The 288,358-nt window shown below is 30.5% G+C and overlaps 1 protein-coding gene and 1 non-coding gene across 5 annotated transcripts; both read right to left on the reverse strand.

Annotated features, from left to right (window-relative positions):
• Positions 1-11,361: 11,361 nt before the first annotated feature.
• LOC116774300 (brain tumor protein) lies at positions 11,362-218,286 on the reverse strand. 4 transcript variants are annotated; one of them, XM_061524850.1, is made up of 6 exons: positions 217,989-218,286; positions 161,277-161,302; positions 81,933-82,029; positions 63,494-63,553; positions 55,785-55,849; positions 11,362-23,748 (listed from the first exon to the last, which is right to left on the reverse strand). In XM_061524850.1, the coding sequence occupies exon 6, from the start codon at positions 23,727-23,729 to the stop codon at positions 21,195-21,197; it is 2,535 nt and encodes an 844-aa protein (XP_061380834.1). In that variant the 5' UTR covers positions 23,730-23,748; positions 55,785-55,849; positions 63,494-63,553; positions 81,933-82,029; positions 161,277-161,302; positions 217,989-218,286; the 3' UTR covers positions 11,362-21,194. The 4 variants fall into 4 exon arrangements, with proteins under 4 accessions (XP_061380834.1, XP_032522880.1, XP_032522884.1 ...); XM_032666989.2 differs by lacking the exons at positions 161,277-161,302; positions 217,989-218,286 and adding an exon at positions 82,121-82,329; XM_032666993.2 differs by lacking the exons at positions 63,494-63,553; positions 161,277-161,302; positions 217,989-218,286 and adding an exon at positions 82,121-82,329.
• Positions 218,287-281,176: 62,890 nt separating this feature from the next.
• Positions 281,177-281,248, reverse strand: Trnaq-cug (transfer RNA glutamine (anticodon CUG)). Its single transcript has one exon. It is a non-coding gene; the product is annotated as a tRNA-Gln (tRNA).
• Positions 281,249-288,358: the final 7,110 nt, after the last annotated feature.

Raw genomic sequence — 288,358 nt, forward strand, 5'->3', positions numbered from 1 at the left:
AATGTCGTCAGTGTTTTTCGTTTCAATGTCCCGATGTCAATATTTGTGTTTGTAAATATATAATAATATTGGTACATATTTAATGTTAAAACGTTAAATATCTTTTTTATCTGAATAAATCATAATGTAAATATCATTTAATTGTGCTTAATCTCTCGAGTGCTTTGTTTGTAACGTTAAAAAATATACTGACTTTAACTTGTGTACTAGAACTTGTTTTTGTTCTTCTAATATTTGCATTGTTTAAGGATTAAAGTAAACTGTTTTCTTTATTGTTAAGTTTAAAATATTTCACGTTTTTTAATACTTAAGGTTTATTTTCTTTTGTGTTGTAAAGCAAGGTAAATATATCATACCAAGCGATGTTAAATTCAATAATTGCACTATTAACAGCAAAATTTGGTTAAACCAACTACAAGGGTTCTTTTACAATTAGTTTTGCTTTACAAAAATGATCTTTACTGTGTATATGATAAGAGCTTGTATAGTTGTAGTTTCATATGTAGAGGTGTACATATAACTTTGCAAAGACGTTTGCATCGGATCGTTTGTCAATTGACAACAATAATTCTAAATTGATATATTGAAAGCTATTGGAATATAAACTTTATCTTCAAAGGAATAAAGATTTTATATCAGTCGTCGATATGTAAATAATATATTTGTGTCTGCTATGTGTTACGCGTAGAGCATAGCCGGAGTCCACTCTTCAATCCAATTACACCATCAAGTGGATGAAAATTCATCGGCTGGTGAATGTAAAATCGATTATTAAACGATTTTATTGAATAAAAACATGAATTGATATCGAGTAGCTCTCAACTCTGGTTTAATCTACATGTAAAGGTAGCGATCTTCACTAATGATATTTATTGGCTACTTTAAGTCGAAGGTCAATTAGATAATAATGACCTTTAGAAGTATCCGTACTAATAATGGCTTCCTAGCTTTGAAGTTAAATTGAAATTAATCTTCATAATCGATTTTTTTTTGCTAATAATCGTATACTTGACGTAGTTTGTGTACTTATGATAGATGTTTAAATAGAAGCCAATTTAGTAGAAGTGACATTTAAAATAATAAACTTTGTTATTTTATTTGTTGGTAGTTGATAGGAATCTCGTGTAATTTTGAGAATATTTCCTTTAAATGAAAATATATTTAGAAAAGTAAAGTAAACTAAACTAAAATTAATATTTGTAATTTTATAAAATCAAACGCGTATCCTTCAAAGTTCCGTGATCCATCAAAACATTTAAATATTCTCGTTATTTTAACATAAAATTGCATATTTTTTATACTAATCCCCTGAGGTTGTGACTTGTTCCACAAGTTCTCATTCGCTTGCTTGTTTGTTTATTGAAAAATATTCCATATTTATCTTTAAAATTGTGTTTATACAATGTTAGTATTGCATGGGGAATTCCCGTTTAGGTCGGTCTTTCTAGCAAACATTATCGGAAAGTTATTCCTGTTACGCGTTATATTTGTAAAGTTTTTAACAAACAACAACGAAGCGGTCCTTTGAAATGAAATTGAAATGATATCCGACGTAAAATTAGAGTCCCCGACAGGAATTTGAAAACAAAATGGCGGGGAGTTTTATATTTACTGGCAAGAGTAAATTAGCATACCGATCTCCATCTGTCTAATTGCAACCGCTAATGAATATGTATGAGGAAATTTTACTTTAAAATATTCTTTGCGTGCACGACTGTCACCTACATTGTAAGAGGAGGGTAGTCGTAACTTAGAAAAATAACACTTCTGCATTTAAAAGCGCACGTGAGCGATCCGTCTCTTTCTAACGTTAGACGTAAAAAGAGAGGTTCTATATTCCAAAATTGAATTTTAAATGTTTTTATTAAAAGAACCATTTCTTTCGGTTGTCGATGTTTTTATTAATTCTGAAGTTTCGGGACACGATGGGTGTGTGAAAATATGTATTTGGGTTTTGACTGGGGCGTAAAAAGTTTTAGGTATTTATCAAATAGTAAGTTAACACAACATTACAGATATACGATAATACTATAATATCCACGATTTCCTTTGTTTATTTGCAGTTAACTATAAATGTTTTCGATTTGAAAGATTTACAAGAAAATGATTTCCTACTACAATTCTTTAACTATCAATATAAAATAAAAAAGGTGTATATAATAATGTGTATAATTACAATATAAGTAAAATATTTTGTATGCGAACTAATATGGACTTTTCCGATATACCCAAGGGCATAGTGTTTGAAAGTTATATACTTACGAATATCATTAATTTCTAAAATTCTGAAAGTTTTTCAAACCATATTTATTTTATATGAAGCAGAAATACAAACGAGAAAGTCTGACATTAAATAAATGTTTAAAATATTTATGTATTTATTTTTTAATAAAAAAAAACACAGGGTAATTATTTTCATTTCACGATTATAATGAAGCAAAATAAACGCAAATGTATGGCAGCATTTTTAGGAAAAGCTGACTTTCTTATACTGCTGATCCGATATTAACCAAAGAGTTAAGAAAACCTGCAGGAAAATGGTTTTCAAATGAAAAAAAACAGGATCAAAATCGGTCACCTGTTTGAGACCAAGATGCCACACACACACGTACGTTCCCACACACACACACACACACACACATTTATATATACGTTAAACTGATAACTTTCCAATTTTTTTTGCGAAGGAGTAAGAATATTACAAATAATTCTCTTTAGATCAGTTTGATTATTCTAAGTTCGCACGTCACGCTACGTTACAAAGAGTAAAGAGTTTTTCATTCACAAATCTCCTTATATTAAAGTATTGTCGATGTTATTGAATGGGAAACGGTAAACGCTTCGTACGTAGTTTGAAGATGCATACTTAGAGTAAGTAAGCTGATATCAAAAATAAATAAAAGATAATGAAATAATATTAATGGAAATTTCAAACTTTTCAAAATGAAGCTCCATTCGAGAAATTTTGAACAATTTTTATTTAAATAGATAAGTTTTGTACGTAGAATCGACGGGTAATTTAAATTTTAACCCGAATTCCTTCTTTGTATCAACGAATATTATAATTATTGAAAATAAAGTGTCTTTAAAATATGAAAAATTATTTGAGAGCGTTCTCGTTTTTCATTGAAGTTTTCAAGATATAAATGTTTTATTCCTTTTTTAATATAATATAAAAGAAATTTGCATTCACCTGATAAATATTCAACATAATATATATAACAGGAAACGAAAAAATAATAAATTAATATATTACTTTAAGTTATTTTCTTTTTTGTCTACTTACTTGAGTTGTCTACTTACTTAAGTTATATCTTAACAATTACACCATTGTCACCGAGTCTATCAACAAAGCTTCCACGCAACTAATCTCATAATAAAAAAGTTCTTCTCAAATCTAATCCAATTAGTCGTTACAGTTGACTGAATTTCGTGTTTCAGTAAGCTTCAAGGCGTCCTATAACATTTATAAAGTGACTGTCACATAATATTCTAGTAATCATTCAAATGTATGTCGGTAGGTGATTACACAAAAAGTACGAAACAGATTTAAGGATATTTTCATAGTAGGGATTTAAAATGTATGTATACAATTTAAATATATATTATATAATAATTTTTTTATTTGCAATCGAGAAACGGGTTTGCTATTAAATATATGAGCTTGATACGGATATAATTTTAATTAAAAATATCTTTATTAATATTGCTCTGCTCGAAATAAATTCTTTATAAACTTTTCAATAGAAACCAAAAACAAAATTTTAGGGTTCCTTAGTATTAATGTTTTTTATCTAGAATGTCAATTAAATATCTTCAAATTAATGCAACACATGTGATCACTGTCCTGTAACTACAGGATTTCTCATTTCAAATCGAAATCGTAAACAAAAGTAAGAAAAATTTCATAATACGTTGAAAAAAAAAAGCCCTGAAAATGATGTACAGAACCCTCATTGAAGAAATTCGTTTTAAACTTAATGTTTTTTTTTTTTTACAAACGGCAGAAACATTTTAAGTTTAGTACATTTTAGGCGAGCGTTTCTTGCTGAGTCGGATTTAACGAGTTCAAGCTTAATTTATAGTAATGTAGGAGACTTTTATTAATGGTCTTATGTTCCAAGGAAGACGCCATCCAATACAATCCAATACTAGGACAGTAGAAAGGAGATACAAATGTTATAAAATTAATAAGTAGATAAATTTTTGATTCTAAAGTATTTTTTTTATTATTTCGATTCTGTTTCATAACTGTGTGATCGTTTTAGTTTATTTATTCAGATCCTATATGAATTGTGTTCAAAGACGAATAATATTTTTGAAGTGAAATTAATGTCCCCTTGAGTTTTTTAATTTAATCGCCATTGTTATTATAAATAACGGTTGGATAGCGAAACTAACTGAGGGTCAATTTATAGGGGGAAGGAGCATTAAAAGTATTATTAATATATGTCCTTCATAGTCTCTGTATTTTAATCCTTAGTATGTCTATTCATACTCCCACATACAAACACACACACATAGATATGTATGTACGTATGTTTATTTAATCTCATGCACATATGCATGTATGGCTATTATTTTTATATCCTCTGTCTCAATTAAATGCTCTCGTAATAAAATCTACTAACCATCCCAACAGTCATCTCGTGTCATAGTTCAAGTTTATTATTAGACAAATTCAATTATATGTATGTATAAAAGCTTTTGATTACGTTTAAAAAGTATTTAAAAAAAGCATTAATGTCAGCAGTAGTTTTAGTAGCTTAGAGTTTTTAAGTATGTAGTTCGTTTTCACATTTTATTAGAAATTCTTCAAATAATTGTTAGTATACAACGGCGGATGAGCTAACTTGAAATATTCGCACATGTCCATATTCGTAGCTGGACGTTTATGTAGGGAGGGGTTGCACGATCGATAGTTTTCCCCTGGGGAATGCCGGGAGAATCGATAGCAGCCCTCACAGTCACGTCACTATGTATGATGTCATTCATATTAAAAACATAATGACATTTGGATATAATTATAAAATGTAATTGCCTCAGCAAAAGTAATAATAGCCATGTAATATATATGTAGGTACGTTTGTTACTCATAAACTCGATCAATATAGAACAGAGTTTCGTGAAAGTTTTCGATATTTTAATTTATGTGATGGAATAAGATTTAGAGTTATAGCGGGAAGCATCTCACTTTATTTAACAACCAAATCCGATGAGCTTCTTAATAATTTTATCTTCAGGTTGTTAATAATATAATTCATCATCGTCGCCAGAGTGTTTGCAGACTCGTCGTGGTCATCACGTATCAGTGATCCGTATACATGATGACTCTCATGGGAAGATAGTTGCAGTGGTTTCCCCTTGCCTTCTGAACCAGCACTTTTTTTAAGGCCTATTTTGCAGCCGGTGGTGTTTAGATAGTCTTAGAAAGACCCCAAGGCTTCTGTAGCCTGTTCCAGCCGGTGGTGTCTAAATAGTCTTAGAAAGTACATATGACTCGGAAAAGATCACATTGGTACTTGCCAAGTTTCGAACCCGCGCCCTCACGTATGAGAGGCGGGCCTTTTAACGTCCAGGCCACCACGACTTTTAAGATAACTTGCTAAATAACTTTTAATTAGAATAAAATTACATAAAGAATTTTGGTGAAGTTTAAGAGTAATGTAATTAGACCTCTGATTAAAACATCCTATATACTAATGCGAACGTTCGTGAGCATGCATGCATATTTGTGTATATATGTATGAATGTTTGTTGCTCTTTTATGCAAAAACTATTAAACAAATTCTGATGAAACTATACAGTTATGTAGCTTAGAACTCAGAATAAAATATAGAATATAAATTACCTAATAATTCCTGTCATTATGGCAAGATCAAGCAATAACCGTTATAATGCAAATTAGCCAATTTCTGAAAATCACTGAGACAAAACCGCAGGCAAAAGCTAGTTCATAGCATTAAACCTATACTGACTTTGTGATGGAAACAATTAAAAAAGAGCTCGTATTTTGAAGCTATTAAGACTCGTATTGTAAACACGCCAATATTCTGACACGGCATCACAACATTAGCCAGTGAAAAGTAAAGTAAACAAATCAATTTGAATTTAATATAAAAACAAATAATTTAAACGCTTCTTAGTAGCGACCTCCGAGGACGGCTTCGATAATCTCAATCACTTATCTTAATGTTGCAGGCATCATATTTATTATAACGCTAGTTGTTCTCTTAACAATATTTTTTTCCCCCCAAAATTATGTTTAATTAAAAATTAATTTATTTTCAACATTTATAACCATAAATGAAAAAAATGCTAATGATAATAAGAAACGTGGAATTAAAGGCCCTGGTGAATTTTCAAAAGTCTCATATTACAATGACGTAACATTTAAAAAAAAACAAAGATTTAATAGGCTTTCAATTGTAGATTAAAACTTAGACTAATTTAATAGTTAATATAGCTATGAACTAGTTATTTTTCAGAGTCGTAGATTAAAATTGAGTATTATTCGTAAAGGATTTTATACTATAATGGTAAAATTAGTGATATTGATAAAAAAAATATATTAAACGAATACAATACGAATTGTAAGATCATAGAAATTTTACACGTACCAACCTTATATTATTAATTAACAAAGATAAATAATATTGTATCAATATAAAACTGAATTTTATTATTTTAAGAAATATGTATATGTTCAATGATTTTGATTATAAAGTCGATTAAGGTCCGTATCCTAAGCACAAGTTTGAATCGTCACTCCATACCAAGCGGTTCCCGTTACACAATCGATAACCGACGTCAATATAATATGTGAGATGATATTAATGAAAAACTATGTGTACCATAGATTTCTTGACATACTTTTGGTACGGCAAAAAATATTATAACTATCTTTTAAACTTAATAGGAATATTTATTATGTTCGTTGATTTTTGCAATCAAGTTTTCATCTTAAACATGAGACGTGTTGCTCTATATGTTACGTACACTTCAGTAACAATTATTTTTATATAAAAATCTTTATTTGTCGCATTTATTACCACAAGGTCGCATTGCTAAACTACGTACGGACTGTTTGCCGTTCTTCATACATAAACCTAATTTGATATAATCATGTGCGTTTATGAATGTAAGAAAAAAATTAAATGCTCCGAATGTGTGAAGATGTAAAGCTGTTTTCAAGAGTACAGTTCCATACAGTCTTACAAAACTTTCTTATCCTAAATTAGTAAATTTATCCAGATCTAATAAATATATAGTATAAAAAAATAGCTCTTACACACTATACGTACTTTCATTAATTCAACTAGTTTAAATCTCAATATTTTATGAGAAATGACTGTTTTTTTGTTGTTAGTGGACGTTTTTGTTACTAGACTTATGAGTAGACGCTTAATGTTTCTAACATTAATTTAAATTACATCCGATATATATGTTAAATAAGTATAAATTTACAAAATATAATCAACTGATCGTGTACTTTTAATTTCATTGACTATTCCAAACAACCTCTTTGGTTTGATAACCGAATTAGAGATCCGCCATCTTAGGTGTTCGGCCATGTTAAATCTATGATGACGTCACACACAAGTAAGTGTTGTCGTCCAAACGAAACAAGCGTATAAATGACAGATATCTTGAAGGTATCTTCTTAGAAATTTAGTAGCAAGACTCATTGCGACAAACATAAATTAATTGCAAGTTAAATAAAATATATTAGCATTAGTATTAGCTGTATTATACAATTAAATTTAAATTTAAATATATGCTGATATATCGACCGCACTCAAATAAATATTACTCTGAATGTGTTATAGCGTAAAAAATAATTCATGTTTATTAAATAATGGAATAGAATATATGACTAGTTTTTAGGACTTATCTTAGATGTACTTAAAATGTATTTAATATTGTATTTGAGTAAATCTTTATTTACCCCTACTATGTATTGCATTTCAGCTTTCTCGGAGCACCGAAGTAGTTTTAGATGTTTCCCTAAATATCTATCGTCTCGTTGTGTAAATAGCGAAATGCGATTTCTAGCTTTCAAAAGAATATAGTAAATTTGCTTAAAAGCCGTTTTCACATTAAATGTTAAATTTAATATTTGTAATATGATAAAAAGAAAATACAAATTATGTTCCTATGCCTTATTTGTATTGTATATTACCAGCTTGTGACAACGGCCAGTGTAATAGGTATGTCAGAAATGCACGGCAAGATAAATACTTAACAAAGAGTTATTTTCTCAGTCTCATCATCAGGCTATAGGAGCCCACTGCTGCACAAAGACCTCTACTTACATAGAGAAGGTAAGAGCATGAATCACCACGCTTGCTCAAAGCTGATTGGCGATTTCAACTTACAAGTTGAAATTATAAGTCCAGATTTCCTCACGCTGTTTTCCTTCACCGTCCGTCAGTTGTGTCTAAATACACTTATAAAGTATATATGACTCGGAAAAATCATAAAAATCACATTGGTTCTTGGCTGGTTTCGAACCCGCGCCCTCATGCATGAGAGGCGGGCTAGTCAGTATAAAATTAATTCTACCAAAAAAACATGTTTCTAAAAATGTCATACGGACGTTGTATCACACTAGACTCTCGCCAAATATTCATTTATAATAGCATATATCACTCATTATATATGACGGAAGGTAGACAAATTTCATAATATAAAATGCGGTTGAACTTTCGTAGCTTTTAAAGTAGCTCGGAAGTTTACATCAAACTGTGCTTCGTGAATTTTGAAGACGACCTGGTCTCGTCTGAGGTGTACGCGAGATGCTTTAAATTCCTTATCTTATATACCAGAAGCTGTTTGTTAATTTAAGATAATGTTTTGAACTTGTTCTAAGGAATCATTGAATAAATAAGTTTTAAGACTTCACCTCGAGAAGTTCAAGGTTCGTTCGGTTTAATTTTTGATACAGCCTTTATTAATAATGAAACAGCCCTCCAAAGATTCCTTCTTCGTATCATCTAAGGAACGCAGGAAAAGAATATTTTTTTATATTTAGTTTCTTTATCCTCAGAACCAAATAAATAAAGTGAAATTAATAAACGAACATTCGTTTGGAAATTTTTGTGAAATAAAATAAAATCAGTTTTTTTGAAATGGCAATAAAAAAAATGTCATTGTTTGATGAATTTTTTTTTATTAATATTAAATTTTTTTTTAGATATATTTGTACTTGTTAAATATATTCGATCTAATGAAGAGAGTGTGATGGGATATGAACAAATTTTTAAAAAATATTGTGGCTGTTATAAATGTATATAAATTTAAGAGACTTTGGTCCATTAGCTTGATTTTAGTAATTTATATTCAGCGAGTAAAAATAAAAGAATGAAGTAGAATCAGCTTCTAAGATGACATCTTATACGAATGTAGACAAGCAGTTATAAGTAACAAATCAATACATACAAATACACATCTCACAGATACTCGACAAGAATATAATGTTTTATTTTATTTATTAGTAAATATATGTTTGATATAAAAAAATGATTATAAATTTTGTTCGTCTTCATATTTTTTATGAACCAAAAATTACTATAATTGTATTGACTGTCAAAATGGAAATAAAATTATATATGGATGTGATGTGCTTAGATAAAAGATTACTATTGAACTTATTTGATTTTTTTCCAATATGAGATAATTCAGTCGCTCATGAAGGTGTGTGTACGTGTGTGTGTGCGCGTGTGCGTGTGTGCGTGTGTGTGTGTGTGTGTGTGTTTGTGTGTGTGTGTGTGTGTGTGTGTTAATATTATTAATTAGTGTTAGACTATTCATAAAAAATGTCGCTAAAATGTTTTTACTGTACACGAAACTATTAAACTATAATTACTCATACACTTAATATAAACTTTATCTAACAGAAAATACTCTTCAAAAATATTTTCCAAGTATAATAACTTTTTTTTTTTAACAATTTTTGAATTTACCTGATTCTTAGCAGGCATATAACATACAATATACATATATGAAAATTTATAACTAAATTTTTTAATCTTTCTGTTGTTGTCGTTGATTAGCGGTAGACGATAAACATGAAGGTTGCAAACAGCCCAAACAAGGAAACTGTCATGAAATAAGTACCCATTAACTATGCATCTTAGTCTGAAGTATCCCTTTTTTGTTGTTGATGCTAGCTACTTTTTCATCTACTGTCACGTAACATTATTTTTGAGTCCATTTGAAGCAGGTAGAATATAATAATTTGCTTATCAAAGTTTGCATATTCAATAACCTACGTTAATAATGTAATGTGGGATGGCTTGCGAACGAAATACTGTACGGTAAATTACATTTGTGTCTATTTTCATATAATATCAATCCAGCAGTTCAGTAATAAATAACTTTAGTCATAAAAAACTTGATTATAGATGAAAAACAGTTTGAAAAAATTAAATAATTTGAATTAATTGTTATTTAAAGTATTGCTGATTTAATCTGTTAAATTGATTGTAGTTTAAGATACATTTTGTTACCGTTACGATTTAAATGAGATAAACTTCCAAATTTAAATCTCTGTATCCTGATAGAGTTTAATGATTATATAATTTATTGTGGTGGTAGAGCCTAGCTGTGGTCAAGTTACTGCAGCTCGAACATGGGCTGGCTCGACCGAGGAACTACCACCCTCTCACAGAAGATCGGCCTGAAGTAGTCTTTACTGGCTGCGTTTTGTCCGATGAGTGAGAGAGCCGGTTGCCCTTTCCTTTTTGCCACCTCTTCCTATCCTTTCCTTTTCCCTCTCTTTCCCACCTTTTTATCTCCCTCTTCCCCAATCAAGGGTGCCAACACATTCGCAAAACTATGTTGCGGTTGTTCATGGGCGACGGCACTACCTCCAACAGGAAGGCCGTCTGCTCGTTTACCCCCTTTAGTAGACTTTTAAGTATGTATGTACGTATGTATATAAATATATATAAAACACTATCAACTTAATCAAATGACTTAATATATTGTATATGTGAATTACACATTGGCTTTAACGTCCAACCGAGCTCACATTAGACCACGTATGACGTGTCACATGACGTCACACTCGGTCTCATTACTCATTTAAAAGTATTACCGTTGATATTTAATTGAAAAGTTCAGAAATGTAAGCAATTTTGTAATTATTATAATTTATAATAGATTTTTTAATATTTTATTGGTTTTTTCAATCATATTTATGTTTTTTTGATCTAATTTAACACAAGTGTTAATATTTTTTTGTATACAATTGAAGTGAATGTAACAATAAGAGAAGAATTGTTTAATAATTACACGTTGTATTTAATATATTTATGAAATGGGTTTTATTGTAATGGCATAAAAATAAAACTCACGTTTTCAAACCACTTTATTTATTTCGTGTCCATCATTTTAATACAACATACAAGTAAATTTATCATCAGATATTATTTATCAATTCTTAGATGCTAGCTTAATTATTATCTGAATAACAAATCAGTAGGATGCCGTCCCCAGGGTACGGGACAGACCACGGCATGTCTTACCCACGGGAAACAAAAAGAACAAGCCAGATAATATGGAATGTACGGAACCAGAGCTCGAGAACCAATTATTGTTCACAGACATAATATAATTATGTTGTGATCACTTTATATATGCAATAATTAACGTCTCAAACTCCATGTTATGTTAAAATAACCAATTACGTATTACACGTCTTCCACAGATAAGGTATATTTATAATGATTAAACGTCATAGAATTATAAAAAACACTAAAGCCTGTCTCACACGAACAGTAAACAATTAAATTAGGAAAAAAAAAAAGACAAACTTAAAACTAATTACACTCCAAAGAAATATATAAAATGTAAAAAATAAATTAATGGTCACAATCACGACATAATTCAATCGTTATTATTAACAAAGCTTGTCGTTGTACAAAAGTTTTTAAAGAATTACGTTTTTTATTGTTCTTCAAAACGAGAAAGCTGAGCTCGAAAAGCACTGAAAAAAACATTCAGCCTTTAATACTTTCGTTTCGCATGTGAAAATGAATTGAAAAAAAAAATTAAGACATTTCCTTTGTCGTATTGAAACGTAAACTGTATATACGACATTCCGTCACTAAGTCAATAGTACGAAGCGTTTCGTTAATAATATATTTGAAATGCAATTTGAATGCTTAGAAAATCTATGATAATGTCAAACTTCTTGACTAGAGACAGAAGCGTGAAAGCTTCAAGAAAATAATACATAATAAAATACACAACTAGCGGCAAGTTATACAGATGTTAGGTCACATCATAAAGACAACTCGCCGCTCCCAGCTAAAGCCGTACATCTCTGACTAGCATTAAGTTTAAATAAATAATACATTAGAATTTAACAACACAAACGTCACTAACGTGTGGGTTCGACTCGGTGTGAAGGCGAAAACGGGTGATTCCAGGTTCATAGATACAATCTAAGGTAACATGACACTAAAGAACTATATCCGTCGCCGCGACACGTCTGAAACAACACTCGAACAATTCAAAAACATCAGCGATCAGCCAGCAGACGGACCGCGACGAAGATTTACACACGATCAATTTAAATCCCTACACAGATATAAATATTAAGTATCGATTAGCATTCAAGTTTATGAAAAAATATATTATTGGAAATATTTTTCAACTTCTCTCCTTAATATCAAACCACCAAAGAACAATTTATTAGCATGTGACAACCGATTTTTTTTTTTATTAACTAAGAGTTTACTCCTAACAACACTTTGGCAACAAATAGTATTTTTTCCATCAATTTTAACAGCAACGTCAATGTATCGGGTGTCCCCCGGCTCGCCCCTCGTCGATATATCGTCATACACAGGACAGTAGAGCTTCGACAGAACAGCTCGAATTGACGAAGCGAATTACAAAATACTAAATTTCCTATCGTTTTACATAAATACCCTACCAAATCCCCATCGTCAAGTCGAGCTGGGAAGAAAGACATAAATATAATCAATTAAAACAATGATACGGGATTTTTTTCACTTTTTTTTTTGTTATTTTTCTGTGATCAGTCTTAAAATTGAGTCATACAATCTAAGTAAGAAATGACGAACCCTTAAAATTACCTTAATTCTTTGCTAGGCCAGAACTAACACGGTCATGCGTGAGGTTTCAGTGGTAAACTTTATAAAATGTGTTCAATCTGTAAACATGAAAAAAGATGATTATCGGAGTACTCAAGAGAAGTGACGATATTACATTGGTCTTAATATCTGCATCCGTACTCTTTCGTTAGCTTCCACGTTGTCACAATGTCCTTAAAACTTACAAATAAACTGGGGATAGGAAAGATAACTTTCTAAGGAAAAGGCTTCTCCGCTAGTAAGGCTCTCGGGGAAACTAATTACACCATCCTTAACACATACATTATTGGTTTTAGAGTAGTCAACATTGAATAGTTTTTTTATAATTATCTTAACACTAAAGAGTACAAAAAATAAAGGAAATATTATGAATATATGAAAAACAACAAGTCATCAGTGACATCGCATCTTATAAAGAACAACATTGTTTTTGTTACAGTAACATTAATTGTTTCCACACTTATGAAGTAGAGACGACAAGCAGGTCCATACGACGCGTGCTTCGGGCCGCTTCGGGGTGCTTCGTTGTGCTTCGCAATGTGCCCCTTAGCACTGAAGCATTTCCCGAATCGCCCTTTGCCAATTTTTAATGTTTATCTACAATACAAGATCGTTTCCCTTCGATTATCCTCAATGTATCAAAAATATCTGCTAAAACAGCCCTTTCCCTTAGAGAAAACTCGATAGAGTATATTTTGAACAGTCTCAAAGTAACTAATGTAGGTAACAATTATCAAGTGTTGGGGATATGCATGAATCGAAATATTGAAATCAACGACTAACATTAGTTTAAGACTTAGTTAAAGCGATACCTACACAGAGAACTACTTTAACACCTAATCTATACACGGCCGCTACGAGTACAATATTAGCACTTACATTACAATATTAAATGCTTCATGAACGTGAGACACAGAAAATTAAGTTTTTCTGTACAAAATTTATGTGAGTTTTCATATTCTTTAAAAGGAATAAAAAATCCCTTCAAATATAAGGCCACGGCGCATTATGGTGTTTCAGTAGTACAAATAGTAAAGATTACTGGTTTACATCGAATTGATGTCATTACACTAATTACGGGCCTTATGTACAGTAAAGCTATGTGCTTCATGCTCCTTATGTATTATAGATCGATGTGTACATTAAATGAAAACTCGGTGTTTAGACGAGTGTCGTGTGTCTTAAACTAGAGTTAACACTAGTCGAGAGCTGGGAGATCATAAAACGTATATTCATAAAAAATATCGTGACAGATTGTTCAAAGCTCAAGGTGTCCTTACCGACTACACTAACATAGACAATGCGATATCTAAAAATACACACTACATCGTAATCTAAGTAGGATATACTATAAATTTAGTTTATCATAAGCATTGTGTTTTAATATTCTGGCAGGATGGCATTAATTGTGTAAAATCGATTTGTGTGTGGACAATTAAGCATCGTACAACTAAGTTTAAGTTTAAGTGCATACATATATTATGATACCATTTAGTTATCTAAAAGCGACATCTTTGGCGACTAGCTTCAATGTGAAAGATTCCAAATTCCCTATCGTACCTATATCATTCGATTCGTTGACCCTCCATTATCATTTCCTAACAATCATTCGGACTATTCGTTTAGTTTACCAATGACACCACTATGTGGATGATATGTCAAATACATGGAAACAATTAGCTATTAAAACTTTAATTTTCAACATGTGAAAGTGCCTCTATATCATCAGCAGATCCAACCTAACGTTTCATATTTCACTAACCAATCTCACTTGTCATCAATCCATCAATATATCAATTTTTTTTTTATAATTAGAAACATTACTGTGATATGTCATTTGCTACCAACATCTATGCACAGCTTCATTTGGAATCTTTCCGCGTATAAAAACATTATAGTTAACTAAAATCACACACCTTACAGTTACATAGTAAATTACCTAACACACTTCGACAAATAAATATTGAACGAGATAGTATTTATCGTTCCTTCTCCTTCTGTTGCACACAAAGACCTGTAAGCTCGAAAGAGATCAATAACAAATGAGCAAATCTTATAGAAATATAAACATCGTTATGCCACAGACTGCTATGGAACAAGAAGGAGCGATGACAAATCATACAGATAAGTAATAAATTTATACCTTACATCAATAATTTAGTAGAATATTATATAAAAAACACCTTAAGAAATCCAAATATTCGCTTAAAAAATTACTGGGAAAATAAATACTATTATCTGCAAAACTTCTCAACTAACATAAGCGATAGTAAAATATTTTTATTACTATTATTTTTTTTTACAATAAAATGTATCATAAATTCAAACTTGAATTAATCAAAACATTCAGCGTAATCTTTGAGGATGGATGGTTTGTGCTCATATGTGCTTTGTTCACCTTAACTTACAACAATCACAATGCCGGCAACACGTGAACTATCGGTGCGAGTATCCGAACGGTTGCGGGGAATACCCTCCTTTGTCCCTCCGACCGCTAGACTCCTCCCTCCGACATACACTACGTCCGCTAATACATTTTAATTTTTAAAACTCAATTTCAGTCATTAAATGCAGTAAAATCATCGCAGGCATCACATTTAGGAAAATATCTCAAAAATCAAGTGAAACACCAACGTTCTGTGCATAATTCACTAAATTATATATTAATTAGCGAATCAATGAAATTCAACAATGATACAACACCGCCGCTTTATATAATTTCTTAGAAGCGATGATAGAAAATATTGTAAATTATCGAAATACAATGACCAAAAAAAATAATGATGCAATTCCTGAGCAATAGATCGCGTTACGGTCACAGTACATACAGCGAATATTCCATTACCAAAACTTTTTAAGTCATGTCTATCTCTCGTGCTAAAGGGATTTCGTTATCTCCAGCCGATGGTATCGTCACTGTATGTACCAAACATAGACCTGAGTTGAACGAACTTGAAAGCCACAATATTATTTACAACTCTATAAGACATCAACTCGTTAGGTCCTAAAAAATTCAACGACTCGCTACTAACTTATATAGTGACAGAAATCATCAACCACATATGACAAGCTAACATCGATACATTACATCTACCATCATGAATACATTAACAGGTGAATTATTAACTGTTATGACGTAGTTTTAAAACAATATTTTAAAACTATACCTACCGATATGGTTACTTTAAACCCTTAGACGAAACTTGTCCTTGTGGATGCGTATTTATATCCCTCAGCTTTAACAAATCCAGCCTCTTCCAACCGTTTGCAATCCCCCTTGTAGCAAATCCATTCGAAACAAACTCTTACAACCTACCCTCATTTTAATTTTCATTATAAAAATACACACTTTATCGCGCTAATACGATCCTTCAAACCGTTATTTATCCCATCTTTTCCATCTTGTACACATCCCGGCACGCTTTATACCTAAGTACGACTACTAACGAAGTTAATCTAGATGTATTTACATTTTTACACACTTCCTGAGGATTATGGTTTCATGATATCGCTAAACTAAACAGAACTATGACGGGGCTACGCAAAGGCTTGAAATTTCATCAATGATCAACTGAGAGCACAGGGCCTTCTTAATACTTTATTGGCGTTTTTCCCTGCTTCCTTACATAAAGAGATTCATAATTAGGCCTCCCTTTGATAATGGTAATTTAAGTTAAACCTCAGACAAGGCGGATGCAATCCATATTTATGACGCAGAACTTCAAGAAAAAGTAGCAGAAAGTCGAGAAAGGGGCCGGTGTAAGTACGATGTCGGTGCAATCGCATATTATAGTAAGATTAGTTCAAATATAAGATGACTATCAAAATAAATTAACCGATCCGTGTAGTGAAGTCTTAATTTTATCCTTAAGAAAATTGCTGAGTATAAAATTATAAACAATTTCCGTAAGCCTAACCCGTGCTTACGTCACTAATAGGTGCTAGTAACTAGTATAATGTTCCCTAGAGTAATTGACTTGGAAATAGTGGTTTTTTTGGTTTGCGATTATTTTTAATCTTAAAAGCAGTGCCGCTGTAGGGAATTGAAGAATTGGATCAGTTGATATCTAGTTCGGTTCGTTGGCTACGTTTGTAGAAAAGTAAAGCTTAGTTGGGATATTAAATTTACTTAGTTTAGAATACGAGATCTTAAACACGTAGAGTAAGGTATAGCCTACATTCATAAGAATAGGTAGTTGAAACGTGAAAATTAGAACTACCGCCTAATTCACTGAGACACGATAGTTAACTTTAAAGAGGTATTGAAATTCTATAAATGGAACAATTCTAATGTAATGTGCTGTAAAATACTTAAGGGGCAAAAACAAATGGGGTGTACTTCTACGACGCGTTACGATTAAATCTAAAGCAATACTTACAAATGTCATGTCAACGTTTGTTCCCCAACACCAACTGTTTAAAATGAGCCTTATAAGATGCACACACACACGAATCCAAATTTATATAACACACACACTCTTCTAGGGCCTACCACCAATAGCAAACGTTTGTGCCGACAACCTCAGACAGAAGTTATTAAATGGCCGGGAAATGATTTGGCAGTAAGAAATATATTGAAAAAACAAATAATTTTCAATAAGGCACAGACTGATTGTGACGAATGTGGAATCGATTGATCAGCACAAACGTTATGACTTTCAGTATCAACTAATTTACCAATGGTAAGTAAGTAAGGTAGTCGAAACCGAGACCAAACACTACTCTACTCGGGCAAATAAAAATAAATAAAATAAAACACACAGTAAAACTGCAATGAACTGGTATTATTATAAAAAAAGCAATTATACAACAAAAATAATTCAAAACAAAACGACGTACATTAATTTAAAGAACAAATGTTTATACAAATAATTAAAAAAAATAATAATATAATAATTATAACAACAAACATCGACAAAATATATTTAAAGACAAAACATATTTCAATTTTAATCAGTCCTCAAGCTTTAGAAATGCAATTTTAAGAATGAATTGTTTATTTTTTTAATACAAAAAAAATATATATATCCTTATATTATTATGCAAATAAAAGTTAAGTAATTGTGAATGAAAATTATTTAAAAAAAAAAAAAAATTAAACAGTAACCTAAATTAGCTTCCAAAGTTAATAAAAAAAATCATTACTGTCATAATAAATCATAATAAAAAAATAAATGGAATTATATTGATACAAATGAAATGCGAAAGGAGCAATTGTCATAATTTGCATATCCTTACATAAGATTTCAATACACTACATTAAAGGTACTTAATATAAATATAATAAGATGTATGTTTTTATTGAGAAAGATTTAGATTTAAAGCGTATAAGCCAGATTATTCATTCGTTGAAATCACAACACAAGATCTGTCACTTAACGAATGATTTATTTGAGGGTAGTTATGAAAGCTGCGTTGATTCTGCCACAGCTTCGGATTTAAAGGGCAATGAACCTTAGAATATTCAAAAACAGTACAGCGAACGCGTCGTTGATTAATATAAAGAGGTTCATCAACCGGAAAAATCCTCGGTAAAGTCGATGCGATGGTCAATTACGATATTTGACTTATTTTAATAATTTTATTATCACAATAGATTAAGTGAAATAAAACATAAAATTCAATCTTATGAAAGAAAATAATTTACTAGGAACAGGGCAATCTATACTTAAGAATCATTGGTGGAACATCACTGAATTTTGAACCCTAGACATTGGACGAATTCTACTTCACCTAATCTAATGGTTAACGTTTCTTAATACCTGATCGAAGACACGTCACATGGAAAGCATCCTGAACACGCCGGCGTCGCGAAATGCAACAATTATATAAAAATCATCAAGAATCGACCTTAAACGTTCTACGGTTAGCGCAAGATATTAATAACAAAATAATAATAATAATAATAAAATAAATAAATAAGTGTTGGCATTAATTGTAAACAAAACAACAATAAATTCATAGGTCATACGAATACATGGAATTCATCGAGATAACGGTCTTGCACTAACGCGTAGATACGGTGAAATCATTGAGGAATATCGGTTGGTTTAACTTATTTAATAAAATCAGATGATTATTGTACATATTTACAAAAAAAAAAAACAATACTAAATATCACTTATTAAATCACAACATGGTTGTATGGCACGTGTTCTGCAGGTATTGCATAGGGCGGGTCCAGATGCGACCATAGCTGACGTGGCTTCAATATGTAGATATATATATGATATAAATTATTACATAACACAGGAATATCACCAAAATAATATATCGAACTAAATGAAAAACATATGCAGATCGTTCATTAAGAATCGATCTCCGATATCGGAGCAGCGGGTGTTTCAGATCTCTTCATTGTCATAGATTCAGCGAGAAAAAAAAAATATACTAAAAACAATTATTCACTAAGAGAAATCGAAGCTAATGAAATCAAACTAAAATAATTCAGCTAACACACTCAAACACACGGTAATGTAATAAAAAATAATAATAATAATAATAGCATAATATTACAGAAAAATAAACGTTACACATGCACCGTATAATACTACTGCTACAAAAATAAGTTGTTTCCATATAAAAATATCTTACCAGAATAACAAATTGTATAATTATTTTGTATACCGAGCAAACTATAATACTCCAGTAAGTAGAAAAAAAAAAAACGCAAAATATTAAAAACGCGTGGTGCTTCAACTTCTTAAAATCTCAAAAAATATCAGCAATAAAATTAAAAAAAAAAAAAATGTCTAGCGAGACGACAATTTACTAAGTGCTCTACTAGTTACTACCGTGTCCAATTCCTACAAAAATATTCAAATACCTACTTAAATTTGTATAAAAACGAACAATATTATTATCAACCAAGAGTTACTAAATTGTTAATATTAAAACAACGAAATTGAGGAATTATGGGTCCGTGGGCTCTCAGTGACTAGGCGGTAATGACGTCATCGGTCAAGATTGGGAAACACGTCTTAATAATATCGATTAAGGATAAGAACTACAACCGTCGCTATCTGTTAAGTCTAAAATGCTTTATAATACTCAAGGTTATTACAATAAGTCAAAAGACCGGCGGAAAATAAAAAAAAACATTGAAACTGACTGAGGTCTTTATAAAACATTTTGGAATATTTGCCATTTCGTAATACAGAATGTATTTCTATATATTCACGAGTGAACGGTAGGTTTTTAAGAATGCGTAATTTCCTGAAGGACCTACCGTCGCACGTGCAACACGCGCTGTGAAGAGATCGCCGCAGTCAACTGTGTCATTGATAAAACCCCTAACATCACATTTCCCTAAATTTTGTAACTACGTTATAAGGGGTAGTAACTAAAGATTGTCCATATCAGCTCAATCAATTTAACACTTACCTAATAATAATGTAACAACTTCTTACTTAGTTTCATAATTATGTTTCCATCGACACAGAATAAGTGCTAATTAAAAACAGGAAGTGCCGTTGTGCCGAAGAATATACTTAAACTAACAACAATACCGCTCGATGCTCTCTTATTACAATAAAATCACACGCTTAACGCCTAACAATTTTTAAGTAATAATAGTTAAAATATTGGTCCAACAAATGGGCTAAATAATACAGACGCCCTTAATATTCATCCCTAATTTAACGATGCGGGATATGAAAAAATATTATTCAATAGATCAAAAAATGATAAGGGTCGAGAACCTTTCGTTTTACTGGATCGAACCAACGGAATAATCTCTATTCTTCAAATAGGTACTCATATTATAACAAAGTCAATACTACAACTAATCTCAATACAGTTTCTTTATCGTTAGAAAATGGATCCGATGATCTCATGCCAAAACTTGAGAACTCCCGTATTACAAGGATCACATCGAGACAGCCACAATCATTCGCACTTATAATCCTTCAGTGTACCATTTGTCCTTGATCGTCACTTTCGTTTAAAAAAATTGACACAAATGTCCAAGAACTGTAAACATCCTGTAAACTATTTACATCTCAGTGTGTGGGTTTTTGGCTTAGAGGTCGTCGGTCATTCTTTTCTTCGATTGTCTTGTCTTGAGGCTCACATACCTATAGGCGGAACTTGCACGTAGCGGTAGATGTAAAGCCGGTAATCTTTGCTGGCGAGCACGACTGATCCGTCGTCCATTAAAGCGACGTCGAAGCACTGGGCATGTTTAACTTTGCTTTCTAAGGCGGACACCAGCTGACCATCCTGGGTGAATATCGTCAAATTGAAGTTGTTATGGTTATCAGCAATCAGTATTTCTCCAGACGCGTTGATGCCAACGCCGATAGGGTAATTTGTCACTCCCTCGCCACCGATTTGACGCAGATAAATACCTTCGTAATTAAAGACCTTGACGCAATGCGCGCGGTTGTCACTAATAAATATTTCCTGTTTGTCGTTGACTACAACACCGTTGGGGAATTCTAGATGTTTTGAACAACCAAACTTTTGTAACACGTTGCCAACTTGGTCGAAGATGATGACGCGCATCACTTTGCACTCTACGACAACAATCCTTCCTTTGTTGTCAACTGTTACGCCGCGAGGATGTTGAAGAATATTGGCTCCAAATTTCCTAACGAATTGACCATACTGGTTGTAAATCTGTATTTGGTGTGTTGGTGATCTTTCAGTTACAATTATGTCACCTGAAGTTCTCACTACTGCCACTCTATTTGGATACAGAAGTTGTCCATCACGCTTACCGCATTCACCGAATTGGAATTTAAACCTTCCTTCCTTGTCAAATATTTGAATTCTGTGGTTATTTGTATCAGCAACGATTATGTCGTTTTGAGCGTTAACTGCAACACCACTGGGTTCGGTAAATTGACCCTCCATTACACCAAACTCGCCGAATTTACAGTGATAAATCATTTTTTGTCGTTTAATTTGAGACTTTGGTGGAAAAATGGCAGTGGATATCAACTTATTAGTTAAATCAAGAATAGGGTCATTGTGCGCAGCCGCTGTTAATGAGTAAGGATCAGTAGTGGTTGGAGGAAACAATGTGTCGCAACCGCCGTTAGACCATTTTTCATATGGATTTATTCCGTTCAAATTAATTTCTCCGATGGCAGTAGAGAACGGCCCCAAAGTGTTAGGACTGTTAAATCTTTTTGAAATAATGTTTGAATCAAACGGTGAAGTTGACTGACTTGTCGGTCCGAGTAGTCCGTTGGTGTAAGGGCGATCTAGGACGCCATTTAATCCTGTAGGTAAATGAATTCCTCCATTGAGGCTACCGGAACTTCCATTTACACTGCTGCTGCTTGATGAAGAACCTCCGTTCAACAGGGATCCATTTGTTGGACGCGCGATAGGAGGTTGTTTAGTGGGACCAACATTAGCTTCCGAGCTTGAACGAACGTACCCAAAGGTGTTCCTTACACCGACTTGTATCGCTTGATAATTAGATACAAATTCTAGTTCGCAAGCAGTCTGCACGCTCTGTTCTGGATTAGTGCTCATTAAAGATTGCAATTTAGTATCTAACAGTTTTCTAAACATTAGAATTTCAGCGATGTTTGCACACTTTGTCAATCGCTCCACGAAATCGCAGGTTTGATAAATTTTCTCAACAGTTTCTTGAGCTTTTTGTCCGACAACAGTCAAAGCAATTTGTTTAGTTGAGAAAACACTTTCGAGTTCTTTAAGCAACTCCTGCTTCCGCTCTTCTAGCATAGAGCGATAGAATTGAAACGTGTCATTGATTTCATTTTGAGCTTTGTGATATTGGACTTGTAATTTTCCCGCTGCGTGTTCTACCGTTTTTACAACGTGCCTTATTTCGGTAGCACGAGATTTAGCTTCGTTGACTGCTTGCTGCATAAGTTCTAGCTGTTTAGGTCCAGCGTCTGAGAGATGCTCGCAGTCATGTAAAGTTGCTGGATGTTCGATAATGGTACATTCTTTGCACACTGGCACTGAGCAAGTACGGCAGAAATACTTCAGTATATCATTTTTATGTCTTGGGCAAAAAGCAGTCTTGTCCCCGCTTGGGGTGAGTGAGCCTAGCATGCCTTTGTCGTCTTTCAGGTCTGTGAAGGCAAGAACCCTATGGCCTTCGAAACAATGCATGAATTGGTGTGCCATGACGCAATTAGGACAAAGGAAGTTGGCACAATCTACGCAGCGCGCAACAGCGTCAGATTCTTTTGATTTGCAGCCGGTGCAGCGAGCTGAGGGCGAGGCTGTCTGACGTGCAGTTGGCAAAAGATCAGCGTCCTGCTCGACTGCGGCGGCGATTACAAGGTTCGTTAACAGGCCAGGCACACCCGCTGGTGGCAGCTGGCTGTCTACACGACACGTGACGCAAGTGACTTTCTCGGGATGAGTTTGTTCCCGCTCTAGGCACCCGCGGCAAAAAGTGTGGAAGCAATTGAGTACTTTGGGGTCGACGAATGTCTCTCGGCAGATAGCGCAGGTGGTGTCGAGGCCGTCGAACTCACGAAGATCACATACGGCGGAATCGCTCGCAGGGGGCGAGGATCCGCTCAAAGTCAGGGGCGATAAGGAGCCACGCTCCAAGGAACCTATAGAGTTGGCACCAGGCAGCGACTCAAGGGACGGGGTGCGTGAGGCCATCTTCAGGAAACCAGCATCCCTGAAAATAAAAATAATTGCTTAATATTTAAATTCATCAAAAGTTCACAACCTAAGATTTCATAGGTATGATAAATATAACTTTTTTATAAATATCCTTATCATGCAGAACGTTTTTCAACATCAACGAAACATGGCGCTAATATAAATATATCAGTCTCAAAGATACGACATCATTCTGTTACTCTCGAAACTTATTACATAACATATACTCTAAGGAAATAGGTTATTTTTTAAGATGGATAGTCAAATTCAGCAGCGATAGATTGTGTATATAACGCTGAGATATTTGATCTCACGCCCAAAATCAGTTTAGATGATAAAACAAATCTGATACATAACATTATAAAAAATACTTTGAAAACTATAAGATTGTGTAATAATTTTATTAATCGCCAAACACAAAGCATCCACAGTTCTTATACAGCAATACATCTAACCGAGTTCGTATTTCGTGAGATACACTGTGACGTAACATGTCGGGAGAATCATATTTCTTTCTAAAAGGAAGTCAGTTATATCGAGTAATATTTCCAGTTGGGATTATTCTCGTACATTAGCAGCGATGACTTTTATTTGTTGGAATTCTAGCGACATTATTTTCCATTATGTTATTCTTTATTGTACTCGTATGATTTATATTCATAACTATAAATGATTCAAAATTGCTAAAAATGTATCAAGACTCGGCATGTGTGTTTTGATTTATAAATATATAAAGACTAAGAATGGTTTCATTATATGCATGTAGCTATGCATACGCTTCTGATGCCTTAATATATGTATTGTCAAATCAATGACATAGGTTTCGTTTGGAAGTGATGAAAAATTAATAATAAGGAACGTATACAATTACTGCGATGCCCTCATAAAATCTTTAGCATGCTTGTATTGATTCCAAACTTTAGTTAATTTTTGTTGCCCTTCCTTTTTTATTTCATATACTTTAAGTGTTTATAGATGATCAGTAAGCTTCAAATGAGAACCGATTTTCATAATCCAAAATACAGATAAATTGTGACCACATCAGCCCCATAATTCAATATCAGCGTCGCATAGAGGTAAATCATTTTTGTTGGCGCCCGGTAAGTGATATGACGTAAAATGCATTTCAAGGGATTCACAATGTATGCAGCCGATAAAATGTGTATCATTTTTCACTCTATATCCATCCACTGCTAAATAGATTTTGATAAAATTTAAATTTCACACATAACTTATAACGTACACTCTATTCATACAAGAAATTAAGGCAATGAGAATTTTAAATTTCTGAAGTCAAACCTCTCGTCAAACGATGTCGACGAATTTCGTGCGTCATATAATTAAGGTTACACGGTTAGCGCTATAGCGAACAGCATGTTTGCGTTATTTTATATTTTGCAAAATAAACAGTCTCCTGCAAGGTAACGATCGATATTTCTGTTAAGATGGGTGCGACCCCTAATACCTTATTTTATGGGGTCCGACCCGAGGGTGCGAAATACATTAATAACAGTGAGACTTAGACTGCATGAAATTGTTTAAGTTCAATTCCGAAAAGAAAAACATTTTTATAATTTTGCTAGAGACAATGAAGGTAGTGTGATTTATGTCTAGGAACAAGGAATAATTCGCGGTTCTATAACAGTGACGATGAGATCATTATCTATTTATTTATATTACTATTCCATTCAAACTAAATGATATGTTGGGATGCAATAGAGGGCAGCGTTGCTAGGCAACGGTAGTATAGTGAGGGAGTGACTTAGGGCGAGGGTTGATAATTTTGGATGAAGGGGAACTCGTGAGGTGAATGTTCGATGCGTTTTTATTGAGAACGCCAAAATAAAAGAATCAATAAGCGGAGAATTGGCGTAATGAGGTATTGTTTGCATTCGGCTAGAGTTATTTCATTGTCGAAGACTCAATTAATGCCTGCATTGTATAAAGCTGCCGTGTACCGACTGATGTACATTGTAATTGATGAATAGGTGGAATTCAAATACCTAACAATACATCACTGGAGGCCTATCCGTCTAATTCTGGATGGGTTGCAAGTTTGCCAGCGGAAAGGCAACACGTTAGGGTTGTCGGCTGCTAATAAATTAACAGTCTTTAACAGCAACGCATAGTAGAGTACTTGAATCTAAATATCTAAAAGATTAATTAATATTTTTCCTTTTTTGGTTAAAATCTTTGACTTCAGGAATATCTTGTTCCAATTCGTATCTTGCTCTCATGACGAATTTTTCATACCATATTATCTGTTAGATTCAATTTATAACTTAAAATGGCTCTAAAATTAAAAAAACAATGAAAGAAATAAAAAGGATTTGTCAAAGAAGTTGTTATTAGATAATTATGATATACCAATAATATTATTTGTCCTCGTATATAGTTAAGTGTCAAAATATATAGAAAAATTAGTCACAGACTTTTGTGATGAATCATACTAGTTGAAACCTATAGAAGGATGTCAGTTAAAACATATAAGTAATTATTGTTTTTTAATAACATTAAACTGCTAGCCCTTAAACGTACATGAATTTATGTGATAGACGCAAACTCCGCAATACATTACACCAGTCCCACGTGACGGCTCGATCGGCAGTGCGTCGGTGCATACGAAATGACTGAACACCAATATGGACCTTATACCTTCATTAATTACAATGCAAATCATATGAAACATTATACATATATCACGGTGGACTATGTTGATAGCTGTCCTTGTATATTTGTAGTCGTATTCGATAAGACTGGTGTGAAACAAAGGAATAAAACTTTTTTCACCTAACCGGGCGTATTTATTATAGTTGTGCGTACATAAACACGCACACACAGACAGTATAATAAATTGCATAGACGAAGGTACCCGGCACTGTTAATGGCCATTACAGATACCAGGCCATTATCACCGCAATAGTTATTATCGCTAGAGGCTATCTTCGCGTGAAGTTATTGCATTGATAAAATGTAACCACGGCATTCACCTCGGTCTCATTATTGATTGCTTAGCTCAGGGAATAGCCGAGTTATTCCTTTATAATAAATAAACATGTATTTTTATTGAGTAATACCGAATTGTTAAAGTACAAAAGTAAAACCCTGTTTAAGTTGGAGCTTTGCATCGACTCGTATTTCAGGTACCGGCAATTGTTGGAAATTGTATGGCATTGTTGACGACAAATCTACGGAAAAGGGTACTGCTCACTTTCGTGTAAAGAAACTGGAATCGTTCCGAATTGATTTGATTAAACGACGAATACGGAGTCGGAGATGTTGAATCGAGTTAAGCAAAGCGATTCGAAATTTTCATTTAAGAACAGTTTTAAGTTATTCAAGCCTACATTGATTTTAACCGAGCCTTCACTAAGGCCGGTGAAAACTTTGAAACTTTGTAGGGCAAAGTTTAGCAGCTAATTCCTGGGAGAGCACGAATGAAAACCGACCATACAACCCGTGTCAACATCACAAAGTTGCCAGATTTTCACGTTCCCCACTCCAGGGAAAAGAATGTAAAAGAATTCTCAAGTATTGCCGTGCTTCCAGTATAGTAAGATCTCCGAGGGGCAATAGTTGTTCTGTCGGGACCACATTAATTGCGATCGGACCGGAGCGGATTACGGCAGCCCAAAAGGTTTTCCGAACTATTATAAATCAGAATTGCTGATGAGGGAATCTCAACTCAATATCCACTTGTTACGGTATGAAATCGCTTTTAGCTGAAATTTGACAATTGAAAGCTAGGAATTTCGAGACTAGATATGTGGTCGGAAGACAGGTGTAAGGTGGAGTTGGGAATAATTTCGAGCTATAAATTAATACCTTCGGTGAGTAAATTTATGACGAATATCAATACTAAGTAGCTCCTCAGTATAAATTTAGCGTACACAGCTAATAAGGCGGAAGTGTACAAAGTTTAAATGTCTGTGTGCGGAAACGGAAACCATTGAAGATTAAAAATGACTCACCAGACGTTATATCTGTTCGGCGCGTGAACAACTTAAGCACTACATTTCCTAAGATGTCTGTAACAATTTGAACACACAAAGGAAACGAAGATGATAATAATCCCTTTAAGACGACACAGTTAAACAATTTTGTTTTCAAGTAAATTTATTAAGGAACTATTATGTCAGAGGTTTTGTTTGAGATTGTTTGAGATGGCAATCAAAAAAATTTGTTTGTTGCAATCTAAAATTGAAATTCCCTAAGGCACACGATAATGTTAAAATTCATGAGAATATGTCGCGGACATTGAACATATTTTTCACTGGCAACACGGCGTTTATGACGTCACGTAATACGGTAATGCATATAGCGTGGTTTTGTGAGGCTCAGTGTTATTTTTTTGTCACTCTCACGTAATACTTCTCTTGAATGTGTAATTTTAAGTTTACTTCAATTCAAAACTATGTCATTCCAGCTCTCATCGCTCTCCAATTAGGGATTTGAATAAATTAACATAATTACGTGTACGTGTGATTAAACGATGTTAATATTATAAACCGTAAATATTAAAAGCATGAGCCATTAATATCATATAAAGTAAATAATCCATCAGTTTTATAGTCACATGGTGTACCGCAGTTGATCATTCGCCGCAGATACCTCAACGTATACACAGAATTTTGTATTAAATGAGAACTTTACAAATATTATTCCAGTCACGATATAAATCGGGATTAATTTTTACGACTCCCAAAAATCCCTCATAAAGCTGGCAAATATTCTTTTGACGTTCTAATCTATACTTATAATGAAGTGACGTTTTGTTCGTGAAAAATTAAGCGATTGTGCTCTCGTTTTAATATTAAGACTCTTTTGTTTTATAAATGTGGAATGGACTTGTTGTTTTAGGGGAATATTTTTATGAGAATATTGTTATTTTTACATTATTTTTATGACTCGCTTTGATTTTTTATGTGACGAATTGAAATATAATGATACGGTGTCATTAAAATTTATGTAAATAATACTAAAACGTGAATAAAACTTCATTCCGAAAGTCAAAATTAATTTAAGATTTAAACTTTTGGTGTGTGTATGTGTGGGGGTGGGGGTGGGGGATGATGTGAGTTAAATTATATTCCCTGAGGCTGTATGATATTAAATGAACGTTTTCAGTCTCAAGACGTTAGTCTTATAAATTAAAATAGTATTTAAAAACCTTACGAACTTTCTAACGTTTGAATATTTTTACGTAAACAATTATTAATACCATCAAGAATATTTACACTAATTAGTTACTATTCACTCTGAGAGTTGTAGCGCGAGACGCTATTGAATAAAAAAACTTAAACATCTCCCAAACGCCTCAACATATTCATGCGCAAATAAGACAGAAAGTGCTTTTATAATACCCAAAAACAATGTCAAAATGTAATATATTTTTGTCCTAATAAAAATGTAAAGACGATATGAAGTTGGTCTTCAATATTGTATGTAATGTGAAAGTTGTTCAATAACTGAGATGCAAATCTCGTCCCTTGTAAATAATGTATGAAGGAAAAAATATTAAGAGGACCCGAATCGAGCTTCATGACTGCTGGCTCTGACGGGAGACTTGTAAATTTTACACTTATTAGGATTTATAACGACATAAATTAAATAATAATATAATGAGCAACCATATTATAAAAAAACAATTTATTCGATAGTATAAATATTAAATTTATATAAGGTTTGCAGAATTCAAGCCTCAGTTATAAATTTTTTAAGCAAACATTATGACGAAATTTTTGGTCAAGAAAATATTAAAAACGACTTCGTATAAAATGAGTAAGTTGTTTTCATTTTTAAGATATATTCGAATGGATAAAAAACAAACAAATAGGTTCAAAACGTTAACATGTCGAGAACGTTAAACTACAAAGTACTTCTCCTATTTGAAGTCGGTTAATAAAACTAAAATGTGAGAACATTGAATGTATATGAAGCTACGAAACTGTAGCGCGTAGCGCGTCTACGGTGCTACGAGGTTTATAAATGCAATTCTAACTGAACCTTCTATTTCTAACATTACAACTTACAAGTGAGTTTGACTTCATTTCAACTCATTGAAAAATTCTAAACATTTAATATATTTGGAAATAAGTGCCATTTGTTAGGTAATTCATATTTTTTAACTTCTGAAACATTGTTAAGATACGTTCCTTCAATTATATTTTAAAAAACTAAAGAAATACTTATATTAAAGGATACATTGAAGATAAATAATGAATAACGGACACGAACGGGAATCGAATCAGCAATAAAGTTACTGCTCAGTATACCAGAGGTTGCGGGTTGAAGCGGTACGATTTAAAATTAATATTTATATGTAATAAAATTCTTTAAAAATAATTTAAGACGCCGTTAATTAATTCTTTGAAAACGGCTGATAATGTTGTGTGAATTTCTATAACGACGTAATTTATAGTCATTCAATACAGATACTATGAAATAATATTTTTTTTATATCAAATAACAAATTAAAGGTTTTTTTTTATTTGGCATGTGTAGTTATTGATATTATTTTATATATTATAATTATCTACTTTACATATTTTATATAGAATAAAGATAAATTACAAGACTATATATTTTTTTAAGATTCACGTCTAAAACAAGGTTTTACAACATTTTCAAACAGCCTTCAGAGTTATTAAGGCTGTATACTTTTTGTTTTATATTCAATTCATTTGGAACGACTTTATTTGTCTGTTTGATAGCTATTATACTGTTTCCTTACGTTTTGTTATAAGGCGGAGTACATATTATGTATATATATTTTTATATAATATAAACGTCACGAAACCTTAATCACCGACTCTAGTTAAAGTCTTTGTTGCATTCAGTAGCAGATGTATAAGTGAATGATTTATTTATTATTAATTTCAATGGTTCAATATATAATAATTATATGTCTTATGTCTTAAATGGCACGCCATTATACGTCACATGTATAGCTCATAGAACTTGATTGACAGGCTGATTGGAAGAAGTAATGACTTATGAAAATGTGTAAGAAGTAAGGATTCTTGAAGAGCGAGAGGTGTGTGATAGAAAGAGATAGATAGCCAATATCCGTATCAGCTGTTAGGAAACAGCTGTGAGTTGAACCTTTTTTTTTTTGTATATATTTTTTTAACGAGTGACTAATGTTTTTTATCGATGTCTCGTTGGTTTCTCCCCAAATGTTTCTGTGAAAGTCGTTTTAATTATGTCGTCTGTGAACTTAGTTAATGAATGTAGATTGTATGATTGCATTTATTTTGTCATAAGTTTCAATTGTATTCACTTGGTGTCGTTAAAAAACGTTGTCTATCAGAAACACGGGATTTATATTAATATTTTATGTTTTCATAGGGAATATTTGTTAAGTTTCGTGATAGGAACAACGGGGAATGGAAATTCACGTGTCGGCACGAATTCAGACCGCATAAAAAAAAACACCTGTCAGATTTTTGATACCAAAAATTGGGTTCGGAACTTTAAAAAGGCTTTGTCTCTAAGTTTTTATTTTGTTAATTAAAAATATCAATGGACGTATATATATAATGTAATGTGGCGACATTTTGTCAAGGTTTTTAACTTTGTTAATGTTGCTACTAGTTTTTAAAATTTTATTAGAACTAACACGCGATCATTACTTACACGATAATTTAAAAAATATTTTCTCGTTATTTCATTTAAAATCAAACAATTAAATTAATTAAAACGTAAATCGTATCCAATGAAATAAAGAGGATCCTTGTTGTAAATCAATTTTTATAAAAATTTAAATTCGCTTTCACTGTACAACGTACAAATTGAAAATACTATTCGTTTTGTGTGTAACAACTTCGTTAGTAGCTTTTAAACTCGGTAGGTTTATTAATAACTTTGTTGTACGAATTTGGAGTTTATTACGACTCGGATTGCGTTGAAATTAGCTTGAATAATGAATTGGATGGCACCTATTGTTGGATTCAATTTAAATAAGATGATTTTCATTAAATAAAAAAGCTGTGTCTTACCATAATAATAATATTTTATGATTAAAGTATAACTGAAGTGAATTGTTAATAAAACGGCTGCCAAGCACATATAAGTATAACTAGTTATAAGTAAATTTTAGTTAGGAAGGAAACGGCGATAACGCGTCGCACATATCAATGACGCGAACTGAATCTCGGTAGTCATGAAAATTAACTATTTTAAAAATTAATTAAATATGAAAAGATAGCTAGTGTATGTATTGAGTAAATTCATTATATTTTTTCGTGTAGTGTGTAAATTTATGTTACAAATAACTTTGCGTGTCTCGAACCGCATTGCAGTGCACAGCTCGCTCATTGAACTTTGTTTGTGGTAAATAAGTTTAGTATGATACAAAGGAACGGTTAATACATTAAAATTTAACCATATTTTCTATGATGAGACATTATCTACTAACCGCAGTGTTTAATTTAATAGTCTGAGCTGCTTTGCAGTGCTACAAGTACTTGGTAAGTAAAATTTCTTAGTCTGAAACCGCATTATGATTGATTGCGTTTTATTTTTATCAGGCGTTTATGTATTTTGTTTTAATTTGAATATTTATTATCAACTCATATATATTGTTGTTATTTGGTCATTTAGGTAAAGTTTTGCATGTGGTTGATGTATTTAAGAGATTTGTCAAGTGATATTAGATCTACTCCAGCTAACTTTAGTTCTCTAAGACAAAGCTAGTTTTTTCTATTAAATTTATCGTATTATTTAAGATTATATATACACACAATTATAATTTCTATTGTGAAAATCGTAAAGCTTATATTAATATGACAATTATGCAACAAACTAAATATTTTTTTTTCCAAAATAGTTGATTTCTTTCATATTAAAAATAATCCAATTTGTCAAATCACTCTGACAATCAAAATTTGCATTTGTACCTAACTGTTTATTAACGTAATTTTATGCACCAACAGTTACGATAGTTTATTGACGATTGAAAAATTTAATTATTTGAATAAAAAAAAAATATTCCATTATTTTTTTTTCATACATTTCATAATTAATATTAAAAGGTAATTTTACGAACAGAATCTAATCCCTCAATTTTCAGGTTAAAGCCTGCGCGATTAAAAATATTAAATGCTGATAATATACAAGATGAAGCGAATTAAGACGAACGATTCGGTTTGAATTTTATAAGGTAATATATAAAATATAAAAATCGCCAATCCGTCTTGAGCAAGCGTGGTGATTAATGCTCTAACATTCTCCATGTGAGAAGAGGCCTTTGCTCAGCAGTGGGCTCCGATGAGCTGATGATGATGATGATGATGATAAAAATATTATAATATGTATGGAATACATAATAAAAATTATTAATCTTATTAAAAAGCTGAGAAAACATAAATTAACTTAAATGATATTTCAGATTAATAATAATATGTTTAAAAACAACTGACAATTATTCTGTATACATTTTTCTGTTAATTTAAATACCATAGCAGTTTCATGATACGTTCCGTGTACAATATATGTATACGATATCATATCATATCATGGATGGTGGAATAAGGTATTGATTAGCAGAAAAAAAATGAATTACGTGAACGCTTGAGTGTTTGTTGAATGATAACGGCGAGACCTATTTAGATAAATATTATGCTTTACTAATTTTGTTATATAAAAGCTATATCGCTTATAAGATTTTTTTTGTATATATTACGACTACCTCACATAAAGCCTGGTCTACATTGATAGACTTTTCCGCGGTTGGGACGGATATATACACGTGAATTGTATTATTCGGAATAGAATTAGAGTATTGAGAGAAGGCCAGATCTATCGGAATTCAAAGTTTTAGGGTCCAATAAAACGTTAAGATAAGAAAGGGGATTCATTTGGGTGGTTGTTTGTTGAGAAATACATAAATAAATATATATATACCTATAACTCTATTGTATAAATAAATATATTATGTCAACGTGATTTTAATTAAGTAAAAACAAGAAAAATATTATTAATTGATGATGTCACTGAAAAGTATTGAGATTTTTATCGTATTCTCTATATGACGGTGTGGTGTTGGTAATTTGGTAATTTGGGCACACTGTCCATACATTAAGGTTATCGTCATTATCATTAATGGTGTTTCTAATTAGCCTTCGCTTACTTAAACTATACATTTTTTTTTTCAATACGACGTCATAAATTCCTGTCCGTGCTTTAACGGACTGTATTGCGGATCATAAAAACGAAGCACATTAACTGATTAAATACAAAACAGGGTTGACACTGATATGGTTAATAATTTAGGTATTTATATCAAACCATTGTTAATAAATAAAACGTATACTGCGATAACAGTAACACCGTTTATATGAAAAATTGTAAGCAGTAATAGAAATCAATTCGCAAACAAAAGAAACTGGCCCCCGAAATACAATCAATCATCCGCTTCATCCATCAACATTCAACAAGTAAGAACAAAACTGTTGCCAGCCCTGAGCCTTAAAACACTCGTGTGTATGTGTGTTTATAAAACCCTTGCGTGTGTGCGTCATTTATAAAATAGGTTTTATATTTATTTTACCGAAGATATAATTCCAATGTATCTACAATAGATAATAATTCATATATTTACACTATACCATTCAGCATCATTTCGTAAAATTTAGTAGTTGATTCGATTCAATAAAAACAATGATTTATATGCAGTTGAATCTTAAATCACAATGTATAAATCGATGCATCGGGCATGTGCAACGTTGGCAGATGCGTTGCATTGCAGCTGTCACCCTCGTACGGCACGCTTTCACTGACAACGCTAAACGATTCATACACAAGTAACGTCAATAAAATTTTTATCTGTTGAAAGTTATTTTATAGAAAAAAAAAACAATAACAATTTTATTATGTTCTGTAAATAGTTTATTTACCTAATGTCACAATTATGTATTTCATAATAACTATAAGTGTATATTGTTCTATAACATGGCAACATTTATATTTTAATTCGTATGACTGAAACGACTGAATATTTTGAGTGAACTAATATATAACTTTAGCTATAAATTGTCTCTTTCTCTCTTTATGTAAATCCATTATCCGTCTCACTCCAACTTCGTCCAAACTTATACATCAGGAGTAGGTGAACATAAATTTTATAAATGTTGCCACTTCATCTAGTGTGTACGGAGTTATACAGAAATTAGCTAGAAAGTAACATACTGTGAAATTATGATGTATTATTACAAAGAAAATGGTTTAAATTATTTAAAAAAGGTGCATAAAAAAGGAGCAAATAGAAGCTTAGAAAAATATTATTTTAAATAATAAATATATTGTTTGTTTACGAACTAGTAAAGTTTATTTAAAGTTCAAAAAGATATAGTCACGGACATAAGTTTAATTAAAAGCAAATAAACAAAAATTCGCCAATGAATACTGAAATTTGTTCATTTAATTTTAATCTATGCTCAAACAGAATATCGTTTCGTGTGCTTTATATAAGTGTTTTACTTATTTAATGCTGTCTTCATGATTTCATCAAAATCAAGTAAAATAAACATATTTTTAATCTGATGTATGTATTAATGTATGTGATGTTAGTCACCCTTTGTGTGTTGCGTGAATTAGGGCCCAGTATATAAGGGCGTGTGTCCGCACCCTAACTATCGAATTACGTTCAATATTCGATGGAACCGTCTGTACCGGCCTTATGTGGGCAACAATAATACTGAATTTTAAAACTGTGTCCCTCATAAAAAAAATCTATCATGCAAAAATAAGTATTTCATGAACCCTCTTCGTAATTACAGTTGTTTAATGCAATCCCTATATCAGATACATAAAGTATAATACGAACGAATACAATTATAAAAAAAACGATTCAGTGTTTCGACGAAATCACTTTTTTATATCTATAATAAAATGACTATGAAATGTTTAATATGTACACTTTATTTTCAGCGATATAAACGTTTATTTTTTTTTTTATTAAAATTATCAATCGCACAAATTGCTTTTAACTTATTGTGCCCAGCCAGTATCATGAAGTTTCTTTGCTAATGAATATTACAAACAATATAATACAGTCTTCGCCTGTATTATTTTCACCCTAAAATAATAAACATTAAATGGACAAAAGATTTTTTTTTAGAACGCAGTCTATCAATTAACTTCATTTGGACGGGGACGGTAAATTGTATGAAACAAATTGCGTAATTCGACGTCCGCCATTTTAAATCCGGGGGCTGTCATTTTTGGCGCCTTTTTTTGACGTTTTATTGTCCATCCCATTTGTAATATACGATTTGTCAGATCTCATTACTTCGTGAAACGCTCCGTTTTACGGCTGATGCGATTTATATTTATAAATTATGTAATTTATAAACTGATATGATATATTCAAGTTGATATGTCAATTGACCTTTTCATCTGGTTAAGTAAACCATCGTTTTAACATTGTCACGGTCATCGACAAGAACATTTAAGGGTAACGAGTCGGTAATAATAATAAAAGTAAAACTTTCCGTATTATAATAACAATAGCACCTAAATTCCAGTTTACAGAACAACGAATGAATTACTATTTATTATACCCCTGTAATCTATAGGGTTATTTATCTCTTTCACTCGTACTACACACGCCGATAGTGCGAAAGGGACGATCGACTTATGTACAAAAGGTAAATTGGTTTCGCTGGTCGCCCTTCACAATTGCACCCTGAATTTCTATGACACGTGCCAGACAGAGGGATAAAGCTGCCAACTAAATGGGAATTACGTTGGGGTTTCTGTATCTGTGTGTGTAAGCGTGCGTGTGTGTGTGTGTAAGTAGATTAAAGATATGTTTTAATATGAGGGTAGTAGCGGCTGAGGGAGCGACGTTCGAACACTTTGTACAGATGTGTATTCTTTTGTTGCAATAATAATCGCAAAATGATTTAAGTTTCGTTTCACGCAGATGTTTAAAAAAAAGACAATACATCAAAAAGTTTAACTGCTTTTGCACGCGTTAATTTCTTTGTCGTATGTTTTGAATATTGTAAACTATATAACTGTTTGAGAAGTAAAGAAAGAAGAATATCGGGGAAGGTTCAAATATATACATACTTTATAAAGCGGAAATGTTTTTGTTTGTTTGGTTGAACACACTGATCTTAGGAACTACAGTTTCTATTTGAAAAAGGCTTTCACTGTCACACACAGGCATCTAAAACTGGAAGTGTTTTAGTTGAGTAGGTTTTTTACTATCAGACAAAACAAGAGCGGGACATCAGTCAAAAATGTTCCAAAGATAGTCAAAAATTGTTCCATTTGAGACCTTCTGTTGCGACTTCTAAACAAAGTCGCGGGACATTGTTATAAAGTTAGTGTTAATGTTAAAATAGCAAGTCTGTAATGTTATATCAGTATTAATAAGTAGTTATGATTACTTTCACAATCGAAGGTAAAGCTGTATTGTCAAGAGATCAAACCTAGTCATTTATATAATGATCTATCAAAGATTTGATTAACAATCCATACATAGAATACTGACTTATTATACACCTTGTACATTAAAGATTTTCCAGGTCCTTACTTTGTAGGGATCATGATAATTACTTGAGACGGCCAGCCCTGGATGCAGAGCATTTCATTAAATTAGCATGTTGGTCGTCGTAAACATCGGGTCACGCGCCCAAAGGACTACCAAATCTAGTGAATTCTGTAATCTCATCTTAAATCTCATCAGCCGACATTAGCCTCTATCCCAAAGAGTTAAGACACATTCAGACTTAACACCGAGCGTGCTTTGATTATATAATTTGTACTGAATATGGATTCGGCGACGAGACTTCTCAATTGGAATTTGTATAACAAAATAATACCGGAAATACGTCATCATCGGAATATCAAAGAGATGTCTATTTTAACAGAAAAACTAATATGCAGTATTACAACCAAGGATGAAATGTTACTGTGGCATTTACTTGAATTGAAATAATATCAGATAGTTATGAATCTTAGCGATCGGATAAAACCTCCTTACTCGTAAATAAAGTGCGCCCAGTTGTGAATAGAAAGGATAAAAGATTCAAAGTCGTATTATCACAGAGGACATTAATTTTCTGCCTACTCAAAGTGTAGCGTGTGGTACGAATCATAAAATTTAACGTATCAAAAAAAATCTCATTCAACCGGTCAATATATTTGTAACAGAATATTCAATAATCATAAGCAATTTACTTACGGGTGTATTATACATTAATTCAATATATATAATATTCTCGCTAAATTTTAAAACTTGGACCAAGCTATATCCTTCGTCGCGTCGACGTTAAAGTAAGTAAAGGCTTTCTGCTTAACCTGTCTTTAACATATTGAATATTGGGGACTGTGGAAAAAATAGCTATGTAATTTTATTTGAAACAAGTTTTATGCTATTTTCTTTATATATTTAGATATAACTTTTACCGTTTTATCCATCTTTCATCGCAGCTACTTACCTGGAAAGGAAGAGAATTTTATATAGAAATAATTGTAATGGAGGTACACAGAATACAATTCATCAAATCTATTTTATATTATTAATAAAAGCAAACAATAATTAATCACATAGAAGGCGAATTAATAATAAATAAAATAAATGTTTACGGAATTTCTATTGAATTAGGATTTAGTTTGACGAAATGATACCGTTACTTTTTGACAGCAAAATATTTCAAAACCTTTCCATTTTCAGCGAACTAATTTGTTAAATCTGAGGCTATGATTTAAGGCAAAGCTAATATATAATGATAAATTAAGATTAACGGGGGCGTAAATTGGTTAGATCGAGAAATACTGCATTATTAAAGTTAAAAAACTATCCTCGTGTTGAGTTCGTGGAAATTGGCACTAAATAGTGGCGTATTGCAAGCGTTTGGCAGAGATCCAGAAGCATCCGTCTATATCTTTACACTCTGAAGAAAATGTAAAAAGCCAATAGGCGGAAGGATTGTTATCTCTTACTTTGAGTACTCATTCATTTTGAAAAATATATTTTCGAATATTTTACTGACGTTATCTCTACGTACGTATTTAATATTTAAATCACTCTTATGTGGAATATATGACGGGATATCGAAGTTATCTTGACGAATGGGTGGAAATTTCTAAAAATAATATAGGCTGTATCATTTTCTTTGTACCTTTTCCGTTAAACAACGACAAGATCCAATATTCCCAAAAGAATATAAAGAATTGTTTTCAGGGCTCATGGAACCGGTATTGCGATCTTGCGATTGTTTGCCCATTATCTGGCATTACCATTTTCAGGGATTCGATTATTTACGGCTAGCGCCGGGAATTGAGATATGACTCGGATACTCTCTTATTCAACCCGGATGATTACGAAACCGGCATGAAAGACAATAATACGCATATATAAGTAAACAGCGTAATAGTCAGGTTAGCACAGGAAAGTATCGAAGAACAAAATTGACTGCGGGCGACAGACACAAATAAAATACCACTTGCATTAAGAAACCTCCCGACTAGAAGTTGTAAAACGAAATTCGTCTCTAAGCGTTTCCGTCGTATAGGAAATTCGATCAAAATATATACGAAAGTTCACTGACGAAATGTTATTTCTTTGATGTACTTACTATATTTTATTGAATCTCAACAAGAAATTGAATTGTTCGAACCTTAATAGGAAGATTCGGGAAGCAATGAAAGGTATGGTTCGTCATGAAGGAAGAAGTGAGTGCAATTTGTACTGAAAAGTCGGAGAAGGGTGCGATTCAATTAAAAAGGCGAAGAAAATTGTTGGAGATATAAACGACACCTGTTGCTATGACCCACATAACGGTTACATTAAAATTTCAACTTAATACCCACATTTGCATTGCATGCCACTTTAGCATGTGCAAGATTAAGCTTTTAAGTTTCAGTTTTTGACATAAAAATGTATTAATATTTTGTACTTTATAAAATTATAGCCATTTTTATAATAAGAGGACTAACTGTTCGTTCGCAAAAACAACAGATTGTCTTGCAAATGGACTGTAAAAAAGGAAACGTAATGGCGTTCAGTGCAGTTTTATTGGTTATCGCTCCGGCACACCTGAGTTTCCTCAATTGCGTACGAATGTACCGTAATTTCTTTATAAAAACAGCAGAATATTTGAAGGATTCGTCTTTATTTGAGTTCATTTCGCTTGCTGTCCATGGGGTGGGTATCAGGGTTGGCAAACTACCAGATTGATTGCGAGGCGCGGCCTGTACGTAACTAACTATTTATAGTTCATGTTTACAATGTTTTTGGGTCAGACTGGTTGGTGTTAGGTTTTTTTATGACAGTATGAGTCCTAAGTCGTGTTTCGCATGTTTCGTCCATGTGTTACTTGTGGGATTGAACTGAGTTCTTCGACCTCATTACTTTAATTCCAATCGTAAACAGCACGTGTATGAATTCAGTGTGTTTGTTGTGTAGAATCTTGGTGAGTAAATATGAGCAAACGATTTAAGTCCCCCAGTCCGTTGAACGGTTTAAAAATTTTCTGGCGATTTGTTTGGATATATGATTTTAAATTACATGTACAATATTTTAATGATGGGTGACATAACATTAAGTTAATTCATAATTATTATTATTCATCTCTTATATATAAGGAATAATCTCTCTCTTCCTTATACAGCGTCTACGTTTTTCGTCTGTTTTATAATAAATTTCGGCGGATTCGCTTCAGAACTTCGCTGAAGCTGGAAGCGGAGTTGATTTGGATTTTATTATATTCTCCAAAGTTACTAAGTTGAAGTCACGAAACTGGTAAGTAGAATATATGTATGATAAGATGTTTGAGGCTGAACATATGTATGGAAACTTTCGCAACGTTTCTATTTACGCTTCACACTTTATCATTTTACCATAAAGTTGTGACGAGCACAATTTCTTCTCAGTGAAATAGGAATTTTCATAAAAAAACCTCATAGTTCAATAAGTGTAGTAAGATTTATTGGAACGTGAAACTTGATTTGCAGTGTGAAAGCGTTCTGAATTATTGTAAAGTGCACACAGCTGCAATCAAACGTTCAAAAAGCTCAAATGGTTGAAGTAAATTTTAAATTTATCGATATAAATATTAACGCATTGCGGATAACATTGAAAGAAAGGAAAAATTATATAAGAACATGCACAGTTATAAATTACAATGTAAATATCAATTATCTTATAAAACCGTTAAATATTACATTCACCCTAAAATACAAACACACAACATTACCTCTTCCGTAAAAACCTTCCCTTCGAAACATTCGCCCATTTAACGAGACCCGTGTTTTGGGAACAGAAATAAAAATTTTCTTGCGATTTTAACAAAAAGCAGGGCGGTAGAGCTGTTTGTGAGGTCAAGAGTCGTTGGTGGCAAGCTTCATGAGCATGATTTAAATATTGGCCGCCATTTTATCTTCCATCTGTGACGTTTGAGAGAGCAAGCCCGAATAAGGATTGTCAAAGATAATACTTAATATTAAATATTTTATATATATATATATATATAAAATACAAAAAAAACAATCAAGTAATTTAGAGTAATTTATCCGAAATATGTTCGCATAAAACGGCAAGATGTCATTGATATAATCGTTCGACTATTTACAATTCCCGGGCCGGGAATGTAATATACTTACAAACTTTACCAATTTAGTCACGAGGTATAACAAAAGCAATCAAAGCGAAGACAATTTATTTTTGAAACAAAGTAATAAACATCTCGAGACTTCATAGGAAGCTATTTATTTTGTAACACGCAAGTTTTAAACACACTCACTATAATCGAATCGATTTAAGATCCGACCTTTTTATTAAGTGTCTCAGACGGCGCTAAGAAGTAGGGTAATTTAATTTAAATGATAAAAACATTTCGTGAATGTTGCCAGCCCTATCGAGAGCACCTAATCTTGACTCGACAAGCTCATTTGCGACTTTGTCTCTCTGATTACATCAGCTATCTTAATTTCAACTGTATTTAAGCTTCCAATGGCATCGTTACGTAACTTGGTATTATAATAACTTACGTACATGTGATAACTTTGTCATACAAAATTAATTACTAATCAATCTAACGTTCAAAGCAGAAAAGCGACTCACCGACGCTGTCAAAAGATGGCGTTAGTTGTTACATTATCAACTGAATACAGTAACTATAAATTATATTTATTATAATAAAAATTAAATATGTATTAGGATAAGTATCTTGAGAAGCAAAGTTACATAATCACCGTAACTTTTTGGGATCTTAAAGAAGATATATTCCAAGCGATTTAACTATTGTTATAAAGACGTTGACAGAGATACTTGTAGCCGTTAAACATATAAAGGGGACTTGTCTACGTTCTATTCACCTGACCGTGAGAATAAAAGATATACACTTTCTTCTCACACTATTAATAGTTTGATAGTTTTAAATAGACACCTTTAATAGGGTTGGGAATAGGGCACTGACCTTGGGGAGGGTAAATTTACCGGCTATCAAGAATAACCTTATGCAAGTTCTACGTTCTACACGGATCTTAGTAGTGGTTTCTAAATACTGAAAGTGAGTGTTGCCATGTTTTGAAAAGTATTTTATGTCTTTTTTTAAATAATAGATTAATTTCTATCAGCTATATAAATTTCCATTGTCGTTAAAATTAAATATATTTTTGAAAAAGAATACAACATCAGTCTGACATTGTTTGCTTTCTTGTAGAAAACATTATAAAGAAATTTTTTTATCAATACTTTAATCTAATATAAATATATATATAAGTTTTAGAAATAAGACGATGTAAATTATAAAATTCTAAGAGTCTTAAGACCTCTGGCTATTCAATTAAACTTTTGAAACGCAATCTGAGCTCTCAGTAGTTCCAGCTAAGCCTAATCCTATTGCGAGATTTTAATATCTTTACTAATATTATAAATTTGAAAGACGTTCCGTCTGTATTATTTATTGAAGTAATTGATTGATCCGGAAGTAATATTTATCTAGCTTTGAAAAATGATAGGATACATTAGTGATGATTATCAATTGTAAGGAAATTTTAAATAATGCATTAAAATTATGCAAATTAGTCCTCACTTAGCACTTAACTTGCGATACCGCTTCAAGTATAGCATAAGCCAAGTATTACAGTTTAGTTATATTGGTTACGTAGTTTTTACGTTACCTAATGACTAATGACAATAACAAGTTCACACAAAAGGCTATATTTATATATATCAATATATGTATATTAATAGTAATGTGATCTAAGACTTTCGCGAGTATTATTCATTTAAATGAAACTAATATTTTTCGGATATACTACGCGTGCTTTATTTTTGTAAAAAATTAAGACTAAGACGACATCTCGGCTGCTCGCGATCACGGTTGCTTTAAAGTAACCGTAACGTCGGGAATATGTAATTCTTAAATATTAACTTTAAATGTATCATAGTAATTAATAAATAATATCATGAATTTTTCTGTCCTTCACATATTTATAACAGAGTTCACAGATAATATTCGTTGTAGTATCGTCATAAAACTACGTGACAACGCGACGTTCCCGCGGTTACTCAACTTGCTCTATTTACTCACTCGGTAGCTTTCAATAAGTAAATGCACGTTTTATGATTTTCAAACGTACAAAGGCCCTATTTGGCAAACTTTAATACAAACAAAGTAATTTTTTCTTTACTCTATATATATTGAATACAAATCGTTATTAAACAAGAGTGGCAATTTAATATAAAAGTTGGTCATATTATTCTTATAGCAAAATTAATTTGAGTAATGGCCGACTGTTAGAAGTTTAAATGTCTACAGATTTGACATTTATCTCCTCCTTAAATCTATAAAATTTCACAGTGGAGTCGATGTTCCGTGTGATTTGAGAAAGTAGTAAACATATTGGGGTGTACCCCCGGGTACCTGAATACAGTACAATAGGATAACTGTTGACTCAACCCTTGTACGTCAGGTAGTAAATTCCTGGGATCAACAGAATTGATAAGAAACAATATGAAATTAAATATTTTTCCGTAATTCATTTCTGGCTCGTGAAATAAATGGATATGGTATGTTCAGTATCACCAGCGAGTGGTTATTGGCATTGTAAAATCCGAGATCCTTTCAACCTTCGCAACATCTGTTACAGTAACCGACTTCAATCTGCATACATAAAACCTTTCACCACAAAAATATATCAGAATCACCTTCCGACAGACGTGCTAATACTTTTCATTATAATATTATCACGTATTGTAGAACAAACTGTGCAATGACATGTTGTTTGTACGTAAAAGGAAGCTGACCGCAGTCACTCACAGTCGTACGTCAAATTGAAAGTAACGACCAACTCGGATTTGAATTCCAAATCTCATTTCCAAGATAAGGAAATAGAATAACTTTTAAGTGAGCGGTACACATATATCTATACATGTATATAATAGCACATATACTTTCTCAAGGTTAAATTTTTATTTTATTTAATGGAAGATTATTTGTGATTTAATAATCCGCTATCCGCTACCAGCTTATCGCTCGCTTATGTCGTATAAGCCGACCCTAAATTCAGCGTCTAATAACTATTCTAGCAATCAAGACGGGACTGCATAATGCTCTATTTCATTAAACCAATCGCGAATGTTCCCTTTTCGTCATTCAAATGAAGATTTGTTTTGTTAAATACAGTACATTTGAGACTTCGATTAGATAAGGGTTTATATATATACATATGTATATGTATATATGTATATATATATGTTTAAAAAAAAGTGACATCAACATTTCCATCGATTACAAAACCCAGGAAACACTTCCTAGAATAAAAGAATGTTACTCATTTGATTTGATTCTATGAAATCGGGATACAGTCACGCACGAAATAATATGCAGTGTTCCTCAAAGTTTTCCTCAATACAAGAATATCCTTTTATCCTAAAACAGTCTCCATCATGAGTAATGTTTATGGTGTGTGCTCATATTGCCTGATTTACTGCAATTTATGTACAAAACTTTTTTCACATAATATATAATGCTTTGTGAGAGTGAATATACGTGTGACGCATTATATTATATATGTATATAAATAAATGTATTTATTAGTTATAAGGTTGTACAATAAATTGTTGTTGGTAGCCATTGAAGGAAGTCAATTTATCTGAAAGGTTTCTTTTAAGGTGGAGCATAAAAGATTTTCCTAAGTGAGCAAACTCCCTATTGGATTAGGGAGTACGAGGTACCAGTTACCGAACAAAGCCGAATGATATCTTTATAGTTGGACCAGAATGAGCTTCTATATCCATTATACTACATATAAATATACAGCAATTTTTTTTTAATATTATATATATGCATGGTGTGTAAATATATGATAAGATTAAAAATTATATATTAACTTTATCCTAACAAAGTTTAGAATAAACATAATCGAAAGACAAATGAAGCAGTGTGTTGAATCTAGTATATATAAGACATTTTTTATTCATATGACATCTATATAAAAAATGAACACGAATCGTATATAAATGCTGTGAGCGTACTTAGTCAAGGGCAATAGCGTAAGGTTACTCAACTTGAGGTGAACTTGTAAACTTGTCTAAAATTAGTTTGTCGGGGAAAGAAACCTGTCCACGCGGCCATATAACTACTTTAATGAGGAAAAACATAAAATAATACTAAAAATAATTTATATTAAATGACTAAAATAAAGTTTTAACAAAGATAAAAAACTCACCAAAGTAAACCAAATCCGATCATTAAATTCAGTCTTCAGGTTGCCTTAAATTAACACACAGTATAAAATTAATTTATCGAAACTAATTAGCACGATCGAATATATAAAATAATTTGGACAATGACTAGATCAGGAGCACGAGAGCACGACCGTCCGCGTCGACGGTTGGATCATAACTGGCAGAGGGGGTCAAGTTTTTGGAAGAAAAAAAAAATTACCAGCCAAAGCACCCATACGTTACGACAGAGATGACTACAACAAAAAAGAACCCTAAATATTATCGCACGGATATGTTTCCCAAAATTATTTGATTATTAATTGATATAGATACCAGATTTACGGCGGTGATGTCATATTTTGGATGTTACAAGTAATATAGATTTTTTTTATCATTTTTCGCTACGTTTTCTTGTACTAGTGCTCAAGGCGAGCCGGCTCGTTCGTTGTACCCAAATATAACGACATAAATTCAAATTGTTCACAAATTTATACCATAACGTAATACTTCCACCGGTTTTTAACCAATTTGTGTTTTTCAAACAATTCAATTGTATCACGTGATATTTTTTTCTTACATTCACTAACTTTGTAACACAAAGGTCGTATGTGTCCTCAATGAATGTATAATATTATAGACAATGGCTAGAGTTTTATTGTACATAAAGTTTTATAATATAATAAATTATTTCACAATACGTGTCAGTTAATAATAAAAGTTTGGGAAGCCCAGATCGAATTCAAGTTCTGCAGCTGCCGTTCCCGGCTGTTGCACACATGTGTACACTGTACAATGGTGTTTTGTTTATGTGTGCACGGTGTTTACATTAATGTGTGTGCGTGCGCATGTATGTGTGTGACTGTGTGAGCGTTTCTGTGTGCACGTGTGAGTGTCGTGTATGTGTGCATGTTGTATGTAAGGGTGTTTAATATGTAGGGGTGTAATGATTATTTTTTTTCTTCGTCAAATAGATTGGGTCATTATTATTACCATCTCATCGACATAAAGAGTTTGTTATTTCGAAATATAGATATATTTAAATTAATAAACACACACACACACACACATATATATATGTATGGAAATAATTCATTGTGGATTTATTTCGAATTTGATATATTTATAATCAATAAGCTAGTTGGTGGTAATTTAATGTGCTTTATTCCAAATAATATGTACGATAAACCAACGTACTTTATGTGTTAAAGATATATTTTTTATACAATTTAGTATCAAGTGTTTTGCGGGAGTCCTAAGTACTGTGTTTTATAATAATTCACTAAACATAAATGTTAACATAAAGAAGGAAGTTAAAAGTTTTACAATGATTTATCTAAGAAAACGAATCTAGCGTCCATTTTAGCTCATAAATGTTAGAAGTAAGTAATAATAATGCTATCAATTTGAGATTAAGTATTTATATATATATATATATATATATATATAGTAGTTTTTTATTTGAATTATATTAAGTTCAAACGAGCCAAATTATAAAAAAAAAAATGATAACACGAGCATTTAATTTATCTAAAATATATTTACAACTCGAACGCAATATTATTTTTTGTTATTTATATCAAGTTTCACATTCTGTTATAAAATAAATTAATTCAATTAAAAAAGAATTAATTCCATTAAAAATTTATTTAACTGATTAAATTTAACGCTGTTACAGTGTTAACCCCTACAACTGTCGTACAACGTTGAGGTAGGCCGGACTCGACATATCCATATGCCAATGTAATCTTTATCCCCATACGAATAGGATTCAAAACAGCATCACACGACGACGGTAACAAAACAAAGTATAGGTCAATGTCCAGGTCATTGACCCATCAAGTTTTTTTATCACACGCTCTCGAGATTAACATGAAATATTAACTTTACATTAGAATTAAGACACTAGTTGTATACTTTATATATATCTGTATTGTATTGTATTGAAGTCAGCCAACAACTGGTGACGTCACCAAAGTTCAAAAGTCATTTCCACAATTGTATTATCAGATTCATCTCAATCAATCTCAAAGACAATGACAGATACTCGGACGCGTTAATACGGAATGCATTGCCGAGACATTCGAATGTAGTGTTATTTCCTTTCAGCTTTAAAACTGTATTTCAAGAGATCAACGTTTAAGAAACATTACACGGACGGTGCTTTTTTTGAACCAAAAATACTCAGTGATATCAAAATTGTATATATTAATTATAGGAGCCCACAGCTGAGCAAAGGTCTCTTCTTACATGGAGAAGGTTAGAGCATTAATCACCACGCTTGCTCAAAGCGGATTGGCGATTTCAGACTTATAATTTGAAATTATAAATCCAGGTTTCCTCAAGACGTTTTTTATAGACGTATATATCTTTACATATAGCTTTAATTTATAAATTATAATCTATTGCGCGTAAATCTATGAATGACTTTTAATTACATTACATTTATCACTTAAAATGGATTATAGGAAACTCGTTTATATGTAAAATTTAGTGAAAATATTCAATAATTTTATCCTCTATATAAAAAAGGTTTATTTTTTATGTGATTAATGTCGTATGAACAATTAAATTGTGAAGGAAAATTTCAATTATCGTTAAATTGAAGCAGTTACATTGAATAATGTCAAATACAGAGCGGAGGTCTGAAGACTAGACGCTTGCATGAGACTGACACAGACTAGGACGAGATAATTGCAAATGAATAGACTAAGCTTATAGCACTTTAGTTTTGAAGGAAGTTTCATTTTTCAGTCTTACGTCATACCAGACTGATTATATAAGTTCTCTTCTTATATATCTATATATATATATATATATATATGTACAACTTTTTAATCATAAATGATTTGATTAAAAAAATTGGCATTACATAAAAGGGTTGCGACAATCCTTCCGTTTAGTGTTGTATTTCTCACCACATAGATATCGATATCTGTAAGGTTATACGCTAGCGTCATAAAATATCGATTGCATAAGGATGTGGAGGTTACCTAGGCCTAGATGAGGAAGACCTAGTGGCCTGAAAACATATAATTACAACTTATATACAAATAATATACTTAAATTTCAAATAAACTATTTAACATACAGCATGTTTTTATTCTAGATTAAGTTTTTATTAAGAAATTTTCCCATGTACGAAAACAGGCGATTCTAATTCTGAACCCTTAATACGGTTCTGAAATATAATTGGAACGAAATTTTCCTTAAGTGACTAAATTTCTCGATATGTTTATGTAAGAAATACATTTTTTTTCTATATATGAAATAATTCATTCAAAGGAACTTTGATCAAAGGCATCAAATACAAAATAATTGTGTGTTTACATTTTTATATAGGAAAAAAAAACATACGTTAAAGGAGATGAATTGCACAGAATACTTGACATTCAATTGAACGTGAAATGAGATATAACTCTCATGTGTTTGTTATAGATATTAAAAGTACATAGGTTTATATTCGTAATTAAAATCTAACCATTTAATTCGAAAATAATTATACTTCAAAGAAAATATGAAATCGATCGCCGTATAAATTGATAATGAAACACGAATAAGATTTCTTTTAAACAATTATAAAACGCTTAATTTGGTTTTCAAAACGTTGTTTATAAATAATATCGAACTTATGAATATTATGATTTTATTGATACGTAAATTCACATTCAGAAAATATTTTAATATAAGGTTTTTACATCATATAAGTGTATATATAGCTTGCTATAAATATATCTATTCGTATACTTCAAGCGTGTTTAATATATGAATATGAACGCTACACTAAAATAGGTACAGATAAAACAAAAACAAAGCCAGTACGGTGCAAGGGAAGCGGGAAGTAAACAGGATCGATATGGCGGCAAACACGGCGGTCGCCATGGCAACGGGCGCTGCCCTTGCCATCATGGCTGCCGCCGTTGCAATCTATAGTCTATGAAGCTTTGTAATTAAAAGTTACGTTTAAGAATTCAAGCGGATAGTTCTATGGTGACGTGTTTACTATTCGTTTTAATCTAGATACCCTAACAATAAATAAAAAATCTCATGGTTTTTATTATTACAATATATTCAAACGAAGACTTAAAGGAAATCAAATGTCTTAAATGTGTAATACTCTCGCTTGGATTTCAAGTCAAATAATTAATTTATAACTTAGCAAAAAATAAATATTTTAAACTTATAAAGTTATATCAATTATATTATGCAAAAAGAAGATCGACTGTAATTTTGTTCTTAAAAAAAATTGTAATTATACAGCTTATATTTTAAAAAAGAAAATTATCTTTTTTACAAAAAGTTCCGTCGTAAGTTACCTGGAACAATGATGTGGCCTGATATTACAAAATACTTAAACCATCGGTTAAAACGCTTTGTTGCCATCACAATGGGCTTTTCATGGAAATTCTCGTTAATTTGGACTTTGATTGTATTTAACTCTCTGTTTGATTAATGTGTCTTGGTTAATTGACTTTAGATGTTTATTAACAGATAACTACTTTGTATCTGTGTATCTTCGATACCTATTGTTGATTTTATGTCATTGTTATATATATATATATAAAAGTTGAATGAGATTTTATATTAAGTATTTTTTATCTTCTAAACTTCTTTAATAATATTTCTTTAACAAATCACAAAACATAAAATTAACATTTCAAAATTAAGATTTCCTCAAATCCCGGAATCTCTACGGCGAAAAAAAAAACATACTTGATTGATACGCCAAGGTCTGTCACTTAGCAGATATAAAATGGCGCCGTAATCCGACATTTGTCAAACATCTTGAGATAATTGGATCAAATCTATTACTGGGGGGACTACTAATGGCCTAATATTAAATTTTTGCGCACGCGTGCTTCCTCTAGAATTAAGCGATGTAACAAAGATGGGGCCTTAAATTAAGTCTATAATTTACTGTCGCGTGTAAATTTTTAAAGGAACATTAAAGCTATAAAGAAAATATGTCCTACGAGTGTTGCCTTAATTAAAATATTAATGATATGTCAACATTACATTTATTAAATACACTATACTTCCTACACTCTCATATGAGTTTAATAAGTTAATAAAATTTTATTTATCAGTAATTATTTATAAGTGAATATTAAAAAAATAAAGTCATGAACACAATGTTAATCTAAGTTATGCATAGTGTATATTGCCCTTATATAGTTTGGAGTTAGATGCACTGACGCAGTGGATGCTGTAATGTAATAGAGAGTCCCAAATGTCATTACGCTATCTTCTGATTGAAACGCAGAAGGCTGTTAACAGACGGACGATTAAATTGTCTTAACCTTATTGTTACTTCAAAGTTTAATACATAAAACTTATAGTAATATATAACGTAATTTTTTTTGGCTCTCATTTCCATCACTGTTAGTATAGTTAAGATACTTTTGATAATAAAAACTTGTTACGCCAACTCATAATCCCGTCAGGAGCAATCTAACTGGCAATAAGCGTCACGTTTGCGGGTACCCTTAAATTTAAATTACGTTGAAGTGTCAACAGTACACATCCTTAGGGACTTCAATAAATGTATGACAGAACGACAGAGGAACATTACTTTGACATTATAATAAAGATCATTTAATTAATTAATACATTAAAGTTAGTGATAACCATAAACGAGTTAGCTGATTCTATAGAGTATAGAGTAACAAGTCATGTCTTCACAAGCAAAGACTGTATATTGGGTTAGTGACCTTTGAACGTAACCTTTACCTGGGTTAAAAGAAATAAATATAACTTCATTAAAGAAAATTTTATAAAATTTTTACTGTGATTAAAAATATATATAAAATAATTAGAAAAATCAGAAATATTCGAGAAATAACAGATGAGTTATAACTTTGATATAACAATGAACATTTCACACCCGTTTATAAAGTTCAAATTCGCTGAAATCCGTTCAAATCCACACAAATACGTTTATGTATATTTGGGACTGGGTAATGGAAGGCACCTGTGGCGGACCGTTGAGCGTTTCCCTCGCTTTTTAACGTGAAATGTGACCTCAAAGAACTTAATATAGACAAGTTTATGGGGTTTTGACGTTAAACGTGACACTGAGCTTTTTTTTGTTTCAGATTAATATCTTAGATATAAGTCTTTGAGAAATAGTTATTATATTATATTAGCATATATCATCATCAGCCTATCGGAGCCCACTGCTGAGCAATGACGTCTACTAATATAGAGAAGGTAAGAGCATTAATCACCACGCTTGCTCAAGGCGGATTGGCGATTTCAACTTACAATTTGAAATTATAAGTCCAGATTTCCTCACGATGTTTTCCTTCACCGTCTGTCAGTTGTGTCTAAATACTATTAGAAAGTACATATGACTCGGAAAAATCATAAAAATCACATTGGTTCTTGGCTGGATTCGAACCCGCGCCCTGAAGCATTAGACGCGGGCCTTTAACCTCTAAACCACCACGACTACTACAGAATTTATATATGAACAATATTTAAATCTAGTTTTATTAATGAAAGATCTTTCCGAGTACTAAGCCAGTCGTCGCATATCAAGTTACTGTTATGTTAATATAGTTAAATATTTATTATTAAGACGTGTTAGTTGTACGGTGGATTCATTTGAATTTCACGCTTGGGAAATTTCAAATTTAGCTCTGAATTTCCTGATGACATATTAGCTAACGTCGGATAACGAAGCTCAGTTGGAACGGAACATAGTTATACGTACTGGATTAAAGAAACTTTTGGCATTGCGTTAATTAGTATATAAATAATTCAATTAATTTATATAGTAATCGTATGAGACAAATTTAAAGTAATTAAAAGTAATCCTCAGTAGATAGATAATTAGAATCAGAACTAACTATGTTGTTAATACTATGGAAAAGATCATTGGAACTTTCAATAACTTTCTTCTAGAACAATTTTAATTATGGATAGTGATCTATCGACTTATTAACATTTCACACAATTACATGTGAAGAAACCTCAACGAATTTAAATATATTATTTCTACGTACATTTTCATTTTTTTTTTCGTTTTAATGAATAGAAATACAGACTCATTCATATATATGAATTTTGTATTTAAATTGTATTAAAGACTAGTCTGTTAGTCGGATATTAATTCGGAAGCCATCGTGTTAGTCGTCGTTTCCGAACTCACGGCGCTGTTTGACATCTGTTTTTATTATCTGTGACAAATTTTGGGGGGAAACATTTGAATTTAGGTTTAATCTATTTCCTACCGTAACTGTAAATACATTTATTTTAAGTGTCATTATATTATTAATTTAAAGCAAAAATTTATTTTAAAAATTAATCCTTCTCATCTCTATTAATAACGCTTTAAGGGTTATTATTTAAATTTATATTTGTAAATGACAACGTTGAAAACCTAATAAGAACTAATTTTAAATAATAACATTTTTTATTAAATGAGAGTACATTAATACAGACAAAAAAGAAAGATTGATTGAATATTAATTTTTCCGTATTATCTGTGCTCTGACAAATTCAATAATGGCGGGGGTTCGTTTTACCGAGACAAAGGCCTATCGTTAAGTGCTTCCAAAATGGAACGTGTCATCGGAACTGAGGTATGATGGCGTCTTTTGAGTCGTTTAAATTACTTGTTTATCACTTTTGTTACATTCAATGGAATTCAATTTAAATATTTGAGGTGTTTTTAATGTTGGCAGAATGAATTTTGATCGTTAATTTTTTGTCACAGATAGAAATAAAACTCTTATACTTTTCACGCGTTGATTGTTTTTGGTGAAACAGTGATGAAGTTCCTAAACATTAATTTATTAAATTAAAACACGATACCGTTGTTACACTATCCCTAAAGCATTAATTCTTTACTTTATTTCATGAATACTAACAAAGATTGTATACCTTTTTTATTTACTTCAGAAAAATCAATTTACAAAAATCCTAAATAAAAATCTCTTTTATCAAGCTTGACGAATGACGAGCTAGCGCCTTAATTACGCCGTCGAAAAAATTCTGCTTTAGACATATGATTAATCTAAAACCTGCAAATAAATAATTAACTTGACAAAGTAACAATGAAAAATCGGCGAAGTGAAGCAACGAATATTAAAAATAATATGTAATTTAATTTTACAAAATAAACATTATAGTATATTCGGTTAAAATTAATCTAGTGTTATATTTTATAACTTGTATTACGTGAAACGAAAACGCGTCGTCATTTAAAATAATATGACTCGTTACAAGTTTTTTTTTTAAACTTCCGACCTTATGAAAGCTTATATTATCGTTAAAATGATGTAATTGTTCGGAATATATCTTTGATCTGTCAGCAGTAACACGGTGAACACGGTTGCTGTAAACTAACCGAAACGTCGGGGTTATGTATATATAAAATAATGAAAAGCGCGTCATTACTGAAAAACTTAGTTTTATTTATATCAAGAGTATTTCAAGGTTGTGTGATTTTGATTGCATCAGACAATAATATCGAGCAATCCAATAACGGGTATCGATTATCGTTGGCATTATTGTAAAATTTTATGTAACGGCGGATAAAGTTGGGGGTACGAGGTTAACTGTCTTATATGTTACGTCACGTCATATCCGCTATGATTTGATGCACCTAAATAATAAATAATAAACTCGAAAGTAAACCGTATTGAATATAAAAATACTAACAGCTGTTTTATTAATTTAATTTAACGATTGCTATATAGCATCGAAGAGATGAAAAATAAAATATCTAATGTTAAGCAACGTACGTATGTATATTTTTGTTAATAGATTGTTAACATAACAAAATGAATTCTCAAATATGTTTCCATTTGGAACATTTAATTTATTTAAAACCTATTTCATTAAAACATCACAAGTGCAAAAAACTGAAGTCAACGCTGTTTAAACAGACATATAACACTGCATAACTCCGTAACTTGAAATTTTATTTACATTTAATATGAAATTGAAAATAAAACTATAAAAGTTTTCGTATCGAATGATGTTTACCATTGATAAATTTATTTCGCTCTATTTCTATCTAAAATTTCAATATTACATTCGCCAGAAGATTTTTTTTTCCATAGCGTTTTTTAAGCAGACCAATGTAGCGATAAACACAGACACAATATACAATGTTAGTATTGTTAGTTATTAATTTTGATTAAAGCAAATTTTTCACCCAAAAAAAAAATTCGCATCTGTATCAGTAAAAGTTACTCTAAATGAGAATATAATAGTACGAAGGAACGACGTAAATGAATCAATTTACGAAAAACATTACGTGGAAGCCCGCCCCATCCGAAATATTTTATTCGCATTATTCAAATAGGCAATAATCACACTAATTACATATCAATTAGTGATCAGAATCGCGTCATAAATATAACGGTATAATTAATACGTGATTTAATCGCTGGAGGATCCGTGATTTATGAATGAGATGTCTACGAGTGTCTAACGAGATTACAGCACCGGAGTACCGTGATGTACGACTTGATCAGAAATATCGCGTATGGCTTTGACTTTACACTGGTGTGAACTATTCCTATATATTGTATATAAAATACATAATGAGGAGAAAAAAAAAATGTTTTATTTAATATGGCTTGCGGTGGACGGCCGGAGTTGAGATTGTTATGTAGTAAATTTGTCAATTTTAAACTTATAAGTAAGTAGTCTTTGCGAATCGTCGTGAACTATTCGAAACGTTACTGGTCATATCACATATTATGATTTATACTAATGTTGACAGCCGACTATTCACGAGTTTTGTCTATATTTATATCTCACCTTGACGACAAGCGGAGATAATTTTGGAAACATTTAGATAGTTGATGCGTGTCCAAAAAAATCACATTTACAATAGCGTTATTGATTTGTTTTAAAAAAACAGATTCTATAGGAATTATTTCGCATATTTTTTTGTACACGAAATTAATCATATTATAATAAAAAAAAAATATCCACGGAATGTTTCCATCTAATAAATTAGAAGACCAACAAAAGCTTAGCTAAGTAACCCAGTTAGTCGGGTTATGCAAAGTGAGTCTTAGTTAAATCAGATTAAAGTCTAAACTCGGCTGGATGTGCTCCCCATACATTAATTGTACAATCAAGACCTAAGCAAACATCAGAAGTAGCTTGTTTGAATTATTATTACTACAAATTTACAACAATGAAATGGAAATTTCATGTTCACGCATTCCCTTAATAAAAGCAGATATATATATATACATATATATATATATATATATATATATATATATATATATATAATTAACATTAAATTCAACAAGGCTAATAATTGATAAGTAAAAGTATGTGTTACTTGAATTCGTTTATATTACAATGTATATATGTATAATGTAAAAACGTACGTCTGATATCGTTGTGAGCGATATCTAATTCATGGTTGGCGGCCGCATCCGCTCCGGGCTCGTATCTGAAACAGACAAACATACATGCGTTAGCAATCAAAACTACTTTAAATCGGCTCCCCAACAATATGAAGTTCAAAGAAAATAAACACGAAATATCTCAGGGTTAACGTAATAATATAAAATCAAAGCCAGTACAATTATCGGTTAACATTAGTTACAGCGAAAAAGTCCTTTGTTATGTTTCTTTATATACAAAATTGAAACAGAAATCACCGTAACCCCGTTTATTGAGACGGTTACATAATGGTTAGGTTAGCGTCAGGGTGTTCATTATTTTTGACCTTGGAATATAAAAAACCAGGTGGCAACCAAAACGTGATCACAAAAAGCATACCAAAAAAAAATTATATTTAAATTGTCGTAACGGTCGGAATATTTGTTAAAAAATATTTTTGTATCAAAATTTCAATACATATAAATGTCATATAAAATATGAACATGATGTATATTATATGACGCCAGCAAACATATGTTCTTATCAATACATATATGTATAAAATAGCTCGATGTATTTGAGCTGATGTTTTCTACAAAGCAACAATTAGAAGCCAGCGATACTATAAATAATAGGCGAAAGGAAGGTTAGTACTTAATTCATTACCGCCTACAAGGTTCGTAATTTGCTCTCCGGTTTTGCAATCAATCATATCAGCTATGTTCTGTGCGATTTAGTTACGAAATCACAACCTGCGATTGACTGCAGTTGACTTTAAACACTGGCATGATTATATTGCTTTTAAGTCATTGCATCTTGTACCACGTAAGTCTTCCAGAAATCGAGGTTCTGTATGTACGTAAGTACTAATATTATAAGAGTTATATTCATTTTGAAATCTTTATATTGATGTTGTTAAAGACGAATAATCTCCAAACACGTTCTACTGTGACGTGCATCAGTCCTCAAGTTTATTATTTATGTCTTTATTGAAATTGTTTTCACAAAACACGCGGATGCCTTTTGCGCCTCGTTAATAAAGTAGCTTAATTTTCGTTACTTTTCTATTGGAATTCTCATTAAGAGCCTTCAGCGTGTTTACCCTTCGAGTGCCTGTGTTATGGCATTAAATTTTGAATTTTCCCTGAACCGCTCATTTCGACTTTTGACTCGTGAAGTTTGCATCGGTTTAAAACTTTAATTTTATTTCGAAAATGTAAATTATCTTTCGATGTTTTAGATTATTTCGTCTCCCTTTATTTCTCGAATAAACTGATGATTTCAGATTCCGTGTAATTATTTCGTAAGCAAAGACCGTTGGTCGCTACAGATGTTATACAATGATTCTATTACTAAACCAAGTCATTAAAATTAACAAGCCTGAACCCGTCACCGCGACAACAAACACAGTACATGCAAAATACCCACATCGACCGTTGACGAGGGTTCTATTTGAACACCTGACGATCGAACCTAACAACTTAATTAAGGGAATCCTATTACATCTGCTTTTTCCATGTACTGTTCATATTATTATGTAAAGTCCAGACGTAAGTAATTGCCATCTTATATCTATTGTTTCGAACTGAGTTAGGTAATATGGCCAATCCAAGAACAACTAAACCGCTGTGCGAATAAACACGTAGTTCGCCAACTTTGACTTGTATAACCAAGCTATTATCTTCTGTAGACCTTATTCCGTAACAGTAAAGGCTACAATGCTATAAAAATAAATAGCAACTTGAGTTGAGAGGTAATGAATTGGGAGAACGGAAATTGTTACCGCCTTTAACGTTATGTTCGCCTGGTACTCGCTCTTTTCCCCGTAAAAACCTTTTTTTTATTTCTTTAACAAAGCAAATTTTGTGTGTCTTTTCAATGTTATATCATAAATCATTGCATATAACTCGGCGAATACAAAACGCTTGGTCCGTAATAAAATTATTAAGCTAACTCGGTAAGGTGGAATTATATGAGATCACAGTAAGCGAATTACAGATACTCTTAATTACTTTCGAAATAGGAATGAGTTAATAATTTTCTTATTACTATTTAATTGGGTTTTATAAATTAATCATATTTGTGTGATTACTATAGTGTGAAAAATTGTATTCAAACATTTACAGGTCTTAAAAAAAGAACTGAATCCTAAACTACTGTTTGTTTTAAAACTTATTAACTGACTTTTTGTATATAACTATTTAAATTATATATGAATAACATCTCATAATACATTTTTATATAGAACAAAATATATGTATTAACAAGTTTTAATAAAGCTGTTTATATGGGAAACATCATTTAACAGGTTTTAGTTTGTTTTCATTGTTAAATGAATCGAATTTATGTTTAGGTTTAATGTACATACATTATATAATAATAATTAATTTGTTACATATACGAACATAGAAAACATACGTATTGTCTCATTAAGAGGATGTATCAACTAACAATTTATTTACATTGATATTATCGATACTGTTGAATTTAATGGAACGCTTTGAGGACTTATCGAGGGGTTTGGTTTATAGACACGTCGAATAGAACGTCTTCAAGCAGAACTTCTTTGACGTAATGTTTAATTAAATTGCTAATTAAATTTAATTGATATGTCTTAATGTTTCATAACAGTATTCAATGGAAATTTCGTTCACTATTATTGAATGTTAAGGTAGCAAATGTATGCAAAACCTTTCTTATTATTCGACTTATACGAACTTATCGACGCAAAGAGGATTACTTTCTTTTGATCAAAGCTTACTGCTATTCTATCTCAGGCGTGTCGAGTCTTGTCAATTAATAGAGCTCTTATATAGGGGATGATTATATTAATTTTCGTTAAAACTTCATCAAGCAAACAGAATAATGCAGTCGAAATACCCTGACTAAAAGCCTATTAGGCTAATTGGAAGAGTTACAAAATACTTGCCATTATACTTTACTAAAACGATCCATAATAAAATCTTTCATCACAATCAAAGATCACATTCATCAAAGAATATTGAACTTTGTAACTATAAAGAGAGGGTTCAATTGAGCACATCCTGGATATTCATAGATGGCTGATCACGGGTTCAATGGGAAGTCAACTTGACTGACATTTTGCTTAACAAAACTCTGAACCGAATCACAAAGATCCCGAAAAGTTATAGAGTAAGACATGACAGATACAGAACATAAATTAAATATTATATTTATTTTTATTCAGTCAACCGTATTAATAAGAATGACAGAAAAATATTGGTTAAAAAGAAAAAATTATAAAAAAAAAAATGTGAACAGCTGTTGTAGCTTCTGTGTTTTCCGTAATCTGCTAAGGTCGAAGGAACGATGTAACGGATATTTCGACTAACATTAGATGTAAGATAAGAAATTAATATTTAATAAGCTAATAGAGAAATTACTTATTAATATTTAGTGTTACAAATTGGACGACTTATTGTCTTGAATATTCATGAGTTTGAGGTGTTCCAGGCTTGAAAGTACTTAGAATAGCTTAATGAATCAAAATCACTAGACATTGTAATTATTAATGACGAAATATAAGTTCGATTGTGCATTGAGATAGCATGTGAGAGATTACACGCATGACGTGTCATGCCTCAGCGTGCATGGCCATCTTAATCTAAGTTAAGTCGTGCTAAGCACAAAGATATCGTTCATGCAGAAGCATCATCTTTGTTAATATCATTCCTCGTATCAATGACATATAAATGAATCATTCTGAGAAACACAAAGCGTCACGCTTTAATGTTGTAATTACGACTCCATCCATCTGACTAATAGTTTGCTATGTTTAAAATTTTATGCTTCTTATACTTCATAATCATAAACAAAATTAACATACATTATACCATATAAATATATTTTTTATTCACTATTTTAATAATAATGAACGATTTGTTATACAGACATTCCGCTTTACTAACGTTTTTCACTTGTGTTGTATACAATTATAATGTTTTATTAATCATTTATATAGTAAACAAATGATTTAATAGCATCACATTTTGATGTCCGCTTCATAGAATATGTTGCGACGCGAGTGTGCGGTCACGTAAGCACAACTATACGTAAATATCGCACACGATTGGGAATCCTTGACGTTTCCTAACGTTTCTTAGTCTGTTTATTTTACGTAAAACTTGAAAAGAAGCAACTACCTCCAGTCGCAATTATTCAACCGAAGTAATGAATTTCTGTGTCGTGGGTTCAAACTTCGCTTGCGATATTATCTATCAGTGTAAAAATGAAATAAATTATACCTTAATACAGAATGTTCCATATCGGTCGAGATTTTAAAATACTTGAGGAACTCGGTTTGGTCAATAAAGCAATGTGCAGTTGTTACGTTGGTCTATAGGTTACAAATAAAAAAATATAGTATTTAACGAAGAAACCACTTCTATCTTTACATTTCTATTAATAATAAAAAACGATAAAAATATTAAGCCTCAAAATATAAATCATCGGTAATTAGAAACTGATTTATTGCTTTGATCGATTCATTTTACACGTTTGTCGTGTGGATATGGGGCTATAATTATAATCACATTTTCCTCGACGGCTGTTCTGCTTTAATCACGCGGATATAGGACGTCGAGGAAAAGGCTTGTATACATTTATATAGAAATAGAAAAAAAATAATCCAAATTATCGGCTAGTACAATATCGTTTCTATGAGCCGAGTTTAAAATTTTTGCGAAATGAATTTCCAAGTCCTTAGAATTGAGGTATAACGCATTGAGTCCAGAAAAAGGGGATAAAAAGCCAGGTTTTATGTGAATACCTTCATTAATAATTCATTCGTAATCCCTCAAGTCGGACCTGGAGTATATTTTACGACAGGAACGTCTATTTTATAACTCCACGACTTTTAATGAAATTCGTTCGGCACCTTACGTTATTGCGATCTCTGTAAATTCGGTGATAAAATTTATATATAGTATGTTCGATCGAGGTCTTCTAAAGATCGTTTCAAACGTATATTAATGTAAAAATATGATTAAGGGTAGTTCTAAAAGGAATAAGGAGTAAGACAGTACAAATAATTAAACAAACATAGGACAGAAATAATTAAAGCTAATGGTGATGCTTACTGCTGAAAAAACAGTAGCTAAAGTAATCAATTTAACTTTCATTTCAAATAAAAATCTTAAAATAAATGTTACAAATGAAATTAATATAAATTATAACAATCGGATTAGTTCCTACACAAGAATTTATTAAAGTTACTAAAACATAAAGATGGTGCTTGAGGGAAGACAGACGAGAGAGGAGAGGAGATAAAATGGAGTAACAGAAACAAAAAGGTTCTGTGAATAGACTAAATAAAAATTACTTTAAATAACTTTAATAGTACGTAGCTTCATTTAGTTTTCACGATGCCTTATATGAATGTTGACTATCAGACAGCTGCTGAACTGTCTCTGAGACGGTTGGTGTGTAGTCACAGAGGCGGGATAGTGAGTTTGAAGTATCCATAGTATTTATACCAGGCATTATTGGCAAGGGAAAACAACAGAAAAATATTTTGGTGGACATCCTAAGATATAATCTCCGCTCTGTTAGCGTATTAAGATTATTTATTTTATTTTCTTTAACTTGCCCTGAATCAATTGTGTTACAAATGTCTGAATGAAAATGACTCGGTTTGTATATTAAATACTAATGATAATTTAAGTTCCTTATCAGTGTTATCGTCGATAGCGATAACAATGCTAATATCTACCGCATATAACGAATATTTGAAGTTCAATGACTCTTGATAGATAGACATAGATAGTATTCTTTGGAGCATTTGCTCATTCAGAACCTTATTCGATATCAAGTAGAGAATGCAAGCAGAATTCTATGCAACAATAATACTTTAAAGTTCGAAAATTTATCTAGAGTTAGAACTTAGTCACTGGGATGATTTTTATGACCAAATAGCAATTTTCTTTGAATAATTTATTAACAACAGAAAATGTATTTTTATTAAAATTTATCATTTGCTAGCTAAATAAATATTTTTTTAAATAAGTAACTTAGCTGCTTATAGTTTCATTAATTAAAAGTTAGACGAGAACACTATTTTTGACTTCTATTCTGCAATATTGTTTTACTGACTTCGGAACATCATAAACGATGTATTGGATATTGTAATTACTATCTTTTATATTATATGAGTATAATTAAATTATATAACAATATCTCGCTTCTTGAAACAGAAAAAATGTTTTTTTATAACAAAGTTAAATAGAAAATTTTAATTTTTAATTTTTACCTATAAACTGTAACTTTGTACCTTACTTGTCAGTCAAATATAATTATTAAAAGAAAAGATATTTAAGTATTACTTAATTTTACGACCGATATATAATCTTATCGCTTTATTCATCTCATCATCGTCATCATCATCATCAGCCTATATTGATCCACTGCTGAACATAGGCCTGTTATAACATAACAACATCATAACAACAACAACAACATAACATAACATAATAACATCTGTAATTCATCTCAATAATTAATAATTAATAGATTTCTTTGTCTTTGTACGTTAAAAGGACAGTAAAAATATAATGTGTCGGTTAGAGTTGTACGAGATCCCTAAATCCATAGAGATCTTTAAAGCGAGGGTAAAATAAACAAGATGATATTTTTTTCTCCCATCGAAATTTGACGAAAACCATCTGTTAGGTATAGCCAGAGTAAATATTTAAAATGTCTCCAGTCTTAATTTATTAGTACGGACGGATTATTTGCGCAAAGTTTTCACAGACAAATAGAAATTCTTAATTTATAAATAGATATGAATGATGAAATTATATTAGGTACTCATTATAATGTTAATAAAAAAATATTTTTTCGGAAATCCGTAATAAAGTAGCGACAAACAGTTTTATACATATACGTGCAATACAAATATGATTTATATCTCAGTTAAAGTACAATATTCTTATTTTTTAAAAATGTTTATACAAAAAAATTACGCTTACCATATGTTCGAGTGGTCTCACCGCATACGAGGCGTTAAAAGTTTTGCATCAATAAATCTTAGATTAGAATATGAATTTAGCTTAAGGAATGAGAAACGATAAACGCATCGTATGTAGTGACGATGGAAACTCGTATTAAGCATACATATTTCGCTCTGATAGTTGTATCTTATAACGAAGTGAAAATATCATGACACTCGACCGACTTCCAAAAACGAAGTATAATACCTAATTCAGTTGAACAAGTTTTTAAAACTATAAACAAAACTCCAAACCAACGGAATACAATGTCAAGTAATAACTCGGGACAAAAAATAATAATATATACATTAAATATTTATTTTTGAAACTAAAATAGTATATTTGAGATGAATTTGGGTTCGAATTTACAGAATAAGCCTACGAATTATATATCCAATGGATGTGTTAGATAAACTACAGAAAATAAGTAAAATAAATAAAAAATATGTATGTTACAAGCAAGCACATGTTTTCAGTATGCTTATTCTAAGTTCGCATCGTAACACTACACACGAGAAGTATGCCGTTTCTCATTCAATGACCTCGTTCATACTATTCGAGTAGATAACGAATCAAAATCTATTAACGCTCCGTATATAGTTACGACGCAAACTTAGAATAAGCATAGAAAGATCTTAAAACACAACAGAACAACAAAATTTTAAAAATATTATTATTAACTATGATTAAAATAAAAATTTTACCTCGTCTTAACGCTTATCATAAGCGAGCATCAGTTCACCATACGATCGCGATAAAGATATCTGAAAATAAATAAACTAATATAAACTAAACTCTTATAAAAAACTTCTCTTATTGATATTAATTAATAATATTATAGTGATTGTAACATTCTTCGAGAAAATATTTCCAGTCAAAATAGGTTTTTAGTTAAAGGAGAAGCCGTTTAGCCAACAGCCACCCATCTCAGCTGCCATAAGCCTCACAATGTTGCATTTTCTATACACCTTTGCATTTTATTAACTTACAGAGATTCTGCAAGCTGCTTCACTTTATAAATTGAATAATTTTGGAATGTAATAAAATTTTGTATGGTATATTATAAAGGATTTTGCGTGATATTAAATTTGGTATAAAAATTAATTAGCTTAAAAAAAATTTGTAACGACAACCAAGATCGAGATAGTATTACGATTGCATTCATAGGATTTTAATATCTAAAATCTTGCAGTAGCGGCGTATTTAACGTGACACAATAAAGTGCGTTGTTTAAAACATCGGTTTGGTATGTTATTGGTAGTAAAATAAACATTAAGTTAAAATAGCCAAGTATTAAATACATTAATAGACAAATATACGGCGTTCTCTGGCTCATAGACTTTCAATCACAACCATAGTGATATAAGCAAAGATTTATATAAATAAATATTAAACGTTGAATTAAAAAAAAAGCTGTTTCAAGAATATTAAATAATACATATATTGTTTTTTACGTTCATTTAAATTTAACATTAGTTTATTGATTTTAAAATATCTTTCAATGGTTTAAATTATGATTTTTTTAATGTCCAATGTATGTAAAATTAAAAACCACTATATATATATATATATACATATGTAAATATATAGCATGATCTAGTCATTGGTATTTTCAGGTTCATCTGTTAGACAAAGACCGCAAGCATTGTTATAAAACCTGTTTGGTGAATATTAATGCATTTCTTTATATAATTATTATAAATATGTACATATATAAGAAATAATTTTCTCTTAGTAACAAACAGTAGGGTCATTGTGTTTTAACTTGAACTTAAAGTTAATCAAACCAATTTATGGAATTTTCTGCGATGACAAAAAGAATATTTTTTTATTTCAAACTCATTTGTAAATGTTATCCTATACTAAAACTTTAAGTTCCAGAAAAAATAACAAACCTTTATAATCCACAAGGCGATCAACGATCAAAACATTAACATATTAAAATCCCGTTAAAACTATTTATAACAAACTAAAACACAGCAAAGAGTTCTTTAGTCAGATAAGTCAACGTAGGTCGAACAACTAGAACCGAAGCCGGGATGCCTCCAGGCTTAAAAAAAACAAACAAGTCCATAGCACCTTTGTTGTGGTGGTCAGTGCCTTGCAAAACAAAAATAAGACCAAATAAACGGGACGGAACGCCTCGAAACCTGTTCGACGAGTCCCACACACAATACCATCATCGAATTTAAACCCTATCCATAATACTTAAGGTTATATTTCTCATAACAGAGCTGGTTTCATCCAAGTTCAGACAAAGCTATGATTTAAAGCATTTCGATTTCTTTAGGAATTTCGGATCACATATGACTGTAGACGGTTTTCGAGGAAACTCGGCCTGTTTTTTGCATGTCTGCGTTGTTGAGGCTCAAGGTTACCTTAGTCGTCAAGTTCGTATAATGTCGGCTAGGAAAATTATTTATAACATAATATAGTCATTGCATACAGAATGGAGGGATATTTCTTTGTTATTTTCTCTCACAAGTAATCCGAGGGGATCCTTAAAATTATAGAAGTATATGGCTATCATGAGTAACGGAAAAAATCAGTTTGATTTCTATCTGTAATATCCTTGTTCCTCTTGATTGCAAAAAGCTGGTACCTTAATCATAAAAGACAGATAGCTAGATATAGAAATATACATATAAAAATGAAGTTATCAATGTTTTGGGAATATGCTAGGAAATCTACCAAAAATTGTATCTATGTTATTTCTGGATGAATTTATTTTTAGGGAAACTACACACAAGTAGGAATTTGTTCTTACAAAAAATAATGTTCTGTAAACTTACACGAGAAGATTGAAATAACGCTAGCAATTAACTATTTCAAGTCCTATCCGACTTCAAGGGCCCAGAAGTTCAGTGACCTTTAATCTGTCCTTTCTTCCAACCCTTATCCTATTTCATTTATAATCTTAACCTTGGGATCATTTAATGTAACTTAATATAAGTTACCCTTACCTATCTATCAACTTTTTTATGATCTCCCCATATGAAACGAGGCCCTAACATACATGTATACACTATACACATTGTTGCTATCAATTAATGTAATAAAGTAAAGATAACTTATAAGTTTGTCTGACAATAAAATAACGAAACAATATTAGTTTCCTGAAAATCAATTGAGATATTTCCACCGATACACATATAAACAAAAATGACACTATTATTATTATTATTCGAACATTTAAAGGAAGTCATTTTTTTATTTACCAAAAACACTGAGACTATGAAAACGGAGCCCTCAAAAACGCCAAGCAACAAGTTAACCACGACGATTACAGAAAAACTTCTTGTATTACGAAACTAATGAGACCGGTATTAATTTGAGAGGATTTATATTACGAAGGCTTATAGATAACAGATATGCTGCCCGTCTGTTACTATACAAACAGTATTATTTAGCACGAAACAAGAACTAAAATTCCTAAAGATACCTGTTTTTTTACGCTTTAAAAAACATTATTCTAACATATATTATAGAATGTTTTAGGTATCACGAACACCAAATTTCTCGGGAGCTGGGAGCAATTTCGTGTAATTCGTAGAGATTTACCCTAATTTTAATATATCCTTCTTGGGCTTAATACCCAGGTATTGTATAGGGAGAAATCAATCTTGAACCATCTTAGGTTTTTAAATATCTCAGGATAACTTCTTTCCATGACTCTTTATATATAAATGTTTATTCTTCCACAGCCAAATGGTTTTGCAAGAAAAACAAACATATATATTGTTCGAAACACACAAAGCAGTGGTTACAATCCAGTTGTAAATAAGTCGAATCTAAATATAGCTTGGCTTGCCACCAGAGGGATCCTGATTTAGAAAAAAATTCTATACCACATGGTTGTAACAGCTTCATTGAAAAAACATCAAAGAAAATAATAAAAGTTATAAACACAGTAACCTCAAGACTGATAGATTGAAGAATTATATGTAACTTTAAAGATATATGAGTAAGTATATATATTACTTGAGTTGTAGGCATGTATAAGGTAGAAGTTAGTTTAGGAGGTAAAAACGACTGTTTGTTTTACATGTATAGTGCTAGCTACACATAAGTACGGACAATTTTGTTTTCAGCATCAGAGATTTTGTAGATTAAATTTAAATAATTATTTAAATTATTATTTTTTTTCAATACGTTGAATGAAAAATTCATTGACCCAACTACGATTCAAATCTTCAACTTCCAGTTGCATTACTACTTGAGCTATCGTGTTTTTAGTACCAAATAAAAATATTAGATTAATATCCGAAATAAGTTCAGTTACTTTCGGTATAAATCTAGAATGAGTTTATAGTAAGCGCCAAGTTTACAGAATTTATTAATACATAAATATCGTTTAAGAAAGAAGTTTTAAAGTGAAATGAGCCATAAGCTATAAATAACCAGTCGAGACCAAGGACAGCAAAATAATCAGAAAACATATGGCATGAAAAAGAAATGCGAAGCAACCATGATCATACGACCTGTATAAAAGAACAGTGCTTTATAATTATCAAAGAAACGAGCAACTCCGGCGGTTCAGCTTGAACTGGTGTTATGAACCAGTTTATGAGGTATGTGTGTGGACACGTACAACATATTCAGTGGGGTCTTTGTTCGCTGGTGCTACAGTCACCCCAAGAAAAGGTCCCCTGGTCAGTGACCTTGAACGAGAATAGCTTAGTACCTGCTGTTGACGTCATGGCTTATCAGATATCACATACGAATACTCAATTCATTATTATAATAAGGATGTGAGAAATTGTTTGTTTACAAGTTAAGTACAGACATTTGAAGAAGCTGTATATAATTTTAAGAACAAAAGGTTTTAGAGTCATACCAGTATGAGATTTTTTCCAGGATCTATAGTGTATATATAATTTGTTAGATATAAAAAGGTTTTAACAACTAATGAATATGTTAGTGCATATATAACATTTTGATAGTCCAAGTTGCATAGAATATTGTTAGTGCCTGGATTATCCAATACAGCTTGTAAGCCGCAAGCATTCATCTATGCATATAGCCCAAGAGGCTCCACACTAAATTATATATTGTACTTCGATTCTCGCCTTTTAAAGAAGCTAATAGTTATTTTAAAGAGGCCTTATAACTGCCGTAGAAGCAGAAATTATTGCTGAAGTATCTAAATATCACAGAGTATATCTAAAAAAAAATATTTATATACAAACAATTTCTTAATATGCTTTTTAATTCTTATAGACATGTTGTTTTATAACATAAATAAAAAAGAAAACATACCCTCATTTATTAAGTCGGTTAAAAGCTGAAGGATTTACACATAAAACCCAGATAGTAATGTAGATAATGAACCTTTAAAGAAGATTAATTCCTTTCAATCCTTAATAACTATCGATTAAGACGTTGAGTTTTATAAAAAGAAATAAACACTTCAACCAGGTTGAAGATATAAATTAAGGTGATGGTGTCATTGGGAGATTTATCAAGAAAATGAGGCGGTATTTTTCTTTAAAATCCCTCTAATTCAACAAGGGATCAAAGTGTTTTAAGCAATACTCTATAATTGACGTATCAATTACATTATAATGCTTGATTACAGTCCTAAATTTGAAACTAGAATTAATGTATAATTAAATCGTTAAGCTGTTTTTAAGTAACAGATATCGGGTATGGATTTTATACAGAAATACGGAACCAAAAACCTTTTTTTAACTATGTTACGTTAACGTATTGTTTGAAGTCACTGGGACTGTAGTGAGGAAGGCAATGAATTATCATAAAAATTGCCAAAAGCAGAACAATAAGGCTGATATCCGCACAGAAACAATCTTAGAATACTAATACTTATGTATTAGGAATACTCAACAGGTAAATACGAAATAATATAGCCTTATTTGCATGATGACCGGATGAACAAATGAACGAATAAGGTTATTTAGTATAATGAATTCTGTGAAATGATTTTTCGTGGTTACCGACCGTTGCCCTTCGAATGTTTAACATCGGAACAGTTCAAAACGCCTTTTGTCAATTTGTAACAAAGATCATCGGATGTTCAGACTTCTAAGGCCCTTGACGCGACTGCGTTTTTTTGTGCCATAAAATGCATCCGTATTTTAACTGGGTACATTTTTGGTTATAAATGAGCATTCTAAATTCTAGAACAAATTTCAACCAACTAATACTTGAAGGATTCCTTACTTAGGAATTCGTAATTGTTACTGTATTGTATTCGATTGAATTTACTTCTATACATATCAGTTCATCTCAAAAGCGATCAAAACATGTAAATCTCTATGTCCGTAATCTTGTAAAGTCACCACAGAGCTATTTGTCTTTTTTTTTTGCTGTAAATGACCCGGCACGCCCAGCGACAGCGCCGCCAAATAATAAACAAAGAATGCGTCCGTTTCATTAAAGACCCGGAGGTTCGTACTGTGACAGGTTAAAAAATGTATAAAAAAATATATGAAGCATCATCCGAACGGATCAAATCAACAATGGGTCTAAGAGAGGCTGGACAGGCTTTATTACGACGGAGTAAGGTTCAAACTAATGAACAGTTTCGTGTCCTTGATCGAATTTCAGTCGTATCCCGTAGGTTTAGGGTGGGATTTGGGATGGATACATAGGAATTTAAAATGGCGTCAAAGTAGGGACGAGGGTAAAAAATCATTGTCGGATGCGTGGGCAGCCGCATTCGAAGACCCAAAACACATATTTGATGACGGAAAAATTCTTAGATTTTATTATAACAAAAATTCTATACGATAATTAATTAAGGAATTTAAAGAAAATGCTGTACAAATTAACAGCTAATTTGTTTACGTTGGAATTTAATTCATTGGAAAGACTATTTTCCTTATTATTGTTAGTTCTAACGTTACACGGATTCCTCGAAAATAAACTAAAAATACAATTTTCTTGTGGCTTTTTAATGATAATAATATATATATATTGATTTTTTACTTAAAATTTTAATGTAAAAATATTACGATTGTTAATTTTTAAAACACCTTATATGTACGAGGTAGTTAATATTTACGGGAGTTAGTAATTATGTGAAATTTTGTGAAGATGACTAAACTAACTAGGTACTTTAAGAATTACGACGAAATACAATAAATTTGTATAAAAATTAATAACACTTTGCAATACCATTAAATTTATTTAATAAACATTCGCTTATATCATTTATAATGTATGTAAATGTCATCTGATATTTAATTAAAATAAGATGAAACACGTAATAATGAACGTGTAAACGTAATACGATCTGTTTGAGCGTCTGTCACGTTACTAAGAAATGAAACGGGAACTTGTTTATAATACAATGATGTTATAATTGTATTGTAATTGAAATTGGAGTTTAATATCTGTTCGGATAAAAATAATGAAAAGTTCGAATATTAATCGACGGAAAATTAATTAAATTTACACATAAAGTTATATTATTATTATATAAATCTGTTGTCTTTGGTATGTCATTTTATTATCTAATCGCACCTTAGTATGTTATATACATAACATGTACAGTGGTTTTTAGAAGTATATAAAAAAGGGTTATATGTAAACAGGACTAATATAACATTTCGTCTCAGATCAAAGGACACTTCGCTCGTTGTTAATGACGTAACAAGGCAAGCGAATCCGAATGACGAAGCGAGCTACGTTAATCACATCGCGGAAGGAAACCTTGGCACGATCATAGCAGCTTATATAGAAAATACAACTATTACATACTAATTGATGGCGTTGTGGGTTATGCTTTAAGCGGACGTACCAGCAATACTATGTATACTTGTTATACCATTATTTATTACGTATTTGAAATAAAATAACTATCTATAGAAATAAACTGTAAATGTGCAATATCCGGCATAGCAACCATGTTTGTCTATCGACTAGTTATTGACCTCCAAACACATAAATAATCCGTAATGAATAAAGGTCAAGATATATTGGGTTGCATGATATAGGTCTTTGTTTTTTATTTCACTACCTCATTAAGTTCTATTGGATCTGATATTCGATATTTAAGGTTTGAATCATAGTTCAGACGGAGATGTCCCAGAAGATCATTATTGAATGCTTGTTAATTAAATATTTAAGTATTATTCTGTAACAAACAGACAAATAGGCATTTCAAATTGGCTTCCGTCGGGTAAACTTAAGTTAAACTATTGATTATTCTATCACAAGCCGTGATCTCGTCATGTTCTGTAACAGTGTGTCGTTTTATTAAATGTAGATAACGTATTTTACTACCTGTGGTGTGCCACTGGTTCTCGGAAACGAGGGCTTACTGGCTTAGTGTCGTCTTGTGTGTTTAGGGCCTTATAGTCAAGTGTAATCTCTGCTAGCTGGATAAATCGACTTTTTAGTAAATTAGTCTAAATTATAACTTACATTAAGGCTTTATGAGAGAATGTAATGAAAATTAATCTAATTTTCCTGCTCTAAGCTTTTACTTAAGGTTGTGTAATCAGCGAGATATTCAGAAAAGTTACACGGAGGTGTTGTAGGGATTTTTATTTTTTGGTTATTATAAACATTTATATTTTATAGCATTGTTTGTTGAATTTACTGAGAAAATTTCTTGTGGAGTCTTTACAACAATAAAATGAAAGAAAAAGTTTTCCGTAACTTGTAAGTTCATTGTTTTATATTAAATTTTCCTCGTGATTTTGTAAGCTATTTATCCAAAGATCGGTTTATAAGGGCTGAATTACCTGAGTGTTATATGTGGGTACAAGATGTGTGATTATTAAAATATCGATATGAAGCCATATCAAAGGATTGTAATACAAAGAAAATGTAATATTTGTGTTGTTGATGGCAATCTGAGAGATAATATAATGGCCATGCTATCGAGACGTCTTAAAAACTTTCACGATAAGACATTTATATTTAATGTTTCAGACCCTAATACGATACCAAATATGACATTAAAAATAAATTATTTAAGTATTTATAGTGTGTTATTTATTCGTTTAATAAAATTTTATTTACAAATATTAGCCAACGAAACCGCTAGAATTTAAATAAATAACAATAATTTATCAATTAGCAGAATATTTACAGTTTAAAAGCAGTTTTTAAATATTATTTCTTGTTGCGTATTCGTCTTTGATAACTGATGACGATCTCCTGTGACACATGCTAGATAGCTTCCGATTTTCAACTACCTACTTAAAAATATTCTTTAAGAAAGAATGAAATACGTCTAGCACTGAACTCTGCTTCATTTAGGTCCTTTGTAAAGAAATTTCAACTGTAACGTTTATTATATAAAATTATAAAGAATTCATTTAGATTTTAAAATTATTTTCTTTAATTTTATATTTCATTTTAAAGATTGCGGTACATTAAAATAAAAAAAATGTAACCTCTCGACGTAACATGAATTTCATTAATAATATATCCAATTTATAAGATTCTTGTGTAAGAAAATATAAGTTGTTAAGACATTTTTGTAATACGTCAGCTTTAACAGTGGAAGGGCTTCCGTAACTGCGTAATCATTATTAGAGATATGATTAATTACAGCGCAGACGTTTCCTTTGCGGTGCTAATTGCGAACCCTACGTACAACGACGAATAAAAATATCACAAACGAAAGCTCAGGTGAGGGTGAGTTTGCTCAATGCACAATGCTCAATGCTCAATATCAAAAAGCAACTGATGAGCCAATTTCGTGTTAATTCTGCTGTAATTCAGATTTGATGACTGTGATTCGATCAGTTCACAGATGCATGGATTGATGATCGATAAGTCATCAATAAAGTGTGTTTATCTTATTTGCCTTCAATAGTATTTTAAAGCGGAAATCAAGTTTGCTTTGTCAAACTAAAAGTTTACATAAATGTAGTTTTACGACTTATGCCATATTGTTTTCTTTTTCATTGATGTGGTTTGACCAAAAACGTTACGAGTTATTGAAATCAATTAAAGCTATCAATAACATTGACAGCCTTTAATAGTCTGGAACTTTACTACTGCATATTTTGCATTATTTATAAATTAATCATATTGAAACCTTAATTATGTCTAAATCGATATCACAATTATTGACGAAAAATTTTTTTTTCAAACAGAATACGAAGGTGTCTTGAAAATTGTGTTTCATTAAAGTTAAATTCCCGTGTCTCAAAGCTTTTAGCGATTAATTAATGATGAAAATGCGGTCCTAAGACTCACTACTGGCAGCGGAGGTAGTACGGTTGGGTCTACTTGGGGCGAGTACCCAGAAACTATAGCTATGATTGATGTAATTGACATTTAAGATTTATAATAAAAAATAAATGCGAAATTATCTAAAGAAAACAATAATATGATGAGATTTACTTTATCTTTATATAATATGAAAGTAAGTGATTTTGTGTCACTAGAAATAAAATGATCTAAGTTTCAAATTCATATTGACAGTTTTATTCGCGTCAAAATAATGTAACAGGGAATATCTCAACATTTATAGGAGAGCTAGCTGATAATTTAGTAATTCTGTTTTCACATACTTCCCTAACTGAATTCTAAGACGAGGAAAAGCAAATCAAAGAATATATATATATATATATAAAATAACAAAATAAGCCGTTAAAAGAGCAATGTTTTGACGTTTTAATAGCTGTCATCACAGGAAGGAATATATCACTGATAGCATATCGCGTCATGCACATAATACATACGCATGTTTTAATTTCATATAAATATAATATGATTCTCATGATAAAATACACATAGCAACACATTCAAGTTAGAAACGCAAGCTGTACCGGCGATGGGAAAACAATGGCGACACTTATCGATGCCTTTGACGGATCGGGCCTTAATTTTAACATAACAAAGAACACGCACTATTGTTTGAGCCAGACGTTATTTAAATATTTCGGGACCGAGTTCTTTTTATACATCGACTGCCCTAAGAGACGAAACTAACATCGCTACACGACCAAATTAAAACCTTAAAATACTTAGAGTGATTATACATTTAAAAGCTTTTTTATGACTGAATTATATAATTTGTGTGTTTGAAACAGTTCATAAAACGTGTTGTGTATGAAAGTGATGTGGATTGTAGTAATAACAAATTATAACAAATAACTCGAGCACAGTCGTCGACACCTGCGCGACTACTGTACGACTCAGCCCATTGTTCCGTAATGTTTTGACAAAGTTAGCACATAAATCTTATAAACATACATTTAAGTAAGCCTTTCTATTTGATATTAAATACAAAACTTCATTGATATTCGTGTTGTAATGTAATGTTGTTGAAGAAATGTTGATATAGTAATTAAAATAGAAATATAAGACGAAATATTCATTAAGATGAGCTGGATTTATACCGGCAACCTCAGGGATATTGCATTCATTGTGCCGGAAGATTCAAATCTTGCTGGCTTCAAAGAATTTTTCACTGTATGTTTTATATTTTAGTTTTAATACATTGATATTTTTCCAAAAACTCGCAAACAAGGAAATCGTTCCTCCGTCTTGTTATATAGTCAGTGAGTTCTAACATAAAAAATCGTCGCAGCCATTAAACAATGCCAGCGCTCGGACGGTCAACTTAAATGTCTTGTTAGTTTTTTCTATCATTTAAGACGCCTCGAACTGAACTAACAGTTCCAGTTAACCGAGAGACGTCGCTGTTAATTTGCATTTTAAAAACTCAACATCAATCCATTTCGTTATTCAAAAGACCTACATTTAACCCTCTCGGGCCGCGGGTCTAAAAGAGACGGGTCTAAAGCACCCGACGTCATACACACTCTACATCACGTCTTAGGGCATTGTGATTTAAATCAACCCTTGAATTTAAATTGGTTCAAATTCAAATTCAGTTACGTATGGTAATCCCCGTCAGGTTAATGGGATTTTTGAGACGCGTTCGTTCATGTATAATTTATATTGTGGTCCTTAATAGACAGTTCTTAATACGCACATAGGTGTGATATATTTTGATTTATAACAAGAGGGATATATGTAAAAGTAAAACCTGCGTTTGTGATATATTCGTAAAGGAAATCGCAATAAAACTTGGTTTCCACACAATAACTTTAAACGACTAAAACATAATGTCCGTTTCCGCTAACCGAGGGTTGGGGCCTGTGTTTATATTTTAAACGTCTCTGATCTCGTCACGGAATATTTCGCTCCGGACAATCCAATTTCTGAACGTAAATCGCTTTTATCAAAAAACCGATTTGGTATTTATGTTTTTTTGTTTGTTATAAATCTATTTACACGTAAGTATATTGCTTCCATACCATCAATGAATATATAAGCTACGTAAGATGACATTATCGTTAGATTTCAACGGAACCGTCGATTGTAGTGTTGAAGTATCGTGTGGCCATTGTCAGGACGTTATTTGAGAACAAATATAGAACAATAGCTTATTAGTGTAGGGATAAAGAAAAAAAAACTATGCGGGATCTTCTCCGCTCTATTACAGTGAGTATGCGGGCTACACATACACATATAAATCTCAACTAATGTATAATCAGACATCAAAAGAGTTTGTTTGAAAATTAAGCTTTCCTATACTATAGTTTATGTTAAATTTTCATGAGAACTAAATCAAAAATTTTAATTAACGCTGTTTGAGTTGAAAGTAAAGTATATTTTACGCTGGAGTAAGTTTTTTTTTTTTTGTTTTTTATCGTTCATTAATTAAAATGTCATTATATATTCTATGCCTTTATAATTAGCAAGTTATATGAAAACTTATCAATACACATACACACACATATATATATATATATATTTATATATTGAATAAAATATAATTATAGAAAAAAAATTAAATGTTAAAAGTAAATATGTACATTAAAAATATGGTTTGTTTTTGTGACATTATAACTTAATTATATGAATAGATATTCGATTGATACGAAAATAGTGTAGTTTTAATATGAATTTATATAAGTAATAAAATAGAAACATTATTTCAATTTAAACTAGTTGTTCAGTAAATAAATAATCAGTATTTAGTGAAACACATTGTTTTTAAAGAGTCGTGAATTATCTTTAAGTATCCTTAACGTTTTAAACCAAGATTTTATTATATATAAACATCTGCAAGATAATAAAATTTAATCACGCTTAAAACTTTAAAAGTTCCAACCCATGAGTCCTATGTTAATTTTATCGAACAAAGGAAACAAAGATATTTGTTACAAAAACACTTCGTAATAACTGTTCTTTCAATGACTCATTACGAGAATTACCAGAGTATAATGTATTATACAGAATCGAAACTTACAGACATCTGGAACCTTCTGGAGCACGTTCATCTGAATGACTCAGGTCATCAAAGGGACGCATCCCACAGGTAATAAGAGGAAGACAGGTAACGTGCGACAGAGACGGAGGACAACACCTCTCACACCAACATCCAGAAACCTCAAACATCAACTAAAACGATGCGAGATGATACATTATAACTAATAACGTTTATCAGGAAATAAATTCTATTGTATGGTGATAAGGTGTAAAATGTTATGAATACAAATTATCCGCGTATAATTCACACTGAAAATAAATAGTAAGTTTTCATTTACATAGTACCGAGGTCGTTGAACTCGCAGCGATTTTACGGAAAATTGTGAGTAAATATTATTTACGTATAATGTTTGTCAAGTGATGAGTAAGTTTCGTTCTGGTCACGCCTTGCTTCCCCGTGAATAGAATTGAAGTCGCATTTTAGTTCATCTATGAATGATATATCGAGATGTAGAATTAAATCTTTATACCTTTATATTATTTTCTTAAGTGGAAGACGTATTTATTCATACACATTTTTTTTTAACAGTGATCGATGTAAGTTTCCCAAAATTTTATTAACAAAGCACAAGCCCGCATAACCACAATGCAGTGACGGACCAAAAAAATACATCGTGACAAGCACGTATTTACGTATAGATAATATTACTCACGTTTCTAAGAAGCGCACCGAAGATTATCAAAGAACCATCCGGAGACCGACACCAAAACAAAATATATACGTAAATACCATTTTATATACGCGATAAAACATTGGCATCCTAAATTGAGACATTTTATTATTAGAAATACGATTTTGACAGTCATAAACGAGAGACGATCCGCAGTTATTATAGCGAGTTTACGATTCGAAATATCACAATACCCGCCGGCGGAGATAAAAGTGAATTGTAAAAATGACGACCAAACTAACGTATTATATATTTGGTGATTACGATAGAATATTCTTAGCTTTTAGGTTAATGCAGATTTGGTTTATTGATCCGCGAACCCCATGATTGTAGTTCGCCATATCTGCGGCGTTGGGTAAGCCTCGGTCTTCCGGCAGAATTGGAGCGAATGTCATTGCCATTCTCTTTCACAAGGCCAGAGTCATTCAGGCTGTCACAAAAAGTAATGCAATCGTAATTACGTGTAAATAACCATTGGAATAATTGGATTTATTTCGAAAATTAATATCTAGTAATTTGTTCTGAATATTTTTGACAGCTCTCATTATATGTGAACTGTAAAGAATTGTACTGAATGCGATTGAAAGCGGATTACAAAACTGACTTAAGCGTAAGACAACAGATTAAAAATAAATCATATATGATTTTATTACTATATATAGTAGAAATTTAGTAAAATATTTTTTGGTCTGTGACGTTTTTCCATCTTGACCATGACATTTGTGTCCAATCGGACGGCCTTCGCTGGCGGTCAACAACTCTGCGCGCGAGTTACCTGACGGCTGACGGCATCCGTCCCGCTCGCACCCATCACAACAACAACTCACACGAAAGAAACAAATTCGGGTTATGGTCGAGAAATTATAGACACTCAAACAATAGTCGAACCGCAGGAAGCTATGCTATCTGATTCATTTAAAACAATGCCACAAAAAATATAGTATTGTCCGGAATTATTTCATATTATTACACCAACTAGTTGATACTCACATACTTACGAGCGTTACACAGTGTGCACGCAACATATATTTGGCCTGTTATATTAATTAAACATACAAAACATAGTTTCTTTGAAGTCGGTATATGTGTAACTTAAACAGCCGAAGGTAATTATCATAAATAACAATTGGCAAGTACTGACGTCCTGTTTTTGACTGTTATACGGTTTATAGTTTGAGATTGTTAGAATAACAAAACACAAATCAGATATCCGCGTACGTTTATATGAAGGTGGTGGAAAGGAACGAAATTGTTCAAAGAAACTAGTTGCATAGCAAATACGAAATACGGGCGAGAACGTGTGGAACGTAACGTTATACTATTTATATGCAAACGAAAGTGATTGTCCGTTTGTACGTAAATAATAATATACACGGAATAATCAAGAATTATGTCTTTATAAAGAATATTAGTAATAAACCTTGAATATAATATTCTTGCATATTATTATGAGAAATATCGTAAAAAGTATAGAATTCAGTATGAATTCAATGGGACGTATCAGATATTTGTAGTTCTGGACACCAAGCGTCACATCGATCGCTATTAGTAACAAGGATTGCATTATTAAGGAAGTTTAATCGCCAAGGTTGAGATTGCGAAGGTTCACATAGTTGAGAAATAGTGCTGCGTTCAGCCTACTTAACTGGCATTGCAAAAATATTCATTCGTTATACATCAATATCTCTCGGACAATTCGATTTCAAAAATTATATGAATAATTAATAAAGTGCTCGAAAAAAACGAATAAAAACGGCCTTCTGAACGATTGAGAAACACAAATTAACAGCCAAACTAACGATACACGGTCTATTTTAGACTTTGCATTACAAAATATAAATGCGTATTTTGTACTAAAATTTTAGTATTATTTATATTTTATATAAAATTTTATCATTTCATACGATTCGATGTTTTTAAATCTTATTTAAGCATCACAACTGAAGCGCAGTTTCGTATAACAGAAATAAAACGTTTATATTAAGACATTACCATATAATGTCTTGCCAAAAAAACGTATTGGCAACATTCCTTAGATAAACACTGGCAACAATATAAAAAAGAAAACAAATTTTTGTTTTTCATAACTTGTAACACTATTGTATTATCAAATAAGTATATAAAAATCGCATATAAAAAACCTTGACTTAAATTTTATGCATTACAAAGGACGAGATCACAAATTCTCATTGTTTAAGCGTATTGTAAAAGAAAATAATTATTAACATATTGTAAGGTTACTTGTTGCTTTTTTATTCGATATATATATTTCAAGGCTCGTTTGAATGCTCTGGTAAACCTATAAGCATATATTAATAAATAAATTATTAAACTATACGTATTGGACACTTAAAAGAAGTATCTTGAGTCTACTAACAATACTAGTCTAAATGGTTAGTTCAACTGCAATATTACTTATTAATTATATATATATATATATATATATATATAAATGTATTTCTGTTCTTCAATATATAATAAACGAGACAAAGAATAACAGTTTTATAAAATCCTTAATGGATAAATCAACAGCGAGACAAAGAACGAATGATTCACGCTGAGTCAGTCGAGTAAACGGGTTCAAACGAGGCATAGCCTGAGAACGCTATGGTGTATGAACAAAGAGATAGTTATTATATACAACTACTTTATATATAAAGGAGAAAAAATACATTAAATAATGCGGGTGAAATAGTTAAAGGGTAAACATCCAAGGGAACGTTAATTACTTCCTTATATTTTGAATTGTTCAATATTACGATTAAATTCATATATATATATTTGTTAGAAATAGTATTTTGTATTCATTCATTCTTTAGTTCATTCAGACGACGTTGTCATAATACCGTCATACATTGCATTTATTCAATACAAATGTCTCAATAATTATAAATTAGATGAGTCTCGCCATAACGGCGCCGGTTTGTAAAAACTAAAAATCTTTACGGTCACCCCACTGACTAATTGAATAAGTGCATGTTATACATCGGATGCGGTTTGACCGAAGAATGGGAATGGGAATGGGTAATGGTTAACGAACGTTACACCCATCGTTGGACGAAAATAAATGTACGAACCACCAGCAAAAAGTATACGCTTGTATTTGATATCAAGTCTGTACTCTATTAAATGAATATTAAAAATATGGGTTTTAAACTTATATATATATATATATATATGCTTCGTTTAATGGAGAATAATAACAGAAAAGATTCATACTAAATAAATCATATCATGTGATGTATAGTTAAGGAATAATGTACACGAAACCCAAAGTCGTCGTAAAAGTCGTTTTAAAATGTTTCTTATGAACCCGAGGCAGGTATTAACATATTGGGCAAGGTTAGTAACATCTGGCAAGACGCCGACTCCGGACTCGAATCCGCGTCCCCACCTACGTTCGCTCTGAATTATGACCTAACAATTTAACCTTAGAGCCGTCTTTCCAATGACAGAGGTCATTACGAATATCATGGGAGGTCTTAAAGTACACACTGTCTCATTGAAGAAGCGATAGTTTTCATATTTTAAAATCAACCTAAAGTTAATAAAAACAAAGATTTTTTTAAAGTAATTTTTGTTATCAATAAAACAAAGAAATACTGATAGAATATTTTTAAACTAGTATTTTATAAAAGCCCATTAGAAAGTTCGTTTAAAGTATTTATATATCAAGGGAACATTTTATTTATCATATGGCAACATGTCGGAACAATAAATCGTTTGACTTTGTATGTCGCTTTTACAACACGAGGTCTACATAGATAATGTTACTACTTCCGTTAACGCCATCTTTGTTAAAACCTAATAAAACTTTATAACAACATTAACAGAAAATGTAATACAGCAATCTTACATCGAAGATAGTTCTAAAATTGTTATACTTTCCGTATTTGATCTCACCGACTAAGTAGTCTTTTTTTTAGGGTTGTCAGCTTTATTGGTAGATATTTTTTTAAGATTACAACAAACACGTGTTACTTTTTATATGGTAACACGGAAATGCAATCGGAATGCCATGATGACAAAATATTGTTTTTAATTTAAAAGCAGAACATTTCAACGGCGTGATATTATTTAACACAAAAATTTTGCATACACATCAGAATAACAAATATACGAAATGTATATGTGATTAATATAATTATATTTCATTGTAGACAAAGCTCCAAGCCACATACAATAAAGCATTATAGAAAAGAATGAAAAAAAAAAAACAAATTTTATAATAGCATATAATAGAAGCATAAAAAATTATACAGCTCTGTATTACTCGAGGAATATTTTTATGTTTAATAAATTTTTATATCAGTACGTTTTAAAATCCCAGGCTGTGTTGCCATTACAACGTCCAAAAACTTCTAACGACTCGTTTTGTTATAAAATGTATCGAACTAATTCTCTTGTGTTTGAATAGTTATGTTAGAATTAGCTGTAAGGTTAATATTTTGTAAACATTTAATATTTTAGTGGGTGCTTGTTATTTTAAGCCGACTACAACAATATTTGAGCGACCCTTGTGTAGCTTGAACTGTAAATTTCTTGTTTATAACGACAGAACATAAAAATATAATGCTATATAGATAATAAATATTATTATGTAATATGTATAAGTACGTATAGTTCATTATTATACTAAATTCATAATAAGGTACCCCCAGCTCGTGCTTTCGACACTAGACGGGCCGTGGATAATGTTGTTTGAAAGTAAATTAGCTGCATTACGCAATACAAGAGGCTGTTGTCTAGCGTTTGACATCGCTCGTGTCGGATACTCATAATACGCTCTCATAATAACTAATATAAAAAATATTCGAAGGTAAACGAATAATAATGTTCGTATGAGAGTTACGACTTACAAAGCAACAGGTAGCACGGTTCGAGATCTAACAAATGTCAAACAAAAGGTTAAAAAAAAATTATGTAATCCAGCACACGTTTCTAGATACAAGTTTTGTGATATGCATTTTTTATTTCCTTGCGAGTACCGGCTTACGTAAGGTGTAGGTACAGGTACGGAGATTGTACGAAAAAAATCCTAACCTACCTACTATATCGAGGTCGCTGACCCACAATAGGAAAAAACCGCCATTTATTCATATTGCGGAAATTTAATCTATACAAAATCACTATTAGTCATGCATACGCACACTAAAACAAACCCGAGACGGTTACACGAATTTCAAATACGGTTCAAACTCACCTCGTTTCTCGGCTGTATGCACGTACGTTCACCTTTATAACTAACTAAGCCTTTGTTTCCACAAGTCAACGGCTCCCGATCAAATTGTACAGTTTATCTGAAAATAGAAACGAATTTAATTAATGTAACGTCTTAACACCGAATCGGGGCCCTCGCGATGTAAACACCGGACCACATGGGATACGCACCGTTTATTAAAATACGTTCACAAATAGTTTCAAGTCCACAAACGTTTCGACGCACAGGACGGCCGGTCGTTTCGGTAACTAGTTTATATTCACGACAGCGTCATATAACCGGCAGTCATCCTGCCTCAACGGCGGTCGGCGCGAGACTGACTTAGCGTCGCGACCGGCGAGTGTAGCGCCCTCTCATCCGCGCCCCGGACGACGCGTGGGTGCGTGTCTTATAAATGTAGGGGTGCGCCCTGCCGCCCTGCGCCCCGGCTCCCGACACTGACGGCTGTTTATTTATATTAGGATACAGGGTGAATGTAGTCTATAGTGAGTTTTAGTTGGAAAAATTTAATATAAACCGCGTAAAATATAATGACGCCTCAAGGATGTGTTTGCCGCGTCCGTTTCTTGGCGGCCATGAACCGAGTCACCGCCGGTCATTGCCACGGTCGGTATAAAAATACGTCACAGCATCTGTAACGATTATGCGTATATAATTTTTAATGAAAATATATGACTACGAAATATGATAATTACATGATAAATAAATTGGACGCAAAAATATGTTGGATGTATAGACAAGGTGATAAATTTTTTATCGACATAAAATCATATATTTAAATCTTATTTGGCCGTTCGTTATTAGGTGTGACGTTTCAAAGCGGGCTTGGATTGTCAAATTTAAAGTTCGAATATGAACGTTCAAGATTTTGCTTTGACCAATTTAAGCCGTCGTTTTAAATAGGCAAATATGCTGATTTTAATAAAACATTACATAATAACCATTACAATGTATTTTCATATATAATGAACTATCGACTATGCTTTATTTATATATCTATGAACGGGTTTTTTTCTTAAATATGTCAAATGGCTATTGTCTCAGTAATATAAATCGTTGCCTTAAATATGGCTATAAATAATTAAAGTAATAAAATGAAAATGGCCGTACATAATAAATTATTTGCTCATTGAGTTAAATGTGTTCTTACGTTCGTATTTTACGCAAATCGTTTAAGAATTCGTCAAACTTGAGATTTTCGTGACGTGCTTTGTGTGGAAATAAATAAAGCGGTGAATAGAATCAGCTTATCAGTTATTATGAACGATTTACTTTTAATGTTACACCTTCCAATATATAATACAATTCGTCTTTATTTGGAGCAAATTATATTTTAAGATTTAATTTATATTAATTGTGTTATAGATAATATTATATAAACAACAATATGCACAGAACATGGTTTATGTATATATAATAATAATTTAATAAATAATCGGTAAACCACATAAATAAATGCTCTGTAAAGCATTTTCCGAACTTTATTACCAACGGTAATAAGTTTATAAGATGTGAGCGATAGGAATTTTTCTATCAAAGATTTCGATTTATATAAATTAATATTTTTGAATATTCAATATCATGATCTAAATGAATATTGTCTAGATGGGTCCTCGAGGTAACTTCTTTCGAGTGTATATATGTATTTGTATGCAATAATAAATACATACCTATGACTTAACTTTGAATATGTACTAAGGACTTAAATTTGAATGAATTTGAAGAGATTTTCCTTTTAATATTAGATATTATAAGAAAATGAGATCTAAGATTTTCACGAGTTTTATTCTTTTAAATGAAACTAATATTTTTCGGATATTAACTACGCGTGATTTATTTTTTTTAAAACTACATACTCCCGACGTTTCGGTTACTTTTCAGCAACCGTGATCACGAGATCTCGTGTACGTAGGTTATCCGAAAAATATTAGTTTCATTTATTATAAGAAAAGGCTTGCATTATATAATTATAAAAAACCGGTGTTGAATAGCTTGTTAATAGCTATAAATGCTGTATTCGTATTAAGACTTCGCGGACCAGGTATAGATTCCTGTTAGTATAGTAGCATTTAGAGTTTTGGAGTTATGGACTATAAGAGACTCTCACAATTTTTTTGGATGAACGGTAACGACGGTTTCCATGTAACTTATTGTTATATTTGTCTGTTAAAATAGTATAATAATAGTATAAATGAAAAACAGAAATGGTTTAATTTATGTACAAATATGTTCACGTAAATTTTTAAGTATTTAACCTATTTGATAACAGTTTTTGTTAATATCAAAAATGTTTATTCTTCACATTAATATACTATATCTATATAATATATCATATGTCTCTGATCCCCGCTTTGTTCCTATTAAATAAATTAAATATTTTGTGTTAAATTATAACTGAATTGGTGCAGCGAAAGTTATTGTTAGTAATAGAATTTTTATAAAGTACAACCAAAGGTAAAGCAACGCCAACGGAAGAAGATAAAAATTGTATACAAATATATTTTTTTATGTTGTTTTATTATATAATTTACATATATGTAACACGCGCATTGTTATACGTAAAATAATATATTTCTAACCATCAAGCGTCCTTTTATTTCAACACGAATAATTAAGACATTGTATTTATATGAATGAAACTTCATCAGGGTCAATGAAGTTATAAGGACTTGTTCAGGAACACTCCATCTTAAGACGTTTTACTTATTTAACTTATGAATATCTAAGATTTCAAGAAAACGCTTTTAAAAGTTTGATAAACTCGTCTTAGAGTTAAGAGGATGTTCAGTATTATTTATTTATATCGAAAAACAATAATAATAGAGATAAAACATTGTTTCATACAATCAAGTTGCACGGTTTTCTGGAATGTTAACGACATTGTTTGTTTTGGATGTAAATAGATCCGGTTTGCAGGGGGAAGACTATTTTTAATTCCCAATCACCCCAAATTATTTAAGTTGGCCCAGCGCGTACTTTCACTTCCACAGTTGTATGTGGTGTAATTATGACGCATTTGTTTTACGATTTCTGACTTAAATTAAATATATTATTTAATATTAATATTGGGTTTAACCTCAAGATAAATTCATTCTCATTAAAAGTTCAAATTACATAAGATACATATATATACTAAAACGTTGAATAGTATTGTCTTAGTCATAATGTCTATATATAAAATTACTTAATATTTATCTTTCATCTAACTTGTCTATTTCCTGTATTGTTTTAATGTTATCGTTATATAATTTATATTAAATAAATAGTACACTTGGTACGTCAGTAGCAGATGTATCAACAATATCGGCTGTCTGTCTGCGAACGATTGCCTGTATTCAATATCATCCTCAAAAGAGAAATACACAGTAATTAGCCCCCAAAACTATATATATGCGATTTGGGACTCTAATATCAATTACATAGAGTTTGAATTGGTGGGATTGTATGCAGCTAAGCTTGCACCCTTCCGAATATCCACACCTAAATTGGATGCACTGCTGACTCAGTACCACTATCTATAGACGCTGTTACCTAGCAACGGGGCTGTGATAACAATGGACCGTATTGTAAGGGAATAGAGCTCATATTCACTATTTAATTCTGTTATCCGTATGGAGTCAACTGATTTATTGTCAACTGTAGTTCCTATTTCTCAGTGTTAAGGTTGATTTTCGGTTTTGTGTGTAAGGATTTCGTGTATTGCATTGTTTATTATAGTCCTTATCAGTATAGGAATAAGGTTCAGGTTGAGGGATAGGTATATGGGGGCCAGACGGCTAGACGTCCAGACTAGGGGCGCTGCGGTATTATATATGTATAAACATATATATGTCTGTATGTATGTATGTTCTTGTTTGAAATGGATTTCATGATTGAACGCGTTAACTTTGATGAACAATCTAATGGTGACCATATAACAGATCCCTTGATATTGGTTACTATAAAATATAATTTAAAATTATTTATTAGTATAATAATTAAAATGCTATAAGCTTTGTAGATTTGTTGCACAAATTTTTATGTCATATATATAACCATAGTGAAGTTTTTAAACGATTTGACATCTGTCAGTTTGGCAGTTTTTGTCGAAATGACAAGTTTTGACATTTAAATTAAAGTACATAAATGTAACATTAAATATATATATTTTTTATTATTAATTATCTCATTTCCTAATCTTAAGTGCTATCGTCAGACACTTCTGAGAATTTTATAAAATGGCCAGTTTCTTATGAATTATAATTTGAATATATATATATATACTTGTTTGCTTTATGTAACGTTAGATAAGATTTTTATCGTAAATTACGTTTTATCAACGTTATTGATAGACTTCAAAGGAATTATTCACACACACACATACATAGACACACACCCACGTGTTTGTATATATAATTCACCTATACAAAATAATTGCTTGAAACTAAATAAATATGAAAAGAGGCTGTTTTATTAGTCTCCTTTAATAGTGGCGTTTATTAAATTCAATATATAAAACTCGAATATTATTTACACATACAGCAAATGACGTAAAAATATTATGCTTTTATTATCTGTAAAATAAATACAATTCTGTAGTAAACATTATAAACTATCATATGTTGAACGAGTTGTTGAAAAAAAAAAAAAGCGGTCATCTTTAATAAATACAATACAGAGCGACGTTTCGTTCGCGAGAATCTGCAATATTACATTTCTTATAACAGAAAACCATAAGGTAATAAAATGCAGCAAAAATTTCCGAAAAATACAAAAGAGTTATATGAGAATACTTCCATATTAGATTCCTCGTTTTATATTTATGTAAATTGAAATAGCAATTTAAATTAATATTAATAATGTTTGAGAGATATTACTTAATATTTCCATTCTATCTAAAATTTCATTACAAGTATTCATTGGCATCTTATTAGCAAACAAATATAATGGGAAGTTATTATTTATTTCATGTTTATATCTAGAAACTAATAAGAATTTAATAATGTATTGAATCTAGAAAGAATCTTTGTATCTATAATCTAATTATCTAACGTATCTACATAGTATCAATGCCACCTTTATATATATATATTGTATTGTGGCTATATAACCTTAATAATTGTGGCTATATATATATAAAGGTTATGTAGCCACAATAGTTATTTCGATTTTTGAAAATGACAATCATCTTGAGAGGTGTGTGCGAATAAAAGGCTTTTATCTTAATAGAACACGGTGAATCTACCCTCGTCTTGAGAGGATTTATTTATGGAGGGAACTATCACAAGTTGTGGAATTGTTTTACATAATTTTTGGGATTTTTTTTGGTATTAAGCTTTCACATATTTTATTGTGTGCAATGTCTGTGACACAAGGTAGTTTCGTTAATATAGAGGTCTCGTTATCGTTTTAAAACAAACGAACAAATAATTTTAAGGAAGCTTTTGTATTAATTATTTGATACACACCTAAATTACATATAAATATATTTTATATATAAATAAATCTTTATTTTAATATATATTTTGTAACAAAGTATCCCATCGAAATAATTGATGTTGAACTCAAAGAATGTGGTAACAAATCGTTAAAGATTATGTTAATTTGGTATCCGTAAAGTCATATCAGAACGATCGGAATGTGATGTTCAGTTCTTTTTGTGAGCCTGTACTGACTCACACTTATTAATTTGAAAAAATTCAAGCAATTTTCAACTTTGTTGTTAGTCATTAATTTATCCTGTGACTAATGCAAATAATATGTACGTACTACATAGTTTCTATAGAAATGGTGCCTTAGTTAATTATTTTAAAATGTTCACAGATTTTTTTATATAAGTACCTAAAGCTTTTTTACGTCCATGTCATGGTACGCAGGTTATATTGTTTTAGTAACTAATAATATTTGTGTAACGAGTTCGAGTCTCGGTATGTTATTTTAACTTTTCTATTGAGTCTACTAAGTCTTGTCCAACTAAAAACACCGTGTTTTGGGTGACGTCACAGCGTGTCCCTTACCATTAAATAATTTCAAATTATTGTATCGTATTTATTTCGTTATACAAATGTGTATCGGAGGTAAGAAGGGTTTTATATATTCATTAAAAATGCAGTACTATTTTACTGTAAAACTTTGTAACGATTTTCACCGATCGTCCTAAATAGTTGACTTCATAAAGACAACATTATTGGAACATACAATTTTTTTCACCTTGTTGCTAGCATGGATGTGAATGAGAAGGAAAACAGCTCTCTTACCGACTATTTATTTTAATATCATAATAATTATTACAATGAAGTCTTATTTAGTATTAATTATTACTGCGGATTATCGTCACACTAAATATAGACAGTTAGCAGTATTTCTAAACCTCACGCATAATAGTATGTAGGTAAAGGAATGAAAGATCCGAAACTACTTGTATTCTGTTCAACAAACAAACGCCTGGTAAGGATAGTTGACTGCAAATTATGAACGAACGAATTGATTGATTGATATAATATCGAAACATGTGTATTAACTGCTATTTGTAAGTTAAATAATTTATTAAAAGAACTGCCTCCAAGACTGAGAATTAGTGTCATTTCCAATTGTGTATGTTAGGCTGTTAGAACATTGATATTCCACGAGCTTTATGTAGATTAAATGTGTTACTAAAGTCCGTAATTGCAAATAAAAGGACCTAAATTAGCTTACCATAAGTTTGCGTACACTATATACGGAGCGTAAACAGTTTTACATTCATAAATCTTGAAATATTATAGTTTATTCAATAAAAAACGGGAATCGATTCGTATGTAGTGACATATAAACTTGTGATAAGCAGTGTACACGAATAAAATCACTTTAAGAAATAACTATGAAATAAAAAATATTGCTAAGTGAGACTTTCACAAATACATATTTTAGTATCAAAATCTATATGTATTTAATTTTGCCCTATTATAAATGAGAATATGTATGTATGTTGTTTGTTACGGGCAAACTACTTACCTACCTGTTTTTTATGACACACAGCAAAGTAATGAGATCCAAGACTTTCGCGAGTATTCATTTAAATGAAACTAATATTTTTCGGATTTACTCCTCGTTTTTTATTATTTTAAACTACATTCTCCCGTGCGGGATATTCACGGGCGGACAAGATGAATAAAAAACAAATAAACATAAGTCTTATTCCCAGCAATGTATTGTCAGTTCGTATCTCAGAATATCTACTCATCATCATCATCATCAGCCTATACTGGTCCACTGCTATCTACTAGTAAGCTTAAATTCAATTCAATCAGCTGTTTTGTGTGAACTCACGAGCTGAAAGAAAACATTAGATTTGTTTGTAAAACTTATATTTTTCTATGAAAATTCAATATTTCTTAATCCCTCAAAAGTTACGTGACGTGTTCGTTTAAATATACATATAATAAAACAGTTATATTTATATTCATATAACTCAAACAGCTGTCGATCTCTTTGAACACTTTAACGCCAGTAGGGATGGACGTATGTATTGTGGTTATCGATGAACCTGTATGCACGTCACTTCAATATAATTACTTGTTTGAGATAATAACATTGAAGATGCTGCGCCTTAAATATGAGATAAAACTAAGGTATAACCTCCATCCCTCGCGCAAAGGTCATGAGAAATTTAATTGAGATCGTTATTCGGTTTCCGCGTGGTTGCTTTTAAGCTATAACATTTAACAGAACCTTACTATCATTTTTATTATATCAATAATGAAATATGTGTCAGTCATTTTTGAAATGTTTTAGTTTAATCTATTTATATTTAAATTTGAGAAAATACATGCAACACTAACTTTGTGACACTCTTTAAAGAAAACGAAATAAAATTCTATGTCAAATAAAGTGTTAAAAAGCACCTGGATTTAAAAAGTTTAGTAATTTGCGTGACCTAAAATATTACACTAATAATTAATGGACGTTTAAAACAAAAGTTTAAAGGCAGCATTTAATTTTGGATAAACAATGTCATTTTCGTGACTGCAAATTGTTTAATGGTAATGAATATTCTAGTATTTTGGTTTTATTATTCCGGAGAAATTATCTTTTATAATCTTTCTTTATCTTTTCATCATAAAAATAGATTCAATTATATAATTAATTATTATTTCATAATATATTCTCAAATTTTTACGTAATTAAATTGATTCTGATATAACATAATTTCCAAATGAACAAAAATACAAAATTAACTCAATATATCCAATATCGATGAAAATAGATTTAATGAACATCAATGTTAAAGCTATCTCTCATCTCAATAATGATAACCAATTTCCAGCCGACACTAAATCGATAATCGATTATCGACACACTACATCACTAGAGCTATAACCAGCCGGTTAATGTTTACTAAACAAAGCGGTTATTATCTGTGCCCGCATAAAAATGTAAGTACCAACCGCCATCTTTAAAACAGGATATAGATGGTTGAAGTCCTTAACTGTTTTTTGTTTAAATTTCACGTTTTTATATGTAAAAAATAATGACGATGTTATACTCTTCTTATAATATCTGAACACGAAATCAACGTTTAAGTGATAGTTAAATTAGATTCAAATAGAAAATATATAATACAAAGAAAAATTCATCAGCGCTGGCATCGAACTAGCTACCTTAGAATATTGCATTCCTGTCCCTTTAATAATCAAACTATCGTGACAATAGCTACACGACAATAGTTTCTCTCGTTTCAAACTTTTAGATAGTTTAAAATGTACATCATGAAGAAATACATACCTCCTATATGATTATGATAATAGGAAAATAATCGCGTGCACCATCAAACTTCATAAAAATATTTATTTGTTATATTGAAGGGATGTTAATGGATAATATAAAGTGCATCCTAGTTTCTAGACGGTGGAAATAAAAAGCCAGGGACCTGAACATCATGGGGGTCGACATTAAAATAAAATGATTAATTGCTATCACAAAGGAAGCGTTCGGACGCGTCAACGTTTACATCGGTCTGGTGGCTCGGTCACGTTACAGACGATAATAACACTTGTACCGACAGGGTAGGATATAAAATCGGTTGTAGATCGAATAAAGGATGCTTTCCATCTATATCCAGAGGCCGTAACGCATCGTAAGGCAACTGTTGTTTGAGCTTGAATTAGTTCCAGCCGAATGTAAGGCAGCCATGCATCGAGCGGACGACTGAGACGCTGATGTAGCCGGATGTTGATTTTAAGGCATTAAGGGAGGTTCTATTCGATATAATTTCACTAGCAAAAGATTTAACAATAATAATAAAGGTAATTACAGTGTATTAATAATTGTGACCAAGTTTTTGTTTTTAAAATTATTATCATGGAACAATAAATTACTTTATACATTCTTTTGTAATTCTTTTATAAGATTCAGAATTAATGTATTAAGATAAACAGAAAATACAAATACGTTATATTAGATTCATTACGAGAAATATAACATTTATTCCAAGAAAAATGTTATTAGAAATGTGATAATTGAGACAGATTCTTCATACGTAAGGTTTCATACTGAAAATGCTATGAAACCTTTGTTTAGTAGGAAGAGATCATTTTACCTTTCAGTATTATATCAAAATATGTTGTGCGATAATATAATTTTCGTGATAAATTTTTATTTACACACAGTTTTAAAATCGTCTCGCAATGAACGCTATCATTTGTTATGGAACCCTAATCAATTAAGGAGCTATAATTTATTGAGGTGTCCTTTTCCTGCTAGTGAAATTCTCTCTTTCTCTCTCTGTCCCTATATATATAAACCAGAACATATCTAAATTGTTCAAGAGAAGGGTTCCCTGGTATATGAAGGTGTTCCACCTCGCTGATCCCTGATCGTGGGATCATACAACGTAGCAATTTAAAAGTTAATGATACAACACAAAGCATTCAGTGATGTTTATGGAAAATTACATTTGTTTTGAAATTTTATATCTATTTTAAAATAAAACTATTTATATTCATTTATTTTTTTTAAGGAAGATTTTGGTCTACCGTTGTTATAATTCATGTAATAAATTATTTACAACTTATAATGTTTGTACGTGGTAATTTAAATGTTCTATAAAAGATACATATATAAATGATAAAAAAAATCACTTACTTTCAATTAATATTTTTTTTAAATTTAATACATTGTATGACGAATATTGTTTCTATAATTAAATAAGTAATAATGAAAGTTTATTCACTATCACTTTATTTTCTTCGAGAATTTAAATAAGAGGCTATTATTGTATAAATACTAGAATGCACATAAATACATAATATATCACTACATGCTAAATAAAAAATAATTAACTTTGATCACGCAAATATAAAAGCAGTCGAGTGTCTTATACGAATACATATTTTTTATTATAAAAATATTACTTCAATAATTTACACTAAAACAAACGCCTCATTATAATCTTCTACCTCAACTATCAAAAGCATTACTCTACGAAATAAAATTATAAAAACAGTAATATAAAACAGTTTTGTTATAACGAAACAGTACAAAATATTAGTATTAAGTTCACAAAAACCTCATTATAGTTTGAAGTTGAGATACGAGTTCAAAAAAGCTATACAACCTATTTGCATGAATACCTTTTTTCACACTTTTAAATCCGCGGTTTATTACACCATTCATCCGCACTCTAAATTAAAATATTCTGTGTTGAAATGAATAAAATTTAAATATAATGCTCCGTTGTGTTTTGTAGGTGGTTTGTTTTGAATTCTTTTATCTCCGTTTACATATTTGCATATTATTTTTTTTTATTCTGTGCTATCGGTAAAAAAAAGTATCCTGGCGAGTAATGTCAATATAAAAAAAGTGATCGTTAGATTTTAACATTCAAAATAACAATAGAGATTATTATGATATACTATAATATTTGTGGTTGAAGAAACATAACATCAATTAAACTAAATAAATATAAATAATAATGCAATACAATACAATACAATAATTGAAAAGGAAGCCACAGTGACAGTTGTAAAATGGCAACACTTAAAAACGAAAACGGCATACAACCTGGACAATAGCGCTGGAATGCCTTTGCAACGTTTAAAAGAAAAAGAAAAGCAAGGAAAAGCAATAAATACGGAACAGACCGAAAATACAAAGAAATGTGAGAAAACAAAAACTATAGTTCTTTTTAAATGGTTTTTAATTTGTGCATTTTTTTTTTCAAGAGATGAGTTTAAGTCGCAGCTTTATCTTAAGATTTAATGGTTACTTACTGCTTTGTTTATTATTTTATACATGTTGTTACTATTGTATCACTCTCTGCTATGTAAATTTGTGAATCCACTATGAATATTGCAAACGCAGATGAACAAAATATCAATGTGATATAAATTGTTTTAAGAAAATATGTAGGCAAACGGAGGTGAGTCTTGCAGGAGGTTTTTTAAAGGAAGTTTTTTTTTTTAAAAAAAACGTTCTCTGCCGCATAAGTCTAACCGACCAAAGAGATTGCAAACGATACAAGATATAATCTACGAGAGCAAATGTTCCATAAAAAGTTTTTTTTACAGTCTATACATTACAAAATGGCCAACGTTTAAGATATACAATTTTAATATATTTATGAATTTAATGATTGCGTACACAATTGATCGATATGAACAAAAATAGTATTTTTGAAATAAAAATACGATCATAATGATATTAATGGTTAATTAAATTATTTTTTTATGTGCATTAATGTGTATCGTAGTGAACTGTTTTAAGAGTCGCAGTAAATTACAAAAAAAAAACACAGTACGCTTATTCAAAGATCGCATCATAACACTACTACTACTATTACTACTACTACATATTAATCGTTTTAACATTCAATAACCCAATAATAATGACGTTGCAATCTCAGAACATGCATATATAATTCTGTATCTTGTTCTTGAGCACATAAACTTTAATTAAGATCTTTAGATTTGCTCGAGTTTGAATATACGATAAGTAGTAACAAATAATTTAAAACATTACATAAATAAAAACTTTCTCCTTATCCATTTTATTATATATTAAAAAAATTTGATTTTTTTTACAAAATACTAAATGGATGGAAAATACGAATATAAATATTACACGAGACGGAACTAACATAAGCATACGAAATTTTAAATAACATTAAATATGGAAAAATTCAAAAAGCTATTTAGTTATGGAGTTATGGCTCAGACGGTGTACACGAGTCTCAAAGGAATCATACCTTTAACTAGTCTAGAGTATTTGATGAAACGTCTGCTGCGGAAACAGAAACGTCTCAAACAAGTAAATCTGATTGTACTCTGAGATCCATATCTCTATATAACCAGTACATCAACCCCAATTGCCATTTGTGCAATTTGTAAGCGAGAATATTAATTCCTTATTAAATCTATTGTATTATATGTATATATATTATTTGTATCGTATTCGTAGATAATATTTTATAAATATAAAAATATCAAAAAAATAACTGTGTGAACATTAAAAAACGCTCACCGCGTTATCACCATTAATACGGTCTATTAAAAGGCAATCAGGCGGTAAAAACTGCTGAAACTTTTTGAACTTCAATGGGAAAAGTGACGCCAAAGATCTATAAAAACGAGTAAACCGAGAAAGTTCTCTAAACTCTTATACCTGCAGCTGAAATGGGATAAATGAATTCATGGACCAATCTCCGGTTACGGACCTTACGGTCATACGATAAGCGGTCACCGATTTTATATTGCAACTAAAAAAAATGGACCTTTCAATTAAAACTTAAGCATGAAACAAAATCAAAGTGTTGAATTAAATCGATATTTTATTTGTGAATCATTAATTACCATAGATAAAGGAATATCAAACGCTAAGTAATTGATAAAAAAAATTGCAGGCGTAAGTAATTTGACGCTTTGGTTTCAGACTGAGCATCTATTTGTTGAAATACTTCAGAGGATTTCGTCTAATATTTTTCGTTTAGCTGGAAATGAAGTGACGAGCCGGCTTAATGAGTTCCCGCTAAACGAGGTCGTCTACACCAAATAAATATAAAAACTCGATTTGACAAACGAATTGCTAAAGTAATTGCATTTTAATAGTAATGTTTGTGTATTGAATTACCTAGATATTGTATATATATATAACGTACACATACGTATATATGTAGATAGGAATATGAATTTAAATTGGGCGTATTTTATTTTTCGAAATAATCACATTTAACATTATTCAGCAACACACGAAATACTATTTCCGTCGCCATATTGGATCTGGATAATCTCAGTTAAAATCTGCTGCATTTATTGTAAATTCATGACGTGAAACGTTAAAATATTCTGATACGTTTACCAAGTCTTTTTTAATGCACATCTATTTAATTCACAAATTTTTTTTAAACCAATCTTTTGATAACGAAAATGAAGGTTTGATTTTTTATAGTCCTTTTTTTGGAGTGACTATGATACGGGACATCAAACATGGCATCAAAATTTTATGGCAATAAAATTGATGATAGATATATATAAAATTTTAAAAGAAAATTAAGATAATGAAATGGAATGGAATATGAGGTACAATGGACAATATTCACGTTCTGAGATGTCGAATCAGCGTCTTTGCCTCTGAAGTGCTTAAAGCAATCCAATTTAGTACTACTCCTGGAATACGTTAGCCTGCTGGAGCTGTTTATCGTCTTTGAATTGAGGTTTTACATCAGCATAAATTGTCCACCAGTCACGGAGTCTTAACTTCTAAATGGCTGCACATATTATGATAATCGCACTCGTTACTTTTCACTCGAGGTCCGTGAAAGGAGAATGCTGGAGGAATTATAAGAGAAAAATAATTTAGGTGAATTTAAAGGTTATATGTTCAAAACATTGCAATAAATTGAAATCATCCGTCAGTGATTTTAAAATAATGAAATTCGAAAATATTTTATTTCGGACAATTTCTTTTTCTTACAATTTGCTGGTCAGACATTTTGTTTATTTGGCGAATGGATTTAACTGGAACTTTCATTAGGACGAGCTTTTTTGCAAGAAATATTAATGATGCCTTAAAAAACCGTATATAGTGAGAGTTTATTTTTCATTTCTTCTCTTACAAATAAGTTAAAAATTGTAATTTAAAATAATTTTATATAGAGGTATTATTTAATATAGGTAATTGGATAACATTAGTAAATAGTGCCAGATATAATTTACAAGCTACAAAGAATACATTGTCACGCTATCTTATTAATAAAGTTAAGTAAATGTCTTCGAGTGTTGTGTAAGTTTATTTCTTTCTATTAATTGACCAAGAAATGTTTCCGCTGAGTCAAACTAAAACTACTAATCCCATTACAAACAAACCAACTTACATTCCAAATAACTTGAACAGGATATACATAGTAATAAGTTATGTTACCTTCAATGAAATATTAGGACGGGATACACGCATTGTTGCTATCACTACTGTTAGTATTATAAATGTATAAGATAGAAAAGTATGACTGATATTAATTTTTGCAAATCTATGACCAGTTTTTAACTATTCTTAGAAGTATTTATATATGTACTTGGCCAATAATACATACATATATGGGCCTATCAATATATTATTTTGCCATTACTTATAAGAAACTAATGCGACGTAATGTATAAAGGTAATGTTAATTCTCGTCATTTTTGAGAGTTAGTGAATTATATATATATTTTTTACTTTTTACAATATCCGATACTATTTTTGTTGTTAACCTAATTCCAATATGATAGTACAATTCACTTATACACGAGTCTCTAAACAGGGACACGATAGCTCAGTTGTTACAAAGGCTTGAACATTTTAACCAGAGAATGGCGGGATCAAATTTGGCATGTGAATGTATTTTTCAACTTTTATTCGAATCGCTCTATATTTTCTGAATACTAGTACTACATTGTAAGTAATTGGAATCCGAATGAGATTAAACAAATGTATTTATCAACTTCCCTGTAAATAGACATATTTTTTCTTTACTAAAATTACGATGATAGTAAACTTTATCAGGTAATGTTAAATTCGACATAAACATGCACTTCATCAAAGTTAGAGGCCAAATTGCCGAAATAATTAGTGTTAGCAAAGTATTCCAATTACAAACCGAGATCGAGCCAGTGAACATATTGCTATTTATGAGCCAACTTTAGACAATGTGTGCTTGGCTTAACGCAAAGTAAGAACTATTTATAGAAGTTAAGTAGTTGATAGTTAAAAGGAAATATGGTGGAAGACAACCGGCTTTTATGACTAGATAAGTACACCATGGGAAGAGGACAGTAACAGTTTTATAAACTATAAGCCGTTGGATGAATGGGATTCTGATAATAAAAAAGCGATCTCTAGTGTATTCATATTTATTAGAACTGTGCTTATCGACTCAAGAATGGCATGATGTGTCAGAGCCCCGTCAGGTCTTTTGTTATATGATCACGATTATATTAGCCATTAGATAAATTATATCATATAATATTGAAAGTAAAGAAGAAGAATGAATAAGTCAAGGATGTAAAATAAATTTCTATTAGAAAAAAAAATAAAATTCGCAAAGAAGAAACTATGAATTTTTGTTTGGACAACAAATAACAATTTAAAATACTCAGTACGAATATAAGAAAAATGACAATGCGGAACAAATTGCCGGCAGACAGAAGTATCTGTTACGAAGCCTCCGAAGGAATGCACAACTTATTCTTTGAAATCCCATCCTACATTACCTAATATCGAACTTGGATATATTTATTAAGTCCTCGGAACTACTTTATACATTTTATTCAGTTCTATCGAAGTCGATCCTTGAAGTTCTTACTAACTTTACAATACGTGTTTATACATAATAAGATTTGATCTGATTCAACGGCGTTCCAATATGGACTCTATTTAAACCGAATTGGGTCGATAATGTAAAAGATTGCAGAGACAGTGAAAGTTTATGATGTAATCTATCGGAATGGCTAAGTTCTGGAAGGTTGACCTTTCCTATTTTTTTATTGTACTGGTGGAATTGTGTCCCGAGTATATTTCCTTTAAAGGTCAATAGAATATTGCAAGTGACGTTTATTTGATGATTTTGGTACCAAATTAGTATAAGCAATAACTTTTGATTAAGGAGACACTTCCATAGATGTAGTATTTATATTTTTGAAGCTGGTTTAAGATAGTTGGTGTATTTAAAAATATTAGGAAAATTTAGGCTTTTTTTTATATAATAACGATATTTATGTACCTCTGATATTGACGTCAACTTGAATAACTACATACCTAGTTGTTTTAATAAGTGTATGGGAATTTAAGTTATGTATCTATTCATATAAATAAAATAAGAGTGTCTGTGTGTAATATTGAAATAACCGTTTTTTACTACATGCATATATATACCGTACATACACCAAAATAATACTTTTGACAACTTTTGTCTGTATGTTTGTTCCGGCTAATTATAAATAAAAACAGGCACAATGGAGACAAAATTGACGGAGCCATTAAATAGATTAAAATGTGACATTTATGCTAAACATAAAAAGATATTTTCATTTAATGCTTTTGAGTTGGTAGAGCCTAGCTGTAGTCACGTAACTACTGATCGAACATGGGCTGGCACAACCGGGGAAGTACTACCCTCTCACAGAAGATCTGCGTGAAGTAGCCTTTAATGGCTGAATTTCGTCCGATGAGTGAGAGAGCCGGTTGCTCTTTCCCTATTGCCACTTTTTCTTGTCACTTCCTTTTTCAAACCCCTACCTAAGAAACCAAGGTTGGCAAGGAATCCGCAACATCTCTGTTGCGGATGTCCGTGGGCGACGGTGGCTACTACCCACCAGGTAGACCGTCTGCTCGTGTGCCACCTTTCACATAAAAAACAAATCAAGGGAATGTAAGATAAAACTGATATGTTCCTCTATTGAATTATATATTTACATATGCCCATATATGTATATGCTATATTAACCAGTATGTAAGATAGATTTCATTATTATTTTAAGCGTAGGTTTTACTTCAACTTACCTTTAAATCTGTCTCACAACCAATATAGGCTTAAACTAATTCCAATTCCCTTAATAATTGTTCGTATTTGATTTCCCATTGTATCGATGTATTGAACGGTTTGAGATAAGCTGATTGATGTATCCAAACATAATATTAATTGTATGCATTAATTGTTGTTGAGATTACAACAAGACTTGTCTAGGATGGTCAATTAAGAAGAAACAAAATTTTATAATATTGGTAAGGCTTGAATATGATATTTTACAAAGAATTTTGTTTAATACACATGTATTATTAGTACAACAAGTTATATCAGACGAAGTCAGGGACAAATGCTAGCATAACTCGATTAATAATGCCACATTAAATTAAATAATTTTATAAAGAATGTAATGTTTAAAAACTTACTCCTACATTTCAATGGTTGTATCACGATGTTAGTTTTCCAGGTTTCAAACGTTACGTTGTGTAGAACTACGTAATTACGTAGCCTCCGCCAGCCTTGTAATTAAGTACGCAGATGGTTATATGCTACTGTTTGTTCGGTTTACGCTGTTAATAAAATTACGTATGAGTGTTGTAATATGTAGGATCCAGTGGGAAACATCAAAAAAATTTAAAAGGGAAATTTTTATCAAACAATATAACGTTTTACTGGAAACAGCATCTATATCATGTAATTTAATATTGTATAATAAAGTTACACGCTGTATAGAGGAGACTTGAAGTGTTCCTTATTTGTCTAGCTGCTTTGTCGCCGCAAATACAAAAGCAAATAGAGCCATCGGCGAAACGGTGTTGATTTATTCCTTAAAATCAATCGCTTCATTACTAATATATTATTATTGGACATGTTAATCAAATATCAAATATTAAATATTAATTTCACCGTCTCATTAAAAAAATCCTATTAAGAATATAATCTTTTAAAGAAAAACCATATATCTATATTTCGAATCGACAAAGCCGTGAGCTGAACGTAGTTAACGCCGTATTCATTTTCCTTATACTGTAACATATATAGCGAAAATGTTACAACGAAAATTATTTGTTACCTCACATTTTCTTTTATAAGAAACAAATGGTAAATATCTAATCAACGTATCAAACATAAAATGAAGGGAGAAATGTTACAATAATATTTGTACGGAGGTAAAGATATATGACGCAGTGAATCGGTATGGAAAGTACTGATAGGGAATGTGATTTGTTTTGCTGACTGTACATTCATTTTACTTGTCTGCATAAAATGATATACACTAAGAAGTACTGTGTAACAATATATAATTCAAATAGATATTTTACAAATTATATATAGTATTAAAGTTTTTAATCATAAACCCTGTAAAAATAGCCAAAACCCAGCGGGTATTGGCCGGCTATATCTTAAAGCAGCGAGCTTTATGGCAACGGTAAATCTTCCCTGTATAGTGGGTTCACTTCGTAAATTATTTTGCTCATAATTTATTAATATATTAGAAAAGTTTTATGATTACTGTAATTAATTATGAAGTGATTACTACTATTATTATTGGTTACCGTCGATTAAAATTAATCAAATGCATACGAAGATTACATATGAACATTTTACATTCGATAATGTAAGCGTCAATCATGCTTATGTAAGCGGCCGCTATTGAATTGATAGTAAGCAACGCTAAAATAATATTATTTATATTCGTATAATGTATAATTAGATAAATTTTGTATAAATATCTTCAATCGTTTAATTGAATTAAAATGATATAAATAACGTTTAAATTCAATATCTCTAGTAATTCTGAAAATCTCTGAGGTATAATATATCAGTGCTGTAAAATTTTCTATCTAATTTTGTAAGTATTATAATTTATGCCAGAAATATTAACAGATCCGTGCTACAGCCACTTGATAGTGCATATTAATAACTCTACTGATATCTTAAATATAAATTTACTAGGTATGACATATTTTTGTTTCATAAATTAAGAAATAATATTTTTTTATATATATGAATTAAAACGAACATAAAATTCGATTTGACTTGTATATTGAATTAACCAAGTCATCTGTTCAATTTATTTTTATGAATATTCTTGGCTATGTATGTGACGTCTCCATATCTCAAACATGGCGGTGAGTCAAAATGGCGGACTAGTTATTTTTATTTCATTTTCACTGTTACTAGATAAAGAAGAATAACTTAATATTTATTAACTATTATATAATATGTTTTATTTACTGTAAAGCTATTAATTTTTTTTTCTTTGTCATTAATGATTTTAAGAAAGTTCTTCGACATAAACACTTCATGATTACTCAATGTTTTTGAGTTACATCCAGCTTTCGTTATCTGTGTTATAATATAGTCTGTGGTGCCTGCTTGCCCTGTATTAGTAATATTAGGCCGTTGTTATAAGCCTCCATTAATATAACCTTGCAACGCTGCATCTGACTTATGAAAAATTACAACCCATTTGTATCCGCCATTTTGGCTTTTTAATTCATTGTAAAGCGTGAGGAGGTTAAATAATGTAGATGTGCGGAGTGTAATTTATTTTATATAATTGTTAAAATAGCCTTCGGTTATACATATAAATCACGATGCATGACACTAAAATCACACAACATGTTTAATAACTTAAAATACGGCTTAGTGTTGCAAGTTTCGAGTGATCCCGGATATCAACGCAATCCCGGGTTGCATTAATATTGTGAAAGTTTACTTATATGTGATGTGACGTATTCGCGCTTTGCGCATAATTATTTGGAATTAGTATGAAACTAATTTAATGTAGCTTGGTTAATTGTTAGAAGAAAATTTTGAATGTTATTAATACATTTAAATGAAACTAATATATTTCGGATATACTACGCGGATTTTATTATTTTAAAACTACGTTCTCCCGACGTTTCGGTTACTTTTCAGCAACCGTGATCACGGGCAGACGAGATGTGAATGAATAAAACTCGCAAAAGTGTTAGATCTCATTATTATCAATACATGTTTGTGCTTGATTTCGTTTAGTGATTTTTTTACTTAAAAATGTGTTTATATATATGAATGAAAATCTTAAACGAATAAAACTATTATTAAACACGCATTTTAAAAGTGTTTCATGGATTTTGCTATATCTGTATGTTACATATTAATTCTATATGTTCTGTTAGCACTATTCAAGATGAATCTTTATCTCGTTCGTTAAAAAGTTATCAACAGAGCATTTAATTACAGAGATTTCAGTCAGTTTTGTTTGAAATGGTCACGTGGTAATTGAAGTGTTTTATCGCTCGAGGGATTCAAACAAGTTTGTAATTGATAGAATTGTTTTAGTCAGCGTTGAATCTGAAATTCGCTAATGTTTTAAAACACCAATCGTGTGATGTCATTATACTTATTGTGTACATACGCGTAACATTTAATTACTTTAAATTTGAAGTTTGTGTTAGATTACGTTATAGTTGTTATTATATATTAATTGTTTAGCTTAATACATTTTTTTTAATTACTATCTGCTTAGTTACGATTATGATTATATGTAAGTACTACTTACGATTATGTAAGTATTCTAATAATATAAGAATTGTATTAAGTGATGAGTAACAGCATGTGCTATCCTAAACCCGTTAATGGATAAATTATCCGGGATCAAACTAACTAAGCGACCACAACCTTAAAATATTGTTTTTGTATTTAACTTTTGTCACACCCTTTTCATTACATTATATTTTAATGTATTCGCTGTTAGTAAAATAACGTCTTGAAAATTGATCATGGTTTATTTAATGTTGTTTTTCATTTAAATGGAATAAAAATAAAAAAAATATATGAAATATAATTCTGTATATTCTAGAGTCTGAGTTTTTGAGGAGTGTCCTGCCTTGTTTTTCCTTTTTAACAAAAGAATTAACTTCGTCTCTTTGTCAATCTCTGAAGTCGACTTTCTTTGAAACGTTCGTTAAATAAATTTAAACATTTTAAGCTTTTCAAACAATATAACAAAGAATTTTATATAAAAACAGTTTTTAATTATTTATAGTTTTAAGATTTAAAAGTATTTATATTGAATCGAATAAAAGTTATAAGGTTTTAGACATATGTATGTTTAAGTATTCTTATTATAACTTATATATAATGTATATTATTTATTTATATGAGTGATACATTATACTACCTTTCATCAACTCTATATTCGAGTGTATCGATTAATTCAAAAGAAAAAGCATATTTTGGTATTAAATATAATCTTTTAAATCGATTATTTTCATATATAATACAAAAATGTCCTGTTCTCGACATACAGATGTATATATATATATATATATATATATATATATATATATATATATATCATATTGATTGGGTCTACGTGAAAGCAAATTAATATCAAAGTCCAGCCTCGCAAGTTATCGTTGTAAGCGTGCCACCCAATTTGATTACGTTACTGGACCAGCTAACTCAATATAAGGAAGTTCGATCTATATGAATTTCAGTTGCTAAATTGGTTCGCTGTGAAATAAATCATGCATCACTTTATCCACAAACAAGCGGATATATCTTGAATGCGAATTTAAAACTGTGGACACAAATCCCCTTTCTCACATCCAATAATCCTGAGAGTTAGCAACGGTAGCAACTAGTTCGGACCGCTCCTAACCGGATTTATCCAGTTCCATGACTAAAAACATGGTCGCATTTTTTGACTTGAGTTCTGTTTTCGCCGCTTACCCTGCAAACTGTCCTTACAGAGATTTAACAATTTTATTTCTTTTACGTTGAAACTTTTACACGATATGTTTTTAGTTCTTGAGTTTTTTTACTTAATTCCGCTATAGTATTGACATAATTCATTTTTAAAATTTTATGTTTTATATCTAGAAGGTATTATACATATGAAAAGGAATGAACAATACCAAAATGTCAGATACATCCCTTTTCAACTTAGGAGCGAAAGCAATCGGTCAAAACGCCCCTCAACATAAACGGGCATTCTAGTAACTATACTTTCAGGAGGATCAAATATAAGGGAATCCTTTTTAATCTCATTGATTTAAGTATATAAAATCAATATTAAAAATTTAAAAGGATTATATTTATGTTAAGTACCTAACGGCGTCTAGTTTTTGGGAGTCACATATTAACTTTGAATTTGAGATTAAGTCGACTTTTTCACAAGTATGAAAGGCAAATAATCTCTTTAGATTGCATCAGTTCTGCCCATCTTCATAATATATTCTTGGACCATTCAAAGATATTATTAATTTCATTTTATCTGATATTATGTGTAAAACATAATTTCTTCGTTTTATAAATAATACAGGAAAATTCTAACATTCGAAAAATTATAACGCAAAAAACCTGATTTCAAAAGATTGTTTTTTCATTATTTCAAATAATTAGCTCTATATATTATTCGTATATTATTTTTAATTTTGAACTGTCTGCGAGGGAATATAACATTACTGAACATTTAAATTTCTGTCATAAGAATTTTAGAAACACAGTTAATTATGCAGAGTTTGAATATATTTTTTAAGTTCAAACTAAAATAAAAAAAATAATATTTACAAAACTCATGAATAAGCTGAAAATTCAAAGTAAATACTCTCCAGCAGACCTGTCGCTGATCCACACTAACGAAATGGATAAGATACATTTCTCATTTGAATTTTGTCGGAGTTTTTTAAATTACTTAATGTCATCATTATAATAAGCAGCCTTTTATATTAAAACCTTTAAATGTAACACTTAATGAAACTTATTTAAACTGTCAATTAAACGTTAATGGGTATATATATATATTTGTTATATTCACTAGAGGATTCGTTACGAAGTGATGACACGTAAGGATCACACTGATTGATTATATTAAATTTAATAATTTATTTAATATATTTAACTGTTTAAACTCATTCTTTATTAAAGACGCCAATATAAATGATAATGGGCCATTGTTATGTCATTAAATCCCCAAGATTCAATCAACTGCGTAAGGTTTGGCGAGGGTTTGAAGAAACCGATTTCCCCGTCATCTGGAAAGGACGAGAGTCCTCATCAGCAAGTGCTTTCTATTTAATTGTATCTTGAGCTGAATCGACGGAAAACACTCAAATCCCAAAATCGTTTGGTTTAATTTTAATATATTTCCTTAAGGCGTTATACAAACATTTTGAAATTATAACACAAGTGATTAGTCACGTAAAAATTTACATAATAAATAAGAGACATAAATACGCATATTGCGTATATTAACGACATATTTAGATGTTAATTTGATTATGTATGCATATATGTTTGGTTCGACTGTTTGGCTATAAAGAAATATTAGAGGTTTTTTTTTTCATCCTTATCCAAGCAGTTTTCTATTGGACTTAGTCTACCTTGAACAATTTACGCACAGTGGTTTCTGTGAGTTAAATTAAAACAGGTTAAATCTTATTGAAAAATGTAAATGAAAAGGGGAAAATTATAAGGAAAAATCTTTATTCTTTTCTTACGTAATTTAAATTTATGTTTGTTTCAAAAACTACGGACATAATTTAGGCTGAATTTTCTGTATTGGGAGTGATAACTAACAATTAAGTTTATTTATGTTTTCAAATGAAATGTCAAAGGTGGACAGCGATAAATAATATAATTTACTGATTTCTCGTTTGATTTTGTTTATAATTGTGTACTCACAGTATAGCACCTTATTTAGTAGGCGTGAAATAACAAGACTATAGTAGCAAGAGTCCGTTTTGATTGTCTGTTATAGTACTGAATAATAAAATCAATTGTTTTTGGTAAACTATACTTTATTGACTGTTATTTCTGTATTTTTAAAAAACTCTACTGATCTACTGATGCCAGCGCTTTGAGCCAGCACGTGGGTAGATTTCCCAAAAGTGACCACAATTCTCTCTAATCAATATATAAAGGATATATTACAATTGTACTGAATTGATCTCCGATCAAGAAAAAAAATATACAAGTTTTCTCTTTAATATTACTACAAATTTTATGTTATATACAACGTCTGCACTTTCACATAATAACAGACGTTTATACTTTCAGTTAGTAAGTTATTGCGGACGATTATTGTAGCTGTATAAATTGATAGTCCGTAAAATTCTCGCTCCGGGCTCTCGTCTGCATCAAAGTTTGATTAAATATGTGATGGCCGCGAGCTTTTTACTTATATTCACTATTTATAATTTGTGTGAAATCTTAAATATTAATTTTATAATCGATAGGCATACTGTCACTTTGTATGTATGTTTTAGTATTTGTTTTCCATCACTCCATATCTAGTAAATATTGACTTTCAGAAGTCTTTAAGGACTATATGTTAATCTGATCCTATAACTCCAATATTCCTTTTTGATAGAGTCTAGACATCAAAGTGTTTGAACAAAATTAAATTTCATTTATGTTGACATCAGTTTTGTACATCTTGCGTAATTGATTGATAGACACACACATCTTTAGAATCTATTATGTAATTGCGAGGAGTCGAATAATGAGTAATATTATTTTGAAAATTCATGTCTTTATATTTTGCATAAAATGACATTAAACTTGGTTTATGAGAACAATTGCTTTTGAGAGAAATGATTTAAAATGACATACATAGTAACATGACATGGTAACCTCAGAGTTTACCGTAACTGCAATTAACACGAGATACTGATGTGTAACACAAAGTTAATCTCATCAATGCATGAAGTTTTTATTTAAATTAAATATTTAATACCAATAAATTGAATTAAAATCAACAGTAACCTTAATAATGTAGTCATTAATATTAAAATTTATTATCACAATCGGAATATGTTTCCGAACCTATAAATTTTAATTAAACATTCCAAATCATTCAAAAACCATTGTCGATTCCACTGGAATCGCACCGCCATAAATAAACGTCGCTCGGAACAGAGTCAGCTCGATTTTAATTTTATTCTTTAATTAGACTGTTTAATACGGGGAGCCGACGATCCCGTCACAAGGCGAAATTCAATTGCAATTATTTACTTGGCCTCGTGTTGCCCGTGTTGAACCTTTTCTGATCAATGTACGTTTGTTTTGTGACATGTATTATAACAAAGTATGTTTTATATATATATATATATATTTCTTATTTAATGTATTTATAATTCGTCTCGAAACAAAGGCGCAATTTTGTGAGTCGATTGACGTCGGTAATATTTTGAATTAAATTATCGTCTGCAAAACGAAACAAAGACAATGTTTGTGATTATATATTATTACAATTTCAATGATTTTTTATATAAAAGATTTTAAGATATTTTACAATTTACATATTATATTTTAATTTAAAATATTCATATTATACTTTAATTTGATATGATTATAATAGGTCAATTCGTGGTATGGCCACGTTGCACGCCGGCCTGAGAATTACGTAGGAAAAATTTGCCTTGATATGGCGGTCCCTGGAGCAAGACCCCCAGGACGCCCAAGAAAGCGATGGCTGGACACCGTGAAGCAGGATATGAGAGCCAATGGACTTACCACCGCGGATGCTAAAGACCGTGCAAAGTGGAGGAATTTGAGCAGGAAGGCAGACCCTGGCTAATGCTGGGATAATTGCCAGGAAGAAGAAGAAGAAGAAGATAATAGGTCATTTCAAATATAAATATAAAAAAAAAAATTATACACATTTTTTTCTTTATTTTCATTCTGTGAATTATATTATAGCCGGGCCCGGTTCACTTTGTAAAAAAAAACATGAAACTACGAATGAAATTACAAAATGCACGCTAGTGTTGATTAAAATGAAATGTAAATTACGATACTGAGTAACGGCGTAATAAGTTCCAAACATGTAAAATGCCTTATCTAATTATTACATTTTACATAGCTCCATGAACGTTGTTCGTCGTATTGTGGGCTGTGGCATAAATAAAACACATACCGGCTGCTTTTCGACCTTTACCTATTTATTGTGATATTTTTTTTTTGTATTTTTCAAATACACACATTTAAGTCTTACAATTTTTTTTTCAACGTAACTTTCTTATTTCACTTTCGCTGCATTCTAAAAAAATATGCCAGCTATTTTTAATAAACGAATTAGGAAAGACGATTTTGTTGATGTTGGTTGATAGAGGGAAAAACAAATATATTGTATATCGTAGGTATATAGATCATTTCAACCAAATGCATTAATTGCAATAAATGATAAACAAACTTCATGTTATTATATTATTAAAAACATTATTCATTCACATTATCCACAGATGTTTATTGTTTCTCGTGGAAAGCTAATTGCAACTTGCCATCCGCCGTCCGTTCCTACGCCTTATTATTTTGACAGGAACCAAGATAATGTATCTCTCTCATTAGATTAAATAAATAAATAATTACTGCTTAATTATTTTTCTATTGGATGAAATGGAAGAAAATTTTCACGGTTTCATCACGAATGTTTAGCCGGTTATGGTTTGAAGTTATAACGTAAGATTAATTTTGATTAAAACTCCAGCTACGTAAAGATATATAGTTTGAGTTAAATATTAATAAAAAAAAATGCAGTTCATAACTCTGTCTTATTAGTAAAAATTTCGGCATATATTTAAAGGGTTTTTTTTCATTAGTCATAGTATACAATGATGTCGCCAAAGAATGTGAAGACAGTCTTGCTGACCATCCTATATAGTACTCAATCGATAATTTTTGAAACTAATACTATATAATTTAATTACAAACAGATCGGAATTGTTTTAATGATGCATACGACATAGTTGTGTGTTACGAGAAATTGCGAGTTGAATTTGAATGTCATATCTTTTGTTGAACGTTTATTGCCAAACAGACGAGGTTGGATGAAAAAGTATGTCAAGTTCAATATCACATTGCTGTAAGTTTGGTCATGCGTTAAATATTATTAATCGTTACAAATTCATGCAAATAATTAGATTCAAACGTGTTATTCAATATTGATATTTCGTAATCTGGCATTCGCTAAAAAAGACTTTAAATTTACTAAAAAAAAAACGCGATTATTAAGAAAAGAGGTTTAATGTAATGCATATCGAATCAAATAATGTGAAAGGAGGTTTTATATCAATTATTATCAACACGATAACAGTCATATAAATGGATGTGACACCTTTTGACGCCGAATGAGTTTTTAATATAAAACGAAATATCGACCTTGTAACAATTTTCGCTTTCTTGCGACCTTCGTCTCTACTTTCGCTACACAACCTTATTTCGGACCTTGGCAATCGATTTATATTTAATACACGTTTGAATCGACTTTTCTTATATATGAAATGTTTTGTTTCTGTGTTTTGAACTAGAGAATTGTTAGAAAGATTTTATCATTCAGTTTGAATAGGGTTCAGGGTCATACTTATTTGACATATTTAATGAGACAATTTTCAATTAATATGGTTAATTGCTCTTAAGTTCCCTAAATACTTGTGAGCACATCTCAAGTAAAAAAAACACGAATTTTACGCAATATATGTACCTACGTTACCATTTAAACCTAATTTACGTGAATTTTTCGAAGGATTTTGTTTTAAATCCATAATATTAAATTACAAAACTTACATTTTAATGAATGTGACAAAGATTAATGTAAATGATTAAATAAAAATAAAGTTTCAAAGAAAAATAAATGTATTCTAACACAAAATTTACGTTCAATACATCAAACAAATACTATTAAACACGCACTAAATTGAAATCGTATGATAAATTATGTGAATTTAATTTAACACTCGGCTAAATAATTTCACCTGAAACATATATTACGACATTATTTATAATCAAATTTAAAAGTTTTTTATTTGTTAGTCTTCAGTTCTGTACGCTATATTAATTTATATTTATAAAAGGTATTATCATCGTCCTGAAAACGTTTTATAAGACTTTTTCTGAAAGATCAAACGAGATATATTATAATTGTTTTATTATTATAAGGAATTAGTCTTTTTCTCATCAACTTAGTAATAAAATCTTAGTATATGTGGATAATTGAAAAGCTTGTTGACCTGGGTCACCTAGATATTGGTTATGCTAAAAGAGCTCGTTCCAAAGCCTGCAGCTCAAAGATAGAACACAAGGCAATGCTTTCACGATGACAATACTTTGATATGTCCTTAGCTCGCAAGAACTAAGACCAGCTTTGTTTCATGGATTAATAACGTCATTCAAACCAAAAACGTAATAAAATAAAAGCGAAGAATTGAAACTAGTTCAATAATATCGCTTATATATTCATTGATAAAATGTTATATTATGTTAAAGATTACGAAACTGAAGTTTCTTCTATATAAAGAATTGTGGACACGAATCGAGGTATCACTAGTTACAGTAGTCTTCGTTTCTTGCTGACCAAACTTTATGCCCTTACGACGTCGTTTGGGAGGATTCAACATGACGTTGAAAATGTGTATATTAGCTATAGTAAAGCTATTAAAAACTCGCTAAAAACAATCATAGTTTACTCTGTATTGTCGTCATTTTTCTTTTAAAACTTTAGTTTAAAAACATTCAATTTTTTTTTTTGTACGAATTAAACATTGTGTTAAATAAAGCTTCTTTTTAGCGCATTACCCATAGTCCTTTTCTTTCCAATTGCTAATAATTGAAAGAGACGGCAACACTTTTATCAGTATGACCATAATTCACGAAAGAAACCGGACAAGCGTTGTCTCGCTTCCGGTAAAGTAAATCAGGTGAACAGTTACTCTGATATTGCAAAGAAAATAAGGTTTTATTTCAGTGTTATATATTGTTATATCAATTAAATTAGTAAAATAGTATTTAAGCCTTTTCGAACTCGCCATAAATTATTATCAAAGACTAAATCTTTTTAAACGCTGATGTATTTTTTATGAGATCAAAATATTCTCCTATAAAAATGTTGCGCATTTTTTAAAAACGTATACAATGCTTATTTAAATATGAAAGTCAGACGTGGCGTGTTTTTAACTTCAAATATTTGAAATATACAAATTTCACAAAAGCAAGGCCAAGAAAATAGCTAGTGACACAGAAAGTACAATGAAAAGTTTAGCGTCATGCGGCACAAGTGCGACCCTCTAGGGCATCCGACTATGAACACCATAAATTGTTACGTTTGAAGGAAACATTTAAAATATAATCAAATAAACAGAACGTATAACATTTATTTGATAAATTGAATTTAATGTTTAATTGGTAAATATGTAACTATCGAGTCATTTGACATACAATTTTTAAAATAATTAATTAGTTATGTATTTTATCTTCAATGCCGTGTAATTAATTTTATTGATATGATTAAAAAAATATAAATTTAAATTTATTAAATTAACAAGAAACGACAAAAAAATATTTTTAAGTTAATCCGGAATCACTAGTAACTTATATGTACATCTTCTTACATTTACGTATAAAAATAAAATAAATGAGCACGTGATATCGAACAAATGTACGGATATTTCATACAAAGTAAGTTAAGGCTTTGATCTTGATGAAGAAAATTAGTAATGAGATTCAAGACTTTCGCGATTATTCATTTAAATAATACTAATATTTTAGAATTAACTACTCCCGATGTTTCGGGAGTCTCGTCTCGTCTGGCCGTTCCTAAACGAAAAATAGTATTTTTAAACTAAACTGAATAAGTGGTCACCCTAATCAAAGCTACCACCGACCTTGCAACCAAGCTGCAGTACTCGTTTGGAATTGAAGACGTGTGTTTACTAATAATATCGGGCTCTGAGGCGAGGTAACAAGACTCGGTTATCTTTATATTATAATATCAAATATATATATATATATATTCATAATAAACTAGCTTTTGCCTGTGACATTGTCCGCGTTAGTTTCATTATTAGAAATGTATAGCTGACCAGGCGAAGTGTTTCGGTTTAGAGGCAGTAAATAAACAGATTTTGGATTTTATTAGCAAATTTTTTTTTTTTTGTGAAACGAATTCTAAAGTATCCTATGTCCGTCTCCTGATTCCAACATATCTCCCCGCGAATTTCCAGCCAATCCGTATAGCCGTTCTTTAGTTATAAATAGTGTAGCTGACACAACTTTATTTTGTATATATATATAGATAATAGTTAATTTTATATTGTTTTATCATTCTTATAGGTTTTATTGCTTTTGCTTTAATTATAATTGTATGATGATTTTAATATTTATGAATCTTTAAATTATTTTAATGTTTCTATAGCCATCAAAATACAAATTTAGACAAGTCTAAGATTACTCTTCATTCTTAAGATATTTTACATAGTCAGAATAGTAACATAAATTAGGCTAAAGACGTAAAAACTATATTTTTTATAATATTTTATGAAAATTTCACAAACATGTAATCGCCCAGTATAAATTCCACCTCTCTTTAACCTCTTTTTATAAGCCATTTAGACGTTTACAGCTCCAACCGCCATAATCGTTACAAGCAATGGATCGAGAAGCTGTCGATATTAAATCGGACATTAAGATATCGAACACGATTATTGTTTACGTGAAAACGTCTGTCGAAACGTTTCACAGTTTTCGTATTTGCATATACGCTTACTAATATGCATATATTAACCTACAATTCTTAATCGTCCTTGAAATTCGACGAGTCGACAAAAGAGGACAAGTCGAGAAAAGGACATGTGAAAATACATTTTAACCAAAAAAAGGGTTTGGGATTCCTAAAAAATTATCTTCCATACACTTTCTGAGAAATAACCTTTTACAGAACACAGTTAATGTAACGTCTATTATTAATGAAAGTATGTTTTATTCAGGAAATACATTCATTAACTTAAACTTTAAGGAACAATAAAATATATAAAATATGTAAATTTGTGATGTTTGTTTAAAACAACATTGTTATTGAAATCACAGATACAAACAATTTTAATATCTAATACTCGTATATTATTAAAGCATCTTAATTTAATATATTTTGTTGCTTCATACGCGGGTTCATTATATTTCTTATTAGACTCTGGTTGTCTTGCACGGAACGTGATCGGAGATCTTAAAACAGGAAGCGGTACTATTGAATCTTTATCAGATGTTATCGAGACTTCATATTTGGCGATAAATTAGAAAAAATGTAAATATTTCTCGACGCTTTTACTCTTCAAACATAATATTAAGAGATTAGTTATAAGTTTTTTTTATTATTCCATAACCTTAATCCAGGAGAAGGAATAGTAATTATAGGAACATGAAACAAAAGTCAAAGTTCGTTTTTAAATACATAAATAAATAGTTTGCAGATGATATAATATTAAAGAAATATAATTTTATAAAGTGAAACAAAAAATATATAGTTAGGAGGAACTTTGTTCGGACTTATTATTCAGAGTAAGTTTAGGAGTTTGTTTGATGTAAATAGCAAAACGCAGGACATCACGAACAAGACATAAAGGGGATTGCGCGAAACGGCACGGATGTCTTTTATTGCCGCTAGAGGTCGCTTCATTAGTTTTTATCGCTACTGCCCTACCTAATTATGAAGTTCGGCCGCCCTAATAGGGGGTAGTCTGGATTTTTATTACAACCTACACCTGACATGCATTCATCAGCAGGGTTACGCAGTAAATGAATTGTTACTTTTCTGCTCCTTAAACTATAACCTTAATACAACATATAATAACTCCTTGATATTTTAAACACCTCTTCTGTTATGGCATATACTAATGTCAGTTATTCATCTACGTTATAGTATAGTATAAACTCGTACACTTATTAATATATGTAATTTACATCCGGGGTCATTCATCTCGTACATAAGACGGATATTTTTCAAGGTTTTTGAGTACAATAACTTCGTTAGAGTTAACCAGATCATAGTGATATAAACGTAAGATCATAAATCTTTAAGCGACTGAGATATGTCCTGTTTAAAACTTTTTTTTATACAGTTACGTTTTGAGGTATCATTTATAATCAGTTAAGGTTAACCATAGAGAAAGTTTCGAAAAATAAAGCAAGAGAAAAAGCCTTAACAGCGGTCCAGGGTTCAATAAAATCAAGGGATAATTAAAATTTGTAAACGTTTTTGCGGTTTGAGGTTACGTTCTCTAACGAATTGAACGCTCAAACACTAGAATATTCAATTGTTTGATCTTCACCGAAATCCCGCTGGAAATTGCTATAATTCTGAACCTGCCTGGGACTAACACCAGCAATAAATAACTCAATTTAACTTAGTTAACAGTTTTCTTATCGAACGACGATATTTATTGACATTAGAATATTTTTTTTATCCAACACACTGTATATATTTTTTGGGTGAAGGAGTTTCGAGCGTTCAACGCTATTGTTATTGTTGAAAGGGTTAGATTCCTTGAATAAATGTGATAAAAACAATAAATGTATCCGCTTGGGCCTTTACTGAACATAATAGTATTTTAGGGTTAAGATTAATTTGAAATGATCGTACTCAGTATACAAAAAGTTTTGAAGTTGGGTCTATATTTTATTTCCACAGATTTGATACTATGACAATAGTTTGAAATCATCTTAAGAGATTTCCAAAATAGCGATATTTTCCTTAATTGTAGTTTAAATCTAGATTACTTAGGTTGGTATATCCGTGTATGTAATTGTTGAGATGGCAGTTTTTCATCAGTTATCAATTGTTATTTGAAAATCAGACATCAATGTGAATGAAGTTCAGTGATGTAGTTGAACGATCTCCACTCTTGACAGCTTGGGTTCAGGTGTAATTCGCATGAGCGCTTTTCTGATTGTGTTGGTTATATCAGTGGGTCATATTGCAGGGTTGATTCGCACCATATTTACGTCATCTCACCAACATATTTACGTCAACCAGATATTGGTTATATCAAAGCCTAGCTTATATCCTTCTCTGTTAAATTTCCTAGTTTTGTAACTAATTTCATCAAAATCGGATCAGTTGGTCAACTGTTAAAATGTAACAAACATCAAATATAGGAAGATGAGATACAAAATGGAAATATACAAGACACGACCAAATAAAGCTCGTGTATAATAGATAGCGTGCAATTAAAATTATGTTTACGTTTAATGACGACAACATATGATATTAATTGCTACTATTTTTTATATTCTCTTTAACATTATAAGAACTAAGAATTCTGTTGGACAGTTGACAGCCCTGAGTGAGATAACACCCTTGAGGTATAGCCAAGACTTATTTTTCTCGCCCCTAGTGTGGTACAAAGGATTTCGTTATATTTAAAACAAAAATAATATTATTTTGGTACATTTGAAGATGGAATATTTCATTTGCAAATTCTTACACAACGATTTCCATTCATTCCTTATTAAAATATAAAAATTGTTTTAAATTCTGTGTATAGCAAATCTTTAAATACAAATTAAGGCAGCCATAGTAACAGTTATATTTGAATTTTACACACACGCACACACAAACACACCCACACACACACACACACACACACACATATATATGGGAGAGGACTGTATTCTGTTACATTTAATGAAGTAAACTCTCTTAGAGAAATATAATTTTAAATAACGTTCATTTAATCACCATTAAAACACGTAAGAAACGTGCAAATATTAATACATACAAAATGAAGGAGAGTAAAATATAATACATGTATATTAAAAAACAAAACCGTACGCTATGACTTGGACCGATGTATTTTTTCTCAGCTTATGATAGTTTTTGCTGTCTCTATTATTGAATGCGAAGACTAGCGAAATAACAAACATAAAGCTTGTTACACACTAGATGTTTTCATTTTTCATACAAATATCAATAAATAATATTACACTATGCATTTTGAATCTTAAAGTTTTATATATAGTGATTACCAATCAATATTTTATTTGACGTAATTATTTTTTATATTATATATCTTTATATTCGTCTGATGAACTAAGTTTTATGTTTCAGGAGAATCCCAATTAAATTTAATATCTAAAGATGCACTCTATTAATGCAAGCAATATCATATCTGATAATAGGTATTGTGAATTCTTTATAGCTTTCGAAATAAACTTCCTATACACAATGTCAAGTAGATAAATGATATTATTAAAAATTTTCACATAAAAAAATAGTTTCCTGAACTATTTTTCTTAACTGTTTTTTTAGCTTTAAAGACAAGGAAAAGCAATTAGTTTTTGTATGGACAGGGGACGGACGAAGTGCTGTTTGGCGTCCGATAGTGTCTCTATGGCTGAAGATTATTATTGAAAATTAATATGGATTAGTAATCATTTATATGTCACACATTAAAACCGATATTACAAAAAAGTCCGATTCATTAAACATCGAGATATAGTTTAAATAAATTTATCTTTATCTTTATCTTATAATCGTAGCACTAAATGAAAATTATTTTACGTAACCTGATCACGTTTAAGATTTATTTCTGTTGAATTAAATAATAAATGTATTATAATACATTATATCACTGTCATGTTTACTATACATATAAAAGCATATAAAAATATGTAACTCTATATATATTTAACACAAGTTTCCAGCGTCTTTATACGCGAAGCGGTTCCCGTTTATCAATCAATAGCTCACGACGATACTACAATGTGTCGAAAGTTTCATAAATAAAAAAACTCCAAACGCTCCGTATTTTTTTGTGACGATGCAACGTGTTGTAAGCGTACTGAATTATTATATATACATACCTATATAGTTTCAAATTCAAATATCTTCATATGAATTCATGAAGATGTATAATGTATACTCTGACTATGAATCTAGAGAGATATACAATAAAATCATTATCTAAGCGGATATTTTATGCGTAGGCTTATTGACACTGAGGTTTTTCAAGCGGAAAGTGCAAAAACTGACGTGTTTGACCTCCGCAAGGTCGATTTGGTCAAAGAACTGGCGAAATAATGGGGTAATTAAATAGCAGGCGGGGTCACTGAACGTATTCGGATGGCAAACCGTTTGAAGTACATTGACACTTAATTCAATCGCATTTATGCACATCATATTAAAGTTTTAAATAAATTTCAATTCATATCCCAAGTTCAACGGGTGGCCCTAAAGTGATAAAACATTGTCAGAGTATAGGTATAGTCGGTCTGAAGGATTTTTACTTGTATTATACCTAAAGAATTAAGGCCTATTTTGAATGATTTTACTCTTAAGGTTTTGTAGTAAAATAACAAAAAGTGACAACAATTGGGTTAGCTATAAAGATATGTTAAAATTATTACATTATAATTTTGATAGGAAATAAAAAATATATATTTTTCTGTTCTCTATACAGCAATTCGTTGAAACATTCATGTCTTATTCGCATATCAATTACTCAATGTTAAGATAAATTTGAAAATTCCTTATTTCAATCGCATTTTGGAATGCAATTTTTTTTTTCAATTTTCGTAAACGTCAAAAACAAATAATTGTACCAACATTTTAACGACTTCGCTATTGGTTTAATTTATTTTGCAAGCACTTCAAATATTTCATTCGGGATTACACGTTAAAAGCGAAATTTTAATCTGGTTCATGGTCTAAATTTTATATTGTAAAAAAAAAAAAGTAAGAGAGCGCTTACGCGTGATGGGAAAATGTATCGCATTTGACATTATTTACAAAGTGATTTTAATTTTATAAATATATGAAAATTAAATCTATTTATTTCATTTCAACAAATTTATAAAGGTCGTATCATACAACAGGACATATATACAAGTGCGCCATAGGTATTTTAACTTAACACGCAAGCGCTTAGCTAAGAACTGCTTGTAAGTAGATTTAACAGCCGGTAAGTGCTTCAAGAGCTAAGAGTGCTAAGCTAATGCTAGCTCCCATTTTATCTTTTAAAAGTTACCGCAAGTTTTGTTTTCTTTCTTAAACTATTTTTATTTAAAAGCACTTCGAATGACAACCGTTGTTTGCATCGTTGAAACGTTCTTGTATAACTCAGACGTTTAAAATCTTTTTATTTTCAGAATAACATTTGCGTCTTAATATTAACAGCACTCGGCGCTATTGATTAATATAGTTTATTATGTGCAAGCAATGAAAATATTAAGATTTTTTTTTTATAATAACTAAAGCAATTTATTCATTATAAGGCATGTATTTCATATTTTATATATTTTGCCAATGTAACCGCGTGGAGAAGACGTGTAGGAGATTGGCGTGTTTAAATGTTCAGCTTCATAAGGTTATTGACAATCTATTTAGCGTTCCCATTGATCGCTTCAAGAGGCTTATTAAAGCAAATATTAAAAATAATTTACGTCCTCGTATAAGGATCTCGCAAAATGAATTTTATTATATAAAACACGTGAAAAACTTAATTTGCATCAAACGAAGTATTTAGATCTTTAATCCGGTCAATTTGAGTTTAAATTACTCTAGCAAAATGTCAACCTACCTTCAGTACTAATAAAGCGAAAGTCAACGTCCTACGGAGTTAGTGCAGATGTTACGGATATAAAATCAAGCTGAAATATACTCTGGTGCAAAGTGATTAAGACGAGATTAGATTGTAAGCACTCGATGTATTCAATATACACAAAATTCAACCTTCTTCACGTCACTATAACTTCGACTTGACCAAACGCAAATATGGTAATGCGGTTAAAAATGTCATGACAATTCATTTTGAATCTTATAATAATAAGCGCAGGGTTTATTTTATGGTTATTTATTATCTGGGTGATAATATAGAGTATTCTTTCGAGTGGTTTAGGATGGGCATATGGCTAGCAAATTAAGTAGGCTATGAAAAGTGAAAGGTTTTGTAATAGTTTTGACTCTTGAGATTATAACCAGTTTGGTGATATTGTAATATGAATCTCGTTTAGTGAAATGAGCACTTGTAAGAGATGTATGAATGAAGCCATTCATATATTAATATTAATTGAAATTATCATATGAACAACGTTTCGAAGCTATTAACCTAACGATATAATAGACATGTTGAGTTTAGGATAGTTAAAAAAGTAGCTTGCTGTCTCCCTATCTATAGATAGATCAAGCCTTTACCGTCTATATTAATGTATACTGACGTCATAAAATAACAAACTTACTGCTTATTGTAGTTTAAACTTGTTTAATGCTGAGTTACCTGAAAAACGAAAACAAGCATTATATACCAACAATGAAAAAATAATGTTGCTATTAATAAAACAACAGCTATTGTTGTATGTTTCTAGTAAAAGTTAATTTTAGAGCTGGCTAGTTAATTTTTGATAAGCATGACATTGTAATCTTCACAAGTATGCTTTAAAATGTCAGAATAGCAGGCGCAATCAGCGAGCTATTTCAGAACGGAAATGAATTCCCGCATGAAACTCGTTGGTAACGATATGATGTGATGTATTAAGTTAATTCACGACACGCGTCAGCATACGAGATCCATTGTTAAGAACTCTTTCATATGAATAAAATTATATAAATTATAATATATGCAAATATGACATAATAATAACTACAGCTCATACAATACACTTAGCATATACCTACAGTTATTAAAGAGTCGTGGTGGCCTGGAGGTTAAAAGGACCACCCCTCATGCGTGAGGGCGCGGGTTCGAATCCTAGCCAGTACCAATATGATTTTTCAGTCATATGTAATTTCTAAGAGTATTTAGGCACCACTGAAAGACGGTGAAGGAAAACATCGTGGGGAAACCTGGACTTATAATTTTGAAATTATAAGTTTGAAATCGCCAACCCGTCTTGAGCAAGCGTGGTGATTAATGCTCTAACCTTCTCCATGTGAGAAGAGGCCTTAGCTCAGTAGTGGGCGCCGGTAGGCTGATGATGATGATGATACCTACAGTTACAAAACTCGGATATTCTAGATATAACAAAACTTGCCAGAACAGTAGCGTTTCCTAAAGAAACATGAATCATATTTTTTAAGTGCCATGTTTATTTTGGGCATTTAATATAGTATTATAAATAATATTATCACACATACTTTTTATTTGTATTTTTGTAAGTCTTGGCGGAAACTTCCAATATGTTTTTCCTACAACCCTAAAGCTAGCTGATAGCTGATGCAACTTAACGTTTAAGTCGCCTTTTGTAAAACATTTGTTTAATATAATTTATCGATAATTATATATATATATAACTTATAACGCATGATGGTATATAAAATCTATATTTCTTATAGATCTCGTGATACAAACAGTAGGAGTTACGTTCACACCATCGCAAATTTCTGAACGTAGATAAAAAAATCAGCAAGACGTTGTGTAGTTGGAATCATTGTTAAATAAGTAACAGTTGAAGTTGGATACAAAATACTGGGAACGGGAAGACGAGTCCTAAACATCTGGTACAAGAGAATTTTCTCCACAAGTGGAATCGATCGGAATCCAATAAAATTAAAGATTCAGGAAGTGTGCGGGGAAATGTGGAGGCTTCGCGATACAGATTAAAAACTGAGCGATTTAAATGTCAGTTTGAATACGGCCGTAATATTGTGATCCGCAAAAAGGTTGCATGTAAATCCAGTTTGGGTCATAAAATTTTTGTTACTATATATATAAATGTCACCGTGTTTCAAAGACACAAACAATTTTTCCAAAATAAATTGCCGACATATTTCCTACGTTACTCAAAAGATTTTTTTGTACCTTGAAATTTTACTTTTATTAAAGTATGTGTTGATCGACAAGTTTATTATTCAGTGTTAGAGTGTAGTGCTTTTGTTAATACGTTTAAATTACGAACAAAGCAAGTGGTATAAAAAAAATTGCAATCATTTTTAATGAAAAAAAGATAAACCTAACTGTAGATATATCTTAACACAGAAATTCTTTATTATTTAGTACCCGCTACCTCCTATGACTTCTGCCGCATTGTAAGCAAATCCGGGAGCCGCATTTCCACTTACGTATAATATGTTTATTTACCAAGCCACTTCAGGAGCGGGCTAGATGAACGATTTCCCTTATAAAAATCTGCTGGCTGGGAAATTACCCACATCTACGGTACAGTACTGCTACAATTTACTCGTTGTAGTGGTCATTTTAAAAAATCAAAGTCTATTAAAATACACTTTTATTTTGATGTATTTGCTTATAATGATCTAGAATTTAATATACTTAAAAATGCTTTTTTGCCGGCACAAGTCGAATAAATATTACTTGAAATTTATTATTGAATGTGAAATTTGAATGTTTTAAAAATATTATTCTGTTTTACTTATTTAGAATCGACAGCATCCCAGCCACGTATAGGCTATTCGCAAAAATATGTAGTACATGCCGTCTGGTTTATAGCAAAAGCATTACAGAGAAATACTGCTGTTACCTGAATTACAAAAGGCTTTCGTACAACGGAAAAAAAGTGGCGGAAGCCTTTAAGGGGCTTGGGTTCTTTATCGTATAAACACGAGAATACATTATATATACATATTATTGTTATGATTTTCTTTGTTGTTTAAAATTGTTAAAATATACAAACTAGTTTCCTATCAATATATAGTAGTTATTTTCTCACATAGTTTATATATTACTCGTTACTAGATCGTGTTATCGCCACGTTATCTCGGATAGGTTTGCACAACTCTCATAGATACGTAGAATAATCTAATGTGTTTCGAAAACAGAATATACAGAGCATTGATCATTAATCTATCCTTAAAAAAAAGGGTATTATAAGCCTTTGCTATTTTATTCATTGTCAGACTATAAAAAAAAAAATCTTAATACTTTGTCGTTTAAATACAATAAATAAAAGTTAAATCTTATATAAGTTTCTTAATGACATAAAGCTAAAGATTTCTGAGCCGTTGTCAGAAATCTTAAAATGAAACTTGCAGCACATGTTGTTGGTTGTAATTAATGTACGAGTGTGTGATATTATTATCGGAATGTTCATATTGATTCAGCTTACACATAAGTTAGTAAGATCTAAGCTCCAAAGTAAGTTTAGTAACGCTCCAACGAATTTTAAACGGACGAGCATCGAAATTTGGTTTGTGATTTTAGCTCAAAGGGATTAAACTTCATCTTTGAAAACCTCCAAATCGCATTACACGAGGCAGACAGCGTAGAACCAGATGTTGTAACAAAAAAATGAGATAATATTTTTAAACAAGTTCTAAATGTTCTGTTGTTTGTCTAAAAAAAAGTTCGTAAGACATCAATCAGATAGAACTCCGAATTTTTTTTTAAGTTTTTTTTTTTCATTTAAAAATTATAATAATCATTTTAAATTGGAACTGTTTATTTTGCTTTACGTTTTTAAGTAAAATAACTGCTTTTTTTCTTTAATACAATGAAATATTAGTTTCTCATAAATAAAACTATTTTGGTGCGATCAAGTCGCATGTTTAGAATTTAAGGTTTTGCCCGATGTAGGAATTAATAAAATATATTTTATTCCACCTATTACTAAATAAGTTTTCAATCCGTTTATTATTCCATGATAGTGTATTATAGTTCCGCTTTATCATCAAAATAATATTATATTCCATTAATCAAAAGCTGGAAATTCATTAAAAATTTGAATTGGAAGTAATGAATTAAATTGAATGCATTAATTAGGGTAATATATATAGGGAAATAAAAGTGACGTACTTAGAATGTCTTAGAAGGTGAAACTTAAAAAATGTAATTCCATACATCTGACTCTCCTCCTCTTAAAAGACGATCTTGATTCAGATTTAAAACTACCATTTAATATATCTTCCTAATCTCTGCTAAAGTGGAGCTCAAATTATCAATCTACTTTATGGGTCTTTACGCCAACAATGGCGACCCAATTTTGCTGATCGTTAATGCTAAAAGAGGGGAGCATCATTCTGAGATGCAGCTTATTGCAGCAGTTGCCGCCTTTTGAACTTATTAAATTAAGGAATATTGTTTTCCACAGTCCTGTGGTATGCCTCGGGGGTCGAAATGAAAAACGAGAGCCTTATAACGTCGCAATGGAATCACGGAATTAATATCTAGAAAGATTAGATAAAGTATATCATTCAAAATGTTTGTATTGCATTCAAAGCCTTCATTGTTAGTTCATGGCTATGAAAAAATATGACGTGACCTGACACATATATATGGTAGTATTAAAATTTATAGCAAGTTATTAGTTAAGTTTTCCTCACATCCTACTTAATTTACTGTGGCTAAGTAGGTCTCACTGCAGAATCTTAACTGATATCAACCATTAATACGGCCTTTTAATAATGTTATGTTATTTAAGACAAACAAGTTATTAGATTTCCAAATGAGAGTAAGCGTGACACAAATATTAGTTACCTTAAACTTAGCAGAGTGACATAGGGTTCTTGAAACATTCTTCGTAAGTAGACTTTCTTACCAACATACAAACATATATAATATTTCACATATATAAATTCCATACAAATGGATAAGATAATTTGCTGGCAAATTTCGTTGTAATTTAAGAAGCGAACTTAGCCAAAGCACATTATCTTCTATTAAACAATTCTGAATTGGCGATGTCAGTTAAGAAGTAACAAATGGCCGCTCGTATGAAGCGAAATTGCTCTGAGGCGAACTCCGGAACAGAAGCCATTGTCCGTTAATAATGAAAGTTCCATTTTCAACTTGAAGTTGTTCGTCTCGTTTGCTTGTAATTACTGGACATTCGTTCGAAGCACACAGCAGTCGAAATTAAAAGCGGGCTCTGGATCCAAGGTTTGACATGTGAAGGCTCAAAGAGATTTTGAACTTTTGGAACGTTACTGAATAACAAAAGCACTATTGTTCGCACTAGCTTTTTCTGGTTGAATATATCAGTTATTTTAACGACATTCAAATTGGAAGCTGAAACAATACGGATTGGAGCAAATCGCTTGACGTATCCGATGTAACCGGGAAACAAAACAAAAAACGAAAGTATATATTGCTTGTTAAATTACAATTGATTTTGTATATTAAACTCATCTCGAGAATTAAGTTACACGAGTACTTAAAACATTGCAACAATCTAAATTCCCTGAAAACTTGGATGTACATTCTAGTTAGGAAATAGCTGACCGCTTACTTAAGTAGTCATCTTCAGCCTATCAATTCCCACGTAACAGGAACTAGCTAACTAATTAAGACGTACTCAGAACTTGGTAGCGCTGCCCAACTTCACAACTCGCATGAAGTGCATTAATTCAAACGTGAACTTCCGTTAATTACATCGTAAGTTGACCCGCACTCTTCACGTTCAGAACGATTTTATGCATCACACTTGTTTTCAAGCGGTTTGCTGTTTAAAAGTTGAATATAATTTTTGCATTGATTGCCATTCCCATGTGAAAGTTTCGGATTCGTTATGAAAGTTGAAACAATATAACAAGTTTCGAGAACCAAAGTCTGCCTTCGATAGGATTTTGAATTCAGTAAGCAATTCTACAATTACTGAGTTTTCATTTTACAAAGAAGAAAATATTATAAAATAATGTAGGAATTAATTTTGTTTTATATATACATAGTATACAAATGACAAATATATCTTTGTTTGAACGTGTGCTACATCGGTGTGAATTAATTTAAAAATGAGCAAATTAATTTCAATATTTCTTTTATATTTTGTTAGCATAGCACTGAAGAGACTTCTCATAGATTTTTTAATTTTTAAAAAATAAGGAAGTAATCTCTGAACACTAAACTCGACATGCACATACCACAGTTTTCATTATAACGTCCCATGTAATTGGAAACTGTAATAGAGATTTAATTAAGTTGCAATGTTAACAAACAGATCAACTAACATCTATGTGTGTACTAGATATGTTGTATTCACTAATGGAACTATTTTGTTGAAGAGATCTCACGGAAATCCGATGTAGGGCTGTCGATAATGTTTGAACTAAGTACAATTTGTTAGAGATAATTATTCTGTAAACAATTTTAATTAATTAATATATATAATATATAGGTTATATAAAGAACAAAAATCACGCATTAATTGATAAGGAAAATATGTATAAAATGTAGTTGTTTTTTTTTTTAAATTAAATCAAACTTAAGAAACTTTTATACCGTCACAAGCTAAGTTGGGTCCATGTTACGAGTCAATTTTGATTAATCCTAATCATGGTTTAATCATAAATCACTTCTGTATGTTAACATAATATATAAAACGTTATGCAGCGAACTAAACCTAGTTGCAATGATTAATTTAACTGCGGTAATCCTAAATCCTAACGCGGCTTCCGCTCACAGCCATTAAACTGTTAGTAATTAATTATATATTAATTTATTAATTGAACTACCAATAGCCATCAGTGCGATTCGCTTGTGTTTTAGGTATTTCAAATGGGTCCCGCTGCGATCTCAATTTTTTATGTCCGACATTAACGTTTCATTTCCTCGTTTAACGAGTAAATATAGTTGTAGGCGTCATTTAAAAAAAAAATCAATGATACACCTTCTAAGTTTTTCCCTCAGTTTAAATATAATATTATTTTCTAAGCGTAGATATCACAATATTATACAACAATTATTTTTAGTGTATGCTGTCATTATCGTATTTTTGATAGTATAATCTTCTAAATATATTAAAACAGTAAGCAATCCTTTGTATTGTAATTAAGATTCATATATTTTGTCTTAATTGGTTTTTGCTATATATCACAAAACGAGGTTTTATTAAAAAAAATATGTGATTATTATACGGATGGAATATATGTATAACTATTATGTAATAACTATTTTACGTTTATAATATTTATTGTACATATAAATTCTTAGTAAAATTGTTTACTCTGAAAAATATCAGGTGCAAATACATTTGATATATTGGGTGCACGCCAAGACACTCTAGTCTCACTGAATGCTGAAGCAGCTTTGAAGTCTGCTGGAATTTGTAAACTGAATATTAAAATATATATCTAATATCCCAAGATTTACGGAATAGTTAGCAGTATCAGTGTGTACAAGGACATTTATTTTATGTAACACTATATACAAATTTTGCCAAAATATTACTTATCTATTTATCTATTCCATATAACTCTTTCTAAGCTCTACATGTGCGATGTATTATATTTGTCCAAGTAAAAATGAAAGTGTATGGTGATACATTAGTTAAGACGTATGAAGGCAGATATATATGTATTTAAGTTGTAAAATGTTTAACATCTCTATATATATATATATATATATATAAATAATCAATGACTGATATATATACATTAATCAAAGGTTAATGTTGAATTGTTAACAATATAAAAGTTTTTATTTGGCTCGTTACACAAAACTTTAAGCAGTAAGTGTGTAAATGATACGAATATCATGTTCTGGGTAGAAGCCAAGTTTTCGAGTGCGATGAATGCCAGATGAGGCTTGCGTAGTAACGGGTCAGGTCCCGAAGCCTTGCTTCAGATATTTTACTCTGCAAGTTCTGCATTTGTGAGCGAGTGAGTGAATTATATTTGGACGAATTAATTGAGAATTAAATGTGAATGTATTTGAGGGATAGGTTACGAATGTGAATAATGAAACTACATATAAATCACAATCAAAGACGACATTAGTTTTATGATTTTTAGTTTAGTTTAGTTTTTAGTTTTAGTTTATGACTAAATGGTTATACAGAATTGCATATGATGTGAAAAAAAAAAACATAGAGTAATTCCAAAATAGTATCTACAATTTTATTCAAAAGCAATGAATTTACTTCTTATGAATAAGCTTGTATATTTAAAAATGTTCTATAAAGCAAACAGTTTTCCGTTCACGTAATATAAATAGGCTCATTATACGGTTTTAAAAGAGTTTTGCAAACCACTTATAGCCTTTATTATTTTTAAAATAAGGGCTATAGTACAACGAAATATTACGACCGGCCGCGAGGCGAATTCTTATAGGTTTTATGTCTATAGTAATAAGGTGTAAAATATAATAAATTGTCCACTATCGGTGTAAATTGAATGAACTTCACTCCCTCAGGTATTTCACTTTTCAATATTTTCTTCGTAATATTTTTCCTTAAAAATTTCTGAAAGGGTTTTTTAAAATACTTGTATCAAGAGCTTACTGATGGAAATTGCTATTGATAGTTCGATGTTATGAATTGGTATTAGTTTGTCGCCTAGAAAGATTACGAAAGGGAATAAATGTTATTTTCAAAGATTTTTATTATAATACTACATGATACAGGATGTTTATTTTATGATATACAGTATAATTTATATATAAATCAAATCATTTCTGTTACGAAAATGTATTTGAAATTTTCTTTAATTAAATAATTAATAAGTGTTGCTTAAAAACTATTTAGACATAATAAATATTTTTCTTAACGATCACACTAACATAATTCATAATCCTTTCAGGTTTATAAGACTAGAAAGAGAAATAAAACAAAGCTCATATTAAAGGTGACTGTTATTAGTAATTATATTTTGAACTTTGTACAAAATTATATACAACGTACTAATGGAATGGACCTTCATTGTCTGTATTTTATAAAGTTGGTAAAGTTCTGTGGGACCACAGATTGTTAACATAAATAGTATTTCTATTATATTATCATTAATATTAAAATGTATACATATTTGCTAAGTAATAATACAAATTAATGAAGTGAAAATGAACATTTCTCTTTACGTAACTTTTTTAATCGAAAAATCTATATAAAGTTTTATGTATTATTTAAAACAAATATTATCTTCTTTATTGAAAATCAGCAAATAAATTAAAACGACCAATAAATACTGTGACATAAAAAAGGCGGTCTCGTTTCTCAATGGCAATCTCTGCCAGATAACTTAAGTTGAGAGCAAATCCAAGTGAAGTAGTATATATATTTGGGAGAGTAATGCAAAAATTAAGTACTACTTCCAATAACCGTCAATTGTTAGGATTAAAATTCATTTGACTAAATGACAAACAAACAAAAAAAAAAAATTTTTTTCTATCGAAAATTTTATATTTAATGTTGATATCATAAGGAAACCCTTTATCATAATGTATATACATGTTTTTTTAAAATCTATCTAAAATTAGCGGCTTTTGTTAGTGTGACATCTCTATAGTCAAATGATATATGAAAAGTGATAAGTATTTTATCATTTCTTGTTAGGACCTCCTAGAATGTTCTGACAGCCTGACTGACTAACATATGAAGTTAGACTTACTAACCTATTTATTAATCTGTGTATGTAAAGTTTATAATGTAACCAGTTTAAATCTATTTTATAAATGTTTTTGACACTCACTTCATAATATTACCGCCAAATTGATATCAAGCGTACTGCACACAACAAAGGATTTGGTTGTTTGCGAAGCAATTTATCGATGATCCGACAGGTAACGTCACTCGATTAACTATTTTGTGTTATATAATTGAACTGTTGTAATGGAAATTTAACTGAGTAATCAAAAACATAGGCACATCATGTTTGTTTTAAATTACGATATGTTTGTATATTGTAAAATTATTGCCCTTTAATAATAATTAGATAATTAAATTACGTTTATGACGAGATTGACGAGTGCGGATATATTTGTTCTGAATTCATAGCCTGGGTGATCATAAAATACGTAAATCTAGTAATCTTTGTATTGTTGTTTGTGAAGTTAAGTATGAATATTTGATATTTTCACTTATATTTAAACGATCTTAACACTCTCGGTTATTTCAAAATATACGAGATTATTTAGTTAATTTATTATAATCAGGTCGTTTTTTATTTTTAATTCTTAATATATTGTATTGTCACTACATAAAGAAGAATATTTAGAAAGTAATGTTTGCTCGACCAAACGCAGTATTGGCTTGAGTAAATTTATAAGTTCACTGTCCGGTTAAGGGATCGGGAAGTGTAATTATGGCATAGATTTTTTTTTATGACAGGAAAAAATTAATTAAATCTAAGGATAACTTGTGAGATTACTCATTAGATGGGCTCATATATACTGAAAATACTTCGGCTATTAATACGCTGTTCCAAAATTATATTACCTATTCATTGCTTAATTTAAATTTTATTGATTGGGTTTTATGTTAATACAAACATTTAAAATCCTACTTTGTTTATATCGAATATCGGCTATGAAGGGATGCATATTTGAATTTGATGTGATTTGTTTTAATATGATAATGTCTAACTTTTATGGGAACTATAAATTTCATGCAGATTCGTTTATCCAGACTAATAGGATCCAACCGTTATTTTGGTAATTTGCTTACTTATAAATTAGCTGGAGCTGTGTGTGTCGTGTTTAGCCAAGAGCGGTTTTGGACTTTGATAGAGCTTTCGTACAAAGTGGAAATATCGCTCTTCTGAACTTTGAGGATGCACCGAGTGTTATATAATTTGTTTAACTTCAATTAATATACACATTGAAGAAATTTAAATTAATTATGTTACGTATGGAGTGATTTTTTTATAACTGTATGTTCTAGCCGAGTATGATTTATTGTGAATATTAAGATAACAATATGGCATAAAATCTAAATAAGATAAAAATAAATTTTTCTTTCATATCTTCGTATAAGAATGTTTTAATATGTACATTGCTTTACAATACACGTTTAAGTTAATGACAAATTAATATGTTATGTTGTAAAAATTTATTACTTTAGAGTGGTGAGTGAAATTAATTGAAATATAGTATGTAAAAAATACAGTTTATATAAACGTTATAATATATAAAACTTTTACGTAACTTATATTAGTTTAATTCAAAAACTAATCGAGCGAGCCCAGAAATTGAAGTCAAATACGTCACGGCCTTTATATCCTTAACGCGTGAAACGTGTCAAACAACATGTTGGAGGAAAAAGATTTCACACAAATCAAATAGAAACGATTCTGTTAAGAAAAACAATAAATCTAAAAGACAAAGAGAAAAGACAAAAGGAAAAATCCGAGCCTTCAATAACGAATAGCGTCTGAACTTTTAATGGGTCAAAAAACTATTAACAATGACGAAGTTTCAAAGAAATTGAAAGACGAAATTTTACATCGATCGACTATGAATTGAACGTGGCGGGAAATTATTTATTTAATGGAAACAGATATTATGTTAATATCAATAGTGTTGATTTGATCTTTAATTCTATTTTCATGAAAAACACGTACACACACACACACACACACACACATACACACACACACACACACATACACATACACACATATATATGTATATACAATATATTCTGCTGATTATCATCTTAGAAACGACAAATAAATTTTTTCATATCTGAACTTCATACCCAAAAATAAAATATATATGTCTAAGACATGTATTAATTACGTTCTAATACAATAAATTATTTCTGTCACTCTGTCTGTTTTTGTAAACTACGTACCAAACGCTTTTTCAGCAACCAAACAAAGAGTTAATATTAGTATAAAAGTACACTCCATATTTAAATTAACATCTGTATAAGATTTTTCTTCGGCATAACGTTTATTTATTATAGTACCACTATCTTTATACCGCATCTCTCCTTCCAATCACAGTAAAATATGTGACATCTTCAAATGACTTTCAGATATCGATGTAATCAAACGAGAATTCGTCCCAAAGTCATTTTTATTTTAATGTTGCGGCCAGTAACGTGTTACACATGTATACTGATGTCACTACGAAGGTCTCTATCGAAAGCCACAAGTATTATCGATCGGCTTAGACAGCGCATTTCTTTTTGTAATAGCTAATGCTTTATGTTTGTGCATACTCGTATAGTTCAATAGAAAGTTCTCGATTCTTAATTTTCAGTGATGTATTGGTTAAATTCATTATAGATTATATCGCGTGTGTGTTTAGGATTTTCAAAAAACATTTTTTCTGCAAATCCAAGTCCTGTATTACATACGGTCATATTAGTAATAGAGCCTGGTTTTTGGAATATCGACCTTAAAGGAATCTTGATGAGGTACTATATTATTCAATACAAAATTAAAATCTTGAGATATGTCATATAGACGCATAGTCCCTGGGTATGAGAAAAAACTAGTGTTTTAGTTTATTCCAATATACACTGTATTACATAGTATTCCTAAGTTAATTATTTAAGTTAATATAAAATAAATAAATTATTGGAAACAAAAAAATATTTGTTGGATATTAAGTAGTTTTCATTTTATAAATTTGATTCTAAATTCTATAGATTATTCGTTAATTTCATTGGTCCTTAATTAAATAAAGAGAAATAAATAAATTGAATAAATAGTTAAGACTATACATACATCTGTTTATTTAAAAGAAATGTATCAAGAATAACATCCTTATCATCTCAAAGGGTTTATATCCGTATGATTTTACGAAAATACCTGACAAGATAGATTGGCTACAGTTTTAGAAAAATAATAATAACATATCCGCTTTTAAGCTAAAATATAATACGATCGTCCCTCCAGGGAGGTATCGCTTTAATGAAGGTCATGTAAAAAATTCCAGTAGGAATTCATAATCCGTTATTTTTTAAGATAATATCGAAGTTTAATCAATAGTCATACTAAGTTTTCTGTAAAGTTTAGTGAAAATAAAGACTACGTTTGCTTTATTAAGCAATTCTAAGATCCAAGTTTGTTGTTTTATATCTGGCCTTATTCGCTATAGCTGTGAAAGGAAGGCTTTGAAGGACTAAAATAATACGTATTCTTACTGTCAGAGTCCCTCTTGATATTCCGAAATGTTACGCAACCGAAAGCTGGCATAGCATTATTTTAATATATATCTTGGCGATGAAATAAAATTTGAACAGTCAAGCAAATGCCGTGAGTACAATATTTTTAACTATACCACACGTATTATTTTATATTCTAAACGCTGTACTCCATTTTACATTAACGTTAACTAACCTCTCTCGTAATTAGTTTTCTGGAATGTTCCACACTTTCTACACGACCCTGTATATTATTTGACGTGTATAAGAATGCGTAATCTTTTCACGGTAGTGGTTGGAATGACGAGTAATTTAGTCTCAAACTCTGTTCTGGCGGATTTTTCTTCTTCAGTCCCCTTTTGTTTTGAAGGGCGCAGAGGCTTTGATGGTTTAAGAGATCAATATTCGCTTGTCGTTTCGTTTTCTCTGTAATCCGATTAAGATTAATTTATTTATACGTTTTGGTTTACATAAACATAAAAATCACAATTTGTTTATAATATTTTTTTATAAAGTATTTATGTAAAATAAAAATTAATGTAAACATAATTATTTAATAATTTTCATATAATTTGTACCGTTTGATAAAAGTTATTAGCTTAACATTTCTAAAACATCCATTAGTAAAATTTATTTTAATAAACCGAGTCTTAATTCATGAACTCGCGTATTTAACCTTACGCTATATTTCCAAGTTTAAATTAGAAAAGGTGTATAAGGGTAATTTAATTCCAGTGTTAATAAAACTTTGTTTTATTTGTATACAATATTATATATCCGAATGTTTTTCGATAAATAACATGCTCCGATAAATAATATACATCTCAAATAATGGTGGTAATGATAAATTTATTTAAAATTTTACATTTCAATAGGGCTAGCTGAAAAGAGAAAACATACCTCTGATGGCATAGCTTGATGATTGTTAGCTATCTTATTACTAAATATCGCTCTTAAATAAGGCTGTACAGATTTGACTTAGTGTAAATGCCACAAATCTGTATTGATTCCTGATACATCAGTTCTTGTAGCGACGATATTTTTGAAGAGATATAGTTGTCCACTTGCGATAGTAATTTTATACCATTAGATGGACCATCTACTTTTCTTGGGGTATAACGCGATAGAACTATCAGTAAGGATATAAGTATCCTTTAGCAGCTTCCATCTCTTCCTTCCATGTTAGGATCTTATCAGTTCGTCCTATCAAACACACAAACAATCTCTGTACGCTGTATATTACGTGTGTAATGACGTCATCTTTGTTATGCATCCACAATTGAAGTGTTACGTCAAGAGCTTTAACATATCCGTAGGCATGAATGGAATTGACCAGGAATTCCGTCAATATCCATTGTGATCGACCTCACTTGCAAATTAATTGCTATTACAATGTCCAATAACATTTAGGGCCCACTTGAGTTATAGCTAGTAAGAGGTGGATTTAATTTCATTTAGAATGTAAATCTAATTACCAAAAAATATTTTGATGTGTCGAAAACTTTTATTGCTAGTGATATTACACAGTGAGTCTAAGAAACGATAGTTTTAATTCTAACAATACATACAAGTCTATCTGTCGTTGAAAAAAAAAATCAGTTTACAATCTCTACTTGATATTTTTTTGTTAATTATCTGTGGTAGGCCAATAAAAGTACTACATTTTGTCATCATTGTCAGCTCTCAAGAAATAAATTTATAATATTTTTTTAAGAAATAAATTTATCATATTCATAGATCAGCCGTTATTTTAAATTACTCCTCGTCTAGTTGTAAAGAACTAAATGAACTCTCACCTTACATTTAATTGAAACGTTTGTTTCAGACGTGCATTTAATCTGTACATCTAATTTGTATGCATGAGATGTAAAAAATAAAACATTAGCTGGATTTTAAACTTTAAAGTTATAATCATACAGTTTATGATGTGTACGAAGAAGTAATTTAATTTCAAGGAACACTTTGGGGCTAATAAAATGGTTTTTAGCTTCGTATATTCTATTCAAATATTTTAAACCTACACCTGGGTCGCAAGTCCTAGGCACTGTGGGAGCTCCTCTCCCTGCAACGTGATGGACCCGGCAACGTCACGGTGAATCCATGGAATGCTGAGAGGTTTCGACTCAATTCTCACAACTCAATTAAAGGTCAGCTAGGTCTTGTATGGTCTAGCGTAATATCCTATATGTCTTCTTTGACAAGGTCAGAACAATGACGTAACAAATAATCAAACCTGTCTCAGCGAAGGAATCCTTATTATTTTTGGTTAACTATGACGCTTTGATCTGGGTCAGATTAAAACCAGATGAAGGTTCACTTGTTTTTAATATATTGTGAACTATTACTTTCTTAGTTTATAATCGTCGCCACAACTAAAATAATATATGTAGGAACGTATTGAAATATTTTAAAATATATATTATTGTATTAATGTATATGTTATTTAAATTGCCTGTATCATTGTTATTTAAATTTTAATATTCATTAGTCTATCATCGATCAATATACTAATATTGAAACCTAGGATCTATACTCGCGTGCCAGTCGCGAGACGAGGCACGAGCCGGAGCACAAGGTGAGAGTTTAAATAGTCGTTCGAGAGTGTAAATTACCGTCCTTATAACGGGTGTATTAAGACTGGAAATGTTTGTAATTTACATTCTCGAGCGACTATATAAACTGTCACCCTGTGCTTCCGTTCGTGCCTCGTCTCGCGACTCGTACGCGAGTGTAAATCCTGGGCTACAGATTGTCTCTTTAATTTTCTCCGTCTCTCTCTATCTTTCGGTCTCTCTCTCTCTCTCTCTCTATATATATTTCGGTCTCTCTCTCTCTCTCTCTCTATATATATATATATATATATATTTCATTAGTATTATTCACGTTTAATATTGTCATATTATTAACAGATTCACCTTCCCCAAGTGCAAGAGCTGCATCACCAGAACACCAAGGTAATTTGGCAGCTTCCGTAGTTTACGTGACCTATCACATTTAATAAGTGTTCTGTTTCCGGTCTATGTGTTGAACAGAAAGAGTTTTAATATATATATATATATATTATATATATATATATTATAAATATTTATATTATATATATATATATATATAATATTAATGTACTTGAGCAAACATTTATTTTTATAATTATCTCATACATTAATCATACAATTCAACAAAACACGGAATTATAATATAGATGTAACAAATGCAGCAAAAGCAAAATAATGTAAGCTTACAAAAAATACAAAGAATAATATCAAGAAATTTTTTCTTAGATTCAATTGAATATGAAAAAAAAAAATATAATATCCGCGATTTCCTTTGACTCAGGTCCAAGATGGTTAGCACCCTCTTGGTACTCAACACCCCTTCAATTTCAATCACTATTAATAATAAGCCCCGTTCGTGAGGAAACATAATTTTTTTCTGTTTTATGTAAGTTTTATTACTGTGGTCATGTTTATATAATAAGAGATTTAAGTTTAACGAATATATATAGCTATTGTACTAGCATCAAAATATATATAGCAACGTCACGTTATATTTTCCTAACAAAGTTACGAGCTATTTATTATGTACGATGAGAAACGCTATTTCTTTCCCCCGTAAACTTTTTTTGAGAGGCCGTTACAAGCACGTAACCCATCCCAAAAGATTTTACACAAGTGATTTAATTCACAGACATGTATTCTTGTACAACTTTTGTGTCGTGATTTTGGCATTCACGGTATGAATCAGCCAATTTGGTCACCTGACCTTTATTGCTATTTCTTATGGATTTTGGCCTCCAAAGTTTGTTGTTGCCTGACGCTACTTTTTATATTACGTGACATTTTTATCATAATAATATAATTTTTTAGCATATAAATGTTGTTATCTCAACAAAAAAATTTGTTCTCATTAATTATACATGTACATTATACGCCTTTTATTTTATTTTGTATATAAAAAAAAAATTAATGAAAATTAATTTCATCTCTACATAACACAATTAAACAGATTTCAAATGACTAAATCGTAGTTATGATATTAATTTGAATATTCATCAGGAATTTATTTCACAAATAATTCAATCATTATAACACACATATGACATAGAGAGAACAATATCCGGCTTTTGGTGACGCAGATTGTGCAATTTTAATAAAATTATAATATATTATTATTCATATCACAACATATAATTATGTCAATAAAGGTAGTTGACCAAATAATCAGAAAATGGGACAAACATATGCTAAGTATTTCACATCACTTAGTGTTGAATAAAAAATGCGGATATCAAGTAGGGGCTGGTAGAGCAATCAAAGTCATAACGTAAAAATAGTTTTAAATCATATGTAAAAAGTAAAAGATATCATTTTATTTGGTAAACGAATAAATGTTTTATTAATATAAAATCTATATAATATATCTGCTTCATTAAAATCAGCAAATTTAATTTATCAGTTTGCTAAGTGGTTATATTTTATTTTTGCACACGTCTAACCGAATGCCTTTATTAAATTGAATCAACAAGATATTTAAAGGTATAATTTCATTGTCGGTTTAGTCCGATGTCAGAAAACAAAAACGTACACTTGGTTGTACGCTAAAAAAGTATGTTCCTGTCATTTCTACCAAGTATAAGCTGCAAGTCAGTAGTTTTGCAACGTAAGAGCGAGGTGATTATAATAAAAAATATTCAGAATACTTCAGTAACTGGTGGACGATAAATGGATTAAATTAAAAATAAAAGAAATAAATATTCCACATAGTATCATGTATTGTATATATATATAAGTACTAGGTTTAGCTCTAGTGATTCTTTATCATATAGTCTCTATTCATTTAGCTCTAGCTGACGTATAATATAGCGAACTAAAGGTTAAAGAGGACAAATAAAAGCAATAACTATAAAACTGTATAAGGCCGCATTCACATGAGACGTTGCCGTCGTTATCCGTCTCGGCACTAACTGAAGTATCAGGGGATGGCTACGGTCCTTTAAAGCGTTCGTCTGGATAGGCCCTAATAAAATTGTTTTAGTTTATATTAGTTTTCTTGAGTAAAGTGATCTTACGTATTATTATATGAAATTAACCGAGGGTTGAAAAAAAGGTAATTTAATTATTAAAAAAAATTAGCATGTTTTCTGCCATTTAAATTTTTATTTGTACCCAGCCTCCTACCCGGATAAGGTGTCTAATTGTATTATTGACAATATTTTTTACATGATTTATTGTACACAAAAATATATAATTACAGCAAAGAATAAAATCATACAATGTTTAAACAAAGGTGAAACAAACATGTCTTCTAGACAACCTCAGGCCTGGACTTCGCTTAAATTGTTGAAGTAGATTTGTGGTTCATCAAAAAATGATACCTCTGTTTTAATATCATATATATAGTAGAAAAGTTGTCTTACTTTATGTATATAAAAGAATAAAAATTATGAGATAGATATATATTCATAAGAGACATGAAACGACTGGTTATAATACACACGCTACATAATATCTGAACTTGGGAAGATATTTAATAAGGATATATTGCTCTATTTTATCACTTGTTTTACGACAATCGTAAAACTAACTATTGATTTGTCACGTACATTTCGGTATGTGATTTCATTTAGCTAAGAAAGATTCAATTTGGCTTACATGTGACGGAACTGGGAATTGGGATAGTTGAATTAATTGGTTATACTTAACAGGAAGTCACAATCAACTGAATATTAAATGCATATGAAAAGTAATTCACTTATTCAATGACACTATTTGATATGTAATAAATTAGTTTTGTTAAAGATTCAGACTGAGTCTACAATTATTTAAATCATTTTAGTCTAGAATACTATTAGCACAACATTGTCATATGAGTGTAGCTTTAGAGGCATTCGTGTATGATTTACAGTCCCCGGATAACGGTTCAATGCAACTCAACGAATTTTGGAATGTCGTTAATGCTATACATAATGTTAGTAGTACATAGGATTTTTTGTACTAAAATTTTGCTGATACATAGACATACGTACTTATATATATATATATATATATATATATATATATATATATGTATATATATTCATTTATTCTTTCCTGCCTTGTAACTTTATTACTTTATATTTTATTGCAATATATTTAAGTGTTTTTTCTTATATATTACGTAATTCTATAAATATTACAAACGCGAAGGATTCTGAATGTGGATAGTTCTCTCTGTGTCTTGTCCATCCTCTTCAAAATCACTGAACAGATGTAAAATTTGAAAATTAACTTCTTTACACAAATATCAATGTTCATTAAATAGATTTTTAAAAGTCGCCCTGACAGAGATAGATAGGAAATATAATCTTCAGTTAAAGAAACTGTGTCAATACCATTGTGATCTGTCCATTTTAAATTCATTATTATACGAGGAAAGGAAATTATCTCTACTAATACTCTCTTGCACACAAATCTGAACAGAGTCCATTCTTAGATACTTCTATTAAAAATCATCATTTAATACTTATGTTCTTATTATCTAATCGACCATTTATACAGAATCTATTATATATTCTTTCTTAACGTTCACTTACAAGAGCTACTTTAAAAATGTCTCTCTTAATTTTCTTAACACCACCAATTCGTATTAAGTTTCCATGAAATTTGTCATCCCCGTGATAAGAGAGGTTTAATCTCAAGCTATACGGCATTTACCAGATGTCATTTCAGTATAAAACCATATCCCTTTTAACATTTTAATTTATTTGATTTGATTAAAAACGTTAGATATATGGATGTTAATAAGGAATTATTAATTGAAATGATTTGTAAAAATTTATGAGTTCGCAGGTTCACTGTAAGGAGGGAGTGACGAAATATATGATACAAATATAATACTTATAGTTTCCTTTCTTTAAATATAACTAAACAATGTTAAAAAGATTATAAAAAGGATCGAATTTTAATGTATGGGTCTCGTTAATATATTTTGTGTAAGCATTTATATTGCAGTCCTATATCGGCAGTTGTCAGTCGGTGAGTGCAGATTTATAAGAGCGGCTTTGTGCTGTGACTGTTTAGTTTTTAAAAGAGACGAAGGCGTCCGAAACATAAAATAAACATATAATTATAATGGTTCTTAAATTATACGGTGATCGAATTTTTGAGTTTTGTAAATATCAGTCATTAATCCAATGGATTAATAATTTTGACTTGTACATTATGATGTAATTATATCCAATACATATTAAGCAATTTGTATTAGATTAGGTCTTAATTGGATTATTTATAGGATTAGAATTATGTTTATAATAATGCTTGCTTGCTAATGGACATGTGTAACTAGATATATATATACATGTATATATATATATATATATATACATGTATATATATATATAGTTCACATATGCCAAGAGTCGCTTCACTAATAACTATAGATATATTCATTAATTTATATCTATATAAAGATACAGTGCAATGGGTAATTATAATTGAGGCATAATGTACTTTATCTGAGCCAAATTAAATTCATCGCGAGCAAGTTTTCGACTCTTTATCTTGAGGAACAAACGTAAGTTAAATTAGCTGCCATACACAAAGGGGATGGTTGTAAATTTTCAGTTGCTTCGTTACCAGATAACGCGCAACTTGTTAACGTTGGCGTCTCCTTATTGTGTTTAACTTAAATATAACTTGATGTAGTTTTTTTTTTAACCGATAATGTCTAGAACTAGTCTTTTTAAGCTGTTTATATTTTCCTTTCAAAAAACTCGCAAAATTTATGCTCGCATCATAAATTTGTGGTTTAAGAAATTAATTTAAAAAATGTTTTCGGTCAATGATTTTTTTTTTCATACTGATGTCAATTTTTATTTTTAATATATATATTTAATATACTTTATTATTATAATGATAAAATCTTCATATCCCTTCTGAATGTCAATAGATATCGTTTTTGGAAAGTAAATATATATAATGTATGAAATCTGTCATTTTGATATAATTTTTGGTCATTTTGGTGAACGTAATTGAAAATTATTTATGATGTAATATTAAAATACTTCTACAGTTATTACTAAATGGATTTAAGTCTCCAGCTAGTAAGTTCCGACACCTGGTCCGAAGTTGACCATCAAATAACCGACCTAGTTATGTATTGTATGTTGTCGTTAAGCCAACATTGTTATTTTTGTCTTCTACCAATTGAAAGTATTAGTCGGGTGATGAATTTCCGAAACCGTACATTAAATATACTTATCATTTAGAACTATTGTTATGAAAATAAAAGCTCTATAATTTAAATACATGCTTAATGTACTATTAGTAGAAAAGCTTTGCCTACTCGCTTTTATGGATGGAATTGATTTATGCCTCTCATAAATATATTTACTAACATGGTTGTGAGCAGTTTGTACTTCGTTTCTGTCAAATTTAAGCGTAGTTATACATCCAATTATTGTCGTGAAATATTCAGTTCTGGTATGTGAAGGAGACACCGTGGGAAAACTTATAAGATAAGAGTAAAATAAAAATGACATAATAATAGTTGTTTGGTAATATTGTCAGGAGCCTTTTTAGAATAAGGAGTCAAAAGTTTTGCCATTTAGTTGTAAGTAATTACTTGGCAGCATAATATGAAAATTACTGTAGCTGCAAGTATCCGAATAAATTAACATTTGTTCACGATTAAAATAATATAAGAATTCTGTTATTAACGGACTCTTTAAACACATGCATGCATTTTTTTAATCCTTAAATTTTTTTTGTCTGTCCGAACTATTGAATTGATTTTAAAATAATTCATCTTGGGGACATTGAAAACAGTGTGCAACCTATTGAATAATATTACCTTTTTCTGATTCACTTCGAGAATTTCATTTTAAATTTTACGTTACGATAACTACACGACGATTCGATTACTTTACAGCAATCCTGACATCGGGCGGATGGTATAAAAGTGTCTATCAGTTAGTTTTATTATTTGTCATCGAACGCCAGCGTATTTAATTTTCTAGCTTACTGCTCTGGATGCTAACTGCCTTTTGAAGTTACCAGTGTGGTCACGGAATCGGGATTTTATATTTTTGACGATGAAATCCCTGGTGTTAGATAATTTTAAAAGATTTGCGGATTTATCAGGACACATACCTGTCTTTATAAGCTAGGATCTGTTATTTATAAAGACGTGTATAAGCTAGGGTTGTCCAATACATGTTTATAGGCTGCTGATATAGACGCATATTTATTTAAAATAAACTATGTTTTTAAACCTTTTCTTTGTGTTTATCCAATGTATGAAATGATGCACTTGTAATCAAGTTGAACACCGTTTTGTTGAATAGAAATAATAGTCTTATATAGTCTCAACAATCGAACTTCACGTGCCACAGGACTGTACACCTATGCTTATCTGATTCCATGTATTGGCAAGAGATACCAAACGAAAAAAAGAGTGGCAGGAACAAGTTTCGCAAATGCTAACATAAAGGTACTTAATGTCTAAAAGTTTGAATTAAATTAAAAATGTATGAAAAAACCGAATATTTACAGAATAAGGTGAGAATAATAAATTGTTATTGTCTTCAATATTGCTGATTCTGATGTTTGTAATAAAAAAAGTCAGATAAACTGTTGCTTCGTAGTTTAATAGATGTATGTAAGGTACATGCAGCCAGATAGTACATGTCTTGATTGCAAATTTTGAGATATACCCTCATGTAGCGGAACAGAGTAAAAACTTATTAGATGTACACGTAAAATGTTAGGTCAGTGTAGTGCTAGGTGTACAACTTTGCTTCCGTCATTTTGTAATAGATGGCTGGTATTACTTGTTCGAACAAGCCGAAATAAGAACTACCGTTCACATGGTAGTACAATACCAATCAAAAATATATATATTAAAATGAACTTGTAACCAAAAAGTTTAATAAAATTTCAGGAAATAAGGCATGGATCATTAGGAATGGAGTTTTTCATGCGATTTATCAAGCGGCTCAAAGAATTCTGAGAAGTTCGATTACGTTCCTTAGAAAACTGTAGTAAAAAAATAACAGAGAATATTATTCTATGCGTGTCAATTAGTAATGTATTTAACTGGTGATTTAAATGAATATAACAAAATTTATATGGAATCGTAATTTACATACATCTAGTTCAACTTCTTACGATTAAAGAATAGCGAGAAACCTTTTTATAGTGTAAATTATATCTGAACTACCCGGGGTTATGTGTGACGAATAAGGTCTCCATGGAGTTCTTGAATGCAGCCTGGGTTGATGACGTAATATACTTTTAAATAGAATACCAAGCCAGCGTTCTTCGGTATTGTTAAATTTTGTTACGCTTTTAATGTGTCCGCATTCTTAAATTTTATAATCAAAATAGTTAATATCATAAATATGTTATAGATTGATGATGTTTTTAATTGTGTATTGGTGTATTTATATTTTGAAGATGTGGAGAACTTTAAATTTGAAACGCATAATTATATTTTGGACTCATAATATTTGACGTTTAAACTTTTTAAATTATTAATATAAATTCATGCCAATGACGGATCGGTTTACATTATACTGCCAGTTTATTGTAAATTTTCCAACAGCAATAATAGTTTTGAGTGGGCAAAAAAAATTTTTTTCATGTTAAAATTCATGATTCTGTCTCCAGTGTCGCAATAATTTCAATTTCTTTGAAACTCCCTAGTGAATAATTTTACCTTTTAAGTTGTGTTGTTTTAGATATTTCATGAAAAAATATTTGAGTTTTTTTTTTATAAACAAGCGATTTTAGTTTAACACGAACACACATCCTACCGAAAAGGTCCTCAGGTAATAAATTTTTATCCACCACAGATGAAAAATTAGCGAAAATATACTTATTTAAAACATTATAAATATAAAAAACGAAGTTTAAATATGATAAAGCATAAAATAAGTAATTATAGTTTTGAATAATTATTAAAAGTAAATTCGGATAGATAAAATATTACACACATTAACATTTTGACCTCCAAGAAGATAATTTTTAAGCGAATTTTTTTCTAATAAGCATATAGATGTTTAATAAAAACCATAAATATGTCTATAACATAGCTACACATGTACTCAAGATATAAACGCAAACGATATCGATAATAAATAATCGATTAAGTTCACGCATCGATTGAAAGTGACGTCACAATGTCGTCACCGTGGCCGATTGTATAATCGTATAAAAATACTCTGACATTGGCACTGAGGTGTTAGTGAAAGTAACCTACAAAACTATTTTAGGTAAATCGAACCTTATTATAGCATGATAAAATTGGATTTGCTAAAACTGGTTTAAAACTATGCCATTTGTTTTTTTTTTAATTTTTGATTTAGGTTTTACGTAATGAATAAATTAAATGATTAGTTTTTCAAAACGCTGCGTTCTAAATTTAAATGTTATAGAATTTTTATTTTAATATTTCGCGTTTATTGTAATGTTTTTGAAATTGTATAAATTATTCTTCTTATATAAAAAGAATTATTTGTTTCGTAGAAGTAATATTGGCATTTTATTTTGGGAAGTTTTTAGGTAACTCTCAATAACTCTCACATAAGTTTGCTAACTTTGGGAACATTTAGTTTCTTGTATTGTCCTCCGTGGCAAGTTTATAAGCAGATTACAGATAGCGATAATTTTTGTGTTGTTTTTAATATATTTTAGAATTAATACTTACATTCAGTACCCGTAAGTCCTTGAGATCGTTTGAGATAAATCCTTATTTCCAATTATTTCCTCGTTAATTTAAAGTCGATGTTCCAATTTTCAATTAAGATAAACATCCTCCAATCAAAATGGCGTTTCCTAAAATTGTCGGACACATTTATTGATTGATTTCCCATCCTTGTATCATGTTTTATTTATATAAAAAATAAATATTGTAAGTTAAAATATTGTGTTAGCAGAAAAAACTCTCAATGTTAAGGTATAAGAAAGACTTCTACTGTATTTTTTTTTCCCACAATTTACAGAATAAATAGCCCATCCATAAAAACTGCATATAATGTCTGAATTTCGTATGGTTCCCTTTTAACGTTTAGAATATCAACAAATTCAATTATTTAATACTAGTTTTCACCATCGACTTCTTAATAAGCATAAATAAGTTAATAGTTAAACAAGAGTTATGGTTCTCAGCCGGTAGCGACATCTATAGTCTGTATCACGGGACCTCATATGCGTCAACCTCACACAACAATAGGAAATTAATACCGTGCGTATTGCACTGAATTCCGGGATAACTTATAATCTATGCCTCATCCTGATATCTAAGCTACATTACTGTAAAGTTTCGTCAAAATTTGTTAAACAGTTTTTGCGTGAAAAGCTAACAAACGTCCAAACATCCATTCATTTATACCTTGCAATGTTATATTATGTACGTATAGATACAAGAAAACGTGTCAATCCAGGCACTAAGGACTATATTCAAAGACGACGTTTTTGTTTATGTTTAACCAACATCACAAAGGAGGAGTGCTTGTTTTGTTAATATTCTTAAAAAATAGCGGGCAATATATTGTAATAATTGCTTAACATAAATTTGATTTAATTTAATTTTATATAAATATCAATGTTTTCATAAAACGTAATAGGATTACTTGTGGAACGAAAAATGGTTATTATAAAAAAATATCAATTGATGTGTCTTGTGTGTTTCTAGTCAATATTTCCACTATTATTAGTTTTTGCGATTAAATTCAGAATGTAAAACAAAAAGCAGTAAACGATGAAGTTGATAGAAATAATAGCCCCTTCATATATATTTATTAAAGTCCTAAAAAGAAATGTATAAAATTTTAAATGAAGAAGTATTTGCCGATACCTTTATTTTTCCATATTACGTTAATTGATAGGCCGGCGGGATCTTGGTTAATGATATTGATTAAAAAGCTCTCCATACTTTTAATAACAATTAAAATTTTAATTACGTTATATGTTACGTTTAAAACATTCGGTATGAAACTCTGAACGTGTTTACACGTAAAGGCATCGACTCACATCCGATCGGCTCAACGATTATATCAAACTAAAAACTCTGACACCCGCGCCGTTCGAGATTAAACTCTAAACGAATAAAATAAGATACATTTTCTTTAAACATGCAAAAATACATTCGCGTTTATTAACCCCGATGTTGTTTAAAGAACGAAGTAAATTTTACACATATGTATAAAATTTTTAATGACTGTGACTTGTTACTGAGGAGTGGATTAATAATGGTGCATTATATTAAATATTCTCCGCACGCTCACACCCTTATATCACTATGCAAATCATGTAAATAGTCGAACAAATAAGAATGGCAATAGTACTAGTACTAAACGAAAATTATAATATCAAATCAGATAAATGTATTGTTTATAAAAAAAATAATGTCCCGAACGTTCTTCGTAATAGAAGCCATCCTTCAATTAGACAGCCACAGGAGACCGGTTGTTTATCAATATGACAAATTAACATTCCTTATTTGATTATTAGAATCCTTGAAACATTTTATAAATGTATCTTTATTATGAAAAAAAAAAAATTTTATATTTAATAGGAATCATCATCATCAACAACCTATAGAGCCCACTACTGAGCAAAGGCCTCTTCTCACATGGAGAAGGTTAGAGCATTAATCACCACGCTTGCTCAAGACGGGTTGGCGATTTCAATCTCATAATTTGAAATTACAAGACCAGGTTTCCTCACGATGTTTTCCTTCACCGTCCGTCGGTGGTGTCTAAATACTCTTAGAAAGTACATATGACACGGAAGAGATCACATTGGTACTTGCCAGGTTTCGAACCCGTGCCCTCACTTTAGAAAGGCGGGCCTTTTAATCTCCAGGCCACCACGAACTATATTTAATAGGAATATTCTAGAAAATGCAGTCCTTGAGATATATTAATGTATATTTTATAAGTTGACATCGTAAACATTTATCTATGAATCAAATTATCTTTAATTTTCGAAATGACATAAGTATTTCTTGCATCTGAAACAATGGAAGCACATTAATTCATACTTAGCGGTTCGTTATTTACAAAATAATCAACGACAAGCCACAGTGCGTTAACTTGACACCTACAGTATGACTGTATGTACTTTGGGTCAAGCTTGCAATGTATTCGATGATATAGAACTCTATGACTCACTTAGTGTTCAAATTATCATATTAGCACTAAAATACGCGGATGGAAATTTAGTTTTTAACACACTTCAATTGGTCACCCATCTCAGATTCAACCGCGCCAGCTCTTGCTTAACTTCGCACCAAAATTAATAAATTTTTATTATGCACTTAAATTTGATAGAGTTTAAGAAATTATTTTATATAGAATATATATATATATATATATAAACCAAGTTTTTTGAAACTAACATAATGAAAGTTTCATCTAGTATGTGCCCGTGATCGCGGATGCTGTAAAGGAACCAAAACATCGGGATTATTTAACTATTAAATAATAAAAAAAAACACATAGTATTCGTAAAACTCAGTTTCATTTAATATGTAAATTGTTAGATATAACTATAGTTAAAAAAACACTGTTACCATCGAAACATCTGGCACAAGTGAATATTAAACTGCGTACATCGGTATACTAATAACAAAATTGAATTCCCTTGAAGACGGCAAGGAAACTTCGTTACCACACACAGAATACACCATGCCGACACGTATTTATATCTCAAAGTATATTTTCCTATGAGACTGTTAAAGAATTTCACTTGTAATGAAATAAGAAAATTCAATTCCTTACACATTACTGTATAATGTTGGTATAAAATGTAATTTGTGTTTTTAAACCCAAGAATTGTAACTCTATTGGATCTATACAAGTAGTGTTGTGTGAAATAAATAAAATCTTCTTCAATATGAATAAAAGCGTTGGCATATATGTATAATGAGAACTAAAGGAATATTTTAATACAATATAAATTAATAATATTATTGTGAGTCGGATATTAAAGCCGTTTCAAATCAGCGCTCGATTGGAAAACAACTTGTTGCTCGAATAGTGCTCGTGATATAGCCAAAAACTATAAATAGATGTTACTCTTGTGTTACCGTTTTAGTTCGGAAACGATGATTTTGTTGTATATTATTTATATACATTTAATAATTTTTAAATTTATATATATTTTTTATTACTATTATAGTTTTTATATACGGTTTGTTGAGTATTTTTGGGTTTAGCAGTCTTAACTAGTTAGTTTCGGTACACACACACACACATGAATATATATACACATGTGTGTGTGTGTACGCGTCTGGTGTGCATGCGTGTGTGTGTATATATGTAAACAACTTATATAACGAAAGGTGAAGGACCTCAATTTATTTTTTTTGCAATGAATGAAACGTTATTTACAAGTAAATTTTAAAATATTTCTTTTAAAATAAAATAATATTTATTTCTTGAATCCGTAAATATGTGTTTTATATATATAAGGGTAATTAAAATAAGTTGCCATTGAATAAGAACATATATAAATATATGAATAAAGTAAATATTATCGTATATTTTTACTTGATGTTAGGGAGAAAAGCTCTATTTTAATGACTTTATACAGAAATAAATAAACAAAAAGGTCGTATAGGATTAGAATAATCATTATTATTAAAAAACATATTTTATTTATTTACATAAATTATACGAACCCTTCTTCTTCTTTTTTAGTTAGTGGCGTTTCCTAATAGATTTCGCAAATGTCATGTGCCGATAATATACTGAACTATGTAAAGAGGGATTTGCGAATGAACAAGGTCGCGACTAAAGACTAAGAACTTTGATACTGCTGAGATCGTTCACCGAGGTTCAACAAACGAAAAAAAAAGGCGCACACTATGTATACAAATGGTGAGTTGATTCAAAGACACACAGTCTACAGCTTGGTGTCATTTTTGTTAATAAATGAACGAATGAAGGCATGACAATAAGGATTTGAAGTCGATGGAGCGGGGATATCGGGAGGAAGGAGATCATAGAGAGAGGAAGAGTTGAGGGCAATTGAAAAAAATGTGATCTGGGCATCCTTTCTAAGTATAGTTTAACTTGATCTAAGTGAGGAAAAAGCTTTATTTTAATTATTTAAAAAAAACAAATAAACAAAAAGGTTGTATAACATTAGAATAATAAAAAAATATATATATATTTATATACATAAATTAAATATCAGTTCAATGTTCTTTAATTATGACGTGCGGACAAAGACACCGTCACTTGCATACAAAAGATGGTCGTGACGCAAATGTTCATTATATATGTATACTCAACCAAATATACATATATTATATATGAAAGAAATATATTATGCAGATATCTGTTTAGTATTTCAATTGTTCACGACCATAAAGTTAAGTCTTTGTCTCGTATACAACTAAATGGAATACATTAAAGAGGAGGATAAAAAGCGTTGTGTGTAATTTAGTTGAACACAGACACACATGCCTATAGATATTTCGACAGTTAGTTTTTACGAACAAATATATTTTAAACATATAACGTGTATAAAATTATATATAGAAAAGAGCAATTTTTTATAAAAGGATTTAAAAAAATGTCTTTCTATGTAACAATTGTAAATAAAAATTATATTTTATTCCATTGATTGATAATACAACTCCGATTGTTAGTTTTCTTTTTCTTCTGATATCTCAGCTGTATGCGTTGCACGAGTTTCCTTCGTCGCACCAAATACGAACTGTTTCTCGTTTCTCATTCATTAATTTGCGTTAATACCAAAGTGTGCGAAGCTTTACGGACGAATAACTTTTATCGCACTGTATTTGTTACGTTTAAAACTCGGTGTAAGCGTTCTGATGTACGGAGTTGAGTTATTACATAAATTTATTTAGAAAATAATTCTTTTTTTATATTTGTTAAGACAAAATTGTCTCAGAGCCTATACCAAACGTCTTAACTGAGAGGTTGTTACGAGGATTTTAAATTTGCATTAATCAGCTTGTATGTGATAAGGCTGATTAGTTTTTATTTAAAAACATTTTATCTTTTTTTTGTAATTCCATTAATATTCAAAATAAACGGAGCACATTCCGTGGAAATTGACAAGGCAGAGTAAATATTACAGATAGGAAAGAAAGGTTTTCCCATTCTCATATAAATGTTCTATTGTTGTTAGGGTAGCTACAATGTCCACTGTTTTGAGGACACTTGCTTTTATTTAAAAAAAAATATATAAAAGAAATTAGACTGTGTATTTGCTTTGGTGATAGAGTTTGGAGACAATAAATACTAAAATATAATTTCACACGTCAATTAGTATAAAAAAAATTATTATTTTACACATTAAGCTGCGGGAGGAAAGTTTGCATAAGAGCTTAGATAGAAGAGGAGTTGCTTTTTCTCTCTTCTTAATTCTATTCCTTTAAAAGTAAACGGCTTTGTTAAATTATTTTCTATATTGCTCAAGTTAGATAGTTAAGTAATGAGGCTCTTTTGTACATATAAGATAAATAAATAGAAGAATAGTGCACATCACGGTCGCTCTACAGACGGCCTCAATCTTTGATGTCTGGAGAAAAAGGTCGAACTGAAGGTGAGATAAAGTTATACAAGTGATGCGGATTGTAGATTCAGCTCCACTTTGTCGTTTACAGAAATTTGTTACTCAACGCCAAATTGGGGCTGGCTATTCAAATTTTACGCGGGCAGACCGACAAAGACTTCTTTCATATTATCTAGAGCATAATATTCACGTAAAGTATAAATATTTTATGGAATTATTTTTTAAAGCAATCAAATAAACTGTGAGTAAATAAATTGTAGTTGTTTGTAAAACTTAATTTCTCTGAATATACTCTGTAAACAGAAAGTACTTGATTAAGCTACAATTGCAATATTAACATTTAAATTGTTTTTATCTATTAAATATACAAGTAAAAAATAATTTAATGTACGAATACATTATTTTTATTTATATCCAACGTTATTCGGAGGTAGCTTTTGGATTATCATTTCGATTTCCCAACTTCGGTTGATTTTCTTGTTCATTCAGTCGTTCATCATGGACTTTAGCGCCTTTTGTTTTCACCAAGTTACAGCTTTCATGAGTATTGTGTTAAAATTCATTCATTCATTTAAATAACAAAAACTCACGATTTATTATCTCTAAATAGTTGTTGAATTACTACCACTATATTAGAGTGACGTCATTAGAAAAAAAATGTTTTAAAACAATATCAATATGAAATTTCGTTTAAGTCATTCGTTAGTTTTAGCGCGATAACAATAAACACACAAGTATTATCATTTTCAATATAAATGTCATAGAATGAAATAATCTAACCGCTTGGTATTAAAATTTCAAAAACTAATAGGAATTGTAATTGATTTTTTTTCGTTTGAAAGCTAACGAGTTGTTTCAGAGCCGCGTAGTTCATTGCACAGGACGTCTGAAAGTTAATTTAATTTTGAAAATAAGTAATTTGACTTGTAAACTATGATTGCTGTAGCGGTGAGGTTATAGCTGAAAGTAATTTAAAGGATTCTTGAACTTTTCTTATCAAAACAATTTTATCTCTTAATGTTTTCGGATAAACATCTTTTTAGTATATTGGAGGACCTCAGTCTTATATTTTATTTCAGATCGCCAGGACGTGGCGCTGCATCTGATTTTCTTTCCTTAGGATTTGTGAACTCTCTTCACTTTAATGATATCTAAGATTTTCGCGTGTATTAACTTGTTCAATCCCTTTCTCCTTGTCACTTCATTATCATATTCTTCAACGTAGCTATACTATTTTTACCGATTAATATCCATGGATAAATGAGCGGTAAAAAGAAAAAGATTCTAGTCACAATTTCCAAAATGAACTGTCTACTATTTGACTTCCAGTATAATAAAACCGGCCACGTGATAGTCAGACTCACATATGAAGATTTCTATTCCATCCTACTTTACTAAAACGACAAAATATACATTTTATATGTTTCACAATTGTTACTATGGCAACAGAAGTATAGGATCTATAGAAATTTTCATTGTATGACTATCAAAAAAGGCTGCAGCTTAGTTCATGAGCTAGAAGCTGATAGGCGGACGGACAGCAGTTTTACCCTTTGGTTACGATACCCTAAAACTGGTAAAAAATTTGTATGAAATTGATATACTTAAAATTAGTTCATCAAGGTCATTAAGTTATTACAGTCACGTTACTCGGAAATTGCTCACGTTTAGTTCGTTTGAGCTAGCTTTATGTTTTGTCTTATTTTATTTTGAAGATTCATCAAGGGTTTACACCAAACATTAAAGTTTTTAAGAAGAAATTGGCGATTTACTCGCAACCGCTCATATAGATTATTATGTTCAAAAAATGGCCATGATTATTTTTGTCTATCTTAAGAAATTTAGAATACGGTTAAATTCCAGAGATCTTCTCTTCATAAGAAAAATCTTGACTAATGATAATAATAAGTAGTATTTGATCCTCTAAATTCATTTTCTATATATTTTTTAAATTACAAAAAAAAAAAAAAAATCCGATCTTATAAACATCCTAAAGCATTAACATAAAGTTGAAGTAACTTTGTTTGCAATACCGAAAGCAGTTATTTTCTTGCTCTCCATTGATGTAGCTTCCCGCAGATCTTGAATGAAGTATTTGATCCCATGCCAACTATTCGTTCTACTACGAATTCTCAAAGACCTTAGTACGTTACTCTCTAGACGTCTTGTGACACACAGACATCTAATTCATGGAATATATATATGTACTAATGTTATAATGAAAACGTTAATGTATCAGATGCGATATTTTCATCGATTGAGATGTAATTTTTCGATTTATTCATTTATGTACTAAAAAACGTAATAACTGCAGTATTATAAAAGAAATGTGATGAAACTTATATCTTAATAGAGATCTTTGTCAGAAACATTTTGGAAGTAAGAGCAATTATTTAAGTAAGAGCAATTTGAGATTTGTTTGGATTGACTAGCAGACTCAAATCCTCCTGATTGATAGCCTTGATAGCTGACATAACTTTAGATTATGGGGCATGCATGTAGAGCTGCAAAATCGTCTGCATAGAAATGGTAGGTAGAAGAAATGATTTTGGAAATATTATCAATGAATATAGAAAAGAGTAAGGGAGACAGAACGCCGCTTTGCGGAACCTTGTCTGATGTGTCCATCCAATAAGAGGAACTCACACCGGATGTCCGTTGATGAATCCGTTAACATTGAAATCATTTAATAACAGCCGGAGATTTCGGTAGAGAGAAGAGAATTCCCAATAAAATGTCAAAGTCAATTGAGTTCAATGTATTACTGAAATCTAGAAAAACTAATACGGTTAGTTCCTTGTTATCTATTGCATACACGACATCATCTGTTACTTCCAGTAAATCGGAAGTGGTACTGCGGTGGATATTCTATAACTTAGAAAAATGAGGTCATGGTAAGAAAAAATGATGACACTTGGCCATAGAAGACAAAATTTTTAAGTTGAGACATAATTATAATTTTGAGAAGAGGAGATCTAGCATTTGGAGGAAAATTAATAGCAGACAAGAGAAGGATTGGAAGATTAAAAGACGAAATCGAGGATTTTAATTTTGACAGATGTAATAATTTTTGATAAGGCAAGTGTCTAGGTCTCTCATAAGTATTAGGTGATCATAAGAAGGAAAGAGGTTATCATTTAGTTATGGTATACATATTAAATCAAATTATTTTTTAACTTATTACCCAATATTAATGTCCGTGTGTTGCGAGTTAATTTCTTCTACAAACGTTTGTTGAACGCTGCTACTTATAACATTAAGTTCTTTAACAAAGTTGATAAATATGTTTATAAAGAACAAATCCTTTGTTTTGATTGTACTGATACGAACGCTGGAACATTAGAATTAGTGTAAAGTTTAGTATGAAAAAGGTTCGAGACTACTACAGCGATGTGATTTATAAGACAATGTCAAACTAAATTGTAAATGTTAATAATAATTATTATGTAGAATGGAATTAGTACCATTTTGTTCCACTCGGATCTTACTGATTTCATAATTTTTTCTAGAATAGTCTTCAAGGATTTGGGTTAATGTGAGGGAAGAGGCTATAAGCGAATGGGAATACATAACCAAGCATTACAAAACATCGATACAAGTATTCCAAGGCTCTAAAACAAAGAAATTCTGAGTCATACGATCTAATTACATATTGCATGTCGCTGAATATTTTATTTTAATTTTATATATTAAAACAGTTCTGTCGTTCTACCAACTAATGTGCATATGTAGATGTTTTTTGCACTTATGTACCTATATAATTAGATGTGTAATTTATATATATAGATAAAATTGCAGTCCGTTTGTAGTAATAACCGCTTTTTACTAACTGCACACAGACAATTATACGATACACATACCAAAGAATGTTTTTGTTTTTTGTGTCTTTTTGTTCCATCTTATCTCTGAAACCACTGCTCCAAAACTTATGGGAATAACATAGACAGATAGCTTATGAAATAAATTGTAGTAAGTAACTAAACCAACTTATATTTTATAATTTTTATGTACATGTTTGAAGTCACAAAACCGATATATTTACCTCCACATTATTTAATACTTTGTTTAAAATGTACATTTATATTTATTTAATATATCCTCTTACTCCCAGTACTGTATATTTCAACCGAGCAGGGTCATTACCATGCGGAATCAATGCCAAAAACTAGTTACACTAATTGACAGCCCTGTTTACGTTTGTACGGAGTTAGTTCACTTGGAATTTACAATATCGTTAAGGACCTAGTTAAATGTTAAATCTAAAGCCTTTGATGTACCAAAGAAAATATATAACTGATATCATTAAAACTGGAATTACGACATAGCGTGCATGCAAATGTTATTTTACATTTAAAATGTCTTTATAATTTTATTATATTACATAACTTCTATTAGTGATTTTACTGAATATGTTTATTCTAAGTGCAATTTTAGAGTATTGCGATTTCTTTCAAATAAGTTTTGTAAATCAGAATTTGTATATGATCCGAATATATTCTGTATATACGTATACGTAAAGGCTAAAGAATCATTAAATATTAATATAAATAATATATACGTATATTGTTTTAAGAACTTTTTAGATTATAGAAGTTTGTGGATTCAATTCATTTCTTCTGTGTGAGACAAACACAACTAACTGATTTAACTAGTGTGGCGAACTTAACTTTTATTTTGTTTAAATGATATTAGAAAGGAAGTTCCACATTTTAGTTATTTATATTTGTTGACCAATTGACACTGAAATGCCAATAATGTTTATAAGAAAAAATAACTTTTTAATAAGAATATTGGCCTTAACATGAAAAGAGGTTTTAAACAGTCTTTATAAACTAAACATTTAAATATTTTAATTGTGATTTAAAGTGTGAATTAGTTAATAAAAGTATTATTAAGTATTATCTCTCTCTCTTGTTATTATCAGAAGTATTTTATCTTATTAAAACATAGGATGAAGATCATATATAGGCCGGTTTAAGTGTTTAATGTATATGAAGGGTACAGCGCAAAACAAGACGTGTAGTCAAAACAAAAAGTTAACATTATAATTTTCCATAATTAAAAACTTTTTAATTATCACTTATAAAATTATAAACTGCTAATAGGAACTTTACATTATGAGACTTATTTTTAGGCATATAAGATATATATTTCTTTTTTCAATCATTAAAAAAAAATTACTAATACGCTCTTGGAATGTACAAAAACTGGTAATGTCTCATACAAGGAATGTACAACTTAATATTTTTTGTAGTAATAGTAATTATACACGAGGGATACCTTCAAAGTAAGATGGAACCTTCTCAAAGAAAAAACTTCTTAAATCCTTAAAGTCCTTGTACTTTCCTGCACTTATAGGTAACAAAAATGATAGGAAAATTCTGGAAATTAAAATTCATTTGATATATCTCATCTAGTCTCCTTTTTTTTACCGCTATGTGTGATTTTTTCTATATACCATTATTATTACTTCTGTCCAAAATAAAGCTAGGGTCTTTCATTTCACTCATTATTTCTCTTAAATGAAACTAGTGTTATTCGGATTTACTACGCGGATTTTATTATTTAAAAACTACATAATCCCGACGTTTCGGTTACTTTGCAGCAACCGTGATCACGGGCAGACGAGGTGTAGTAAATCCGAATAATACTAGTTTCATTTAAATGAATACTCGCGAAAATCTTAGATCTCATCATTATTTCTCTTTGGGACTGCAGAGGAAATGAGCATTTTTTCAGATATTGAATTTGAAGAATTTCTGAAATTTTCTGATTAGTTGGCCTACTCCTGACTCAATCACCTCGAAGGTTTTGGCTCTTTGGCAACTAACTTTCAGCCACCACCACTGATATGGAAGTTGTTTCTTACGTTCAATTACACTATGGACCTTCCTTATTCAGTTCCTGTATACAGTTTTGAGATTTATATAATATATGTGACTATATTTGGTTTTCAGCTTTTTGTTTAATGGTAAATAAAAATACAGGAGAAAATGGAAATATTTCTATCACAAATTTACTTTTTCAATTTTAGTGATATTCCTTCTTTGCCTCTGTACTCTTTATACGATAACAGTGTGATTATATTTGCTTGTCCTTTCTTCAGTCATAAAAAGAAAAAGTGAGATACCTTCTCTCATTATTATCATATTAGTATACCGAAATTTTTACATAAAAAAAAAACGTTTTAAATGTTATGATATAAAAATTGGTACCCTGAAATTAAAAGAAAAAAAATTATATATATTTCTGAAACAAAATTTGATATTACGAGGCACGTTCGTGCAAGTCTCTAGTCATCTCACTCGATCACATCTCACCTAACAGTCTGTCGACACTAACTACGTTATATTTTGGGCTCCTCACTTACAGCCCAAGTGATGAGATAGGCACGTAAATAATAATCAATATATACCATCACAAAAAAAAAAACACGATTCAGTTTATTCAAACGAAAGAATTGTATGAACATCATGTTTATCATGAGTCCTTTAATAAATAATTTCTTACGTGGATACAAGCCGTTCTTGTATAAACGCCATTTCTTATAACATAGACGCCTGCGAATATTTTTACACACGAAAAGTAAATATCTTGTAATTTAGCGATAAGCACCGCGTGTCGTTCAAAGATACCGAAGGGGGAGAAATGCTTTTTATAACTTGCGTTACTTATTTTTGAGAGTATTTTCAAGGGAACTGCTCACATTAGATTTTCATTTATGACAATATATTATATGAGAATCATTATACTGTCAAATAATGTTGTTACGAAGAGAAAAATTCTAACGAAAAGAAAGTTGAATCGAGTCGTTTCAATAGCGTGGCAGCTTTACGAATTCTGCGTATCTTAATCATGTTTTGTTTGCAACTATTTAGTTAATTATTTCTGCAATGAAATTGCAATTGAATATAATTTTCACACGGAAATGATAATTTGTTTGATGTTCAAAATAAATTAGTATGTTATTAGTCTTTATAAGGGTTCCGTATAGACAAAGTCATTACCGTTTTCCAGCAAGGTCAGTGATAAGGACTATTTAACGTTTTTAAACTATGAACATTTCCGCGTTACACTGAAAAATATTAAAACAAAACTATATTTTTTTTATTTTAATATAGTTAAGAGTTATATTTCTATTACATAACCCGTGGACGTATCTTCATGATATTGAATCTGAAGGCGAGATGAAAGCGTTTATTTTAACCTTATATACAGAATACATACATACGCAAGTTGAGTTGAAAACTATACATTAATTTTTACGTATAGTACTTGTCAAAAAATAAGTTTTATTAATATAAAAGACAGCATACATATATATAGTTATTATTTGTGGTAATTTTATAAATGATTCATACAGTTTTATTAAGGAATGTGATTGTATGAAGAATTTTATTCTTTTTGATTGACTGACTCACTTCGTCTTCCTCTATTAGACACGTTTTTATTTCACTCTATTAGACATGAGTTTATTTTTCTCAACCTATATAAACTTATCTTTATTATAACTTTGATGAGCGTCTCGTCATTTTTAACCCTTGTACTAAAAGCTTATTTTAATTGAACCAATTTAAACTGTAATATCTCTCAACCATCATTCTGTCTGACCGATAAGATCTCGTTGATCGTTTCTATTACAAATGTGAACGATTTGAGCCATTTCAGTTAATCTTCCCCATGTCGCAATATCGGTTAGCCTCGGCTACATCGTAATGATTTAATGCTAAAACTTTCAAAGTGCTAGTCACAAACAATAAATTCAATTGAATATATAAACTTCAAAAGGGAATTATATGTGGTTAATATTAGTATTAATATAATATTATTAATAAAAAAATATATTTAAAATAAGAAATAAAAGAGACATGTCTTTATTTATATCGGAGATCCAAGAAAAGAAACAGAACATTCACGGTCAGGAGATCATTGATCTTTGAGATTTCTGAATTATATCTTAGCGGTCATGTTTATATCATCCATGGGGTCATTCTGACCGATGTCAGATATACGAAGTTTCTAGAATATATTAAGACTTATACCATGTCAAAAGAATGACATTTTAACATCAAAATGATAGGACCTTCTCCGTTGAAACGTACTTTAATTTGTTCGACACTATATCTTTCTATTATTGTCTATTTAGGTATTAAATATTGTAAATATTGATGACATAAAGAATAATTATAACAAAAATCATACTTTTTGAATTGAAGTAATCGTTAGAATAAAATGTTGAGAAATATATTAATTTCACAACCGAAAATTCCCTATCTTTCATTAATTGTATTTAATTTTTTGTATTTTTTCCCAAAATATTGGAAATACTCATCATCTCTAAATTTCGACTAAATCTAACAGCTTACTGAACGCTGAATGGTTGCTTTGAAATCTATTTTGGAACCCACAGTCGGTGCCAATAAATGAGAAGTGTAAACAAAGGAGATCTAAAAATATAAAATGATTCGAATTCTTATTGCCATATTTAAGATCTGTGCACACATTCTGTCAGATGTCACATGAGTTTGACAGTTGCATTTACTACTGCTAGCACTTACGAGTGGAAAGACAATAATTATGAAGTAATCATTTTAATAGCAAAATTTCGGTGCATATATATATCAATATTAACTGATAAATTATAAAAAAATATTGTCAAAATGGATTGCTGATGTCATCGGCGGTCTATTTAATTAAGATCTAACATCCGCAGCTAAATAAAAAAGAAAACATCATGACCCTACCACAATAAAAACTGCTTGAAACCATCCGGACTAAAATTATAATGCCAACGCACTTGCCAATAACGAAAGGTCAAAGAATAATGTGACTTAATGCTCACATATTGAGAACATATTCTACTGAGCGAATCTAATGCAGATATTTCCTTTTAAAATTAACACATTTCGGTATACAAAAGCAAACCGACTAAGAGGAGTAGTATCATATATATAATGCCACACAAATTTAAACTTTAACCCATAAATGCAAGACCCAAATACCAATAATGATTCTAAATGCATGTCGAGGATTCAGCGGAGTCTGGATAATGCCCTTTGTTGATCATCGAAATCTTTCGAATTTGAACCTAATTGTGACACTTTTATCGTCTATATTAGCGCGCTCCATCACTCTGGATCAATTCCAAAGAATCCTATACCACATAATAAATATCATTGAAAATTTAACCTTATGAATGAGATGATAAATTTTATTTTGTTCTGAACGAGAGCTGTAATGTCAGGATAGTGTCATGACATTGCAGTCCGGTCGATGCGAATGACTCTACGTTGTCAACAACCAGACAAGGGCAGTACTTGGGCATGCGAGACACCTCTCTGACTTGAGCATACATTGAATGTATTAATAATATTGGAATTCAGATTAAAATAGAAAAAATAACAATCTCTTGGAGTAAATTAATAAAGATTTATACATAAAGAAATACTTTTTCCGTTTATCTTTGAAATTTGTAATATTAATGTATCTTTTAATGAATAAATTCAGTATAAATTTCTTGATTCTTGACATTGCTCATGTTACTATTGTCGAATCCAGCTAAATTTAAGTCATAACACTTCAATAATTGGGTCTCAGGGGTAATTTTGTGCATTGAGAAACATAAACTCCTTAAATTACTAAGCTTGCTTAAGAACACATACATATATATAGCTTGGATGGCTAGCATGACTAACACGACGCGGTTCTAGGAGATCTAGATTAGTATTCCAAAGCCTAGCTTCCTCTGATGGGTCATTCAAGATCCATTTGTTAACAAATAGGCGCCAAGACTTAAGGAATTCTAGCCGCGTGTCTATTTATAAATAACTTAGTCAACCCTTGCCACACAGTATACATACATACACATATATATATACGTGTTAGGCATATTTTCACATCACCAACGTCCTTTCTGTATACGTCAACTTCTCGTATTATATAAAAATGAAATAAAAAAATATCATCAGAAACCTGCTTTCTATGTCACAAGCCTTTTTCATATGAAAATAATTTTAATGACAATATAATCATTAAATATCTGAGGCGTATGCAAATGCTTGCATACTTGTTACTGTTTATTAATTATAACGCTCTATTGAACATTTGAGTTCTAAAATGTTGACTTGTTATTGAAAGACTGGCAACACTGAGCGGCGTCTAAGTTTAGAAAACATTAATACGACTGCATCAACAAACAAACAAACAAGAACGGTGAATTATATTATTATTTAACTAATATTAGAAGCTAATCTTCACATAAACAAGATTTTAACTTGGTTTAGAAATAATTAAAACGTCACCAACCACCATCTTGGCCGCCATATTGGCTCTCTTCCGGAAGCTTTCTCAAATTCACGCTGGGCCATGTGGGGTGCGCTTTATTAAATTTCCGCTCCCGGCTTTATCTTGATTAGGTTGAAAATATTTTTTTTTTTTGAAATTCATTCAATTACATACCATTTTTCTTGCTGACTGTAAAGACAATATTTAAATCATAAATCACGTCTTCGTATTGCTATCTGTACAGCAAACAGTATAAAGAAGAAAAGCTCGTGAGACTAAATACAGATTTTTCGATGATAATATACATATATTAACTGTTAGTACAATTAAAACACAAAAAAAAAATCCAACGACATAGTCCTAAATAGTTTTGCATTAGACTAAAAAAAGCAAACGTTTACAGCTACCAAATACAATCATTACCTTATTTTAAATACAACGTAAACATTTCGAGTCTAAAACGTCCATTACATTTCCATACTCAAACATAACAATAAATTTCGGATTTTGGCGAGAGTACCACAAACATTAATTTAAGATAAAAGGAAAAGAGAATTAAAACGTGAAACGCATATGGCTTCCGTACTTTCAAACCGAAGACTTGTAACCGAATAACGTATACAAATAAAAATGTGTTATAATTTATACAAGGATGCTTTCTGTGTACACTTTAACCGACTTTACGGAAGTAATTTTTGTGTTCAGCCGTTACCAACATTTGTTCTTGATTGTTTTTTGAATGTTTTCAAGATATATTAAGACATTTTCCTCGATAGTTTTGGTATTAAATCAATTATTTATTTGCTTAAAAACAGTATTCGTACACTTTACAGTTTATGTCCAAATTAACAACTTTACGTTCATTCAAGTTATTTATAAAAAGTTTTGCTTTGCACATGATTTTATTAATGAAGAGTAAGTAATTTTTAATTGTAAAACATACAGAATTACGGTACAACTACTCGTTATATTCATGGTAATCGTGTTAAGTAAAAAACAAAGGAAACTACATGACATTATTATGTAATAATATCGTCTTCAGCAAAACATTTGCATATAAACGATAACTTTATATTCTCGATATAATTGTTATAAAATTTTTGCATCTTTATATTTATAAAACGACGTATGATCATAATCACGAGAGGTGAATGTAAAATTCGATAGAAAACTATTACAATATATATATTTAGTTAACAAATAATTAATAAAATGTAACGTTAACTCAATTAATGTCAACTATTTAGTTAATATTTAACATAATTAATGCCAAGGACGTCTCAACCTTTGATTCGTCGGGGTAGTACAAAGACATTTGTACAAATAGCCGCAGTTACGTTAACGAATTGTCGTATTGATTCAAATTACAATGTTTGTTATCTAACAACACTAATGAATTGTTGGTTTTACAATTAGGGAATAGAATGACGAGCTAGTCTTACAACTAATGAGATATATTGGAGATAAGATTGTAAGGCACTATATTTAACTGCGTGGTAATTAAATAAAATAGTACGGAGTAAGAAAGTAGAGTGCCATGAAATAATACAAATAATTCGATGTAAAGAACCTAAGAATTATCTTCATTATTTTCTAAGAGCTTATATGTCTGTTAGGATTAGAGATTTTCAAGGTTCTAATTCTTTAGCGTCTGTAACTTGCACTTGACGTAGCACAAGTGGAACACATACCAATAGAGCCTTCGAGTGCCATTACCTTTGTGCCGAAATGCGAGTCCTCTATAACCGTACCTACTCTACCTTAATAGGAAATGGTATGTTACCTTTTATTGGAATAAATAACGTTCAGAATTATTCCTCTCTTGCTTTTTCATACAACCAACTGGTTACTTAAGAGAAAAATCGTTTCAATTCTACTTGTTATAAATAGAATAATATAGTAATTATTCATATATATATCTTTGAGCTATGTATAAAGTTTAAGGCACCAAAGTAAAGATTAAGTCACACCAGTAATCTGCTAAGTTATATTTAAGCCAAAAAAAATATCCTAGTTTGTTTGCAGGTTAGTTTCCCAGCAATTTACCTTTTAGTCGAAGACACAGCGTACACCTGGAACAAGAAACGAATATAAATATATTAAACCATCCAACCACTAACAAACTGCACTTCAAAGCTATGAAGCGTGCTCCTATAAATTTTCCCTTTCATTTCCCTTTGAAAATTCGTTAATTCTAAGAGTTTTGTACCAAATCTTGTTATAAGATAGGTCCAATTACCGGCGCTAACGATCTCCTTAGAACGAAATACCAATAGTAGGCTTGTAGGCTTGTAAACAAAGACTACAAAGTGACGATTGAACCAATGAAACCTAATGCGAATGGAACCGCTGATGAGAAGGCTGTTTATACATTATTAAAAATGTTAATTGTATAATTATTTATGTATGAAAAATTTATTCTTGTATTATATAGTGAATAATTGCCTAAGTATAGATTTTTATACAGAAATCTGTATTAATTATATACTTTCTAAATAAATATAATATGTACATTTAAATTTACACTGTCCAAACAGTTTTCTATTCGACCTTGTTACAAACGTCCAGTATGTAATCGGCCTTACTCACTTAAGTGATATAATTGTCATACGTAATTTATTTCGTTTAAGCAACGCAATAACGCGTTGGCTTTGAATAAAGCCTATTTTGTTATCAATTAGCGTTACATTATTTATATTGAAATATTAGATAAAAAAAAACAATGAAAAATCTTTAAAAATAAGAAATTAGTGACAGGATAATAAATAAGTCCTTACTTTCACCCAACCATATAAATGTCACAAAATCTTTGAGGTAATAAACGAGATTTTGGAATGGTTTACAAAATATAATAAACCTTTCTTATTACATATTTTATAAAATTGCGTTCACTAATAACAAATATATATATATATATATATATATATATACACAATTTCTAGATATCTATTTGCTTGCTTAATCGTAAAGCTTTGTATATAATAAACTTTTTATTTATTTTTTTTGTTAATTCCAGATTATAAATCGGCGCTTGCGAAACCGATGGAAATAACCACTTGAGAATAAATTGATTTCTGAACGAGTAAAGGTTTTGTTAAATTCATCAAGTAATAAGTTAATTGAGTAAACTTTGTGGCAATATCTATGGAACCATTTTTAATTAAAGATCAGAAAATTGAAAGGAGAAATTTTACTCGGATATGCCCTGACCTGACCTTTTCTGAAAATTCGTTAACTTTTAAAATGGATTTCAATAAATGTTACACAACTTTAATTACATAATGAACCAATAAAATAAATTGATATTATTAAATAAGACGTCCGTTTATATGGAAAATGGAAAATAAATGATCTTAACTCAAATGGAGATATAAATTTCATCAATTTATTTATGAGACCCAAAAGACCTAATCAATAATATCCTTATATTTCTAAGACCAGCTTTTTTGGGTCACAAAAATCAAATATCTAATTGAGATGTTTTATTATTTGGTAGACAAATAATTATATATTTCAAAACATATTACATGTTGGGACCTTTTTACGATTGGCTTTTGGCTTTCATCTACACACACACACACACACACACACATATATATATATATATATATATATACACACATTATTTAATTTATATATTTCATTAAACTTAATAAATGGACTCAAATAATTTATCAATTGTATGGCACGTTAACATATATGTATGTCTGTCTGTGTACATATCTGAAGTATTTTCCAGACTATGATAAGATGTTAAGCCCCTCATTATCTTGACTGGTACAACTGGATTCGTCTCCAAGTGACCGCACCATCTTTTACAGTTCAATTAGGTCTTTGATGTTTTCCTGCCAAGTACAGATCTTTTGAGTTTGGTCAAGCTTTGAGTTTGATAGCCATTTTATAAGAACACATAGAAATCTACGATAATCGTGAAAGTGACTATGTATTTTTTTTTTAAATATAATGCTTGTTCAAGTCATAGAAACTCAGACAATAACATGCAGATGCACTTTTACATTATTGGTATTAGGTAACTTGAAATATTAAACCTTCTTTCTCACATTTTCAACAATTTTTTTCTTATTATCGTATACAGGTTCACAGACGATACCACAATCTAATTGGCAGTCTCCATACTCTAAATTATTTGTTTTTTAATAAATAAAAAAACTATTTTCAGATTTCCGAACGGTTAAGTGTCAATTAATTTTACGAATTTCTTCAGTAATGTCTACACAATGGAATAAAAAAAAAAGGTAAAATCTTCGGTTCATTACATGTGAAATAATGAAATAGCAGTCCCCTGATATTTGAAGTAATTGAAGAAAATCTTTTTAAATGGAAATTTTTGGTGAATTTGAAATAAAACATTCTCTGAGGGAAATTTGATTAGAATTGAATTTTATTAGCCAATTAAAATTCATCATTTTCCCTCCAAAGACCTTACCTTTTTTTCACTTCGTTATGAAGCTGCGTTTCATTAATGCCGCCTCTGGCCATTCTTTTTTCAAATTTCGTATGATGAATGTATTAATTTAATTTGGGTAAAGACTTTATTATGACTCTATTTTTGCTTTAAAAATTTATTTATTTTTAAACATTTCCCGTGCTTGACCATTTTTATGTTTTAATAAGGCATAAAAGTTCTTGTGTAAAAATATACAGAACAACCTCTAAAAGAGCTAGAACGAGTCAAAACTTGGGTACTTAAAAAATGGAAAATAATGTCTTAACAATGTTAACTAACATAAAATATAAGTATTAAATTATTACGGAGATAATTAATAAACTAATAAAGAAAGAAAATATTAAACACTGAACAAAATTTACTTCGAATCGAAATGGGTTAATTTAAAGTTGAGGGAATATTACAATAATTATTAATTCATCTCTCAGGTAATGACGCCCGGAACGCTTGTTGGCTTTTAATTTATTTCATCCGAAATTCGTTCTAATTTCCTATTTAGAAATATCGCCCCTTGCCGATGAGAGGCAAAGTGTTTAAAATAACACACCGATTTAAAACATTCAAATATTTTATAAACTCTTTCTTAATATTGCTTATAGCTAAAAGCAGTCGTGGTTTTGTTTTGAAATAAAACTAAAGCGCTTTAATTTTAGTATGCAGCGGAAAAATTCGCAAAGTTGCTGCATCGCTCGGATTTGCATGTAAAATTGCCACCTATGCAGATTGTAGCATATGTGTAGAAAATTGCTAAATGCCGTGATCGACCCCAATTATTGGCCTCTTTCAAACCTATGGACCGGAAATTATATATATATGTATATATATTTTAACTCAGCTCTTTAAAATATTTCTCTATTGAATATTTTAAATTGTCTTTCCCAACGTTATGCTAGTTTTATTTAATACATGTATAATATGTTTTACCTCGTCATTAAATAGAAATGTCTTTAAAAACATCCACAGAGTTCTTATATCAATACAATCCAACCACAGGACACAAACAACTGGCCGTTCACAAATCACAGGAATGTCAAAAAAGGAAACAAAAAATAAAAAACGAATTTCAAACTGTCGGCTGTCATTTAGCGCGGTACAGCGTACGCGTCAGGTTGAACGTTCGTACTGAAGGCGAACAATAACCGACAGATTACAGCTAGTGACGAGAATGACGTTTGTCGATATCGATAACGCTTTATGTAATTAAATCAGACTGCTTACAAATAAAGAAACTTTAATATATATAATGTCATATTGCTTATACGCTCTCATAAATATATTCAAAGTGTTCGCAAACAAATATCTGATAAGCATATGGTAATTTACAATATGTTAAGCAGATAGGCTTTCTAAATTGATTATTATTTACATGTTTTTCATAATACATATATTAACATTTAAATTATCTCAGCCTTATCGTCAGCGCTATTATATAAAAATAAAATCTTATTTATACAACATGGAGATAATGGGTTCAACAACCTATACAATAAGTTAGCGAAATTGTAAACAATGAGGTACAAAGTAATATTAATATGTCTATTATTATAAAAGTGTATATAAGAAAAAACTTAAATAAAATATAGAAATTACTATTAGGTTGCATAAATTTATTCGTCGCTTTAAGGTCATGCCGAGATGCAAAAAGACCGTTTGGTCGCTGGAGCAAGCATTTTTGGTATTCCTGAAGGTCATTAACCTTTCCGAGTTTTGAATTTTACTTTCGAAGATGTCAAATACAATTATAAATAAAATGAGTTTATGAAAAAAATATTTGTATTAAATAAATGTTAAATCGAGGCGCTTTGAAATAGTCTAAAAGGAAAATTGTTTTGGTGAAAAAATCCAAATAAATTAAACGATATAAGGGCAACAGTCTATTTTGATTAATATATACATATCAAAAAATATAAATTAACATTTATATTTGAAAAAAAAAATCAAAGATGATTAAACATATAGATAAAAATGGATCTCAATATATGTATTATTAAATTTGAGTCCAAATAATCAAAAAATGAGTTACAGCACTTTGTTTAGGCAATCATATATAGCGTATGTTTAATAGTTAATATTTAGTAGAAAAAATATATGACAAAAAATATTACATTCGTATTTTTTCTTTATTAACAAAAAAAGGAAGAAGGTTATGAAAGCTGTATGAGGGATACCCGTTTGTGATTTTAATATTAAAAATAAAATTTAAATGCTATGTATAGCTGTCGTAAAACTAATTAAACATGCCAACATCCTGACAACTTTGTTTCCGTTGAACAGTCGATTTACTGAACAAAGTACTAAGAACAAACACTTTGTTTAATTCCCATTCACAGTCAGGTAGTGTCAAGCGCAAACAAAGTTATTATCACCTCACAGCACTGCACTTTCTCATTTACATTTTAAAACTCATTCAATATTAACTAAATTGATATAGAATTTAAATTATTAATATTAAATATATATAAAAAATTATAAGAGTATAAAACATATTAAAATTGTTATTTTCATTATCATACCATACAACATGTATAGGTGTAGAGGATAAGGCTTTAACATGCCTTCATATAAAGTAAGTAAAGTAAGTATAAATTATATTCTAATAAAGTAAATACATTCTCGAATAATTATAGAATAAAAGTGATTATAATGTATTATTCCTTATTATATTATATTATTACTTATATAATTTTGTTAAACTATGAAAATATTTTAAAAGTTCATGTGATATATTTAAATCTTATTCGAGTCATTCCAATTACCTTATATGGTTATATTAAATTGATAGTGACTGTTATCGTTTCTTTGTTGGAAATTAATTTATTATGTGTGTGTGTGAGCGTGCGCGGGCGCATATGACTAAAACAAACGAGCTAAATCAAATTCACAAAGAAATATATATCATCATCATCATCATCATCAGCCTATCTGAGCCCACTGCTGAGCAAAGGCCTCTTCTCACATGGAGAAGGTTTGAGCATAATAAATATGTATTGCATAATTAAGTTATACTATAATTATATAATTAATAAGTATGTAAAATTTTTTATACGTAATTGAAAGTTATGCATACGAAATAACATCTTTAGGACAATTGTGTATAAGATAAGATAGAAAAGGATTATTTAATTATTATCAGTAGTACTTTATATTATCTTTCATTTTCAATAGCATATTCCTCTTACCAATGGGGAGTGTCATATAAATATATTTAATGGTGTCAAAAAGATACATGGCAAAATCCCTGTTAAGTGAAAGAGGGGTAAAACACACACACATACACACGCCTATACACACAGATTGATATTTTGCTATTTGAAGTTCCATGGTGTGAGCTATTAAAGATTATCTCTAACTATTTTAATATATAAATAATATAACTTGATAAAAAAAAAATGTTTATTTTATAGTATTCGTGAAGGTCATGGGTCAAGGTGAAATCAGCATAAAGCAAGATTCATTTAATTTCAGTACTCTAAAGTATATTTAATATGTTTAATAATAAAAATAAACATATTTTAATTTAAACCAAAGCTTCTTGCCTTTTCATACGTTCATTGTATAAATTTCTATTTATTGTAAACAGAATTGTTTCATATCTCTTTTGTTAAATGGAAATTAATAGTAACAAATAGTTATTTAATGAACCGTCTGCTTCGATTACAGTTAGAATAAAATTTTCGATGACTGAAAATAAACGAGATTTACTCATCTCATATATAATAGTCTGACTTATAGCGAGTAAATAAAGAAAAAATATTTTGACATACAATCCGTTACCTTAATTTAAATCATGCAGTGATTACGAATTATGAGTATAGTAATATATATATATATATATATTAATAAAGCATATAAGAAACAATAAATAATATATATGAATATTATATGGCGTAAGAATGATCATTCCGTTTTCTATATTAAATATTGCAAGTACGTTGTAACATTAACGTCATCATACGGTGTTGCAAAACAAATTTTTCCCACTTAGCTCCCAGTCTTGCAATTATAAACGCTATTACAATGACTTAAAATTTAATATTACATGATCGATTTTTGCTAATTGATGTTAAATATTTTCACATCGCTATATTAATAAGATGGGAGTTATAATTTTATAATATCATAGTGTTTTGCGAATTTTGTAATGGCAAACACACACGTAGCGATTAATTGCACAAGTCTAGACTTGCGCAAGTTTGCAGCTACGTGTGAGACTGCCATAATATTTAGATCGATTATAAAATGCTATCTTAATTCTGGTTATTATTTAATAAATAAATTGATGATAATTATTTTGCTTTTATATTCTGTGATGTGAGCTATTTTAATACACATACATCTTTGTAAGAAATTTCCTATTATTGTAAGTTTGGAAAATCGTGAAGCTAAAATGTACTTAAATTATTAAATTTGATGACCAGTCTGACACTATAATTATTCTTGCATATAACCAATAAACAATAATAATATAAAGCAAAGGACTTCTTTGATTCCATAGAAGATTTATTTATTCATCATCAGTCTATTGGTGCCCACTTCTGAGCAAAGGCCTCTTCTCACATGGAGAAAGTAAAAGAACATTAATCACCACGCTTGCTCAAGACGGATTGTCGATTACAAACTTATAAATTAAAATTATAAGATCAGATTTCCTCACGATGTTTTTCTTCACCATCCGTCAGTGGTGTCTAAATACTTTTAGAAAGTACATATAACTTTGAAAAAATCACATTGGTACTTGCCAGGTTTCAACCCCGCGTCCTCATGCATGAGAGGCGGGCCTTTAACCTCTAGGCCAGCGCGACTATTAATATTTAATTATTATTAATTGATATCTATCTAACTCTATTTTTCCTTGTAATGTAGAACCTTAGTAATAAAAAATATTATTGAATTAGCTAGATGTTATAACATAATATCAAAATCATCAGTTAAATGAAAACAGTTACCTTAAACTAAACTTAATAAAGATATAAGTAGCCGGAATTTTCATAAGAAAATCCTGACTTGATCCACATGGCGACTAACCGGAAGTGGAAATATATTTGATGGATGAGACGTGCACTATATATTTAAGGGACCCTATCTAACGCGCGTTAAACGCTCACCTCCACTGTCCAAGCTCCTCTCTCTACCTAACCAAATTTGAAAAGAACCTACTAGGGCTGCCTTCGAAGTACGTTCCAAGAATGAATTGATATTAGTTCTGGACATTATAACATATGTGTCATTTCGTCTACAACTAATTATAAGAATTCTGTTAATGATAAAGGCTTCTTTTCTGTTGTTTTCAATTTAATATTTTTGTCATTTTTTTCCTATGCTATTTCCACAGTGGGTTAATTCCAAAACAAAAAAATTACAGTTATTTTATTTTAGTGTCTTAATATGTATTATGACTTTTGAATTATTTATTTATATCTAGGTAAATTAACAAAACGATATCATTTATATCCAGCAGTAGTTGTGATAGGTCTGTAAAAATATAACAATAAATGTAAGAGTTATCGAACAGCTGTTCCAGGTGTTGTGTCACGAGGATACATAGGACACAAAAAGGAAATAATGAATTTGGATTTGAAGTACTTCCAGCTTTAGATGCTCTGTAACACCTGTATCAGATATAATTTTTAAAAAGATAAAACATAATTTTGGACTAAACTTTACATGTTCTTAGTGAACTAGGATGCTATCTTTAAAAATATTATCAGAGTTTCGCTTGGGAGTGTTATTAATTCATAGCCACTAGAGTGTTTCAAAAGTCGATGAGCAGATGTAAATCCCACTAAAAGAAAATGCAAATACGACCAAATAAAGAGCCCAAATATATATATATATATATATAAAGTAACGTAAATCAGCAAATGTATCCATTAAGATATTACGAAACAGATAATCCGGATTCTCACTTCTGTGACTATATTGAAAACAAATAGTACACAATTGATCCATTAAAACAAAACTTTTAAACCCTTTAAGTGCATTCCATAATAAATCCATTTTCGTGTATAAAGCTATCGAACTATAAAACATCGATGAGTTCACATCACTAAACAATATCCAATTTAAAAGATAGCTTCAATTTATCCATCCCTTGTTCTGAGGGCGATGTTTTCATTAAACTTTCTTAATTTCAACCCTTTGCTTATCTTTATGATGGGCATCATTTACACCGAAATATCATATTTATTGATATTACTGTTGTAGGTAAATCGTTCTTGTTCAATTTTATATTGTACAAATATTAAACTAATGCGGTGTACAGCTGGATACCACGTAGCAGTAATAATATCTGGAATACAATGTAGCTTTGAGCGCTGAAGCCGTTAAAATGTCATTTTTCAACGAAATGCTCACCGGCCAGATGCTAGAAATGTAAGTGCATTTCACATCGGCATTTTTATGGACCGAATAATTTAAACCTTTACGAATTGAAATCGATTTATTAAAAAAAAATGCCGTTCTGTTTACGAAGAAGAAAGAAAATTGAACGATTCCAAATTCAAATAAAGAACTTCATTACTTTCAGCAGTTCCCGCGCAACGCAATTTACATTATATAAACAAATTATCAGGACGTTCCTAACGGCGTCCAACAGGTGTTCTTAATTTGAAATCCAAATAACGTGTTTCTTTAGGACTTAAATGAGCGTCATTAGATGGAAATAGGACGCCATTTTGAAATTAACGCCTCTCCTGTAATCGAGCGATTATCGTTCCGATATTTGAACAAGCCAATGAATATATATTTATTGTATGAATTGTTTCAATTTATATAAAATTTTAATTTAATTCAGTAGCAATTTAGATATATTTTAGCATAATATTGAACAAGCGGATGATTTAATTGCAGTATTTAGTTATGAAATTTAGACGTTTGGTTGAACTCATCTATTTGAGATAATTTGAAACAAATGAGTCTGATTTGTATAGGTACGATAAATTGCTATTTCTGAAAAAACGATATTACGTGGTTATTAATAAAATATGATATGATATTAAATTTAACTATAAAATTTATTTTTTAATTATAAAATCACATTTAATAAATTTATAACCGACATAATATTTAGTAACAAACAATATTTCGAACGAGTTTTTATGATATAGTATAGAAGAAAATTTAAAAATGGAATTCCATTCATGTTATAGTTTTTAATCTTCATTCTTGTATGTGCATATTATATTGTACACACGCTTGTGATTGTTGTGTGTGTGAATGCATCACAAAGAATGTCCTCTCAAACCGCAGATGACGTCTTGCCATCACACAAAATTGTTTTCTATTGTTCGTATACCAAGAAAGTTAGAGGCTTTTGTTTGAAAAATGGTTAGAATTTAATAATAGTTGTATGGAATATATGATTTCAATTTCGTCTTTTATATTTAAGAAAATTTCTTCCATTAAAAATCGTAATACAGAAAACTGTATGGAATAGAAATGTGAATTAAAATAACCCTTCTCAAAACATAAGGGGTCGGACGGTAATACGGCCGACGACTGACAAATAACAGAGTTATATTCAAAAAAGATTTTTCCAATCGTTTGAGAATAAAATATTAGGGCCGCCATCACACACACAATCACGCACACATAAAGAATAACGTAAACACGTATTTCACAAAAAGCACAAATGCAAAGAATTTATGTATATATGCATTACACACACATACGAACGAAATTAAAATATATTAAACTCAAATACCACACATACACAATGATTCACAAATACATATACATTAAATATGTATTACACACACACACACACACATACACACATAACACGATCACACACAAATATATAAAAATTCCATTAATGCTGATGTTCTATCATGAAGCGTCATCTTTGCGCCGCTCACTGTTACAACATCGGGGCCAAGAACACTTCCTTTCTATCTAACACAATTGTCTATAAAGGCACAAAGAAGATTTAATGATATTATTACTTGTATGATATTATTTCTATTAAAATAATTGAATTACTTAAGTTACCGTTGCGAGTAACTAAAGGTTATCTCATATAATATATTAAATAGAATTCACAAATCATTTTTACCTAAAATGCGATGTTTCATTCACGTGTCGTTAAAATTATACATTTTTTTGCAAAGTAAACTTCTAACTCGAGACATTTAATACCATTTCGTGAAGTTAGTGAAAGAGATCGCATTAGGGGCCGCCATTTATCAAGGAGACAGATCATGCCCGCTCTTAGCAATGACAAATGTTGCGGTCAGGTAAAAAGCCTTAGTAAATATCACTTAAACTCTCACTAAGGGTATGACCGACTTTAGAAGTTAGCAATTTAATTTTATCATTCGATTTTTGGACGTTTAGTTTTTTTTTTTAACCCAATCCAATTAATACAAAGGTATTACCGTTAAATCCTGTAAAGGGTTTTGTCTATACATATTTTTATTTGAAATCAATACTTATCATGTAGTTACGCGTGATATAAAAAAATAAAATCTTGTCTATTATGATCTTGATTGCACTCGATATTTATTAATAAAATAAAAAATAAAAATCCAATGTTTATATATTTTTATTCCATATTTTATTCCTTTCATAGATTTCAAAGCGGCATAGCAACAATCCCAATGGAATTCCACTTCGATATCGCTATTCCATTTCTATTTAAAATACGATTTTATTATTAAGAAATTCATTCAATTTTTAAAATGTATTCCAAATTTGAAATCCAAGTGGGTACGCTATGAAATTCTAATGCGTCATTCGAATTGAACTAGTAGGTATAACTATAGTTGACATGCAAATCTTGAGTGATTTATGAATGGGTCCGTGGCTGTCTGCGGTCGTTTTTATCGCCAGGATGTCATCCATATACAAATGTAACATATTGCTCGGATTGATCGCATTTCTGAACATGATTTAAGCTGACGTTCAATGTCAATATTTTTGTAAATGATTCAATCGTTCTTATTTTGTATTCCATTCAATGAATTTTTTTTTTCAATGCTGTCTGGATAATGTAATTCTATTTATTTTATTTAAATACGTCTATATGATATCAATTCTAGTACCGTTTATGAAATTTTTTTATATGGACTTATATTTTGTGTCGTTGACTCTAAACAGTAAAAAAAAAACAAAACTGACATATATTCATGTCCGCAACTTTTGTAGCATATAAAAAAAAACTAATTTAAAACAATGACATTTGTGTCCAATCAAACAGTGTATATATGTATATGATCGATACTAAATAAAAGCAGTTAAACATCGAGTTATTTTTCCCATCAAATATTCATACAGTCATAAATCCGAACATCGACGTGACAAAATCAATTTGACTTCGAAATCCTTTCTTCGGGGCAATCTTCGCTTGCTTTATTACTACGAGTATATTTTGATGCGATTTTTTTTTTATTTCACGGAATATATTTGTTCTGCTTTCGATATCTAACACTAGCAATACTTTTTATTATTTGTTTCATAATCCGAGCTAACTTTACGATATCGTATAAAACCTTCATATAAAATAATATTTTTTCTATAAATTTTAACCTAATATTTCCATACAGCAGATGTTTGAAGTATTGTTACGTAACAGGAAAACGATAGCACGTATGAGTGAAATAATATATGGATTCATATCAATACAAACGTGTAAAATAACTTATTGCATGAACTAAAACTGGCATAACTACAAGCATTTACAACAATAAACTTATGATCCTTATATTATATGTAACATATATGTATGATAAAGCCCAGAAACGGACAAAAGTTACGTGAAAGCGCCATTAACTACATGACGTCACTATGTCCCGACTTAAGGTCAACGAATTCACACATCAAATGAGGACCATCAAAATAATTCGTACGACAATTTATCAGACGTTTTAAAAACGGCCAAGTTTATAGCAATATATTGTTTTAACCGAATTTTATTAATGATCACGTTAAAATCGTCCATTTTCCATCGTTGATTCGAGACCAAACAGTAAAGAGAATATTAAATAGAAGTATAATATTTCGAACAAACTCCAGGACTGTTGTTTTAAATATAAATAATATAAAATAAACCAACTATATCTCTTCATGCAATTCTTTTGATAATAATAATGCAATTTAAAGAAATACTTTCGTAATTTCACGATTAAAGTTCAATACACGATATACAGTTAAATGTGAAATATTCGTAGATTTTACAGCTAAAAATATACGTGTAATTTCTATTTTCATTATTGCTCCACAATTTAAAACGTATTTGTAACATAGGTTATCGTATTACGAAACATTTTGCTTCACAAATAATTAGGTAATGCTTGAATTACCTATTATATATATAATTTAATTAGTGTAATAAACAATGCGGTCTCAATAATAAAATTATACGAATTTTGCTGTTTGTGGTAATTTTACTATATAAATTATGCAACCGATAAATTACACGAGAATAGATGTGAAAATACATTGATGTGTATTGTTTGATGGTCTTTCATAGAAAAACTACTAAGCGGATTTTAATAAAACTTTACAGTGCTGTAGCTTAGGCGTGAGGATATATTATAGGCTATAATTTATCCCGAAATTTCCAGAAGTTATCGCAGGATCTAGATTATATTGGGTACGAAGTCACCTGACGCAGAGTATGTGTAACTGACGGTTGGTCACCATATATATATATATATATATATATATATATATATATTATTTTCCAAAATGTATACATTTCTATCGAAGCGTATTTCCAAAGTCCACCCAGACGAATCCACGGGCAAAAACTAGTTCTACAATATCCTCCTATTATTTACATATGATACAAGTGGTACGTTTTTTTGATGATGAATTCTAAATTCATATTTTTTTTTATAAGATCACATTTATTAGAATAAAGTTCGAAGATGTGTTACACATATGTTCACTTAAAATCAGAGTTGTAAAAATGCTATGGGATTTACGTCTAAGACGTCCGAATAAAAAAAAAACATAGGCTCAGAACGCTACATACGTCTTGGTTGTATAAATAACAAACAATTTCTCAACTCTAATTCGTTTCCTAAGTAATTGATTCCTGGGAAAGGGTCGGAATGGCCATCATTACCAGGAAGAGCCTCGACTCAAGTATGAATTAGCTCTACTTCAAAAGACGCTTTCGAGATCTGACGTTTCTAATCGAAAATTCTTAAGACTTTTCTAGTTTGTATCATACTTTTTATGTATCACTATAAACATGCTAAGTACAATCAAGATATTTTTTTAAATGTGATTAAAAACTTTTATTTTATTTTAATATTTTATCTAAACCAGTATAAAATCTTATAATGAGCTGGTTAGATTAATTCGTATAAGTCCATTTGGATATAGATTTCTATGATATATTTACTCACAAGTATAATATAATATATATATGCTAGAATATGTCCGTGACTCCGTCCGCGTGGACATCAGAGTTAGTCTAAGACAGAAATGTATAGTGTATTAAAACAATACATATAGTAACATACCTTGTAGTCTTTTCACTATAAATAATCTAGATACCGATAGCAACGCCATCTGCCGCGCTGATTTTTGAATCTAATCCATCTGAGGCGCCCTCCAAATGTGTACAAAAAAAATCATTCAATTCGGTCCAGCCGTTTAGGAGAAGTTCAGTGACATACACACGCACAGCAGAATATATATATATATATACATATATATATATATATATATATATGTATATATTTATATATATAAACATAAGTAGAACCTATATTTAATCACAAGCATAGTATTATGAAAACGTTTTCTTTCATAATTCAGTTTGGAAAATTTTCTTTTGTGCATCTTTTCTTCTTATAACATTGCTTTAGTCGGGAAATCGCTTCTGAACTTAATTTATTTTCCTTCATACGTTTATCTAGTTAACACCATTACACGTTGAACTCTGGTTTTTCCACTCAATTCAATGTTAAATCAAATTGCTTTGTCTTTATATAAATTTCTCTTAGAATATGAGTTTTAAAACAATTTAAAAATATAATCAATTTAACAGTATTCTTGTATATTATTTATGAATAATTTATTTTTTACATTTGATGAAACTTTTTCTTTAATATATTAAATAAACAAAGTTATTTGAGCGAAAAGCTGTTCAATTCTGTTCCTCTTCGAAGGGAGAACTCCGGAGGCGTGGAGTAGGAGTGTGGTCATCCTGTTCTTCAAAAAGGGAGACAAATCCCTGCTGAAGAACTATCGACCCAGTTCCCTGCTAAGCCACGTATATAAGCTGTTTTCAAGAGTGATCACAAATCGTCTTGCGCGAAGACTCGACGAATTCCAACCACCGGAACAGGCTGGGTTTCGGAGCGGATACGGCACCATAGACCACATTCACACGCTGAGGCAGATTATACAGAAGACCGAAGAGTATAATCAGCCCCTTTGTCTAGCATTCGTGGACAATGAGAAAGCTTTTGACTCGATTGAAACTTGGTCTGTTCTGGAGTCCCTGCAACGTTGCCAAGTTGATTGGCGGTATATCCAAGTGATAAGATGTCTCTACGAAGCCGCCACCATATCCGTCCAAATACAGAATCAGCAAACAAGTCCCATACCGTTGCATCGAGAAGTGAGACAGGGGGACGTTATCTCCCCGAAACTGTTCACAAATGCAATGGAGGATATGTTTAAGACGCTGCGCTGGAAAGGACGAGGTATTAACATTAATGGCGAACACATCTCTCACTTGCGATTTGCAGACGACATCGTCATTATGGCAGAAACGCTGCAGGACCTACAACAGATGCTTGATGACCTGGCTGACTCTTCTATACGCATCGGCCTACGGATGAACTTGGACAAAACCAAGGTCATGTTCAATGAACATGTTCTACCGGAACCGATTGCAGTCCACGGTGTCGTTCTCGAAGTTGTTCAAAAATATGTCTATCTGGGGCAAGTATTGCAGTTGGGTAGAAACAATTTCGAGGACGAGGTGAGTAGAAGAGTTCAGCTGGGTTGGGCAGCGTTTGGGAAGTTACGCCGAGTCTTAACATCGTCGATCCCACAATGCCTAAAGACGAAAGTCTTCAATCAGTGCTTCCTACCCGTAATGACTTACGGAGCCGAAACGTGGACACTAACGGTACGGCTAGTTCACCAACTCAAAGTCGCTCAGCGAGCTATGGAAAGGGCTATGCTCGGAGTTTCTCTGAGGGATCGCATCAGAAATGAGGTGATTCGGCAGAGAACCAAGGTAATCGACATAGCCCACCGGATTAGCAAGCTGAAATGGCAGTGGGCTGGCCATATTAGCCGCAGAACCGACAACCGTTGGGGTAAACGAGTTCTTGAGTGGAGACCGCGTCTCGGCAAACGTAGTGTAGGACGTCCTCAGGCAAGGTGGAGTGACGATTTGCGCAAGATGGCTGGCAGGAGCTGGATGCGAGTAGCCGAAAATAGATCTCAGTGGCGTGCAATTGGAGAGGCCTATGTCCATCAGTGGACCAGTATAGGCTGATGATGATGATTTGAGCGAATATATCAATACGGATAATATGCATGGAAACTGAATGCTTGTAGCCAAAGATCAGGCTACGAGGAGCGCCATGGTAGAGGCTTATGACCAGCACTGGACTATCCTCTTGATGTCCCCTCTTTTAATACAAAATTTTTCCGTAAATCCTTCTCTGTTCAAGGTGCTTAACTTTGGAACTCACTACCACCTTCCGTTTACAAAGAGACTCCAAGTGCACCTGCATTTAAACATCGACTTAAGAGACATCTTCTGTCACTTTTACCTCCTGATATGTAATCTCTATTTATTTATGCTATTTGTATATATTTATGTGTATATTCACGTATATAAAAAGTCGTGGTGACCTGGAGGTTAAAGGCCCGCCTTTCATACGTGAGGTTCGAAACCTGGCAAGTACCAATGTGATCTTTTCCGAGACATATGTACTTTCGAAGACTATTTAGACACAACTGACGAACGGTGAAGGAAAACATCGTGAGGGAACCTGGTCTTATAATTTTAAATTATAAGATTGAAATCGCCAACCCGTCTTGAGCAAGCGTGGTGATTAATGCTCTAACCTTCTCCATGTGAGAAAAGGCCTTTGCTCAGCAGTGGGCTCCGATGGGCTGATGATCATGATTCTATGTATGTATAATATCTGAATTTTATATTTTTATTTTATTTTGTATGCTTATATATAAATCTCTTTATTTATAATTTTTTTTCCTTCTCTCTTTTTATTGTACCTACACCACGCTTTCTTGTCTAGTTTCCTCTATGAAAAGGGTTTGTGGTAGAGATCTCTTTTAAGGGATAAGTTATCCTTTGTGCATCAAATTTCTTTTATAATTATATAACTATTACTACTCTTGGTACATAAATAAATAATACGAAGAAGATATATAATCTATACTATCTATTTATTTAATATCCTAATAAATAAGCAATATTTATTATATATATATATTGTATATATTTTATAATTGAAATAATGTTGCAAGTATATTATCTTTTGTTGGATATAGAGTAACGGTTATATATTGAGATCTAAGACCTTAGCGAGTATTCATTTAAAAGAAACTAAAATTTTCGGATTACTAAGGGTTATTTTATTATATTTAAAATACACACACCCGACGTTTCGGTTACTTTGCAGCAACCGTGATCAAACGAAATAAAATATCGCGTAGTTATCCGAAAATATTAGTTTCAATTAACTGTTGAATATTTTAACTCTCAAAACGTTTGGTTTAACTTTTCGTACATAGAGTGTGTTTAATTCATTTAGTTCCTTGAAAACTTAACTAACTTTTATTTATAATGATTTAAACAGCCTTCAACCGTTTCCCTCTTTTTGGTAAACAATTTAAAAACATACGACATTTTTACTACGAATAAATGATTACAAATAAAACTTTTAATATTCTATACCATAAAACCTTTTCATGTATTCCTTTCAGTTCATAACCAATATCAAAAAAACAGTCAATTGATTAGTGGAATGGTCTATCGAGGCGGCAGTAATGAATGCTTTGATCGTTCGTCCACGGCTGAGACTTGATATTTCTTCTGTCTTGTCTATTAACATCGATACAGTAAGCTTATTACGAGGTTGACCATAGATTAAGTTTGAACGATCTGAGCAATTATTACTGTATCAAGATTTTCTCATCGATCAACATATTCTAGCTTTGATATTAACGAAGAAACTCACTTAAATATAACTCACACAAATAATAGATACTTTATAGTCGAATGAAAATCAAGAGCTATATGGGTGCTGAAAAAGTCATTAAAATTTTAAAATAGTTGATCGTTGGAAACCGATTAAAATATATATAGTACGGCACAAAAATAATTAAATTAAAATTAATCCGAATAGATTTATGATCAATTAAAAATCCAATTAACCGTGAGCCGTTTAAAACAAAGCAAACCTATAACTCACCGTAAACAATTCCGCTTACTAATTAAAATGTGTTACGGGAGTATTTTATATATCATTCGTTCGTCATTCGATTAGTTAATTTATGAAATATCTGTATTGAATGAATGAACGATTGAATGTATATGTAATTACACTAATGAACCAGTCACGATATGTCAATGAACTCTCTGAATAGAATGTCTTCGTACAATCCTCTGTGGACGGCTGTATAAAGAATACGAGAATAGATTTAACAAGCTTGACGAATGAAATAGGTTATGCAAGGTGTTAACCACGTAACCTTTTATATATTTTATAATGAAACAAACATCTAGCATCATTGCAAAATATATTGATTGTATTTTATGTTATATAAGAGATTAGTTAGGAATATCATTCTAAGGCTTTAAATTTTCCTACACTAAGTGATTCAAAAAGTCTGCAGCGGTCCAGTAAATAATAATGAAGAAAATAAATACCAGTCACTAAAGCCAACAAGTGAAGGCATTGGTTAATTGATCAATGATTTAAAATGCATGCAGAAAGTACTTTAAATTTTGGACTGAATTTCGTCGTATTTATGAAAGCAAGGTTAGTGTGTCAGCTGTATATATTGTGTTTGTGTATTCAAGCATTCATTAAAAATTAATAAAAGACTATTACGTAACTTTTTTTAGTTTGTTAAATTAATACTATGTAGGGCGCAACAAATAAAAGAAAAACATGCTTTTAAAACAAGGTAAGTGTAACCGAATCTTTGCTTGAAAGCCGTAGATGTTTTGAGGGACATGTACAAACATGTCAGATTGTAATGCGCTTACAAAATTTTATGTCATAAGCTATTTTACGTCTTAGGCTGTCAGAGGTGTAGGATTACCTTCATCTTTAGCTAATTGTGGGTATAATTTTATACATATAGAATAACTTGACCTGGTATAGCATAAAACAATTGACCCAGGGGTTATACAAAACAAATTGAGTATTTAGAAGACATGTGTGCCAAGGGCAATGAAAATCACCAAGTCTTCAATATCTGTTTGAGAAATTATTTTTTTGTGTGTGTTATTGTTTTTGAATCAAATATAAATTGAGCTTGGATAACATAAATTTAGTTATAAAATATTCGATTCTAATTTAACCGGTTTGTACATTAAATACAGAGTTAAATAAAAAAAATTATTGGTTGTTACTTCAAATAAAAACACACTAGTAGCAAACTTAATTGTAACATAAATAATACGAGTGAAGCATAATAATTTAAATAGTGAATATAAAATCCATTTTATTTAGCAGTGGAGAGCTTGAAAGGAGAGTGCTATTTTGTCTCCAGTAAATCTAACACATTTCAAACAGTGAGAGATTTATTTTGCATATACGAAGCACTGTTTCATCTCGATGTTACTAAATCTTACATTTTATATTTTGTATAAACTGAAATATCAAATAAATCGTATATGGAAATTCACAACTATTTTTGACGATCTGTATTTTGTTATCTGAACATAATTTCAAATTTATATACATTTTATAAGAATGAGTGACTATTAACCAAAATGTACATACATACATACATATTTGTATAATATTTCCAATAATTTACTTACTGAATCTAAAAAAATGTCTTTTAGGCGATAGAAGGCTGCAAAAAACGTCTTGTGAATCGTTTGTATTTTTGTTGGCGTTGTGATAATTTCACGAAGTAATTACTTATACGAAAATAAATTAAAAAGCAAGACACTTTTACTTACTTTTATTTTTTCTATGATATATTACATTCATACATGCTGAGGAATACTGCGAGCTATATGTGTATTTTAATTTCTGACATTTTTCGTTTTTCATTCAAACAAGTTTTTGATCACGTTGGTTTATGCTACAAGACAGACATTTGTTAAATATTATTTACAGTTGTATAGTTTAAAAGCTGTTCATTCTATCCCTTATAGAAATGGGGAAAATCAAAATTAAATTAAATTAGTACCTCTTATTTCATGTCTAAATTATTATTATTAATATCTGTTGGATGTAGCAAAGCTATTATAATGACTTCCTTTTATATTTTGGACATCTCGTCTTATTTTCAAATATGTAGTCACACTTTCTCACGAGAATAACAGACTTAAATGTATTTTAAGGGAAAATATATAAATTTACATTAGAGTCTGGCTGTTTTCAATAGACTTTATTTTTTATGTTATATCGGGGAATCCCCTTTTACAAAAAAAATCATCTTAAAGCGGTTTTTCTAGCTAAGATTTATTAGAGTGTGACCTTATTCCCTACTATTCGGCAAAATTTTCTTTTTTCTTCCGAAATCTTAGACCAGTAACAAGTGGTCGTTCAAGGAATTATTTTTATAAAAAAAACATGTTACATAATTTTACCTATTAATATAGAATAACTACAATGTATGTATATTGAGTTTATATAAATATAAGAAATGCTCAAATTGCTACATAGGTGGATAACTCTGAATTTAATTTACCAAACACAAATTCAGTAGCTATATGTGAGCAAACTAACATTCATAACTAACATTCTCAATGAATTACAAACTTAAACAGTATCTCTAGAAAAGCGCTTTACCTTAAGTAGAATTTTGATAGTTATATTAGTTCCATTAGTGAAGACATTCGCTTTGTTCGAAGACATTACAGGCTCACATGTTATATGCGTGATTTTAAATGAAACTGTAAGCGTTTTATAAAATTCTGTTAAATAAAAACCTTGTTTAAATATAAAAAAAATGCAGAATCCGATTTGTAATCAGATTCTGAAAAACCTCTTTTGATATTCAACTTTCAACTTCTTATTGGTTCATAAAATTTTACAATTCGTTCAAGCTTGCTCTAAAAATCATATATAAACTTCAATGTAAAGTAAGTTTTGAAAACATTCTTATAAGTTCACTACAAACTTGTTAACTCTTAGTTTTATTACAACTTTAAACTTCATATAAAACTTAATTCTATCTTTAAAAAAACTAGAATACTCACTGGTTTGGTTAAATTCATTACAAGTGAAGCAACTGTAATATATTCAGTTGATGTTAAGACTTTATGGATGCAATTGAAACTCATCGAGGAAATGAAAATAAAATTACTTATTTCAGAACAACCAAATTAGAATTTAACTGTGCTATAAAACGTTTGAATGTTTCTGTTAATTAAGTATTATTTAATTTGTTTATCGTAATTTAAATTACAAATATTGAGCTTGATTATAACAAAACGTATCTATTACGTATCAAATTATATAATCTTTATTTTTATTTATAATTGATTTTAAAGGAACTGATCGATTTTATTTACTTTTATCATCAATGTGACATTGATGTCAATAAAGTCAAACCGTTTCACTAGTCTCAATGTTTAAGAGAGAGTCCTTTAAACATCGAATACTGTAATTAGTTGGAAATAAACAGAAAAACTTACTTTAACTAAAACATTTATAGAAAACTGAATTAACACAGCTCGTGACTAAGAATTTTTCATCTGTGCCTAATATTTAAATTTCAGTTCAAGTAATATCACTTTATTTAACGTTTAAAACATTATACGAATATTGAATATAAGAGTAATGTTATATAGGAACAAATGCACTGAGACTGTATTTTGAGAAACATGAAATCATATTACTACAAAGCTTTGCCTTTGTAATCTGAGATTTATCTTACAAAGACCGTCTATCGCTAAGTAATGATATGCAAACTGCTGAGTTACATGTCACTATTCTGAGCTACTTTATTTTTTGTTATTAAAAAGAACAAAAAGACGCCTTTCATTTCAATGAGATGACATTAACAAATTATTTTAAGGGAAAACATTTTTTCAGGTCATGTTTCCAGTAAAAAATGCTATACATTACTTGACAGCGATGCGTTATGTTAAGTATAATGAGTGACTCAATTTCTTATGAATGAACAAAAAATAAATATACCAGAACATAAATAATAAGTCAGGAATATTCAGAATATTATATTACCGTGCTGGAATATTCCAGAATCGGAGCGCAGGTTTATTAGCGACGCGATGACTCGAGAGTGCTCAGGCCTAGCTCGTAATGAGAACACCTATAATACATAACTGACCTCTATTTTGGACGGACTGGAAGATTCTATATTAGTCGCATTTTCATGAAATATAATGTTATACTATACGAGTATAGAACAAGGCCTTTATATAATAATTTTTACACACATTCACAGTTTATAAATTAATGTCATTTATTAATATTGATGGTACTCGTATTGTCACTTTAATATATTCCTCAACGCCATTTCATATTTTAATTAGTACATTCTAAGGTTGATAATTCATAGTTATAATGAATGTGGTGTAATTTGATGTGTAACTTGTTAATTACTATAAAAGCGGTAAACAAGATGCTTGAGATAACGACGTCATTAAAAGTGGCGTCTATGAATACATAATGTATGCAATTACACTTTCGAGATTAATTATATACCAACATTACATATATAACACAAAAATATATATAGTAGTATATAGGAATACAATCTAAATAAAACGGGAACATGGACAGAACCTTGAAGAACCCTTCAGCTATTTCACAACCATTATATTAGATTCAAGCATTAAAACTAATAAATTACATATATTTTTTTGAAAAATTCATGAAAATTCATTGATATAATTAAAATAGACGACGAGAATCACAAAATACGTTCAAATATTATACGCTTTGATACCAAACGTAGGTGTTAAGTCAGTTTAAAATGCACGGAACGGGACATGGCCTGCCTCAACATAGCGCAGATAGGGCAAGGGCATCGTACGCTAGGCGTGAGTGCAATGCTACCAGAGACTAGCAATATCATTCACACAGATGCGACAGATTAAAGGAACTCTATACATGTGATATATGTATAACATTCATCACATAATACTTATAGACGAACCGATCATAAACATACTATACATTTAAAACCACTCATATTAAGTAAAAAGTATATAACAAGAAAATAAATTGTACCCATATAATTCGTATACCCGGGAAATCAGTATGTAGGCATTATAAAAGGAAAGAGCGGATAATTTATATAAGGTTTTGTGGATAACATGGCACATCTTATTTTATAATCTTTGAGAGTATTGACCCGAAGCGTGACCGGTCTGCGATCATTGCCACTGAGCTCAATTGCCTATACATATATAATAGATTATGTATCACAATCGTGGGAGTATTATATGTGATGGACTCTTTAGTTATTATAAATAAAATGTTCAGCATTAGTTAGCTAATTTGACATTAAATTTATTGATCTATAAACATGCGATCAAGTTTCTTAACTTAAATGAGCGGCTAACCATAGACTCTTATTTAATATCAAAACAACTGAGATATTTGCGGAGATTTTTTGCCTATTAAGGGTGCATAAAAGAAAAAATTTCGTCGCTAATACAAAAGCTTATGTCGCACATCGTTTAAATTTTAAAATGTTATCTGATATCTCAAGCTGGCAAAGCGTCTCGGACGCGTCATCCCGGAAAGTGTACGCTTAATTTCCACTTGTTTTCATGAATTTTCGTAATAATAGATAATTATTACTCAAATCGGTGTCTAACAAGGCTTACAGATAAAAGTCAAGAACGTTACATTTATATATAACTTCTTTAAAAGTAGTTAAACGGAACGGAACTGAGCTCTTCATATATCAATAATATAAAAGGTACCTTAAACCTCTTTAAAGTTTCTATTGCTATTTAAATGTATATACTTAGTTTGAAACTATTGTAGTAATGTATTTCCTATGCGAGGACTGCAACTTTGTTCCGATTGAATCTCAGATTTTTCCCGTTTCTAAAGTAAATTGAATATCAGTTTCAGCATAAAGATTGCTGGTTAAATAAGAATTCAGATTCTTGAAGTGAAATTTTACGTTAATTTTGTTTATATATTGGAGTGATCACGATAGTGGGTATACCTCGATGATGCAAAACGTCGGAAATGTTACCAATGATTTTGAATTAGGCTATAAGATTATAAACTGTATTGTAAATGCTATTATTTTAACTAGTTTATTGCAAAACCAAAACATTTTAGTACAACTAGAAACGTGGTTAATTTTAAACATATTTCATTTGTCGGTGTGTCCAAACAAGGCGAGACATATTACAAAACATCGCCTATCCTACAGTAAATCTCGACCCACGTGTCTAGTTTGCCTGACAAGATGTTGTGGCTATATTGCTAGCGGATAATAAACAAGTAAAGCAGCGAAGCGGAATATACGACAGTATTTCTGACTAAATTTAGATTTTTTTTGTTATGCAATTGTTTATTCCTAAGAAAATATTCAAACTATATAATGGGCAATTATTTAATTTTAAATCTATTTAAATTTTTTCTATACTTTGATATTACGTACAAAAAAAAAGACAACGTCAGGCTTACGACCCATTGTTTTCGTGTCTATCCAATGTTTATTAAATCGCTGATATTAACACCATAACTCTATAAAACGTTACACAACAACCGGTTCTTAAAGGGTTCGTAATAACAATTTCCTTCTGATTATGCAATAAAAGCTGAATAATTAAGTATTACTTTAAATTTAATTGTCAGACGCCTTTGATATATCCTCATTCTTAACAGTAATTATGCACTTAAGATAAATTAAATTGAATAAATCTTAAGTCACACACGATGTGTGTCACATACTGAATATTATATATAACTATTATATATTTTAATGAACTATCGATTTGAACTAAAACCATTACAGCAGCTACGAGTAAGTACCGAACAACAACAAAGCTCCCAACTGGTATTATGCAAAACTACAGTTGCATTAGAACAAGCCATGAATCAAAAACGAGCTTGTAGAGTGATTAAACTATACGTAACAGTTATCGGGCAAACAAAAACAATTATTATATGACGGTTTAAAATATTTTCTTTGTTATAAAAAAGATTATACAAAAAAATTGTAAATGTATTTAGAAATACATCACTTCAAAAGCGGAAGTCACCTAACTCAAACCAAAAAGTTATCTTTTATATACCAATATGAATTTATTTCATAAATTAGATCTACTCAACAATATAAATATAAAAAAAATCAATCATTTTTGAAGGATTCAGCCTAAAACAAGTATAGGAATAAGATTTCCTCGCATCCTCTATCCATATGCGGACAACAAGGAATTGGGACTGTTTGTCTGCCTCTGTGTTTCCTTTAAATCATAATTGAGGTGTCTTCAAAAAGAGGGTGAATCCCCAATACCCATGTTGCGTTCACCACCTACGACTCCATTTCCACTATCAAACAGTATCCATTTGCATAAAAGAATCAATTCAATTGAATTTCATTTTTTCTTTTTTTTTTATGTCGAAAGCTAAAATAATTGAAGCAAGGGAATAGATTAAATCGTTAAAAACTTTTAAAACTTTCTAGCATAAGAGAAGAAAATAGTTTTCTTTCATTTATTTCATATTAAACATTATAATTAAATATGTTTTTTTTTTGTATAAATTAGTTTAAAAAAATTAAGAAAATATTTCTTTATTATAATATTGTCTCTGTAACGTCTAGTTATCGAACGTTATCTTAATTAAAGCCCTTTTCCATTTGATGTTACTATAGTTCTGTGTTTTCATTTCTTTTAATACTTTTGACTTCAAATTGTAAAAATCTGTTATAGTTTTAAAATACAAAAAAAAAATGTTCACAACAAAACATTAAATAAATGAATATTCATAGAAAATATGGGATGCAAAATTCATCAACACGAGCCGGGTTCGTACCTGCTAACATACAAATATTATAACCCTGATCCTGAAGTAATTTTTCGAAATTTTGGGATAAAAAATAGCCTATATATCAATATAATACCATGGCTAGATTTCTGTGTAGTCTTATCAAAGACTTTTGTTTGAATTATAAACAAATATTCAATATTATACAAATATATATCCTCTGATTTTTTTTTTAATTTATCATATTAGTTATACTTAATTTGCTTCTGAGTATTGACGTACAATTTTCGACATGAAATGTCTAAGATTTTGCCCAAACAGGGACACGTATTCTAATAAATCCGGATTTAATTCAAGCCTTATTAGTATAGTTTACGAGGATTTTTGTTCCAGTCTTTATGTCATCGTAAAATGTTTATTCATCCCAACTGAGGAATTTCTAGCTTCGTTAGATTTTTGTAGAAATGCCTGGTTTAATTTTTTTAACGATTCCTGTAGCGAAAATACTGCTTTTTTATAGCATATATTCCATTTAAGCGCTTTTTCATAACTGATAGACTATTTACTGGCTCTGGGGGGAAAAAATGCTATTATGAATTGTATATAGTATGTTGCCATTATAAATCAGATATCCAAAGACGCTTTGTTAATGACAGCTCAGATTGAATGAAGTCAAATCCGTTTGATTTGCTCTTTATTTATTTGAAAAGTGAAGTTCAAATCTTTGATATGTTTTTTATGTAATTAAATCTATATTAAATAGACGAATAACATAATGTTTTCTGCATGGCTATATTATTCCTAATGCTATCTATACAACTAGGTACTTCTTGGTAGCATTAAAATAGCAATACATCCGTTTCGCTCAAGACATGTTTCCTGCTATGCGTAGCCATTATAGCCACGAAGACCAGGTCATCACACTCAATCAGAGCGTGATATAAATGATTATCACACAATGATGTCATTTCCTTTTATGGACATTGTATTGAGATTACGTCATGAGATGAAACTATTGTAGACAGATGTTTATTAATGTAAATATAAACAATTGTTTTGGTGATTATTGTTTAGCGTTTAAATATTATGAATAATACACATTGTGAGCAACATAGCAGCTGATAATTATTATTGTACTAGATAAAATGTATCGAACATTGAATTGTATACTAAATTGTTAATTACAGGATGTTGTCTATTGTTAAACTAACAGAAATTATTCGCTTTATACATTTATTAATGGGCCTGTCTGGCGGTTGTGTAATGTGTTCGATACAGGAGCTTATATAATTTGACATAACCAAAACTAATTTCTCATTTGATTATCGCTAACAGCAATCAAGTCTGAATCAGTTAAGACAAGCAATCCACGTAAGCCAGCTTAGATATAAACAAGAAATTCACAGAATATCAGACAACACAAGCAGTACAAGCATTACTGAACAAGAGGGATGCCGACTAAACATATACCCAGTCTAATAGACCGGCATTCACATGAGGAATTCCATTTCGTGAAGAGACACTCTATCAGGGCGGATTGAACCGGATTGAACCGGTTCGAACCGGATCCAACTGGATTAGATTTATTAAAACGCAAGTTGGCAATGCAATTTAGTTTTGATATTTGCTGTTGGCCTCGATGGGTTCGGTGAAAATTTCTTAAGCATCATTAACTGGAAGATTACATAGCAATTGCAGCGTACTTGTGGATTCTTGAATATCAGTTAATATCTAACCTTAGGAATGTTTTTAACGGTGCTAATTAAATTTAAAAAAGAGAACTAAAGAACTTACTTTTACTACATAGCTGTTACATTGTCTCCGGAGTTTGGGATTATTGTATTTTTTTTGTTAAGAAACAAAGACAATATAAAAAAAGAGCCAACAAAAAAAGGTCGTTCGACAAATAAAGTTCTGACTTATGGGAGAGCCAATATTTTTATTACGAACTTATTCTGTAGAAGCTATTTACAGTATTGTAATCCGTATGTCAGAGTGTAAGCGGGATCTCCCGGGGGATCCGAGATGAAATTGGATGGTGACGTAAGCGATGACGTCATCTCTTTTAGTGAAGGAACAATTTTTTTTAAGCAATAATTGTAATTAAAATCGAAATGCGCTCCTAATACATCTGTATTTCTATTTATTTGTCAAATGGTTCTGTGGTTATGAGATATGTGTTTAATTTCGATAATTTTATATCACCGAACAAACATGATCAAGCAATAATTTTCTACTAATTTATTAAATTGATTGTATTAATGTGTATCTTTACAAGTCATTTAGTTTGAATATTGCTATTTAGATGAAGTGAAATTTATTTGTATCTAGTAGAGAAAAAAACATCTCATAATTTTTCTTCCATTTCAATCTAATTATACTAACCTCACTGCAAAAAATAAGTCACTGCAGTTAGATTTATTGAGTATATTTATTTCTAAGGCTTATTTCATATAGTCATAAAAAGTATATCGATCGAGTGGAATATAACAAACATTGTTATATAAATCCAATACTAATAAGCATAAAATAACTGTTTCAAACAGCAGATTGTCTGACAAAGTTTCTTGTTAAATATTAGAATGAGGACGAGATAAGTTGTTTCAATTGAAAATTAATTCTAAGGGAAACAACACTGTAATCACTTTCAGTTGATACTTTCATTAAAATGGATGTGGTTTCCATTTAAACTTTATATATTAAAATCATTGTTTTGTTCGATGTTTTTGATGTTGAGTACGACATATTTATATTAGATTTCCTTTCATATTGTATTGCTTTGTCAAAACTTTGCTTGATATACAGACGAAGTTCCCAGTTTTTTATAAGCCTATATCGGTATCATTGCAATGATTTGTGAACGAAAAACTGGGCTCACTACGTATGTAGTGTAACGAATAAACACGTAGTAAACTTAGTCTAATAAACGAAATTTCTGTTAAACTTTAATTGTGATTTGAGTTATATTTCTGTGAATTTTTAAGTATTTTTGTGAATAACTTTCAGTTATGTGTTATTTAATTATATTAGTGAGTATATGTGTAGTTATTTCTCGCAAACAGTTATTTGAATAAATATGACATATACTACTAACATACATTTGACATTACATATAGCTTTAATAGGATTTTCTCATTATTCTTTCTTTATCTATTATAGATCACGGATTACAAACTTTGTACATACTCTAAAAAGAATATATTATTTTTCATATAAACTTTATAAAATTAAAAAAAAATCTATAATAAGATTTTTTATTAAAGCAAAAAATAGGCAAATAAAACATTTCCATTAGAATACTTTTGATAGAATACTGTCACTATCTACTTATTTAAAGACAATACTTTCTATATCAGTTACTTTAAAGTATAAAGTAATTATAAAAATGTAATATTAGTTATTCTTACCTTTAAAAATATTTTATTTTATGACATTCACATGAAGACCATTTTCCGAACGCTAGCACTCCAGGGTCCTCTAATGCTATCATTTGTAGGAAATTTTAAAATAGCTTATGCGAAATTGCATAGTATTCTGTCTCTATTTGAATTTACTTCAAAAGGCTTTGAGTTTTATATTGATGTTTCGCTCCGGCTCGACTTTCAAAGCGATGCTCGGTACTTATTATTCCGTGCACATTAGGTAAAGTTTTAAAACAAACACAAAGGTACTTGAAGTTTTTTCTAATTTATTATATATATTTTGTTCTTTTACAAATTATACACTCTTATAACTGGAGAATTTCTAATATTAAAAATAACTGTGACTTTTGATGTTAATTTTTTTTTTAATTATTGTTCTCCTAATACGAAAATTGTACAGTTTAACCCAACATTTATTGCTAAATCATTAGTTATGTCTGAGGCATATCGTTCAGATCAATTAGACGTATAATCTAACCCGATCAACCGGTTTGCTATCAAGCGGCATTGCGTAACGTCTAGTTGAACTGTTCCGTGACACACGGAAATGTAGGCTACGGAATTAGGTTAATATATTTATTATACAATTACATTATAAATACATGTAATACAAGTACTTGATAAGGATACTGCATGTTTCCGCGTTAGTCTATGATAATTGAATATTATATATGATTTTAATTTTTTTTTATTAAAATATAAGTGTTATAATGTTCAAAATAGAATATACCTACTAAGATTCAACTAACGTGCTCTTGAACGAGAGAATAATTACTAATTTTTTTTTTATATAAAAAATATATAAAAATAAAGCAATAATATAAACTCGTCAAAATATTATCAGTATTTTTGGTTCGTTATAGATACATCACTTGACAACTACAATTGATGGTTAACCACGAATTTGCTTAAAAGACGCCATCATAAAACCCACTTCGATTAAGGCGAAGTCGATTTATATCCAGCGTTGTATTAATTAGAAGTTATCGCCAAACGTTGTAAATCCTAATAGTAATTTTTCCAATAAAATTTATGAACCCAGCCAGTGTACGTCATTAGAGTTACGTTATATTGATAATGTGTTATAAAGTAGGATTGGCTAACACGGAATATCAGTTGCGCCAGCATGTAATACACCAAAGTGTCACATATTATCCGCTTGTGATGTATAATTTAAAACATACGTAATGATATTTCCCTCTATATGATCGCACATAAAATTGATAAGTTGAGTTTGTATATGAGCGATCTACTATCTATTTTCATTACTCACACATTAATATAAATAAATTTTAAAGTAACCCAAAGAAATCAATTCGGAACAGTTTGCTTGGATGCTGGCATAAGATAAGTGAAAATCAATTTCAATATACCTAAAACAAAATTCGTAGCCAAAAAAGATAATTTATATTAAAAGGGGGTGAACGATACGGCCGTGTGTACGAGCGTCTCGTGCGATGCACGTGTTAGGAGCGCTAGACCGCTTTCTTTGTTACAAACGTGGCGTGAATAAATACCATGATGTAATTAAAGAAACTAGAATGTTGTCATTATTACGTACAACGTGAATACAAAGAAAACGTCACGTGAATATGTTTGTATTGCACTACTAATATCATAAACGTGATGATTTGTATAGAAGTATGTGAGTATTGTTGAAATGCTGGCCATTGTTACTATGGTACAATGTGGCTTTATATAATATAATATTATTATAAGGTACACATGCATGTTTGAATAAACTGTTAGCATATTACTGTAGGTTACGGTTGTAAATTTAATTTATAATGATAATGAAATAAAACTAGCTCTATATATGGATACAATTTTAATATTTCCTTACACTAACTAATAATATAGTTGTTTTTCATCCAACGAAGCTGAGTTTGTTAAACGAGCGACACTAAATTTTTGGGGTTGGTCACGTGATCTGAATAAGTTACGGCCACCCTAATTACAATTTAGTGACCTCCTAAATTCTTTCGCACGTAACGTCGGTTATTGGAAAACGTTGGACATTTTTTTCATATAATTTCAATGATAATAATAGTAAAATATCATTATGTTTTAAGTGTGTGAAACTAGGTAATAATCTTAGTTACAATTATGTCATGACAGTCTTCTCAGAGTGGTGTTGAATATGTTTTGCACATTTACAGTTAAAATTTATATATATTTTCATACTTAAGGGAGTTTAAAGAAAATTATAAATATATTGAATTAATATTAAATGAATTTTTAATTTAATTTGTGTTCTATTTCATTTTTTAAATACTAAATTCAAGTATAAACTCAACATATCTTTCATATAAAATACTTTATCACACGAACAACCATATTATTCGTTAAATATTTACTTAGATTTAAAGATTTATATATAATTGATACATAAGGTCTGTAACGTATTATTCTAAGTTTTTTTTTATGTGAAAGATGACAAACGAGCGGACGGCCTACTTGATGGGCAGTTGTGACCGTCGCCCATAGACATCCGCAACATAGATGTTGCGGATGCGTTGCCAGCCTTGATTGTTGGTGAAAAGGGAGGGGTGAGAATAAGGAAATTGCAGGAAAGGGTGGGAATATAGAAATGGCAACCGGCTCTCTCGCTCATCGGACGAAACGCAGCCACTAATGGCTACTTCACGTGGATCTTCTGTGAGAGGGTGGTACTTCCCCGGTCGAGCAGCCCATGTTCGAGCTGTAGTAACTTGACCACAGCTAGGCTCTATCACATTATACAAAAGTTATCTTAATTGAGTGTTTACCGCTTCAATAATCTCAACTATTACTTTAGAGATGAATATTGTTTAAATGTACAACAATATCACATAAGAAAATAAATATTTTTATTTAGATTATGAAAGATACACATGAAAAATACTCAAACCGAGGATAATAGCCGTTTATTACACAATAATACTGTTACCTAATGATACAATTCGCTACTTTTATTTGACATGTAAAACATGATATTAATCTCATAACAGAAAAACACGCAACAATCAACAGGTCAATGTAAATTGGGTGATTCATGTAGCTCGGGTGATTCACGACTTCATGGCCCCTTTTATTTCTAACCTATTATTGTTCGGACTCAATTTCATAATTTTAGTAGAACTGCCCAACATATTTTTGAACACATTCGTCTCGATTGTAAATAAATAAGATGTGTTCATGTTAAAGCCTTCTTTATGAAGCCGTATAATTATTAATAATTTTTTAATGCAAGAAAATTATGTTTAATAAACAATGAAAGATAAATAAAACTCACCTGACTTGTTTATTGAATGAAAAAATATATTATTCTAGAGACAAGGAAGGGTTTCAGGCAGTATTTTCTTGCGTATTTTTACAAGCTGATGTTATTATAACACCTTTGTAATATTTATTATTTTATTTAACATTATTTTGAAGTTAAATTTGGTGCTATAATATATATATATATATATATATAAAGCTATCAAAACACAAACAGATCTAAATAACTGTGGTCTGGTTAATGTAGGCATCGATTTGACATTTTACTACTTGACCCAAAATACGTAATATATTCATATTAGTAACATTCGGATAAACATTAAATAATACCAGCTGAATTTGTACTAAGCTATGTGTATTATATATACTATCCTCTATTTATCAACAGCTCCGAGTTAAAACTCTGAAGAGGGGTGCAAAGTATAACGAAATAAGTTTCTATTGAAGAGAGGAAATAATATTGTAGGGAGACAGGAGCGTCAAAAAGAAAGAGATCGCATATCCCTTTCTATCTCTTTCATACGTCGTACAAAAAAATATGAAGTCCCAATTTCTCTTATAAACTTTACATATTAAAAACAAATATTGATATCTGAGACGATTTCCTATCAGACGTCTTAAGGTTTCTGTACACAAGGAAACCTTATATTACGGAATCAATCTCGGGCGCAAGTCACCCGATTAGTTCAAACATTCTTAGAAATGAATTTATTATAAAAGCGGTATTATTTCGGGTTATCGGAATGTTAGCTGACAGAATTGACCCACATCCTGAGCGGGCCACACTCAGTTTGAACAATTGCTGATAGGTTTCGATTTAAATATCGAGTCGTTTTTATAAATAAAAACAACTATTATGATTTTAATTACAGACCATTCTCATATGTGTAAGTATAAAAATTGCTCTGTATAGTTTTAAACTAAAATATATCAGTAATACGAACGTTGATTTTAATAAACATACGATCTTAAAACGTTTTATTTTCTTAGCATTTTTCTTGGCTTTTCCACAAGTCTCTGGTGGAGGAACGCGGATTGTTTGCAGTGTAATTGTTTATTGAAAGTCAGAAGAACCTTTTGTGGGTAGTTTCAAAACTTTTTTTTAGTCTCCATAAGTAATGAAATAGACGAGATCTTTAAGACATCAAAGAGCCACGCTACGTTGTGAGAGCATAATTTAGTTTTTATTCTCTTAAGCGTACTTTAACAGCACTTTAATGATATTTTATGATAAAATTACTGTATATAAGTTTTGAAAGGTGAATAAATTTATAGGATAACGCGGGATTTCAGGACGAGGCGATCTATTGAAGCGTTTTTAATTTTGAATAGAAAATAGCGTGTTTTCACAAGTGCGTAACTACTTTATATAGTTGTATACATAAAGGGTTACCCAGTATGAAAATATATAGCAATAAGCATTTATAATATCTGTGACATTAAAATGAACAAAATTATTAACTTCAAAATCTATATATATATATATATAATATAATTATATATACAATTATAGACATATTCATCATAAGATTTATTTAAAAAACATCGCAAACAAAAATTTATTTAATAAACTTAAAGGCTGTTGTAAAGGATAACATTGAATTCGTTTGTGACGGATAACGCTATAGGTAACAATTGGTAGACATAGTCAGGAGCGAGTGTTTGTATTATTTAATTAATGCCACGGGTTCAAGAGTCATTCATTAGCGTTGTTAAATACATTACAATGACAGTAGCACTGTTATCGTTGTACAACAATGTGTCAATATTATTACCATTGTATTAATGTTTGCGAATTAACTATAGGTGTTACGTTAAATTCATAGTTAACATTGTTCTCAGATTTAACTCTTTATGTGGGTACGTTTTAAAAAAAGCTGTACATTAAAATTAAAATTATAAGTGATTTTCTTTGTTTCAGTTCGTCTTTTTCATTGTAAAAGGAAAATATATAATTAAATACGAGCGAAAAAAATATCTTTAGACCTATATATGACGATGTGATTACTCATAGTTCCAAGATATGCGCCGGCGCAGCTGTCAGTTAAATTGTGTATAGGTTATCAAGGGTTAATGGACTTTTCCTGTCCCGTAAATACAAATAACATGCAGTAATCTAGCAAAATATATGAATTATATCCTCATATGTTTAGTTTCATAAAATGAATACCAATATTATGAATAAAATCATTGTGAGATATGTTATTAATAAACAATAAATAAATTCGGTATAACTTTAAATTGCCATTGTTAATGTTCCTTATTTATCATTTGATATTTATGAATAAAAATGGTATATAGTGTAAACCTCGTATATTAATATTAATGAATAATAAAAAAAGATTTTCAAGCTGGAACTAAGATCAGATAATGAAGTTTTTAACATCTTCATAAACACGAACAGTATAAGCTGAACTGACTGAACTTTTTACGAAGAAGTTATAAAAAAAAAGTAAATATATTCCTCACGAACGTATATTTTATTAGAAAACTGTATGCTGATGTTATAAAACAGGTTCTGGAAATTATATCCTATTTAAAATTATTATGTTTTGTAATACATATTAATTAATTATAACATATTATTATTCCCGCCATTTTTGTTCGCTGATAACAAATTATAGCATCCGTTCTGTTGCATGAATAATAAATCTTATTTAATAATTAATTATATTTTGTTATAATATTGTTGTGATCCAGAACTGTACATGTGAAAACAATATACGTGAAACGTAATGCTATTAAAGCAATGAATTTTTTGGTGCATTTGGTGGTTTGTCCTAAAAATGTACTATGAAATATAGATTATTTTATTTAATAAAACTTGAAACGCGTTCAATTTGTTATTTTAAATATTCTCAATCATTTAACTTGGAAGTAAGTGTAGACCTGACATGATAAGGATTGTATAACTTAATGTTGCTAAACTCATGTTACTATTGGGATATTGATAAAGTTGTTAAAATTATATTTAGTTTTAAATAAATTTAAGCCATCAAAAATAATACAGAAAATCTATTAGCAATAATTAAGTTTAACTTTCATTTCGTGCTTGTTACTTATAAGTAAAGGTTTTATTCAAATGGCATTTATATACAAATGTTTTATGAAGATAACTCGTAGATAAAAATTACTGTAGATAACCAAAAGGGAGTCATATTTTCTACAGCAGTGGTGTTTGAGGGAAATGCCTTTTCCCTGCATCGTCCACGACGGACGTGTTGTTTGATCGACTTAGAGACTTTTGGTCTCGAGGATGTCCGATCTGTAACTGCCCGGCGACAATTTGGCGAGGTTCTCTAAATTCACTGGAGGCGCAGGGAGTGTAAGAAGAGATCCTTCCAGCTTAATTGTTTACGTAGTGCAAACCACGCAGCCCGGACCCACCCACGGGGCGCGTTGCATACCACGCCGGCCTAGCTTCCCAGCCACGGATGCGTTGCATATCACCCCACCATGGTCGGACCACACGACACCGCGCAGGTGCGTTCATCAGTATACTATATCTTCAGCATACTACCAACGCGGCGGGGGTCTTGACCACGGATGCATTTACATACCACGCGGCGGAACTCTCTTGCGCATAACACCACGTATGGCTGTACTACAACCACAGATGCTATGTGAAGACTTTGTAAGCAGCTCTTCAAGCAACTGCCTTACTGAGTAGAAACGGACTCCCTCTAGATGAGCCGCAACTAACTTATATATATCTAACGAGTGAGAAAATATCGATAGCGTGATTCAGTACTCACGCGCTGATTGGTCGCTATTCTGATATTTATGCATATTGTGTTTTATAGATAGAACTATTGTAATCTTTGCTGTCTTTTTTTTTGTTTATTTAGAAGGCGTATATATTTTATACAGTATTATAAATTTTCATAACGCGGTAACAAATCGGTCGTGATGTGATAAATTAAGTTATTATGAATAAATTATTTAACTATTGAAGGATATCCGATTTCTATATTTTTTCTATAAATAAATCGGATATTATTTAGATTATCTATGTGTACTTGTGCGAGTATGGTTTTAGGAATCTTGTAAATATTTATAACCGCACACTTGAACATATTCTGATAAGATAAAGACGATGATTTAATGATGATTAGGGAACAATCAGGACTAATTGCAAAGAAACTTCTTCTGAAGAAATTCCAAATAACCAGAATCTTATTTTAAAATTATCCTTACATCAGAACGTAAATTTCGTTGAAAATATAAATCCCTTGAGGCTTAGCTCTTTGTTGAGCTAGTTTTGCTTGTTAGTGCCATGTTTATGTTCGGATATCAGATGTCGGAAGTAATTTTTATTATTATCAAAGGACATAGTATATATTATTTACTGCAAATAGCCATATATATATATATATATATATATATATATATATATGTAACAAAAAAATTAATAAAATCTTTAAACTTGTAAATAACCTATAAAAAATATATCTGCAACAAATCTAAAAGCATAAAATAATTTATCTTCGAATATTTAACTTAATTTTATTTATGTCTATTTATTCTTAAGAGCAGACAAGCGTTCATTATTGATCACCGTAGTCAGTTAAAGATGACTTCATATATAACAAATATAGTATCGGTGATTACGGCTAAGGTATTTTGAAAATTTATTTAACAATTTACAACTGCATACATAAGCGCTGCCAAAAATTTTTATATTATGTTCAGTCCAGTGGAACCAATTAGGAAAAGACCTCAGTGACGTCATTTAGTGCCTAGGTAAGTTGTTGTACCTAACTTGTCAAGATTACAATTTTAAGAAACATCGCTGACGTTGACATTGACGGTAATACTCATCAACTGAATGTTGCTTTATGTGAAAGACATTTTTAGTATTTTTTTTTTTTTGGTCGAAACGATGTTTTGAAATGAAAATTTTGCGCTTATTTCTGTTAATGAGATATAATTGACCTCAGCGACGTACAAGGTTCTTCTACTTTTGTGTATTATATTTCCTTTCATACTTAGTAGTGGCATTCGTAATAACTTTTTGTGTATGGATTGTAGTTAAGTATACTTTGTAATGTGATATTTTTTTTCAGATCATCTGTATTTTTTGTCCGGTTAAGGCATTACATATTACATCCGGGGGAGAGATGTAGAGTAAGGGAATGTACAGAGCTCAATTGGTTCAGCTAAGTTCGACTTAATGTTGCTCAATTCATCTCCACTCACATGAGTACACCGTGAACCATTTATATGCTCACTCATTGTTACGAACTCCACATCATTAGTCTTTTAATCAGTGATTTTATGAATATAGCCTGCAGTATTTAAAACGCGACTTTGATTTGACTGCATTTATTATATATTCCGTAATCCTATACGCAAATTGAAAATAAATTTAATGTTAGACATGTTATCTATTAATATCCGTTATCATGACGATTTTACGATTATGAAGTTGAAATAAAAACGAGAGTTTAATGCCGTACATCGAATGAGTAATAAATATAAGTAGTTTTGATATTGCTTTTTTTTTAAATAGAAATTACAGATTTTATATTTTGACAAATGTCATTTATGTGTCACATTTATATAGTTAAATAAGTTAGGCAAGCTGCATTTTTATTTTATTACATTTAATGTAGATCTAGCGTCTTTGCTGCTAAGTTGACTCCCAAATTATTGGCAGTAAACCGTCGTACAAGACCACATTACATTATATATAGATCGGCGATGTTAACTATGACTGGAATGTCAGGCAGTATTATAAACCTGATAATTTCTAATGCGCTAATTTAAACAATTAAACTTTAGTATTTCCTTATACTATTTCTTATCTGATTTCATTTTTTTCTAGTTTAAGCTAGGTAAGTAAAGGAATAAAATAATGAGATCTAAGACTTTCGCGAGTTTTATTCATTTCAATGAAACTAATATATTTTCGGATATACTCCGCGGTATACTCCAACCGGCGTATTTTGTTGACGATATCCAGTCCGTGCTGGTTCACATAATGAGATCTAAGACTTTCGCGTAGTATATCCGAAAATATATTAGTTTCATTTAAAAGGAAGAAAATGTTCATATACAAAACCTTCACAGACTATTATCCATATGTTGTATATCTAAATAATCTTATTCCTCTTTATATCACAATTATTGATATAGAATAAGAACTATAAAATACCGAAAAGCGCTCTGTAATACTCGTTAACAATTAAGGAGGATAAAAAACAAAAATCGATTTAAATTTCTAAACGAAAACGCCAATAGAATAACGGACAATAAGTGGCGGGAAATGAGAGAACAGAAAAAAGAACTCCAACCACGGTAGAACAACAGCCGGGCTTTGCAAGTGAACTATTCCCCGTATTTCACACTCGATGGGTATACAGATTTTTTCGCTTATAGCAAAAAAAAAAAAACAAATTATTTTACATTGTTTAAGGTCGAGGTTATTTCTATACAGCTTCACAGTTACCTACCTTTGAATATTTAAAAGGAATGTTTTTCGTATAATTTATATATATTTGTTATCTAGTTTAATATTTTGACTGTATCATATATTGTCTTAATCACAAGTATGATTTAAAAATCGAAGTTGTCATTTAAAATCGGAACGTTTTTCAACCATATTAATTACAACAAAGGATTGAAGTATTAACACTTCACTTTTTTGCCGAGACGTCGTGGCCCACCTTTGATGTTTTGCTCCAATTTTTTTTTTCAATTTTCACGGAAAATTTCGTTCAATTCCTCGCCTCTTGAGTTTTTGTTTACTTACTTCTTTGTCTCGCGAGTAATAAGTTCAACCTTTCCAGTTTACCTTTAGCACTTACGACTCAATTGTTTTATGATTAAAATTTGTAAAGATGTAAGCCTTTTCATTTTGGATGTATGTATGATGTACATTGAACTTTTTATATTCGAATTCTAATTTCGAAATATTCTCATGTAAAAGGTAAATGTAGGAAGTAATGAAGGATAACGCATTTTAATTTTGCGAATAAAGGTAGAACATAAGATAATTTACAAGAAACTACACAGTGACATAGCTAACTTATCGGATATTGAAAAAAATTTATTAATCGTATAAATCTGATATAAAACCTTTTTTTTTTTATAAAAAGTTTAATTCATTATAACTTTAAAACTATCCGACAAAGAATCCTCGATGTCGATAGGCGAGTGGAGCATTAATGAAACAATTTTTCTCTAAATTCCCTAATGAAAAAGACAAGTGAACCGTATATGCCCCAGTTTTATTGAAATTCGCTATATTTACTGCAAATAGCAAGCTTTGGGTTATTCTACGGAACAATGGTCACGTACAGAGTGGATTCGGAGCAATCCACCCGAACCATGTTCAACAAACGCTACTTGGAAAAATCAATTTTATTGCTTACGCAATAAGAGCTATGCTTATTTCGTATGCAACAAACAAGCCCGGTCAAGTTTGAAGCTGTAACGCACACGGTTTTTACTCAATGCGGAATGCAAAAAAGTTTTTCAAATCAATGAATGTAAAAAGCTCGACGTATAGAATGCAGACATTCATTTACTTAAATTTATGTAAATTTTAACTCACCACACCCCTTTAAAGTGACGCGTTTCGGACAAATTTGCTAATAGTTTGTAAACATTTCAAACATGTCATTACTACTCAATGTTGAAGTGTTTAATAAATCACTGATGTTTGTAAAAAATATCTTAAAGTGAAATTGCTTTAACTTAGCCGTTCTCCTAATAATTACAGAACAAAATTTACTTTAAGACAGATTCAGTAAAGAATAATTGAGGGTTTTACGTAGAGACGGAAAAATTACAGTTTCACTTCGTATTTAATATTTCTTCAGAAACATTTCATAGTTAGAATGTTTTTTTTTTTTATTTTAAATAAAAAATTTTCATACTTTTATAAACTATTTCACAAGAAGTAGTTTAAGTTGAGCTTAAATTTTAACTTCATATCAATGTTGGATCAAAACAATTACTATAGAATTAGATAAGCATTAAATCTTAATACTCATAAGCTTCCGAAATAAATGCAATTTTTTTTCCTATTTTATGGACATTTTTAATACTTAGTATTTTTTATTTCTTCACTTCCATCTCCATTTTTAGTGAGGTGGAGAAAAGTTTTATTTTTTGCCCAAATATATATTCCAACACAGCCAACAAGAAACATATAATAAGGAATTAAAAAAAAATATATTAAAAATTTAAATATCCCTTCAAGAAACCTTTGGACCTTAATTTACAGTTATGGACCTACATAGCTTCAATTTAATTATAATTATTTTGTAACGAATGCTAATGTTCTTTACTTCCTGGGTTTATTTATAAATATCATTTGTAAAACAACTGCTATATTTGTTGTATCAAAGTATGCTGACGATGAGAATTACATGTTTTGCTACGAGTTAATCCAGAACTCAAAGGACCAGGTGGAAAGTTTACGAATTCTGGAGAGCTCTAACACACGAGAGGTTTTTGTAGTTGGTCAGTTTGAAATTTTTCCAGTGCAGTCGAATTTCGTAATCCTGTATACTTTCAGGTGTTGTTTGTTAAATAGACTGTGTTTTATTTTTAATGTTTTGCATTTCATAAAAGTTTAATGTAGAAATAAATTTCGTGTGTAAAATTACGATATTGATATAGTGCCATTGTTTATGTTCTTTTAATTATCAAACTTTTAATTTACTGTTATGAATTCGCAATATTAAAACATTTATAAATTCCATAACATATTTTTGACTAAAACAACGAGAGTCTTTATAAAGCCTCTTGTTACGTAACAAAAAAATTTAAGGGATAAAAAAAGGAAATAATGTTAAATTATTCGATCACATCATTGAAAATCCTTTACTTTGTTTCCATAGACTCTGGTGAATAGTTTTTAAAAATATTACACATAATATTATTGATAAAAATTTATTTACCACTTTTCAATAACAAAAAAAATATCTAAGGTAAAAATTATTTCTAATAACAAATTTCTGCGCTTCTTAGATAGCTTTGAGTCTAGTGACTTCTGTAATTCAAATTAAAATATTTTTCACACAAATCACGTCCTTCGCATTAGCTCCTTCAGACGTCAAACTCAAAAAGGTATTTTGCAGTAAATTGCCAATCAGTATTCGCCTAGGTGTCACGTCAATCAGATTTCTCCCTAGCAAATTGGGACACACAGCGTGCTAAAAGCAAAACTTATTCACCACTTGACCTAATATCGTGAATAAATTTAACATTTTAAAATTTAACCTACATTACACAATCGAAATAATTTAGACTTTAACCGTATATTAAAATGGCAATTGCCATTTAGAGCAACTGGAGCATGGTATATAGTGATTTATTATGTTCTAAGTCAGTTAAGAAATATGATGGAGATTCTTACAACTGAATAACAACTGGAGATAGCTCGGAAATCCAATTTCTACAGGCAGATTCAACCATCAGTCAGGAACGTCTAAATCCTCAGTCGGCTGCACGGAAGCTCACTGGGTACTGACAAAAGACGGATGTATACCCCAGCGGTAATTTACGAAGTAGCGAACCGTCTTTGACTGCCATAGAACGGGGATTTTTCCGAGTGAGATTATGAATTTCGCCACACCAAGATACAAAGGCATTAGCCGGCAAATTGAAAGGCTGTTATATTTCTTGATTTATGAGGTGCCGCGCTATTTATCAACGTGGTAAATTCAGAATTAAAGAGAATTCCTCGCGTTTATTTGACGGTTTTCAGTACTTTGGTGTGTTATTAAATGTTACAATTAGTTTATAAAACATTAACGATATCATAAAATTTTATTTTTCTTATTCACCGTCATCTAGTTATCGTATCTGTTTTAATAAAATCCTAAATCGAAAATAACCCAATGATAGCTCGTTCCAATCATTAATATTTCATAGATAGCGTCTAATATCAAAATACGCTAATAATTATCAAATAAATGTCGTCTATCCTCACTTTATTACGCCCTGAAATAGGAGATTGAAAAAAAAACTCGTTCGCCGAAGGGGATAAGATTAACGGTGAAAATATTTCAGACGTAATCCTTCGTAATACTATGATGTCGCTTCTAGAATTAATTCACTATAAGTCTCCTTGACATATGATGATTTGTATGTCATTGGCTGTTTCATTCGCGTGATAGATCGTCTGGAAACGTTCCAAGAATAATGTCGGACAACGCATGATTCCATTGTGACTGGAATGGTAGTGGCAAAATTTGTATGAGAGTTTTCGCATTGTTGCCTCGTTTGATATAATCTTAGGGACTATTTGACATACTTCCAAGGATAAGCCCATTTCACTTGATAAAAAAACGTCCCTTATCCTTTTATGTGCCCCTATTATGAGAGTGTCCTAGTGTAATGTAAACACGAATTTAAGGAAGTCTATTTTTAAACAATGGAAAAGAAAATCATTCTTGTGATTTTTTGATGCTGGTATGTTTAATTTAATTACTTTTATGTCAAAAATGTTTCTAAGATCTACAAAGTCACGTCTAATTAAGAGACGTCGAAAAATTACAATTTCTTGTTCTGGAGGTCACGATTAAAAAAGGGCGCGAGAAAAGTCTAAGAAATGATAGCTGGGATTTATTAGCGACATTTGTCGTCCGGCGTTGGAGCCTCTTACTGAATTATGGTACACAGTGAAAAAATACTTGGCAGTTTTTCTTGTCACCTTTTGACTTGAATCTCTCGTGAAATGTAACAAATGATGACTTAATAATGGAAACTGTAACTTTTGATTGAAATCACGATATTATGAGATGTCATAAGGTGACAGAAAGTCAGTTTTTACATAAGAATATTTGTTTCTAAGCAGAGAACTTCTTAACGTGTTGTAAAGGGTGTTTGCGATACATGCTACGCTAAACAAATAAATGTTGAAAGAATTTTAAGAAAATGTTAATAAAGATCCTAGTTTACTACTTTTTAATTACACTAGATGGTACAAGTTTTTCATCAAAAGTTGGGGCGGTTTTCCATTATGCAAGCCAACCTCCATTCCAAGTAAATTTAGTTTTAATCTCGGAACAAAAGCTAGCTCTTGAAAGAGATGTACCTACTTACACGACCGTTTTATAGAAAGTTTCTTTTCATTTGGTTACTTAAAGGCGCTTACAGTTTAAATTGTATGATTTGATACCGCATCCTTTGAAGTCATCGATTATCACTGAACATATAAAGTGATTTTTTTGTTAAGAAAATCCATTATCATTATTTTGGCCTAATTATCAAGAAACATGAGTTATATCAAGGGAGTCGGGGTAAATATGTATAACAGATCCAAACTCGGGTTATCTTTGCTGGTTAACCCTTTGTCGGTAAAACTTGGCACGAAGTGGGGTATCGTTACCCTCACACTTAACTATATTAGGCTTAGTACGGTACCATGATAATCCTTAACTCAACAAGAGCTTTTGGAACATATTTTTTGAAGTGAACCAATAACAACAAAATAAAGGACTCCCGAATTATTATTATCATATAGTATGTTTGCGTAATTTTATTTACATTTTACGATTTAACGTTCCAACAATGAACATAGCGTCATAAGCGAGCTGTTGGATGGGAAGTGACATATTTTTGAATTCCGGGAAACAATATCTATAAAACTAGAGCATATACTAATGCAATGACCTTTAGCTAGCGCAATAAAGATTCGGAGACGCGCAGTACACATATTCAACACTATAATAAATCTCCTCCTTGGTTTTTTGAACAGGACGTAATAGACATGCTTCCTTGGGTATAAATTCAAAGATCTCCATCACGCTTATCGCCTCACACCAAGGATGCGTAATAAGCAATTCAGAGAACTGTCCTCGGATAACTGGCTCTGACAACCTAAACTTTCGACCTACCTAACACCAACCTCATATATAAAACACATTAAAAGGATTATAATAACTTGTAATATTTTATTTAATAAATTTGTTGATAATAGCGATATGATAAGCGTACATTAAATTCAAAAGCCTAGGAGACTATATGCAAATTAGAAGTTACGATAAGATCTTTTTTAAAGCATTTTTGCTTTACTATTTCAAGATATAATTTTTTCAATTAATCATCGTTTGTTTTATTCAAATTGGAATTAAAAACATTATTTTATTTACACCTCGCGCAAAATTATAGCTGACATTTTGTTTGTTATATGTCCTTAAACCTTTGAGCGCTGTTGAAGTATTGCGGCGTGTCCATTAACCAGAATTAGGGATTTTGTCGTTTTAATACTTTATGTCATAATAAATAAATTTGATTTATGGTATGGTAAAAATATAATGGCTCGTTAGAAGTATAAATTTAAATACCCAATCATTTTTAATCGGGCCCCGGAAAGAAATGTATGATAAGTTCTTTAAATCTATTAATAACAATGCATATACAACTTTAAACTAAATTAAATTTTCGTATGAAAATATTTTTTTAACACATAGTAAAATTTTATAGACGTCCTCATCACCATCATCATCACCTAGTGTTTCTTAATTACAGAATATAAATGTTTACTTCAGAAACGAATCCCTGTAGTGGCATGATCATAAAGAAAACCTCTCAGCCCAAAACCCACACAGCGCGGAATAAAATTACTCTATTCTGAAATAATCCTTAAAAGGCCTGGTATTTTGACTTCTCCTCGAGTTATAAATTGTCCGTGGCTGGCTGAAAAATTACGTTCCTCGCATTCGTTTGTTCTCTACCATTCGCAATTCGTTCAACAACTGTCGATCAGTTTGAAATGAACTCTGTTAGATGGTAAAAAGATACAATATCGCTCGTCGCTATATAGATAATATGGAAATTGTTTCACGCGATGTATATACTCGTACTTCAAGTGACGCATCTTGAAATGGGTTTATTCTGTTTTATACGTAACAATAACGTAATTTCAAATAAATAAATATATATCGCAGTTCTTTGAGTTAATTATACGCAGGTTATGAATATATTATAAAGCAAAATAATCTGCAATATAATTTCCTAATCTCCAACAATAGCTCAGGCTTGTATTTGATATGAGTGAAACAATAACATTTAGGGGGCACGATTTTCAAGATAATTTATTCTTAAATGGAAAACTTTGAAATTAATGTTAACTTTAGAGACTGGAGTGCTCTTCAGAGACAATGATATCTAAAACTGTTAGATTCATCTCAACATTGTCTATAACAAAGATATTACACGCCTTTCAAATTTTCCTATTGCGTATTATAATTAAGTGGATTCAAATCATTATCATCATCATCAGCCTATCGGAGCCCACTGCTGAGCAAAGGCCTCTTCTCACATGAAAAAGATTAGAGCATTAATCACCACGCTTGCTCAAGACGGGTTGGCGATTTCAATCTTATAATTTGAAATTATAAGACCAGGTTTCCTCACGATATTTTCCTTCACCGTCCGTCAGTGGTGTCTAAATACTCTTAGAAAGTACATATGACTCGGAAAAGATAACATTGGTACTTTCCAGATTTCAAACCCGCGTCCTCACGTATGAGAGGCGGGCCTTCAACCTCCAGGCCACCACGACAATAATTCAAATAATAAATATTAAAATAAACTCAGAACACAATATATTTCATACGCACAAATAAATAATAAAGAGAGTAAGCAGTTAAACGATGAACATGTTTATTCAGCAAAACCTCGGATTATTAATCGAATAAAAAACGCAAATAAAAAACAAAAAAAAAAAAAAAATTTTACTCGACAATAATCCGTATGATAAAAATTGCGTACACAATAATTCACAGCTATTGTTTTAAGCCGGTATCAATTTGGACTTCATTCGTATAACAGATTTGAATTGAATTTTGAATAACAAAAGCTATAAAAAAAATAATAATAACAAAGCGAAATGCCCAAATAACAATTTCTAGCTATCCAAATCGACAATGGGACATTGTCATTGGTTCAGACAGGTCTTAGTAGATAGGATTTTAAGTAAAGAAGATTGTCGCAAATTTAATATGCAAAATTGTATATATTAAACCATAATATATGTTAGAGGTAACCTAATAAACTCAGGATACAACATTTGTGTAAATACTAACCACATATATTAAGATTTGCAGTTATGATAAACGATTTTGTATAAGTGATATTTATTTTATAATGAAATTGTGATTAAAATTTCAAATAGTTAAAGTGTTTTAATAAATATGTAAGTGATATTGGCTATATAAAATTTAACGTTGGATCAAGATACTATAGAATATAGATGTATAAAACGTAGTTTTTAAAATAGTGAAAAATACATAATACAATTTTTCTCATCTCCCATACCTTAATAAAGACAATACCTAACGGGTAGTCCATATTTAAATGATTTTTTTAAATTCAACATTATTTACAATCGTCTTTATATCGAAAATCATTATAAATATAGTTAGATAATCCAGAGATATTATTTATTAATTAACGTATCATCAACCTCATATAGATTCGATTTAAAATAAATGCATCTGTTTACATAGTTTTTAATATGAAACACATTTTTAAAATTTTTAAAATCGTTCAGAATTTTTAAAATTTTCGTCGTTACTAAGTGACGTTGCATGTTGGAGAAATTTGAAAATCTCTAAAAGCAATATAAAAATTCTTATATGACGAAAAATCCGAGCTTACAGAATAATTTGATATTTTAAAAGATCAGTTCCATAGAGCCACACTAATCACATTATGTAAAGGATTTAAATAACATGCTCTGGAAAGTTAAGGCAGCTTCTAGAAGATTGCATTAGCCTTTGACGTTCTTTCTTGTGACTTCAATTAGATGTACTGCCTTTCAAGAACCAGGACACAATTATAATTTGTTTAGCTTTCCTTTTAAAACGAATATAATGAAAGGAATTTCATTACCTTAAATTTAGATTCAAAAATCTTCTTAAAAGTATTATTGACCAAACTGATATATTTAACTGGGTAAAATAATATTAAACTTGTTTGAAAGAATTAATAAATTAAAAAAAATACTGCGGGGTTTGACATAAGAAAGGAATATGCTGGCAAATTTTTGTTACTGATAATTGCTACTTGTCAACAATCATATTTTTTTTATCACTATAATATATTTATTTTACACAGTCGTAAGGGAAGTATGTAGAAAAACTGTAAAAATAAATACAGAAAGCCGAAGTTATCTAAAATTTTGAGCAAAACTGAAAGTGGGGTGGCCAGCATTAGCAAGATAAGAAACTGCGGTGTCGGATGAAGGCTTCGCTTTTTTTTCCATTTCCGTAAGTTAAGTGCTATACCTAAATTATACGATGACTTGCCAAATCTTTCTACGTTAGAGATGAACTTGCATGGCCCTGGCTCGCAGCCAAATTCCAACATCACCTATCTCTGAACTTTATGATTCTTTATTTCCGCTGTTTGCAAAAGCCTTATGGCTTTCATTCAACTTAGTTGAATAATAATCGTCAATTTCATAATGGCTGTTTTGCTTCATCGGACTGATAATGCCAATTTGAAAGCTTATGACAATGTACGTATAAATGCTTACTACTCCTTTATGAAACTACGACATCGGTTTTTGAATTATATGTATTGGAAATATATACTTTTATTTTTAAATTATAACTGTCTTTCTTTACTTTTTATAGATTTAATTTAATTTTAAATTTAACTCTTATTTTTATGTTTTTTTTTTTTTTGGTATCTTTTATTTTGTCTGCAATATTACTTAAACAGCGAACAAAAAAAAATTTATAAATATCTTAAATAAGACGTAAATATCATATTGGACACTATTTAATTATAGGTATTTTGTCGTTTACGAACTAATACAGTTCTCATGGAATGCATCCAGAAAATTGTGATTAAAATTTCGTTACCAGAGACTAACAAGACAATTCTTTTGTTATAACCGTTTAATGAATAAAAAAAAATACTATTCTAATACAATATTTAAACCGGATATGATGCAAGTCAGTTGAACTACTTATTTATTCGCACACCTCTCCAACATAAACACGGTGGAACTCATGCCGGTTTATTTACCATGTTAGACTTCTCAGCCTGCGGGCAACTTGTGAAGGTAACGAACATTCAATGTTGAAAATACGAAGCAAGTTTCATAGGACTAAACTCAACTTGAGTTTGTTCTCGGCTATATTTTATCTCGGTTTATTGTTTGCGACCTGACTTAAATCACCTCTACGCTTCCCAAATGAAAGATTCCTTATAAAACGTTAAATATTTCGTTATATTCTTAATTAAATTAGCAGAAAAACTTTAATGTCAACTTCTTGTAAGTTAAGACTCTATCAGTGTTATATAAAACATAGGTACAAACAAGTTGACATTAAAATATGCCGCCAATAAAAAGCTTAGGACAGATAAATAAAAATTACAGTGTGAAAATAAAAAATAAAAAAGTAATGATAAAAAAAAAAAAAAAAATTTGAACACTATTCGAAACGTTGTAACAGCTGCAGCGAAACAAAACAAGCTTTTAAATACAAAGCGTACTCTTTGATGTTTTAACAGAACTAACAAAAATATGTATATTTTTCTGCTGTTTTAACGAACGGCTGATTAAATTTGTTTGTTTTAGATATAGAAATTGTTTTCCAATAGTTGTTTACCTCTGAAACACCTTTGACATCAAATATTCATACATTTTTTTTGATCACACCATTTGGTGCAATGAATATATATTATGAAACAATACTGATATGACATCGTATAGCCTTAAAATTTCTACACTAAAACTATTAATGTATTATAATTCTTATTACCTCATAAAAATTTGTCTCCAAATAACATATTCTTATATTTTCCTATATCTAAAATATTTACATGAGTAATCTTTATACATGTAATTTGTAATTAGTTAGAAAGTCGGCAACATCAAAACCTGAACTTTATTACAGACATTTTATAATATAAATAGCTGATCAAGGAAGGTTCGGTGAAGACGTGTACGGAACCTTTCCCGGGAAGGTTTAAGAGTTAATTAGAGGTCGTGACCAACATAATAATTGAACTTTTAATGTCAGGGCTGTGACTTTTTTCATACCATAAGTTATACATATTGCTTTATACATTACAGACTATTACAATCAAATAATATCATAATTTTCAATTATTTATACATTTAACACATTTAAATCGGTGTCCCAAAATAATGTTAGCTGATATAAAGTAAGTTCGTTGTAAATTAATCTAAGATTTTAATACAATATCACTGAGCGTTTTTTATTTTTTTATTACTACATGATCCCGACGTTTCGGTTAGCTTACAGCAACTGTGATCACGGTGAGACGAGAAAGAAATCGAACCGTATTGATTATGGCATTATAAAATAATAAAGAACGAGTAGTTATACCAGAAAATCTTAGTTTCATTTAAATGAATACACGCAATAATCTTAGATATCATTAAGTTTAGTTCGGTATGTAAATCAAGAAAAATCTGTAAATTTGTTATCATAAGAACATTACATTTCAATGTGACCTGTGCTTTGATTAAACTTGTATGAAATAGTTCAAATCCGCTGTTTTAAAAATGTAAAAAACTATTGTTTGGTTTGTTAATAATAAAAACCGGTTAAACATTGAACCGTTTCGGTTATCCGTGCAATTCAATCATGTATAAATACACACAAATTAATTTGAACCCAATTCTACATACACACTAAGTTTAATATTGATTACTCTGCTTTTGAAACCTAAATCTCTTTATCCTCTTATCGGCAATGAATTTCAAACATATCACAACATAACACTCAAAGCCTCTGTGAATCCTCTAGTTTGAAATTGAAAGTTGAAATCCATGACACACAGACTTCCAAATAATTTGTTGTTTAAATTAATTGCTTAGGTTTGAAAGGGTAGAAATTACATAAGTGTAAGCGTACTAACAAAATTAACCAAACTTCATTGTATGTGACATAATCCGAATCATAATTTGTCTCTATATTATAAATAAATCGATCTGTTTGGGACTTCAATTATAACTAACACACCTTAAAAATTTACATTTAATTCTATTTACCTCTGACAGTTATATTTGTTACCGATTGTTGCGCCAACCTAAAAAAAGAATAGTCTTTAAGCAAATGAGCATTCATCCTTTAGACCCACAACAAATACTTCTTAATTTTTACCCACAGTTAACTTAATTTATGAATGAAAAACACATTTAATTTGTGACAGTCTTTATCAACCGAGGTTCATTAAGATAGAATACGCTTTGGTTATTGTAAAGTACATTTTCTCACAAGTGAGAGGGTAGTTTGAACTGCGAGGCCTTGGTTTGCAACAAAAGGAAAGGGCCCATGAATATTAATGTTGGCCGATAAGAGCTAGATGGAATATTAAGAATAAAACGTGATCGTTCTGTCGGCGACTTCCAAAGAGAATTAACAGGCTTTAAGATCTTCATCTAATTTCTTTTTATGTGTACATATTAACGTTTTATATGAGTGACATGTAGAATTACTTTCAAACGAAATTCAGTTTTTCAGATACTACGCGTTTTTATTATTTTATGAAAGACGAAACACTCATCTCATCTGCCAGTGATCACTGTTGCTTTAAAGGATACGAAACGTAGGGATTATGTATTTCCAAAATATATTATTAAAAACGCGTTTTATTTGAAAAAAAAATTGTTTACTTAAATCTGTACACGTAAAAATCTTCGACATCATTTTGTGAAAATACTGTTCTATTATAAATTACAATTTTATACAATATTTGTGTAACATAATTAATTATATTCAATGATCTAAAATGGCGACATCTTACTTTTATCAAAATCAAAACATTTTTTCGTACTCACGCATAAAAAATATATCTGAATCAATACAAAAATTGTCATGTAAAAAATTTGGATTGGTTTTCTTTAAAATATTGCAGCACATAATTCTTCTAGAACTACAATATTAAAACAGAAGATCTCGTGTATTAACTTCCAAGATTTATAGCGTCACAGCAAAACGTGACCTCTGAGACTTCGATAAAACAGCAGCCGATAACAATATGTTTCTTATTGAAAATTGGTATATTGCAACTTCTTTGCTTGTGAAGTATTTTTTATGTCGATGGTGAAATCGCAAGTGAATATTTCTAACATTAAATTCTTGGTAAATTAATTTTTAATTAATGAACTATCCTATTTAGTTTCAGGCAATAGACCTATACAGTGTATCATGTGGAACATCAGCGTCACCGGTGAGAAGATATAACTGTTTTTACCACATTAAAATGGCATCAATATTTTTTAAATATTTTTACTTATAATATTTACGAAAACAATGTAAAATGTGATTTGTTATAAAGCGTATATCTCAATGACATAGCATTTCACCATAATACGTCGAATGTATCGTAATTGTGACTAGTGTTACAAGTTTCTAAGAAAATTCATAGTACAGTCGTAAGCAAAAGTGACATACATATATATTAATATAGATTTAATTAATTATACTTGATATAACATATGTATCTATTACAAAGTAGAAAAGAATTATAGTATAATATGTGTTAATGCATAAGGCATCTATTTTCACAAGGCAACTTGTAGAGTATTTTATTATGCAAATTTGATCTCACCTCGCCACCTACTGAGCAGTGCTGCTACCACACATTACAGCATAATGAAGTCTACATGGTTTAGGTACAATTTATAACAGTGTAAGGATAATGACACGTTACTTAGTCCTACGAAAACAAAGTATTGGTCAAATTACACTTATTTACATATGTCAGATGTTAGTAAGGTTAGTTTTTAATTATATAGATTTCATTTTCAACAGAACATATATATCTTAAAGTTCAACTTTTAATATAAATAATTACATGTATTTGTTAGCGTCGGTCTGATCTTATGGAGTAGTTAAGTTAATAAGGTTTAAATTTTAAGGAATAAAAATATCACTTTCAGATAAAGTCCACAACGCTCCAAAAATTCTAAATGTTTACCAAACTTAATAAACAATATTTCAGTAACGATCCACTATTATTAATAGTTAAGTGCCACATAAATTAATTTTTCCAAGGCATAAAGCCAATACTAATCTGATCGGTTCAAGTTATATAGAAGTTTTATAAAATAAATCTATATTCAATATTACGTTGCATATACACCAAGCATTCTAATTTGTTAGGACGCTTAAAAGGATTAATGCTTTCATATATTTCGGCTACGTAACATGTTATTCACTAAAACGCGTTCGATGATCTGAAATTGAAACAACGTAATGGATTACGTAGCAATTCAGAACATAACATGACCTTAAGTTTGCCATGCTCAAGTTTATAAAGCAAGCAAAGCGGGGGCTCAATATATGTATTTAATAAAACAAGCTTCATAATGTATGACAACGCTTGATAGCATGATCGTACCAACCAATTATGGAAATAGAGAAATAGCGTCTATTTCTACACAAGCGTACCGAACGAATGGACGCGCGATGACGACACGCTCTGCCCTCTATATTTTGTATATAACGATGTTTCTAAGACATAATTCTACTTTTACTAATTTAAAATGATAATGTAGGCATTATTTGTAAAAAAAAACATACAAGAACACAGAAGGAAATGCCGTTAATGTATCAATTTTGGTGACGTAACAGATTATAAAGTAATAATCAGTTGCGATTCAAGAATTAAAGTGCCTGTTACAATTAGAATGCAATATAAATCATTCACTGAATATGTTTCATTTCTTCATTCATTCGTATGATTTTAATTAAGGAATGAATGTACTTTGTTATGTCGTCCGAACCGTATTGCATAGACTGTGAGAGATTTAAATTCCTTCAATCCACTTAGAATATCTTACGTTTTCAATGTATTAATTAAAATTAAATCTATTAAAAATATGTATAAAAGAGACTAAAAGATAAAAATGTTAAAAGTAATATATATTTTTTAGGTAAAATATACAATATTAGTATTAAATTTACTGAGCAACGGTATTTGACAAAAAAAAAATAAGAATTTATTTATGCTTAGTCTCTGTATAAATTTTTATGTTAAAAAGAATTGTTTTGCCTCTGAATCCTACAGATGATCAGATCGTTTTGTTACACTCGTTGTAAGATACGTGATTCGGTTGACAAATAAAAGATATTATAATTTCAGTTTATCGAAGTATGAAACACATGTCTGTGGACACTTTATTTGCATCACACGAAGCTATAAGGTTTTGTAATGCTTGCGAAACCAAAGGTTGCGGGTGAGAGGCTGCCACGGTCAGGAAAGAAACAACAATTGGTTTCCGTTCCATTTTATTCTTGCGTATTTCGATTCGTTTCCCATTCTTTATCTTGTTAATAAAACGAATAATCTCAGGCATGAAAATACATCATACATTCCTTTTGTGACACGTGAAATTTTTTATGAAGGACATTTTATGTGGAGAACAGAATGCATACCGACTGTTAAAAATCTAATCTAATAAATAAATAAAATCTAAGTATTGGGATGATTGATAATATTTTTAATTGTAAGCAGAAGTTAAATCAACACGTATATAAAGTACATATGTACACATATATATATAGTATGAAGTATATACTAGTAATAAATTAAATCAACCTAAATAAATACAAATTAAAACAGTTAGCGGTGAAATCATAATTGAGAAGATTTTAATACAAGGCAATAGGAAGTATTTAGTTATAACATATTACCATTACTAACATGCGATTTATAGGCTTAATATAAACATATATATACATAATTTTAATATATATATATATATATATATATATATATATATATACATTGTTGTATAAAATATGAATACCTCAAAGGTTTCATATATATATATAACATTATATTAATAAGGGTTAAAGTAAAAACTTGATGTGTAGCAAAATAAATAATTCCCTTTCATTCTATATGTTTGGCTAAACGAATTGTCCTGTATCTTTATCTAAATGTTATTACTTTAAGTTTTCCATACTAAGTAAATTGTCTTACGTTATACTCTATATCTAATATTACATGTTTAAATGGTTTTGATAAGAATTGGCACTTCCATAACAAACTAAGATTTTAAGGTAATAATTTTATTTTTAGATATATTTTTTCTTTGGGGGCCCTTAAACCTACACCTTGGTCGCAAATCTCAGGCGATGTTAAAGCTCTTCTCCCTGCAACGCGACGGAACCGGGCCCTTACGGTGAATCCATGGAATTCTGAGAAGTTTCGTCTCATTGTGTATGAGTTCACAATATTTTAAATGATATTCAGATTTCCGAAGTTAGTTAACCGTTTTTATGAGTCATTCATTCGATGATAGAATTATGGAGAAATTAAAGATGTCACAAGTAAATGAGAATTACGTGTTTAAATACAGGAACGTAACATTATCTATGATAATAAACAAAACATATGCGTGTACAATTCTACTAGCAAAATCTCATACAAAAACTAGTGAGACATAACAACATAATTGTTTACTACTTTTTGCTTGCGACTCCGTCCGTGTAAAAATCAGAGTTGGCTTGGCGAGAAATATATAAAGCGTTTAAAACGATACATATAGTAACCTACGTCGCAGCCTTTTCATTATAAATAACCTAGATACCGAAAGCAGCGACATCTGCCGGGCTGATTTATGAATCTAAACCTTTGCAGGCGCTACCCTGATGCATCCAAAAAAATTCATTCAAATCGCTCCAAGCATTTAAAAGGCATTCAGTGACATACACACGTATAACAGAATTATGCACATAAAGATCCTCAGAACATCAATCAAGAACTTACATGTTAGTATTATGACAAGTGTAATTTCAATGGGATGCCGAATTCAGTAATTCTTGATGTAAACATCTCGCACCCTGGAACATTGTGCATTACAGCGCTAATCCAACAAACTCAGAACAAAGGCTTCCGGAGCGACTGTTGAATATCTTAGTACGGGTGCTCGATGCAGTACTTGAGATAATTGATGTTAGATTCCCCATTCAGTAGCAAGAAGGTTCTATTAACATTTATTGAGTTTAATTAGATGTAAATCAGACAATGTTTTAGGCTTTCATGACACATTTACAAGAGTATTTTTGTTTTAATTACTTTGATCATATTTATCTCGTCCGTGCGAGAGTTATTTATGATAATCATTATGATTATACAATATTTATGTTTAAACTTTTATGTATTTTTATTCATTTATTTCAAACTAGACAGATTTTTCTGCATAGTTTAATTTTATTTTTATAACATTGATCATATAATATAGCTCTCGTATTAAATCAGAACCAATTCGTCAGCAAAATTTTAATAATGCCATTAATATTGTGTGCCAATCATCCTCAGCAACCTCTCGGTTGTGTTAGGACTCCAATAAGACATAACAAAGCAAAATCAAACCTCAAAATGAATTAATAATAACGGCGAAGTTACCTTCGGAGGTCATATTAGCATGGTTTTCATATTCCAATATAATTAAAACGGACTAGTTTAATAATAATCTTAATTTGCATATAAACGCCGAGGGTGTAAGAAAGTTTGGGGTCAGAATAATTTGGTTGGAACGTCAATTTAGCGCCAGATGAAGATTATCGCTCGGCTCCTTTGGAACTGGTTTCAGAACTTGCATTTATGAAGTCACTATAATTTAGAGGGTTATAAGACCTTAGTTATTTAAGTCATTGTAAACCGCTATGTTTATAACTCGCGTGTTTAATTAAATATATTTAAATCCATATATTAAATTTATTATAATAAAAAAATTATTTAAAATAATTTTATATAAAACAGTATAACCACTAAGTTTATGCAATAATAAGACAAATAGGGTGATTTCAATACATCATTTGTAACTCTGAGCATTTCACGTGTGTAACACAGTCTTAAAAGAGTATACTCACCTGATTTCATGTAATCCGCTTAGTAGACGAGGCCTTCGTATAATTACAACTGTAATCGATCTTAATTATACCTAATTAGCTCTTTGAGAACGTAAATGACTATGTTCGTATATAAAGCATTACTTAATATATTTGACTGTACATATATAATACATTTTTCCCGCCTAATATGTGAGTGACGTCATATTTCAAAATGCCTCGCAAATAAATGGCGGCAACATAACCGGAGCGCGTGGCAACGCACTAAACATTACATCACTAGTCGCTCTCGGGCTCCTTCAGCTGTGATATCGGTTAGCGGGGGCCTTATCAGAACATTTTTCCTGTTTACAAGCTCGTTACAGTATAACCAACTACAAAAAGTTAGTCAATATATATATTATTAGTTGTTTAATTAGAAAAATATAGTTTGAACATATATTTGTCTTTGCTTGGAGCGTTTTCGTTTACGATGTTTACGATGCCTCATTAAATTTTCGTTTATTCTTAGAATCTAACACATTACGCTTAAAGAATGTTCCTTCTATTTATATGCATCATATATATAATATTCCTTAATATTATTCATTTTATTTATGCATTGCTCACCTCAAATCACGTATCGACGTCACATTAGCTGTTATAATAATAAAAAAAAAACGAAATCATAAACTCACGGGCTGTCTGTTAGTCTATAAACGTCACTGAACAGAACTATACACGCGAAGTTTTCACATAATTTTGCACACCGGCGTTTTCACAGTAAATAATACGATAAAAACAGAAAAATAAAGAAAATAAGCAAATATATATATACTTTAATGACGTGTCAATGATTAAATTATGTAAGGGATAGTGTGGCAATGATATATGGATAATATTTTGGCAATGCTGTATATTATCAGCGTATTACAATATACACACGCTGTTTACAAGTAAATTCGCTTAGTACGCCTTGCTAGCGCGGCGGATACTGAGTGAAGTGGTCGTACAAAACACACTGGCTTGAGATCGTCTAGCGTTTGACGTGGAAAACGCAACGGGAAATCTATAGCCATCCTCCTCTAACGCACTGATTATGGAATAGATCCGATCGCTTTTCTTTCTCACAGCCAACCATCGCCATGGACGACATAAAATGACTGACTTATTCCTATGGGTTGTTTAATTCTCATTAAAATTTCAAATAAACGTATCGGTTTGTTTTAGAGATATCTACTTTGATGTATTTATTTATGATGGCACTTATAACACAGCGAAATATATTTCTAACTTGTGAAACAATTCTTAAACATAAAAATTTTTACGTCGCGAACTCACAAAAAACTTACTATCGTACCTTTTATACTTAGTCAATATAAAATTTCAAGTTGGAAATGTATTTTATTATATTGAAAACAGAATTTGTATGATACAATATTAATTTATTTTTACTATGATTTATCATAGTCCATACATATATGTACATATACACATACATGTACCCTTGTCCCAGATCCGCCTACACTAATTCAAAGTTAATTTATATATTTCGACTTAACTGATAATTGATGTTAAATAATTATTTCCCCTTGAACAAAACTAAATTGGAGCAGAAACAAAATTAAAACTGGAAATAACTGAAATGTTAAATAAAAATTATTTATCTTATATTTCGAGTGTCCTATAAAAATAACACAAACAAATAAATTGAATTTATATATTAAACAGAAACGTTCAATTAAAATATAATAATTGTTTTTTGATGGACAAAGTTAAATAAGTTTCATCACAGATTTAATATAGATAAAAAGTATTTAATATATCCGTATATGTGTGTATTCTACAAAACTTAGTTGTATCCAAACATGTGTATCAATAGATTTTAAACGTGCCAATCATATGTGAAGTATTATAAAACACATTTGTAATTAACTTATAATATAAACAATTCAGTTTGCCGCATTCATTTTTGCAGGGCGCAAACATGAACACACTTAAAGCTCTACATTTGAGAGCTACGAAGTAAAAGCCTTGCGGCCATATTATACGCTAACGGCTTTTAATAAACATCACGTGAATCACTAGGGATACCACGGTTTCTATATTTAATATATTTATATTTAAATAAAAACAATTCCATGAAGAAATATGTATTATATGAAGAAATATCATTTAGAAAAATATGAATTTTATGTCACGGAGATCTTAGAGTCGGTGAAAGTCAGTTGAAATAGCATTGCGGGGAGGTGTTTATAAAAGCATTCTATATTGCAAGCCTTCAAACCATAGAAAAATATTTCTTTTAAGCGCCCCAGAATAAAGAGAAAGGAATTGAAGGTAAGAAGAAGAGATGAATGAAAAAATAAATAAAAATGTTAGCAAAGTGAAATGCTTACAAAACTATTTACGAATAATATTTATAAAGTTCAGGACATTATTTTTATAGAGATAAAATGTTTATTATAATATATTCTGCAGTAACACATTAAAGATTCCTAACACGATTTCGGGGGTCAATTACGACTGGTTTTTAATTATATAGTTAAATAAAAATGATACATGTGTGAAAATCTACTGTTCATTTTTAACCACCGAAAATGGTCTTTGATGTAACTTACTATGAATGTAAATCGTAAGAGATTTGGGACATTAAAAGAAATATTTCTATAAACTTAACTGGTGAAAAATACGTAATTTTCTTGATAAAGGGCTATGGCAATGAAAAACACCGTTAATAAGACTAAGATTTGAGAAGAAAGGAAGCCGTAAAAAAACTTTTCGTGAGACAAATCCTTTGAAGCCGTACAAAATGGCCACCCTACATACAATATTATATATATTTAAACTTTCTGACGAATTTACACAAAATATTTTCCAAGATTTAATGTTAATTCGTTAAGTTCAATTTTATTTTATTCTGTATAAAATATATGAACTCACAGATAGATTATCAATTTTAATATATGAATCATAGACTAGGATTATACATAGCCGATGTATAAAACAAATATTTTACTTCATTTTATGAAAGACGAAAATAGTTACTAGACTATGAACGATATTTCTTGTTAGTGAAAGACACAGAAATGGTTCGACTTTTATACGTGATATGAAAAATTACACGTACAAAGTGATTGTACATTGTACATTACAATATAAAGCGAATAGGTACATGATTGTCAAAAAAAATTAAATTACTAGTAATTACATAAAGGTCTCTTAATAGGATCCTGGCTTAGCGACAATTAAACTATCATAGGACAACGCCGTAGCGATTAAGAGAATAATTTTGTATATCGGCTTTTAAATGTAGGAGTATGACGTGAGAAACTTTTATGTCAATTGAAAACTTTCTCCTTACTTTAGGTCGGTTCAAATGTAGCCAAGTAACTCATTGTGATGATACCAACCTGTGGGTGTGATTCTCATCAAAATCGGTTCAGTCATTCCAGTGATTTACTTGTACAAACAGACAGACTTTTTATATATTACTGCCTTTTTAAATGATGGTAATAATGAAATATGATTGATTTAATTAGTTTGATTACAATTTACCTAGGTTTTATACGTACTATAGAGACATTCAGACAGACAGTAGTCTGTTAACTCACAAATTCAATATTCCGACAGTATTCTGCAAAACGTTTGTCGGATAACCGTTCGACCACTGTATTACGAAAGGTATTAGTAGTGAAATTTTATGCAGAACGCTAGTCTTGACTATTCCGAATATTAGAACTTATTCTCTGAATAATAAATAAAAGCAAGTAGAAAAGGCATTTAGTAATATTTGTAATCTATATAAATGTCCTCATAGGCGTAACTTGTTTGCGATTTTCAAATAAATTATAGATTATTAGTAAAACCTTTGACAGGCAATTCTAATAATCAAAACGTACTGAGATTAAGATCTAATACACTTCAATGAACATTAAGGTATAGAGAGGGAGGTGTGAACAAAGGCACTTTCTTTTCTATTTCTGGAATAAAGTTAGTTGAAGTAGTTTTTTCACGAAAATTCTGTTAAGGAACGACTCTGCTACAGAAACCTTAACGACTTTTACGTTACCTTTATTATAATTTAACTGGTGGAGCTTTATTCTCGAGGCTGTGGAATAGGCGAATAAAACAAATGGCTGGATTTAAATATTTCTTGCAACATACACATCTCGTCTATATTCAGAATGTTAAGTATCAAAAATGTATAAGTTACTGAAATATGTTGTGTGTACAATTCTTAAAATAAATATAAAAAAATTTTAAAGCATTTAGCTTAAATTATGTCAGGATTAACAGATATTAAAGTTCAGTTCATAACAAAGGAATTTGAGACTACACTTAAAATAAGATGCTTTGTCTCGTTGCGTCTTCAAAACCATAAGTTCTTTATCAAAATGAATAGCTATTCATCTAATAACTGCCAATATGTTTGGTACTTCAAACTTAAACATAATACTATTATTTTAAATAACAATACATTTATTTTATAATGATAATATTGGAAACTAATTCTATTAACTCAGTTTAAACCTTCAAACTATTGTAAATAATACATTTCTGACCGCAAAATTAATTTGTTTGATATTGGATACAATTGCTTATTTCAATCAAATTGGGGGTTTAATTGCCATCGTACCAGGTTGTAATGACACTCCAGAATTACTGTGATAAGATATGGGTTTGAATGATATCTGTTTAAACACCAGTTTCCTATTTTACACTACCCCTAAACTTTGATGTCACTGAAATAATGTCTACAAGAATGCTAATTTTGCAGATATAAGTTATTGCTATCCTAAAATACTAGGAGTTCTACCAATTATATAACAAAATTACTTTTAATAATATAAAATCTTAATAATTTTTTTTGTTGTGCATTTTTTGTTATAACCGTATAAAAAGAAATTGCTCAGTAGAAAAGAAAAATGAGCAGAAATTGAATGAAAGTAGCGGTCGAAATACTGTCTGAACGGAAATATTATGTAAACTGTCTCAACACCTGAAAAGGGAATTCTTTTGAGGTATTCACTTCCTTATACATTTGTGAAAGGTGGTGCAAAATATTATAAGAAGCTCCTCGCTAGTTGAGGCTTTTATTTATGTTTATATTCATTCGATGGTAATCCACATCCTGGTCCTCAATTATACAAGGTCTTCTTTTACGAGCGCGCCAAAAGGTATGCTCGCATACACGGGATACTATAACAGCTTAGTATAAAGCGGATTTATTTCGAACGATTTTTATATGCAATAGGAGTAAGTGAAATTTTATTCGGGATGAGTAAAAAACCCATTTCAATCACACATTTTTTTCGGTGCACTGAATTAGTTGATTGAGTATAGATACTTTTAAAAAAAATGTTACTTTGCTGCCATCCGACAGTATTTTTTAAAGAAATTGTAGAGATTTGGTTTTTAAAATTGAGGAATGTATTATTTATTATAACGCATAAAAATTGCGTCCCGGTCACTAATAGTAAGGCGTATGTTTTCTTATATCCAATTTTTTACGGGGCCAACATTATCCTTTTGCTCTCCATTAAACTTTTTACGAGCTATACACTATTATACCCATGTATTTTATAACCGAGATAACGAAGGACTATCTTTTACGTATATCAAACTTTTAGTTCAACGAGATTAAACTGTATTATATTTATCTAATAAAATTACTACAGTATAAAATGAGTGTTAAATATAATGTTACTGTATGAAACCAACAATAATTCTATCAAGTTCCTTACAAATCCTCCGTTTTTATTACACGTTTAGTAACGTTTTAATGACACGGAACTTTTTTTTTTCAAAAATACGCGTATATCGGGATAAAGAAACTCAAAACACAGATTTTTTAAAAAATCTGAATTCTGTTAATATAAATGTATTTATCACATTCAAATAATTCTCAAATCGGCATGTAAAATGCAACGCTTAGAAGCGACGATTGCATTGAAATCTGCGGTCGCTGTAAAATCAGCGAGATTAACAATCAAATGACTGCTGGCTTCCATGTTAATAGTGATTAATTAATATCTGCGGTGGCATCGCTTGTGCGTAGATAATTTAGTTTATGTTTAAATTCATGTGTGTATTAGCTTTATTTAAGATTCTTGTTCATTTTAGTCTGTCAGACACTATATATATTTAATTCATTTCTTTTTACGCAATTCCACACTTATAAATTAATGTTTTTCACTGACTTAAGGTTGTCTATGATAGACTACTTACAGCAAAAGCAATTCCTTTGTATAATGTAAGTATATGTAATTTTTTTTTATGTAGGTATGGAATAAAACTTCAAAATGTAATCTATCTCTTGATTGACGTATCATGACAAATGACAGTGACAGTGACAAAATCTAACAATGACGTAGATCATACATTGACATCGTACACAGGAATCAGTTAATTGACAGATAATAAATACTTTAAGATAACTTAAAGGTTATAACAGAAAAGAAAATTAAAAAATATAACTTAATTTTATAAAAACTTATACCTATTTCACATTGTTGGTAGTTTAAACAACACGTTATAAATAGCAATCAGGGCTTGAAATAATCTAATAGGAGAGTTTCCATTGAAATTGAAAACTGTGGTCTGATTGACCTGATGTGGGTTACAGAGCATCTGATTAGTGAGGCTTTTAGGGAATGTCATTCAATGATACATTTATATAAGATTTAGATACACCGTTTAAATGCTGAAGCTGTTTCGATGATGGTTATAATTACTTGGCTAATTTTAAAATAATATTAAAATTTACTCGTAACATTCAAAATCTAAAATGTATTATTAATAAGAAAGCTATCGTCTTATATTACTTTACACATAAAGGTTTTTATTGAACTGATTCTCTGTTTATTGGATATTGTATAAGAAATTCAATTAACACAAACCTTTATATCCCTCACAATATTCCACAAACACTGTTATTTTATAAATAGAATGATTTTGTATACGTTAGTAAATACACATGTTTTCCTTATAGGTTGTATAAATAAACAATTTTCTTTTAAATGAAACTAGTATTAATGTTGGGTAAGAAATATTATTCGTAAGGAAAGTTAAAATTAAATATGAAAAGATAATTAAAATCAAAATAAAAGTAATATTTTTCGGATTTACTACGCGGATTTTATTATTTAAAAACTACATAATCCCGTTTCGGTTACTTTGCAGCAACCGTGATCACGGGCAGACGAGATGTGAATGTCTGTCAGTTGGTCCTTGTTATTTAAATATATATTTATATATATACACATCTCGGTCACGGTTCACGATCACGATCACGGTTGCTACAAAGTAACCGAAACGTCGGGATTATGTAGTTTTTAAATAATAAAATCCGCGTAGTATATCCGAATAATACTAGTTTCATTTAAATGAATAAAACTGGCGAAAAAAAATTTTCTTACCAGCAACTGCTATATAATACTTATTTGAATAGATCGGAACATTTTTATAAATTATATGTTTTTTTGTATTTTTATTAACGGAAGTTATCAGTTCGATTAAAAAAACAAATTTGTTTTTATGTAAGTAAAGAATAAGGGTTAAGAGCAAATTAAATATGCAATGTTAGTACCCTTCTACTTTTTAATTTATATTCGCGTTCTGATCATTATCGAGACATACTACGACCGATTTTACAATGGTGTAGCGTTCAGTGAAGATTGGCACAATGATAGATAGGTTTCGAAACTGATTGTTTTAGGTTATCTATCATACTTGTAATATTTCATAATAGGTAGACAATATTTTTGTAAATCAGGAGAAATAACAATAAAATCAGCAGTATAACGTTGACCAATATGTTTTTATAACATTGATTTCGGTCTGAAATTATATTACGGTTAAATTATTTACTAGCTCAATCATGTAATCAAATCATGTAAGTTTTATTAACATAAGTATAGGACAATGACATATTTTAACTAAATCTGTAATAAATAGTGTGTTATTTGTCGAGACATGAGTGGAACGACTTGGGAGCAAAATTCACACAATTGTAGAGCGGTATAATAGAAATGTGGGACTCGAGGTACTCAGCTGTAACAGCGTCTGGTTGAAGATATTGTTGAATTTTTGAATGTGTCTTGCTGCATCCTAACGAATCTAAGCCAGATGATGGTTGCATGATTCTTTTTTACTAAATTACTACCTAACCAATTTACTTACGATCAAATTGCTTACAAGTTACAAGTCAGTAACACGTAAAGCCACCTGGAATAGAACTATCAATTTTTGTTTAGTTTTGATGCTACTTTAAAACAAGCGTGTCCTTAAATTCCAAGAAATTTCCGTTCATCTTGACTCCAACTTTTTAGTATGTATTCTAGGAAAACCTTAACCGGATTAAATCATTAGTTATTGAGGTATTCTCGACCTTAACTTTTGGCCGTTCCTTGATTTCTAATCTTAGGTAGCTGCATGGAAACTGCGTGCCATTTTAAAAGTACTTCATGCGGGGCCAGCTTCTTTATTTATACAAAGCACAGTTTCGATTGTGTGTGGAATACTTCTGTCACATTTCGACAAGTGCTGATTAATGTCACCTACACCCTGTTACTCTTTGGATAGACGTACAAAAATACTTACTCGTTACCACAACTTGGTTAAAAATAAAACCAGTCCACAAAAAAAAAATAAAAGGTGGGGCAGTTCAGTATTATCCGGAGAAATAAAAAAAAATGTAATCCAACGATCACAAATTACTTCAACATACCTACATACATTTGGGGTTAGTTTAATTTGATCTGAACATTGTGAATCAAGAAGCTCTATATATGTAATATAAATGTAAATTATCGTTATAATAACTATTTCCTTCCTTTATTATTAATTTATATAAGCTTTCAAGGATCACAGCAATTATGAGACTGTCAAAGCTATTATTCTGGGTGTAAAACCTTACAATATAGAGATAGGAGGTTCTATTGCGGTTAGCTGTAATGCCGAGCGTGACGTCTCTCGCCGCAAGCGCTCGTGATTCTGCCAAAAACGAATTTTTCACGCCCTACCTAAATGAATATACCTTTTGTACAAAGTTTTAAACAATTGACAAAAGAGCATAGTAATATTTTTTTTACAAGTTTGAATTTATTACTTGGGTTTATAATATCAAAAAAGCAATAATATTTTATCGTTAAAATTTATTTTTGTTTCATTTAATTATTATAATTGATATTTAAATATAAATCGTATATTTTCCGAATTCTGGGGAAAGGCAAACTTTCCTTAAGTTCTTTAATCCTAGAATAAAATTATATACTAAATTTTCGTTTTAGGTTAACGTAGAGTTCCAGCTGTTTCTGTGCATTACATTATAGACAGTTAAAAATATATATTTTGGCATATATTTTAACGTTTTGCGCCTTTATGTGTGCACGGAAGCGGATTAATGTTGATGGAACGTATGAGCGGATATTATCTATATTTTGCCATGGAACATCGACGCTTGGATCAGGAGATAATGAAATTTGAAAAGGAAAATTATCTGGTTAATGAAACATTTCTTTTTTCATCATATATGAAAAAAAAATCAATTTAATGTCACCTTTTGGGTCATAAATTGGTATGACGTCATAAAATTCGTTATTAGGCTGTGTTTCTGTATATTATATGCTTACTTTTAAGCACTTGCTAACATGTCCTAACGCACATACTTTAAAAATAATTTTATTTCTTAACATTAATTAGTTTCACATTTAAAAAATCACATAATTATTCTTGATTAAAACAGATTGTATTGGAGAAAGTTTTTTTGTCAAGTTGACCTAAACCGATTTTTTAATATAACCGACTAACTCACTGAACACCTAATCTCAATCCAAAAAAGTTCTTTAGTATCTCCTCTTCTGCTATCAACTATCCCCATGCTATTTATTTTTATAACTATATTCTAACACTAAAACTGTCGGTTATTTGTAAAAAAAAAACAACAGTAGGCTTAACACAAGTTAGTTACATCACACCACGTACGAACCCATTTCAGTTTTTCATTATTAACCTTCACACGTTATAGTATTGACCTAGCTTATTGAATCAGAAACAGGAAACGCTTTGTAAGGAAAACAGTAGAAAAAAAATTAGGCTGAAATATTATACGTTTTAGAATAGATTCTACTATAATCAGAAAGATCTCTTACTGACTGACTGACTGACTGACTAATAACTGACTAAGTCCTTTTCATTATATTTGGCATACTTTTAACAAAGTTTTTTCTTTATTTTTTTGAAAGTTTCAACTAATATAATAAACGCCATTACATAATTCAATAAAATTTATAACTTCAAACAACCAGAGTAAATAACTTCAGTCTCCGAGAACAATTCCCTTTCTTTTATTCTGAATCTTTTTAAAAATGTTTTAAAATTTCTTACGTAAATTTTATGTTTTATTTGTTATAATTTCAAAGTAGCTTTTATTTTAATAAGCTATACAATAGAACAAATACAATGGATAGCCAGTCATAGCGAGTGCTCTACAGGATGTCAAAATATTTACATTTCCAAACAGGTAGAACCAGAAGCCAAAGTTAAATTTTTTAACAAATATATATGCCTGCCATAACCTTACTGACATTTAGTGACGCCAATCCACTGACCTTTTAGCGATTATGAACTCTCGAATTCCTTCTAAAATAACAAGAAAAATATATAGAAAAAATACTATGCAAAGAAGGTCACCATTTGTAAGTATCCTGTGGATCTTTCATTAAAATGATTATAAAGTCTTTTCTTCATTACTGCTGATTTTGAGAAAACTTTTATAGTTTATTCATATGAGTTATTACAAAAAAATATATGAAGAATTGTAGAAATCTAAAAGTCGTGAAAAAAAACTATGTGTGTGCAAAATAATAAATTAATTTCTGCTTGCTTTTGTAATATGAAAATACGTTTTGATGTATAATAGTTTTAAAATGCTGCATACAACGACGCTCTATTGTCCTGTTAATGAATAATAACTTGGATATTGCAACGTTATTGTTAACGTTCAACCGAAATTTCACGCTTGACATTAAAATATTCTGTTTTATATGAACTAAGTTTCTTTACAACATTCTATTTTTAAATTTACCGTTGAAATTATATCTTGTGATCCGATGTGAAGTCTTTATTGATCGTGTCATTCAATACATTCAATGTATTTAATTCTGTTTATATGAAAGTAAAAATTCAATAGTAAATATTTAAACAACCATATTAAATAGCGGACTTATTTTATATTCTCCGTCTATTCGCAAACAATTATTGGACGTCTTTATTCACCGGTAGTGCAGATGTTTTTCTTAAATATTCGAGTTCTACATTTTATATACGAATAATAAAATGTTTTAAGACATACAGATTCTTCAATACCGTATAAGGGTACTGAACATTAGAAAGCTAGGTATATTTACATTGCATGCGATATAAGAATGTGCCGTGTAACTTTATGTAGAAAAAAGGTAAAATATGACATTAAACACATACTTACTTTCAGAACACACAAATCCCAATTCTCAAGAGTAAAACAAAGGTACACCAATATAGAATTGTTGAATAAAACTTTTTTATGTAAATGTATCAAATAATTTATAGTTGGTCATGAAAATTCAAACTTTGTTATAACTATTCAAATTTATTTATAATCGAAGACGTATTAATTATTCCGTTGACATAAATACCACATTAAACAGCTTTAATATTACTAGCTGTTAGTTTAAAGTTTAAGTTGAAAGCTATTATTTGTTTATTGTTTAAAATCTTTTACCCCAGCAGGATTCGAACCGGCGTCTTTGGCAATATATCCTTACAGTCTCTTTTGCAATTAAACTATCGTGATACGCACTTATACTGAATGAAAACAAATACAATTAATCAGAATGTTAAATTGTCTCTTATTAAGGAAGGAAAAATATTATAATTACGGTGATAAATTATAATGATGTCTAATATTTTGCCACACGTGAACTTCTCAGCATTCATGGATTCCGTGCGGGTGACGGGTCCATCGCGTTGCAAGGAGATGAGCTTCAACAGTGTCTGGGATTTGCGACCCAGGTGTAGGTTTAAGAGGCCCCTGTCTAACGCATCAAATTAAACAACGTTTACCGCATATAACTACACGATTGTATTATTATATGGTCTGCCCGTGATCTCGGTTTTCGTAATTTAATTGAAACCTCTGGATAATGTGAGCTATAATTATGTAAAACCGTGTTATGTGTCCGAAACACATAGTTTCAATTTAAATTATTTTTTCCAAAGTCGCTGTACTTGTAATAGGCCGTGTTCAATAGATATTTATACATATTTATTTTTTAACCACATTTATTATTCAACAATTTAAAAACCCTCCATGTGAAACCTTACAAAATGCAGTTATTCCAAGTTTTATTAAAAATTCTAACTGTTTTGAGATTTCTCCTCGATTTACAAAAAGTTTTTAACAAACAAAAATAGTTTTAAGATCATCACAAGGACTCTTAATGTCGATATTGATTGATTCATAATAAAGTGATTAAAATGACTGAAAAACCATTTTTATGAGCATTTACGGTTTAGTAATAACTAGTGACATAAATTATTAATGTTTAAATTAATCAATTATTTTGTTATAATCAGAAAGTATTTTTTTCTCATACAAATATCTCAGACATTTCGTACCTCACAGACATTTCTAGTAGTAAATTTACACTCGCGTACGAGTCGCGAGACGGGGCACGAGCCGAAGAACAAGGTGAGAGTGTAAGTAGTCGCTCGCGTCTTGTCTCGCGCCTCGCAGCGCTCGCGTCCGCAGGTGCGGGCGAGCGAGATGCAAGCTGTGATACGAGACGAGGTACGAGGCGAGAGTGTAAATGTAGTATAAAGATAAATCAATGATTGCAACATAATTGAGTAAGATTAGTTTTTGATATAACAATATTTAAAATTACTTTTGTAAAAAATAAATTGGAATGTTTGATTTGGAAAGGTCACGAGGTGGAAAAATCACGAACAAATATCGTCAAATTAATAAAAAAAACTATTCCTATCTCGTATCATACAAATTTATTTTATAATTTATATTCCCTGCCTACCTTCGTCCTATATGTATGCATGCATATGCGTATAATTTCAAAGCAATATTCAATGTGCCTTGCCGTCAGAAACAGGTAGTCTGTGGTCAGTGGTTTACTTACATCACATGTATTCCCACTTTTAATTTAATCCTACATGATATCATACATTTTGATAATATTTACAAAAATCTACGATTTTTAAATAAAATTTAGATCAATAATAATAAATATGTCAAATGTAAATAATCATATTTTAATATACTGTTTATGGTACAGTATGACCTTTTTTTGTCTTCCTTAACTGACGTCAAAAATTGTTTTAAAATACGTTTATTGAATTAAGGCTTTAAAAAAAAAGAAATATCAGGACGAGAAGAATTTTAACCTGCAACTTCCAAATATACTATATATATATATATATATATATATATATATATATATATATATATATATATATATATATATAGATTGCTATAGTATATTAATCTTTATTAATTAGAGATAGTATAATAATATTAGGATATTGATCCTTACTAATTAGAGACGAAATTTCTCATCATTCCATGTATTCACAGTGCGGGCACCGGGTCCATCGTTCCAGGGAGAGGAGCTTCAACAGTGCCTGGGACCTGCGATCTAGGTATAGCTTTAAGGGCCACAGCAGAATCGCCTTGCGGGCCCTGTGCTTTAGCAAAAGAGCGGCGTGAGACACAAGTGGGGTTTTAGACGGTAGTGCGTCCTTTTCAGGACGAGAATCCGACATAACTCCTCTTTTTTTCTTCCTCCCCAAGCAAGAGAGTATCCAATAAAAAAAAATGTAGGTTTAAGGGGCCCTGTTTAACGCAACTATTATGCCTTATCCATTATGAGTTAATTTCTGTTAAATCGTTTCACTGTTTACTAACTATAGAGTTAAGGAGAAAAATGTAAATATATGACTAGCGACATATTTTATGTACCATTTACGATAAGAAAAGAATTTTACATTATTTGAAAAGATGTACTTCGAATACAAAACTTATTTATTTCTTTATTTTAATTGAAAATACCTAGACAGAGTTTTAAATCATAAAAGTACAAAACTGGCGGTATAAATTTTTTTACTATTGCCAGCTGTGTATATGAGTCAGTTAGAATATGATACACATAAAAATAATACCTAAACAAAGCCGGGATATAATCTAGCAGAAAAAGTAATGAAAAGTTCTTGAAAGCAAAACAACTAATGAGCATTTCTTTCACAGAAAATAAAAAGGACTTATACATCAAATGAAAAACAAAGTTAGTCATGGTTAAAGGGAAAACCAATGAGTCACTTTTCCTCACGATTGAGGCTGTCACGGAAAAAAAATATATAAAATTACCCAAATTGAGAGCTATTTCCTGAAACATATTAATGAATCATCCCTTTGAAATACAGTAAGTGAGTCATGTAATGACTAAACATAACATTTGTCAAGCCTGAACTAGAAAGAAAATATCAATTATACGAAACTAGATCTAACCCGTGTCTTTGCTCGCACTTTTGATGGTAACTTTAAGCTCATACATTCAGAGATATCTCTGACAAAACGAAATCTTATGTTATAGTACGAGAGCTAGCAACGTTGGGAAAACAAGCGTTTCAGGTAGACCAGTTTTCAGATATACCTTAAGTGCACATCCTTTTACCTTTACAGGTAAAATATGGATTATGCAAATCATTTTAAGAAATTTTTTGTATCTTTGATTATTTTTATTGAAAATTTTGCTACATGAATCCATTATTGATAGATATTTTTATTGTTGTATAAAATATTTCATTTACGAACCTTAAATTAATTTGCCAAACAATTATTCGATTGTTGAACCTTCAGCTTGACCCAAATAAAAGTGACAGTGATATCCGGGAGAGTGAGAGGTATAGCATATCTAAAACCTGGCCTACCTGAATTTCTCTCGGAAAAAATGCTAGCTCTTAGATGATTATGCTAGTTTGATTCTTAATTAATTTGAGCATACATTTATTAAATAGTTATAATTAAGATACTGACTACAAATCTTGCCATACACTGACCAAGAATTTTAACTTTATTGTGCTAAAAGATTCTAGATTATCTCATATATACAGAAGAAATAAAGGAAGACGACCTAAAATATACTTTATCTATATAAGTGTGTGCCAAGGAAGAGTTCAAATGCACAGAGTGGTAAGTACAGGCTAAGTGTGAGGAATTGTTAAAATCCTTTCACCTACAATCAGAAACAACGATTACAGTTTTCGTTATAACTTTTTAAAACTTAAAGGCTTCTAGCTTGATTTACATTCACAAATTTGACGAATATACATATAAATATATATATATATATATATATATATATATATATATATATATATATATATATATATATATATATATATAAATTTAAATTTAATTTAACTTCTGCTCTTATGTGCGATAAATTTGATAACGTTCAATGCTATTGATGTTTTAAAATACACGTCTTTCATTTTTTAAACAGAAATCATTTACACCTTATACAAATTTAAAATTATGCATTAATTGTTTACGATAAAATTTATTTCATAATAAAAAGAAATAAACAAAAATTCTAGGGCTTTTTATGTCTATGGCTATTAAAATAAAATTATAAATTATCTATGAAATTTAAACAATTAATACGAGAAAGATTCCAGCCATGCTAAAAACTATGGAAAGTAGGAAAGTTGTCACTTATGAACGTTTCAACGGATGTTATCTTTTATCACCTTTATGTGTGAATTGGAGCGAGATAACGCTTAAAGAACGGAGAGATTTTTATTTTTAATATAACTATCGACATCACAGGAAAATTCTCATAGAACGTATTCCCTCAATGACATTTAAGAAATACGAAAATTATTACTTCAGTTCTTTTATGTTTCTATATTTAAGTCTGTTTATTAGATAAGTAAGTATTTACGCAAAATATTCAAACAAGGATTTGGATTCAACCATATATTTAACCGTTGCGAATAATCTTTCATATCTCAAAAATCTTTTTTCATAAAAAAAAACTTAAATTAATATATATTCACATAACTAAACATAAATTAAAAACCCATAAATTAAAATAGAAAAATTAATCGCTGTTATGTTGCAAAGAAATGGAACCATTCTGAAATCTACGGATGTTAAATATCGTTTTAGAAAAAAAATGTATCGAATTTTAAAAAGTATTTATATCATATTGACAAAGATGTTTTAAATTTTGAGATTTTTGGACGAAGTTATAAGTTATTTTGTATTTATAAAAAATCTACTTGGAGTTTTATCAGTCACAGATAATGAAAATCTTTGTAATTGTATATTTTTTTGTCATAAAATTAAACATACTTGCTGACATCAACTGATGGCAAGTAAATGGTTAAGTTTTCATGAATAGAAATGTTCTTATTACACTATTTGGAATAAATTACAATGACTATTATGAGATCTAAGACTTTCGCGGGTTTTATTCATTGTAAAAAAACTACATACTCCCAACGTATCGATATTATTAAACTAAGAAGTATAAAAAATTTAGACTCAGTGCACTGTTTAAACAAGAAAAGACTTACTTTTTATTTGAGGCTAAAGTCTTTTATATTGTAATGAACTGATTAAAAATTATTCTATGTTTCTAAAACCAACGTATAATTAAATATTACAATTAATTAAAATTCATAAAAAAGTATACAAATATATAGTACGCTCCAATATCAATTCATTCTTGGAACGTACTTCCAAGGCAGCCTTAGTAGTTTCTTTTCAAATTTGTTTAGGTAGAGAGAGGAGCTTGGACAGTGGAGGTGAGCGTTTAACGCGCGTTAGTTAGGGGCCCCTTAAACCTACACCTGGGTCGCAAGTCCCAGGGACTATTGAAGCTCCTCTCCCTGCAACGACGGACCCGCCACCCGCACGGTGAATTTATGGAATGCTAAGAGGTTTCGTCTCATCAAATTCATTTATATGTACAACTATTGTAACATAATTACCTCATGTATAAAAAAACAAACCAATGAAAACATCAAAGAATAATGTTTAAGTTCTAGATATAAACTAAGAAATATCTTCCATGAAACGCTGAAAGCAAAGAATAAAAAACAATTGTTATTACAACAGTAACATCTTAAATAAATATATATATTTTTTATAAAAAATTTTCATTCCAATTAACACTCGCTGAAGTCTGTCCGTGATCTCCATCTGAACCCTTTATTTAACTAAGAACAACAGCTTCCAGCTTCGTTTTAAGTGAGTTGGAATAAGTTTAATTTTTTAAGATTTATCGTTATAAAAGCAAACTGGGATCTCGTTCTGGAAATGTTTTTATTGTCAGTATTTAAAACAAGTTGTTGATAGATATTAATCGGTATTATTTCTAATTATTTTCATGAAGATGCGAGAATGAATAATTTATTGACGTGCTACAATCTGCGATCACTTAGGTAGATGATAATCTAGATTGAGTGACGAGAGTTTGTACATTTGACTGAACCTAGGTGATATGAACAAAAAGCTATATTAATGCAGTGTAATATAAAGACAAATAAAATGAAGGTTACTTTTCGTACAGTCTTAAGAAGTCATTAAAAGCATAAAAATATTGAAAAGCGAAATAAAACAAGATCCAACTTTATATCAGACTTAATGAAATATTATTACAACATACGAGAAACTAAAATTAAAAAATGCTTGATAAATTTAGAGTAACGTTACAACTATCTTCACATAACTAACAGAAAAGGTAAGGAATTGTAAGTATCTGTTTATCCACGTTAAGATAATATCACCTAATCAATCACCTTATATAATAGGAAAATTTATGAAAAGAATTATGTACTGCATATAAAAAAGGCAGTAATTCATTCGTCAGAAAATAATAAAACTCCTTTAACAAGATAAGTTGCAAGCGCTTCCAGCGCGCTCCCAGTCTTCACGTCCAAGAACAATGCAACCAGCCTGTCGAAACCCGAGTTCCACATTCAGTCTTTGTATTGCAGTTCGTTTATAATTTAAATATTTATACCCAAGTTATGATTGAGAGTGAGTTTGAAATTTTCTGTTTTTTTTTTTTTCATTAAAAACAATTTGCATTAATTACTTATTAGTATTGAAGTAATTTTTTATTAAATATACAGTTTTATATTCTATAAGTAATAACTTATTTTAAACCAATAAGAAGTATTATAATTTCCTATTATAAGATCAACTCGGTTTTCAAATAAATAACAACGGATTACTTCGATTTAACTAGATTTAATATCCACACTTTAATGTCGACCGCTCAGTTTTACATATCGTGATTAACTAACTACCCTCGTCCAATGTCAGAGGGACAACCACCACTCTCGAATGACAAGTGTCACTCTGACATTTGACGTTACAAAATATATTTATAATTGATAATATATGGAATCGATTTATAAAATAAATAATCGATTCTTACAGCTCGGCCATCCTAATTAAGGTGGGTCCTCACACAAATTATCTAAACAATAACTAAATTTAGGAAAAGAAAACATTTTATAATCATATTGTTAAATTTTACCATAACCTCATTATCACACTAGCTGGTGTAATCTGCAGTCATCTGTGCCGACAAACACTGATTGCTCACTGCCTAACTAGTGCAATAACCGCAACTGTGATCATTTTTCTCACAAAATAATAGCTATGTAACATACAATTATCATATTGTCACACAAGTAGGTGTGATCTGCAGTCATCTGTGCCGACAAGCACTGACTGCTCACTACCTAACTAGCGCGACAAACATCATTGTAATCATTATTTAAACATCTTTAAAATATACAACATGTCGTAATAAATTTATCACACTAGCCGGTGTGATCTGCAGTCATCTGTGCCGACAAGCACTGACTGCTCACTACCTAACTAGCGCGACAAACATCATTGTAATCATTATTTAAACATCTTTAAAATATACAACATGTCGTAATAAATTTATCACACTAGCCGGTGTGATCTGCAGTCATCTGTGCCGACAAGCACTGACTGCTCACTACCTAACTAGCGCGACAAACATCATTGTAATCATTATTTAAACATCTTCAAAATATACAACATGTCGTAATAAATTTATCACACTAGCCGGTGTGATCTGCAGTCATCTGTGCCGACAAGCACTGACTGCTCACTACCTAACTAGCGCGACAAACATCATTGTAATCATTATTTAAACATCTTCAAAATATACAACATGTCGTAATAAATTTATCACACTAGCCGGTGTGATCTGCAGTCATCTGTGCCGACAAGCACTGACTGCTCACTACCTAACTAGCGCGACAAACATCATTGTAATCATTATTTAAACATCTTCAAAATATACAACATGTCGTAATAAATTTATCACACTAGCCGGTGTGATCTGCAGTCATCTGTGCCGACAAGCACTGACTGCTCACTACCTAACTAGCGCGACAAACATCATTGTAATCATTATTTAAACATCTTCAAAATATACAACATGTCTATATCAGTTAATATCACTTTCCTCACCACTGTTATGAGTGTCAGTGTCGTTTTCACTCTCAATACTTCTAAAATTAAGCCAAGGGTGTATCTTATCGATTGAAACAACATTTTCATATCTTTTATTACCTTTTCTGGTTAATGGAGTGTCCCCTACCACATATCTATCTTTAGATAACACTTTGATAATTCTGTATGGTCCGTGAAATTTAGGCATAAGCTTTTTAGATTTACCTATTCTATCCTTGTCAAACGTCATTCTTTCTATTCTTACTAGATCACCCTCACTATAAATATGAGTCAGTCTCCTATGTTTATCAAAACGGTCTTTTGCAATGGCCTGCTCTTTTTCGATTTTGTCAGCTACCACACTTCTCATGCTATTCAGTTCATCCCCGCTTACCCTTTCTAAAGTTTCATTTATCACATCACACAGTATGTTTTCACTAGAACTTGTGATTTTATACCCAAACAATAATTCCGAGGGGCTTTTACCGGTGCTTTTATTATTTGATGTATTCAATCCCAATTGTACATCGCACACATAGTCGTCCCAAGCGTTGTCATTTTTGTCATGACATTTGGTACCTAGGGCATCTAAAATAGTGCGGTTGTAACGTTCTACCTGACCGTTCGCTCGCGGGGTAGCAACAGCGTTCAGAACATGTTTTATTTTAGCAGAATCGATGAAAGACTTAAATTTAGAACTCGTGAAACATGTTCCTCTATCAGTAATTAGTCGAGTGGGTACGCCAAAATAACTAAAATGTTCTTGAAATACACGGATTGCCGTGGCAGATTTAGTATTCTTAACAGGTTTTATATTAATAAATTTGGTAAATGCGTCTATAATTACTAATAGATACATGTTACCCCTTCGTGAACGTACAAATGGCCCTAAGTGATCTGCATGTAAAGTGTGAAATGGGATGTCTGGTTTAGGGATCGGGTGTAACATGCCCTCTTTGGATCCTCCAGGGCTTTTATGATAAGCGCATTCTAAGCATGCCTTAACATACTTTTTAATAAAACGTCTCATTTTAGGAAACCAAAAAGAACCCTTGATTCTGTTTAAAGTTTTGTCGAAACCAAAATGCCCAACATCATCATGGTTCATTTTTAATAATTGCCATCTAACTGATTTTGGAACTACCCAGCGCAACCCATCCTCAACTATCTCAAAAACGTGTTTACCCTTTAATTGGTAATTTTTATGTACATCGACGATATGTTTCGTTTCATTATTAGATAAAATCTCCCTAATTCTCTTAATCTCATCGTCGTCACTTTGGACGGTTGAAATCCAATCATCGGTGCTTACAGCAAGTACATCAATCACACGATCCTCACTCAATAGAGTGGGTTCAGCAACTGGGGCACGGCTAAGCGCATCAACGTGTGGCATCTTTGACCCTGATCGATATTCTATTTCGCAATCGTACTCCTGAAGCTGCATCCACCAACGACCTATTCGAGGAACCAAGTCTCTTTTTGTCAGAGTCGTTCGTAATGCGTTACAATCAGTAACTATTTTGAATTTTAAGCCTAATAAATAAACGCGGAATCTATTCAAAGATGCGACCACAGCTAGGGTTTCTAAATCAAAAGAATGTAACCTTTGTTCGTCAGCAGTGGTTTTACGGCTATAATACGCCACAGGTCTCATAAATCCGCAATCACTACGTTGCATAAGAATACCTGCTATACCCCACTTTGATGCATCTGTATGTAATTCGGTCTCTAAATTAGCATCATATAGAGCAAGTATGGGCCTCTCTGTTAATTTTCTTTTTAAAGTCTCAAATGCCACGTCGTGCTCATTTGTCCATTTCCATGTGAATTGCTTTTTTAAAAGGTCTGTTAACGGTCGAGCTATCAGAGAAAATCCCTTCACGAAACGTCTAAAGTAACTAGCCAGCCCGATAAAACGCCTAACGTCATGAATATTCTTCGGAACCGGAAAATTCGATACTGCAGTTATTTTTCTAGAACCAGGTCTTATACCAGCTCCACTAACTTCAAATCCCAAAAAGTCAATTTCCTTATAAAAGAAAAAGCACTTGCCCAATTTTAGTGTCAAGTTAGCATCTCGAAAAACCTTCAAAACCTCCTCTAACCTTATTAAACCCTCATTAAATGATTGTGCCGGTATTAATATGTCATCCATATAGACCAATACGTAGTCAAGTCTAGACAATATCTTGTTCATGGTCCTCTGAAAAACTGATGGTGCGTTTGCAAGACCAAAAGGCATTCTTTTAAATTGATATTGGCCATCAGGGGTTACGAAAGCCGTCTTGTCTTGTGATTTTACTGATAATGGTATTTGATAATAGCCTGATGCTAGATCTAGACTAATAAATAGGGAATGACCAGCCAAGCGATCTAGTTGGTCATCGATCAATGGTAAAGGAAAATGTTCTTTTTTTGTTCTGTTATTTAAAGCACGATAATCTATGCAAAGCCGTTTGTCGCCTGTCTTCTTCTTAACAAGTAAGACTGGACTGGCATACGCTGAATTAGATTCACAAATAATATCCGCATCAAGCATTTCCTTAACCATTGACTTAACCAGTTCTCTTTCCGGATAGGACAATCGGTACGGTCTATAGACTACAGGCGTTGAGTCGATAAGTTCGATTTCCATAGTTTCCACATTGGTATATCCTAAGTCCATCATATTATGTGAAAAACATTCCCCGTAATCCTGAAGAAGGTCTTTCAATTGTTTGACCTCATTTAAGGACAAATGTTGACTATAATTGAAGGCTTCCTTCATACTGGAATCATTGAAATTTAGTAATTTGATTTCCAAGGTATCATCAGTGCATGTGGCGCGCGTAATTAATGATCCTTGTTCTAATTTTAAAGTTTTATTTGAAATGCTTTGTATTAATAAAACTCCTGTACCATTAACTAAGTTATATTCACCTGGCATTAAATAATATTCGTCACCCATAATACCACGTAAGGACCCATTAACGTATATGTTACCCGAATATTTCTCAGTTCCATTACTAACTCCGATTTTAGATACATCATGTGGTAATAGGGAAACGTTATTGGTTAGAAAAAGTTGTAATTTCAAAGGTAACGAGCGGCCAAAGACTAACGAATGACTAGTTTTCGTAATTACTATACCAGGTCTTTCTGTAAAACTATGTCCCACCAGTACATCATATTTAATAACACTATCATTAACAACGTAAGCATCAACAAATTCAACTATACCCTGAATTTCCACTTTTACATTAGTTTTTCCTAAGGGTAGGACAATATTATTGCCTATACCACGCATTGTAGGTAATTGCCCCGTGGACCATTGAATACCTAACTTTTCAGCTTGACTTTGTCGTAATAAAGTACACTGGCTACCTAAATCTACGTACCCTTTCAGAGGCTGATCATTTAATTTTAAATTGATCAGGTATTTATTATTGCCATTATTACAAATCGAATCCAAAGCCATAACCGTCTTTTCGTTCTCTATTCTTGGTTTAGAACTACTATTATTTAACAATTTAAAACAATCTGTACTCAAGTGGCCTATTTTGTTACATATATTACATTTCAAAATTTTCTTCGTGCATCTATAGCTGTAATGTCCGGTCTCGTTACAATTGAAACAAACAATAGGCTTCGAACCCTCATTAACCTTAAGTAACCTTGTATTTATAGTTTGATTATTCTGACTACCTACGTTTGAATTTAATTTTTTATCAAAAGTTTTTACCCTATTATCGATGTCTCGTGGCTGTTGTTTAATGGATTGAAAATATTTTAATATTTGTTCTGGTTCTTCACACTTTGTTGCTTTAGCTCCTAATCTCAAACTGCGATCCTCAATACCATATATAAGACAGTCTACCGCACGTTTGCCGTAGATATCACACCGATTTAATAATTAATTTTCTCGTAGTAATATAACTCCAACGAATCGTGATATTTAACTCTTTTGGCTAACATTTCTGTTAAAAGTTCCGCATAATCATCACTAGATGGGAAAGAATCATTTAATTTATTTTTCCATTCGAGCCATGAAAACGACATTGACGGCAGAGTTTGATACCATGTTCGAGCAACCCCGCTTAATTTAGGTAATGCGTAATGAATTATTTGATCTTCTTCCCATTTATATAATTTTGCACATTCCTCAACTTTAGTAAGCCACATGCCAATGGTTTGCCCTTTAATCATGGGATCAAACTCTGGTATAACATTTCCTAACATGGGAAACTTGTTCCCTTCTGGTCGGTTACAAGCTATTGATTTTAGCAAATCCATCAGTACTGACTGCGGGTCAACATTATTACAATTGGAACGACTCACATGGGTACTATCAAGTGTCCTAGAACTGTGAAATTTATCCACACCACTTCTTGATCTCGAATGACGCCTTGATCGAGAACGAGAACTTGCAAGAAGATCAGTTGGTCTTCGATATCTTGGTTCACTCCGCTGCTGTATCTCCACACTCTCGTAACTACGAGAACGGTCAGCTGTCCTTTTTCTTTTTCTACTCTCACGCATAATCAGGTCCCGATCGCGACGACTGCGACGTTTCTGTCTGGACTTCACCTTACGATTCTTGCAATTTCTACTCACACTACGACTCTCATTACGAGATTTATGACGATGATGACGTTTCCTGCGTTCAGCAGTCGTATGTTCACTTTCACTGTCCATGATTCACAACCTCACAAAACAAAAAGTTTTTGTTGAATAGGATGTACTTAGAGCGGAAATAACTTATGGGCCTTATGTATCCCACTTCTGAGCTATAAGATCAACTCGGTTTTCAAATAAATAACAACGGATTACTTCGATTTAACTAGATTTAATATCCACACTTTAATGTCGACCGCTCAGTTTTACATATCGTGATTAACTAACTACCCTCGTCCAATGTCAGAGGGACAACCACCACTCTCGAATGACAAGTGTCACTCTGACATTTGACGTTACAAAATATATTTATAATTGATAATATATGGAATCGATTTATAAAATAAATAATCGATTCTTACACTATATTATGAGATCTAAGACTTTCGCGAGTTTTATTCATTTAAATGAAACTAACATTATTCGGATATACTACGCGTGATTTATTTTTGTAAAAAACCACATACTCCCGATGTTTCAGTTACTTTTCAGCAACCGTGATCACGGGCAGACGAGATGTGAATGTCTGTCAGTTGGTCCTGTTATTTATCATCTACCGCCATCGATTTTTTAATTTTCTGGCGTACCGCTCTGGATGCTGGCAGAATGCGCTTACGGTGTCTCGAGGTCTAACGGTGTGGTCACGCACATGGGATTTTATATTTTCACGCACATGGGATTTTATATTTTTTTCTGCCAGCATCCAGAGCGGTACGCCAGAATTTTAAAGAATCGATGGCGGTAGATGATAAATAGCAGGACCAACTGACAGACATTCACATCTCGTCTGCCCGTGGTCACGGTTGCTGACAAGTAACCGAAACGTCGGGATAATGCAGTTTTTTAACAAAAATAAAGCACGCGTAGTAGATCCGAATGATATTAGTTTCATTTAAATTTCCTATATAATAAGTGATTCATGTGTTCCTTACGTACTTATGTATTAACGTTATGTATTGTTGTTGATTAATAAATACATAACTATTTGGCTATATTGTTCTCATATCATTGGTTGTTTGAAAAATCATTAATTATTATTATCTATCATCTTTGAAGGATAAAACATTACTTACATCCATCAACTTCGATCAACCTAAAATATTTCATCTAAAACACTGGCCTTAGCAATTTATAAATGGCTTCATCACTAACGCGAGTAAAATTTTATTTTATAGCCACTACGAAGGTTTTATATTATGATTTAATATCTTTAAATATATATACATTAATGTAAACCGTTTAGGCTCTGTTAAAAACATTTTAAAAATACATTATAAGCTAGAACTATTGAGATTTTCAATTTAAATTCCTAATTTTCTTACGGAAAAGTTATTTCTTATATACCAAGTGTAAGAAATACATAGAACACAATTTGACTTTGGTTTGAGAATTGACATACCAAAATAAAAAAAATACCTTTTAGTCAAAAAAATAGGGCTTAACAAAACTTAAAAAAAAATGGTAACTAATTTTCCAAATAATTAATGATTGTTTGTTATAAACAAGCAATATGTAGACTATTCTTGTGATAATAAATTATTTTAATAACTTGAAAATATATGTATAAATCGGATTTTTTAACCAATTAATTGTTTTTAAACGTAGTATTCAGCATTGCTGGCGTCACTAACTTCAGTACTTTCTATAATAGTCCAAAATAAAACGCAAATTCTTCTAAATATCCTTATATTTCTTGAAGTTTCTGTATTTTTCAATAGTCGGCAATGAACTTAACTTCTCCAAACCGTCCTTATTATACCAAACTTCAAAAATTATTATAATACACTTAGCCTTTATACTTATAGGTACTTAAGCATAGCATTAAGAACTGTCGCTGTTTCAACTCATACGTAGTATTTTCTTAGAATCTCTTGAGTTTACCTACATAAATTATATGTACTTTATTCTCAGGGATTATTTCAAAAAAATCTTAAAAACGATTAAAACGAATCGTTCTATAAATTATAAAAAAAAATCATCAATAACTATTTATCGTTGTATTGAATGAAAATATAATTTGCCTCCGCATCCATTACGATAGTTAATAATGAAATTAACGTGGACAAGTGAAATGAAAAAGCCTATATTAATTTATATGCAAATGAAGTGAAGTGAAAATTAACAAGAAAGTGACGAAAACTCATAACTCTAATAAAAATTTTTTACTTGTTAGTTACACGTTATAACACGATTAACTTAATTTGAATAAGTTTGAAATAAAAACTTGAAAAATATTTTTTATATTTTTAATTTCCACAATTTTTATTATATCCACGGCTATTATAAATTTTTACGTGAATATAATGAATTTCTTATTATTTTACGAAAACATGACTGAAATATTAAACTGATCCGTAATTCTGTTCAGTTAAACAAAACTATACGAATATAATTATGTTAGTTAGCCATAAAAAAATAATCCAAAAGTGATAAGGTTTTAAAATTAATAAGATATTTAAAATACAATTTACATCAGAACGATATCGCTGATTAATATGAGAATGCAGAGCTCGAACGAAATTTGGATTCCGTTGGAAATTAATATTTTAAAACAACTCAATTACACGAACCGCGAGCCACGTCTGAATGTATTAACATTAAATACAAATAACGAAATTAAATAATGGAAACGACGCTTTAAGTGCAAAACTTTTGAAAAGAATCGTTACAAATTTTACCAAATAATTAATCATTGTTTGTTATAAGAAAGCAATTTGTAGACTATTCTTGTGATAATATTTTATTTTAATAACTTGAAAATATGTTTAAATCGGATATCACCGGATTTGGAACGATTCATTGTTTTCAAAGAGTCTTCAGCATTACTGGCGTCACCAGCATCAGTACTTTCCGTGACATACCAAAATAGTAACGTAAATTCTTCTAAATAGCCTTTCATATCTTGAACTAAACCGTAGTGCTCCCAAATTCGTAATCAAAAATAGTTCTATTCTCAATTTAAATAGTTTTTGATTTCGTGTTACTTATGACAATAATTATGACTAGCAATAAGTTTTTATACTAATTAAATAATTTGGGACAGCCACGAGTTGTTATGTAGCATCCGTGAATAGTGCTGATAGCGCCGATATGAACTGTCCGTAGATCTTTTTAAGATCTATTTAACATTTATTTTTAACTAGAAAGCTGGTTGAAAACTGAAGTCTTTTAAATAAAGATGTATCCATAAAATTTCCTTTTTCAATGAAGGAAAAGATATCTTTATATTAGGTTTGAAAAATAAAATTCATAAAAATATATAAATTTAAAATAACTTATATAATATATATATTTTTTTCTCTATTGTCGATGTCCACATAATATAGTTATATGTATATATATGTACACGTATGTGACTGATATTAAATAAGCTCTGTATGTATGTATGTAATACAATTTCAATATACTAAAACTCATGACTATATATATTTTTAATTTATTATTATTATTGTTAATTTTAAGTTAATGGGAATAAAATTCAAATGAAAAAATGTTTTACTTCTAGTAACAAAAATAATTCAACAGTTAGAAGTAATTGTATACAATAAATAAAAGCTGTTTGTTAAAAAGCAATACTATGGTATTTTATATTTTCATGGGTACCTAATACCTATATATTTTTTTGAATACGTATGTTATTTGGACTGTATTGTTTAGAGGGGTGATATTTTTCCGTTCCCATACACCCGCAGGCGACAAACATTCGAAACAGATACCTCGCAGAGATAAATTTAATTTAGATTTTCAATTCATTTAAAAAAAAAAAAGTAACAAAAATATTTTTAAACGTGAAACATATTTAATATTAGATTTGTAATCCACAAATAATTTCGCACCTAAATATGTACATATATATATTTTTTAATCTGTATTTAATAATTTAATCTGCTTTTCCAATTTTATTCCATTATATATACCTATTAATATAGATTAATTTGTTTAAATACGTTTCATTTTCTATAAATATAATCTTTCTTACAAACGAAATCTTCAGAAACTTAACATTATTGACCTCAGCAAAGGATGTTGAAGCTATTAATTAATATTCGTTATCGTAGTTTACTTGCTCGGTACACGTTGGTACGACGTTTTGATATAAACTCAATATTTATAACCATTTTATGAAATTTATTCTCCACTGAGTTGTAATTAACAAAGGTAAAAAACATTATATCAGAAGAGAGACGAAACCTCTCAGCATTCCATGGATTCACCGTCCATCGCGTTGCAGGGAGAGGAGCTTCAACAGTGGCTGGGACTTGCGACCCAGGTGTAGGTTTAAGGGGATGTCTATTCAAGGCTCGTATAAAACCATTTATTTATATTTTATTATAATAATAATCTATGAGTAAAGGTTAGTTACAGCGCATTAATTTAAAAGATATTTATGTTACTAGCTATGTAGTTCAAATTAATAATTAATAATTAATAATCCAACTTTCAATGAAAACATTTTTGCAAAATAAAATAGCCTTTTCAATGTTAAACGCTTTTATGCTACTTACTTACTTTAATTCAATATATTGAAATGTACTTCATTGTAATATAAAAACATACTATTATAAATTTCACAATGTCAAGATGTGTCAACGATCACTATATATACAAATATAAACTGACGTTCAACATCATGGTATACATTAGTAAATACAGTTGATTATAAAAGATAAAGGTAAAGATAAAGATAAAAGAGATAATATATATTGAATTATTTCTCAAGCTCTAGTGAATTTGCTGCACATTTTGAAGCTACAAAGAAGCCAGTTTTAATCACTTCACAGTCCACTTATCGTCTTACAAAGTAGAGAACGCTCGTCTTGTAAATTTTAATTTATATTAACATTTCTTAGACTGATGAATGGTTTTCACATAACAAAATATTATATAAGAAAATGACAAGAATGTGAATGTGCTTTCGGCGTATATTGTAAACGTTAAAAAGAGCTACGGGCTTGTTCATATTTTTTGTTTTCCCGGGAGAGCTACGATTAATCCCGGAAAGAATGTCATTTGTCTTGCTCAAAGATTAGAAATACTACTATAGGAATCTTAATCCTTTTAGTGGAGTCTGAGTTTAATGTAAAAAATCAGACTAAAGTTATATCGTAATGAATATAAATCTATGAAAATTTAATTTTAAAATTAATCTGTGGCAAATATTTAGTTTGAAAATATATTGTCTAAAAAAAAAAAACGAAATTAATTATTAAAAAACAGTACTAATTACTTTATAACGTTGGTATCAATTTCAACCAAAACCTAATTTTGCGTTTAGAATTACATCGTTCTACCGTTCATAATAAATGAAAATATAATATCGTTAGCGGATTTACATTTTGATTGAACCGTTATTTTAATGTATTGCTATGGAATAATTTTATATAAAAACCATTTTATTTTTACAACGGCAGTTCCAAAAAGAATTTTAGGAAAACTGATGTCCTAATCTAAAATAAATGTCATTTGTAATGTTATAGCCGTTGTTTTGACATAAGCTCCTGTCACATGACATTTAGATATTATTTTTTTTTCTGACTTGAATGATATATAATTGGGTCAACTGAAACATACATCAGTAACAAATTAAGCAACAAAGTAGATTTGTGTTGGATGAAAAGATATTAAAAATATCGTCAAATTACACCCAAGACACAGAATTCAATACACTAAAGCAACGGGAAATAGATTCGGAAGCTGCAACTTCCGTTTCAAATTGTTCCATTTTATGGTTGAAGGCGATTTATTTCACTTCCGGTCACTACTATAATTCCCATGTGGTCCTGTTACTGATATTGCGATCGGATTTTTAACAAAGACAAAACTAACAAAGTAATATTGGTACACATTGATTTTTATCTCCGAGTTTAAACTAACGATGTTGTATAAATAATATTCTACTGTTAAAAATTATTTAGTTTTCCTACATATTTGATATGTGAATAAAGACGGCATTGTATCGTTAAGGAAAAGCTAGTCAGTTTAATTGGAAATGTAAATATTTCATATACATATATATAACAGTTTTGACCTAAATAATTAGTCACTACTATGTTTCTTTGTAATTGTTGAACGATTGTAATGGATTTATCACATTTAATCTGCCTTTTGAGAAGTGCAAGCAATCTTATATCAATATTTTTATAAATCATTTTGCAGCCCGAAGACATTCAGCACGACACGATAGCTTAAATGGCTAAGCACCTAGAACTGGTTATTCCGAAGTTTACAGATTCGAATCCTGTTCGTGTTCACGAATTTTGTATTGTTTATATTAAAATTATGATTTCAATCGATATGTTAGCTCAATATTGCTTTAATGTTAAAAGAATAATGTCACGTATGTAAGTTTTGGAATATAAATATTGGTGCAGTAACACATGGTGACGTCTGTTGTTCATACTGAAGTAAATGAAACTAAAAGACATATCCTAGGAACTATTATATGGTATATAATCAGTAAAAGGATAATAAATATGTGGTAATCATTCAAATGTGAATTAGATTTTTCTTCTTATATAATAAATCCTTCAACCGAATTCCTTTAGTTCATTTTACTTTTGAGTATAATTATGTAACAACTTCAAACAACATTGTTTAATGAAAACAGTGAAATCCATATCAGAGTTTTTAATAAACAAAACTTGTTCGAGAACTTATTTGTTGGCGGAACTTTATAGAAATTTCTCCTCATTAATTATGATTGCTACTTTTTCGTTATACATTGTTAAACTGTGAAAATCATTCTACTAAATTATGTGATATTACAGGCGTATATTTTTTTTTGTTTTATCAATATGTTATTGGGAATAACAAAAAACTTGTTTACAATTGATCGTTTTTATGTCTGCATCTCTCTTTAAAGCGATAATTATGTCTGATTGCGTTACTGACTTACACAATAATATTTAAAACGACCGATAAATATAAATACAGGTGTGATTTGATCACGATTCATTCACTGGCCTGAGATATGATCTCTTCCACCTACTGACAACCTGCTGGTTGACAGACCAACGACATCTTCACTGTTTCCTAGCCCTACAATGAGGGAAGATAAGCCTTGTAATGATCAGGGTTGTCACAAAATCTTGATCAAAAACTAATGTCTGCTAAGACTAACTTTTCAACATGGTAATCGCTAACTCTTTTTTCAACTAATAATTAATATGTCCCCCAGCAAAAGAAACGCTACCCTTTGTTAACAGAGTGTAAATTTTAAAGAGTTTAATTCCTTGGCTTTTATTAATATACACAGAGTTTCTCCATTTTTAATTAATAAAATCAGTTAAGACGAAACTTCTCAGCGTTCTATGGATTCACTGTACGGGTGCCATGATCATTACCTTGCTACTTGCAGGGAGAGGAGCATTGACTGTGCAATACCATCCCATATCAAATCTATAACATGTATACTCAATGTATTTTTCAATCCAGTTGAGATATTTATTCAAATGTAGAATCAGGGATGAGGATTAAATTCAATGCATCATATTACGTCATATGTTTCGACGTTTTCTTAATACTAATTTTATCATATTTACATGAACTATTCAATCTATTTATATTTCTTGTATCCTGATATGCGAACCTGAATTACGTTAAAATGTTCAGTTAATGAGCGTGTAATATTCAGGATGTATAAATATCGATCGCTGAATTTCTTAAAGTAATTAGTAACTTTGTCTCAACTCCCGGGACTCATCGCCGCGTTATCTAGAAATTGCGGAATCGCTACCAGCTTATCTTATAATTTAAGGACTTACTGATTAATACTCACTTTAATAGGTGGATTAAATCGGAGCTTAGTTATTGATAGTAATATTGAAAACAACGACAGCAACTTTAACGTTAAATTTTTTCATTAAATAGCGATCACTTCAGACATTGCGAAACTATTGACATGTTCTAAGAGCGATGTCTGCAATCCACAACCACGTTACAATTCTCACTCGCCAAATGTTACTTAGTAATGTTTTTGAGACGGATCTCTTACAGGAATACACATACATAAACTTCCGTGAAAGTTTCAAGTTTAAGTAAATAAATCGAAGGTTTATTGAACTCCTCAAGCCCCATGGCAAGTTCTTTCAAAGTTGAAGCCTTCACTACTATGCCATGGGTAAAACACTGATGAACATTTGCCTTATATATTTATTTGAGGGCCTTCAATATACAATAGCTCTGAAAACAACTTTATCGACAAGACATGTCCCTCAGTACTTTTGCTTAAAATTTGAGACCTGGACAAAAGAAAGATTATCGTTTTGTTTTTAACACTCTAATATTGTTAGGTATACTTTCATAAACCTGAATTTTAAAATATTATCATCTACAGTTTCTTATACGTCTACTTTTAAAAAGTCACTACACTTAACTGAATTTAACTGTTTAGTAGTTTTTCAGCTGCTTAACTGCTTAGTAGTTTTTTAAAAGCGAGTTGACTTTTATATCAATTTAAGCAAGAGGAGGTTGCTGCTCAAGTCATTGACCTTATTACATGTGTGGTTTTTGACGTTTCACAAAAGTTAACATTTTCTCGTTGGATGAATTGTGATAGTAAATAATTTGAAGCTAGCCCTCATGGCACTTGCATCTCTACTCCAAGACTACTATTAAAATTTTAACTCGCGGTTACGTTACTATTGTAAGGATTTATCTGATAGCAAATATTCAATTAACAAAAAGAAAAGTTACATTTAAAACTACCCTAGCAACCATAACTCAAGCAAAAATCCAAAGTCCGCCTAATAATATTTATTTACATTAAACATTTTATTTTGGTGAGCACTCTAAATGATTAAAGGCAAAGGAAAACTGTTTATAAAGAAACTGACTATTTAATTTCAAACATCTAGAGTTCATTAAAAAGTTAAATTTTGTACTATTTAAGTATGTCATTCGCTTAACTTTTCAGAGTCTTCTAAATTTTTGCTAAAAGATTTCAATCCACTTCAAAAACTTCTTCATAAAAATTTAAGAAAAAAAAACACAGCCTTTTAAGAATTAATTAATCTCAATTTGTTTTATAATTCAAAGTTTATTTAATGTAGCAATCTGTCATAATCAAAGACTATGATTACGATGATAATAATCTAACAATAAGTATTTAAAATTTCATAGAGCGATGTGAAACAATTATTAAATGAACTTTTCTCTAATATGAATTTATTAATTTCGGTATCTCTGTTTCATTTTATTTAATCGCCCATAATTATATACAACAATCACAACAACAACAGGAACAAGCGTATGAGTAAAAAAAGCCTTAAAAATATATGTGCATTTCGGACGAGTCAATCCGCATGTAAAACCAAGTATATCATTAATATAAAAGGGTATTATAAAGGTTTTTTAAACAGTACATGCTTCCATATGATAGCGCAGATGTAAGGAATAAGAAAAGTTTCAATACTATATTCTCCAAATCATCCGTAAATCATTTTAACGATGTAACTTGTGTCAAAGTCTTCTAAGTTCGGATGCATAGAGCACGCGAGAAGTGCTGGAACCTTTGAATTACCCCATCCTTAATCCCGTTCAACCATGCGTAGTTTATTTCTCCTTAATATAATATATTCGATATTATTAAGGAGGGACAATTAATTAGAACAATTATCTTAATATAACTAAAGTAATGTTATCCAAAAGTTTTACCTTCTCAAAGTGGAATTGGATTTTAAGTAGATTTAAATCACATAATTTCTGAGAGTCGGAGTAGAATTGTTCACGTTGGAGTAATACCTCGTTTGAATTAAAACTCTCTAATGTTATTTCGTCTATCTATAATACAAAATGGAAATTGTTTACTTGTGTAAAATTTCTATCGGAATATGATCACTTGTAAGAATTATATATATTATATACATATCCATATAAATTATCATATATGTTTAGTTATTTTTTATAAATTATCCACAATTTATATAGAACCGAGGTGAACATATAAGTCTTTCAAGAGTACACACATGTATTTTCTTGAATTCTTAGAAGTAGATGCATGAGGTATAACAGGTAAATCACTCTACAGCCTACTTTCATTCATTCTTAGAACTTGTTTCGAAGGCCGTCGTATTAAGGTTATTTAAAATTTGGTTAAGTAGAGAGAAGAGCTTGGTAGGTGAAGGTGAGCGTTTAACGCGGGTTAGATAGGAGCCCCGTAAACCTACACCTAAGCCCCTCTCCCTGCAATGCGATGGACCCGGCACCCGCACGGTGAATACATTCAATACTGAGAAATTTTGACTCGTCTTTTCAAAAAAACAATAAGTTTCGTCTCGTGTTCCGTGATCACAGTAACTAGAAAGTACGCGAACTTTAAATTAAAATAAATCATAGTTTTATTTAGAACGGAGGCGTAATGAGAGATAAAATTTTTATCTACTTCCGGCTCGCAATATATCACGGCCGAGATGATCCTCTGGTTTATATAGCAAATTCATTTACATATGATTTACTAAACGATTAAACTAAATCACGTAATATAAATGTTTGGTACGTATAACATGTATAGTATGGTTTTCATTAGAATGTTACATATTCAGTTCACACTTTAAGTGACTATTAGTCTAATAGACAAATCTCGATAACTTTTGTAACAAGAAAAAATTAAAGTAGGATGAAAAGTATTAGAAAAGGAGAGGAATATTAATAAAAATTAAAGAAAAAATAATTTACGGGCGATCTGAGGTCGGGAAGGGTATGGGGGTGGATATTTTAGGGTAAAAAATGGGTTTTCTCAATTTCCGGCAAAACTAAAAGTAATACTGAAAAATATTATATGGCAAAGTTGTAGGTAATAAAAAGATCTAAAACTTTTGTATTCACACTTTTTTAAATATAAACAATGAAATAAAATTTTCCTTTAGTAATGTTACCAGTTTTGCTGTATTCATTATCTGTGTAATTTACATGAATATTGTGATAAATTAAAATTAAATGATTATGTCTCGAGTACATTGTATAATTGAAAAAAAAATCCCTTAATATGTCACTCGTTATGCGATATATATATATATAATTTACCCTATTATTTATATATTACATAAAAATGAGACAACGTTTTTAAATGCTTCTTTTTAAATAATATATGAAAATTTGAAATTCTCTATCAGACATTCCTGATTAATGATTAAGATCAAGTTATTTTTCTATTTCTTGGTTATGGAAAATAGAAAATATATTTTTATTTAACTTATTGAAACTTATTTACTTTTATTATATGGAATTATATTATATTGCTTTTATTTCACGTCGAATTTGATAAGGCTATGCCATATGCCATACAACAATCACAAATAATATATTCTTTCCCTCTCTCTTTCTCTCTCTCTCTCTATTTCAGCTAAGCCACAATTCTTTATTAATCTCAAAGACCAGGAACTTTTCATGCCACGAGTGTCAAGATCTATTATGTAATACCAGCTTTTACATAATTACCTTATTTAGGGGTAATAAATACACAGAGAAAGTATCTTGCTTTTGTTATACTTCTACATAAAAATATTGATATAAAGTTACTTTTGACTAATGTACAAATTTACAAAACATGCACAGAAATGTACGCGTGTATGTATTCACATTCATGGAAAAATTTACCGTTTCAACGAACGCAAAAGCCACGTACAAAAATTCATTATCTCCCGATTTACTCAATGGGGTGTCCAATGAGAAAATTCCTGTGATATCGGTTTTATAAAAAAATCCCAGCATGCATTCCTCAAACATTATCGCTCGCTCCAATGCACACGTACAAAGCTGATAGACGATAACTGCCTTCCAACCAACTATTGGACCAGCCCGCGGTATTCCGACTACTCGGCAAAACTTTCTTTCTTTTCATCAATGATAGGTTTATTAAGAATATTTAAAAAATATATATATTTAACATATTAACTTTAAGGCCATACAACGTCGTATATTACATCAATTATCATACAAACATAATTGTACAACATTATCAATACGGATCTTATACGGATCTTACGGATACATGAATTTTGTATATAATTAATTATAAAGTAATATATGTATAATAGTGCCCGTCATTACATATAATACAGAGTCATAAGGAACCAGTCATCATATATAGTAACTGTCTAACTTAGAACTATAGTATAACTGAACTCAAAAATATTAGATTTAAGGCGGAAAAAGAAAAACTAAAAAATATTCAAGAGGATTTGGTCTGCGAACATTCTGTTTTTTTAAACCTTGTAATGGAAAAGTGACATACATTTTGCCTTTTAAATAAATACAATGACAAAGATACTGTACATTGTAGAAGAACAAACGAATAGAGATTACGTTAGCTGTCACAATGATACTTTTGGTGTGTGCCAACTAGATAGTCCAATTTAAAATTGCATTAATTGTTACGTTTTTTGGAGAGTTCATTTTTAGTATATAGAGGGTTAATATATACTTAAGTAAGCGTTTGTGGAGTCGCCAGTCTTCTTCTACTGGAGTCATCTTGGAAAACGAATGCAAAGAATTTTAGTGCTATATTTGATAAAACAACAACCCTACAGATGATTTTATAGTACAGAGTTTATAGAAAAGTAATTGTCTACATCGTTTATTTTTAAACTTTTTACAGTTAATTTTAAAATTTTAATGTTATAAGGGGAAATAAGTTTCTTTTGGGCCTTATACATATTACTGATATTTTTACAATAACATGACTTCAAGCCGAAGAGTTTTTTAAGAGTAATTTTTAGTATTTTTTTTTTTATTAATTTCTTAATTTGTTCCGGGTTTCAAAACGCTCTAAAGATGGTTGGGTTCTGGAATACGGAATACCCCTAAAAATATGGCAGGAACAACCGTAAGACCTTGTTTTCCTTCATATATTTTTTCTTTAAGTAGATAATTTATACCTATATTTTTTCATTCCTAAATTCTATAATTTTGAAGTCTATATTCTATCACAGAATTATATAAATGGTTTTTACAGTAATTTATAATTATAATATAAATTTATGATTGCACATTATTTCTCAGTGAGAAAATTCATACCTTCCTTATCAATGGAGTAAGGGAACCTTGTATTTTTTATATAGTGGGGATAAAGATAAATTACACATATATAAACAATGTTCAGAGATCTATTTCATTAATAATACATTTCACTCATCGCCGTTTCTTCCGATACAAAATGCAGCTCGTTTTCTTTTTCTGTAATCTAACATACTAAGTAATGAACAGCAAAAAAATATATTATCTCCAAAAAAAAAGCAACTCCAAATATTATTTTTCGATGAACTAAACGAATAAAATTATGCAGGCGCCTTCATTAAAGCATTGACGTGTAGCGAGAATCACAAATCAGCGACGTCACAATACAATTTTGACCTACATATTTTTAACACAAAATATTTTTATTAGGGAAAAAGAACCGTGCTCGATATTTTTCTATGATTAAGATATAGGCGAATAAGAAAATTATAGGTGCTTGACCGGCAGTGAAGCATAAATCGCCCTCATCCGTGAAACCGATCAATTCACAGCGGAAATTACAGCTTCAGAATCTACATCCGGTTGTTTTTGGTAAACCGGAACTTTGGTGTATTGAGTGTTGTTGCGAGATATGTTTGTTCAACATTTCCCATTCGTTTCCGTCTTCACAAACTTACATTATTTAAGTGACTGTTAGATTACCATATCAAAAAACGAACTTACCTTATATAAAAATATATTTAAACTAAAGTATTTGAATATAATAAAAAAAAATTACAAATTTTCATTCAACCCGAAGTTTTTTATTTAAAAACTCTATGACAACCTTACGAAGGCAAAGTGACATAAGGACGTGGATTTGGCTCCACGCTAAGAAATGTTGAGTCAAAAATTCCAAGAGATTGATTATTTAGTTTGTTTGCGGTAACTTGTCGAGCCAAAGAATAAAACGACTTATATATCATTTAAGCTTGTTTTACACAGATAAAGAGTCACTATCCAGGGGAACTATTTGTCGTCTCTGAACACAAATAGCTAATGTAAAAGAGAATTACCTTGAGTCTATGACTATATTGGTGAATTACCTGGAGCCTCTTTAATAAATCTCTAATGTATATATCCTTTGGGATATATAAACTCAATATGTTGGGTCCTACTTAAGATGACATCTTGTGCCTAACCAATATTTGTTTAATCCCTGATCTGAACCTTCCATGTTCATTGTATTCTTTGGTAATTGAGATTTATAAATCAGAATATATTATTTCTTTCTGGTGATAATTTCAAGACAATACACGACTGTCCGGAAATAACTTTTTTTTTAAATCTTCTTTAAAACAAAAGGCACGACGGGTTTAATATACTGATGGCTTATTTAAGAGGATAACAAAATAAATATCTTCGTCTTAAATTGATGTTATTCTCATATAAATTCTCCATCAAAATGTTTTTTATGTAACATTCATACAGTAACTATTTATATGAAATACACAAGTGATACCGACTCTAACATTATTCATTTAGTAAAAAAATCTCTACTTTTAAATTTAATATATTAGTTCCATAAGTAATATGTTATGTTGAAAACATCGTGTTTTTACCAAAAAAAAAAAAAACACATAAATATAAAAAAAAAAAATCTCCAAACAGTTAAAATTTTATTACTTAAAATATACAACATTGCTTAAAATCTCCACTAAACAGTCGGAACATCGCCATTCTATTAACTGTTTTCTTGTTACAAACAATAATTCGTTTTCCCTAATAAATATAAGACAAAACTTTCGTCTTAAATTAGCGTTTGCCTTAATTATATAATAAAGCCCGTTTGTATTCAATGTTAATGAGTGTTCAGACGGGATTCGAAGAGGGAATAAATTATCTACAAATAATAAGTTTAGATTTAAGACAGGAATTACTATTAACAAGACTTATAACAGAATTTCGGGCACATGAAAATCAATCTGGATCCAACGATTTACATTCATTTCAGTTGAAAATAGTTTTCATAGTTGGTTTTATATAACGAATTGCGTTTTCAATTGGTTCTAGATAGAGCTGACTTATTTTAACTAAATTAATACTGAAAGCGAGCCAATTTAATAATTTTGTCATATATTAAGTGTTAAAATGTGAAAATTCAGCACCAACTTTGAATTAGTGAGATATACATATATGGTTATTTCATTATAATAAATGCTAACATTTAAATAAAAGTCCAGATAATCTACAAATACTTATTAACGTATCGAGTTATTGACTTATAAATCCACTTTGAAAGATAGAATTTCTGAGTGAAAAACTATAAATTCTCCTTATTTGGTTCGACAAAGCATACTTATGGTAAGCGACGGCAAGAAAAGCAATTAATTTTCTAGGTGGTAGAGCCTAGCTGTAGTCTCTACATGGGCTGGCACGACAGGATAAGTACCACCCTCTCACAGAAGATCTGCGTGAAGTAGCCTTTAATGGCTGCGTTTAGTCCGATGAGTGAGAGAGCCGGTTGCCCTTTCCCTGTTCCCACCTTTTCCTGTCATTTCCTTTTTGCCCCCCTTTCCTATTAAAAAAACCAAGGTAGGCAACGCATCCGCAACATCTCTGTTGTGAATGTCCATGGGCGATGGTGGCTACTGCCCACCAAGTAGGCCGTCAGCTCGTTTGCCACCTTTCACATAAAAAAAAATTGCTCGGTTCTTTACACGTCACCCGATGTACATTTCTTAAAGTTGAATTCTCAAATGTGCTTGTAATTAAGGTTCACTTTTGCTTGTAGATGTTCGGAGGTATTAACAACACGTCTCAACTTATCCTTTATTTCGTTCCAACTTAATAACTTTAAGAAATATTCACCGTGTGACAAGTTTAGAACCGAACACTAATAGTAAGTGAGAAGGATTAAATCAATTCTAAGTACCTTTAATATAATGAAATCTCTGTTTCTACAATTATTTGAAAATGCTATTATTTTTCTCAAGTTTTATTCACATTTTCTAAAGATAATCTTTTATAAGGTTTTATTTGTAATTTATTTCAAATTAGTCTCTTTGTGGTTTTTAAACTTTCTTATATATTACAAAACATGTTAACAATCAGTCAAAAATTATTATTTTCTACAAAAATTCAGTGCCGTTAGAAAAGAAATTCATTTTTTATCATATTTTTGTACATCTGACCAAAAAAAAAAAAACTAGTTAAATCCAAAATTTATGCAAAATTTTAAAAGAGGGAAAAAAATATAGATTTTTATATCAACAGTTATTAAAATAATTCCTATATATTCTGGGGGACATAAAATACAATAAACAAAATCGTTACATGTCCTGTGTGAAACATTTTTGTATTGTTTACACAATTCCTACTAAGTTTATTTTCAATTCAAAGAAAGAACAAACAAATAAACAATTAGTCAGGCAAGCTTTGGACAGGTTGCTCTTTGTATTTTCAGGGACTAGAAGCCTTTGATAGGTGTTCGTGGACATTAAAGTTTTTATATGGAACGAAAAATTGTTTATAATACAAACTTTTTGAAACCCGAAACAAAGAAAGGACACTTCAAATTGACCATTTGTCTTACGTATAATAAAAACAGTTCAATGATTCTTTGATTTCATTAATTTTATAATTAATAATTCCCTACATAGTACTTTATATAGTTTTTGTGGTTAGGTTAGGTTAACTATATGGCATCAGAACGTGGCGACCCCATGTTCTACCGGGTATCCGGTGCAATCAGTCACGGGGGAACTTGACCCCCTTGCGGAGCTGGGCTGGAGCTGGAGGAACAGCCCTGAGAGTGAAAGTTTTGTGAGTTTTTGATGGATGAATGATGATGGATAGATTTAATTCGACGGTAGAACCTAGCTGTGGTCAAGTAACTACTGTCTCGACCGGACAAATACCACCCTCTCACAGAAGATCGGTGTGAAGTAGTCTGCAATGGCTGCAATTCGTCCGAAGAGTGAGGGAGCCGGTTGCTCTTTCCCTTGTTTCCCTTTTCCTACCCTTTCCTTTAAATCTCCCACAATCAAGATCGGCCAAATCTACAACATCCCTTATGTTGCAGATGTCCATGGAGGACAGTGACTACCTTGAGTTTACTTTACGCATGCGCTGGAACTATGAAATACTTAAACTTACAAGATATTGTCATCTCTTATAATGAATTTATAATAGTTAAGAAAGGGTGTGTAACGTTGCTATTAACTACGATTCAAAAAGGAGGACTGTTAGAAGTTTGACATTGATCTCTGTTTGTGTGTGTGTCTGTCTGTCTGTGGGATTGTAGCTCTTAAACGGATTTAGTGATTTCATTGCATTTTTTTTATGGAAATCCAGTCTCCTTGGCATGGTTAACTATGACTCCTCTTTATCGCACCAGTAGTGAAAGAGTATCGACTTTTTTCCAAAACGATAAAAGGAATTATTTTTTGATTTACTCATATATTCAATTTTGTCCTTCACGTGTGCTATTATACTCGTTAAATCATAATTAATTGTTTAAAAAAAACAAAGTTTCATCACAACTTCTCGTAATAGAATCTATCGATTATAAAATAATCGATATTTTTCGAAAACTGAATCTGTGCAATACATAAGACTAGTTAAAATATTAAGAAAACATTTTAATATTAAGTTAAAAATAACCGGCACCGAATGTCTAGCAACGGATATCGGAGTTCAAAGCAAATATATTTCTCAACGAGCTAACTATAAAGGAATCAGAAGCTTCCTTTTGTAAGCGACAAAGAGCTGAAGTCTACCTTCTATGTGCCTTCCTTGACATTCGCAACTACAACACACATATGTGTATAATATTAACGCGGCTTCTTAATTCCTTAAAGTAAACTTATAACTATAATATCAATCAACAATTTTAGTCACAAAAACTATGTATAATTTGTAATTTGATCACATAAAACTTTAACTATAACTATCAGAATATTTTATAAAGTTTCTATGAAATCTATAAAGATTAGAATTTGTTTAGTCAAAATACAGCAAAGATTACAATTATCGTATATATTTTAAAGTTGAATATACGATACAGTTTTTACCGAATATACAAGGGAGTGAGGTAATGCTGAGGTTAGGGCTGACGGAATATTTGAGGTTTATATATTAATTAAATATGACTTGAATGACAAAATATCAATGGGAATGAATTACTAGATGTCTTAGGGAGCATCGTTTGAAAAACATGTAAATTGGAACATATTTTGCTGATTATATAATAACGTAAATAAATTTCCCAAAATAGGTGTTACTTATTCGATTGGGTGACGAAAGTTCCTTACATTTTTATCAAGGAAGATTTCCAATTTAACCCGAGCAAAAGGATCCCGAGAAACATTTCCATTTTCACGTGATTATGAACACATACAGCCTTTTCATATTATACTCGTATATGTTTTATGTGACATAAAAAAATATTTGGAACAATTCAAATTTAAATAAGTTTTAAAAGGATCAAGATTTGCTTTTAAGGATAAAATAAATTCATTAAAAAATATTGTTAATGTGTAAAGTGGTCTTCGTTCGCTTATTATATATATATATATATATATCAACCTTATGAAATCTACCCTACCCTATATATATATAGGTTTTTATTAAGTTTCTGTTATCTGTAACCTAAATTATGGAACATATCACTAATTGCTTTCAGAAGTATATTTCAACGAACATCCCAAAGACAATATGAGAAGATAATATAGCAAATTTATTTAAAATGTATAAAACAAAACAATACTACATTTTCAAAGCGAATATTTTTTTATATCTGTTCCTAATCTCTTTAAAGCGTATTTATCGCTTTATTGTAACAAAAATATAAAATTTCACTACAAATGTTTCTATATATTTTATAAACACCTAAGTCAATACAAAACTTTAGCGTTGTTTTTTTCATATGATAGAAACAAAATATACTCATATCTGTTTCAATTTCAAGTAAAATTTGGATTTGTAAAAGATGTTCAAGAATTTTACATTATAGCGTACTCATTAACAACAGTAGTAGTCAATGGTAACAAGGAAACAACTTATTCAAGATGCTTACACTTACTTGGCTTTATTTAAACTGATGTGACTATGTAAGATATAGGTCAGACATTGCTCGATAAGTTTATGAGAACCAATCTTCATATAACGTATTTCTATGTATTCGTAAAAGAGTATTTTACTTAAAACTTTACTCGTACTAATTAAATAAATCGAATTTTTTATTTCACGTTCCAATTAATATAAAAGCGTTAATAGGAACATAATATAAATGTAGACAAATGGAAAACAGAAGTCGAATCTGCGACCTCTGGAAAATTCAGGTTGCTGTAACTGTAAAGTTTTCATTCTATGTTTCCGAACTAAATTTTAATTTAAAATTTAACTCAACTTGTTTTAATGTTAAAACATGATTTCATTCATTTGATTTAATTTGTTACAAGTGGCGCCCTCCATTATGTACTAATTATAATATGCTTTAAACCTTAGAATTATTTTTATAACTGACTATAATTAATTATAACACTGAACAATTGTAGTTTTGTAATGGCAACATTAAAATATCACCCTGTATTTGAAAAGTATAAATACTGGCTTGTAGAACATCACTGGAAGTAATGCTGTCCATTGAAAAACAAATCTGAAAATGTATATCGAACAAATTTTTATCATTGAACATTTCTCAAAGGCTCGTCCATGTTTGACTGAATTTATGACGTACGGTATAATCGTTAATATTAAAAAAACCTACCACCATCCCCACGAGAACATAATATTCATATCTAAATCTAATTACCTGTTCTTTTTGGCCAGCACTTTCATATATTATTTTACTAGTATTTTCCATACACTGAGCAAACGTCGCAAATGCACACGACAAACTATTTCCCTCACAAACAGCGCTTAGTACGTTTAGCGGTTATTTGCATCTACAAACATAACAACGAAGGTTCCTCCGTTTCAAATTCATAATCGAAAACTTTGAAATTCGCTGTTTAGTTAAAGCAAACTCATTATAAAGGAACAGTCAGAACCTTTGACTAAATATCTTTGATTTGATATACAACCAGTTTATACGACATGTGGAGATAGTACGGGGGGGTCTGGTATGTAATTTATAATGATATTATATTATACGGACAAGTTTGGCTACGTATTCATTGAAGTAGATTATTTGCTTTGTAATGTGAAACCAAAACATAGTCAGCTCTCGTGATTATAGTTCTTATAAATATATTCACTAATAGTCGCCTAATTTATTGATCACAAAGTTTTAGTCAACTTTTCTATTAAAAAGGCAAAGACCATATTATTTGAACTATTTTCAAATCCACATTTATATTATTATATGAATAAAACAAGCCTAAATTCATTATAAGTCGAGGTTGAAAGCTGTTTTTTCATTTTAAATCAAGAGTTCACTTTTAGAGACGTTTATTAATTGAAAGGGAAAATCAACAATGAAGGAGTTTGTTCAATTATGATTTAATATATTTCCGGTCCACGGTAATTGTATTTTATAATAAAATAAATATATTGTTTGACAGTTTTGACTTTCTAATTGAATTCAAGTAGAAATTTGACTGAATCGGATTCAGTCATTTATTTTTTTCTTATAAACATCATGTTTATTTTACTGTACTGTTGATTTTTTGTCATTAAATAATAGATAATCTTAACTTTCACGTATTGTTTGAAACAGGAAAACTAAAACTCTTGTTTCAAACAATGTGTGAACATAAATTTTGTCTAAAAAACGCAAATTACTTTCTTAAACCTTGAAGACAAGTATTTTCTTAAATTTAATACACCTCTATGAGATAATAGTTGGACAAAAAAGAAATGAGAATATCTATTCAGAATAGAGATGACACCTCTCAGCGTTCCATGGATCACCGTGCGGGTGCCGGGTCCATCGCGTTGCAGGGAGAGGAGCTTCAACAGTACCTGGGACTTGCGACCCAGGTGTAGGTTTAAGGGGCCCCTACATAACACGCGTTAAACGCTCACCTCCCAGTGGAGCTGACCGTTTTTCGCCACATTGCTTTACTTTGTGCCCCTATCATAAACTGTTTATGGAATCGAAGTCTTGATTCCAGCTCTAGGACATCCTTGTCTTTTGGGAGCGATGTAACGAAATCATCCTGGGATTTCCCCAGGGTATGTGTCTTGGAAACTCTTAGATGTTTATAGAGCTCCGATGGCCTTTTTAGATTCATCCCAAAATTATTGCGATAACGCTAACGATTCAGCCGAGAGCGCAAGCCCGAGCCACAACTTCAACACCTTTATGACAAAAGGGTTTTATTAAAATCATAGACGAGCAAAGGCCTATTTAATTTTAAGTTAAAGAGCAAGTTATTAAAGTTTTTGTAACGTAAACTTATTTAAATATGAACTTACATATAAGTATGTTTTCTTCTCGTATCTTAAATCATAGTGCGTTAAAACAAAGTGAAGTAACTTCATCACACATAATATATTAACTATGAAACAACACAGGTACCAAATCCTTTGTTATATGTCTCGAGTAAGTAGCAACTGCCTTTATATAATATCAATTCGGATGTTTATAAGAAACAAATTAAACATATCATTTCCCTGTTTTTTTATGATTTCATGATCTCATCCGCATTGGCTTTGACATAAAAACAGCCCGGAGCAAAACGGCTTTGAAGAGCTCAAAGGGATTTATAAGGATTCATACAAGTCTATAGAAGAATCATAAAACACATCTATAAATAATGCTTATTTGTTCAAAGTATGAAACTTAAAAATAGCATAACATATACATTCATCTCGTCTGCCCTTGATTAAGTTGCTGCAGAGGGACCGAAACGTCGGGATTACGCAGTCATAAACAAATAAAACACGCGTATTATCAGAAAACTTTAGTCTCATTTAAGCCTTACATAGAAATATTTCAAGCCGTCACGTATTATCATAGTATCAAAGTAAAATGGAAGACGAATCCAGGCACATGAATTTCCCATGTTTATTTCAATGCTTTCAGTTGTTCAAATACTAGAAAAGAAAGATTCAAAGCTTAAGTCAGGGTCCAAAGGATAAGATAATATTAGTTATACCAAGCCTCCACGATACTTGAAGCGACATAGTAGTGTTTACAGCTCCACATGGTCTTCAAACACAATCGAGACAAAAAATATTCTATTAATTAATTACTATTGATATTTTTTGAATAAGGTTTACATTTCAAAGACTAATTATATCTTGCTGGAAGCTCTTGTACTTCGTTGAATTACGACTGCAAAGCTATCACTAGCAGACTACGACCTTAATTAAAATGGAAAATAAGTCGAAGTTAAACGTATTGAAATTTCTGTGTGAATCAGATTTTTGTAATGTTTCCTATTAACTAAAGATATTGTTTTTTAATGTAGCGTTGAAATAACTACACTTTTGACTAGCATATAATATCTCTTTCATCTCATTTTTTTGTGTGTAACTATTAAAATTCTCATATAATGGACGAAACAATAAAGGTTCTCGTAGAGGACCACTTTTTTGAAAGAGGGAATTTATTTTCATGTACATTCCCAATAAGTGTTTGCGGACCCATCTCGATTATTCTTTTTGCATAACACACGAGTATGTTGTTTTAAGTTTTTTATTTGAATTCCATTGGATTTACACGCGAAGCGCGAAAATATATCAAACAAATACCAAATGTTTTATTACCAAGACATATTATGTTCCTTTCAATATTTTTAAATTAAATATTATTTAAATGTATAGTGAACCATATTTTTTATTTTACATTCATGAACTGTTTTGCTGTCTGTACCGTCAAACAACTCAGCCTGTGTTGTCTCATTTCGATTTGGTTTTAAATATATTCTATGTTTACTTTAAATCGAAATTAATTTTGATTCTCATTGAGTACACAATATTTTTAAGTATAAATTAAACTATTATATTTTTTTAAACTATTCAATGAAAATTTTATCAACTGAACTATGTATGTAAATCATTTTTCTTTTCTAAAGAATTTGTTTATATGAAATATGGGGTTTTCCAATAGGGACGCTTGAACTTTGACAGCTGATTGCGGCCATGTTGTTTGAGTGACAGCTGTCAAATGCAGTGTGTTATATTCATTCCGTCCTCCCAAACCACCATGGCAGGTTACAGTGTCGAGCAGCACGTGCAAATCATAAATTGTTTTATGAAAATGGGTCTTCAGTTCGAGCAACGTTCCGCGCACTTCGCCCGTTTTACGGTCGCGATGATCGTCCTGCCGAGTCGACTATCCGTCGATTGGTGGACAAATTCGAGTCAACCGGGTCAGTTAACAATCAGCCGGTTCCCGTGCGTCAACGTAACGCGAGATCTGCCGAGAATATCGCCGCTGTGCGCGACAGTGTCCTCGAAAACCCGCGGCAGTCAATTCCGCGTCGCGCACAGGAACTCGGCCTTTCGCAGACGACAACTTGGCGAATTTTGCGTTGTGACTTGAGCCTGCACCCGTACAAGATCCAGCTGACCCAAGAGCTCAAGGTTAATGACCATAGACAGCGCCGTGTGTTCGCTGACTGGGCATTAGAGCAGTTGGAAGTTGACGCCGATTTTGGCAAAAAAATTATCTTCAGCGACGAGGCGCATTTTTGGATGAATGGCTATGTCAACAAGCAAAATTGCCGTATTTGGGACGAGACCAATCCACACGAGGTTCACCAAGTGGCAATGCACCCGCAGAAAGTGACTGTTTGGTGCGGATTTTGGGCCGGAGGCGTGATTGGTCCGTATTTTTTCGAAAACGATAATGGTGTGGCCGTCACCGTCAATGGTGAGCGATACCGGTCGATGATAACCAACTTCTTTTGGCCTGAAATCGAGAATATGGATCTGGACAACATGTGGTTTCAACAGGACGGCGCTACGTGCCACACAGCACACGCTACGATGGAAGTTCTGCACGAGCAATTTCTGGACATGGTCATCTCGCGCGGAGGCGACGTGAACTGGCCACCGAGATCGTGCGATTTGACCCCGCTGGACTTTTTCTTGTGGGGTTTTCTTAAGTCGCAGGTCTATGCCAACAAGCCGCAAACCACCGATGCCCTCAAAGTCAACATACGCCACGCCATCGATCAAATACAGCCCGATTTGTGCGCCAGAGTCATCGAAAATTGGACCTTTCGTGTGCGCGCCACCAACCGAAGCCGTGGCGGTCATTTGAATGATGTCATATTCCATACATAATGGGGTCGATAGACCTTCCAAATAAAAAAAAATTTCGCAAATATCTTTCCTACATGTATTTTTTTTGCATTTCAAAGATCAAGCGCCCTTAATGGAAAACCCTTTAGTATGTATCTGGAGATTAAGATACAAAGACAAACCTTAACAAATTAGTTATCGATTTAGTCTCAATAAGTGAACTGTATGATATTTGAGGTTGTGATTTTTTTTAATAATTTTTGTAATCAAGATAACGTACTGAACTTATTTCCTTGAGTTTTGAGTTTCTTTTTCATAAAATACATGAAATTTTAAATAACATTAGCAGAAATAGCGACCATATCGCTTACCGGGTAACTCTTTCAGGCAACAAGTTGGCATAGGACATCGCTGTTAATTTATTTGACGTATGTCTACTTTTGTAAATGAAAGATACAGTTTTATGCACAAAATAATATATCGATGCAAAATATTCTACTGTCTATTGTTATTACAGGAAACAATTTTCATTTAATTAATATATATTATAATCCAACTATACATTACATTGTTATACATTGTACAACCTAAAAATATACTTGAAAAGGGTTTTATCAGCTAGTTTTATGTAATATAATAGTTTTACGACAGAGATAACTTCATTTTAGATCATTTCATGTGAAAGGAATGTTCACATTGTATGAAAAATGACGGGACAATAAAATCCGACTGGACGCAATTTTAGGATTGCTTTATGTACTATGAGTAATTTGAATTCTAATAATATATGAATGTTAAGTAAATCAGTATTACACAGGTCTAGAATAATAAGGAATATGAAATTTAAAATGATCTTGTAAAACTATCTCAATATATGGGATTTCATTTCAAAATTCAGTGTAAAATCGGGCTTGCGTGGTACAAAAATGTTTATTAGTCTTTTTTTTCACTTCAAAAAGATACTATATGTAGATTTTATATATTTATTTTATAATAACAGTAAATACACATTTAATATTGAAATTTTTTGTGTAGAAAGCAGATGCTGTTAGGCTATTTGGATGGTATCTGAGATTGTCTAATACAGAAATTGGTTGGAACTTCTTTTTTAATAACTTTCTGTCTACAAAAAGAAATTTTAAATTTATTTCACTAATTTCTATTTAAAAATTTAAAGATCTTGAGTGGTTTATTATTTGGGACACATTACTTTTGGACATTGTAAATACTAAAATCTGTTAGTTTTTTCCACGGAACAGTACCCACAATCAATTAAAAATAATATACCTATAGAGTTTAACAAAATATGTAAAGTCGGGAATATTTAATAAGTTCGGAAATCTGATTAATTTTCGATTTCATAATATATTAATAGGATAACACAATCGTAATGTTATTAACAAAAAACAAAATGATTTCTGTATTTTGATTAATCGTTCTTAATGAACCAAAAACTATGAAAATCATTAATTAAATAACTTGTAATTATTGTTTAAAATAGACATTAAAGTAAATCAAAATATCAATATTTTATTACCTTACATTACACTATATATATGTGTGTGTGTGTGTTTGTGTGTGTGTGTATTTAAGTCATTCAAATGTTTATTTCATCGTCTTTACCTCACATATCAATGAAAATTATACGTAATAACCAAGCATCCTTTGAAACAATCACCAGAGAGATTTTACGTTCCAAAACTTAATATTACTATAAGTTACCTATTAAATATTCTCCGCTATCCGGAAAATGATGTTTCAAGAACTATTAGCAAGTTATTAATAAATTCGGTTTAGTTCATTAATTAATAAATCCAACAGAAAATTGGAAAACCGTTAGTCTCAAAGCTATTTTAAATTTTAATTGATTTTTTCATACAAACATAAACATTAATCAGAAATCACTATGTGGTATGAATCGATTTGTGCGACAGAGGAGAAATGAATGCTTAAGGTAAAATAAACTTCAGCACAACTGCAACTACAACTTCAGTGACAATACGAGTATATATTTATATTCTAGAACAATAGTCTTTTTCTTTTATGCTCTCTTTTATTCCTGTCATGAGGAAATAATTCTTTAATAAACACCTCAAATTTGCGTCTCTTGGAAATACAGATTAAGTATAAAGTTGTGACCTTTTGAAGATTATTCCCTTTTAACTGTTAGTGTAATTTAAAGTAAAATTGATCGTTTTAATCGCAGAATAACGTAGTTTGAATACATACGTAATTCAATTTTTATCGTCCATTACAATGTACGAAGAAATAACAATTTTATTGATATTGGTAAGAAATCACAATAAAAAATAGCATTCACGACGATATCTATACTAAGAGTTTAAGTTTTTGTTTTTGTTAAAAATAAAGACTAAAGTTTTATATACAAAAAGAAATTTAAATAAAACATTTCCTTTCTTTTCAGTTATTTTCTACCGTACATTTAAGATTTTTAGATGACGACCTGCTTTTGTTGTGGAGAAGAGGTAAGATGCTGCCAAGTAATCTTCTCCTCACTATAATCCCAATCAGAAATAATTTTTTCGACCGCCATCTTAGTGCAACATGAAAACGTTCGTGTCAATTTCAAACGATGTTTTAAGGCTTTTCATAGTAATATAAGTCACTTTTATAATCGTTAAACGAGTTATCTTGCTACAAAATATTTATATATCGAGAACTCTTGCTTTTTTTAAACAAAATATTAAGTGTGAATAAATATCCTTTTCCTGATAACACTTAGTTTAGATATAAATATTTATTTCTTCGCCTCCAATATTTTTTCTCAGTCAAATGCCAATGGTGAGCGTAGACTTCTTTTTATGCACTCTATCCAGCCCCTCCCCGATAACTTCATGGAATCACCGGTTCAGCGCTTTGAGTCCCTCCCGATTTTTTTTATATCAATATTTTAAAATAGAAAATCTTAACTAAAGAAATATATTAAACATCGAGGTGTTACTAATACATAAAACGTAACTTTCATTGAAAGAAAAAGTAAGAATATAGAAATAATTTTTAATGAAAATCCTTTAATTTTAACAGTCTTACGTTAATATTGTACCAAGCTAAAACTCTTAACTCTCAGCGAGTCCAGCTGCATCATGCAAACCGTTCACCGCCTTCTGGGAGGGTTGCAACAAATGCGTCTGCGCAGCCGAAGGCATCCCATATTGTACTAAGATGAGCTGTCCTAATTACGGTAAATAAATTTATTAATTAAGACTTAAGACTGGTAATCTATAACATTGCTCTTATACAGTTTCATATTTCTATACAAACTTCTTATACAGTGGACAAAATACTGTTAAGATACGTCTCTGTAAACTCCGAGACAAGTAATAAATACACAACTAACTCTAACCTTCCAAAATTGTCATAAATGAGGCAGTTTGTTACCCTAAATTATCCATATATAACATATTCCTTATTTTCAGATTCAAAACAACTGTCATCAGAAACAATTTAGTAAATGTGATAATACAATAAAATTTATGTCATCATAATTGATACAACAAATACATAATTTTAATTATGTACTTGAATAAAATATTATAAGGATTAAAACTTCCAATAAATAAAACTATAAAAAACGATATACAGTTCATAATTTACGAATAAACTTCTGTATTAATAAGACCTTTTTTTCAATTATTTCCCAAAGCGAGACTTTTCTTGAGACAAATCCCTTACATTTCAAGAAAACCCTTTGATTTATACGAAATATACTCTTTGTAGTCTTTCCCATTACCATCGTTCACGAACGTTATAAAGCTCCTAAGATACTTCTGAGGCAGACGCTTGTTACATTATTTTATCGAAGTAAAATTGTTTTTAAATGGATCTTCTTATTCTCCTTCAATTTACCCTTTAAATATGTTTTTAGATTGCTTAGGTATTATTTACTTTCTTTCGCTTAGCGCCTGTCACTTTTTCTTTGGCAAAAATATATTTCACTGTTCTTACTATATAATAAGATTAGGAGGAAAAGTGACGTAGGTATATTTTCACTATCTTTTTCTGAAAAAAATTTAAAACAGTAATTTTTATTCTAATATAAATATAGATAAAAATTATAATAATTATTAATAAAAAAAGGTATTTTTTACAGTCATATATCTTTCAGGCCGGTACAGTGAGGTGTGTTTGTTCTCATCTCACTAAATAAGATCAAATATTTGGTATAAAAACCCCTAGTCCCTTGTCTGCTCAGAGGTCATCAAACAGATGGATTTACCGTCAATTTGAATTTTATCCCATTGTGATAAAGGTGACATATAGGGAGGCTTAACATTTTTAGACTAGCTCCGTAGTCAAATCAACGAGTAGCTATCTCCAGGGAAAGCGAAAATCATATTTGGCGAATTTCAAAAGCGAGCACTTACTTGTGCGAGGAATTTCTAAATATACTTCACAAGCGTTTTAGAATATTATGAACATGTTTTAGAGAAATTTGACAAAATTCAACCGCATTTAAAAGGACTTACAAGAAACGTTGTCATTAAAAAAGATATTATTAGAAAACTATGGTGCTTATTACTTTAAGGGAATCTTTTATATGTCTAAAATCAAGTCGCCATTTTGAGCTACCCACCATCTTGAATTTACAATGTAATCACTTTGTAAAGCTTTTATTTTCTCCGCAACTAAGTGTATGAAAAATTTCATCTCCTAGAGGTGATTGCTTTAAATTTAATCGTTTATGTCACGACTTGAGGATAGCAAAAAAATTTAACGTTTAAAAATAACAAAATAGGTTATAATAGTGAAAGTCGTGCCGTGATTGTTTAAAAATATTAGCGAACAAATTCAAAATCTAAATTTAGACTCCCCAATACATCCAAATATGAAACATAAATTAATTTTTTTGACATTTCCATCATTCAGCCTTTTGTATATTATATTTATGATAGGAAATTGGAATGTAAGTCATTTGCAAAGTTTTACAATGTATCGAAATAAAGATAGATTTAATAAAAAGTATTTAAAAACATGAAAGACCAATAAACAGTACTATAATTTATATTAATAATTGCACTTCTTAAACATTATAACCAAAGCAAAGAAAAAGGATAGAAGGTTTTTAATATTATAATATTTCCATTGCATTATAAAGCCTGAGTAATAAATTATATCAAGCAAAATAAGGTGACAAAAATAAAGCGAGACGCCTCTTCCGTCTTCGTGATTACAGCAAAAGGATTCAAATAGTGCACGCTTGTATTTCCTTTTACTTACGATCTGTATATTTTCAAGGAAAGACTGAGTTATTGAGATACTAAATTTACCTTCTACGCTACAATTCATCTTATCATCGTGGACAGTCAAAGGCCATTCAGTTGGTATTACAATAAATAAATACTTGTTATAGTTATAAAACTCTATATACCTTAACATTTCAGTAACACGTTAAACTCAATATAAAACAAAAACTATCGAACAGGCCATAGCGATCCAACTGCCCTCATGAGTACCGTAGTTCGTCCTACAACAAAGTTATTTATAACCATTAATAAATAATGATACACAAACTTTATTCTTATCACCAACGAAATAAGGTTCGTTTCATTGCTGAATTGTATAACATATAGTTTATAAAGTTGTAATATATAATGGAAGTGCATTGTTTTACTAGCATAAGCCTCTAACGCCGCCTGAGTTATTGGTCATCGCTTGGGCCCAGCACTGCAATTTCTTACAGGTAACAAATAATATTTATTACTCCATTATTCATGAAACGGTAAACTGTTTCTTATCTACATACAGTCCTATTATATTCTGTTTGGATGTTGAAAGTAAATTTTATTCATTAATACAAGTACAAGTGGAGTATATTAAGTAGTCTATTGAACTAAAATTATAGGTAAGGATAATATACTTGTTTAATTAGAGGAAAATTACACGAACGAATCCAGTGACAAAACTTATGTCTTGAATTAAAAGCATATCGGATTTATTTCACAGATTACCAGAAATGTCTATATCGCTCTATGAATATTTAAAATGGAAAAAAATCGTTATATTAAAAACTATATACTCACTAAGAGTAATTTTTTTTACTAAACATTTTATAGTTTTAATATTTAAACATAAAGAGGCGTTTTAACTTTCGTCCCGTGGAATTATTTATTTCGTTACAAGCAAGCTTTATATTATTATCAATCGGATAACTCGACGTTATTTGCGAGTTACGTCCCAATAAATAAATAATTCCACCTATTTCGCGTGAAATTTGTATTTATAGCATGAGAGTGTGAAGATTATACCAGCAATTTGAATATCCAGAAGACGAAAAGAATACCTCGCAGATAAATCAACGACAAGCTCCCTGGATGTAGGGAAATCTTCACAAATAAAATTTCTCACTTCCCAAGCGCGTTTTCGCGTACATTTAATACTGTGTCTTATGCCATTGGAATAAGATCGAACACTGAATGTCGGTGCGAGTGAGTTTGCCAGTGGTTTAATATATTCCATAGTCAATTGGTCCACGAATGTAATGTACGCACAACTCGATGCAGTATACATTTGTTGATATAAATTTTATCATCATTAGGGATTTTGAATGTTAAAATATTTACCTTTCTCGTATAGGATAAACAAATCCAAGGAAATACGTAAAAAAATAGTTGTATTATTTTACGCGTGAATTGGAAGGAGACACAAAAATATATTTCATCTCCTATTTTCTTCTATAAACTTTGCAACACAATCTTTGATATAACATTAACAAAAGTTACCATTGTAAAATTAAAATAGCAACTGACAGTATATAGTTTTTCATTTGTGAATCTTTCCATATGATAATATTGACGCAGGTGAATAACTTTCAACCGTCTGTATTTAGTATGGCAGTACGAACTCGTACTACGGTACAGAACCCAGTCTATACCATTTAAATTCATATACAAAAGATAATATTTCTAAATTTAATTAGTAATTAATAATTACAAAGTAACTAAGGGCAGGTTGACACGGTACTCAAGAATATAAGTCATCAAACAAATAAAAACGTTGACATTGTCAAAATATTCCACGATTCCAGTGTGAACGAAGCCATAGCATTAAAAAAAAGACATCACATTAATATCTAACATTAAGTTGTCACATGAATTGGAGATTCGGGTTAATGTTATCATTTAATCACGTTCAATGATAACAAAGTTCAGACGATAGTTTGTTACCCTCGAGATATTGACAATGCCTATCCTTCATAATTGCCGAGATAGCGCCCCACTTAGTGCCCTAATGTTATATGCACTTAAATGTAGGCCCATGAAACTAGCGGATTGGATTTTTTTAATTAATTAAATCTGTCAACAAAATTTAAACATACGAATAAAAAAATAATACTAGATTATCTTTATAAATTGTTTAATAAAAGCTATGAAATTATCATTGAAAAATCTGTTAATATTCGCTTATTGGTATAGTATTTTTATTATTCAAATATTTATGATACTTAGTTTCAAAAGCAATAACATGATCGTATAAAACAATCATATAAGCTCATAGATATTGAAATATAAATACAAAAACAAATAGGTAAGTTTGATTATTATATATTATTCATTCGGTATAAAGAAAATTTGCCAATTCGTTTCGTCTTCAAATAAACGTTTCTCTCCTTTATACTAAGTGACATTTGACACAACTTATATGTTAGTGGACGACACGAAACGGTTATGTATAGAAATTAATTTTATAAAATTTTATTTAAAAAATAAATAAATTTTATTCAATTTATTTAGATTAAATATATAACAAAAGCTGGTTTTATGGCCATACTGTTTCTAACGGAACCCATTTCCGGGGAGTCCTCAAGAGACCGCGTGTGAATGTAAGGATCTCTAAATGGAGAGTAAATAGTTAATAGGATCAACTATGTACCACAGTAACTATCTTTTATTGTCTGCAGACCTTCGCCCTTGAACTTACATAACGTATTAATTTACTTCTCATATAAATATTCTTACAATTCAGAAATGATAAAAATAATTTACATTAAATACAAAATGGATTTGATTTAATTTAATTTAATTTAATTTATATTAACTACCCACCCACTCTTGTAAAGTCAGATAACATCCTAATGTAATCGTCTTTGTCGCGTGCCTCGACCGCACCGTGTGAACTTAAAAGTCGAAACCTCTCACGAGCTATTGTCTACATTTTAAATATTTTTCCCACGGATCCCTAACGTGTGCTGGTCTCTTAGACTATAAAATTTATCTATTAAATTTTGTATGATTCCGTTTTATGGATATATCATCAAAATGAATTAACAAGACGTTTATGAATGAAAAACTGGAAAGTGGAAACGCTCCTTATTTAATATAGAAATGCTAACTCATGGTAAGGATGCTAGGATGCTAATATTAGCAATCACAAAATGATCTTCAAGTTCTGGATACAAAATATACATAATATATATATATATTTTTTTTCTAGATCTTATAACAAATATGCTTACATTATCAACTATAAATTATTAAATCATACTCATTACTCATGCTTTAAAATGCTGATTTATTCAACGGAAACCAAACCATGTAACTGGCACGCGCTCTCACTTAGGACCCCATGAGATTAAAAATATAGGTGACAATAGTCATGGCCATATTCAGTGACATTTGACCCTTATTTAACTCGGTATTTAATATTCTCACGGGACACGAATCCTGTGGGAATACCGTATGCCCTGGGAATTTTGCGGCTTCCCACCTAATATGTGGCAAATTGATTGTAAAGAAAGATTACTTGCTCGTGAGAAAATTTAAATCCTTAGTATCATAATATGATGATATCACTATACATTATAATTTACGAATATTAAGTAAATATATATATATATATTTGTATGGCTTTGTTTTGATTATTTCCAATACAATTAAGTTTAAAATCCTCATTAAAAATACATATAAAAAAAAATGAATTAAAAACAAAACTTCAAATGAAAATTCGTTAAATTTAAATGAAAATTAATTAGGATATTTTTAAAACCTTTATGTGTTTTAATTTTTATAATGAAATACATTTTAGACTCCAAGTCGCATACAAAATAAGACACGTACAAACTGCAAGTTACGCTTATATTTAATCCTAACCGCATAACTATTTGTTAGTCTCATACGTGAGTAAATTTAAACAACGTATTTATTTTAAGCTATGTACTACATACAAATATATACAACAATATAATATCAGTGAACAATCTTGTAATGTACACAGAGTATATTTAATGGTATAATCATAAATTATTAGTACCTACTTTTCTAACGAAAATAAAAGTCGTAAACTAAATTAAACCTTGTACCAAATAGCGTTTAATAATTACGATATTCGGTAAGCATAGAGTAATTTGAAATTTGTATTTCAAATTCAAGATATCTCGTACGAGTTGGACAGTTATATCAGTTTGAAACAATGCATTGGCGTACGTTTCAAAGCGTATTAATTTGTCTCTCGTTAGCGAAATTCGGGAAAATTACACATGCATGTTTATCCTATATATATTATGATTAATGAACACACGTTATATATATTTTTTTTTAATATTAAATTAACTTTATATAAACGTTTATCTGAATCCATTAAAAACATCAACGGCTCGAAACACCATTGTTCTTTGGCACAAAAAAATCCAAATCCAACCCCATTAAAAAAATGCTACACCATTATGACGGAATACCGAAATTCTCACGGAATAATTCGATTCCCACAAAACCCTGCTCCGAGGCCAACTCCCGTGTGAAATGTAATTTTGAGACGTTAAATCTAACATAAAAACGATTTTTTTTTGTTGATTATCCTAATTGGTGACCGAGTGAGCAAATTAAAATGACACTGAACATATATACGTTGAATAAATGAATAAACAAATAAATAAATAAATGCGTTGTATTGTAATTGTTTCGTTCATCTGTTTCATCCACAGTTTAAGTTACCGTGGGACATTAAATACACCGAAGCGTTAGCGCGTGCCTCCTCAAGTGGTTTCGTGGGAAAGGACATACGAATGAATTTAGACATACATTATTTATTCCAATATAATTAGTACGATTTGTTTATCTAATATTTTTGTTTATCTAATATTTTTTTAATAATTAAAGATAGGAACTTACATATTTGTTAATTTTATTTTATGTTTATTTTTCAATTCATTCATTCATAAACTTTTAGTATATGCGTTTGAAAGAAATATTTATTATATAACACGGAAATAATCATTGTAAATTGCAAAAAAAAATATCAAATAAATCTTGTATAAGTATAAATATGTTATCATGGAAATGATAAAAGCGATCTCGTCTACAAAGAGTCATTGTGATGGAGCTTCCCACAGACAGGCTCACACGTTCCCGTAGGAAACTAGGCATGGGAATATCTTCGTCCTTGGATGACCTGATAACGCAAGCAAAAAAAAAGGGTCCAACGCCAACCCAACCGACATCAACGGACGGACGGAAGCACTTTAATTGGTTTTATATATAAAAAAAATTATGAGAAATTACATTACGCGTAGAACGAATCATTTAAATGAATTTATATGTTCTGTATATAGATTTATTTAATTTTAAATTAAAATTTATTATTTATACATATTATGAAAAAAATTTAAATTATTTTTCTTCATAAAAATAAAATAGTTAATTAAGAGTATAATCGATTTTATTTTCTATATTATATATAGAAATATTATATAAGAAATATAATATTTTATTATATATATATATATGTATGTCTATATATATATTTAATTAATATTAATTTTAATAGAGAAAAATATCCAAAGATATTTCAAAGAAAACATCTCACGCATATCGTTCCTAAACGTAGCTCTAATCAAATAAGCTTCCTAAATCTGACAGCTTATTTGTGAGACATTCATTAAACGGGCACGTGTCGGCATTGCAACGAATTCCCACCAAAATATCATTCCCACAAGAAATATTTCACTGTGGGAATAAATTATTTACCGTCAATGATTAGCAAATTTAAACTCTAACAACATAGTGATAAGGTTACGAGAGTAATAAAACTAAATTCTAATATTTGATACTTTTTTTGCAAGGTTACCGAATTCGAACTTATAAGACTTCGTTTGAGGTGTGTACTTTAAAATATATGATGTTTTTTTTTTTTGTGAGAACAGAATTTATATAATTAAAACTGCTTTTTTCTATGACGTCCGAAAAGGTCAATTCTCATTTTACAATTTTGAACTCTAAAATTAGATTAAATTAAATTGGTTTTACCTTAATTTAAAAAGCTAGTTTAGTTGCTTATTTATCATGGAAACTTTTTTATTTTAGTTCTATGAATCATGAACCCTTTATTACATTAAATTACTGTTTTGGCATCCATAGTGACCTTGACCGATGATTTGGTTAAATTTTACTTTATACAGGCTGTAAATATAACATCATATATATAAACGATAAAAAATATATACATATATAAAGGTACACATATATATATATGAATGTATTAATTGCAGTGGACAATTATTGTTCTCATTGTATATTTTCCTTAACCTTTGCTAGGGGAATGCAAAAATAATTCACAGTTAAAAAAAAATATATTCGTTTTCATTAACAAAGACTGACATTTCTTTGGTCTCTATTCCAAATAGGAATTTTTACTAATGTATAATTAATTATAACCTCAAACACATTATAAATAATCCACGCTTGTATTTTCATGTATAATATTCTAGGGCAAAACCGAAACACCCTCTATAGTTTCCCACGGAACAAACTCTCACGGTCAAAGAGCATGTAAGAGATCCTGTGCGAACCAAAAAAGTCCCCAGCACCACAATCAAAACGCTACATTCATACAACCGCATAGAGTTGAAAATCGTGTGCAAGGTAAACAATTTCCCATGAGCCCTCTGATGGGTCAGTTCCATATAAAGAGAAGAATTGTTCCGATAACATCATTTGACTTTTGGAAGTCTTGCAGTAAGGAGTTTGTATATATTATATAATACCTCATTCTGTATATATATGTACGTCATTCTGTATATATATGTACGACGTATATACATATATACGTCTATTATAGTATATCTAAAATTATTTACATGTATATGATAATTACAAAATTGTGACGTCATTTTCACTCGGTTCTTCTGATTAGATATTTATTTATTTAGGGCCTTTTTATATAAGTTTTGAGTTAATAATATTCATTAGCAACTCGTGAGAGATGAGTATGTTTAACACAAGTTTCATTGTTTAACGACATGCGAGGCGTTTCCCGTTTCATTCAATACATACATCCACACTATAATGTGCGAGATTTATGAATGGAACACCGCTAACGCTCCGTGTGTTGTGACAATGGAACCTAGAGTAAGTATAAATTTACATTTAATAAAAAATTGTGTTATATGAATTTTTTATAATTATTTTAGCAAATATTTTTTTTATAGTAATAAGACGATGTTGTTAATTTATTTTAATGATTAAAAAATTAACTAATTTACTCATTAGCTAATATTATTTAACAAATTATAAAAAAAGCTTTTAAATAATTATACGTTTTACAATTGAAATCAATTTTAATACTAATTTTATTACACTTTTCGTATGAGATAATTTAATATATGTACATATATATATGATATCTGTCATTATTTTTTTTACAAAATCCTATAAACACTTCATGCCCGTCGTAGTCTTTTAGGAACGAAAGACATTATCTAAGGTAAATGTTCAGAGACTCATTATAACGTCTGAACGCTTATACAGCGGACATTTTAAGTTCTCTGTAAACAGAAAACGAGAGATTTTTTTTCCTCTCAAATTGGTTTAATTTGCTATTTTAAAATTCTGGAACGTTTGAGGAAGCTGTGGTCTGTTTTATATTTTATATGTAAAATATATTTATATGTTTATTTCTGAATAGTATTTAAGTTACACATCGTGAGGGAACCTGGTCTTATAATTTCAAATTATAAGATTGAAATCGCCAACCCGTCTTGAGCAAGCGTGGCGATTAATGCTCTAACCTTCTCCATGTGAAAAGAGGCCTTTGCTCAGCAGTGGGCTCCTATAGGCTGATGATGATGATGATTTAAATTACATATTTTTCGTATTCTCATTAGTATAGATATTTCCATGGCGACCTATTTGAATATATCACCGCATATTCGAGCTTCATTATAATAATAGATTAAGTTTAATCTGATTTTTATATTATCAATTCCTATTGAACTTAAAATAACTTCATATACATATATATTGAGAAAAAGAAGTATAATGGCCGAATCCTTGAAATAATCGCCCCCAAATAAACTCCCGACTTGAAGATCATTCACACCTTCAAATAAAATAAAAGCTTTTAATATTACCCGAGGGTCCATAAATTAAATCAGACCTTCAAAAAAGCCAATTTTCAACTTCATCTCTGTGTTAAAGTTACAAATGAATGGCTCATCTGTAATCATTAACAGCTCTTGTTACCTTAACGCTGACGATCATCGTTTATCAGATTTAAACATTTCATGTTAGTTAGTTAGTTCCATCAATATATTAAATATTTTCTATTGTAACGCTGCTATAAGAGTTGAATCATATCGATCTAAAGTATTTTTTTTTGAACTATCGTTTCTAACAATGATATAATGTTGTGTTAAGAAGTAGAATATTTTCGTTCATGAATGCCGCATGAAGGATGGTCTGCTGACTTTTTATACGGCGATTCGGTTAAGTGCTCGGCTTTGTCTCTTTATTTTTTCGAATTGGTTGTGTAATGGGATTTTTAACAGCACTCGTTCAACTGCGCGGTGATGTCCGTTGCGAAATGGGACGTCTTTTTATATTGTTACACGGAGCAGTGTGAGAAATATCTCAAGAACGATTAGAAAAAATAATTTTAACTAACTCATAATTTGTAATTTGTTTAAGTCCTTATGAGGACGCTTTGAGAGACTTCAAAAGTCAAGATTTTTCTTGAAAGTACTACTAAATAATAATTATTATTATTAAAAATTTACGTAAAGTGAATCGCGTTGAACGACAGCTTATTATAATCTTTGTATTTTAATGTTCCGAAATAAAAACTGTCCAATAAAAACGCAGAGAACAAAGCAGGTATGCTCTCAATGAAGCTAACTAATTCTCTGTTTAAGGGTGTAGTTGCTTTGTCAGCGTTGATATTGGAAAAAGTAATAATAAACCCTAAGACATTCACAGAAGGTATTATTTTTCATTGAAACTGCTCCGTCTCTTTCCTATATAAAACTGGAATAATATATTATTTTAGTTGACTGTCCATCTCATCGAGAAAAGTAAATATAAAAGTTTTAATACGATTGCGTACGATGAAAAATTATATACATATTATGATACTAGTCTTACTATTTCAATAGTCTCGTAGACTGTACTAAAACCAAAAAAATTATCCTCCCTGTACATTTATCTTTCACAAAACCAAATATAATACGGAAGAAATAAATTAAACCTCATAAAATTAAGATCTATAGTAATTTTTTAAGAATGCGTGATTTTAATCAAATAATGCTTAGCAATTTCTTTAAAGTGCAACAAAATGGTACTCGCTTAAAAGGTCTACTGATGTATAAATCGTTTCTTTCATAAAAAATACGTACTAAAAGAGAAAAGATGATGATATAGTAATTTTGAATATATATCAAATAAAAAACGTGTCGCTGTCACCAAGACGCTACCCGTAAAATGGAGTGCTTACTATTTTTTAAATCTATTTTCTGATTGCTGATCACGAGCGCTTACTTCCATTATTGCGCTGAAAGTAAAAGAGCCTTTCTTTTAAAACCAATTTCAATACTAATTATTTTTTATTTGTTTTCGTTTATAAATTTAAATTCAGTATTATTGAAGTATAAGCAATTGAATACTTCAGTTTTTAATAAGTATGCTTCGTTAGCATTGAGGGAAATATCTCAATTGTTGACTACACCATAATATACGAGCAATTTGATTTATATTTTCTGTAAATTAGTATTGTTCCCGGAAATCACAAGCAAAAATTTTCATGATAAAAATATATCGTCAAAAATCTATAGTCACATCGTCATTTTATTGGAATCGAAGCAAGGGTGACAATTTAAATGTTCTTATAATATTTTCTTATCATATTATTATGTGCATAGTCTTAAGTTATATTAGAAAATGTTAAGTAGTTATATATTGTTAAATCTTTAGTATAAAAGTTTTTATTTCAAGCAACAGTAATTAATGAAATTGTTTATAAGAATTACTTGAACATATTATGAAACTATTCATTAGATTATTAATTAAATAAAAAAAAATACACAACATATTATTTTTCATTTAGCTTGTAATGAGTCTATTAAATTAAGCTCAAAATAATTTTGATAAGTATGAGCCTGAAAAAATAAAATAGCAATTTGTTTTGAACATTTTTTTTACGTGAAAGTGATTTATTAAAAAATAACTATTGAATATTAAAATTTAGTCGTTGTTTTAACAAATATTATTTGAAAAAATTATAAAATGAATGAAACACCTTATCAAAACTAGGTCCCACCGAGATTTGAACTCGGATCGTTGGATTCAGAGTCCAAAGTGCTAACCATTACACCATGGGACCGTTGACAGGAGTATCGTAATAATTTATTATATTCTTTTAAAATACTTACTACGCATGTGCAATAATTTCTCTTTTATGTATACATCGCTATCTCCCAATACTGCAAATTATTGGTCGATGGACTGATCTAATAGCATTTCAATTTCATGCCCAAACAATTCAATCCTAAAATTAACTAGTTTACGCTATCATATGAGATAAATTTTACAAACAAAATATTCACGTTGAAGTCTCGACATAATTTTTTACGAAACTATATACAGTGGAAGACCTCTCGAATATTATCCTAAGTCTGAGCTGAAGTGCTGTCTCTAGAAATCTCAATTAACGTCCTGACAGGAGAATTTTTTTGTCTTGTTTTCAGTTGGGGTAAAGATTACTCGCTGTGTGCTTAGTCCAAGTTCTCATAGTCACACTACATACGAAGCGTTTTCCGTTTTTTGTTTAATAAACTACATCACTACTTTAATATGCGGCTATTTAAGATTAAAAGACTGTGAACGCTCCTAATTTAGCTTTAAATCTTTAAGCCCTTGTAATAACTAATATGAAAACCACTTCAAAATAACATTTTTATTTTAAAAAATCACAAATGTAGTCCATTTAATACTTACTTACGAAAAAATGAAAGAACTGACAAATAAATTTACATAAAGTAAGATAAAGCGTCGTAATTCGTTATACGCACAATATTACATAACAGAGTAATCTAGAACATCCGCTAACAATATTAACGCTAGCAGGATGCAATACAAAGTTAAGTTTCTAACTGTCAAAATTGATTCCGCCCCAGTTTCCGCCCCTCACACCGAAGTGTAATTAATGAATCGTTCGTTACGTCATAAGTTAAAACTTAACAAACAACAGTAGACTAATTATTACATTACGATACAATGTTAGGAATGAACTTAATGACAAACAGTGTAAATATATATGTCAAGTATTCAGCAAGTAGAAGGTCAATGTATATTTTCAACTACCCTCGTAAATTATTCACATTAATAAATACCCACAACTAATACTTAGTTAAAATTATCCTCTATAAATACTCATGGCAGTCTGTGATTAATCCCAATAAAGTGTATATGGTGAATTTGAATTTTAGCTACGATTATACCAAAATTTACTGCAATGGCGTAGAAAATTTAATTGTAGTACAAAACACATACAATATATATCACTGTTAGTAAAGGATTCTTTTGAAAGCACCGCAGTCCTTGGATGTATTCCAAAATGTATTGCACCAAATAAACTTTTTTAAAGCATAATACATAGTGTTTTGTGATATTATTTTACTAGAAATTTTTCCTGTGTTTTTTAACAGTAATTTTTTTTAATACGTAAAAGGCAATAATTGAGATCCGTGCATGTTTTTCCAATTTTTTTTTTTAATTTTTTATAATAAATATTTGTATTATTTCAAATTGAATAAAAAAAATATTATGATATTCTCATATAATGCATCAAGTCAAAAAAAAACTTAAATATATATTTTACGTTACGTGAGCTGCGAACTTATAAATAGAAAAACTATTTTTTCTTAAAATATTTCAATATATAACATTCACATTCACACCATACACTGTGTGTAAAATATGAAAAAAAAATCTTTGTAATTTCGCTTCGTACCACGAAATATAAACGGTGTAAAGGAATCCACGCTAACTATTTGAATTAATAGATGCGATTTGCATCTCCAACACAACACTCCTGTATCCGATAAACTGAACAGCCGCTCATTTAGTTCTGTGTTTTGTACACCGCAGTTAACACAACGGTTTGTTAGTACTTACAAGGTTCTAATAAAATATATTATTAATACTAAATATAATATTATATAAAAGCCAATACATCCGTTTAGCTTAACTTCTTTAACAGTTTAAAGATTTATTAGACTGAATTAAATCTTCTCGTTTATAAAACAATAAATTGTATTTTTTTAAAAACAAGATTACCATGAAATAACGATGGTGGTATGAATGAAAACTTTAAGTTTATGAGAAGAAACTTCTCATCATTCCATGGATTCACCTCACGGTTGTCGGGTCCATCGCGTTGAAGGGGAAGGAGCTTCAACAGCGCCTGGGAATTGCAACCCAGGTGTAGGTTTAAGGGTCCCCTATCTAACGCGCGTTAAACGCTCACCTCCACCGTCCAAGCTCCTCTCTCTACTTAACCAAATTTGAAAATGAAACATCCCTTTTTTTAGAAAAATGTATTAAAAATTCTTTAAACTTTTTAGTAATCCAACACAAACGAGACGAGCCTACAACTTGATGGACTAACATAAGTAATTTAAAATATGGGAAATGTATTATTACAGAATAAAATCACTGTAATTATGCAAGTCTCATATCAGAGTTCACATCTTTAAAGCGACCACGGTAAGATGGTAGTTTCAGAATCAAAATGTTTTTTTAGTTATACAGATCACTTGAATAAGTGGCTTGAGTTACGTATACTCATTTACAATTTCGTAGATCGTTACAGTTTCTTACAAAAAATTCCGAAGGTTTTTCTGATGCTTATACCTAGTATTTTTAATTTTGTGTTTTATGGACTGCAGTCCAAAGCTTTTTAATCATAAATGTTTACGCCTTATTTCATTCATAGCTCCTAACTAACTATTAGCTGTGTTGATATAAGTTTACTTTCCTATCCTGGTGTTAGTTTAGGAGTTCCAACTGAACGATATATGATGAAGCTATGTACTCTATCTTTTTTATTCGTATAAATTAATATAAGAATATATACTTGGTACAATCAAATATAGGCTATATTACTATGTGATTTTGGTTTTTTGAAAAAACTAGACTCGTCAGTGGACGTCATTTTCATCTCCACCTATTTTCGGATGTTTATAACCAGAGAATGATCTCATAGATAGGTCGAGCTTTACTTTCAATTAGCTAAGTGCTCGTTAAGCCTAGGAAGGCTTGATTATACCTAGCCAGCTATATTTTATGCTTAAGCTATTTATCCCCACCCTATGGCTTCTATTAAACCCATTATATTATAAATACTTTCCTTCCAAAATCAAAATAATATACATTGATTTATAACTGAAATTGTATCAAAGTTACTTCAATTAATTGTAAAATTACACAATTTGTAATACTTATCTGATACCTATTTATTAAAACGACCTCTGCTTCCAGTCCCTATCTCCTTGACAAGAAGAGACCGTTCAATAGAGCTCATCTGGAAGCCTATATAATACCTTAAAATACCTCACCTAATACCTTGCAACCAACAAAACGACAAACGTTCACTGTTATACTATATAATGTAAAAAAATATGTCAACAGATAAGTTAAAATAAATTTTTAAATTGTAAAGCGTACTATTTACCAAATAAATTGCACTGTAAAACATATATAAGTAATGTTCACCCTCGGTTTTGTTAAATAAAGTGCTAATATTATAATATAATAGAAATCGCGACATGCATACTTTTAACTAGAACTGTCATACATTTAAAATGTGAATATTATGTGAGTATGTTTTATGTGTTAAAACAATCGATCAAAGATTTGTTTTTCTCACGATTGTACCTTTTTAAGATCAGCTATTACTATGAGAAACATAAGCAGATTCTCAGTAACGCATACAATACGTAGTCACTTAGATGTTTAATAACATTTAAGCATCGACTGTCGGTATAGCCGTCCGTCGTGGCAAAAAAAACGTAAGTATTCTTCATAATATCTATCTGAAGATTTTATATATATTTTGTATCTAACGTAAAAAATAATTGGAGAGAGAGAGAGACATTATGCGTAGTTTAAGATAATATTTTCAGACAACTTACGAAGCGTTAGCAGTTTTTCTTATTATAGTATTAACATGGGTTATTGAATGAGAGACGGGAAACGCTTCAAACGCAGCGAAAACACACACTTGCACTAAGAACGCATCTAAAATACAGTTTATTTAATATAAAGATTTAAGCAATATACAAAATTTTAATTTGAAATAACTTATTATGCTCGAAAGTTTTGCATACATATTTCACAATTCGAATGCACAATACTGTTCAACTGAATTAGTGTTCTGTTACACAAACTAGAAATCTTTTGTTTGTTGAACAAAAACCTTCATTCCCAGATACGAATAGCCCAATACTTTATTTCTGTTACAATAAATACAGGAAACTTAATAAATTTATAATGAAATTTTGTGACTGAACAATGTAATTGTTATACAAGCGTCAAGTGGTTATAATGTTACTAGCAATTTGAATTAACAGATTCAATTGCATTAACAACCAATCGGCTGTTAAATCGATTAAACGAACAGCTGGCAGCTTCATGGATCTTTGTTTATTATCAGTTATCAATATGTTACAGCATCAATCATTATTTATCTCAGTGAAATTTTTAAACGTACGCCTCATTCTAGCAAGTATGTAATTTCAATTACATATATAAAAATGTTAGCTATAGAGAAATTCAATTGGAACTAAAACCCACAATAAATTTCATATTCTCAGAACTAACATGGTTATTTTAAAAAAGCTACGGTTTCTGGACGATTTCCAAAAAGCGTTACATAACTTATATTTAACCCTTATATCAAAAACTAGCAACATTTTTATATATTATACTTCAACTTAGTTTTACGAAACGAAGTTTAATTTAAACCAAATTTTAATACCAAAAGATTTTATGTTAATCTCAGTTGAATGTTTATTAAAAAATTAACCAATAAATAGCGTTAATACTAAGCTATAGTTAAATTTAATATATATCTAGAAGTAACCCAGAATCAATGTCATCTTAAATTAAGTGATGATTAATGACTATTTAAATAAAACTAAGTAACCTTTAAAAACATGCTAAATATATTTAGAACTGTCTAGAACATTGAGATACATTTTTATATTGATTTAAGCGTATGTCATTAGTGCATAAATAATATTATATGCATGTCGAGCTAGTATCTGCAAATGCCCAACAAGAACCGCATTCCCATATAAACCCATAACTCATTTAATTTTCCTTTATAAATTTCACCATACTTGATTAAAATTAAATATTAAGACAAATAAATACATATTCATTGTCCACAATATCCAATCATCACCACGTAAATCCCCTTCTCGGTTCTCACTCTACAACACAAACGATAATTTTGTTACATAGAATAGAATATAAAACATACAATTAACTTTGCACACGTTTAGATTAAAACTAACTCCACACGTAACGCGACATAATCTCTAGCTAACAAACCGGAAACTTACATCTAAAAGATAAAGTGGATGTTTAAGTTACAAGCTTAGTCTTTAATGGGTCGCTTGAAAATAACTTAACTCTAATATAACTTTAAGCTCGTTCTGTCCAAAAAACAATTGACGATTAGTAATGATGGTTGTATTATCATTAAAAAGATTTTTTTCTGCAAATAAAGAGTAGGACAGCTTAAACTGGTAAGCTTACTATAAGTTTGTATTGTCAAACTATATAAGAGTTTTCCCTGCCCGTTAAATGAGCTACCTTAACATCGTATCAGAGATTTATGAATGAAAAACTATTAATGCTACGTATGCAGCGACGTAAACAGTCATTGATATACTTGTGTATGCACATTGGTTAAATAACCTACCCAAAATATACATCAGACTGTGAGAGATATAAAGAAAATCTATTATTCCTATCCCATTACATCAAAGCAACAACAAACAGAATTTACAGTCATATAAAAATATACAATATATAGTATTTAGAATAAAATAACAATCCGAAACACGGAATATTGTTGAAGTACACAGCGTAACGTTTAACAACTGTTTGGACTAATAGAAAGCAATTGAATTGCAATACTGGCATTAATCAATCGGCGGTTGATTCAGCGCGGAATTGCTTCGCGCTTAGTTAGCTCGGTTCATTATAATCTGGGGCTGGGTCCATTAAATGGATTTGGTTTTAAATAATAACATATTTTCTAGTATTAATGGATAAAGTGTGGGATATATTATAAATAATATAAGAAAGTATTCCAGACAAGTTGCTCACGATCCAGGAAAATAAATCGCTGGTATCACGTGAGCAACATACATTACAAGTTGACCCTTAACTACGGGTAATAAATTATAGTTTAACAGTTATAATATGAAATAAAAACATTAACTTATATAGTTATATCAAATAAATTTATCATTTAATTAAATTTACTCGTTATCTTAATAAAAATTGTAGGACAAATGATTTTTATATTTCAACTAAATTCTATTTTTTGTTATACTCCTTAAAATAATAAGAATATTATAATAATGTTAGTAAAATTTATGTGTAATGTTATTCGTTTTTCAGTTTATATCAAAACCCGCGTTATGACTACTATAGTATGTTATTTTACAAATAACTGTGTATAGAACTATCTCTCATATATATAAATATAATCGACCATTATCAATTCAAAATTTAGAAAAAAGTACCAGGAAGATATGCTTGTTCAATAATATTATTCAACTAAATCTTCGCCTTGTTAAGGTATTAAAAATTACCGTATATATAACTATTGCTCACAAACTAAATATATATATTAACGTAACTTGTCTGCGGACGTCCCAAACCGTGATGTTGCACATTAATGAGCTGTAAAATATGTTAAAATCATACAAAATGCTTTATAACAATAGTAAAAGATGTTAAAATGTTAACGAATCTTTAACATTAATTATAAGTAAGGTCTTGAAGCTTGTGACTAATATTATAAATGCGAAAGTTTGTGAGTATGTACGGACACTTGTGGCTCTTTCAATCAAAATAACTAATTCCGAAGATAATGCGGACGAAGTCAAAGGAAAAATCTAATACGTACTAAATCCAGAAATCCTGTTAATAAACCTTAAATTCTAATTCATTAAAATAGTATTCTAAAATCTCAAAACTATCAATTATTTTAAGTGTACTTATTGAATTAAGCACATTTTTAAAAGTCATTAAGAAACCTTTTAAAGTATTCAAAATCAACTATTGGGAGCTGATACTAAAAATTACTGTCTAGATTAAATAATAGAATATTTAATAAGTACTTAGGGGATCTAGGAAGCTTTTAAGATACGAAGCACAAATGCATTCGCACTCCAACAAGAATATGAGAATT

Source organism: Danaus plexippus, chromosome 26 (genome assembly GCF_018135715.1).
Source record: "Danaus plexippus chromosome 26, MEX_DaPlex, whole genome shotgun sequence".
Taxonomy (NCBI): Eukaryota; Metazoa; Arthropoda; class Insecta; order Lepidoptera; family Nymphalidae; genus Danaus; species Danaus plexippus.

Excerpts from the sequence above, each read along its gene's own strand:
- LOC116774300 (XM_032666988.2), bottom strand. The coding sequence starts at position 45,448 with ATGATCGGATTTGGTTTACTTTG. Across the intron at positions 23,749-45,425 it reads ATCGGATTTGGTTTACTTTG|GGATGCTGGTTTCCTGAAGA; the intron begins GTGAGTTTTTTA and ends TTTTATTTTCAG.